General features: G+C 41.6%; 1 protein-coding gene across 1 annotated transcript; it reads right to left on the minus strand.

Annotated features, from left to right (window-relative positions):
* Window positions 1-42,377: 42,377 nt before the first annotated feature.
* Window positions 42,378-224,002, minus strand: Sh3gl2 (SH3 domain containing GRB2 like 2, endophilin A1). The gene is made up of 9 exons (XM_048453020.3): window positions 223,848-224,002; window positions 84,549-84,617; window positions 72,911-72,983; window positions 53,363-53,506; window positions 52,370-52,503; window positions 50,686-50,844; window positions 48,539-48,642; window positions 46,234-46,364; window positions 42,378-44,137 (listed from the first exon to the last, which is right to left on the minus strand). The coding sequence occupies exons 1-9, from the start codon at window positions 223,890-223,892 to the stop codon at window positions 43,938-43,940; spliced, it is 1,059 nt and encodes a 352-aa protein (XP_048308977.1). The 5' UTR covers window positions 223,893-224,002; the 3' UTR covers window positions 42,378-43,937.
* Between the last annotated feature and the right edge of the window lie 64,356 nt (window positions 224,003-288,358).

Below are 288,358 nucleotides of genomic sequence, written 5' to 3' on the forward strand. Positions count from 1 at the left end.
TTATGTAACCCTCATTTGGAAAATCAGGAACTGGAAGACAATCTTTCCGAGAATGTAGTAATGGCTCCCTTTACCTTCAAAAATATCATTGTTATTAAAGGTAACATCCTGCTTACCCCAGACAAGTTGTTTATCCATGAAAATGGATTTGTTTTTCTGTTAAATAAAGCTGTCAGATATTTCACTTGATTCCCAAGGTTGACCTTTGTTTGAGTTCATGGCTTTGACATTGCTTTAGCCAAAAAAAGGATTATGACTAAGGGGCAGCATTCCCACACCCAAGTTCTATTTTATAGCAATGCCTGCCAGCTTTGCTATGTTTAGCTTAAACTATTTCTGGATGTGTAACAGTTAATCACCTCTTCCAGTGAAAAGTTGAAGGAGAAGAAAATGCTAGAAAAGAAAATAAAGTTTAAAAGGCTTATAATCCCTCCTTGATGCCCCATGAATTCTCCCGGACTCCTCCCTCCCCCATCTCTCTGCTATCGCTGCAAGAGCAGGTTTATGCGCTGTTTCTGTGTCTGGCAGCTCAGGATCCCATCAATCTCTCAGTACTGGCATGGCTTCTACAGCTCCAACTTGTCAAGTTGTTGGGAGAACCATGCCCAGTTTTGCACAAAAGGCAGGATTTGGGCATATGCATCTTAGAGTCATTTTCCAGGCTCTGCCTTTCCCCTTGGGGTATTCATCTATGCTTGTCTTTGGCTCTTTTCCCCCGTGTCCAAGTGTCTATGACATCGTCCTTTCTCTTCCTGACTATTAAACAAAACTGTATTTACTTGCTAAAGATTTTTCTTTGATATCATTGTTACTTTCTTCAAAGGGGAAAAAAGTCTAAGTAAGAAAGTTATGCTTGGTTTCCCTTATGAGGTCAGAGAAGGGCACACAATGAGAGTCTCTTATCCAAGAGGAATGAAAGGAATCTCAAAGATGGCCACAGGTACCTAAGAATGCTTTGTATAACAGAAAGCAAGGACAGTGAAAATGGGCTATGTCCGTTGATACAAGCAGGATAGATGGACCCTGAGTCTTAACAGACTCCAAAAGTCTTAAAGTTTCTATAAAAGCAAACATATTCTAATCCCTCTAACTGTCAGATATTAGAAATGAACTCTAATATGTTAGAGTCTAACACATTAATTTTGAAATCATAATAGTAACAATATGGAAATGATAAACATATAAAATGAGAGTTCATTGAAAATCCACAGCATTCTGTCATATTAACTTTCTTGTATTTTCTCATCTCTTGCCTATATGTTGCTTGTGTGCATATGTGTACACATGTGATTTGTGTGTGTGTGTGCACCTATGTGTGGTTGACTACGACATTTATCTCTCTGTTTCTCTTTACCATGGAGGCCGGATCTTAAAGCTTAAGAACCACATTGAAGACTTTTAGAAAGAGTCGTCCTATGTAATTCTGCATAGCTCATATTGAAACATATGTGGAAACACATGATTCTGAATGGTTCAAGAACACAATTTTTTGTTGAAAAATTTTTTTATACACTATATTCTCATCATGTTTTTCTCCACTCCTCCCAGACTTCATCCACCCAATTTCATGTTCCCCCTCTCAAATAAACAAATAGACAAACAGAAAAAAAAACAAGAAAAACAAGAAACTCTCTCTCTCTCTCTCTCTCTCTCTCTCTCTCTCACACACACACACACACACACACACACACACACACACACACACACACAATTGGAAAGCATAACATAAAAGCAAAAGATCAGTGAAACAAAGCAAAATTGCCCTAACAAATCAATACGAGACAAAAAGGCTACAAAACACCATTGAGTTTGTTTTGTCTTGGCCATCTACTGCTCAGCATCAGATCCACCCTTGAATGAGATAGTATTGGAGAAAATTAATTTTTTCTTTTGTAAGTCTATGTCAATTGCAGATAGCTTTTTGATTAGGAGTGGGAGCCTATGTCCACTTCCCCCCTTAGCACGTGCAACCTCTGCAGGCATTGTGCATGTTCCCACAGTCACTGCAATCCATGTGTGTCAGTCCTGTCATGTCTGGAAGGCCATCTTTCCTTGGAATCATCCATCACCTCTGACTTTTATATTATAACCTTGTGTCTTCCTCTTCCACCTGGCTCCCTGAGCGCTGAGAGAAGGGATTTGATGGAAACATCCCATTTAAGACTAAATGTTCCAAAGTCTTTCCCTGTCTGCACACAGTCCAGTTGTGGGTCTCTGTATTTGTTCCCATGACTGCAAGAGAAAGCTTCCCTGATGATGGCAGAGCAAGGCACTGATCTATGAATATACCAGAGTACATTAAATGTCATTTTATTGCTGTGTTCCTTTAGCACAGCAACAGGATTTGGTTTTCCCCTAGGTCCATGGCCTATTCTGTCTCTGGTTCTTGGCTACCCAAGCAGTGTCAGGCATGGGAGAAACACAAATTTGACCACCTGGAAAAATACGGTCTGTCTGCCTTTCTATTTTGCTAGATATACGTTCTTTATAATCACTGGGCTCTAAAATATTATGCAAAACAAACCACAAAGCTTAGAGAGGAAATGCAGTTAGGAGTACAAATTAAAAAATTTTGTCAGTTACATATGTTAAAATAACATTTTATAGATGATAAATAAAATAAATAAGAGATAAATAAAAACAACAACAAATGTGATAGTCAACCTTGAAAAAGGCCCAGTAGAGTCAGTGTTTGAGCATCACTGGGAGGCTATTGAAACAGGGTCGTCTGAAATAGACTGGGGAAGTCTAATGCAGATGAGAATAGCATGTGGTACTGATGTGGGATTCCCCTCTGTAGGCTGTGAATATCATTGGTTAATAAAGAAACTGCCTTAGGCCTATGATAGGGTAGAGTAAAGTTAGGCATGGAAAACTAAACTGAGTGCTGGGAGAAATGAGGCAGAGTCAGAGAGAAGCCATGGAGCCAGAGATAGACACACTGAAACCTAGCTCTTAGGCCATGAGCCTCATGGTAAAATATAAAATAATGGAGATGGGTTAATTTTAGATGTAAAATCTAGCTAGAAATATGCTTAAGTAATTGGCCAAGCCATGATTTAATTAATACAGTTTCTGTGTGGTTATTTCAGGAGTCTGGACAACTGGGAAATGAACAAGAGGCCTCCTTACTACATGATACAATCAATAGAAGGGGTAACAGACAGACAATGGAGATGCGGGTGTGTGTGTGTGTGTGTGTTTGAGCATTTCCAAATAGGGTTGGCCCATTGGGGTACAACATATTACAATCAATCATGGGAACTCATGCCAGTACATAATGCTTACAACATTTCCCCCCTACAGCAATTGTATTGAAAGCATGTTCATTTCAAAACAAATATTTATCAACTTTATCCCAATTGACCAATTTGGAACGTTGCTCCATCTGTCCATTTTTCTTTGCCTTTTATTTTTGCAGTGTGTGTGTGTGTGTGTGTGTGTGTGTGTGTGTGTGTGTGTGTGATGTGCATTTGGAGGCCAGATGTTGATATTAAATGCCTTCCCCTATCACTCTCTACTGTATGTTTGAGATAGAGTCTCTTACTTGGTCTGGAACTCACTGTGTAGAAAAACAACCCCTGGGATACCCTTGCCTCTATATCTCTGGTGCTGAAATTATAATTACACACCATCATACCTGGCTTCTTATGTGAGGGGTAAGGATCTGCACTTAGGTCCTCATGCTTATGAGACAAGTATTTGATTTACCAATTCATCTCTCCAGACCTTGTCTAATTTTCTTGATCAGTCTAGTTTAATATTACTCAATGTGGAGGACTGCAACCACATTCTCCATCACAAGATGGCGCTGGTGTCCAGTTTCACCGCCAGGTGAACAAGATACTGCACGTGTGCTCGGTAATTTTCCACTGCTGTCCCTGCCTACTTCCGAGGCATCATCTGGGATAATGGGCAGCGGACCAATCCAAGAGTGACACGTCCAAAGCAAGGACTGTTTCCTATATAAGGGCTGGGTTCCCCTTGTTCTGTGTCTCTGCCATGTAAGCTTATGCTCTCTCTCTCAAGAAGCATTAAAAGCTTTTCTACAGAAGGATCCTAGTGTACCGTGTGGTTCTTGCGGGCGAGACAGTAGCGCAGGACAACTCAATTTTGTTGTTCTTGCTAAGAACAAGCAGTAGTTTCATTGAAGTCTTCTGTTCTTTTGTTCTCTGGTTCATTTATTGTGTTCATGTTGTATTGTTCCCTTCTTTCTTCTTCATTTTCATTTAGTTTGTTCATGTTTTTCTAGATTCCTAAGGTAGAGATTTAGATTACTTCTTCTATGTCCTCTCTCCTAAGTTTTTTTAACTATACTTTTTTTTGTCTACTGTTTTAGCTACATCTTGAAAGACGTTGCAGGATAAGTTTTGTTTTGTTTTATTTGGTTTGGTATTTTTGCCAACATTAAGTCCAAAATAATTTCTGTAATAATAAAGCAAATGTACTCCCCCTTCCTTTCTGTTGAACATGGCAAAAATTCCTGATATATATATGCATATATATATATATATGCATATATATATATGCATGTGTGTGTGTGTTAAGAAAACTGTTAGATAGAAAGGAAAAGGAATAGGAATCCTGAGCACTGGCAGCAAAGAACAGTGGTATCAGAAGAGGCAGAGTGGATATCCTTACCTCTGACCCCAACCATTAATATGAAGAGGAACCTGCTTCCTGCTGCTTGTCAGCGTAGGCCAACTGGGCATCCCGGACTTTATGCCCACCTGAAAGCAATAAACTATGCCTTGCTTTTCCCACTGGAACAGTGTCAAGAAGCCTGACAGCAAGACTAAGAATTTTATAAAATAATAGCCAAAGTGTTCAGGTTTGAAGTGAGAATCGTTTGTCACATCAAGAGCCAGGAAATTCTGGACTTCAGTGTAAAAGACAACAAATAATGGCCAACATCAAGATGGTACTGTTGGTAGAACTGTTTGACAAGACCTTCAGAGCAGTGATTGTAAAAATGCTTTTCGAAAAAATTATCAACACAATGGAAACAAATGAAAAATGCAAAGTCAGCAAAGCAGAAAGCTTCGACAAGTAAATATGATCCATGACAGAATTTTACAACCCAAAATATGATCATTTAAAATATAGTGAATGGACACAGCAGTAGAATGGAGAAGAAAAAATAAAGGAAGAATTTGGAGTTGAAAACAACCTGAGGAAGGAGAACAGAACTTTGGGGGCTGGTGCCACTCTAATAAACGAGCTGCACCCATGTCATAAAAGCCTCAAAAAGAGAGGAGAAAGAAAATCAGGATTTAAAAAGAAAAAAAAAGTCAGGATGAGAAAGTGTTTAGATAAATCACAGAAAAAGTAATCTGCCAGAGTGGGCAGAAGGCACACAACTACAAATCCAAGAAACAGGGTCTCAAATCCATGGCAGCACACATCACTAGTCAGAGTCTATAAGCTATGGACAAAGAAAATGTCTTGAAAGTAGGGCAAGAAAAGCCCTGCCTACCCCTTGCACAAAATTAGTTCAAACGATATCGGGTCTAAACCACGGAAACCAGAGAGAGGGAAGTGATCCCCGGTTTCCTAGAGTGCTGAAAATCATTGTCAGCCTGTACTGTGTCCAGAAAGAAATTATCTTTTGGGAATGAGAAAAAAAAGTATAGACATTGTAGGTTGAAGGAAAAATAAGAGACTTCGTCCCTCGATGACATACCCTAAAAGAGCGGCTGGAAGAATTGTCTAAATAGAAGGGAATAGTAGAAGAATAGTTGGGACAGAGAAGAGGCAGTCGGAAGAATGGGTATGGGTGGAGGACGGACTGCTTCCCTCTTCGGTTTTCCATATCATGTTTGATTGTTGAATTAAATTATAGTATTCTCTCGTGCAGTTCTCAGGGTATAGAGAAGATCCCTGAAGTTCTGCTGTTTGTTTGTGACAACTAAATTGGGAGGATGACTTTGGCATGAGCTACACAGCAACCAGAAACAGTGGACACAGTCAGTGCCTGTTCTCTCCAGCAACAGCCAAGCTCCTAAGGAGAATCAACGTGAGTTACTTAACATAGATAGACTGAACTAGGATTAGAATCGGGCTTCTGGGGTGTCTTGTTTTAAGGAAGTAAATGGATAAGACATGAAAAATTGAAAGATCTATGCTTGGTGGAGTGAATGAAAATGGTCCCCATAGGTTCCTATGGAGTAGCACTATGAAGAGGTGTGGCCTTGTTGGAATACGTGTGGCATTGTTGGAGGAGGTGTGTCAATGGGCTTTCAAGTTTCAGATGCTCAAGCCAGGCCTATGGACTGACTCTCTCTCTCTCTCTCTCTCTCTCTCTCTCTCTCTCTCTCTCTCTCTCTCTCCCTCTTTCTTCTTGCTCTCTCTTCTTGTTGCCCAAAGATCCAGATGTAGACTTCTTGGCTTTCTCCAGCATTGTTTCTGCCTTCACACCACCTTGTTTCCTCCATGATGAAAACAGACTGAACCTCTGAATCTGTAAGTCAGCTGCAAATTAAATGTTTTCCCTTATAAGAGATGCTGTGATCATGGTGTCTCTTCACAGCAACAGAAACCCTAATGAAGACAAAGGGAGAAAGAAGGGAATCTAAAGGCAGCAAGAGTAAGGAATGACAGATAGACATTGTATGTGTTCTTTGATAGTTCTATCGGGTACACACAGACACATACACACCATGAAAGCAGAAGGGGAACTATGGGGGAGCCAAAGGACAACTGTAAGGAGCAGAGCAGAGGAAGGCCCAGAGTAAGCAACAGGGGTGAAAATATGTTTGAAAAGGGTGTACTAAAACTCATTATTTTTCTTGTATATTAACTAAAATGTTTAAAAACAATTTTTAGAAGACACAAATACAGACCAAGCAACAGCTTGTGAGGACACTGAGTCCCTGAAGACATAAGGGGTCTATTCCAGACCTGTACCTCAAAAAATGCCTAAGACTATGAGATGCCCTGCTCCTCTGTGTGTGTATGTTTGTGTGTACACGCGCAGATGCACAAGCATGCATGCGTGCACCTGTATTCATGTGGAGGTCACAATTCAGATCCTTGTTCTTTACTAAACCACCTTCCCAGCCAAGGAAATGGATCCTTTAAAAGGTGAGAGAGAGAGAGAGAGAGAGAGAGAGAGAGAGAGAGGACTTTGTTTGAGCAGATGTTCAGAGGCTTCTTCCGATGTGAAGACATAAAATGAGCCCAACACCATTAGACCGAAGACAGCACAAGGCACTTGAACACAGGGCCTGCTTGGTAAGCCTGGGAGGGAGCAGCTCTGAAATCAGCTGTGAAAGGTCCTGGCATCTGAGGAGAGTCCTCCCCAGGAATTAACAGTGGTTACCCAGGTTCAGGAAGCCACAGAGTAAGCCATATTCAACACACAATTACTGCTTCAATAACTGTGGAAGATCTTTGGCCGTCTGCATATTTCATGTCTCTAGCCTTAAGCTGAAAATGCCCTTGGACTAGTCTTGGCTAGAAGTCAGAAATGTCAGAAGTGTTTGGGCACTCTGACCCTTGGTCTGGATCCTAAGTGATCCTAAGGTGACTCATTTGGGGGGCATGGGGAGATACAATAGCTGTGAAGACCCACAAGGGGGAAGCTGTTGCCCTTTGACCAGAAGAATGGGATCTATCTCTGGGTGGAGACAAGCCATTGCCTCCTCCCTTAGGAGTTAATCCAGCCTGGCTAATCAAACACCTAGCCAAGGAACTATGCCTACTCTTCCCCGCAGGTGGGTTCTCCTTAAGTCGCACTAAAGGGACAGGAGGAATAGCTAGCCCTTTCAGGAGAGACAATATGCTTTTGTCTCAGAATTCCAGCTTCTAGAACGGTTTGTAAGCCACTACTGGGAGGTGATGTTGGGATGGAGACGCAGAAGGGTTTAACTTTCTGTTCTGTTTCTTTCTTATGTCTTACCCTTTCAGTTGCTGGCTAGAGTCTGAGATTGCTTTTCGGTCACTTTGGCCTTTCTTACTATTCCCCTCACCTTGTGGCTGCTTGTTCAGCCAATGGTGGCTATGCCGGTTTGCCTAAAGTGGCCTGGCTTTTTCTCTTCTCTTCTCTGTCCTCCTCCTCCAGGTGACTGCTGAGATTTCCCAGGTGCTGCTTTGCAGTTTTTCCTTTAAACAGGAACGAAATTGCCATTGAATTAAAAAAAAATTATCAGTTTATTCCTGCAAAAATGTAGTTACTCAAAAACGAAGAAGTCTCATGAACACAGTACTTCCCACGGAAATGATTGATAAGTTGATATGAATTATTTCTTCCAGTTACGTAAAAGTCAGTCCGAGGACAATACTGCACTTGTGAAAAGTCTCTCCCAAAGTCACAGAGCATGTTGGATTGGGCTATTGCCTTTCCTTCCTGTTAGCCTCCATTAGCCGCTGTTCAGCCCGGGGTTGCCTCCCGACTCACTAGGCTTCTTCACATGAGCGAGGAGGACCTTGTGCCTGGAAGCTTTCTCCATTTGAGACTCTGATCTTCTCCAAATACTTGTCCTGAGAACTCTCATCCCCTTAGGGATAAGCTCCCTATATCCGAGATTCAGGGTGCCCCCAGGAAGAGAGCCCCAGGAAGTCTCTGCTTGTGAGGATCAGGGCCTGAGGACCAGTCTAGAGTTGCCCGCATTTGATGTCAACACGGCTCAGCACAGGCCCTATACTGATTTTCTGGCCTTGTTCTGTTCTTCCAAGGCTGGGCCCAGACAGAGTCTACAGTGTGTAGTCATGAGAACACCTGAAAACGCCTCTCCCCTGATTCAAGGTCTCCAGTGTCTCAGAGAAGCTTGGATGTTGAAGCCTTGCAGACCTCACAGGAACTCTAATGAGAACAATTAAAACATTTCAATCCAGGTATTTGTAAAGCAGTTTAGCATACTGGGACAACAGTAAAGTGCTGAGAACCAGCCATGGACCAAAACAATCCCACCCTAACACATGCTAAAACAGCAGCAGTGTGGTGATGTGTCCTCACCGTTTGGGAATCAGAAAAGGTGGTCAACTCATTTCCAATTATCCTAAAAATGAGAGTGTTTTTTTTCTTTTTCTGTTGATTTTTGCAATTATGGGTCCCATGCAACAGTTGTCCATAGCTTACCAGTAACAATAAACTATCTCCAAGACACTCAGGGGACGCGACCCTTGCTGTTCCTTATGAAGATAACGCTTGAGCTCTTTCTTAGTTTCCGTCCACGTGAACAAACGCTGAGGCTGAGCATGTGAACTAACCCCGAGGCTTCATCTCTGGATGCCTGTGTTTTCTGTCCGTGTGCCTATCTGAAATGCATGACCTCTCAGAACCGTTTCATCAACGGTGATGTGGGAAGGCGCTGGGACTGGGCGCGTACAATAAAACAAAGCAAAACAAGAACAAGTACCAAAACATGGGTGACTTAATCTATACCGAACCTCATGTGACAAGCATGGCTGCACACAAGGGGATGCTCAGCTCTTTTATACTCCTTAACGCACACCTATTTCCGGAGTCTGAGAACACATAAACTGTGCGGCGTGAAAGGTGAATTTGAGGTGGACAGGAGAACTAAAGTGAGTACCGCGTTCTTTCTCCATATAGGTCACAGTCACATGGCCTGGTGAAGATGATAATGGGACACTTCTGCCACCTTCCCCCAATGCAGCACTCCCCAGCCTGGGCAGCACCCAAGGGGATGCTCTTCCTATTTTGTCTTTCTAAAATTTCCTATGCTTCCATAACTCTCAAATAGGAAGACAAACTTCAGTTTTCTTTGGACGCCAATAAAACAAGTAGAACCCCAGCTGGCCCTGCTCCCTTCACTGCCAGGGCCCAAGTTCATTTCCACAAAGTGGCCACCAAGGCACCTTTGGTATCGTCAGTGCTGTACTTTGCTTGCCCACTAGGGGGCTCCTTTGAGACCGGCTGCGGTCTCTTCTGCTGTTCCCACGCTGGAGAGCGAAGAAAGCCTTCCTTACCTTTGCGGTAGGGTGACACTCCCTAGTGGGCTCCAGGACAGGAGTTTGTCCCTACTTGTCTTTTGGTTTCCTGTCTTGAAGAATTAAGGTCCACATTCCCTGGGGTTTGTTTGGAAGACTCCTGAATGGTGCCACCTAGTTTTGTGTAAACAATAACTCGCCCCCATCCTGCCCATCGGTTCCCAGCAGAATGGTTCTGCCGATTTCGAGTGTTCAGTCAAGAGACAGCTATTATTATTATTCTGGGTCTCCTGACACCATTTGTGCTGTAAACCAGGAACTGGAGAGTGCGTGTTTCCTCCTTGGAGATATCTAAAATCTGTCTCTAAAGTCTCAAATCTCACAGTCTCCCCTTTTTACCGTCATTCTCTTGTGACAAGAACATTTCTTCACCCCAAGAGCACTTAGGGTCAGCAATTTTCTCCTGCAGACACAGAGTCATGCAGGTGTCTGCAGGCACGCCATCCTTCTGAGTCCCAATCAGTCATGAGCAGGAGGCAAAATCCGCACGTTTCCCTACGGTTGTGCTGTACCTCACTACAACAGTGGACAGACACTCCGGGAACCTTCAAACCCCTCAGAGCAAGAGTAAAATGTTCCTCACGCTCTCTGTTTTTATACCGGAACTAGTAAACTCTTTTAAACTGCACAAGGGAGACAAGGAAGGGAAGACAATAACTGGGCTATTTATTTAGCACATATGTGAGTAAAACTTTATAGCACACTGGTAATTTAATTACGTTTCTCCCTGCTATCCAAAACACGTTAAACCCACAGTTAATGCCAGGAAGTCAGATATGCCCTTCCTGGGAGATGGGTGATTTGGTTCACCATCTGGGGAAAACTGCAGCATAGCCCAGGGTTTGTAGAGTGCAGCATTCCTTAAAACCTCATCCAGTTGTTCCTTCTCGGAATTCTTGCAGGAACGCTCACAGACCCTCACCCTCACGGCTTCTCTCTAGCAGCCCCCAAGTGCCAGCGCAGCCAAACTTAGAGCGCAGAAGTGAAAGCGAACTCTTAACCGGTTGTGCTTATTATATACATACGGTGTGCATATTATTTTGCTTATAATTTCTGCATATTATTATAAATAGGAAAGACTTACAAGAGTCATCCACACATAGGGCCCTCACCAATAGCACCCCGGTTACTGGTATCTGTGTCATATAGGGACACAGGAGGCTTGAACTAAATTGTCACTATGGTAGCAATGGAAGGGACGAGCGTGCGTAAGCTTTTAGAAGCATGTGCTCTGAGCCCAGAAGGATGGGGAAGAACACTCCAGGCAAAGGGGCAGCACAGAACAAGGCAAAGCTGCACTCTTGCTAAAGCACCCCAGGCATATCCACGGTCTTCAGAGTACAGGCTGAAAAGCAGCGAGGGCTGAGGCGCCAGCAATGCTGATGTAAAAGCAAGCCTGGCCAAGGTTCCCAAGGACACGGAAGTGTAGACTTTATTCTATAAACAACGGGTGAGTAAATTTGAAGGGGAGGGTGATAAAAGCCTTGATTTAGAAAGATCCCTGAGAGATGGTGGAAGAAAAGAAGAAAAGGACCGGGAAGAGGGAGAGGGCAGCGGCAATGATGAGGATCTTGTAGAAATGGAGTGGGGGGGGGGGGGCCCTGAGCAGCAGAGGTGACTCCGCAGAAAGACAGGCTTTTTCCTGATGAATCCCTATGCAAATGCCCTTTCTGAGCTCTTAGGTATTAACTGTTAGAGGAGGTTTGTGTATGTAAGCAACAAGAAGCCAAGGGATGCTGCCTTGGGCTCCTATTTTTTTAATTTTATTTCAGGGTTGAGCCTGAGAAAATCTCCCCTCAGATTCAGAAGTGTGGGCGCCACGTAGTGGCAAGCATTGGAATTGCAAGTATGGGACAATTATGGCCATGCTCAGGGAGGGGGGTGTAATTTGTCTTAAAGTGACAAATGCCACCCTAGGGGTTTGTTGCATTTTTCAGAGGAGACAGAGTGTTGTTTTTTTCTTAGGTTATACAAACAGGTAATTTAAAGAGGCTTGTCTCCACTAACACAATAAAACTGCCATTCCTGTTGAAATAGTCAGGGGTGAAACCTGCAGGTCCCTCCCCCTGGTGTTTGCACAGGGCCTTGTAGATCACCCAAACCTAACAGCGCTGCCAACCACAGGATGATATAAGAAGCCCCCACCTTGTAGTCAGCCATCCACTCTTACCTAAATCAGAGATCCTGGTGTTGACAACAGTTGCCTTTTGCTCATTGGCACTGGGGTACAAATAGGGAGTTAAGTTTGATGAGTACTTCAGGCTCTGCTTAGATTATACCCTCAAAACAGAAAACAACAACAGTCCACTCTGGCCTACACACCTGTGATTCCAGCACTAGAGAGGTGGAGACAGGGGAATGAGAAGTTCATGCCATCCACCTACGTTACATAGTGAGATCCTGGCCAGCCTGCACGACAAAAATTTATTTCAGAAGGCAAAAGAGGAATTGGGGAAGGAGGTCCAGAAAAAGAGAGGGTGAAGAGGAGGGAAACAAGGAAAGAAAGAAACAGGACCCTGGATTTAGCAACGCCGATTCTCTCACATCTTTAGAAGAGCCAGTCATCATAAATCATATCGATTACCCTTTAAAACACTCCAGCTATAGACTGAGTGCCACCTTTGACTGCCACTGTGATCTCTTCAATGGCACCGTTCATGGAGATTCACAAATAGTCTCCTAGAGGGCATGGGCTGATACTGTTTATCCCACCCCCTAGGCAGTCAATTTTTGTAAAGCAATGAAGCAAAAATCCCATTGCTTGCCAGACCTGTTAGCCCCTCCCTTACACCCTGCCATTCCTCCTGATGCCTCGTTGTAGCCCTTGGGATGTGCTCACACTCTCCCGTGTTAGAGCCCCTTCGTATTTGCAAGTGTAGCATGGCCTACCACTTATGGGCAATAGTACGAACCTCAAACAACAAATTTTACCATACTTCATTTTGTTTTCCCGTAAAATTTATTTCCTGATATTATATGGTCATTCCTTTGCTGATTTGCATGTCTCACAAACGAAAATGCATACCACATGAAGGTAAGTATTGAATGTGTTCCATTTAGCCGTTGGTCTCAGCTCCTAGAATAATGCCAGACACATACTAGGTTGGCAAATGCTAATCAAAGAATGGATATACTACCTTCATTTCTTAAGCCAGACCTCATGAGATAACACATCTACCCTCGCAGCAACCCTGATTAACCTGGCCTATCTTGTACTCTCCCACAGAATGAGGAAATGGAGCAGACTTTGGAGCACGAATGAGTTAGGACATTTTCAATAGGCAGTCTCATCCTCCTTAGACCACTTGAGCTACTCTCAGGAACTCAAGAGCTGTACCTTTCTGCCTAAGGAGGGGAATTTAGTGTCCATCATTTAACAGTGAATTTCAGAAGGTAAGCCAGGCTGGGTCTGCAATGATCACCATACAGCACATGGTGCACTGACCCAGAAAAATCCAGCTTCACAGGGCTGGTTAAGAATCTCGGGATCGCTTCTTTCATGGAAAACGAAAAATAAAGTCAACTTTAATGCTATAGAAATCGAACTATCTCTGCAGGAAGCTCAGACAAGGACCACAGTGCCATCTGCTGGCCAAGGTACCTAACAAAGCCAGGGAAGGCCAGTGATGGATCATAAAGAAACCATCTTTTCTATAAATGATTAGTATTAGTTGGGAGTTCTCCAGAGGAACAAAACTGACAGGATGAATGTGTGTGTGTGTGTGTGTGTGTGTGTGTGTGTGTGTGTGTTATATAATTTTATATTTAACATATATAATAGAGATTTATTAAATCAACTTACTTTAAAATGTCAACAGCTGAATCTTACCTGAGAAGCTGAGAACCTCATAGTCACTGTGCCTGAGGCTGGTGTCTCAGTAATAGATTAGTCTAACAGTGTCTGTCAACAACACAAGGGAGTTGCTGAGTCCAGGAGGTTGTGTGTGTTAGCATTCCAATCTGGCACCAACAATCTAGAAAGTTCCTGGAGATCTGCTTACCCTTGTCAACAACGGAAGACTGGAAGCATTGCTTAAGCCAAATGGATGAAACGGCTATGGCTTAACTTTCCTGCCAGGAAGATGCCTATGGAAGATAGGAGAAAGGCTGACAGACAATAAGGAAGGCATGATCCCAGAAGAGGGTGTTTCTTCAAAGTCTGTGAAATATAATCTTATTTACATAGTGACAGAAAGAATTAGCAGACAGGATAATGGCAGACATAGGAGAGGACATCAGGTGAGGTCCCTGAGGGTTCTCTGGATTCCCTGGGGTGGAGAAACATCACGCTTGCAAACAAACTCAAAATCACAGCTCCTTCTTAAGGAACAGAAATCCAAATCTCTAAAGGAAATTTAATTCCAGCCAATACTGGAGCACTTGACTTCTAGTGAGTTATGTGAAGGTTCTACCACAGTGTCCAAACATCTGAAGGATGCCCCAGCTGTCAACTACAGGATTCTCACAGAGCCCTAATACCTTAGGAATGACTGGGAGCCAGCAGTAGTACGTGCATCCCACAGAGCACTGAGTCCCTCTGCTGTCTGGAATTCTCTTCCTTTGTCCACCATCGCTCTCCCTTAATAGCCAGAAAACCATTCCTTTCTCTTTATGGTGGCCAAATTGTATTGTGGTTGATCCAAGTAGCCTCTCTTTTCTACATGACGAAAGGTGGAAGTCACATGTTCCTGTGTTTTTTCATAGGTAAATGTTCACAGACCATCTCTTCAGTGGAAATGGAGGTGCATACATGCCTTCTCATGATTGTACTAGCTAGAGGGACTATAAAACATGACCTTGGCTCTTAAGATCTGCATCGCTTTTACATCAACTGGCAATAATTCAGTGCTATACAATCTCAGGGCCCAATCACCATTTGGATGGCTTATTCCATATTCGTGATCTCCTCCATGATCATCGTAAAATGCATCTCTGCCCTTTGTCATTCTCACTTAGCAGTCAATTATTCGCTGCCCCTTTCAAGAAGAAAGTGACTCAGACTTGGCAGTTAATGATCCTCTTTTGATGCGTGTGGGCCGTGACTAGTACTGAGTGCAAGGCCTAGATGTTGCCCACAGAAGATTCCTGCGCTATTTAGGTGATCAACACCACAAAATGAAGTATGATTATGAAAAGGTGGCTGTGTTGAGCCATCTTGAAGGAGGAGGCTTTGTAATCTCTCATATCTCAGGAAGGAGAACTTGAAACTATAACAGGGCATGCCAGACCTAGACGAGCTCCACAGCGAAAATAATTGCATCAGAGAATCAAAGCACAGGGCAGCTGCACATCGCGGTGATCAACTGGCTAAATCAGGTCAAACACACTGAGCCTAAAGTGCAGGCTTCTGCACGGTTCATCTATGCAGAAAGCCCACAGATGGGATAATAGGGCCCTTTTGGCTTATACCCTATGCCTTCCCGCCAACTAGTACCTCTCATTGCTCAAGTGAATGTTTAACCATCGTTAAATCAATAAATTCTTGCCCCGCGTCCTCCTGAGGCCCATTCCATGTGTCTGCCCATGTGAGAAACAGCTTGTTCCCACAAATCCATGCCTGAAATCTGGCGCATCTGGCCCAGTGACTTCAGCCTTAGCTTTGGGTTTGAAAACACAGCTTGATTTTGCTGCTCACTGGCATAGCTCACGGGATCAATACACTCACAGGTCTTTCATCAGAACTCAGCCTCAGAGCCTCTGGAGAATAAGAGCCTGGGTCTGCGAGAAGCCCCCAAAGACCTCCAAAGATAATGGGGGAAGGGCCACAAAGCAGCTTAAACATGAACATATTGCCAAATGCGGGGCTGGCCTGAAACTAAGGCGTCACTGCAAACCTAAAACCCTGCATTTTCTCATCCTGAGAGTGGCAGGCGACCCCGGCAGTTAGGTTTCCCCAGAGCACCAATGTATGTGACAACACATGTCTCCACGGAGGAACTGATTGCTGCTTATCTGACTGCCTAAACATCCCAGGCTGGACTTCTTATGATCTAATAAGCTTTCTTCCCCTGGCCCCTACCGCTCCTGGGTATGCAAATGAAGTGTCCTAGATGCTCTTACCCCAACCAATGACATAGCACCGTATTAATCCTACTGGTCAGGCCACTCTTCCAAGGATATAAATGTCCCTGGACCCTGGCACAGCCTCCAAGGTGTCATTTCCCTGTCATAGTCTCTGCAGCTCAGATCTGCCCTTGGTCTCACCCATATTTGGGCCTGTCTTCCCTCCCTGGGTCAGGCTAGTCCACCATGCCCTGTCAAAGCAGGGCTCAAGCCTGGCAATAAAACAGACTTGAAAATTTCTAAAAGACTATAATTTTTCTATAGTGATAGTAATAGTCAGAATTTGTAAGTTATATATAGACTATAATTGCATAATTTAGCATTCTTAATTTAGAAAATAAAATTACACCTGTTGGAAGGAGGCTGCTTGTTGGTTCCCAGCTGCTTAGCCCTGAAATAATCACACAGAAACTGTATTAATTAAATCACTGCTTGGCCCATTGGTTCTAGCTTCTTATTGACTAACTCTTACATATTAATTTGACCCATTTTTATTAATCTGTGTATTGCCACGTGGCTTACTGGCTAAAGTTCCAGCATGTGGTCTCTGGTGGGGCTACATGGCTTGTCTCTGACTCTGCCTCCTTTCTCCCAGCATTTCATTTAATTTTCCCTGCCTAGCTAAATTCTGCCCTCCTATAGGTCCAAAGCAGTTTCTTTATTCATTAATGTTAATAACAGCATACAGAGTGGAATCCCACATCACTTCCCATTTTCTGTTTAAATAAAAAAGAAAGGTTTTTTAACACAGTAAAATTACATATAACAAAACAGTTATCAAGCAAGAATTATAGCTACAATATTTATATCTCTTTTATCTTTTATTATGACTAAGGAAAACTATAACTATAAATTCTTCAACTCCATCAAAGACCCCAGAAGGATATGATATTACCTAAGTAAATAGAAAGTACATTGTAAGCAACTTCCAAAACTCTAGAATTGACAGACATCTCGCTGCCTGGACAATCACCCAAAATTCTTCAGCCTACAGACCCATAGTATCTGGCAGACTTTTCCACAAAGCAACAAATTTCAAAGACAGCTTGTCAGTAGCCTTCTTCTGTGTTCTGCAGAATATATAGCAGACTCTTTCATGAAGCAGAAACCCCAAAGGAACATCTCATCCTTAGGCAAGTTTAGCAATCACTTCTCTGTGGGTCCTGCATGTCCAGTTCATCAAGCAGTCCAGGCAAGAGCAGTTTCTTGCCCAAATGGCTGACAAACTCCATAAGGAGCCTCTTCAACACCCTACTTCCTTTGAAGTAGACTGATGCTGCCAGAAGCAGATGTGTCTTATTGTCATGAAAAGTCCTATATTTTTAAAACATTTTAAATGCCATAGTCTGTGAAAGGTTTGAAGAATGCCTATCCACCTGAAATATATCTCTGTACAACTAGAAAACCTAACTAACATGACTACAAACTTGACTATTATAGATGACTATTTATTACATTATATTTTTAATGCACAAACACAATACCTTAATCAAAAGCAGAAATATACATATAACAAAATTGACCTCAAATTTGTGTCAATAAAGCACAATCATACCCATGCAAATCTCTATAGCATATCCCCATTTAAATGTAAAGAAACATTTATAGACAATATTTGGGAATATAGGCATAGCTGTTTCCAAATTTCTTCCTGCTGTTTATTGGGTGAAGTAATTTTTGAGGGGTGTTTATGGTGACTTCTTGGGAGTCACCATCAAACTACACTAGTTGGGATGGGTTCCACAGGTTCTCATCCTCTGTGGAAACAAAAGAAGACCTCTTTTCCAAAACAACTTATCCTTAGACTCAAGCTTTGAAGTCAAGAAACCTTTAAAATATCTAAGCTGGTTTAGCTTAGCAACCTATGCAATGAAATGTCTCTCTGTACTTAGCTCCTTCACAGTCAAAAAATTCAAAGAAAACACATAATCAAGACTCTCTGTGTATAGTCCATCTTTATGTGGCTTATTTTCTTTTTACTCCTTTAACCTATTGTGTCTTTAAAAACTTTACCATTTTTAATTTCAATACCATTTACTTTTTTGTATAACTGTCTATATTCCTTTTCTTCTCTCTCCCAAGCCTATGTTCATTTTTTAAACATGCTATGTCTCATTTAGAGATCTTTTTCATCTGAATTTGTCTTATTGTGTATCTGTAATTCTTTCCTGTCCAGGAGCACTTCTTAAAATGCTAAGTGCTTCTTAAAAACTTAAGCTGTGACATTGCTAGGGTATATATGGTACTACATGCTTGGTCCACACAGTCCAACATGGTAGAAGTCTGTTAGTGCCTGGGGCTGTTGGGTGGGAGCCATCCTCACCACCTCAACTCTGATAACCAGTTGGCCCATGCTGCTACCAAATAACTTGTAGTATGCTATCTACAAACCCCATTTAAATGCTCGATAGCTGAACCTCCCCAAAGATTCAAAACCATTCATGCTGGTGAAACAGGAAGCCACGTTTTTTTGTTTTGTTTTGTTTTGTTTTGTTTTAAGAAGCCACACAGTTTTTACTGTGCTCCTTAGCACCTTGTTCGTCGCAAGCCCATCTAGAAAAAAAAATTGTGGCTACCAAGAAACTGTGCTAAACATTGTTATTTTGTGTCTAGAATTCCTTTCCAAGCCCTCTCAGGGTTTAAGTAAATTTCAGTTTGCCACATTGGTGCCAATTTGTAGGAGGTGGCTGCTTGGCTGCATGTTCATTTCCTGGTCACCCAGACCCCTGAAATAATCACACAGAAATTGTATTAATTAAATCACTGCTTGTCTAATCAGTTTTAGCTTCTTATTGACTAACTCTTACATATTAATTTGACCTATTTCTATTAATCTGTATATCGTCATGTGACTGTGGTTTACCAGCTAAAGTTCTAGTGTCTGTCTCCAGTGGGGGTACATGGCTTCTCTCTTTCCCTCTTTTCTCCCAGCATTCCATTTAGTTTTCCTCACCTACTTAAGTTCTGCAATGCAATAGGTCCAAAGCAGTTTCTTTATTCATTAATGATAATCACAACACATAGAAGGGAATCCCACATCATAAACCCCTAGCATTTAGTATATGTATTCTGTCTCTTATTCTAAAGAACCAAGGCTGTTGTAAAGAAATGTTCAGAAAAATTAGTTGATAATGATTTTAGAAGGCATTTTGATCACACTGCAATGGCTAATTAATAACTATTTTGAAGATGGGCAAACAGAAAGAATCATATCAAGATGGGTGAGTAAGATAAAAGAGGGTTTGGGCGAGTGGTAGATACCAACATTAGGTGTGTTTTAAAAAACTGCTACATGGGGGGATAAAGACCTACTACATAGGAGATAATACTCTTCCAAGATACATGAATTTCCAAGAAAAAAGCCTGCTGTCAGAAGTGGTATACTTCTTGAATTTTTGTTTAGGTGTGTCCCAGACACCCACAAAACAAGATAGGCTATTGTCATTCCTATTGGTTTCCCATCAGAAGGTGATGGAAAGACCATATTGCTTAAGGCACGACACACTTTGGTCACAGGAAATGGAGAAAACAAGTTGGTACTGACCAGGAATTCTCCCTGCTGCTGAAAAGCTTTCATAGTACTGGAAGGTACTACGTAGGTTGCTGTGGAGAAAAGTTCAAACAGCCTTACCCAGCTGTGAAGTGTGTGAGCTACAATAATAACCAGCATGACAAGATATAGGTGCAATAGTGGCACAAATGTTATAGGGTCAACCACCTTATGATTGGATTTAAGGCCCTTTCTACAGTTGGACAAACATTCCTGGCAATGTAAATCTGGCAAGAGCCCATGACTGGAGAGTTCACAAGCTCTAGACATGATCATACTGCTATTTTTTGCTAAATAGACATAGTATCAAACTGTCCTCTAAATTTGTATCTTTAGACCCATAGATTAGTGTAATGCTCAGATGTTATGAGAGAAGCATTTTCATGTGGTCAACACAGAAACTCACAACTGTGTTGTGTTCAAACATATTATAACATAATATGGTCAAAGTATAGTAAATAAGTGTTAATAGAGTACGTAGACACAAATGAGTCATATATAGTATATCTCTTTCCCTTAAGACTCAGGAACCATCATGGAAAACAGGGCAGTGAGATTGTAAAAGCCAGAAGTAAAGGAGAACCAGAGCAAAACAGTGTCTTCTAGATATAACAGGACCTCTGTACTCAGGAACGTATAATATCTGTGATTGCCTGTACAAGGTCTGTATAAGACCCAGCTAGGCAGTGTTCTGTCATAGAGCTGTGGGGAGATCATGAGATCACACTACTAACTTAGGAGCTATTGACAGCTGAAGGCTTCTAGTGGGAGGGAGAATCAATTTTCCTTACAGGTAAGATACCTGACAGGGCAACAACACACTAGTTGATGATGCCCTATTAATGAGTACATGGGCAGTAGAAATTAGATTTGGTGGATTATTAAACTCAACAACAAAAAAAAGAACACAAAGTTTCAAGAAGAAAGGTGTGGATGTAGGAGAAGTTAGGAGTAATTATGACCAAAATGATAGATCTAGAGCAATGCTTTGATAATATTGTATGAATGTATAAAATTCTAAAAGAAGGAACTAAAATATCATTTAAAAATAAATAAGCATATAAAAAGATTTCACCTTGCCTTTTCTAAACAAACTGTATCACTGAAAAACAAGTCACAAATAAAAGGGAATTTCTCTACAGAAGTATTATAGTACAAAAATAAATGATGAAATCTGAATAATATTATTTTGCAATTACTGATAAGTTAATGAACTTAAGAAATGAACCCCAATGGCTACCAAAATCACAGAAAGATAAGTTATCAAAGCTTCAGTGTTCTCCCTGTTGAGATTATACCAAGTGGTTGTCTTTGTAAAAACTCAAAGCACTGTTCTAGATCTATGAAAGGACTAAAAACAAAAAGAATGTAAGAACACACATAACAACACCATGGGGATGTAATGAACAAAATCTAGTCTGGGTGATGCTATATAAAATAAACAGTTTTATGTCTTTACCCAATTGTAAGAGAAATATATGGAGAAGAAGTTGATAAAGTGAGCCCTAAGAGACATATCAAACTCCATTTAACAAATAAAAGGAAGCTACTGATACTCTGTGCTGGTCATGGAGAGATCCACAATATTCTTAGGATTTGGGCTGCATCTATGTTTGTCCCCTGATACATTGCTAATTGTCAGTCTCTTCCTGACCTACTGTTCCTGGTCCTTATTCTCACACCCTTCATGCACCCACATAAAGTAAAAGTTTTTGTTTTACTCTTAGTTACAAGAACTCTTAAACATACCACAATTCTGATAACACATAGATCTCTGGGTCTGAGAAGTCCAATGGCAACATTGGTGCTAAAGCTGAAACTTTAAAGTTTCAGAGTACTCATCCTTGAAGTGAAGCTGTGGTAGTTTGAATAAGAATGATCCCCATAGGCTCATATATTTATTTGAATGCTTGGTCACCAGGGAGTAAAGTTGTTTGATATAATTAGAAGGATTAAGAGATGTGGTCTTGTTGGAGGAAGTGTGTCTGTGAGATTTCAAAAGCTCATGATAAGCCAATTTCTCTCTCTCTCTCTCTCTCTCTCTCTCTCTCTCTCTCTCCTTATGGATCAGGATGCAAACGTCTCAGCTACAGCTCTAGCACCACGTCTGTCTGCATGTTGCCATGCTCTTCACCATGATGATAGTGGACTAAATCTCTAAAACTGTAAGCAAACCCTCAACAAAATGTTTCCTTTTATAAGCATTGTCTTGGTCCTGATGTCTCTTCACAGCAATAGATCTAAGACAGAGGTCAACAGTCAAACATAAGAGGGACAAAATATAAGCACTAAATATAAAGTAGGATGAAATTGTAAAGAGTAAACAGATTGAGGAACCAGAAGCCAGCTGAGCTTAGACTGTGGAGAGATGGGGAGAAGCAAGTAAACAAGAGAGCTTGACCTTCAACACAGGAGCTCAATGACCATCAACTCTTTTTATATCTGGTACTCCAATTACTTAGGGGCTGATTTTCAAACTCCAAAACTTTTCCCTTCTACTACATTCAGCAAAAATCTTAGTTACTTTTCCACAGCTATGATTAAGTACCATGCCCAAAACAACTTCTAGAAGAAAGAGCTCATTGGGGCTTAGAGTTCCAGAGGATTAGCCCATGATTGTTATGACAAGCAGCGTGGCAGCATGCAGGCAAGCATGGTGCTGAAGCAAGAACTGAGAACTTATTTCAGATCCACAAGTAGGAAACAGAGAGAAAACTCTGAATGACATGGGCTTTTGAAACCTCAAAGACTGCCTCATGGCACCTCCCCCAACAAAGCCACACCTCCTAATCTTTCCCAAACAGTTTTACCAATGAGGAACCAAGCAGTCAGATAATATATGCCTAGGGGGCATTTCTCATTCAAATCACCAGAGTAGCCTACTGACCCTAGTACATAAGATTTGTGGATTCGTATGGTGTATAAATGTGTGTGTGTGTGTGTGTGTGTGTGTGTAATCCAGAAGGTTATATAATGAATATCTCTACAGCTCTCCACCATATTGTTTTTGAGACAGAATCTCTCACTGACTGCTTCTCTGTAGCTGAGATAAAACACTGACCAAAACCAACTTGGGGGAGGAAAGGACTTAATACATCTTACACGTTACAGTCCATGGCTGCCTGGCTAGCTTACACCTGAAATAATCATACAAAAACTGTATTTATCTAAATACTGCCTGGCCCTTTTGCTCTAACTTCTAACTAGCTAATTCTTACATCTTAATTTAACCCATTCCCATTAATCTGTATATTCCCACATGACTGTGACTTACCGGCAAGATTCTAACCAGTGTCCATCTCAGGCAGAAGATCCATGATGTCTCTCTTTGTGCCCTTCTTCCCAGCATTCAGTTTTGTCTTCTCTACCTACCTAAGTTCTGCCTTATCAGGCCAAGCATTTTCTTTATGGATTAACCAATGAAAGCAAAACATTAAACAGAAGGATCTCCTATACCATTTCCCCTTTTCTGTTTAAAAATGGAAAGGAAAGCTTTAATTTTAACATAGTAAAATTACATAAAACAAAACAAATATCAAATAAGAATTACAGTTATAATACTTATATTTACTTTATCTTTCATCATAACTAAGGAAAACTATAACTATAAATTCTTCAACCCCATCAAAGACTCCAGAAGAAAATAATATTACCTAAGTAAACAGGAAGTACATTGTAAGCAACTTCCAAAAACTCTAGAATTGACAGAGACATCTCACTGCCTGGACAGTCACCCAAAGTTTTTCTGTAGCATTGGGGCATCCATCTTTAGTCTACAGGCCCATAGTATCCAACAGACTTTTCCATGAAGGTTTAGGCAAGTTCAACAGTCATTTCTCTGTGAAGCAGTCCAGGCAAGAGTAGTTTCTTGCCCAAATGGCTAGCAAACTTCATAAGGAGCCTCTTCGATGTCCATCTTCCTCTTGAAGTAGCTGGTGCTGCCAGGAGAAGATGTGTCTCATTGTCATGAAACGTTCTAAGTTATTAAAACATTTAAGTGCCATATTCTGTAGTCTTTGAAAGCTATGAAGAATGCCTATCCATTTGAAAGATATCTATGCACATTTAGAAAATCCAACTAACATGAATACAAACTTGACTATTATAAATGATTATCTATTAACCTAATTTTTAATTATATATTACATTTTTAAATGAGCTACACTATCACAATACCTTAATCAAGATCAGAAATACATATACATATACAAAAATTGACCTTAAATTTGTATCAATAGAGCAAGATCCATACCAATGCAAATTATTCATATCTATATCATTCCCCCTTTAAATGTAAAAGAACATTTATAAACAATATTTGGGAATATGGGCACAGTTTTTTCTCTCTAAACTGCTTCCTGTTGTATGGAGGCACTGTTAATCAGATCCTTCATGGTATATCCTGTGTGCTAGGTTCATCTCAGTCAACAGTTGTGCGAAGCATTTTCTTTGTGGGGATGTTCACAGCAACCTTTCAGGAGGCCTAGGTCCATGAAACCATATTTGTGTGGAGGCAATCCACAGGTTCTCATCTTCTGTGAAAGCAAAAGAAGAACCTCTTTTCCAAAGCACCATATCCTTAGATCCAAATTCTGAAGTCAAGGTACCTTTATAATATTCATGCTGGTATAGCTTAGAGACAATGAAATGTGTCTCTGTGCTTAGCTTCTTCACAGTCAAAAAATTTAAAGAAAACACAATAATATTCAGAATCCAGACTCTCTGTGAATTTTCCATTTTTAAGTGGCTTATTTTTCTTTACTCCCTTTAATCTATGACTATCTGTACTGTCTGTCTCTTTAAAGACTTTACCTTTTTTAAGAAAGCATTAACTTTATTTTACAGTCTATATTATTTTTTTCTCTCCCAAGTCTACATACATTTATCCAACACTGTCACCCATTTAGAGGTCTTTTATGTCTGAATCTGTTTTATTGCAAATCTGTAATTCTCTACTGTTCAGAAACACTTTCATTTTGCATTTTTAAAATGCTAAGCATTTAAGAATCTAAGCTGCGACAATCCTAGGTCAAATATAGGTACTGTGGGCTTGCCCTGCCCAGTCCAGCATGGCGGAGCCACTTGCACCTCTGAGAGCCAAGCACACTGCCCCACTTTCAGGCACAAAGCTGGTTCATGTTGTCATGAAGCAAGATGCAACAATCTGTTCACAAACCCCATCCAAATGCTCCATCTCCCGAAAGAGTCAGAGGTCACACTGGTGGCACAGCCCAGAAACTGGTATTTCAAAACCACCACATTTTAGTAGACCTGATCCTGCCACCTACACAGGCAGGAAGAGCTGAGCCATGGGCATGGTCTCAGCTACTTTATTCCCAACCCCAAGTAGGCACACAAACACCTAGGCCCACAAATGCTCCAGACCTGGAGTTTGCGACAGCAGCAGGGCCCAAGAAGCCTTGTTTTAAAATGGTGTGGCTTGTTGTTGTTATTGTGTTGTTGCTATTGTCAATAAAATTTTTCTGTGGCATGCCCCATCAAACAGCAAAAACTGTTTTTTTTTTCTGTGTGTCTAGAATTAAGCTCTCTCAGATTTTTAAGTGGATTTAGTCCATCATGTTGAGCACCAAACTATTGCATGAGGAGGGTGGCCCTTTGTTCCATCTTGGTTAGCTTACACCCAAAATAATCATACAAAAATTGTATTAATTTAAACACTGCCTAGCCCATTAGCTATAACTTCTTGTTTGCTAATGCTTACATCTTAATTTAACCCATTTCTATTAATCTGAATAGTGCCACATGACTGTGGCTTACCAGCAAGATTCTAAACAGCGTCCATCTCAGGCAGGAGATTCATGGCGTCTCTCTCTCTCTCTGCCCTTCTTCCCAGAATTAAGTTCTGTCTTCTCCACCTACCTAAGTTCTGCCCTATCAGGTCAAGCATTTTCTTTATTGATTAACCAATGAAAGCAACACATAAACAGAAGGACCTTCTGCACCACATCACTGAGAGAAGACAAGATAGGAACTCGAGACATGAACCTGGACACAGTAACTGAAGCAGAGACCATGGAAGAATGCTCTTCACAAGTTTGCTTTGCATGCATTGTCCATATTGCTTTCTTATGCAACCCAGGACCAGAGATGACATTTTCCACGGTGGACTGGGCCTTCCTACATCAATCAGCAATGAAGAAAATGTCTTACAGACATGCCCACAGGCCAAATTGAGGTAGGCAAATCCTCAGTTAAGGTTTTCTCTTTCCTGGTCATTCTAGTTTGTATTGAGTTGATAAGAACTAACCAGCATTATGAAGTTGGAGCTCACTATTTGTCTAGACTGAGTAGCCAGTGGATCTTCCTGGCTCTAACCCCCAGTGTTGTTCCATGTGTACCATTGCCTCTGAGATTTACATGGATGATGGGAATCTAGATTCAGACCCTCATACTTGTGCAGAGAGAATTTTACCCTATCACTGCACATAAGACTTTCAGTGCCATAACATACCAGACACAGAATAAAAAATAAGTGACCAAGTTTGAACTATTCCATGCTTGTTATTTCCAAATAACCAAAGATTCAAATTGCCACTATTCAATGTCATACACGCTGAAAAAAGGTGTAAAGGGGGTATTTTGGAAAATGAAAGTGGTTTTCCCATAAATTTAAGCTCCTATTTTAAAAGTGTGTCATAGAGAAAGACTCCATAGCATGAGGTAGCATGGGTTGGAAGAACTGCCACCTCTGGCCCTAGAATCTGTGAACCTTGGTTTTACTTTGTATGAGATCATGATTATTCTGTGTATTTCTCTGTTTTAAATACTTCATATATATTAAATCACTTAACAACTATAATTAAAAATTCTTAGATACGCATTCTACAGCTAAAGAAACCTAGGAGCAGAGTTAGTTTAACTCACATAACAGGGCTTCCATCCAGAGGGCCATCAGAGGGAGGGCCATCAGAGGGGTGAGTGTGATTCCGGCCCGCGGCAGGGGCCTGGCGAGGAGGGGCTAGGACCTTCCCTGACCCCATAGACTCCCAGGTCAGCCTGCTCTGCTGGCTCCAGCCTGTTAGCACCTCCGCCAGCCATCCCAGCTTCCATCCAGAGGACCTTCAGAGGGGTAAGTGTGCTTCGGGCCGCGGCAGGGCCCGGCGAGGAGGAGCTAGGACTTTCCCCGACCCCATAGACTCCCAGGTCAGCCTGCTCTGCTGGCTCCACCCTGATAGCGCCTCCGCCAGCCATCCCAGCTTCCATCCAGAGGGCCTTCAGAGGGGTAAGTGTGCTTCGGGCTGCAGCAGGGGACCGGCGAGGAGGAGCTAGGACCTTCCCCGACCCCATAGACTCCCAGATCAGCCTGCTCTGCTGGCTCCACCCTGCTAGTGCCTCCGCCAGCCATCCCAGCTTCCATCCAGAGGGCCTTCAGAGGGGTGAGTGTGCTTTGGGCCCACAGCAGGGGCCCGGCGAGGAGGACCTAGGACTTTCCCCGGCCCCATAGACTCCCAGGTCAACCTGCAGTGCTGGCTCCATCCTGCTATACTCTCCCGCCTGCCATCCCAGCTTCCATCCAGGTACAAATTTCTATATTTCTCCCCTCCCACTGGGGCCATAAAATCTCCCCAGCTCAGCTGCCTTGCACACTGGGCCTGCTCTGTAGGCGCATCCCGGAAAGAGGGAGTGCATGTGCTTCAATATCCTGCCTGAGGAAAGGTAGGCATTCTATCAGTGAACTCCCTGCCCAAGAAGGGAACCTGACCCGCTATCAGAAGTTCCAATAGAGAGCATTTGAATGAAGAGATGGGCAGACGCCAAGGCAAGACCTCCTCCAACAATCTGAAAAACAACATGAAAACACCAGATCCCAACGACCCTACAACAGAAGGATTTGAACACTCTAACCCAGATGAAGTGGAAAAAAGTGCCATTATAAAAGCAATAGAGTCCCTTAAACAGGATATGAATAATTCCCTTAAGGAACTGGTCGAGAAGTATAACAAAAAGTTTGAAGAAATGAGTATAGAAATAGATGAGAAATATAACAAAAAGTTTGAAGAAATAAGTAAATCCGTGAATGAGACCCTAAGAAACCAAGAAAAAACAATCAAACAAGTAAAGGAAACAGTCCAAGAATTGAAAACTGAAATGGAGGCAATGAAGAAAACACAAAACGAGAACCGGCTGGATATGGAAAACCTAGGTAAACGAACAGAGACTACAGAATCAAGCATAACCAATAGAATACAAGAGATAGAAGAACGAATCTCAGATTCTGAAGATACCATAGAGAAAATAAATGCTCTGGTCAAAGAAAACAGCAAATTCAACAAATTCTCTTCACAAAACATTCAGGAAATCTGGGACACAATAAAAAAACCAAATCTAAGAATAATAGGGATTGAAGAAGTAGAAGAACTGCAGATCAAAGGCCCAGAAAATATATTTAACAAAATTATAGAAGAAAACTTTCCCAATCTAAAGAACGATATTCCTATGAAGGTTCAAGAAGCATACAGAACGCCGAATAGACTGGATCAAAAAAAAAAAACGTTCCCTCGCCATATAATAATCAAAACACAAAACATCCAGATTAAAGAAAGAATATTAAGAGCTGCAAAGGAAAAAGGTCAAGTGACTTATAAAGGTAAACCTATCAGGCTTACACCAGACTTCTCTATGGAAACCATGAAAGCCAGAAGATCCTGGATAGAGATACTGCAGAAACTAAGAGACCATGGATGCAAACTCAGACTACTATACCCAGCCAAGCTATCGTTCACTATCAACGGAGAAAACAAAATATTCCAGGATAAAAATAAATTTAAACAATTCGTAGCCACAAATCCATCCCTACAGAAAGTAATAGAAGGAAAATCACAACCCAAGGAATCCAACATTGCCATCACTGCCTACAATAACTCAGACATCTAGCGACCCTTCACAACCACAACTCAAAGAAGAGAAACACACAAACTCTACTACACACACACACACACACAAATAATAAATGGAATCAACAACCACTGGTCATTAACATCTCTTAATATTAATGGACTCAACTCACCTATAAAAAGGCACAGACTTAGAGACTGGATAAGAAAACAGGATCCAACATTCTGCTGTTTACAAGAAACACACCTCAACCACAGAGATAGACATCTACTCAGAGTAAAGGGTTGGGAAAAGGTTTTCCAAGCAAACGGACCTAAGAAACAAGCTGGTGTGGCCATTCTAATATCTAACAAAATTGACTTCAAACTAAAATCAGTCAGAAGAGATGGTGATGGACATTTCATACTCTTAACTGGAACAATTAATCAGTAGAAAGTCTCAATCCTGAATATCTACGCCCCTAATATAAAAACACCCACTTATGTAAAAGAAAAACTTTTAGAACTCAAGGCAGTCATCAAACCACACACACTAATAGTAGGAGACTTCAACACACCTCTCTCACCAATGGACAGATCAATCAAACAGAAACTCAACAGAGAAATAAGAGAATTGCTAGAGGTAATGAATCAAATGGACTTAACAGATATCTATAGAACATTCTACCCAAAAAGGAAAGAATATACCTTCTTCTCTGCAGCTCATGGTACCTTCTCGAAAATTGACCACATACTTGGTAACAAAGCAAACTTACACAGATACAAAAGAATATTTGTAATCACCTGTGTCTTGTCGGATCACCACGGAATAAAGTTAGAACTCAATAACAATTCGAATTCCAGAAAGCCTACAAATGTGTGGAAGTTGAACAGTCAACTACTGAATCATCCCTGGGTCAAGGAAGAAATAAAGAAAGAAATTAAAGTCTTCCTTGAATTTAATGAAAATAAAGACACAGCATACTCAAACCTATGGGACACAATGAAAGCAGTTCTAAGAGGAAAGTTCATAGCACTAAGTGCCCAATTAAAGAAAACAGAGAGAGCATATATTGGAGACTTGACAGCACACCTAAAAGCTCTGGAAAAAAAAGAAGCAGACTCTCCCAGGAGGAGTAGAAGATTGGAAATAATCAAACTGAGGGCTGAAATCAACAAAATAGAAACACAGAAAACAATCCAAAAAATCAACGAAACAAAAAGTTGGTTCTTGGAGAAAATCAACAAGATTGACAAACCCCTAGCCAAACTAATCAAACGGCAGAGAGAGAACACTCAAATTAATAAGATCAGAAATGAAAAGGGGGACATAACAACAGACACAGTGGAAATTCAGAGAATCCTTCGATCTTACTACGAGAGTTTATATGCCACAAAGTTGGAAAATGTAAAAGAAATGGATTGGTTTTTAGATAAATACCATCTGCCAAAGTTAAATCAAGAGCAAGTGAACAATCTAAATAGACCTGTTAGTCGCGAAGAATTAGAAGCTGTTATCAAAAACCTCCCCACCAAAAAAAGCCCAGGTCCAGATGGTTTCAATGCAGAATTCTACCAGAACTTCCAGGAAGAGCTAATACCTATACTCCTTAATGTATTTCACAATATAGAAACAGAAGAATCATTGCCAAACTCTTTTTATGAAGCTACAGTTACCCTGATACCAAAACCACACAAAGACACAACCATGAAAGAGAATTACAGACCAATCTCACTCATGAACATTGATGCCAAAATACTTAATAAAATACTGGCAAACTGAATCCAAGAATACATTAGAAAAATTATCCATTATGATCAAGTCGGCTTCATCCCAGAGATGCAGGGCTGGTTCAACATACGCAAATCTATCAATGTAATCCATCATATAAATAAATTGAAAGAAAAAAACCATATGATCATTTCATTGGATGCTGAAAAAGCATTTGACAAAATTCAACACCCCTTTATTGTAAAGGTGCTGGAGAGATTGGGTATACGAGGAACATACCTAAATATAATAAAAGCAATATATAGTAAGCCGACAGCTAACATCAAATTGAACGGAGAGAAACTCAAAGCCATTCCACTAAAATCAGGAGCACGACAAGGCTGTCCACTCTCTCCATACCTCTTCAATATAGTGCTTGAGGTACTAGCAATAGCAATAAGACAACATAAGGGGATCAAGGGGATTCAAATTGGAAAGGATGAAGTTAAACTTTCGTTATTTGCGGACGATATGATAGTGTACATAAGCGACCCCAAAAACTCTACCAAAGAACTCCTACAGCTGATAAACACCTTTAGTAATGTGGCAGGATACAAGATCAACTCCAAAAAAATCGATTGCCCTCTTATACACAAAGGATAAAGAAGCAGAGAGGGAAATCAGAGAAACATCACCTTTCATGATAGCCACAAATAGCATAAAATATCTTGGGGTAACTCTAACCAAGGAAGTGAAAGACCTATTTGACAAGAACTTTATATCCTTGAAGAAAGAAATTGAGGAGGATACCAGAAAATGGAAAGATCTCCCCTGTTCTTGGATTGGGAGAATCAACATAGTAAAAATGGCAATTCTACCAAAAGCAATCTATAGATTCAACGCAATTCCCATCAAAATCCCATCAAACTTCTTCACAGACCTTGAGAGAATAATAATCAAGTTTATATGGAAAAACAAAAAACCCAGGATAGCCAAAACAATCTTATACAATAAAGAAACTTCTGGAGGCATTACCATCCCTGATTTCAAACTCTATTACAGAGCAACAGTATTGAAAACAGCTTGGTATTGGCATAACAACAGAGAAGTCGACATATGGAATCGAATAGAAGACCCGGGTATTAACCCACAAATATATGAACACCTGATATTTGACAAGGGAGCTAAAGGCATACAATGGAAGAAGGAAAGCATTTTTAACAAATGGTGCTGGCATAACTGGATGTCAACCTGTAGAAGAATGAAAATAGATCCATATCTATCACCATGCACAAAACTCAAGTCCAAATGGATTAAAGACCTCAACATTAATCTGACCACTTTGAAACTGATAGAAGAGAAAGTGGGAAGTAGTCTACATGATATAGGCACAGGAGACCAGTTCCTAAGCAGAACCCCAGGAGCTCAGACAATAAGAGAAGCAATGAATAAATGGGACCTCCTGAAACTGAGAAGCTTCTGTAAAGCAAAGGACACTGTCAGTAAGACCAAAAGGCTACCTTCCGACTGGGAGAAGATCTTCACAAATCCCTCATCAGATAAAGGTCTGATCTCCAAAATATACAAAGAACTCAAGAAACTAGACACTAAAACTCTAACTAACCCAATTAAAAAATGGGGTACTGATCTGAACAGAGAATTCACAACAGATGAACTCCGAATGGCCAAAAGGCACTTAAGGTCATGCTCAACCTCCTTAGCGATCAGGGAAATGCAAATCAAAACCACTTTGAGATACCATCTTACACCTGTCAGAATAGCTAAAGTCAAAAACACCAATGATAGCCTATGCTGGAGAGGATGTGTGGTGAGGGGAACACTCATCCATTGTTGGTGGGAATGCAAACTCGTGCAGCCACTGTGGAAATCAGTGTGGCGGTTTCTCAGGAAACTGGGAGTCAACCTCCCGCAGGACCCAGCAATTCCACTCTTGGGAATATACCCTAGAGATTCCTTAACATACTACAAAAGCATTTGTTCTACTATGTTCATAGCAGCACTATTTGTAATAGCCAGAACCTGGAAACAGCCTAGGTGCCCCTCAATAGAAGAATGGTTAAAAAAGGTGTGGAACATATACACATTAGAGTTTTACTCAGCGGTAAAAAACAATGACATCTTGAATATTGCATGCAAATGGATGGAAATAGAAAACGCTTTACTGAGTGAGGTAAGCCAGACCCAAAGAGAGGAACACGGTATGTATTCACTCATAAGTGGATTCTAACCATAATTAAAGGTCTTTGAGCCTATTATTCGTGATCCTAGAGAAGCTAAATAAGAAGATAAACCTGATGAAGATTATTTAGCTACCTGCCAGGAGGTAGGAAATAGACAAGAGTCCCAGGTAACCTCGGGTGCATGGGGGGGGGGTGTGGGAGGGTTGTTGGAAGGGGAGAGGGTTAGAGAGAAGGGAGTAGGGGAGGAATGGGGAAAGCTCGGTGGCCTGGGAGGGGGAGAGTGAGGAAGGATGAATATGGGATCAGGGAAGAATATATTTCAAATAAGGGAGTCATTTTAGGGTTTACAGGAGACTTGATTATATATGGGATCCCAGGTCCAAGGAGAGATCCCCAGATTGTTCTCTGGACAGAGGAGAGGGTGCCTGAACCGACCGTGGCCCATAACCATACTGATGAATATTTTGCTTATCACCATAGATCCTTCATCTGGCGAAGGACGGCGATACAGACGGAGACCCACATTGGAGCACCGAACTGAGCCCCCCAAGGTCCAAATGAGGAGCAGAAGGAGGAAGAACATGAAAAAGAAAATCAGGACTGCGAGGGATGCTATCACCCACTGATACAAGGGAACGGATCTAATGAGAGTTTACCAAGGCCAGTTGGACTGGGACTGAACGAGGACATGATCTAACCAGATTCTCGGAATTTGGCCGAATTCTCTGAATGTGGCTGGCCCGAAGTCTTTCTGAAAAGCCATTGACTATGATACTGGGACTTGTTTCCTCTGCATATACTGGATTTTGGGGATCCAGTCTGTTTGGATACTCACCTGCCTGGACCTGGAGGGAGGGGGGAAGGAACTTGAACTTCCCACAGGGCAGGAAACCCTGACTGCCCTAAGGGACGAAGAGGGAGGAGGAGAGGGAGTGGGGGGAGTGGGAGGGTGTTGGGAAGAGGGGCGGAAATGGAAACTTTTATAATTTAATAAAATTTACTCTAAAAAAAATAAATAACTCACATAACAGCTGTAAGTAGAGGGCAGGAGTATTTTTGCATTCTGAACTTGAGTTCAGATCCTTATCAGGGAAATCTGAGCAATTTGATGCACTGTCTGCTGTGATTTTGAAATCAGAAAGATTTGTGTTGGGATTGGTAGCCTCAGTTCACTACCGTGAGATAGATGTCTTTCTCTTGAGTCTGTTGCATGGATTATATGTAAAGTAGCTATGGAAACTCTTGGGAAAGATTCATCTCCCAGGGAAAGATTAAAGTAAGATTCATAGAGTATTTGAGCATTTGAGACTTTACTAGAACAGCAAGATATCTACCAAAATGAAGTGAGAAATTTACAATTAGTTACCACCAAGTGCCTATGATTTCTGCCTTAAAGAAAAAAAATAAAATATGTTTGAACACGCATTCCTTCTTCCAGGAAATACTCACCGTGTAGTTATCAGGGAGGCTCAGCTCTTGTGTTCAGACAGACCCTCTCTATAGCCACAGTCATCTCTGAGAGCCATGCCAGCCCTTGGGCCAGATTGTGAACACAAGCAGGAACCACAATCACTAAATACTATCTGAACAGCAATCAGAGAGGTAAGGGTGTGGGCTTCTCAATTGCTTCTCCTTTAAGGACTACACCCTTCTATCTTATTAAGATTACAAAAAAAATAGGAGGAATAAAACTACAATGTACAAAGTTGTCTAAGAATTAACAAAATAGTTTAAAATAAAGGGACCGTTTTTACCAGAGTAGGAACTCTGGTTCAGATATTCAATAGAAGACAGCAATTCCTCACTTCCCCACAATACTATGCAAAATAAAATGATTGGAAACAAAAGAGATGGGCAGGTATAACAAGTTTAATCAAAACTGAAAAAGGAATATAGCCCCCAGGCTCAAGACATCCGTGGTCTTTCCAAAGTACCCAAGATAGATGCAGACAGAGTATAGGAAGATCTATGGGAGAGAACTCAGAAGATGCTGTGAGAATGCTTCCCCTCGGTAAATGCTTTTCTCCTACTGCACCAGATAAACATCTCTGAGTAACAAGAATTATGAAGGTTGGGAAGAAGAAGGCAGAGATGGACTGAAAAGCTGTATTGTGTGGTGGGGAGTGTGTTAAGGATAACCCTTCAAACTCCTCTTGGGTCGTTCACTGGGCTGTATGGAGACAGACAGGCAATGTCTTGCCTTGAGCTAAGGCTTCTTACCTCATTCTCACGAGGAACTCAAAAGTAGAGGTACAGAAACCACAGATGGTGCTCCCCTCTCATTTCTACAATAGATGGTGCTCCCCTCTCATTTCCCACAATAAAAGTTGCTTCCCTCTCATTTCCACAATAGATGGTGCTCCCCTCTCATTTCTACAATAGATGGTGGTCTCCTCTTATTTCCACAATAAATGATGCTCCCCTCTCATTTCCACAATAGATGGTACTCCCCTCTCCCTTCCACATGCAGTGTTCTCAGGAGACTCTAGTAGGATCAAGCACCAGCTGACAAAGTAGAACCCCTAAAGAATGTGCTTTTGAATTGGCTGCCCCCTCTGTACTAATTATCTGCTTTCTGGGGTCACCATTACAGAATAATCTGCCTATATGAAATCCCTTGCATCAGGTACTGCCTTTGGCGATATCAGGCTACAAAAGTATAAATGACCCCGAAAAGCCTGTGCTCTGAGTGGAATTTTGATACAGGCTACCCCTCATCTCAATTAGGAGAAAGTAAAATTGGAATTCATGGTGGTCACTGAAAAGCAAAGCATCATAATTAGTAACTTTTCGCCATGGGGTTAAGGTTAGGTGCAGGTAGAAGGTGAACAACTAGGCACAGGCCTCAGACATTATAGAGCAATGGCAGTTATAAAGATTGTGGTATTGGCTACTCTTAGTGAGGATCTGAGTCTCCTGAAAACATAAAATTATGATCATCGGTCAGCATACCATAAGCTGTGAAAACAGGGAGTCTCTAGGGAAGTCTTTAAGAGTCTCAGAATCTGCCAAAGAGACAAAGTTGTAAAATAAATCATGTTCTCATACACCAAAGCACAGAAAATTATGAGGGATCTGGCTAGGCAGATAAGCCTCAGAAGTTTAAAGTCTTAGATTCTTCTGAATCAGCCCACCCAGTAGGTGCAAGTCCTTCCCCAACTCTCTGGGAGAAGCCAACCTCTCCTGAGCTGAGGACACTGGCCAGCAGATGGCACCTCTCTCTGTCGCCAAGGTGATAAAGGGCTTGCTGTGCATTAATATAGCCAGAGTAGAGAGATATGGCAACTGCTCTGGGAGAATGTCTTTATATTGAAGGAAGAGCTTAACTGGGGAAAACTGAATGTCAGTGAATCAGTCTCAAAAGTGTTGAACAGAGGCTGGGTGTGAGACAGACCAGTGTCAACTGGAAAATACTTACAGTCATGGGAGGGCTGCCTTGTGACTTCCACTTGAGAACCTGGAGACTGTCTTACATCCTCCTGGGCTCCTCTGCAGTGGACCAGGGGAGGATGCTGGAGCCATGCTGCCCAGAGAACCTAAGGAAGGCATGAGATTGACAGAGGGGAACATGGGATAGTTCACCAGATGGAGGCCTGTGTAGGTAGGAGGAGGGCCCGACTGGCCTGGTTGTGCCCCTGTCATTTATCCATTGAACTAAAATGCCTCATATTTTATACTTTAAAGCATTGCTCACTTCAAGTTTCCTGAAGATGGAGGCAGCAGGAAGGGCTGACCACACACACACACACACACACACACACACACACACACACACAAACTCATTGCACATAAATTACACCCCCACAAAATTGCTTTTAAATGACTCCTAAGAATACTGCTTACATGAGAATGACTCTCATAGGTTCACATGTTTGAGTACTTGGTCCCCAGTTGATTAAACTCTTTGGGAAGGAATAAGAAGTGTGACTTTGGAGGAGATGTGTCACTGGGGGTTGAAGTTTCAGAATCCCATATCATTTTCCAGTTAGCTCTCTCTGCCTCCTACTTGCTGTAAGGCCATAAACTCCCAGCTACTGCTCCAGCACCAGGCCTGCCTGCCGCCATGGTCCCCATAATGATGGTCATGGGTGTAGCCTCTAGAAATATAAGTTCCAATAAACTCTTTCTTCTAGAAGCTACCTTGGTCGTGTCGCTTTGCCACAGAAGTAGAAGAGTAACGAAGACCTATGCTGCATGTAACTTTTCTGACTGCCTCTGCAGACAGAGTTTCTTGAAGGTTCAAGGTCAAATGTGTTTCATCTGAGGGTCAGCAAACAAAGGGCACAGATAATGAGCCAGCTCAGAGTAGGGTAATTCTAATGTAGTCAATAGGCAGTCACAGTTAAAATGGCTGAATAATTACACCAGCTGGTCTGCAACGGTGAATCTTTATTAGAAAAGCAGAGATATTGTTTTCTTCCTGAAGAATATCTATTTCACTGGCTATCAGCTGGATGCTAAGATCTACTAGAAACAGCCAATTAAAGAAAGGGGTGATATCTTAAGCAGTATACCAAGGAGAAGGGAGATTTTAAGTTCTGCTGCTGCTACGGCAAAACCATACAATTATTAGAGGTATTCATTAAGCTTTTTAATGGATTAGTGAATGTGTGTATTTTGGCCACCAGAGGGCAATGTAGGCCCCATGAAACCACTCAGGAAAATGAATCAGGAAGGGGGAGGGAGGAATGTAATCAAGCAGCAGCACAATTTCAGTGCCTGGTTATAGTGCATCAATCTGCCAGGTTTCACCAAATTCATAAGCTATCTTCCTCATCTTCTTGCCGGTTCCTTTTTAAGTTTGGCTCTCTGATGTCCCTACAAGGGACAAGGCGGCACTTCTGGTGTCCAGAACTGACCTGTGCACTCTGTAACGCTTCTCTCTGCCATCCCATGGCAAACATTCGCATGACAGGGTGAGATGAAACTGCTTCCTTCTTCCCTGCTTGGTTGCCAACACATTCCAGGTTTTCTTCTATCACCAATCGATTTCCCAGGATGAACCAGGTCTACTTAGAGTGTAGCTATGTTGACCACTGGATGGGACAGGATCTCTGGATAACATGTAGACCCTAGACCATCTCTTGTTGACAGAGGCAGAATCTCTGTTGTCAGGGTGCCAGATTAGGCAGGGTTCTGTTTAGCATGTACTTGTGGCATGTACTCTTGGGATACTAACACAAACTGTGTGATGAATCGGTCCAGATCAGAAAACCAAGAGTTCTGATGGGAGTCCTATAGGGGAAGTGTGGTCCTGCTGTGGCCATTCCTTTCTCTGGTTCCATAACAAGATATGGAATGACCAAAAAAGCATCAACAAATGACTGCAAGGTGGGAAGATAGGCAGACACTCAGCACATGTCTGTCACCAGTGTGTCTTATGTTTGTGGGACCCCTTTGGGTGAAGGTGGAAATACCTGTGTAAAACCATACTGAATCAATCCGTAGACGTGACTATTTTGAGAAGTCAAAGTAAAATGGTCAGAAAATGCCAGTGAATAGTACCCTGCTAATTTAAGATATTTGTATATTGTCCAGTGTTTCCCATACTTGCTGGAATCTGGGAGTCTCTTGGGAAAGGGCTACATGTTTGTCTTATTTGGGGTTCCTGAAAAATCAGGGCAGGAACTCAAGGCAGGGGCCTAGAGGCAGGAACTGATGCAGAGGTCATGAAGACATGCTGTTTACTGGTTTTCTCAGCCCGTTCTTATATACCCAAAGACCACCTGTTAGGGAAGGCACCACCTACAATAGGCTGGGCCCTCCAACATCTATCACTAACTATGAAAATGCCCCACAGCTTGCTTACAGTCCAAACTTATGGAGGCATTTTCTCAATTGATTTTTCCTCTTCCCAAATAGCCTATGTCCAGTTGACATAAAAACTAAGCAGAAAAATGACTGACTGACTCAGACTCTCCTGGGCACACTGAAGTAGCTGCCAGCGTGGGACTGAAGCGGGATTCTCAGGTCTGCAACAGCTGCCTACACTCCCCTCAGCTTTCTGAACGTTTTAGATGATATGCGAGCACAAAGAAAAATGTAATTGGAAAATGAGGGAACAGTGTGTTTTGTTTTCTCATCATTTGACGCTGACTCACAGGGAGATGACTGTTTTGTGCAGAGGCTTGCTGTTAGTTCCCCCTTGGGGCTACAAAAAGACTCCATAGGTACTTTCCCATGACTGCATCTCTTAAAGCTGAAGGGAGGCTTTGCTGGCTGGAACATGGCTGGGGTACACACAGCTCTTCCGAACTCCTATTGTGTGTAGGCCATGTACTGTCCTTGTTGCATTTGACTTTGTCACTGTGTTGTGCTGCTGATGGCTCTTTGCTACTGGTAGCTAACTTTGTATCTGAAAAATTGTCAAGAGTTTGGAAGACGCCACAAAGTTAAAGGCATGCAAAATTACACTTTAAGTTTTGGTCAACTTTGATCAATATGCAATTTCATATAAGACACTGTTACAGCATTGCTGCTATTTCCCCTCCCAATGTAAAGCATGTGGTTTTTTGTAATTTGAATTATTAACTTTCTCTTCTTCTGTGTGTGGTAAATAGTATTTTTATATTATTAGACTCACTACAAAATTATTTTTAAAGGTTCATTGCGTAAAGAATTTACACGTCTTCAGCACTAACTGGATACATGCCATGGTCCACATTCCCATGCTGTAAAATCAGGAAGGTACTTATAGCTGTTGTCACTGACCACAGAATTAACCTGTGGATCTTGTACAAAACCATGTGCCCAATGCTGGCTTTCGAGATGAATGTGTTTACTAGGAGCTACCTTAGTCTGTTTACTGTACAGTTTTCTAGAGTGATGGAATATTTTAAAGAATACATTTAATAAGTAGAGACATTTAAATAATTACTTCCAAAAATAAGAATAGGAACATTGCCTTTTCGTGGGAGATCTGAGAGAATGCATTTACATGGGAGCATATTAAAGTGTTACTGTGGCTTACTTGGCAGGTTATGGCAGTGGTATGGCTTGAAACAAGTTTGCTTATATAGGCCACAGATCAAGTTTAAATTGCAGCACTTTATCTGCATACTATATTTAAATCAATTAATATGTCACAATTGCCATTTTCTAAAATGCTTGTGTTTTCATATGTGTGCAGTGTGATGGCACCCCAGGGGTTAACCTTGTCATTCTTTGGGCATCATCTTTATTTGTGTATGTGTGTGGGGGGGACTGCACATATATATTTATGGGGTGTGTGGACATGCATATAGAGACCAGAGGTAACCTCAGAGGCTGCTCCTCAGAAACTGTCCACCTTATTTTTTGAGATTGGTCTTTCACTGGGACCCAAGGCTAGATGGCTAGTCAGCTTCAAGAATCTGTTATCTTCACTTTCTACCTCCCCAGTGCTGGGGTTCCATGCAAGTACAACCACACTGACGTCTTATCTGGGTGCTACAAGTAGAACTCAGGTCTTCATGTTTACATGACAAAGCTTTACCAACTGAGCATTTTCTCGGCCATATTACCTTTTTCTACAGCTGTATAAAATGCATATTTTTATCTAAGTTCATATCCCAAGTACTCATGTTAAAGTGGCAGGCACCGTGGCACACACACATAATCTCAGGGCTGGGGAGGTGGAGACAGGCAGATCCCTGGAACTCCCTAGCTAGCCTGTCATTCAGACAGCCTAGCCAAACTGATGTGTTCCAGGCAGTGACACAGACCATCTTTTTAAAAAACCAAGTGGAGAACAGGTAACGAAGGAACCCAACACTGACCTCTGGTCCCCACACACTTGCACACACATGAATGTGGACACATATATACTCCATAAATAAATAAATAAATGGAGTCTGATAAATAAAGCATTTTCAGCAATTTCATGTTCATTGATTAAACACTTTTGTCATGCATAGCTTTAGAATCAAAGTACAGGGAAGTATTATAGGGTAAAATAAAAATAGTGAGGTGAAATACAGGGGAGAGAAAGGCTTGCTTATCCAGGAGGGGACATGGAAGCATGGGATAAATCGAGGATGTGTGAAAGAAAGGGCTCACCCAAAGGAAGTGGGCATGATATGTCATATAGAAGCCTACAACAGCACAGCCCAGCATTTAAAATATAAGTGGAAAAATAGTAGAGCACATGTAAAATAAAAGAGGGGGATATTGAGGGTTAAAGGATCAAGTGATGCTGGGAACAGTAGAATGACCCTGAATGAGTGGACAATGTTACTCCCAGAAGACATGGGTTACTCAATGAAAATTGTAGTACAAGGGACAGGATAGTCCATAGAAGATATTGGTCAGGAAGGCCCAAGAGGTCTCCAAAACAATTCAGGCTATTCATTGTCCTTGGTTGTTCATCATAGCTTCATGGTATAACTCTATTGCTGAAGACACAACACAGTTTTGGCTGCAGTACATAGAAAGATCCATCTCAAGTTGGCATGCAGAGTTCCTCCCTACTGGCTAGCTTTCACAGTGCCAGAAGGTACAATTCAGCCTTCCAGAGGAGAAAGGACATCAATGGCCTTATGTAGTGATGGGCCCTGCATGATGTAATATCAGTTTCCAGACAAGATGTGCCAGTGGTGCAGTGGTGGTACCAATATCATTTTCCAATTAGATCATTAATGTCATTTTCTAATTACCAATGTCATTTTCTAATTAGATCAGAGGTCTTTTCTACAGAAAGGGATTTCATGCTTTGTACTTTTAATTGTGGTCAAAAACTCATGGCTGGTGTAGGAGGTCCTTCTGTTTATGTGTTGTTTTCATTGGTTAATCAATAAAGAAATGGCTTGGCCTGATAGGGCACAACTTAGGTAGGCGGGGAGACAGAACTGAATTCTGGGAGGAAGAAAGCAGACAGAGAGAGCCACCATGGGGCTGCCAGAATCAGACATGCTGAATCTTTCCCAGTAAGCCATGACTTCATGGTAATATACAGATTAACCGACATGGGTTAAATCATGATGTGAGAGTTAGCCAAAAAGAGGTTAGAGATAATGGGCCAGGCAGTATTTAAATGAATACAGTTTCTGTGTGGTTATTTCAGGTGTAAGCTAGTTGGGCAGCCAGGATGGAACAAGGGCCCTCTTTCCATCAACACATGGCTGCTGTTGTAACCTATTATTATTACTTTTCTCAAATGGTCATGCTGTCAAAATGCCTCCTAAATATTTATGTTTATATTGGCTGTGGTTGACAGTAGTCAATACAGAGACCACCAATGACCAAAGTGTTAAGCATGAGAGACTATGTGCTTAGCCCTAAATGTGACATATATTTAACACACCTACCATCAGGAAACATCATGGAAGTGGAGCCAGAGGGAATACATGAGCCAAGGATGTGGGGGATAGCTGTGAAGTATATGATAAAATTATCTCAATCATGACCTCACTACACCTGTGGTAACCTGCACCAGATCTACACAAGATCAAGCCAACCAAAGTTCTGCATGAGTGGTGTCCAGGCCCCACCTCTTACTGAGGAGCTAATAGCAGTAGATACTTGCTGGAGAAGGGAGAATCCTTCTTTTTGGAAGGTGTGGCTACTGGTAGGTTTCCCATATTCCAGTATATGGTCCCATACCCCCCCACACATGATTAACACTAACTGGATTTAAAGATTTGAAGCTGGTCAAAAAATATGTTGGGGGGACACTTGAGGGGTTGAAGGAGGGAATAGGGGGTAGAAATGATATTTTTCTATATACATACATAAAATTAAAAGTAAAGAAATATTAAAAACAAAAAAGTCAAAAGTATAGCCAACACACTTTATTTCCTCTTTTTAACAATGCATTCTCCTGCTTACATGACATTGTGTTAAGTCATGTAACTTTCTTTTCTTCCTTACCCTCTCCCCCAAGTTCATGTCCTTCCTAGAATTACTGCTGCCAGTGCCTAAACTAGCTCATTTCTTGTTTCTGAAACTTCTTTATGTAACAAGCTGCAGATAAGGTGGGGACCAGGTCTGGATTGACTGCATTCACAGGCAATGGAGACCACAGGAGTCTCAGTCCGCCCACTGTCAGACAAAGGAACTGACAAATAAGGAAGAGGCAGAACCCTCTGTTTCATCTTCAGCAGCATTTATTGGAAACAGCAATGCTTCCCATGGTTTAGTTCATACATGAAGCAGGAAGATTTGCCTTTCACTCCACATAATCCACTACCGCAAGTGGCACATCAGCAGCAGCACATTAAACCTCAGAGAAGCCTGTACAGCTAGATAAATAGAACTCTGGGTGCCTAACGGGACTTCCACGACTGAAGGGAGAACAAAAACAAAAACAAAATCCAACACTGATCAGCTTGCACAGCACTGTACACACGAAATGAAGATGCAATAGAAGGGTTAAAGTAATGACTAGGGTGGGAAAGGGATTTATATGCAGTCACATACCTTCAACTGCTAAGCACAAAAATCATCTTTATTTGGTCCTCATTGAGGGCAGAATATACACAAATGATGTTCAAGGAACACAAACAAGATAAAAGAAGAGGGAAGGAGCAACAGTCACTATGTCTGGTTCTATGAAGATGTGGGAAATGCTTACTAGTGTTTCTCTCTTATGTCTTTGTGGCAAAGGGACTCAGGAAGTGGATGGATTCCTGGGTAAATAAACAGAGTAGGGAAGATAGCTGTTCCCCCTTCCTGTATTCTTCAGAAGTGGGCTACATATATACACAGCTTCTGTACAGCAAGGAATCTGAACTTGGAGATCAGATTCTTCCCAATTCATCTTGGAGAATTTTCTCTTTTCAGACAATATACAGAATGCTCACCAACTCATTCAGAAAGAAATGAAAATCCCCCCTTCATCGTGCTTGAACAGCAGGGAGGGAAGAAAACTGGCATGTCTCAGAAGTAGGAGTAGATGATCGATAGATAGATAGATAGATAGATAGATAGATAGATAGATAGATAGATAGATAGATAGATGATAAATAGATGATTGATAGATAGATGGTAGATGATAGAGATATGATAGATAATAGATAGAGAGATGATAGGCAGAAAGATAGATAGATAGATAGATAGATAGATAGATAGATAGATAGATAGATAGATAGATAGATGAATAGATGTAGGAGAACAAAAGTGCTTTGAACAATTAATACTTCTTCTGAGGGCATCAAAAGCCCATGTTGTTTAGACCAGCAGACAATTTGCTGGTGGGAGATGTTTTTGCCAACAATTCTGTGACTCACACATTTAGGAAGGAAAAATGCAACAGAAAGGACTTTCTCCTCTGTACATGGAGAACATGAGACCTTGAGAGAGCCCCGGGTGAGAGACAATATCTTCAATGAGGAGAGTTTCTCTGTGATGTGGCTCATGTGTATATTATCAGAAACCACAGCCTCCTGAGAACTGGGTAAAGAGCAGTTCTGGGACCACTGGCTAGTCTCCGGGTGTTTTAAAGCATATGCCAGGCCCACTGGCTCTGGAAGATACCGTCTATCACCGGGTCTCCTGTAGGAGCACACAGGTCAACCCAGGACATGTGTGGGCTTGGTGACTCATCCACTGCGGCCTGCACTCATGATGTTTTGGAAGCGGCATTACCAAAGCAGTGGTTAAACGTAACTATCTGGGTCAGAAAGAGGTGAGCCAGCCAGCATAAGATCCTAATGGGGCAGAGCAACCAGAATTTCTACATAGTTGATGGGGAAAAAGCCAGACTGGCCATGTAGCATCCCCTCATACCAGTTCTCATCAATCTGATTAGTGAGAGTGATGATATCACCCTCTTTAAAGCCCAGTTCCCCTTCGTTTTCAGGTTCAAAGTCATACAGGGCTCGGCAGCAGGGCTGATCCATCTGGACACCTGAGAATCAGAGGCAGAGAGAACATTAGGACGTCACAGGGTATTTAACCAGCGGCACACACTGCCTGCTCCACCCACCGCTTTCTGCCCGCTTCCCGGTCACTCATCTCCCTTCTGATCTTCATCTTCCTTAGACGTCCACTACCAGGGCATCTTTGTCTCCTACCAGCTTTCCTATATTTGGAAAGCTGTTCCTATGTAGAGCTTTATGAGTTGTTGAACATTCTTGGTTGCTATTTCCTGTATTGAAAAATCATTACATGCATTTTTGTAGTAATTATAACAAAGTTCATCAGGTTTATCTTCCTGATAATGCTGAGAGATGGGCAAGCAATGGCATAAGAGTTTATAATTAAATTAAGGTTAATTACAGACATGGCCAAATCCATTCATCTTAGTACTTTTGAGTATCTTCAGATTCAGAATAGTATAATTAGTTATAGACAATATTCTAAAACCTCAGAATCGTAGGTCAGCTTTCATTCTTTAACAACTCCAGATTATTGAGAACTGCGGTAACAACAGAAAGCCTGAGGCCCAGGGTTTCTCTCTGTTGGACCTGGCTCCAGCATTTCATTGACTTCTACATCCAAAATTATAGTTAACAGAAGTTGCCTTAAATCCTGTGTCATTAAATGATAAAAGCTTTAAAAATCATAATTTGTGTTTGGTAAACTGGAGAGTAATAAACACACATGAGTACTGTGTAAGAGCCACAGCCTATAAGGATAATGTAATATATATTGGATAAATTAATGAAAAATGGACTGTATCCTAAAAGGGATCTATTTTAAATGAGTAAATATTAATACAGCATGCAGACAAATACAAATACAGGAAAGTACTTATGGGTCCCACACTAGCTCGATGTCTTAAAGGGAAAACAATACAATTATTTTTTTTTAATTTATAGAAGTCACCAAGTGGAAAATTAAATGTATGCCTTGTTTCTGGGTGAGGAGAAGTGCAGTCATAGATATGAACTCCAGGGCCACTGCTGTCTGAGCCCCACACGGGGCAACACTGGGCACTCCGAACTATACACGGAGCTCAGACTTCATCTCTTCCCCTCATCACAACGGCATGTTATAGTTTGCTACTGCAGTAAGTCAGTCTCTGGAGACACAGGGGAATGGGATAGAGCTGCACATCCTCAACATCCATACTCAGGGTCAGACGAACCCCTCTTCTCTAACCTAGACAACCTCACAGCAGGAAATGCCTGAAGAGAAAACCTGGGTCTGATTTGTATGTGGGTAGCTGGGACTGATCACAGCAGTGGAGAGACTGAACTAGTGGGTACAGTCAAGGTTCCCGAGGGAAAAATGTGGCTGTCCTCATGCTGACCGCAGTTCACAGAATGATGGACTGGTCTACAGCAGGGAGTAAACAGAAAACACAGCAGGAGCTGAGGTCTGTAATCTATCCATTTGCAGATACAATCAGGCAATGCTTCCTGGAGCTACCATCTGTGCGTGATACGGGGTGTGTGTGTGTGTGTGTGTGTGTGTGTGTGTGTGTGTGCGCGCGCGTGCGCGCACAGCCCAGAGGCATTCTGTCCCCTTAGCAGACTCACAGAAGGAGGGAAGGGAAGGAGAAATCAGGGCATCGTTTACAACCGCACATTGGGGGATGGGGGTGAAGAACAACTAAGTGTTAGCTGGGTGGTGGTGGTGGCACACACCTTTAATCCCAGCACTCAGGGAGCAGAGGCAGGTGGATCTCTGTGAGTTTGAGGCCAGTACGTTCTATAAAGTGAGTTCCAGGACAGCCAAGGCTACACAGAGAAACCTTGTCTCTAAAATCCATATGAAGACAGACAATACAACTAAGCGCCGTGGGAGGTCCTGGATACTAGAACATGAGAGGAAACGTGAAGCCGAGAATGTTTCAGAGAGAAGGGAGAGAAAGAGGGGTGGTGCAGCAAGGACAGCAATGTCTAGGAGCTGAGCTCCGACCTGACAATCCTCTCATTAGGAGCGGTTTGCTGTGCAGCTCTTGTGCAGGGGAAACAACGGGATACTCTGAATGTTCTCAGCATTGTTCAAGTGTGCCCAAGTCCCAGGAAAAGGAACAGGTAGCCTTCTGCTGCTTACCTCCAGGTTTGGGTGTGCCTGTGTGGGAGAGACCCCCGTTGGGCTGAGTACTGTCTCCAGTGGCAAACTCTAGGCTCATACGGGGTTTTGGCTGATATTCCCTTCTGGGCTGAGACGAAGCTTGTCTTATTCTGTATAACAGAGAGAAGAAGTGACAGAGAATTATATAGCCAGTTAAAAAGTGAACAGAAAGGCAGTAATTTCCAGGAACTGCCTGACCCACTTAGAAATCTGCTAAGACCTAGAGGAAAACATACTAAGAACCCTTGGTCTCTCAGGGGCATGCAACGTGTTCCTGGGGAAGCTTCTCTTTCACCTTGTCCTCATGGTCTCCATTATTTCTCTCAAGCTCCAGCTCCTGCATTCAGAGCAGTTTATGCTAATATGTATCATGTTAGGGTCAGGGAGATATAAATGTGCACAAGACACAGTTGGTGCCCCAAAGCAGTGTGTGCTGTAGAGGGGAGAGCAGGCCGCTGACCAGTACAGACAAGAGTGTTGTTATTCTAGGACCTCCACAAAGAACTCAGAGTACATGGGGCCAAGGTTAGAGGTGTGGAGAGTTCACTTATCCATGAAGAAGGTGACAAATGGTTTTGGGAGGGAGAGCACAGGTCTACAGGAGAATATGTGAAAGAAGGCTATTCCATGCAGGATGTGAGAAGGTTTGGAGGTGGGGTGGGAGGGATGGTCATGGGCAGATAGGAGTGAGCAGACAGGGGTCACAGTGGGGAAGGAATAAAGACACGAAAGGTAGGGGAAGCCTGTAGATTCTGCACATCACCAGATCTTTCCCATTTTTAGGTATTTCAATAAGACACGTGTATTTAAATTTAAGGTGGGGAAGGTTGATTGTATGACAATTCTAGAATTATACCTATTTCAAACATGTTTGATATGGACAAAAAGTACACATTCTCTTCATTTTCAACAGATGTGAGAGGCACAGAGTGTTGCTGTAGTGTTCTGACAGGTGGGTTTTAAGCCTTTCCATTAGAGATGCTTCGGTGTTAGGCACACATCCATAAAGGTGCATCGAAGATTTTATATCAAAAATAAAATATCAAGTGAGGAAGGAAGATTCACAGGAAAAGGGAAGGCCAGGTACAACCAAGTGGATAACAGGTGACATTTCCCAGATGCAGCACGTGACCGGAGCCTTCACTGGACATTCAGCCACCGAGCCCCCAGGAGAGGTTACTTTAGACATGATCTTAAAAATAAAGGCTGCTACGTAATCCGTTGATGTAATTATCTAGCAAAAAATAATCCTCCTTTATCTAACTAAATGAAGAAAGAATAGTAAGGCTCCTGGTTAGCAATAAGGTCACCTGGCTGAACAAGATATGATTACTAAGGCCCCTGCCTTACAACAGTTCACGTCAACATTCTTTTGACACTACAGTGATGCACAAGGGATTCCTGAGCAATAGAAGTAACACTCCAAACTCTGGTATTTTCTTAGGTTACTAACATGTAGTGTAATGCCTTCTCACAGTTCCAGGCACCACAAATCCTGCTTACTCATGTAATCACAGAATAGACCACGGACAGTCTTCAGTACACTCAATGCTAAGCTATGTTGTTCTGGAGGTGAGGGCTACTAAACCCCTTTCCTTTATGAGAATAGAATTCAATCTGATATTGGTCAAGGCACACCTGTATTACAGTACAGGGTCATAGCGTATATACTTTTAGGCTACACCTCGCAACGCAAAAGAGTCCTGTTCACATAGAAAATCTAGTGCAGCTCACTGCGAGGAGACTGAACAGGCACAGGGAATCAGTTGTCTCTGAAAGGGGACAACTGAATTATCTATCATTCAAGGAAAAACAAGAATGAAAAGACACAGGCTTCCAAACAGGCTCTGCTCGCCTGTATGCTCCACCCTTGACTATTACGTCATCTTCCTGAGCGCCACAGTGCCGCTCATCTGTTAGGACAGATCTCTTTCAAAGTGTTCCTATGCATGGCAGCCATACAGAATATCACTCAGGAAATCCTAGTAGCCATGATCCACAGAATTCTGCTGAACCATCCATGGCAGCAAATATATAATTTATACATCAGCATCTGTACATACATGATGTTGATGTGTAAATTATACATACAAGACAGGATTTGAGTCAGAAGAAAGCAAGACCAGGAACAGTGCAAAATAAAGTCAGGCAGTCAGTTCGCAAGGTGCCTGTGTTGGATCAGCCAGGATGGATGGGCAGAAGCCCATCTCAAATATTCTTTCATTTCCGTTTCTCTGAACATCATTTTTCCAGCAGTTGAGAACCCCAGGGAAGTGTAGCTTACCTCTCCTCCAGCCTGACAGTGACTTGTTGCAGGATCTGTACTGCTTGTTTGTGATATTCCAGCTGGGCTTGCACAAGGGCGGAGAGTTGGCTCACCTGTTCAATCTGTAGGATGGGGAGACTGTGCTTCAGTTACTAGGTTATGGTCTTGAAGCAGTGTGCATCATGCAGCGCAGCTGTTGGGGATGCCAATGATTCTGCCACCTGCTATGAGCACACATGGTTCTTCAGGTTCTAAGTTGATTTAGAATCCTTATATTTAGGACCCTACATGTAGAGCCATAAGGAGAAGCAAAGAGTATCTCTGAGAAGGTCTCACTGAGTTCACGAAACAGTTTTGTACTTAACTATGAATTTTCTGGATAGGATGTAGCTTCTTTCACTGGGGTTCTATAGAAGAAAGATTGAGTCACTAGAGGACTCTTTGCTTCTTGCCTACAGCAGCCAACATGAAATCCAAGCATCATTTTACATTCTAATAACTGCTGGTAATGCAAAAGAGGAAAATTGATTTCTCACTTCAGACCATGGGATGGAATAAATCTTTTGACCTCTTAGCCTGATCCCAGTGGGATTTAAAGCTAATTATTGAATATTCTAAGTGGTCTAACTTTTACGAGTCTTGTGCAGAGAACTATCTGAGTAGCAGCCTCCAAGCCAAAAAGGGCAATGAACGCTGTCCTAGGAGTTTGAGGGTGCAGGAGGAGGGCCCAGTGTACAAGGACACACATTGATTCAAGTTTCCTACACTTAAGTGGTTAGGAGGACAAAAGTCATCTGTAGACATCTCTAGATGATGAGGACCACGTGTGTTCAACATGCCTTCCCTGCCTTTTAGGAGGTAAGCCGATTAGGTAATGTGGTGACTAATTTTGGATGGCAACATGTCTAATTTAAAGGATTCTCAAAAAGCTAGCTAAGCATGATCTCTTGGGCAGGTCTGTGTAGATGTTTCAAGACCAGATTTGCATTTGAAACAGAGGATTGACCGAGAATGAGTTGTGCATATCTAACATGGTACACTGCCCAGTCTATTGAGGGTTCAAATAAAGCAACTGGCAAAAGAAAGAGATTCAATCTCCTCTCTCCTGGGGCAGAAGATTCAGTTTCTCTTGCCTTTGGACATCAGAACTTCGAGCCTTCCATCCCTAAGACTTGTTCTCCACCTCTGCTAGGTTCTCTAGCCTCTGGCCACAGAATGAATTAGTCCATCACCACCATTCATTCTTAGCCTTTAGACTCGGTCTGTACAATGTTTCCAACTTTTCTGGTTCCCCAACTTCTAGGAGGCATATGAAGGACATATGAGCCTCAATAATATCCCTAACGGTGAATTTTCTTTTCCTACCTGATCTCCAGCTAAGCATACAACACCCATACTACCTACATCTATAGCCCTGTGCTTTTCTCTGAAGATTCCTTGCCAATGCAAGTGACAAGTATAGAAAATCCCGCAACCATCACAGCCAAATTGATGGGTTGGAAGGTGGATATAAACCATGACAGCAAAGCTGGCTTTTCTGATGCCTACATGTGTGAAAAAAAGAAAGGACTGTTCAGGTGTCTTCACAGCTGGAAGAACTCAACAGAATTTCATGTCTCAAGTCATGAGAGATAATTCAGTACGCTGAAGATGCAGAAACAACTTTGAAACCACCCCAACCATGCCTGAACATAGTACCTATGCTATAATCATCAATTTCAATTTGTATGTCTTTTTTCAACAAAAAATGTTAACCTCACTTCCACATATTGGCCATGCTTATAATTTTGGATACAAAACTCTGCATATACTTTAGTTGTCATTCTTAACTGTAGGTAAATGTGCTCTAGATTTAGACTATAGTTTGTAAGATGCTAGATTTAAAAAATGGGTTGTCATAGGCATTCTTTATCTCTGTACTATTGGTAATATTTTAAAATCCATTAATATACAAAGTTCTGGTCAAATCAAACTACCAGGATAAAGAAGGAACTTGTCATTTCTATGTCTACTTTATGATACATGATTCAAAAGAAGCAAGCATCCATGTGCTCGCATTACTCAGTGTAACCAGACAGGCGCTTGTTCCGCGCTGTATTTTTCAACACATCAATGCTGTGCCTATATGATAAAATTCAGTGAAAACCCAGAAGAGAGTGGCTTACATCCATCTCCAAGAGATTAAACATGCTTGACTCAGCGATTTCTTTAGATTCATCGAATTTCTCCAGCGCCTGGCGAAGTTCTTCATCTGGGATTTTGCCTTGTCGTTTCTTCTTGTAATCAAAGTCCAAGCGCCGGCCTTCCAGCTTTTTCAGGTGATGCTGAAAAAGCCAAAGGCAAGAAGATGCTTCAAAAGGGCATCCTACAGAAAAGGCCTGCTCAGGCCTCATTTCTCTTCCATCCTGAGTAGCCTCCAAAATGAGTCTGGTTGTGTTTGATACTGGATCTCACCAGAGAAAGAAAAACTCATGCATCAGGAAAGGTAATGTTTCAAAGGCCTGTGGACTGACACCATTACAAATAATTCAGAATGAGAACTAAATGATAGAAAGACAAGTATCCTTTTGATTTGGCATTTTCAAACCAGAGCCAAGTTAAACTATGCCTCTTCTTCCAAATGTCAAGAGGGGGTTGTGAGTGTGCTCACCCCACAAACTCTCTTCCTTAAGAAAAGGGTACACACAAGAGCCCACACGTCATTTTCCTCAGGAGAAAGCAGGGGAAAGCCCCTTTCTCTGAGGTAAACGTGGAAGAAATGAAACTTCTTTTTTCATTAAAAAAGAAAAAAAAATCTAGTTTACCAGAATCCCCTAATGTGTCCACTAAGAATACAGATCCCTGACTACCTGAGTCAGAACACACAGGGCTGAGCCTAGTAATCCACATCTCAGGACAGGCCCCCTTTGGCAAAGGTGGCTTTTAGGGGGGCAGATGACTTAGCTTTAAACCTTTCCAAGGACAGAAGACACAACTCAGTCACAAATGCAAACTGCAAATGACCCTGGGAAGATTTCATCAAAAGCCTCCCAACCTGCTTCAGTCCCTCCCCACATCATCTGTAGTAAAATTCCCAGCATTTCTAGGGCCTTGGTTAAGAAGGACTTGTTCTTCTCTTAAAGATCGATAGCAATTTTTTCCCTTAATAATCGTAGTATTCCATGACTAGCAGGGAAAAGAACAGTTTTCTCTTGTTCCTAGTGTGTATGGACGAGGGAAGAAGATAAAACAGTCAGGAGCAGTAAAGCCTGGGAAGCTAGGGACAGGTGATATTCCATAGCCCTCCTTGGCCTCCTATCCTCAGCTCATGGTCTTATCCTAGCTACCTGGTTTCCTCTAGGCAGGACTGTTCTTAAAAAGTATTTGAACTCACAGTCAGAGGAAAAGCCAGTTGACTTCATCATAAATAGCTCAACTGCTCTGTGTGCTTTAGAAAGGGTGGTTATTTCCTCTCAGTTCCAACAACCATCATGAAAATGTGTGTAGGAGTGATACAGTAGCTACTTATTCAAGCTAACAGAAAGTACAATTAATATTTAAGGGTTGCATCAGCCCAGCCGAACATTCACATTAACAAATATACAAATTCCCCGATAAAGGGCCTCCTTATGTAGAAAAGAAATGGTGTCAATATTGCTTTAACCTGGAAGTTAAACCCAGAGGAGCCAATACAATGCCCATAGGAGCAGCAGAGCTGCACCTGTGACAATAGGTTGAAACCTTTTGTCTTCGGTTCTTTCTGTGTTTGGGGGCTGCTGGGAATTCAGGTGCCCGCTGCTGTGCAGCCTAGTAAGCGCCGCCTGAGCAAATGAGAACCTGCGTGGGTCTGGGAAGACGCATTGCACAGACCTGAATCTCCCTCAGATCTTTGTCGTGGAGGTTCTGAAGGGGGTCGATGAAGTTCTGCTTCACCTCCATGTCCAAAGAGTCCTTCACCTCTGAGAGCTCCCTCATGGCTTCTCCTACCTCACCAAGAGCTGGCCCTGAGAGGGGGGAGTGAAGACAACACACCATGAAGAACAAAGATGAGGTGGCTTTGCAATAACGGCCTTCAAGCTGACAATGTAAGGGTTGTCTCTGACCTATTACGACAGCAGGGACAGAGAGAGAGAGACCATGAAGCTCTTAAAGTAACAGTGGCTTTTCTATTTCCCCGCAGACCATCTTGACAACTAGGTCCCACAGCACTTTCCAGGGAGGAATATCCCTCCTTACCAATACCATAGCGCTTTACTGTGAGCAGCTTTTGGAAGGCTCTCTGTCCTCCATGATTAGTGCTAGTTCTTAGCAATGTGAGATCAGTTGCAACTCAACGCTTTTTAGCAGAAGCAGACACCAAGAATGGAGAACTAGGGCCAAGAAAGGCCCCACATCAATGGGGTAAAGGAGGGGTGAAGGCAGAAGGTGCTGAGGTCCCGAGAGCCAGAGGAGAAAGGAGACGGAATACATGGTATTTTGCCTGGGGCAGTAGAATCAGGTACCACATACAAATGAGCAGCGGATTAATAAGAGAAAGCCCAGGTGGCAGGGTGGCGAATCATGCTGATTGTGACTGTTCACTCTGTCTGCAAACCCAGTTCCTGCCAGATATAGCCAGTAAAGTTCCAAGGCATCTGGGCATGTCTGCCAAAACTGTTGTCAAGCCTTTAGTGGAAGAGGACAAAAGCCCTTAGACAAATCACTTTAGATAATAGCAATCCTAAAAAATCACATTTAGCCCTCATGTGTAATATCTAAAAGTGAGAGTTAAAGTATAAAATAGCTGAATAATGCTCTCCAGAGTCGCTTCTTATCAACACTGTGACCCCTATGGGGAGCTACCATATGACAAAGGCTATTTACCAAAGTTGCAATCATCGCCCAGCTCCCTGCCGAACTTGAGCATGGCCTCTGCCAACAGGGCTTCCGCCTGAGGGTAGCCCGGCCCCTTCTCCTGGCCGCGGATTTTTGACATGGTGTTGATCATGCTGAGCTTCGCTCTGGAGGCTGGAGACAAAGACAGAAGACCCTTTAGATGCAAACAACACCACATGATAGGAACAGGGCTGACGGGACAACCCAGCCTCAAACCAGCCTGCACATGCTCTCAGCTCCTAAGGCTGCACCTTCGCTGGGCGAACAGTCTTTGCAGACAATATGTGGGCAACTGGATATGCAACTCTAATCATTCCCTTAAAATCCAAGTAGAATTTCACAGCAAGGCAAAGCATTGGTCTCGATGAGGCAGCACCACGGGCTCGGCTGCTGCCCCCTATCTTCCCATCCTGCTCACTGCAGTGACTCTGGAGGCTTGGCTGGCCATCGAGAACATTCTGGAAATACCTAGCCGACATGCTCATCTCCAAGTCTTGTTCCTGTTTAACATCTCAGCCCAAGGAGTCTGTGGGTTTAGATAAGGAATGATGATGAACTCAGAATGTGTGGACCTGGGCTTCGTTTCGCTTACAACATGTTTAAAATAAAACAATTTTCAAAGTCGCTTCTCAACTAAGAACAAAATAGCATATTCATTAAAATATCTAATTACTTCTCTTAAACATTTCAGCTGACGATTGGCTTGGACTCTCAAAGATTACATCTCGATTCCTTTTCTATTTTTACTTTTACAGGAAGGTGCCTAGCAAGTAGTCCCAGTTTTAGTGGAGGGGGTGTTTCAGTAACATATTACTGAGGACTGAGTGACTGGCTCTAGGTGTATTACTCATTATCAGAGTTGATTATACATTAACCTTGCACTGCGCCCACAGTGATAGCTGCACAAAAACCCCCAAGGAAATCACAGCTGAAAGTCAAAGTACTTCTAGCATTTGGGGACTAATATTTGACCTTAAACATACAATTCAAATAGGCTTTTATTTACACTTTGGGCTTCCAAGGCATAGAGTGGCAGTGAGAAAAGTTATCCGTATTGACAAAGGTTATAGAGACCTGAAGACAAAGTCTGTCATAAGAGCAATTAGAGAGAAGTGTTTGTACTACAATGAGTCACCGAGACGGGGCCCACAGGGAGGGGCATTGCAAAGGAAAGTGCCCATAGGAAAGCATCATTGAGCTTTGAACCATATAGCATGCGGCAGCACGTGACACTAAGGTCACATACAAAGCTAGACACCCCCACAAAACAGAAAAATTTCCTTTTATTTACCGTAAGCTTTTATAGAAAAGTATATAAACCATATTGAGGAAGTTGAAGTGCTTCACAGTCCCCTATTCATTGTAGCAGACCTGTGAGGCCTTTCTGCAGGCAGCCAGGGCTGAGACCCAGGAGAGGAATCCTGCTGCACGGCATTGACAACAGAGTAAGGAGTAAGCGAGAGGGTTGCAGCTGCTGAGTGCAACATCAGTGCTCGGACAGACACTAGACGGCGGGCGTGAGAAGCAGAGCTGAGGGCTGCGTCAGTGCTGGGACAGACACCAGACAGCTACTGAAAACAGAACACAAGGACTGTGGCCCACACAAGGGTCACCAGAAGGAACCATAGGACCCCAACTTTGAACAAGAAAAGATGGGCTACACACAAAATGAGAAAAGATACATTAAAAAACTGGAGCAATAAATTGAAATGTATTTCAGAAAATATTAAGAAAATAACTTTCAATGAACAATGACATAGAAAGGTCCAATAATGATGTTTTCAAATGACACCATCAAGGTTTCAATTCTTATTTTTTCCCCAAATCAATTAAAGAGGCAAGAGGCATTTCACTAAAGAAAAGTATAAGTCAAGAAAAGGGATAGGAATGAAATCTAGGAAATAGGAAATGCAATACAGGGAAACACACAAACAACAAAGCTCTCCAGGAGACCCTCTGTCAGCAGCCACCACAGCTGTGCCACATGTGCGGCTCCAGAGCAGCATAGGTTAATGCTGATGTGGATCTGCTCCCGTGTTCCCCAGTGGGATTTAACAAACAACGACATAAACACACTGAGAAAGTCATAGGGACAGACACAATCATGGGAGGGCAGGCGAGGAACACACAGCTTTCACCTTCTGAAACGGGAATCGGCAAGAAGACAGCTAAAGCTGGGAAGAGGAAGCAGGCTCGATGCAGGACTTAATTCATGACTGGAGATAGAAACCAAACAACCAATGAAAGAAAACACCCAAAACCCGAACAAACAAACAAACAAAAAAACAAAACAAGACACCCAAAACCCAAAACAAAACAAAAAAACCCAAAATCAAAACCAAAACGAAATATCCAAAACCCAAAAAAACCAAAACAAAACAAAACAAAAAACCCCAAACCAAAAGTCTTTAAAAAACAAAACAAAGAACAGTCAAGAGTCTTTAAAATGTTAGATTTCAGAAGCAGAAATGGGGACAGGGGTCTAAACCCTGAGGGTAACTAGAATTTTTTTCATACAGTACTTTTTGTGTAAAGTAACTTTACATAACATATTCATAAATTATTTTCCTATAACAAGAAATTAATTAAAACTACTTCCCAGCCCCCGACCCCACCCCCAGGAGAACACTTTAGCCATTATCTAGTGGTTGTGTTGGATAAATAGCGATGAGGGCCTTCCAAGTGTGACTACATCAAGTGTTCACTAGCTTAGTGGACCAGGAGAGAAAGTTAATGAGGATTGACATGTAAAATGGGATCAGAAAACAGCATCAAAGGAAAAGACTTGGTGGATCTATGTGAGGCCATTTCCTGGAAAGACATTTACTGGGTAAATGGCAAGAACAAAACAGAAAATTCGGATGACCACAAAAGGTTGAGAAACAGCTCTGCTGCTGTGACCCCAGCACAGAGAACAGCTTCTTTCCTAACTCTACCTTTTAAAGAATACAAATGGGGGAGTCTGGATTGTTACCAACTCCTAGAGTGAGCCCTATACAGTCTCTAGGCTCCTGCTGAGCTTTCTAATTCTGGGCACAGCTGAAGGGAAACCCAGGCTCCACACAGCAATGCAGCACTAGGCTGGCTCGGTCTGCAGTTCTCTGGTCAAAAGCAGTGTCCCTGGGAGTCACGGCTTAGCCATCCTAACTCTGCCTGTCCACCAAAGCAGAAACTAGGAAACTAGCAGGGAAAGCTCAACAGTCTTACATCTATCTTACGTTTAATTTTTATGTCTTAATCCAAACAAGCAACCAGGAAGTCAGATCCTTATCAGGTCCTGCCTTCTTTCATGGGAAGCAGTGAACTTTGAACTAGTTTGAAGTTCTGACCTCTTGAAGACGTAGGAAGAAGGCCAGTCTGTACATCTTTCTAGCATGTATCCTGAAGATGATCTCATTCAGCAGGCTGTTATCAACATTCAATGATAAAGAGCAAAAACGTCTAAGCACAGGTCAGCAGCCTGGATTAGATGACAGGGCTTTTTCTCCCCCTTCCCGCCCCGTTCAGGTTCTTCTGCTGTGAGAGAGCTGCAATGCTCTCAGGACACCCTGTGGTCGTGCAGGGAACTGTGTTTCCTGGAGTCCCTTTCCCTGAACATTTCCATCTGCCAAGTGAGGACTGGTCCACAGCAAGGGTTTGCAAAATGTGACTGGGGAAGACAAAGTGGCAATAGGACAGCAGGAAGGCAGTCATTAGTTGGAGGGGTGAGGGGCGGGAACAAGGGTGTTTTCTTCCCTCTGTGGGTTAAATCATTTCACTTAAAAGTTTCAAATGTTCCTCTGACTGCTTTATTTAGAAGCTTCCCTTTTCAAGTGTCCTGCAGCTTCTCTCTGAGCTGTGAAATGGAGCATGAGGATGATAGACTCGGCTCCCTGCGGTGCTTGCTCTGATGGGCAGCTGGCTGGAGATCAGGAGCACTGTGGGTGGCCTGGCTGGCATTTCCCTCATGGGCATTAGGGTCTACAGTTGCCAGGCCTCGGTCTTAGGACTTCCTTCCTAACCACAGTTAGGATGTAGAATTCCACATCCTTCCTGCTTAGTCCACAAGGGAGGCAGTCACCCCAAGCTTCCCTAGGAAGCACCACTTTTGAGGCATGCTATGGAAATCAGCTTACTGACCAAAACTGGGCAAGGGCAATCTTTGTGAATCGAATCAGGAAACAAACTCCCATTTCCCCCAACAACGCAGACAGTCCACAAGCTGAATTATGAGTCCTAGATAAAAAGAACAAAGACCACAGATCAATTTAGTGGTAGCTCAGTAGTGTGAAAAACTCAAGGGCAGTTGTTCTCAACCTGTGACCCTTACGACAAACATCTACTTCTAAAAATATTTATGTTATGATTTATTACACTAGCAAAATGATAGTTACGAAGTAGCAACACAAATAATTTATGGTTGGAGACCACCACAAAATGAGGAACTGTGTTAAAGGGTCACAGCATTAGGAAGGTTGAGAACCACTGCTCTAGAGGCTGAGGCCTGCAGGCTGGGTGCGTCAGAGGCCAGTTGATTACACAGTGATCTAGGGCCGCCTGGGCAGAGGGCAGCACCCTTTGTCACACGCACCGAATAAATCCGTCATTCAGTCATTTCGCAGATCACACAGGAGGGATTTGTGTATCTCCTGTATAGTAAAGTTTGGAATTTCAATGCTCGATTGGTTATTTACCAAAAATAGAAGACTTTGAAGGATTCCCCTGTGATGATGAATGACAGAGCATTTGTTAAGCACCTACTCTGTGAGGGCAGCTGTGCTAGTGAGGCCTGCTGTCCTGAAGTGTGTCCTCTACAGCCAGACAGTCCCTCAACGACATGAGGCAGGAAGTGGCCCACACTGTCAGGCATTTACACCACACAGTCCCTAAAACAGCAAGGCTGGGAGGCTCCCGAAGCAAGTGCTACTGAGATGGGCTTCTGGAAAGTGAACTTTAAAGGTAGAGTTAGAGAATCCATCCTGATCATCTGTACAAACGAGCTTAAGCCCAAGAAACAGATGCTTCAGGAACTCCAGGTGAGGGAGCAGAACTCTCAGGTGCCGCTCTGCGGGAAGAGCAAATTCGGATACGAATGCGCCAATATTCACTATATCTGAACACAGTTCTATGACTCCACCCCTTTGAATATTTCCCCCAGAAATGTGTCAGTGGACAACACAGATGTACACAGATGTGCTAGTCAGGTTTCCTGAAGAGCCACCACGGCAAGCAATTTGAGTTTTCTCAAACAGTTTAAAACGGAACCACGACACAAGCCAGCTGCTTCAGTCCTGCACAAAGAGCTGCACTTCCTGCTACAGAGATGCTCGCACCCCATGCGTTTGCTGCTCTGCTCACTACAGCTGGGGAATGGAGACAACAGAGGTGTCCATCAACACGTGACTGGAAAATGAAAACCTAGTAAAGATATAAAACAGCATAAGATTTAACCCTAAAGAAAGTGAAATCACAAAACTTTCAGAAAAATGGATATATTTAGAATGTATAATACAAATTAAGGTCACCCAGGCTTGGGGTGGAGGGAGAAGCATGTTGTCCCTGATATGTGGATCCTAGCCTATAAGACATGCATGTATGTAACTAAAGACATGTATGTGTGGGTATAGGAGAACATTTAGGAACAAGATCAAGAAAGGGGAATTAAGAAAAGAAAATGCTTACAAATGAATTCACATAAACAGTGTACTCTGTCTAGGTCTTCTGAATACTCCCTCCGTGGACAACACATTTTCAATGCAAAAGTGGGCAGTGTCCACCTGTGACTCCATGGGAGGGCTGTTCCATACCAGGAGATTCACTTAAACTTTTTTTCATTTAATATTCCTGTAGCATGTAGTTTGTTATAAGCACTACTAAGCTTAGTTCCTCTAATTCTTAAATGGCTATTAATTTATAGAATATGAAGATTTTTAGAAGTATGTTTAAAATACCATAATTGTGAAAACTCTTGAGAATACTGTGGAATATTGTTCTTGACTCTCAAAGAGCAACATGCTGGGAATAAGTACACTTTTTAAAATAAAAAAAAATAACAAAATATCTAAAAGTTAAAGCCAGGTATACACTTGTTCTCAAGATTGACTTCCTTTTATCCTCTGTGATAGCAAGTAAAAATATATTGACAAGGCGTCTGCCACAGCAAGGACAAAGAGTCCTCACCCTTGGCTCAGGTTTATGAACGTCAGTCAGAGATACTCTAGGGCAGAGCAGGTGGCCAACTCATTTCCTGAGACACATCTTCATGTTCTGATAGTTAGGAGAAACATGATAGATTTAGCCATCTATTAGGGAAGAAGGATGTGGAATACATTTTCTAGACATTTTCTAGACTGACTCATTTCTTCTCTCTCAAGAGCTCTCCCTCACAAAAGCCAGGCATCATTCAACAGAGGAGAGATCTGGAGCAAGACTGTGCTGACAGATTGTAGGGCTATTCGTCAATGCTACTGTCTGGACTACAGACACAGAAAGATCTTTAAGGTATCTTCCAAAAGCTGAATATCAGAAGCACATTTCATTCTGTGACTATCACTCAGGGGTACCTACTGTTTGGTTGGAAGCATCACCCCAGCCCCCTGGTATCCATAGATACAAAAAGTCTGGAATGTTTGTCTCCCCTGGGAGTGGCCACAGTTCAGACTCTACCTCCAAGAAAGCTCACCAAAATGGTGACTCGCCCCAGGGAGGGTCAAGACCACTCTCATAGGCTATTTAAACTGCCCCTCCAGAGAAAAAACACATGGTTGTTCTGGTTCTCCTTTCCCCTCTCCATGTTTTCCTGGGGGCCACCCGGGAGCACTGGCATCCATTAAACCTGGGCCTTTTCTAATTCGGTCTGATCTGGTTTGATTTGGATTATTGTGTCAGTGGAGAGACTTGTTGGTCAGAAAAATACTTAACATCTGCTGTCCACAGTTCACACATAGCATCTTTTTAATCCTTGCAATAGCAAAAAATCAGACAGGTTTTCTTTGTCTATTTTATAGAGAAATAGAGAAACATGACAATTTCATGACGGTTTCATTCACCTGTAAAGAACTACCAGCCATCCACCAGGAACATCTCTAAGAGACTAAAGAAGGAGACGTACTACTTAGTTCATGCTATGAGAATCTAGAACCCTGACAAACACAAGAAGGCTGCAGATACTAGTCCTCAGGGAATCTAATATAGAAATTAGCAACAAAACTCTTGCAAGCCCAGCCCAGCAGCTATCCAAAGGATTGTCCATTGGACCAATTGGAATCTGATCCTAAAACACAAATCTTTTCCGTTTCCTGGGAAATATTACTCAACCTCAAAGAGGCAGAGAATCTTAAACATGCTATAACATGTATAAGCCTTGAAGACATCCTAAGCAAAATGAGTGAGTAGCGAACAGGAAGAAACTACAGGAATTATCACTTGGGCTATGAAGAGTAAAGGAAGCTACAGCATTAGGACGTAGAATGACAGTTGTCAGAGAATGGGGAGTTATTATTCAATGGAAATATTTTTATTTTCACACCTGAAAGGGGTTATGGGAGTAGACCATGGTGATGACTGCACTGAAATGTATGCTTAAATTTGGTTAAGATGAGTTAGGTCATCTGCATTTTACCACCACAAAAATCCTTAATTTTGAATTGATGTTATTTTGAAATGAGCTTTATTCATTTTCATTGTTATGTGTATGTATGAGTTTTTGCTTTGCCTGTACTAAGTCTATGCAACACGTGTGTTTGGTGCCCTTGGTTGCCAGGAGAGGGCATCGGATCTCCTGAACTGGAGTTACACAGTTGTGAGCTGACACTGGGTTGCTGAGAACTGGACCCATATCTTCCATAAGAGCAGTAGGCTCTCTTAAACATTGAGCCATCTCTCCAGTCCTTTAATTTTGAATTATTTCAATTAAATTTGTAAAGTTTAATATAAGGATTACAATGGAATCATGAGTATAAATCTGCAATTCACACAATTACATCTGGGTTCCATACTCTGAATCAAATATGTTGTAATGACTAGTAGGCTTTGTGTAGGATCCCGTGTTTTCCCCCTGCTCCTTGAGGAGCAAATCCTAAGGACTGTTTTGGCTAGCCAACTAAGCTTCCTGTTAATTCCCCATGCTCACTCTGCCAGCCTGGTGATTTAGCTGCTGGGCACAGTCCACCTTTGGTATGGTAATTTCCCACCTGCCTGGGAGAATCACACAGCGCCAAGGTCTCTCTAGCTGCCATCTCTTCGCCCCCTGCCTGGGAAGGAATTTCCACACAGTGCCAGGCTCCTCCCTCTGTGCTTTCCCGTCTGGCTGGGAGGGGATTCCTCTTCTGGGGCAAAGGTACATTAACTTTGTAGAAAGCTAAATAAAGTGGCATTCGGCTATCTCTTGACGAATGACCCAGGTCTCTTTGTGTGTGTCTTTATTTCAATCCCCAGGCCTTTGCCCCAAGCTCGTGATCGGTATGGAAGGCGCACGAACCATATCTGGAGAGGGTGACGCAGAACCGGGTGGTTACAGCTTTGCACATGTTTCATGATGGTGATATGCAACAATTATATGGAAGAATTGCAACACACCTATGATTCTGAACTTCCCCCTTCTGATGCTCCCAGAACTGTGAGCATGGCGTCTGTCTCCCTCAGTTTGCACACTCATGCTGAGTGAATAGGTACAAAGATGCAGACAGCAGGGAAGGCTTATGTGAAGCTCCTGGCTGTAGGCAGTTACTTTAGTGATCGCATGCAGTGCAGAACTGAGGAGAGAGAAGGGGTCTGCTTGCATCTTGTTTAAGGAGGCGACTCAAGTGCTGGAACATGCTACTTTCGACCTAACAACTGCATTTATGTAACGCCACTCTCTGAGGTGACAGTGCTCTTCTAGCCCTGAGTGGGAAGCAGCAGGGTGGTATTTTAAGACACTGTGCTATGGTACACTCAGCAGCTGTAGGAACTCGTGACACGAACAGCAAATATTTCCCACCTCAGGACGAGATGCTGCAAGGAGCCAACAAAGATCTCACAGCATGCCCTGGGAAAGCAAGCAATTGCTCCCCAAGAGCATAAAATATTTGGTACAATTTTTTAAAAACACACACAAGCATCACTTTACTAACATTAGGAGTCTTTGCTTAAGTGGCTTTTTAGAGGAAAGAGTGGAATCTGTGCTATGACACTGGTGGGTGACGGCCCGAGACTGAACTTTCCTCAGACCCTGCTTCGTGTCTGCAGACACAGGAGAATCTCCAGCCTCAGCACAGGATGGGCTGTCTTTTATCTTGTCAGCATTGAGAACCCTTCAAAAGCTGAGTGCAGTAAGAGGCACTCTAGTCTACCTTAGCTGTTCTGTACTCTAAAATAACTGGGAGCTAAAATCAATAGCAGGGAGTGGCCCAACAACCCCCAAGAGTGACGGCTGGGAAGCTCCACCCAGGATACACTTACTGTATCAACGTTTCTATAACAAGAGAGAATCCCCAAACTTGTCTACTTTACCGATGTTTGTTCTGGGTCAGTTGGGGTCAGTTAGCTGCCAGAAAGGATGACTAGACAATGAACAACTTGCAATATTTTTCCCAATGATTTTGTAAATGTAGGAAAGCCATCTACTCTTTTCAATAAATAAATATAATATACTGCCCATCTCCAGATATGTATGTTTTTTTCATTATTGTATTTGTTCTCAGAAGAATTATCCCTCTGAAATTCAACACTTTCCATAATTGTAAAGGGGAATCTATCCTTTATATGTTTTGAATCACTTCTCAGTGTTAAGACTTAGGAAAGTAAAATCTCTGTCTATGAGTAAACACACATCCCTTACTCATTAAGTGAAGGCTCACTGCTGTATATTCCCTCATACATACATGTGGACAGACAGACGGCAGAGATGCGAAGGATCAGGCCCTCCTGCCCAACAGAAAATTAATGTGCTGTCCAACCAACCATTTGGTTAAATGGGTGCCAAATGACATATAATTCATGCTCAGTTCCACTACCAACAAATACCTGATTATCATGATTTAATATTTATTAATTATTCATCTTTGGAAGGAGATGACTAAAAGAACAGCCTGTGGGAAGAAATACAATTTTAATATAAAATTATCCCATGGATTAATGAAGCATTTAAAAATTCATGCAGCACGCTTTTACTTCCACAGGTAATATTCCGTAAGTGAGAAATGAAATTATTAAAAAAAAAAAAAACCTTAACCGAAATCCAATACCCCCAATTTAATACCTCGGGTTTCAAGCATGCCGCGTAAACAGCGCACATGCATCAGGGAAAGCTCCTCTGCAGAGCAGCAAGTGTCTGCTCTGCATAATAACTCCCATGTGTGAGCTGCCTCTTCCCCCGAGGAGCTTGGAAATTTATATTGTATTATAACATTTGGGTCAGAGCAATTGCTCCATGAAAACTGAAAAAACCTCTGGCACAGAAAACATAGCAAGCCTAGAAAGACCACACACTGTCATCTGGCCACAGCTGTCCACTTAGTAGAGGGTACACCGCCACTGAATCAGTAAGAAGGGCATTTTCAGGAGATTAAGATATTTAAAACTGTCTTGATGGGAATCTGATTGTTCATTTCTTTATCGAAAGGAAAGAAAATCCTGCAGTACACAAACCAAGGAACTAAATATCAAATCTTTATCAAGCTATTGCTTTGCCCACCCGTATTCTAGAACTGATGTTCACATAAAGAGAAAAATGCACGTGATACATGCTGCGTGTATCTGTGGGGCTGATGATCCGAGGACGAGGAAGACTTCTCCCACCTGTCCCTTGTGGAGAGGCTGTAATTCATCAGCACCAGCCATACTTCGTAACTCACATCGTCACTTCCAAGAGCCGACAGGCTGCCCGTGCCTGCCATGAGCCCAGGGAATGCAGCTGGAGTGAGACGGGTACAGGAGCTGAAAGAGCATCACTGGGCATGATGGAGGAAAACGGCCGGTTCAGCTGGGCAGTAGGGGCATGATGGAGGGGAATGGACAGTTCAGTTGGGCCGGGTAGGGGGGAGCTTATAAGCCACTTTAATTCTAACAGCATGAGAAACAATTTAATGTTTTATGTAACATAATATGATCAGATTTGGATTTTCAAATGCCACTCTGGTGGAGGTCAGGGATGAAGACGGACCTTCATAAAGTATCTTCATGAATTCCTGAAATTCAACATGCTCTCCTTCATAGCCTTTTCTATAAGAACTGGGTTTAAAGGATATAAATGCTCTGAGAATCTGGAACTGTAAGGTGTGAAAGCAACACGGAGGTTGGTGCTCTCAGAGGAGCGCTCTTTAAATACCCTCAGAGCGGAACCTCCCAAGATTCCATTATCCTGTCTATAAGAATCTGTTCATTGGCCCCAGTCAAAATCCTCACCTAACTCAAGCCAGATCAAGTACCAATGTCCAGACTCCTTAGTCCAGCTTTAATTCCTATGATGCCGAGTAGGGACCAGATATAGACAAGATGGGGATTCTCTCTGTTTTGCTATGCAAAAGCACTGAGTACTCTGGATATTGGTTAAACTTCGGTGTCTCCTTCCCAAGGACATCCAGCTGGCTTTCAATAATCAGCATAATGATAACTAGCCATGTTTTAGGAACTCTGTGCAATGCCTGTTTCCAGGACAAAAGAATTAGAGAAAGCAAACCCTCTCTGTCATGTTATCAATATTAATTGCTTAAATTATACAGAATTATTATATGTAATTTTGTTTGGTTCTAAATTCTTTGGCATGATATTTATTTGCATTTTTATATTATCTAGTCATAAATAACTGCTTTTCTGGAGAAAATTTGAATTTGTCTGAGTTTCTTTTCTAGATGGCATTTGTCCATTCAATTCTCAGAGTCATAAAATAACTACAATGACAAATATCAACACTATTATGATGTGTTTCTAAACATTTTATTTGCTCCAATTACCTCTTTGGATCTATCATCAAAACAACACAACAGCACAATCCCACAACTGTCCTATTTCATTTCTGAATTCCCATGGTACCTACACTACAAGAAAAGGACCTCCTGCACCCAAATGAAGTAGAGCATCCTTCTCAGAGGCAGAACCATGCATGAATGGCCATGGGCTTGGAAGGCAATCAGACCTGGGTTCCCATTCTGGATTTATGTATCCTAGATAAGTGAGCTAGTGCGGTTGTTTGAATAGGAAAGGACCATACAGGCTCACATATTTGGATGTTCTCCATTACCAGAAAGTAGAACTGCTTGAGAAAAACTAGAAGGAGTAGGAGGTATGGATTTGTTGGAGTAGGTGTAGCCTTACTGGAGGAAGTATGTTATTGGTGGTTATTAGGGGTGAGTTTTGAGGTTTCAAAAGCCCAAACCAGACCCAGTCTTCTCTCTCTCTCTCTCTCTCTCTCTCTCTCTCTCTCTCTCTCTCTCTCTCCCCCTCTCTCTCTCTCCCTTTCTGTCTCTCTCTTTTGCTCTCTCTCTCTCTACCCCCCCTCCCTACCTCTCTGTCTGCTGTTTCCAGATTAAGATATAAAGCTCTTAGCTACCACTCCAGTGCCATGCCTGTCTGCTTCCTCCCTTTATGACCATGGACTAACCCTCTAAAAACTACAAGCAAGCTTCCAATTAAATGCTATCTTTTATGAGTTGTCTTGGCCAGCATCAGACTTGTCTCTTCAGAGCAATTCAACAGTAACTAAGACACCTGGTCATTTCTTAAACACCTTGGCCTAGCTTTTGTTTTGTTTTTCTGGAGGGCAAATCAAGCCTACCCAGCAATATCACATTCTGGCACTACTATTGCAATTTACCACAAAATCGATTGACTTCAAACAGTGGGATTTATTCCCTTACAACAGGATGCCAGAGATCTGAACTCAAGCTGTTGAGAGGGTTGGTTCCCTGTGAAAGCTTTATGGGACACCCTCACCTCTTCTGCATGGTGTGGCTCCTGGAACTTTCTGGCTTGTGGCAGCATAATTTCAATGCTTAGTCTTCACTTGTTCACGTTCCTGGGTTTCCCAATGTCTTCTTTTCTGTTAAGGATACTAGTACTGGGTTCAGGGCTCACTCTTAAATTTAGGGTTAATTCATCTGAAAATCCCTCCAAAAATAATATTTCCAAGTAAGCGCACATTATAAAATCTAGGTAGATGTGAATTTGTGAAAAGATAATGGTCAGTTCAACATACCTACCTGCAACACATTATAATTTCACTGAAATTAGGAAAAATAGTTAGTGATGGGTCTTTACTAAAAATCTGCATTACAGTGTGTGTGTGTGTGTGTGTGTGTGTGTGTGTGTGTGTGTGTGTGTGTGCATGCTATGTATGTCTTAGTTAGGGTTTCTATTGTTGTGAAGAGATACTATGACTTTGGCAACTCTTATAAAGGTAAACATTTAATTTAGTGGCTTGCTTACTTTTCAGAAATTTAGTCCATTATTGTTATGGCAGGAAGCAAGGCAGCATACCAGCAGACATAGTGCTTGACCTGACTGTTTTTACTTCTTGATCTAACGGCAACAGGAAGTGAACGCTGAGACACTGGGCAGTATCTTGAGCATATATGAGATCTCAAAGTGACACACACTTCCTTCAACAAGGCCACACCTTCTAATAGTGCCAATCCCTTTGGAAGCCATTTCCTTCCAAACCACTACAGAGCGTATGATGTGTGTTCCTGGTGAGTGCATTAGTGCAGACACAGGTGTTCTACAGCTTGTAAGTGGAGGGTTGAGGACAACCTCAGGTAGGCGTCAGTTCATCTTCTTCATCTTGTTTGAGATTTGAGACAGGGTTTCTCTCATTTGGTTCTTCAAATACCAGTCAAAGTTCTGGGAATTTTGTTGCGTCTGCTCCCCAGCTCCTGATAAGGACATTGAGGGGTATGATACTGAATCTGGACTTCTGTGTGTTCAGAAGAGTCTAAACCAGGCTATCAGGCTTGGATGAAGATTACTCAATCACTGAGCAATGTATTTTTAATACATTTTAAACTATGAATTGATTGTATTTTATTTTTATATTGGGAAAATTGCTGTGAAAAGAAAAATTATTATATATACTAATAAAATTCATAATGTTATTGGAACAGACCTTAAACATGTATTTCATGAGATTGAAAGTAAAAGAAATACATGAATTTCTAGATACACATACCCTACCAAAGTTAAATCAAGATGAACTAAATAATTTCAACATATCTAGTAGTATAACAAACAAGAGAGAAGAGAAGAAAAAATGAAAAAATGTTCATCTGAAAAAGATCTAGGCCTAGAATGGTACAATGGTGAACCAGATCTTCAAAAGAAAGCTACCACAATGCTTCTCAAATTATTCCATAAAACAGAGAAAGACACAACTCTCTCTCTCTCTCACTCTCTCTCTCTCTCTCTCTCTCTCTCTCTATTTATTTATTTACAAAACAAGTATAAAGTCAATATTATCCTGATACTTCAACCAGATAAACACACACACACACACACACACACACACTCACTCACACAGTTTATTTGAAAACTAAATAACTGGATTTAAGAACACACAAAAATATCATTCACTGTGATCTGTGATCATTTCAACATATAAAACTCAGTAAATGTAATAAATTATATAAATGGGTGTAAGAATATAAATTACATGATCATCACATAGATGTAGAAAAGGCCTTTCACAAGATCCAATATTCCTTCATGATAAAGTTACAAATAAACTGGTAACAGAGAGGACATATCTGTATACAATAAGGCAATGTGTGCCAAAACTATAGGCAAAATTATATTACATAGGGAAAAACTCAAAACATTTCCACTAAAATCAGGAACAAGACAAGGCTGTTTGTCCACTTTGTCTACACTCATTCACTATAGTACTGGAAGCCTTAGCAAGAGCAATAAGACAAAACAAGCAATGTAAAAGAAAACACACAAGGAAAGGAAAAAGAAAAGTATTCTTATTTGTAGATGATAGAAGTCAATACATCATACCATAAAGATTCCACTAGAAAACTCCTAGAATTGATCAACACTTACAGCATACTGGCAAGATACAAGATTAACATTAAAAAATCAGTAGCCTTTCCATATACCAATATCCAACATGCTGAGGAAGAAATAGGGGAAACCATCTGATTGATAAATTTCATATGTACAAAAATAGAATGACTCTAAGCAAAGGAGTGAAAGGCCTTTGAAACATTAAAATACTGGAAAAAGTTAAAGGAGACACTTGAATGTGCAAATATATCTCACACTCATATTGGAAGAATCAACATTATAAAAATGGCTATCTTACCAAACACAATCTATATATTCAACATAATCTCCATCAAAATTCTAATGCCATTCCTCACAGAAATAGAAAAAAAACATTAAAATTCATCTGGAAGCACAGACTTCCAAAGTAATCCTGAGCGGAGTGGGAGAACAGTAGGGCTAGAGGTTTCACTATGCCTCCTATGAAGTTACATTTCAGAACCATGGATGGAAAACAGTGGGGTACCGGCACAAAAGACATGGGTAGACTACCACAGAGCATTCAGCTATGAACCCAAGCAATTATAGATACGTGGTTTTTTACAAAGCCACTAAAAATGCTCATTGGAGAAAAGGTGGCCTATTCAAGAAAGAGATGGTGCTGGGAACCTGGGTATCTCCATAAAGAAAAATTATCTAGGTCTTATCTCTCATCTCTCCAAAAATCAACTCCAAGCAGAAGGAAGACCTTAAGGTAATATCGAAATGCCTGAAATGCTAGAGGTAAAAATAGGGAAAACATCATCATACTGGAATAAGTAAGGTCTTGGAATAGGACGTAAATACTAAGGAAGTAAGGTCAACAGCTGATAAACAGGACCTCAAGAAGTTAGGAAACAGCTATGAAGAGACAGCCTACAGAATGGGACACAATCTTTGACAGCTATACATTTAATAGAACTCAAAAAAACAAAAACAAAAACAAAAACAAAAGCCATGCAACAAGAAAGCAAACACTCCAGTTGAAAACACAGCTATGGAACTGGATGGAGAGACCTCAGAAGAAGTTACAGATGACAAATAAATATTTTAAAAAGTGTTCAAGATCTACATTAAAAGTGCTAGTCATCAGAGAAATGCAAACTAAAACTCCTTTGAGATTCCATCTCACTCCAGTCAGAGCAGTCGTTCTCATGACAAAACAAATGACAACGCTCACTGTCCAGAGCCTGGAGAATGCAATGGAAACCCTTACTCATTCCCAGTGGGAGGTTAAAGTAGTGCGAACTCTACTACGGGAATCAGGGCAGGGATTCCACAGGCGTCCTTGCCATCACGTTCATTTACAATAGAGAGGAAACAGACGATCTACATGGAAAGATCATTTTGTTGAGGATACCACAGCTTCAGATAGGAGGACGGAGAGAAACAGAGCTGAACTGAGCTGGAAGCTTCCTCCCTGCTAGCCAGCCCTCCTATCACTAGCAGGTTCTTTTCCTGCTGTTATGGGAAAACTATCAACTGTTTTACTCAGCTGTGGATCCTGTAACAACCCAAGCAAGATGTGTTTCTTGGTGCAACCGAGGCTTGTCTCTTATGGGGGCACTCACCCCTTCCTGATGTTGAGGTTCGCTTCAAGGGAGAAAACGTATGCCTACTTCCAATTTAATTCAAAAAGCCCAGGATGGGGAGGACACAGGCCTCAGGGGTATCCTAAAGCAGTTACTTTGCTAAATGGCCATGTTGTTCCTCAAACATTTTTCTAAATATTTCATTTTTGCCCACAGATTAGTGCTACTGTCAGCTTTGGTCAGAGAAGCTACGTCTGTAGTAGATAGACAACAGTTACTGCAGATTGCTGTGTCCTATAAAGATTTGCTACTCTTATTGGTTTAATAAAACATTGATTAACCAAGCAGGAAGTATAGGCAGGGCGACCAGACTGGGAAAATTCTGAGAAGAGAAAAGGCTGGGTCTGCAGTGGCCACCCAGACACAGAGGAAGCAAGATGAGAATGCCTCACTTTTAAAAGGTACCAAGTGACATGGCAAAACATAAACAAGAATTATGGGTTAACTTAAATTGTAAGAGGTAGTTAATATTAAGCCTGAGCTAACAGGTCAAATAGTTTATAATTAATATAAGCCTCTGTGTTTTTCTTTGGGACTGAACAGTGGTGGAACCAGGCAGGACAGAAACTTCTGTGCTACCAAACTCACAATTGGTAAAGTGTGAGAGAATAAGATCCTGAGTGCTCAACACAAAATGAGACATCTACGCTTAGTCTCTCAACACTTAGGGAACAGTGTAGTAGAAAAAGTAGAAAGAATATAAAAATTGAAGGAATAGAGTAGCATTGTGGAATACAGAGTTTAGGGCTTGATGTGGTGCTTTCACTCAACCCACAGGAGGTGTGATTCTCTCAACAAGATTAAGACTCTCCATATTCTCTTATGGATGGGGAGGAACTAATGCATCAGGCTCCACCTCTCCCTGACGATTCAGAGGCAGTTAACAGCTTCCGGGAGAGAGAGGGACTCATCTTCTATGGTGTAGGCCACTCATAAATTGCCCATGCTGTTGCAAGAACCCTCACTCAGATTGGTAAGCAACCCTTATGACACTCACAGGATCACACAAACAGAGACACCGAAGTAGGAGAGGGACTGGTTGAAAAGTAGAAAAGTATCTGTGGGAGGAGGGAAAACCCAAGAGAGAAACTAACTGAATATGATCAAAACATAATATATACATGTATGGGACTGTCAAAAATAAAGTTAGATATGTTTCAAGATGAGATTGTATGTTACTGGTACTGTACTGAAGCTGCAATAGACCTGGAAAAATACCATCTTTCTCCTCTCATTCCTGACACCATGTCCCACAACAGTTAGTCACTAATGTAATTCACACATGAAGATGAAGGAAACATGGGGTTCTTTAAGGATTTTTGCAAAGATAATAGGTATATTTCTTGATTCTATAAAACCATCACTATGGTAAAGCCAGGTGAGGTGAGCAGCTCTCTTTTCAAGACTTGACCTAGTACCATTGTTTGAATAAAGGTGTGTGTGTCTATGAGATATTTGTATCTCTGTGGAATATAAACACTAGGAAGAACGAAGGCAGTGACATGAAACTTGGTTTCTTGGTATTCATGACATTGCTTACAAATCACCTTGAAAACTTATCTGGTCTATGATCAGTTAAAGTCATTTCTGAACCTTTCATATTTTCTTCTATGTTTCCTCTATCAGATTACCTCATCTCTAATATAGCTTAAGAGAAAATAGAGTGAATATCATTTCTACATCATGGATTCATGTTGGAGATAGTAACTGAGCTACCACAGTAAGATCGAAAGAAGATGGCAGTCAGCAGCCAGGAATCAGGAGGGAGCCTGCAGCCTCAGCACCTCAGCACTTCCGTGCTTCTGCCCCACACTCTCTTGTTCCCCTTTGCCACTTAGACCCTGTATCTGAGCCCACTGAGACTGAACTCATTGCCTGGATCTTAAGGACTCCCAGAGACCTAGAACCTTAAGTGAAATTCCCACAGAAACAAGACTAAAAGGCAACTAGCATTCCAAATCCTCATATTTCTTCAAGTAGTATAGTTAGCCTTGCTTCAAATTGTAGCTGGGGTCAGGCATTAAAGCCCATACAATGTAAGAAGGCCTATGATGGAGGAGAGAGTGCTCCGCTCTACCTAGTACCACAGAGATAGCAGCAGTCATACCTGGTTCTGTCTTCTGGGGACTCCCATTATCTCTACTACAATTCCTGTCTCAGATCTGTAGGCAGAGACCACTCATTTGTTTCCTGGCTACTCAGACCCAAAATAGTCACCCAGAAACTGTATTAATTAAAACACTGCTTGGCCTATTAGCTTAGGCTTCTTTTCAAATAACTCTTACATCTTAAATTAACCCATTTCTATTATTTTGTATTTTATCATGAGGCTCATGGTTTACTGGTACCAGCACGCAGGCATCTTTCTCCTCCGGCAGCTACATGTGTCTCTCTGACTCCGCCTACTTTCTCAAAGCATTCAGTTTAGTTTTTGCACTTAACTCTATTCTGCCCTGCTGTAGGCCCAAGTAGCTTCTTTGTTCATTAATCAATAAAAGCAACACATATACAGAAGAACTTCCCACATTAGAGACATACTGCAAGAGGTGAGCAGGAACTAATGCTGGCCTATGATGTGCCAGGAGAGAAGAAGGGACAACCCTCTATGCCGTATAAGCATAAACCATTTGTACTTCACAAAAATATTTAGCTTACTCTTTTCCTTATCATTTGGAAGTCATCACAACCAATTCCAAAACTGTCTCATGTTCTTTCTTACCATTTCTTGAAAATTAAAGATCAGCTGAAAATAAGTTGTAGCTACCCTGACATGATGTGTCACCCAAGCTGTATACATTCACTGTTAAGGACACCACAGTCGGATAAAATACCACATACTTTGCAGGGATTTTAACGTGAGCTTTAAAATGGACCCTCCCTCACAGGAAGGGGAAACCTACCAAATCTGACCTGTCAATCAGTGAGAGGCTAACCTGAGGGAACTCCAACTGCACAAGACAACACTTACCCGGATTGGGCTGAAGGTATTCAATTGTTTTCGTCATTATTTCCATCACAGCCCTGCTGGTGACATCCACTTTCTGAAATGAAAATATAAATATGAGAAATGGCACAATCATTTGCTTCAGAGCCTAAGTTTCCTGAAGCCTACATAGGACCCCAGTGGGGAAAGCAAGCAGTGAGGAGTCCTGCAGGAGCGGGCGAGACACTATGTGGAGCAGCTGGACAGAAATGTGACATCGTGTTGAGCGCTGTCTGTAGAAAAGCAGAGCTACCCAAGAGGAAAACTGGTAACCTCCAAAAATTTGCTTCAAAACATACTTCATTACCTTTCAGCAAAATCAATACAGTGATTGTCAGAAACCTTTTGCCTCCAAACTTTTAGTAGACACCATGAATGGACCACACTTGGCAATAGGTTTCTCTTCCACAAAGAACAATGCTGGGACATCCAGGTTGCTCAATGGATAGAGCTTACCAGACAGCCTGGCGATCTGATGGAATCCACACAAATATAGGAGAGAAGTAACTCCACAAAGCTGTCTTCTGACCTCCACAGTCATACAGTGACATACACACTCCCATATACATACACATATATATATATATATATATATATATATATATATACACATACATATAGAACATGGTGGGGGCATAATAAATAAAATTAGAACAATAACAATAATAATTTAAAAAGAGTACATCTTCAATTCTGCTTCTACTGCCTATGGACATTCTGACAACATCCTCAGAATGTAAATGCCCTCAGTAAACACACCTAGTTGGTACTGAACATTTGGTTTTATTATAAATACTGAATTCTGAGACATAAATCCTGTCTGAGGACACGGTGAATGGTCAGCATTTCTTCCAGAGTCTGCCCCTGCGCTCTCCACGCAGCCAGGTGAGGGAACACCGTGAGAGCCACCTTCTCTTCTCCGTGAAGGCATTGGCTCATCTCACAGAAGACTACCAGGAATAAACCAATTTCCCTGTCATTGATAATATTTTTGTTTTGTCACTTTTTATAGGACTGTAAGGATTCTGAACCAATCTCCACAACTCACTGTATGTAGTTATCTGCTTTGTATGGAGTAAACTTCTTTTTTTTCTATACTGTATCTATTAATTTATTGATTTTGATTTTGGTTTTTCAAGACAAGGTTTCTCTGTGTAACCTCTCTGGCTATCCTGGAACTACCACTTGTAGACCAGGCTGGCTTCGAACTCACAGAGATCCACCTGCCTCTCTCCTAAGTGTTGGGATTAAAGGAATATGCCACCACCACCCAGCTATACTGTATCTATTAAAACATCTTATCTTGTTTGATTTTTCAATACTTAATAACTTCTTATCGTACCAAAGTCATACTAAAGCATGCAGTTGTGGTTATGCGGATAAGCAAAGCCACATTATTTTCTTTGTGGCCCTGTAATGGTAATGGTATAAAACAACTTTTACAGCTATTCTCTCTTGGATGCATTGGTATGCTGGTAAGCCCTATACCACTGTCCTTTCGACTGACTCAGAATTTTAAGATACTTGAGGCCTGGTTGATTGGTGCTAATGGGGTGGGAGCTCCTGGAGAGGAAAAGTGCAAAAGGAGGTCCTGGAAGTTTTAACAAAATGCCAGGCAACATCATAGACTCAAGTCATGGAATGCTTGAAACCAGTGGAAAGAGCTCAAGTTTGCATACAGGGTAAACTTGTAGAAAGTGCAGAGAACATGAGAGGTCAAACAGGATCTCCTATTGACTACAAAACAGCCTGGGACTGAGGAACTAAATGCCAGATGCATCTGGGGCCCTCTGGGGCCCTGCCAGGAAGAAATGGGCTCCAAAGATCAAGGTTTCTAAGAAAGAAAGCATCAGAAGACTTGACGCTTGAATCAGCCAATGTCCATTTGATACTGTGGGTTCATCTTCTGCTAGGGGTTGACATGTTTCTAACTTTCCCCAGATCCTTCTCAATAATCCAAAGATTTAAGCACTGTCATATGAAGGAGAAAACAGATACAGAGAGGTTCAGAAGCTTGCTCCAGACTTTGTTTTCCCTAAAACTGAAAGGTCTCCGCGAGAAGATATGAAGTTATATTTCTCCCCAATTCCAGAAGATATCACACCAGAGCTGAAAGGCACTTTCTACTATCCATGATTGGGGTTGGGGAGCTGAGAGGAGCAATCCAACAGGGTCAGGAACAAAGAACTGCGCCCATATCCTCTGGTGAATCATGATAGTCCTCAACACTTAAGGGACTCTCATATATAGTAAATATCTGGACCTGGCTCTGCAGAAGTGATACTACCATACTAACTTGCTAGGCCCTTTATCTCCAACTCTTCTGCCTTCTCAACAGAGGCTGCAGCAACAATGCCTACTGCAAATTGTCGATAGGTGGGTTAGCAAGAAAGATATGGGAAGCCATTCACAGGGATCAAGCCAGTAGTCCCAGGTCTCCAGAGAAGTTAGAAACAAAAATATTAAGAGTCTTTTGTTTGGTCCCCAGAGTAGAATTCAACATTAAAATGGAATGGAGACAAAAATAAATCTGTGTTCCCAATGGTCTGACCAAAGTCTCCTAAGAAGTTGACAACACAGATTTTCTGGATTCTGTGCTCACTAATGCAGATGCCTCCAGCACTTCTGTTATCAATACCAGACATGCTCCATTGAACTATTTGATGGAGTTATAATATAATCTTCACTTGAAATTCACTTTTCTTAACTTTTTAAACTTTATTATAAAAATTGGCATGAAAATATCACACACCAAAATTAACCGAACCCACAGTCTATACAACTCAATGAACTTCTACAAAGTTAGAACAGGCATTTGGAACAGAACCTGTGTAGGTTCACATTAAACTTTACACTTTCAGTACAGAATATATTTTAGGCACTTAGCGCTTTTGGAAAAAATTTCTTTCAATATGGTTATTTCTGTGGTTTCTTTTCAAGACATAGACACAACAGGGAATAGCCTTTATCAATTTTTTCACTGGCCCTTTACTTTTTATTGAATCCTCCTGGGCTATCATCTGATAGAGATAATGGACACAAGAAGAAGAAATCAGTAGTACAGTAGCCCAATCTCTGACCTTTAAAATGCACAACTCAAAGATTAAGAGAGGGACAATGAACTTCCCAAGCTCACATAACTAGCAACGTGGTTATGAAAGCAAAATCCTCCCCGACGGCCATCTATGGAGTTTCTAGAAAGAGAGCTGGGAGGGAATTGGCTAATGACTGTTCACTACTCCAAAGAGATCTTCCAGAGGAAGGATGACTGATTCCTACCGTCTGTTCTTTATCCTCAAGATTCTGGCTAAACTGATTGCATCAGACAATGACAAATAAAGACCACAAGTGGCAACAATCCTTAATACACCATGTTAGGTTCCTGCTAGGAAAGCCATTCATATACCTAAATGGGCAATATCCAGCCATATATTCTCTTAATATTAAATCTGGTAGCATAGGCAAAAAGATTTATCATTTATTAAAACTAGCAAGAGCTTAACCCCGTGTAAGAACAGCACAATTTAACTTTGAGCTTATGATATATACCTGTTTGCTTTTACATTGTCAAAATCTCCTAATCAGAAAATGACTTTTGGTGTATGGGTTTTTTTGTTTTGTTTTGTTTTGTTTTGTTTTGTTTTGAGACAGGGTTTCTCTGTAGCTTTGGAACATGACCTGAAACTAGCTCTTGTAGACCAGGCTGGCCTCGAACTCACTGAGATCCACCTGCTTCTGCCTCCCAAGTGCTGGGATTAAAGGCGTGTGCCACCAATGTCCAGCATCTGGTGTATTCTTAATTAAAATATCTTCTACTTTTGAGCTCTCCCTAGCTTCCATTTTTAGTCAATCTTGCCTGAGATTGGGAAAGTACAGTATATTGTTTTGAATATGAAGCATCTTCTCCCAATGTCTATGAACTGAAGACTTGGTTCCCTAGCAAGGGAGCCACACAGTACAAGGAGACTGAGTCATGAGGGCTCTGCTATGAAGGGTGAATTAATTCACTGATGGGCTCAAAACTCAGTACTGAGAGCTGGTGAAAACTATGGAAGGGGGGGCCTGCTCTGGCAAATGGAATAGCTAAAGTTATGCCTTTGACGGCTCTATTTGTTCCGGCCTCTCCATTTCTCATCTCTGCATCCCAACCATCATGCATTGAGTGGCCACCTTAAGTCTCATGCTGCTGTTGCCATGGTGTTCTGCATCATACTCATCCCAAAGCTAACCCTAGAATGGAATTTCAGAACAACTGTGAGTTAAAACAATTAACCTATTGCTCTTGAGCACTTTTTATAGCAATGGATTTTGTTGTTGCTGTTTTGTTTGTTTGTTTGTTTGTTTTTTAATTTTCGTTTCTAACACAGGGGATATTGGAGAAGGCTGTTAAAAGGCAATTAATTGTGAATGTATCCAACATAGGTTCATATTTAGGGACTGTATACCCAAGTGTAAAATATGGCTTTCTTTTTAAGGCAGAATCATAAAAACACATGCTTCACAGATTCTGGTCTGTTTACCTCTTTACGTCTCTCTCTCTCTCTCTCTCTCTCTCTCTCTCTCTCTCTCTCTCTCTTTAAGAATTTTACTATAGCTATCTTTGGGGTTTTTGTTTGGTTTTTTTTTTGCTTTTTTTAAATTTTATGTTCATTGGTGTGAGAGTGTCAGATCCCCTGTAACTGGAGTCACAGACAGCTGTGAGTTGCCATGTGGGTGCTAGGAATTGAGCCCAGGTCCTCTGTAAAAACAGCCAATGATCTTAATCACTGAGCCATCTCTCCAACTCCCTACTTCCATCTTCTTAATACCAAGGTTCTAGGAACGCTCAATACATTAGATTCCTTCCCATTAACCAGTCTTGAAATATATGACTATGAGTTCAGCAAGACAAACGAGCGAGGAAAATGGCTCTCTTGGAATGGGCAGACAGCTCACTGTGGTACAGTGTCTGACACATGAGCCTGACAACCTGAGTTTGAATTTCTGTAACTAACCAGACATGCTAGCACAAGCTTCTGGATCCCAATGTGCCCTACTGCAGATGGAAGTTAAGACAAGGAGGTTAAGTTTACAGAGCAGCTAGGCTGACACTCAGCTGTGAATAGGAGACAAATGATATGGAAGCTGAGGCCAGACACTGGAAGTCATTCCTTAAACCCTCCATGGATGCAGCGGTTTTGGAATGCCTGTTCCTATACTCCACTCACAGAGAAAACAGAATTTTCTAATTAAATAAGGGGTTGCCAAACTATGGCCAATGGTCAAAACTTACGCCAGTAAGCCACAAGGCAGGATGAGATTCAAAGACATTCTTCTCTGTGGCCTGAGAGTTAGCAGCCTGTCTCCAAACTGCCTTGCTCTAAAAGCAGATATCACATGTATTCAGAAAGTATGACTAATAATTTGAAAGATGAGGAAGGTATTAGGCTCTGATTACTGTATATCCATTTTAATTTTGCTAATCTTCTTAAAATATCTCTTTACAGTGTATAGGTTTGGAAATACACCATAAACAAATCTGCCCACCTTAACGGATTAAAAAAGAAGTTAATGTTTCTGTTTTTACTGCAGAAACAATCATAAAAATTTCTAATTTCAAGTTCCTCCCCCCTCCCTCCAGGTCCAGGAAGGTGAGCATCCAAACAGACTGGATCCCAAAAATCCAGTATATGCAGAGGAAACAAGTCCCAGGGTCATTGTCAATGGCTTTTCAGAAAGACTCCGGGCTAGCCACATTCAGAGAATCCGGCCACATTCAGAAAATCAGGGCTGGAGGCCCTGACTGCTCTTGGGGATGGAGAGGGAGGAGGAGGGGGAGTGGGGGAGTGGGAGGGTGTGGGGAGAAGGGGAGGAAATGGTAACTTTCATAATTTAATAAACTTTGAAAAAAAAAGAAAAAAAATTTCTAATTTCAGTGTCCTCTAAATTTTGGGTTTTTATTTTAACTTAGCGATAGGCATTGACATAGGCGTTTCCAGTGGATCCCTTCTGTGGCTTCAACAGCCCTAGAGTGATGGGGAAGCTCGGCCAATCACATTCGGCTAGGGTGTGGCCGCCTGGGGCCAAGGAAACAAGAACAAAAAATACAGGTGCCCGCCTCTTGCTCTCTCTTGCCCCCAGCTGCATGTGTGCTCGCTGGATCTCGGTCATGTGAGTTTCTCTGTTTTTCCAATTATTAGATACATCATTTATCTTTGAAAAAAAAAAAAAAAGAGGGAGCTGGAGAGATGGCTCAGAGGTTAAGATCACTGGCTGCTCTTCCAGAGGTCCTAAGTTCAATTCCCAGCAACTACATGGTGACTCACAACCATCTCTAATGAGACTAGAGAGGAGTTACAACACAGAGGGCAAAGACTCTGAAGCCCAAGATTTCCTAAAAGAATGTGCTGATCCCTGGGCTAAGGTGTGAGCTTTATTGAGCATGCCATGCTTAATCTATGGATGAGGTTGCTATTTCCAGTCTGGAGGTATCAGATACCAGAGTACTAAAATGTTGTGAGTTGACATAATGGGATTATTGTTTCATACACAGATGTATGACTATATAATAACATGCTCCCCTGTAGAAAATAAATCAGTATTTCCTGAACATAGAAAACGTGAAACCTATGGAGTCTTTTACAGAGCAGTGGAAATAGGAAAGACATTATTTCATATTGTCAGATGCCAGAAGCAGAACTACTTATATGTGGCACAGATAGTCTGTGGGTTTGGCAATCAATAATAATGACATGAATTAAATGCCCACTTAGATCAGGAAAAATTCCCAGTGGTTATGCCAAAGAACTTAAAATGTCATATAAAACACCAATGTATTTTCAAGGTTTTAATTCTCTGATTACTGTAGTTAAGAACACACACACTCACTAGAAGCGCTGAAAGAGAGCAGCTAAATAATTAAGTCACGGGGAGATGATGAAGGCTGCAGCCTGGGAAAACCTTTCTGGCAGCGAGACAGGCTGACGCAAGAGCGGTATTTTAAGCAGCTCCCCACTGTCTCCGGGAGAATAAACAGCCATCCCCAAACTGCCTGCTTTAAGCAGGAACCATATATTCAGAAAGGCTGACAGATAATATCTTGAAAAATGAAGGATGTTTTAGGCTCTGGTTATCTAATATGTTAATTTTGATTTGGTTAATCCTCTTAGGTATTACCCCATACCGAGTATAGTTTGAAAATATACTCTACATATGTAATGGAGAGGAAGGCTGTCACCAGAGAAGGTCAGGAAGAGCAGAAGGATGTCTTTGGAGCTCATCTTGTTCTTGACTCAAGCCCCTCATTTAACTTACACCAGTCAGTGAATGTCTTAGGCCAGTGACCCTTGACTCCTTCACTACTATTCCTTGAAGGAGACCCTGGCATCATGGTGGATCCCAAGTCTACTCAGAGAAGTTATTCTGAGTGAACAGTTGCACGTCATTCCTCTCTTCTCTCCCATTTGGGACACATCACTGGACTCCAAGAGTACTATCTTTGAAAAGTGTATAATTAGTAGAAAATTACTTGCTACAAAACGCCGGGAATGACTAGCCTGTCTCCCATAACTGGGAACTGTGGGCTTAGTCTGAGTTTCAGTGTGTTCAGGTAGGGAATTTGGTGATTTCTGTGGCCTTTTCAAAACACAGCTTTGGTAAGCGGACGTTCTCTCTCAAAGGGAGCCAGGTGGTTTCTCCTCAGGAATCCTAGTTCTTTCTTTAGGGATTAAACAAGACTAAACCCCTCTTCCTGCAGTAGCTGAGATATGAGGGTAACTACCTTGGGCACGGTCTACCAGCTCTCTCCACATTGCCAGCAGTTCTCACCCTCTCAGCCCCAATCACAATGGCAGCTTTTCTTTTCTCCCTCAAGACCTTGCCTTTCTTAAAACTTGAGGTTCGCTTTTAGGAATTCTATTTTTACTTAAAGGGTTTATTTCCATGCTTCTAGCCCCAGAGAATTTGTGACTTGAACAAAGAATTTTCCAAGATGTTTTTCAGGTTGCAGAAAAAGACTCCATCCCCCTTGGCTGGGAATCTTGTATGATACTTGTGTGCAGTACAAGAGAAGAGCTGAAGATTCAGCTCACTTGTCTCTCTTCGAGAAGTTGTTGCTGCGCTAAGAAACCTGTGTTTGTCCTCTCTCTGGTGTCTTTCATGGGACATACCTCCCAGGACACCAAGTACTATGTTTTTATTCCCCTTTTTTCCCACCCAAATTGAAAGCTCCTTCAGGGATTGGGGTCTCATGAACACTCTGTGTTTCCAGTTCCCAGCACAATGTCTGGCACATAGAGGTATTTACATATTTTTCAAGTGAATTAATGAAGACAACTACATACCAAATCATCAAAACCTCCTCCATTCAGTATAACTATAGTATATAACTATAGTAACTGATGGAAATTTGAAAAGGAACCAGAAGTTCCTCAAATTCCAGAATCTTCTCTTAACAGCATCAATAACAAAAATCTGCAGCTTTATAAAGAGGAAACTTCCCAAAGATCTGGATCACAGAGAGAAATTTAGCCTCTATTGAATGAAACTGACGAGCAATGAAAACATTTACAGTTAAAATGAAAGCGACTCCATGCAAGGTACTTAAGAGAAAGCACAACGATTAAGGGCAAGGCTCTGCTGGAGACAGCCAGAGGCCTCAAGCATCAGCTAGGCAAGGGTGGGCTGAAGGCTGAGCCAGGCAGGGAAGGCACTGCATCTCTGGAGCAGAGCAGATTAGGTTGAGATCAGAGAGAACTTCTAGGGACAGCCACCTCTCTCCCAGGAGTGCTGCTTGCTAAAGACCTCTAATTTATTTCACATTGTTGGCTAATTGCACCTCTGAGAATACAACCAAACAAAACTTTCTCCACCTCAAACATTTGTCGAACAGAAACCCAACTGCAAACGGTTAGATGGTGATACTTTGGTAGGCTTGGAAACACTGACCTAGAAGATTTTTCTGAGTACCTAACTTATTAAGATTCGAAATCCACAGCAAGTCTTTCATCAATGAATGCAGAAACAGTCTGTCTCCCAATACACTCAGCACAAGGTGAGTACAAACTTTAGGAAAATCACAGAGAAGACAAAGGATGTGTACAATAAATTAAACAATTTCAATTTCTTCAACTGAACTCAAGGGAAAAATTTCAATTAAAAAAGATATTTGCTGAAATCTGAATTTATAGAGAAAACACAAATGCAGGACACACAGGTAGGCTCTTCAGTTAGAAGTCTACTTTATTATTACAGGAGTATCTATTTTTGAAACAAACACACCAGAGTCTTTTGATGAAATAGGGAACATAAATTCGACACTTTGTCTTCAGACTCTGAGGGAAGTCTGTGGATATTTGCCTAACGTGAAATGCTTGGCGAGATAGTCTCACTTTAATTAGTCTGTAGGACTGGCATGGATTTCATAGAGAACGAAATAAGTCTCCAAAGATCTAATTAGCTGCTCAGTGATTAAACCCCGTTCTCCACATTTCCTTGGCTTTTTAGTTTCATTTAAGACACAGGAGCTGGTTTGCCTTAGCATTGCAGTCAGATACCTAGTTTATCAGCTTTAATCGGACAGATGTGCAATTCAAGATGAATGCTTTTGGTTTTTTGTCTTCTTGTTTCTCGAGACAGGGTTTCTCTGTAGCTTTGGAGCCTGTCCTGAAACTAGCTCTTGTAGACCAGGCTGGCCTCGAACTCACAGAGATCCACCTGCCTCTGCCTCCCGAGTGTTGGTATTAAAGGTGTGTGTTATCACCGTCCGGCCCTCAGGACTAACTCTTGACTCCTGTACATTTCAAATTCCTAACTCCTTGTGTAGGCCTCTACAATGGCGTGGTATTTAGCCATGCAGCTTGCCATCAGTGCTCTCAAGAGCAATGAAGGGAGAGAGAGGCTAAGGAGAAAAAGCATGGACCCAGAGCTGGAGCAAATTAGCAGATCCGTGGGTTCCTCGGGAAGAAGCAAAGCAGTCATCCTGAGGATGAGTGGGTGTCTAGAGACACGGACGTTGATGAGGGATGGGTAGGCTACCATTTCTACCACCATTAAAGATGGTATTAATCAGCTTTGGTTGAAGATCAAGAGGAGGCAGGAAATAAGGACAGGCTTCGACTCCATTTGGGGAGAGTGGCTGCCAGGTACTGGGTATGAGAAGTTAAATTCTCAGGCTTTTGGGCAAGACTGATATAGGAGATCAGCAATGGGCAACCACTAGCAAAGCCAAGGTAAAGAACTGAGGCAGAATGGCTGGTCAGACTGAAACTGTCCAGCTGTACTTCCCCAAACCTGGGCATTTTGACCTCGTCTTTTCAGGAACTCCATGTTCTCTCCTGTTTGCTTCTGTGTTCCTTCCTTTACTTGAAACATACTAGGTTCTCAGTGCCTGTTCGGTCTCCATGGTTACAGCAGAAGGTCATCAGAGTCTCCAGCCCAGCGCTTAGTTAGCTGTACCACGGTGTCATTCCGTATCTTCTCTGTCCTCCCTTCTACACTATGGATGCCACACGTTTGGGAATCTTTTATATATCCTATGTCACAGACGGCAGAAGCAAGTAATTTTTAGTTTATCTGTAAACACATCAGGAGGAAAACTGAAAAGATAGGAAGCAGCCAGGAACACTGTCTTTCACTCATCAGAAATGCATCAAAGCACTCCACTGGAAAGGAGAGAGACTAATAAAGAGATGTGGCCCATAAAAAAATCTTCTGAGAAGTCAAATCAGAATATAAAGAAAAATATTCTGTTATAATAGTGTGCAGAGGCAAAATATTAATAATGGTTTAGTGTACTTTCTGTGTATCCTGGGCTTATGACATCCTCTTTAAAACAGGGACTGTTTCTTCCAGAACCTCCCACAGTATTCTTTCCTCATTTCAACAAGCACTCATCCTCTTAACTCTCAACAGTTCGTGCTATGAACAACCTCAACGTGAAAGGGAAAATACATCTAATATCGCAAGAGAAAGAGTCTGAATTCACCAACTCCAGCTTTACCTGCTGAGAACCTATAATGTTTCAGAGAGAATGCTTTAGCCAATAACAATCATTCTTAAATGAGCCTTAGCGTTCTCATTTACTGACATATGAAAATAGGAACTCCAAGAAAAAAAATGGACTTTTAAAATAGTGGTGGAGCAGAGTTTCAGCCAGGTCAACTGGACTCCCAAACTATCCTGACCTGATAGCTCTCCTCACTATCCTGACCTGCCTCTTGCAGGAACCATTTTCAGAGAAAGGGCCACTGAAGTTAGAGACTCAAAGTCCTTCCATGGTTTGAGACGTCATTCTCCATTTTCTTTTCTTTGCTTTCCACCTTCACTCAAATTCAAGCACAGTCTACACCCAGCACCCTAACTAGAAACTGAGGACAAAAGCTCCCAGGAAAATTGCACCACACCCCTCTTCCTCACAGTGGTTCTGGTCTCTGGATGGACACAGTAAAGACAGGATGCTTTCCAGTTTCTATTTCAAAACACGCAGTGAAAGGAGTGGGACTTCTGTTGTTGTTGCTGTTTTTGTTTTGTTTTGTTTTGTTTTGAGAAACAGAACATTTGGAGTCTCTAGTACAGAACAGCTTCACATTTCCTTCTTACAGGGAACAACTGGATGCCAAGGGAAGGCTAAGAATTGAAGACTCACCCGCTCCATCTCCTTGAAGTCATCGTCCAGCTTGGTGCCTTCAGCTCCCCCAACCTTCTCACTCACTTTCTGCAGAAGGTAACAACAAAAGGGAATCATTAGAAACAGTTTCTTTCCTTTACAAAAGGTGTTAAAAGTTTCAGGCATTCTTAGAGACAGCACCTAACCGAACCTTGGAGCCATGCTCTGACCCGTAGGCAGTTCTGTTTTCAAAGCAGCATAGCATTAGCTTAGAGTGGCAAAGCAAAATCCTACAGGTCATGCATCTGGTGGGTACTGGAGAAGGAATTCAAAGCCGTGTCTTCTTATTTCAACTCCAGTGCTCTTTCTATCATATAAATCACTTTACAACTACCTAATTGCTAACATTTTTTATTTGTAAATCCTAAGGAACATCAGCACCACAAGATAATCATTTCCCTCTGATAATGGATCTAAAATGCTCCTAGGTAGAAAATTGCTACTTGTTCAACCTGCTCCTCATGGGCTATTGAACAGATAATCACAAGCATCCATTTAACTATTATGAAGAAATGAGCCCAGATGATTCCAGATAAAAGGACTTGCTTTCTCCTCTCCATGTTTATATCCTCACAGTCGTGATGAGCTGTATCAAACTATGTTGAGGGATTTCCTTGCTACGCAATCACTTTCATTACTGTACATCTTATAATTATCAATTAACATACGCAAATTATCATAGTTCATATACAAAATTCACGTTAAGAAAAATGTCTATACTAATCTTTTCAAAATAATGATTCAGATTAAGGATAATAAAAATGTACGATGAGATCACAGAAAAAAAATGATTTCACCATTAAAGACAGGATTATTGACTTTTTTTAAAAAAAATACCCTAACTGTAAAGGCGGATAAATGTTTTTCCCCAAGACATCACTGTAGTATACAAAGTCCACCCACACAGATAATGAAGTATATGAGTTCTAACTTCCTTCAAGAGTTGCTTGGCTGAGAGGGTTTTCAGAGGAGCCCGTGTGGTTTTCCTACAGCAAACTGTACAGCAATGTGAATTTTCTCAGTGAGCTTGGTTCAAGTTTCCTAAAGCGGCTTCTGGAGACATAGCTCCAACTCCTGGACCTGAAAGTCCTAGCAGTCTCTTGCTGGTCCCTGAAGTGTGTTTCTTACTTTTTCTTTCTCTCTGTCCTTCTCTAGGTTCTACCAAGAGGAAAACATTCCGAAGAGACTACCTTTACTGCACGTAAGATAGCACTATTTGCTGCACCAGCAGTAACAGACGGAGTACAGTGTAGGATAGAATATTCCCAGATGAGGTACACGGAGGTGTCATGAAAATTATGTGGTATAATAAGAAACGACATTTGAACCTACAATTTATGTGACAAACTCTACTCTCTAATAAAGTGCACACCTGCTTCTAGCACTCTGGTTTCTTACAGCAGTTTATTGAACTTTCTTTCATTCCACACTCTGAGAAGCCAAAATTTTCCTTAATGTGATCACAGATAGATAAAGATCAATGATTTAAATGGAAAGATTAATAAAAATAATATCAATAAGTTTGTGTTACTGTCACATTTCTTAAGGGACAGTAATTTAGTTCATATTTCAGCCCTTCTATCTTATGTTCAAAATATATAGCTGATCACTACTTTTGGGCAAGCAAACTCTAATCAACTTGAAGACATAAACAATAAATAAATATTTGTTGGACAACTATAATTTGCCATGTCTATTCAATACAACTCTCTCCAATGTTAGAAAACCTCACTATGCCCAAAGTCTCATGTTGTCAGAGAATTATAATAATTGGACTCCTCATGTGACCTGTAACTGAGGTCACAGGTCCTCATTTATTTGCAAATAAATAGACACCAAAAACATGTACCTAAGAAATACCTCTATGTGTATTAAAATGAGAGAATTCTGATACTGAGGAAATAATCCAGTTTTGCTTAACTCTTTAAAATATACATAGTATTCATGCAAACCATAAGAATTCATATTACACTTTAAAAAACATATTGTGCAAGTAAGAGCTGGCTTTGTTTCCCTTCTTTCTGTATCCAGCAATTGCCAAGCACCACAGTAGCTGACTTTAGATATCAAACGGGAAATGGAGGTCATGCTAGTGATTGGTAACTCATATTGACTCCAGCCCACTAGTCTACTGGCTTCAGATATTTTATTTACAAAGCCTGCACAAAAGTGGGTGGGGAAGGAAAGAGGATACAGCTAGACTAGGGTCAGAAAAGTTATTACATTTTCTACCAATGCTGACATTTAGGCCTCTTTGAGATGGTTTGCCACACAAAGTGAATGAAGCTAGCGCATTCATATTGATGTTGTATTAATTGGCTGGTTGATACACAGCTTTCTTGTTAAGCTACATTCCTGAGAGGGAAGCACTACTCAAAATAACTTCCACATTCTCTTTGATATTTTTCCAGGTCACAAAGGATCTAAACATATCATGGCACAGAGGTAAACACTGAGCTACTTAAATAACAATTAACTCATTCCATTGGAATATGGCAAATAACTCCTTTTGTTTTTAATAAATGCTATAAAAAATGAACATCTCATGAATAAGAACCAAGGTAAGGAAATAAATCTCTTGAGCTGACATGGCCAATGATGAAGGCTTTTGGCTTCATCACCAGCTAATTATTTATTTTGTGCTATAATTTTTCACAGAAGTGGATCCTAAAATGAAAATATAACAATAGTATATATTTAGTATTTGTGATATTATTTAATATTCTAGTCATTTGAAAACTTGATCGCTCATTTAAATAAACTAAAAAAAAAAAACCTATTGATTTAAACAGAATAGTATAAGACGGTAGACAGAAGTTTCTGTCCCACCTGGTCCTACAGCCATTCAGTCCAAAAGAAACACACAGAGGCTTATATTAATTATTAACTGTTTGGCCTATTAGCTCAGGCTTATGATTAACTAGCTCTTACAACTAAAATTAATCCATAATTATTGTCTACGTTTAACCATGTGGCTTGGTAACTTTTGTCAGTAAGGTATTTTCACCTTGCTTCTTCTGTGTCTGGAAGACAATTGCATCTCTACCTTTTCTCTTCCCAAAATTCTAGTCTTGTTGCCCTGCCTATACTTCTTGCCTGGCTACTGGCCAATCAGCACATTATTAAACCAATATGCGTGACAAATATTTACAGTGTACAAGACACTATAAATCCCACAGCACAAGACATTCAACATTCTATTTGTAACAGTTACAAACCTAAAAGAAAAACTAACTACAACTCTCCAATGTCGTCTAAAAAAACCTATAACATCAAGGGTTCAAGATGGTCAATGGTACCCCTCTGGCATAACAGGGAGTTTGTATTTCTAATTGCCTCTGTCACTATACCTCCCTTAATACTATCTTCCAACCAATCAATAATATTTTAAATTAAAAATTTCAAACCAATTATCATCCTTCTCTCACATACTCTTGATTAGAATCCCTAAGAAAAACTTAATAAAGATTTGCCAAAGTGAGCTGCAATGTGAATTCTGCAGTGAACATGAGAGAGGCAAATAAGACTGATGATTCTTGGCTGTCTTTCAGGAAGCATAGCCTTTCAAGAACAACAACAGTCAGGTCTAGTTTACATCTAATTCTTCATTCTGACTCTGCACAGTCTCAGGCTGTTGTCTATCTGCTACGTAAGCATAATGTGAAGGTTAATCAGCCACAGGAGACATCTTTAATAAATAACTGCTGTCCCTAGTCCAAAGGATGCTGACCTGCTTTGCAGCAATGACTCATCAACCCTCTGGCCACCTGTCATCTCCAGGCTCCATCTTCTTGATGCAACTTTGATCTTGGCCAGCACTACATTTTATTTACCAAACATGTAAGAACCAGCTATCTATTGCCATAAAGATGCACACTGGTCTATAGACCCCTACACCTCTTATTGAGGTCCTAACTTCTCTGTTTACTTCTATTTTTGTTCAGCTTTACCCCCCCAATATTATAGGATATTTGATCACACTGTGAACCCTGATATTGTGTTATTTACTGGGGAAAACCTGTTTCTAGTTGTGGTGTGACTCAATACTAGCACACATCTTTAATCCAAGAACTTTCTGCTTGGATATTGTAAACAGGATTAAATAAATTCAATCATAGGTTAAGAGGTAGAACAAGCAACCAGTTGACAAGAAGTAGTCATATAGAGTAGAAGGATGGCTAGACACACACAGGAAGTAGAAGGGAGGGACGTTCACTTTGAGGATGATGTAGATATTTGAGATGGCGTAGGAGGAATGTTGGCGGAAGAGGAAGGTCAGCTGGGTATTTTCTCTCCCTCTCTATCAGGTCTTCCCTCCAGAATCTGGCTCCTGAGTTTTTATTAGTAAAATTGAACAATTGAAATTTAGTAAAAAAAAAAATATTCCACTGTCTGTCATACAAAGACAAGTTTCTTTGCCATATACCAAACATGCTGTGTTGATTTCTTCTGCTTTATAACTTGTACCTATTTCCTTTTCTGCTCTTCAAATCCCATATATTATTTAAAAAGTCCACTCGTACACCTAACTTCCCACTCTCAGTGACTGCTCAAGGGGTCAGGCTTCTTTGGGATTGTTCATGAGACTCATCAGCCATCAGAGTGCCTGGAACTGTTTCATTAGCACAACTGCACAGGGCTTCTGCTCTGTTGAACTGTAAGATGGAAAATGGAGAACTCATACTGCATGTGTTTTACTTAGAAAGTCTGACTCCTCAGTAAGGAACATAATGATCAGAGAAAGATTGCCCTGATAAGAAATACTAACGGAAGACAAGCAAGTTAGCACTGGCTCTGAAGCTCTATGAATTAGAGACAGCTTCTAAATATATTTTGTCTCTATATGGGATAGATTTTAAAAGTCAGAAACTTCAAACAACTAATACATATGCTATTTTCACTGGATAGAGGTTGTTTTTATCTTATATTTTAATTAAAATACAATTGCATCACTTTTTACTCCTCTTTCCTTCTCCAGCCACTAGAGACAACGATTTTTTTAAAACTATCCAGGAGACATAAATTTCAGAACTTACAAGGTGACCTCTCAGTTTCAAAAATGGCAAATGCATAATATTTTTGCCTCAGTTTCTTCGCTTAAGAAGTGGTACCAACATCACTCAGTGCTAGGTCATTTTGCAATTAAACCAGATTGCATGTGGAAGAGAATGCTTCCACACGTTAAAAAAAACTGTTCCTAAAATAATGAATCTTCTTTCGGCAGGCTTCGTACCCAATCTGGCCTGGCACATGCTAGAGAAGCAGCCTACCTGAGAATCACAGCCCTGTTTAAGGGATATCATGACTTAGCAAACATCCGTACACACATACACACACAGACACACACACACACACACACAGAGAGAGAGAGAGAGAGAGAGAGAGAGAGAAGGTGGAATATTTAGCTTTATTTATATTCTGATAAAATTAAGGTTCAAGCTCTTCACAAAGAAACTGTCAGCGCCACCCCACAGCACGCTGTTCTGTTTCCTCTTTCTGAAGAGGGTCATCCCAGAGACCTCTAACCCACCCTCTAACCCTCACAACTGTCTTTAATGATACTCATCCAACAAATAGAAACTCTGACTGCAGCAGCTGACAGTTTGCCAGAAAGGTTAACTCTACAGCGGCACTTTCCCAACACAGGGCTGCTGTGCGCCAATCTGGGCTGTTGCGGATGGGGCCACTCCCACGGGCGGAGGGGTTGGGTAGATTCCCTTTATGGAATGTGAGTCTCACACCAGCTTTTCTCAGTTGCTCAGTTGGAATGCTTAAATGTCATGATGCTTCAAAAACTGGGTTTCAAAGAATATAGGTTGATCTTTGCCACCCAGACATTTAAATTTCTGAAATTTCTAAAGAAAAGTATTTTTTTATGTATCCTCTAGGTTAAACACATTCTTACTGTTTCTAAGTACTAATCAGAACACTGGAACTATTTCATAAAAAAAAGAGTTTTTGTTTGCTAAAAAAAAAATCAACAGGATAAAGACAGGCTAAAAGATATTTTTTGAATATCTACAGATAAATCCCGTGAAAGAAGCTTGGGTGTGGTTATCTGCTTGGTCTTTCTCTGGGGCTGCCTTATCTTCTTCCTTGTCAGATCCCATGCAGAAAATCAGGCGTCGGTCGATGCCAGTGCTTCTCAGGCTTTCTAATAGTGCAGCCCTTTAAAACAGTGCTTGTGGTAGTGACCTCCCAACCATAAAATTATTCTCATTGTGACTTTATACCTATAATTTTGTGACTGTTATGAACAGTAATTTAAATATATGTGTCTTCCAGTAGTGTAGGTGAACTCTTGGTAAAAGACCTCTGACCCAAAGGGTTTGTGACCCTCCAGGTTGAGAATCACTGAGTGTAATACACACTTTCTGCCCTGGTTCACTGGGGTTAAAAATAATAATCTTCTAGTCCCTACTTCCCCAAAGCAGAACTTCCCTTAGGTGATAGAGCTAATTACTTCCAGATACCTTTCTAAGAAAGCTGGAGAACTTAGCTCCTGTGCTTTGTACAGAGTGAGCCCCTCACTAGGGAGGTACTTTATACGCATTACTTCTATAGTCTCATTAGCAAGTAACCTTATATTTTGTCTCACAGAAAACTGAGTATCATACGAGAATATTTTAAGAAGCACTTTTTCAGTCCTCCCCCCCCCCCATAACGTAGTTCTTGAGGGAATAAAGAGCAATTCAAGAGACATTTCCATGTGCTGTCTACTCTGGAAGCAGAAGGATTTTTTTTTCTGTTGTCTGCCACATGTACATCACAGTTCCACCAGAAAACAGTCTCATAAGACTTAGGACAAAATTATATACTGCAGGGCTTATTTCTTCCACTCTGCTGAAAGCTATGTCACAAGCTCACTTGAGTAAAGAAACAGAATCACAAAGAGAAAAGGCATAGTGTTAATAATGAAGTTTAGGATCTGTTAAACATATGACCTAGAAACCCATGAAAGTGAAGCTGGAGAATCTCTGAAGCCAGATCCTGCAATTTCTTGTGGGCCAAACAAAAGCCTTCTTTTTATGGGCAATGAGAGAGTATATTAGTTTTGTTATTTTTCAAAATAAAATATCATACTCTAAATGATGTAAGCAATAGAAATTTATCTCCCCAGTTCTGAAGGCTGGAAGACCGAGGTTAAAGTAGGAGCATACTGACGCTCCTTGAGGGCTGCCCTTCTGACTTGTAGGCAGGTGCCTTCCCGCTGCATCCTCATGTGGCATGGGCTCTACCCTCAATATCACATCTAACCTGAATTCCAAGCTAAAGACCTCACCTTCAAGCAAGATCACATTGGGTTGGAACACCCACATTTAATATAAGCACTCAGTCTGCAGGAGTAACATGATTGGAATTAGATGCTGAAAATGTTGCTCTAGATATTTTTAATGCAAAACCACTGGGCCACTGAGAGTCCTGTACCATGGAGGGGTTCTGCATCAGGAAGAGTCCACTGCAGCTCTGAGAACTACACAAGGCATTTTGCTTTGATTTTTGAGACCGCAGTCGTGACTGTCGCAAGGCTGGCATGCAGAAAAGAACATACGGCTTCTTCCTGGAAGCAGTCCTACATGCCTCTAGCCCCAAGATTGTTAATAAAAACATCCTGTTCTCCCAGAAAGCTTAGTGAACACATTCTTTAAAAATATTCTGCTGCTTTTTCGTTCTCCCTGTTATTTTCGCTTTTTCACTTCTGGTCCACCACTTAGCAAGCACATAAAGTCCTTCATGGCATTAAATTTTTCCAGAACCTGAAGAAAATTTTCTAATAAATTATTTTAAAGTTTCCTTCAAATTGTGTTTCTTTTGCATACATAGCAGCAATCCACTCTTAATAATATTTTTAAAACTCAGATAGCATATTCAACCTGTCATCAAGTGAAAGAACATTTCTTTATTACAGTGTAAGGTTTTCGATGTCCTTCTAGACTATTTGATGTGAAATAAAGTTCCTGTCATAGGTTTGTGCCTATATGACGACCAATTTCAGTTGTCGACTTGCAAGATGCTGAATCAGAGGTAAGGGAATCTCAATGGACTGTCTAAATTAAGTGAGCCTGTGGAATTGCCTATAAGTGATTCTCTTCTTAAATCATTAATTAATGAACCAGTTAATTAATTAACCTATTTACTTACTAGTTTGGGAGGGTGTGTACCACAGTGACTCACATGTGGCGATCAGAGGGCAGCTTGTACTTTCCTCCATCCACCATGGGAGTACAGGACAAACTGCCTTTGACCTGCTGGACCAGCAGGTCATCCTGCCAGCCCAGCGATTTCCTTCACTGGGTTAACCGAGGTGGGAAGACCCACCCTAAATGTTTTATGTTTTATGGCTAAGCCTTGGACTAATGGGGAAGAAGAGAAAGAGAGAAGCATGAGTGGTTACTGCTGGGCTGGAGGATGTATAGCTGCTTGTTGGCTACAGATGCGTTGTGACAGTTGTCCCATGCTCTTGCAACTGTGACCCTCCCAGTGACGGCTTTGACCTGGACCTGTGGGCCAGATACACGGTTTCTCCATGAAGTTGTTCTGTCATAGCATTTTTATCACAGCAAACAAGGAAAATAAGACAACATATAATCTTCCAGCGGCCCAGTTATTAAAGGTAGTGCTAGCATTTACAGTGACACCTGAACTTTGCCAAAATTTGGTTCTCCATACCTTCTCCAATACTTGGTTTTATCAGAATTTTTAAGTATTTGAAAACATGATCATTGTGACTTTATTTTACAGCATCATGCTGAAATCCTCATAAATACCAGGCCCTGGAACACAGTGTAGGAAGGTTGGGTATTACTGGGAGCTGGCTATGAGAGAAGATGGTATCAGATTCATAGTTCACCAGGTCAGATACTGTTGGGGACTGCAGACCACCAGACCCTAAATTTCTTGTAAACAATTTGTTTTCCTCTGCTCTGAGCAGCCTGCAGCTGCTCTGAGCACGAGACCCTGACAGCAGGGAAGCGGGTTCTTATGAGTCTGCAGCTGAAAAATCCTGAGAGCTGGGGCGTGGCCAGAGCCCTATATAAGCTGTACCTGAGCACAATAAAGTGGGCATTCTTGGCATTCTAGTCTCAAGGATGTCCCCGTGTCCCCTTTTTCTGTCTCTGTCTGTGCTTGTATATATAATTTTAAATTTTCAGCCTAGTTCCCATAACACCTAGTGAGCAGATTGCAGAATGGATCCAGTGGAGTTTTACAAGACAGAACTCTTTATACAAAGTTAAGAACGACGTTGAATACAGCATTCAACAATTAGATACACCCTTAATCTCAGCCATCGGGAGGTAATCAGTTACATACTCATAAATTGCAGAGTGTGTTTCTCACCTATACGGAAGTGGAGATTGGACCCAAGCACCAACCAGCAGCCAAGTGTGGCTAATGGAATGGTAAAGACCACAGTCTTATCTGGACTTTGTCGGAACTGATGTGCTGGCCCAAGCAAGAAGTATGGCAGGCTAGAGTACATCCCTTGAGCCTCAGCTGATCAAGCAACACAAGACAACAAAGCAGTCACACACCAGCATGTTAGGAAGGGGAGCCCAGAAAGCTTATGTAAGGTGCCTGAATATCATATCATAGAGGGCAAGATGGGGCATGTATGCTATTGTACCCTATATGCCTCTTTCCATAAAAACTTAATAAAAGCAATGAGATCTTTCTACACCTTGCTAACATTTCAGTTTTAGCTTCCTCCTAGCTTCATAATACTGACTGGCACTTAGGTGGAGTAGGGAGTGATCAGCCTTTGGAGGTACTGCTCATCCTCTGTAAAAAAGTTTATATAATGCTAAACCTTCAAAGTCTTATACATTTGTTCTTTTTAAAAAAGTGGATGAAAAGCTGGAAAGGAGAATAGCTAAAGAGTTTAAAGGAATAGGCTTAGCATGAGGCAAAATAGGACTTCTAGGAGCCGCAAGGATGCTGGGTAAAAATCTCCGTATCATGGACTTGTTGCCACTCGTTTTGTTTCTTGGTCAGGTTCCCAAGGTCTCCCAAATCATAAAGGTTACTGCCACTGCTGTTGACATCATGTCAGAATAAATAGTAAGATCCCCTTGATGAAGACACTGGATGCTTTGGCTGCAAGGCATGGAGAAATCGGACCAGAGCAGAATGAGAAGCTCCTTTACTGATGGATTTTTACAGAGCCAGAAGGGAGAATATAAGCCACTAAGGGAGAATTATTTCCAATAGTAGGACGATTCATTTACGGGTACTGTACAGGATCATATCACCACTCTAGGCAAAATGTGTCCATTAGTCCAATAGTAGCAGCAGGTGCAACCAACTATTCTCCGATTAGCTCTAAGCCCCATCTCACAGGAGGGAACTCACATATGATAACATGAGGCAGTGTTAAAGGGTAACAGCTTGAAAGCTCAATGGCCCTGGTAGCAATGCTAATGTCATTGTTTGGCTCAGTGAATGTGATGTTCCTCTCAAACTGCCTTCAAAATGTTTATTGAGGCTTACGCCCATAGATCACTGTTACTGTCAGCCCCAGTTGGCCATGGACGGAAAAAATATTTTTACAATGGACAGTGTAGTGAAGGGACTCATAACCCAGTAAGCTCCTGAAAACAAGTTAGTTCTACTGTAGCGCAGTGGTTCAGTACCTAGCCATAGATAAATAAAACTACAGATATCTATATCACACTCTCCAAGTCTCAAAGTATCCTAGAGGTAGGAAATATAAGAGAGGGAGAGCAAAATAGTTATTTATTTTTGAAATTGAAATTTCTTCTTGAAATTGAAGCATTCCATCCTTGAGGGAGGCACATTAAGCCTCAAGAACTTAAACAACCCACAAGTCTCAGGAAGTTCCTGAAACTAACAGGATTCTTAAGAGTATTCCTAACATTGTATAAGCAGTAACAACTGCTGGGAAAAAGAGACGCTTCCTCTGGTCAAGATCCTGGCAAGTTGTTCAGGAAGTGCCAAGGATGCAGCTCTTGTACTTTGTCACTCATGCTGGGGTGGCTTTCCTATGATTGGCTGCCTTTGAGTCATCTGTGCTCCTTTAAGTGATTTCTCATTCCTACAAGTAACCTGAATAAACTTGGGTACAGTGATTATTTTGTCTGTCATTAGTACACTATCTGGGTTGAATGGACTTTGTCACCTCTCACCAGGAAACACACAACAGTAGTGAATGGAGAAGGTGAAGAAATCCCAAGCCATAGAGACTCACCAGCAAAATGAGAACTCTGCTATCCAAGGTTACAGTGGCAACTTTTTCTAACCAAATACTAGCTGAACATTGTGATCTTCTAACCCAGAGGTCCTCCCTAGAGGGATTGAGTAAAACCACATTTCTTTCCATCTGGAACATCCAGATGTGAGAAAAGCTCTAATGAATCTTGTCAAGAAAGGATGAACAGGGAATCTTTGAGTCACTAGAGATTTTCTCTCTCTCTCTCTCTCTCTCTCTCTCTCTCTCTCTCTCTCTCACACACACACACACACACACACACACACCTTCCCGGAAGAGTTTAAAAACAAATTTGATCAAAACACTTTGGGCAGACCTGGAGGTGACTTCAAGTAAATCAGACTAAACAGATAAAAGACAGAACAAAATCCCACAGACTACACTGTGAAGGGAAAAAGGAATTTATCTAGCCAATTGCTAAATATACATACAAATGATCAAACAAATCATATCAATAAACTTTCAGATGATGAGATCAGTACTTAGAGATACAATATTATCTATATACAAAAGGTTTTAAAGGAAACTTCTTGCTTTTCTTCCTAATAATAGTTTTTTCTTTTAAGAATTTCATGTACAGGCACTATATTTACCTCACTCCTCTTTTGCCCTTCCCCTGCGCAAACTCCTCCCATTCACCCCAGTCAATAATCTCTTCTTTAATCATTATTGTTACACATATATGCAAGCATAAACATGTGTGTAAAGGTTTTTTTAATCAAAACTTACATGTACCTTGCATAAAACTCAACACATAAAATCAAAATCAAACAATGAACAATCACTAAATATCAGTCAGTTCCTCTGCATGGCCCAAATGTTGGATAAAAACTCAAAAGGCGGTCATTAAAAATAAATTCAAGGAAATAAGGCATTATGACAATGTTTTACTAACCAGAGGTCATGAATAAAAATATACAAAACTTGTGAAAGCTAAATGGAAATTTTTAAATAAAAATATACAATAACAAAAACAGAACAGAAAAACCTTCACAAGAGGGCTAAGTAATGATTTGCATTAGCAGAAGCAAGAGCTGGCACAGCTGATGATAACTGAGTAGTCCAAAATATGAGAGGAAAATGAAAAAAAACTAAAGAAAAATTCACAGAGCCTCAGAAACATGAAACTATTAAATGTATAAATATATTCAATCTAAAACTAAAGATATGAAGACAAAAAGGAGCACAAAAAATGGTCAAAGAACCAAAGGAGAAAACCTTCAAGTTGGCAAAGAGCATTTCCAGACATTTGAGACACACAGGTCTGGAAGTGTCTAGAGCCACACCAGACAGGTGAAAATCTGAAAATCAAAAATCAGTTCTTAAAATCAATATAATACTACATATTGACTCTTACAATGAAAGCACAGAAAGATTGGCAGCTGGTCTCTCATGAAAAACACTGGACACCCAAAGGCAGCCATAAAACATGTTTGAAGTGCGTTTTTATTTGAGGAGAGACAAAAATCCAGAAAAATATATCTGAGACTAGTTTGGATGGGTAACAGAAAACTTAAAAAAAAAAACACAGGATGGATGGCCAGATGACAGATAGAATATGAGTGAGATGAAGGGTAAAATAATAAATAAATAAGTTGTGAGTATGTTACTTGTCCAGAGGTTGTCCCAGAAACCTGCTACTTTATGAAGGTGATAATACAGAAAAACATCTGTTTATGTGGTTTGGAAATTTATGAGAAATTCAAGGCTTTCTCATCTCGGCAACCTACTGAGATACATTTCTTAGCCTGATCTGCCAGCAAGAATTTGTATTTAAAGTCAATTTATGAAAAAGGTAGAAAAATCACTTATTCATTGAAAAAATCTGATTACATTTTTAATAACCATTTACAAACACATGCCAGGTGGCTAATGTAGAAGACGAAGGTGGCAAAGACGAAGGCAGTGCCACCAGACAATTCATTCATCCAAATGTTTTTCTGAATATGTAGGAGGTAAAGTTTTGTTTTGTTGTTTTAAGTAGTGAACACAAGAAGTGTGCTAAGCAGTTCTTGTTAGTAATTCCAGGAAAATGCATTATGTTGCCCCGGTAAGTCACGTTAAGACGGCAGGACATATCTGTAAATCCCGGGTGATACAAAGCAGTTAATTCCACTTTGAGCACCCTGGATGTGCACGTCTGACCTACACACTACAAATCATCCTGGAACCAATTCTGCTTTTATTGTCAGATGGGAAATAAATACTGACAAAAGAAGATGATTACCTGGTGAAGAACAGCAGTGATGGCCAACGGTGTCTATCCAGACAGGGAGGATCCCAGAGCAGATGAACGCTAGTGATCCGTTAAACAGAAAATCTATAAACCAGGTTTACTTCATGGCCAGAGTTAGATAACAAGTATTCAAGATAAACTGGATGCTCCCAAGTGTTGTGGAGTATTATTTTAAGATGTGTTACATTTGTTTATGCTGTAGAACATTTGTTTAATGATGCAAGGGTGTGTTGCATTCTTTCATGCTGCATTTGTTTAACTCTGTGAAACTGTGTTACTTACTTCTCTAAAATACCTGATGGTCTAATTAAATGCTGAACGACCAATAGAGAGGCAGGAGAAAGAATGGGTGTGGCTGGCATGCAAAGAGAATAAATGGAAGGAGAAATCTGGGAGAAAGGGCAAGAGAGATAAAGGAGCAGGAAAAGAAGGGACCAGTCACCCAGCCATTCACGAAGTAAGAGTAAGATATCCAGAAGTAAGAAAAGGAAAAAGCCCATAGCCAACAGGTAGGCGGAATAATTTAAGAAAAATTGGCTAGAAACAAGTCAAACTAAGACTGGGCCTTTAAGAAAGAATAAGAATTACTGTATGATTTATTTGGGAGTTAGATGGAGCCCCCCCAAAAAAGAGTAAAACAACCAACTTCATTTTGGCATTCTAATGCGGGGCTAGAGTAAAAACAACAACTATACCCGGGCGTGTGAAGAAATGTCTCCTTCTGGCTAACGGGACACTGGTCTAAGTGCTGGTCCAGCCCAGAGAAAAGTGACAGGTAATGTTGAGAGTTAAAATGACATTGCATATGAGAAAAACTAGTCTTTTTATAAAGATGAAGAGAAATAATGCCCACTCACTAGACAGCAGTCATAAGTATATTTGCCTTTGCTGGTCAGGCAAACACTAAGTCTATGTTACATAAACAAGGGCCTGGCTATGGTGGCTCACATTCTCATTCTCAGCACTTGGGAAACAGAGGCAAGCAGATCTCATCTACGTAGTGAGTTCTAGACGAGCCATGGCTACATAATTAGATCTTTTCTTTAAAAAGGGAGTACAGGAGACAGGCAGGCTAAAAATCACACTTTCTGAGAAACAATCCTATGACTTCTTGGTTACATCAACTTGGACAGGGGTTTCACCTTCTTTGTGTCTCAAGATTCCTCATATACTGTGTTAGTTAACGGGAGTACTGTTGCTAAAAGTACCCAGTAAAATCAACTTAAAGAGCGAGGGTTTATTTTAGCTCCCAGTTCCAGGGTAGATTCCATCGTGACAAGGGAGCCATGATAACAGGAGTGTTGGCAGCTGGTCCTGCTTCACTATAGGAAGCAAAGCGGGGTGAAGGGTATTGATCAGCTAGCTTCTCCTTTTTATGCTGTCTAGAACCCAGTCCCAGGAAACGGTGGAAAAGATACTATTATATTATAAATTACAAATAAATGACCACAAAAATGGTATGAGTCTAACTATGAAAATACTTGTAAAAAAGATAAAATTGGGGTGCACAGTGAGTCCTTGTCTCAAATAAACAGCTAAGCTAAAGCAAAACAAAAAACAAAAAACAGAAAAACAGATAAGGATCCAATATGAAAATGATCTCCAGTAAGAGAACTTCCTTAAGTTTGTATTTTTCACAAAAGTACATATGACTTTTATAATTCTGAAAGCAAAGCTGAAATGCCAAGCTCCACAAAACTCCAGATGTTCCCTTGTCAATGCTGGTTTCCAGAACTAGATAGGGGAGTCAGTGTGTATGCATCTAAAGGCCAAGATCAGAATTAGAAGCCAAGCAAACTCTCAGTGCAGAGGGCTGTGGAGGGACCACAGGCCCAAACTCATGAGCAGGAAGAACCGGAGAAGAGCAGGTGGACTTTCCACACTCCTAGCTCACTGTAGCTAAAGTGTTCAATGCACGCCAAGGATATCAAGCCCCCAGAGAGGAAGAAGATCACACTTCCGGGAAACCTCTGCAACATTGTCTTGGTACCACATTAATCTTCTCGTATGTATGTGACATAGAAGGCATAACAATTGTCAATTTGAGGGCAGATCAAAACCAATTCCTTCTACGGAGGAAATCCAGCCTTTTCACTGATAGTCGTGTGTGTTTACTGTTACCAACTCTCTGAACAAGATATTCAACAATAGACAAGGGTCTCTTTAGCAACAAAATTGAAATGAAAATGGCTCTGTTTACTAAAAGAAGATGCATATAACCTACAACAGAGTGAAACATCACTCCATGCTTTGGAAAGATGCATAATCTTGCCAGTTAAAAGCAGCATAAATAATCGAACGCAGGAAGGACTCTTCACCTTCACAAAGCACCGTACTTTAAATATGAATAACCAACCACAAGGACACTGAAGCTTCCACATATCCAGATAACGCTATGATGCTGTTTCTTCTTTATATTTATGGGCTGTATTGACCTTGGCAGCTCACAGAAGCATTGATCAGAGTGAGGCCTGGGGAGTTTCTAGGAACAATCTAGAGAGATGACTCATGCATACAGGGGTTGATGTTTTAGAAGTTACAGCTTCATATGATAAAGCAACATTTGCTGACTGTGGAAGGAAGTGTTGCATCTTCACAAGTCTAACGACCAGCTTGATCATACCGTTCCTGGCATACTTGAATGTAATCCTCAAGTATTATTTGTGTATCTGCATATTTTTGTTTTCTAAATAAGACAACAAAAATGAAGATTCTTTAATATAAGGACACTACATCTCATTCTTCTGACACCTCCATTTACATTCATGATATGAATTTGATTTATCAAAGCGAGTGGAAGAATAGAAGTAGAGAAGGAACTAATATAGATGACATGGGCAGAAAGGATGCTGCTCATTCTCCATACCAGTGTTTCTCAAAGCAGAACCACCTGAGCCAATTCAAGAAACTAATTAAAAATGCACCATAATGGACTATTCAGTGAGAATACTTGGAAGTGGGACTTAGAACCTTCCGTGTAAGCATACTAAATACTGCCACACAGTACATCCTCCCGGGCCTGACCTAGGTCGCATGTCAGATCAATAAACAACATCTCCTTTTCATTTCAATTCTTCAACAGCTGACAAATCAATGGGTTGCTTCTAGACCACAGTAAGATGCCCTAGCATCCTGTGAGTGGAGGACAGCATCATCTGGTGCCGCAAAGGGATGGCTCTAGATTTTGCCTCTGCTTTCTGCTGAATGTGTTTACTGCTTGCTCCATATGGCAAATGCTAAAGTCTTACCACTGCCATCTGGAGCTGCAAAGTGTTCAGCAATGAAAATATCAGTAGTGATGCAGAGTGCCCTGCTTAGAAGACTTGAGTTCACATAGGAATGCAGTTGTCTTTTGCAAGAGCTGAGTCTAAATAGTGGCAGAGAAAATACATTAAAAAAGTGAACTTAATGCATGTTTTCACACCATGCACTGAAACTCATTAAATATATAGGATCCAGAGGTCTCAAACAGAACATTTAAATTAAAATGATCAAAGACATAACGTTCTCCAGAATAAAGGAAAGGGCCACCTCTCCATACATCTTTCATTATTGCATATGGTCTCACATGTCCTCATTACTTTCATCTTCCCAGAAATAGGTTGTATCTAGCGATCACTGCACTTCCTCTCTGTGTTGTTATCACCATAATTCATCCTGGGAGTTTCTAGAAGAAGAGTGTAGTCTTATGACTCCTTTGCATATGCTGTGCATCTGGCTCATAAAGAATGCAGGTAGACTTCTTCTACTGAGTCAGAGATGAGACAACTGAGCCTCACAGAGATCTGGAGAGGTGACGTGGGAAGGGAGAATATAATCTTAAAGCTGAAGTGGGGATACTATGGAGGAAGAATTAGACTCTGATCACAACAGCACTAGAGAAATTTGGATGGAGATTAATCAAGGACTGACTTCAGCTATTACAGGCACACTATGGTTGTGATTATACCCACAAATGTCTAAAATAGGAAATATATTCTTTGAAAGGGAGAGGTATATTGGAAGGGATTTGTGTAGGGGTTGGAGACAGCCATATGACCTGTATGGTTTCTTCTTTTGAACTTCTGACCCTCCTGCCTCTATCTTTTAAGAGTTGGGACTTTACTCCTTCCTCTCAGGTCCCAAAGTAATCTGCGTCCACAATACCTCAGCAATGCCTTCACTCTATTGTCAGTGCTTTTACTTCCGTCTCCTCATGCATCAGCCAGCTACTCGAAAACAAGATACATAATCTTATTCTTCTTTGTATCCCAAGTGCCCTTCCACAGTACCTAGAACATACTAGAAGCTCAAATATGTGTACGTTAATATTTGTTAAATTAATGAATGCCAGTTCAACTGTTCAGAAAATTAAAAAAAATTACCATAATGTATACATGAATGTGTGTGTGTGTGTGTGTGTGTGTGTGTGTGTGTGTGTACAGTTTGCTACATAAGTGTCCTCCAAAACTCTACATTAAATGTTTGCTCCCCAATTCATGGATCCAACCACTGCAAGTTTTATCATGAGGACTCTGAGTTAATCAATTAGTTAATCTGTTAGTAGATTTGTAATTTGATGACATTCCTGGAAAATAATGGAAATACTAGAAGAGGAGTCTACTTGAAAGAAGTACATCACAGAGGGTTGAGCCTTTGAAGGGTGCATCTTACCCTTGACTTCTCTGGGCCTCTCTCTGCTTTTCAGATGCCATGAGCTGACCAGTTCTGCCCCATCATGCCCTGTGCTTTGAAAAGATGCAAAGCAAAGGAGCCTGGACGGAAACCAGGAGCCTCAATGCATCCTTCCTCTACTGTACTGTTTTAACAACACCACCCTGACTAACACCAGGTCAGGTCACTATACACAGACCTGGGTTTATATTCATACTGAAATCCCTTTTCCTTGCATGCATTCTTTCCATTCACATGTTAGCTGAAGAATACTATTTTAAAATACATTATTTTGTTTATGCCCTGGAACATTTGTTTAACGATGCAAAGATGAGTTTGAGTAAATAAAATTCATCTGCTTTCAGGAGGCTGCGTCAGCAATGAGCTGACAGGAAGTGGTAGGGAGGAGACAGGTGGAGAAGGGTTTATAACAAGGGGCGAGGGGACGCAAGAGAACATCTTGGGAGATGCAAGGAGGTGAGCTAGGTGAGCTGCTTGCTGCTCAGCTCCTGAATCTTGAGTTCTTTAGAGGGACAGAGATTTAGATAAATTCCCTTGTAGCCTTGAAAGAGGGAAGAGAATTTCCTCAGGCTGCAGCTTTTGTGGTGGAACCGCTGCCGGTAGTGGCGGAGTTGCAGTTGCTGACTAGGGTAGCCATAGCTTAAAAGGCAGCAAAGATTCAAAAAGAGGACAACACATGTTAGTCTCTCCTCTCACTCAAAAGCTCTTACTGATGCCTGGTGGAGCATTAAATACAGTGGGGATAAATACACTAAGGTCCATTACCTGATCGAGTGCTGAACACACTCCTGGAAACAGGCTAAGACCTTGCTCTCTGCTGAGGAATATCACATACCTGTCTACATACAAACCACATACTTTGGTTTCACAATCGTGCCACATGAGCATCAGGTTCTCAGGGCTGGGATTGGAAAGCTGGTCAAATGCTTTTCCTGAAGGCTTTCGTAATGCCAGATAACACACTGCTAAAGAGACAGTCAAAGCTGGTGAAAGATCACAGATAATGGGCTTCCTGAAGCAAATGCTTGATCTAACATAGACATTGGATCCTAACTGTGCGTATGAGAGAGATGACAATCGATTGTCTTCATGGTATCCCTGGAAAAGGAAAATGTCAAAATTTCCAAAGTGGTCCGGCTTTCCAGAGAGTGCCGCTGCTACCTAAACACTCTTCTCAGATGACATTATCAGCCTTTGAGTCACCGATTAATCCATTTGGACCATGGCAGATTGCACTAAGTTTCTCCTTGTGAAACTCAAGTGAATAAAACAGCTTCTTCCAGGCCCCCACACATCCTTCTTGGGCTTCAAATAAACAAATCCTGGGAAACATTTCAACACATACAAGATTTTTCTTTTTGCTTTTGATTAGCAAGAGAAAAAAAACTGGGGAACACATTTTATATGCATTAGAAATAAATACTATGCCAGGCGGTGGTTGTGCACATCTTTAATACCAGCACTGAGGAGGTAGTGGCAGGTGGATCTCTCTGAGTTTGAAGTCAGCCTGGTCTACAGCATGAGTTCAAGGACAGTCTCCAAAACTACAGAGAAACTCAGTCTCAAAAAAACAAACAAAACAAAAAACAACAACAATGAAAGAAATCATTCATTTCTACAGGTAAGAATCATCTGGAGTGTGATTTAGCAGTGGAGTACATGCTCACTATATGCACAGCACATATGTGTTTGGTTATCAGCACGCATGTATAGGCATCTGTCTCTATCTTTCTCTCATGCACACACACAAACATGTGCACAGAAACACATACATATGCACATGAGCTATAACAGAAATAAACTCATAAACAAAAGTGTATGAAGGCAGCAAAACCAACCTCTCTACATAAAGAAAAATAACAGTCACAACACAAGGGAATCAAAATGGAAAAAAATATAACAATACTGAGAATGAAATCTTTTTATATAAACCATTAAACACCTAAAATTCAGGTTTCAGGTTTAGTTTTTAGTTCCAGTAATAATTAAGATCTGTGGTAAGAATGAATCTCAAATACACTTCAAATTTCTTTCAAACTAAATCTTGTAATCAGGTTGGATTAGCACAGCCTAATTTCTTCATTGGGGCCATGCAGTCTTTAAATAGCACACTTTAAGCATCTCAGAAGCAGCCTGCCATCTAGCAAGTTTAAAGCTCATGAAAGGCACTGTCTCAGTCACACAGGGGCCAGCAGTTTCCACAGTTGCCAGAGCCCTGACCACAGCCTCATGGTGGAAACGCAACAAGTTCAGGAGTCAAAAAGTATATGCAAGCTTGTGTATCTGGTTCCCGTGTATTTACAGGACTTAGAAAAGCAAGTCTCTCCATTCAGTCTTCAAACTTGATATGCTTTAAAAGCCCAAGTTAGAATATGTCAAGCCTGGAACTGTCCTACTTAGAGGGTTCTTAAATTATTTAAAGTATAGTTTTTCTAAGAAAGAATCACTTGACATGAAAAGAGGGCCAAGCATATTTTAACACCAGAAACACAAAGCACAGATCATGATAATCAGATAGGATGCAGAAACACTCAGCAGCCCTCGGTCCAAAGGCTGAACTGCAATGCAGGTGTGAAAGATGGAGAGAGGAACAGGATCCGAGAGAGTCAGAGCGGTGCTGAGGCAGGCACGGATGCCAGGGAGAGCACAGCAGTGGTGGAAGAAAGAATCCAGGTGAGAAATAGTGGCCCCAGTCTGGACAAACTGCCCCATTCCACCCAGGGTTCCGAGGGCAGCCCTGACCCTCAGACAATCTTAACAGAGCTTCAGAGAGAGGAGGATTTTCTCAACTAACTTTGCACACCCTGCATAATGCGCTGGGAACATCACATGCAAACTCTACATGCTTCCAAGAGTTTAAATACGAAAATGCTTCTTTCTTTGCAATTGTGTTTGGGTGGAATACAAGTAAGTACAAATGAAGGGAATACGTGAGGTGATAAATACTTAGGAAATCATCTTAAGACCTGTTTGTGTGAAGACAGGATTTTGATTATCAGTAGCAAGTGGACATGCTAATAGATTCTCAGAGGTAAATAAATAAATGTCACTGTTCAATATGGGAATTTAAGGTAAGATACAAGTGGGTTTCAGTTCAGACAGATGACTCAGAAAACTCAACAAGTGGCATTGAGACAATTGGGAAAGATTGGATCGGTGGTTCACAATTAATACATATCTTTGGATAAGTTCCTCACGGAATAAGTCACAGTTTAAACATGGTTTCCAGTTAAACTTGTTTGAAGTCAGAAAACACTAAGGAGAAACTCTGGAAGAAATTAACTAACACTGTTTTAATAGAAGTTTTTTTTTTTTTAAAAATTATGGCCCTAGACATAGAAAGTTAAAAAGAAAGAAAGAAAGGAAGAAAGAAAGAAAGAATGAATGAAAGAAATTTTGTACATGTGTTTAAAAGAAATCATACTGCAATATAGAAAACAAAGAAAACTCCAAATCCAGCAACAACAAAATAAATCTGGAAAAAGTTGAAAGATCGAAAAGCAAGTAGAGAAACCTCATGTGCCCCCATTTCCACCTCAGGGCTAGGTTTGTTTATGTCCTTCCTGCCATTCCATCTTATCTAGAGCATTCTCTCTCTCTCTCTCTCTCTCTCTCTCTCTCTCTCTCTCTCTCTCTCTCTCTCTCTGTGTGTGTGTGTGTGTGTGTGTGTGTGTGTGTGGTGTGTGGTGTGTGTGTGTGTGTGGTGTGTGTGTGTGTGTGTGGTGTGTGTGTGTGTGTGGTGTGTGGTGTGTGTGTGTGTGTGTGTGTGTGGTGTGGTGTGTGTGTGTGTGGTGTGTGTGTGTGTGTGTGGTGTGCGGTGTGCGGTGTGTGTGGTGTGTGGTGTGTGTGTGTGTGTGTGTGTGGTGTGTGGTGTGTGTGTGTGTGTGATGTGTGGTGTGTGTGTGTGTGTGTGTGGTGTGTGATGTGTGTGTGTGGTGTGTGTGTGTGTGTGTGACTACAGAAGGTCGGCTTTGCTTTAACTAGCATTTCATTATCATAGCTCCGAAATTAGTGTTACCCTAAAAATCATGCTCATTTTTAAAGAATAGGAAAAAGAATCTTCTGGTATATAATACGTACATTAAAACACAGACATGTGAATTCTGTAACTTTAGAATTTTTTAAAACTGGAAGGCTATGCTGTAGAATTTTCTGCTCACCTAAATTTAGAAGCGCTTCCCTTACATAGCTAGATATGCTCTGAATCTGCCAGCGCCTTTGTCAGCTGGGCTTGCCCCTGGGTTATCCTTTCGTTAATCCTGGATCTTGCTCTGACCTGAATGAAGCCCCTTGCTTTGCCCTGTCTGTAGGACTGGAGCAGATGACAGCCCAGCAACCTCTACTAAAGCTCCAAGGTTGCCTGTGTCAGCCACCGGCCAGGACCCCACACTTTTGAAGGAGATTGAACACAAAGGAGATGTGGATGCTACAGGCTGCTGCCTCCAGGATTTCTTGCCTGTCAGGAAATGAAAATGACCAGAAAGTTATCTGAGGGATTTCTATTACTCAGAGGAGAAAAAATGAAAAAAAAAACCCAACATTTTAAGAATCATCTAAGTAAACCACTTTTTATAAGGAAACTTGAGATGCTTCTGAGATCAATCAATTGGGAGATTAATGCCCAGACTTTAAGGTTATACTCCTTAATTAGATTTTTAATGAGCATGACCATGCATTTAGATTAACATGTAGTAGGTAGTTTACTAAGATTCTTTTGAAAAGAATTTAATGAAAATATTCTGGAGATCTAAAGCAAAAGACTGATCAGAGCACACTCAGCAATATCAAGGTAATTTCATTGAATATAAATAAGATTTAACATGTGTTTGATGAGTATTAAAGCTACTTTTCCCTATTAGCTTTTATTATATTTCCCTGGTTATATTTAGCCACATTTCATATAATTTATGATAAGCTTTCCTATTACAAAGAGTAACTTTTTGGCCTAGGATGTAACTTGTAACTCAGGGATCCAGTGCATGACTTTCATGTGCACAATTTTCATTTAAAATAAAAAATGTATTAAATTCCATTGCCAGTCTAAAATACATCACCCCTTTGTCATGCTGTCTTTGCCGCTGTAAAATTACAATATCCTTTTTTATTTCTAGTGTTGTTGAGGATGTCTATGCCTAATATTTTTATATTTAAAAAAAAGAAAGTCATTCTGAACCATGCCTAATTTTAATTTTGAAAATGCTACTGTATCTGAGATCTTTCCTTCCACTCTTCCATCTGATTGCTGTCTACATCTATCTAAGTTATTTCTGTATGTTAATATAGCTGTGTGTTAAGAATAAATGTGCTTATCATGTATTTTCATCTGAGTCTATAAAATTCGACAGATACAATCACAGCATGTAATAACAGTGATTTATTTTACAATCTCTTTTCTGCTTTCTTTTTTAAATTATTTTTTAGATTTCACTTTACATTTCACCACAAATCTCCCTCCCACCCCTCCACTAGTCCCTCCTCTCTTCCACCTACCCTACCCCAGCCTACCTCTCATTCACTTCTCCCAACAGCTAAGGGCTCTGATGGGGAGTCAACAAACTCTGGCACATTAAGCTACTGCAGAACCAAGCTCCTCCCCAGGCGTTAAGGCTGAGCATCGCATCCCATCATAGGGATTAGGTTCCAACAATGTATCTTTTCTAGTTTCTATACCCTACCTTTTCTTTCTATTGTATTGCATTGGTTACAAGGTACCTCAGAAGAAACTTAAGGGGTAACACAGAGAGGTTGCATCCTTGGCCTCATGAATATTTCCCTGTTATGATCTGTTTGTGAGGCTGGAAGAGATTAGGGAAGCAATGCTTTACTGATAATAGAACTTATTATAAGGACTGAATACTGAACTTGGTCAACCACCAGCGGTGGTATTCTCTCTTTTGGGGGTATTAGGATTGATTCTAGGGCTTCATGCATGCCAGGTAAGTCCTCTACCAGTGAGCTACATTCCAGTTCTGTGCTGGATAGTTTTATGTCAGCTTGACACAATCTAAAGTAATCAGAGTAGGAAACCTCAATTTAAAAAAAAAAAAATGCCTCCATAAGATTGGGCTATAGACAAGCTCCCAGAGCATTTTCTTAGTGATTAATGGGAGAGGGGCCACCCCATTGTTGATGGTGTCATTCCTGGGCTGGTAGTCCTGAGTTCTATAAAGAAAGCAGGCTGAGCAAGCCAGGGGAAGCAAGCCAGTAAGCAGTATCCTTCCATGGCCTCTGTATTAGCTCCTGCCTCCAGGTTCCTGCCATGTTAGATTTTGAGTTTCTGTCCTGGCTTCCTTCAAAGATGAAGAGTGATAGAACTTCAAGCTAAACAAATTCTTTCCTCACCAGGTTGTTTCTAGTCATGGTGATTTATAACAACAATACTAACCCCAATGAAGACAAGTTTCCATTAGAAATTATGGAGATAATTTTCTAACTACCATATGCCTAAGCCCACATACTGTGGGATTTTTCCTTGACAGTAAGTAATCATGAGAGATTTGTTGTTGGAGAAATCCAACTTCAGGTTCCATGAATACTTGCTGTGAAAAAGAACAATGTAAGGATTTTTTACTCACAGGCCTAACACTTTGATTTCCACATTGCTTTTATATATGTATTATTATACATACATTCTTTTAGCTATGAAAGCAAATTACTGTTTCATAATACTTTATTCTCAAACATTTAACTAAATATCTCCTAAGAATAAGCACATTGCCTCAACCATCTAAAATCAAGAACTTAATATCACTTAATATTTTATCTATATGGAAATTTGTCTAATTATCCCATCTTTTTAACATTAATTTTCAACAAGAATCCAATAATAGTTTGTATACAACACTGGGTGTTACATCTTTAAACCTTCAATCCTGGCATACGCCAGCCACTCTCCTTTTAGCTTTTTTCTCACAAGACTCATTCCTTTCCGATTTTATGTTTTCCTTCTATAGCTCAGGTTAACCTGTAACTTGTGATCCTCCTGCCTCAGACTCACAGATGCTGTGAGGACACATGGCCCTACAGGTTGTCACTGATGTTATGATGGGTCCAGGCCAATAGTCTTGGAGAATATTTCAATTCTAAATACCATCTAAATGCTTCCTGATGGTATGTCACTCACCTAACCTTCTGTCTCTGTAATTTCTGATACAAAAGACTTACAGTTATTTTAGTTGTTTTTAGAAAATTGTTCATCACTATTTGATGATATATATATATATATTTCAACTAGAATCTAATAAAAGTTTATTCACAACTGATTATATCACACTAGGAGGCACAAAATATGACTCTGTCTCACTATTCCTGATTTATAGTCTCAGTTTGATCATTTGATTGACATGCTGACCACTAGTTTCCTCTGTTATAAAACTGCATTTTACCTTTCATTTGGGAGTGGTTTTGTGGAGCGAGACTTAGACACTATGGAAGTGGGTTACAGGCCGTAGAGCTTCTTCCATGTAAATACACTAGCACCAATCTGTGTGCTGATTGGAGAATTCTGATTTTACTAACGTTGTCATTCCCTACGTATATATCACTAGCTGGCAAACCCAATGGCATTTTCGGAGCTTCTTTTTGTCTCACGATGCTTTGAGCTTTGCTTTTTTTTTTAACCTTACACATCATTTGCTTATAAATTATGATTTTTGACTTTGCTTTTATGGGTTTTCTGTAGATATGAACATGTGTGTCATGGCATCTGGATCTGTTTCTTGTGCTTTTCCCTTAGCTCTTATTTATCTGCTTATTTGTCTTGTACTTTTCTGGCTTATTTATTTTATTGCTTATTATTATTATTATTATTATTATTATTACCACTTTAAAGCCTGCTTGCATTCTAAGGTGAGAGCCCAAGAAAGGGTGTGGGTGTGTGTGGGTGGGGATGTGGGGAGGCTTTGTGAGAAGTTGGGGGAGAGGAAGCCAAAGTTAGAATACATTGCATGACAAAAACTATTTTCAATAAATAAATAAATAAATCATAATGCTATAGAAAGAAAGAAAGAAGGAAGGAAGGAAAGGAAGAAAAATAGAGGGAGGTACGGACAGGGACAGGTCAGGGGCAAAGCATTTACTATGCAAATAGGATGGTCTCCACCGAGATTCCTAGGAACCATGCAGAGCTGGATGTGTCTACACATATCTCTAGCTCCACCACTCCAATGGCAAGATGGCTGGTGGAGACAGGTGAGCCCTCAGAAACTCATGGGTCACCTAGCTGGTGACCATAGCAACAAAGAAGTGACTCTGTCTCAAACAAGATTAAGTCAAGACTTACACCCAAGGTTGTCTCCTGGCTTGTATGGCAGAACATGGATACACACACATGCACACACATGTGAGCACACGCACAGACACACACACACCCGAGACAAGGCATTCCTTTGCTTTAAAAAGAAAAGCAGGAAGATATGCATTCATTTCATGCTTTCCATCCATCAGCTTAAGCATGTGTAATAGTTAATTCAAAGCCATTTTTTTTGCCCAGAACACACTTAATAATCGTTTATTTTTAATCCTTGTGAATCTCTCTATTGTTACATGTGTCTCTACTGTATAGTATAGGATTGCTTCTTGAATTCTGATCCAAAGCAAAAGCTTTCTTATAAACAAATTTAGCCCTGTAATTTTACTGACTATGTAGTGTTATGAGTTTGTTATCTCCAAAACACCAAATTGAAGTAATAACTTTTGATACTGTGGATGTGACCTTATTTGGAGACACAATCACATTTGGAATCCTGTACAGAAGTAGTCAAGGTAGCATAATATTCTACACGTGTGACTCCTTTAACAAATATGACTATTGTACTAATAAAAGAAGGAAAACGGGGGCTAGAAAGATGGCTAGCAGTTATGAGTGCTTGTTCTTACAATGGACCTAGGTTTGATTCCCAGCACCCACAAGCAGTTTATAACTGTCTGCAACTCCAGTTCCAGGGGATGGGATGCCCTCTTCTTACCTTGACCTCAGTTGGCACCAGGCACACACATGGTGCAGAGACATGCATGTATGCAAAACACTCATACATATAACATAAATAAACCTAAAAACTGCTCTTAAGAGCACAATAGATACTGGGACAAAATGAATGTCAATAAAAAATGTTTTTAAGAGGACAACCGATATTGGAACAAAACAAATGGCATGTGACAAAAATGGAAAAGGCCAGTGTAATGTCTCTAGAGGCCAAGGACACAGAATATCAATAGGAAGTCATTGAACGGGTTCTCCTCTTGAGCTGTGAGTGTAGCTGCTGGCCCTACAATGTTACATTTCTGGCCTACAGAACTGTGAAGAATATAATGCTAATATTTACACTTCACATATAGACTATATTTGCATCCTTTCCCATCCTGCTCCCTCACATTCATTGCCTCATTTTCTTTCATTGCTGTTAGAGCAAATGTACGTGTGTATGCACACACACATATGCATATAAATGAATGACTATATAAACTCAACCTGGTGATTCCATCTAATAGTGCACATTTGTATGTGTGTTTAGAGCTGACCACTTGGACTGGATAACCAATTGGGGGCTCACCCTGTGGGAGAATGATGTGTCCTCTCTTACAGCCATTAATGTCCAGTGGCTCCTCGTTCAGGAATGGGCCTTGTGAGATTTCTCCCAACCACATTGGCTCATCAACTGTTATTGTCGTTGTTCATGTCTTTAAGGCTCCCGGTTTATCAAGCTTTGCTATCGTGACGCCAGGAAAACAGTCCCCAGTTTTTCTGGTTTTAACTCTACTGTATCTTAGGTAATAGTTTCCTCTTAAGTTGAAAGTGATTATTACTGTCCATTTTAATTTACAAGATTTAGACACATGCAAATATGTTTAAGGTTTTTATTGAGCTATAGAAATGATTACATAAGTAAAGTGCTTTGGAGAAGCAAGTAGCTTCACAGTACCGGAACGTGATATGCAAGCTATGGAAGGGAAATAGCACACCCAGTCTGACCCAGCTAGCTGTCAACACTGTATGCTACCGTGATGCACAGCAGCATGACAAGAAATCCCCATGGGTGCAATAGTTGCACAAATATTATGAGAGTTTAAAAAAACTTTCTAATTGGATTATTATTATTACACATGAAGAAATGCATGTCTGGCAATGTTAAATCAGGCCAAGAACCCATGGCTAGGGAGCTTACAGGCTCCAGATGTGAAGCCTATTCTTCTGCTGAGTAGACACAGTCTCAAACTGCCTTCTATAGTTGTAGCTCTCTATCCACAATTCATGAAGCTCTCAGATCTCATCCAGAAACGTCTTTGTATAGCAGATAGTGGTTGGTTATCACAGAAACTCACAACTGTTCAAAGTACAAAGAAAAATGTCCCCAGAGTGCTTAGACGCAAAGGGGACATCTAGATATCACACCCCTCCTTCCTGGGGCTCAGACACCAGCAAGAAAAAACCAGCAGAAAGAGCAAGAATCAGAGGGTAGGAGGGAGGACCAGAGAGAAAACAGTATCTTAATATGTGGCAGGCCGGCTGCACTCTCGAGGTCACAGCAGCTGCGGCTGTCTGCACAAGAGCTGCCTGCGATCGAGCCAGTCCACATCCCAGCAAGTGTGAGACCAAAGACACATAGGCTCCCACCCCAGCCGAGGAGCTGCTGCCCACAGATGGCCTCAGGAGGAGGGACATTCAGTTATCTCTAAGGGTATGGCCTCTGGTAGGCTGACTGCATTCTAGCAGATGCTTCATATCCGGGCGCATATGAGCAACACAAATCTGTTTCAGCAGCTTATAAAATAAATGCATAACTAAATACCATGAAGTCATGGGGGGTGGAAACTAGATTAGCTATGGGGAAGTTATATGGGATAGATATGAATATAAAACATTGCATTATGAAATTCTCAAAAAATAATGACAACAAATTTTTTTTTTTTGATTTTTGAGACAGGGTTTCTCTGTAGTTTTTGGTGCCTGTCCTGGAACTAGCTCTTGTAGACCAGGCTGGCCTCGAACTCACAGAGATCCTCCTGCCTCTGCCTCCCGAGTGCTGGGATTAAAGGCGTGCGCCACCACTATCTGGCCTATAATGACAACAATTTTAAGAGAGAAGAAGAAAAGAGGAGGAGGAGAAGTAGAAGTAGAAGAAGCCCAAGTACAGAGGGTATGCCTGCAGTCCCAGAGATGGTGAAGTGGAGTCAGGAAGATCACTCGGGCTGGCTGCTAGTCTATCAGAGTCAACAAGCTTCAGGTACATGGGAGTCTATCCCAGAAAGCAACACGGAGCGTGAGTGAGGAAGATACTAAATGTCACCTTGCGCTTGACATGAACCGGTGCACACATACACCTGCCCAGACATGTACGCACACATAGACAATTACTATTCACATACCCTACCTTCATGAGAGGATGAATCCTTTCAAATTCTCCCATCAGAGGGCCCCAAAGTACTACATGGTACAATCAATTTATCCTTTACACCCCATCCCCACCTTAGTCTCTCCTTTACCACTCACAGAATAACAGGGATTCGGCTTCCTGTCCACTTTAGGGTCTTGATACTGCTTTCTAACTCTGTACTTCATGAGAACGTGTATCCTTTATCTTTGGCCAAAGATCTCTAGGCATTTTGTAGTAAGAATGCTTTCCAACATTTCTGGTCTTAAGCCCTGGGAAGGCTTGGAGTATGTGCCTGTCCAGCATGTGCTGATTATTCTGTGATACCAGTACTCTTTGATGAATATGTGACTGCTTTCACTGCTTTCCTCTCTTCACCTAGGATCCCACTTTATCCTAAGAGGGTACAGAATAATGGAAAAGTATAATCTGAATCTGGGTTTCTATCATTTGAGGCTAGCATCCAGTAGCGATTGACTTGCCAAAGGGCAGATACACAACACCCAGCTTGATGGAAATTAGCCAAACATTCCATCCACCTCTTTAAAATTGTCATTGACAATGCACCCACCTGTTTCATATGGTTTGTATACGCAACACCATCATTCTTTATATACAGGCTGAAGTACTCAAACTGTAGTTGAAAGTCTCAGAAGCACATGGCCTTGCTGCCAACAGAAATGTAGTTCAGATCCTTGTAAATTCTAAGAGATTCTTCAAATAAATCACAAGCATTGAACACAGGAAATACTTCTCAAGAGTAAGGTTAAAAGCTGGAAAATCATGAAAAACTTGAAATGGCAAAAAAATCTTGCCAAAGAACAGAAGATAATAGGCTAGAGAGATGACTCTGTATTTAAGAGTGCACAGGGCTCTTCTACCAGGACCTGAGTTCAGTTCCCAGCACCCATTTGAGGGCACACATTTGAGTCTCAGCTCCAATGGCTCAGACACCTCTAGTTATCACAAGTGCCTGGGTTTCCATGCACATAGCCTCACACAGACACAGAAGCACATCAACATAAATACAAAGTTTTAAATTAATATAGTTTTAAAAAAGAACAAAAGATGGACAGAAATTGGTACTTACTAATCTATGGTCATTAGGAATGTGGCAAATACAGGGTCAAGTGAGAGACCTCCAACACCCAGACCACAAGAGATCTTGCCTCAAAAAATGTTAATTTTAATATAAAGAAATTCTGGTGTGTTTTCAGCTCACAAATAGGTTTTAGAGAATCACTTGAGTAACTTTTATCTTGCTGAATGTACACTTACGCTACAGAATGAATCAAATGCACATGGAAAACACAATTAAAGGATTAAAAATGCTTGGAAGGCCAGGAAAAATCTGACAATTCCTTCAAGTACCATGGGAGAACCTGATCTGCTGTGGGAAGTCTTACAGCCAGTGGTTACCCACCCACTGGGGCGTGGCCTCTTATACTATGTACGCCACTGTAGAGCATGCATCCTGCCTCTTTTCCGCGCTTTCTGTTCTGGTTGCTGGTGTCAGTCTCTGATCTCCGTTCAAGCTGAGGATTCTGATTTGTGAGTCTACCCCTAAGTAAATAACTATCTATTTCTCAATTCTAAGCTAGTGTGGGATTTCTTGTAAGTGTCCTTCCACAAGGATTCAATGAGCTTTTCTCTGAATCCAAATGAGTCAACAAGACTAACTCAACACAGAGGTACAGAGGACAAAACAGGAAAAATAATAAATCCCTAGGAAAGGGATCCTCAAAACTGAGCAGCTTGATTTCTCTAGAGGTGGTACGGCCAAGCGTCAAATCATGTGCTCCTCTCTGAAGACCATCACAGCCAAAGCTGGTTTCTTACAGGGAGAAGCTGGTTTCTTACAGCATGGGGGACATGAAGGAACTCTGGGGCTCATTCATCAATAGAAACTGGTATATTTTGTTCTGAAACACAATACCCAGTAGAAATTTAACAGGCCTAGATGTTGTTATAGCAACATAACACCTGAAGAGATGAACAGACATCCAAAGGGTATGTACAAAGTCGCCATGATGAATACTGGATGTGATCTAAGTCAATCACCATTGGACAGCTGGCTAAATAAATATGGCAGAAGATGCTATGGACACAGAAGACATAGGAGGCATTGATCTAACTCAGCAGCCCTTATCTAAGCAGCTATATGGTTTATGCTGAGACATCAGGCTCGTGAGAAGTCAAGTCTCACAGCTGTGAGATGCACACCATGAGACAGCAGGATGGTCAGTGTCCAACCCTGAACCCCCCTGCAGCACATACTAACAGGCAGAGAGCCTCAGGAAACAGGTAGGGATGAGGCTCTTCCCTGCTTGAAAGCAGATCTCGGTGAAGTTCACTTTTTGGCTGTGTAGACTGGGTGGTTAGTGGTTCAGGGGGGGCAGCAGGGAAGACACAGAAGAGGGAATTCCTGGAGGGAAATATGGAAATGACTGTCGATCTGGCCAGGCTGTATTTCACTCGAGTTCAATTTAGTTGGAGAAAATAGAAGATGGAACGGCTTCTTTCCTTCACCTTGGATGTTATGAAGCAGTTCGTGCTGCTTATACAAAAATCTAATAGTATCTTTACCAATGACTGACAGTGACTCAATCATAGCTTCATATGTATGGAAATAGTTCAAAGGAAGTTTTGACTTTTCCTTCCCACGTCTTTCTGATTTAACCTTTCTTCATTTTTTTTAAAGAATCTGTACATAATATACCCTTGGGGAAATAAAAAAAGAGTAAAAGAAAAAATAATGATTAAAGAATAATAATTTCAAAAGTGACTAAATGACCTTCAAGGCCAGAATCATCTTCTATTGTGACCCACATAGAGTAGGAAACAAAATACAGTCCAACATCCTTACTTATACCAAAACAAAGAAAGAAGCTTGCTATATGAACTCTGGAGAAACATTCTACTTACATTTTATCTTATGCTCTGCGACACTCTTACACTTGTTTATAACTCATCAGCTTCAGCAGATGAAATCTTATCTCTTGATATTTCCTACTTCCAAGCTTATCTAAAGACTAAAATTAAAACCCTTCTAAGGAAATATATCCATATAGATTGACAAATCCTTTCCAGATTTTCATCTTTTTCTCTTCCATTCACTGAAACTTTCCAAATGTCTACCCAGCCACTCTTCCGTCTATTTTAATAGAATCCAAAGTTGATACTAAATGAAGTAATCATTTTCTGATTCTAGCATTTGGGATGCTGAGGCAGAGGCAACAGGATGTGTTCACACCATACAATAGACTTTGTCTCAAAAACAAATGGAACACACAGAAGAGCAACAATCACTGACAGCGCGGCCTGGGCTGTCTTATGAGTCAGAAATTCGAACTGAGACAGCACGGTTTACTCAAAACAACTGATACCTGGAGGAGGGGGCTTAGCATGATGGCCAAAGTCCCAAGTTACCATCTGTATGTGGCTGGCGATCCAAGTCTGCAATCTGCCTACCCATGATTCTTTCTACCTAGTACACAATATTGATCTTAGAATTCTTCCACAATTAAAACAATCCTGTAGCATCTACCTAAGAATATCAACAGTTGACAAAAGCCAAGAAGGTCAGCATGGGACAAAACTGAGGTAAATAAGAACTAAGGAAGATGGGTAGCCCATTCCAGACTCAGAGTTTTCAAAACACTAACCTAATTTTAGTAACAGTGATATGGCAATAAAGCAAAAGAAAATACACACACACACACACACACACACACACACACACACACACACACACACACACGGAAATCCCATCCTGGAACCAGGCCTGGGTCACAGAACTGTACAACAGTTGAAATGCCCATTCAGCTCCCCATATCTCTCCATCTGTCTGTCTGTGTGGTCATGGCAGGGAAGTAAGCTTAGATGTTTGATACAGTTTTATTTACTAAGTCTTCATCAGAAACGATGTACTAGACAGTTTATAATGACCATAAAGTACAATCCTTGATTCGGATAACAAAATACTGCCGTGCTGTTATCCTCGGGTGAAGTTTTGAACTCAAGAGTCATGACCAACTACTCCTCTGACATAGATAACATAAATTCATTTGAAGGAAAGCCCAAGGCGAACACTGTAAAGTCAGCTATGAAAATGGAAGAGAGCAGATGTGTACACAGCTGTTAGCAGTGACTCTGACCAATCTGAGATTCCAAATTCTACATCCCACATGGCCTTATAGGAACCATGATTCGAGAGACCCCCAGATCTGCAGGAGGTGTGTAAGTGTCTGTATCCAGTCTGCCCCAAATTCCTCTTCAGCGAGTACAAGCCTGGCCTGAAGCAGCAGAGGAAAGTGAAAGGCTGCCGATCAAGATGCTGTGTAAAGGTCTCTGTGAGGATGCTAGATGAGCATTTCATCGAAGGTGCAGCCGAGAGAAGCTGCCAACAGGAGGGGAGGACAGCACCCAAGAGCAAAGGGATTTGCTTTCTTACTATAAAACATGCATGCTTTCTGCTTGGTTTTAGCCACCCCTTTTTATTACAGTACATTTCTTTCGAGGTACAAACATAAATTTGAAAACATAATCACAAAACTTAAAAGCATAAAAGTGTACTGAAAATATTCTTAGGATTATAATGCCATCTTTCAGAAGATCTTTTAAAAACAGCTTTGTAATGTGGCCTGGGTTTTTTAGCTACCCCTAATTTTCAAAACTGAAGGGGTTGGGGATGATAGAAGATGTTCACTGTAGGGAAAAGGAAAGGAAGAACTCAAGGAAGCTGCATCGTTGGAACGTGACTTCAGAAAACCTCAGCCCTCAGCCGGCAGGACGGCTAGCAGGCCTGCCTCTGCCTCTTCGCTCTTCCGGTTTACTGTTTAACTCACATTATATCAAATATCTGTTGTTTTAAATTTTATTTATCATTATTGTCTTCTCTGTGTACTCCTCTCTTTCCTCTCTCTCCCTCTACATTCCCCCATATCACTCCATCTGTCTGCATGTGTGTATGTTTGAGGGAGGGGGCAGAGAAGTAGGTCTATGTGATGGGGTGAGTATAACATGTGTTATAGTGTCCATGTAGAGGTCAGAGGCCAGTTTGCCGAACTAAACCCAGTCCCTGAACCATGAATTTCAGGTCTCCAACTCAGTTCCTAAGGCTTGGCCGGCAAGTACCACTACCTGCTGAGTCCTCCCATCAGTCCATCAAATGTTTGTTAAGACACAACATCTATTGACTCAAAAAAAAAAAAGCCTCTGTCTTATGAAAGGCAGGTCAAAGAAGTAACCCTGATGCTCCCCACCAATTCCTTCAGATAAAATGCTGGTCTCCTATTTCAGAAACATCAAGATTTTTTTTTCCTGATGTTTTCATTTTTTTAACAACAACAACAAAAAAAAAAACCAAAAGAACATTGAAATGGATCTTTCTTTGCTTACTCCTGCCAAGAAGAAATCCACCCCTAGCACTGTGCCTAAAGGCCACCCTGACAGAAAGAGACTGCGATTATGTAACTGCTATTTGACCCACCACCTCCTGTGAGCATCAATACAGAAAGGGCTTTTCATAGAGAAGGCCAGAAGGCCCCAGGCAAGCATGCAGGGAGTGCACTACTTCCCAGTCGCCTGCTGGCAGTTGCCATTTGCAGGAGTGAGCTGAGATCTAAGCAATGGCTTTTGTTTCCCAGAGATTATATGACACCAAAAACCTCACTGACTTGGTGAAAAGAATCCAATCATTCCCTGTGTGCACAGGGGACAGCAGCTAGGTAAAGTCCTAGCTCTTTGGAAATAAAACTGTCCCATCTTTGCTGATAGCTCAGGCATCGTATCTTTTTCAATGAAGCAGAGGCCAGCATATGGGGGTCCCCAGTTCCTCCCACCTCCTTTTCCATGGGTCTGTCATCCAAAGGAAGTACAAGATAGCATTTCAGGCTAAGAAAATAAAACCATCATGGTAGGATGTTGAGCTAAGAAATGCTATCAAAAATTGACATCTCATCAACTGGATAAAACGAAGCAGGGGACCCGAATGAGGATGGGAAGATGTCCATGCAGCTCTTGGTCCAGTCATCCCTCTGAGGCCCCTGCAGGCATCGTTCCAGCTCCTCCCTTTTTGTCACCATTTCTTGATCCATCCTATTCTTCCTTTGCTATCCATCTCACAGGACTTAGTAATAGTCACCCCCTTTCTTCAATGTCCAAAGCTGTGGTTGCTGTGAAGGAAGAAAACACCAAGGGGTGTGCCTGCCCCCCACCACTCTCCACCAAAATCACGCAAAGGTAGTAGGCTCTGTGATTATGAGTTTTTGTGTTTAACACGGTTATTTTAATGCTTCAAAGCAATACCTTCAATTAACTCGTTTCCTGCCTCCCTGCCACACAGCAATCTTTAGCGATGGGTGGGTAATTCCATTGCTAGCTGTCACCCTTACAGCATCCATACTCTCAACTGTGCTTTAGTCTCCCTTACCTGGGCTCTCCTATTCCAGGTGCCAGGAAAGAACCAAGATGACAGGCAATCCTTTCAGCTACTGCAGGCAGCCCATACTTAGTGGACAGCAGACTTAGTGATTTTGGCATTAAAAAGAATGCCTTCTTCCTCGGGTAGAAAGCACACAGTAAACACCAGCCTGGGAATAGCCCAAGCTCTGATTCTATCTCCAGTTTCCTTACTAGGATTTTTCATCCTCAATGAATGAATGAATGAATGAGTTTTTCCAGTCAGCAAAGAAAAATACTTTATCAAGATGTTAATGAACATCTTGATAATATTATTAGGAACAAAAAGAAATAGAAAACCTAGCATGTACTTAGCTTTCCTGGTTTCCCATATACACAGTTGTAGACTCTTCCACGTATAGAAGTTTAACTACCGCCATGTGATTATCTCTAACACACAATTATTGCTCCAGACAAGTGATACTCCGTGCCAATTCGGGAATCCAGTCCAGATGCCCTCCCCAGCACTGCCTTGATTAAGGATTCTACTCACCACTTCTTTCCTTAGCCCAATCGAGAACCAAAGTTTATAGTTATTCCAGCCGGGCTCTTACAAAATAATAACACCTAGAAAGAAACTTACTGATTCCCAAGTGACAACCGCACTGTCCTTTTATTGGCCTGTATGGACTATTGTAAAAATAAAAATGCATAAATAAATAAATGGTGGAATAAACAGCATCCCCCTCCATCTCATTTGCATAGGGATGTCTGTGTTTGAGCATGGCTCTCACAAATTACATTGGGATCAAAAAGTAAAACAAAATCATTTTCTGGATCTTAGTTCACACAACTCCCAGGAAGGAGAACCCTCCATTTAATTCCTCTTTATTTCTTTGTTTATACAGCACATCCAGAAGAGCATTCACGAAGTTCCTCCCAGTCAGATTTCTGTGCCAGTAGATAGACAGGTGCTTGCTGAGGACGAAAACATCACTGTTGACAGAGATTTCTGTCCTGCCTGGTCCCATAGCTGTTCAGTCCCAAAGAAACACACAGAGGCCTACATTAATTATAAACTGGTTGGCCTCTTATCTAATTAGCTTTCTTATTAACTAATTCTTGCATCTTACAGTAACCCATAATTCTTGTCTTTGTCAGCCATGTGGCTTGGTCCCTTTTATCAGTGAGTCATACTCATCCTCCTCTCTCTGTGTCTGGGTGATGACTGCAGTCTAAACCTTTCCTCTTCCCAGAATTGTCCTGTTCTGGTTGTCCCACGTGTACTTCTTGCCTGGCTACTGGCCAATCAGCATTTTATTAAACCAATACAAGTGATAATACTTTACAGAGTACAAGATCATTATTCCACAGCCCATCACAAGCCTCAAAAGGAATATCCCAGCCCACATAACCAAATATTACCTTTTCTTTACAAAAAAAAAAAAAAGATCAAAATGAAATTTGTGCCCTGGCAATGCTGAAGCATGCATGGGCAGCCTGTATATGGCAGTTCTGTTGAACTTGCCCACATTGGGTTTCATGGTCTAAGTGGATGAGGATGACTGACCAGGTCTCTTCCTTTTACAAAAAAAAAAAAAAAATTTACATAAATTCCCAAAGCCATCATTGGTATTACCAGACAAGCAAATTCCCATCACTTTCTGGTTTTAAAATTTTTCAATAAGTAGTACAGGTCTTTGCAGGTCAAAGAAGCTGAAAGAGGAAAAATTCATTTTCTCCAGGGAGGATCCCTCCATTTGATTATTCAATCCCAGTGCTAAATACATGTATACAGGAGCAACCCTAAATGGAGTCTGTAGTGTGTGTGTGGTCCCTATGTTAACACCTCAACCATAAAAGTAGTCTTAAAACACAGAAATAGCTTTATTCAGAGATCTTAGTTCACATGGCCACTTTTGGAAGTTTTCTCTAGACTTGTAGATCCTACAACTGTCAACCACGTAAGACACAGCTTTAGGGCTATTGGTCCTTATCTACCCATCTAGAAGTAGAAAAGTAAGGCAAAAGAATATAACACCCTCCAAAAAATATCTCAAAGTAACCCATTGGCATCATAAAGGAAACAAACACATAAATGTTAGTTGACAGAAAGCTGGTACAGAGTACTTGCCAGGGCATACACATCGTTAACTTTAGATACCCATACCATGGCTGTGAGTGGTTAAAATAGGCTCCCAATACCTCCTCTGTGTAAAGCATGCCTGCTTCTCTACAGCATGAGCTTATAGAAAACTGTATTTGCCAAGACACTGGGAACAAGGCCGAGAAGGCCAGGGGCGAAGATGCAGGCTCCCATTGCTTCTTGCTGATCTCCATGACTCTGGAAAGTTCTACACAGTACCTGGGGACCTTGGGATACACTTGATGCATAAAGGGTTCCCATTACATGAGGACCATTTGTTTGCATTATGAATTCTTCAGATTCTATCTTATTCCTGGCATTTTTCCAGTTATTCCTGGTAAGTGTGCATGGTTGGAAAGGGAGTGGGAGGCTGTTGATTCCAACTTAGCAGACTTTTCAGGAGAGTTACAGTGTACACAGTGTGAAGCTGAGCTGTTGGTGGGCTCTAACTCCCTCCGTAGGCTTCGCTGCACGTAGGAACTTAGTGTCTCCTCAGCACAATCATCAGACGTGATAAAACGGCACCAGCAAAGTTTCTAGGCTCTCCAGATAGAGACTTGGTTTAAAAACAACAGCAGGGACTCATTCGTTCTCACTGGGACATATGACCTGGACGAAACCAACGCCAAAGCCAAGCAGGACAAATACGGAGGGAACTGCAACATGCGATGCTCGGATCATGACCAGGAAGGGAGCCTGGGAGGAGTCTCCAGCAAAGCCAGCCACATTAAATTCTTCTGCAGTGCCTGTGGTCTCTAAATGGGAATTCTGGAAGCAGTTCAAGGACATATGTAAGCAGATACAAGTCTGTGACCCATGAACGCTACTAAGCAGTAACTTCCTACCAGGCTCTGAGGCGGGTACTGCAAGGGACAGAGATAAGTCGGCAGCACAATTACTGTGGCATAAGCAAAGGCAAACGGGATTTTGTGACAGAGCCAAAAAGCAATGTGCTGTTGGCATTTTGAGAAAGGACTGGGGCATTCTTACAATATTTCCTTAGCACTCACCTCCCACATGTCACACATCTGTCTAGGGGCTACAGATGTCACAATAAACACAGCTGACAAAGTCCCTGGTCTCATAGGAAATAGTTTATATGGGGTGAGACATAAAAGTAAGTCATGATTATTATTTCAAGACATATTGAGTATTATAAAGAAAAATTACACGGGATGACGGTTATAAACTATGAGAGATATCAGAATGAACAGAATCATCAGAATAGATCTTTCTAATAAAGCCTTGTTTGTAAAGCAAACAAACATAAATTGAGGTGAACAGGACCTGTGAGATATCAGAAGAAATGGGAAATGAAGGGAAGGCACCACACTGAACAGTTCAGGTACAGAAACAAGGCCAGTGTGGACGGGACAGGGCTAAGGAGCAGGTGGCTGAGAAAAAAATGAAGACAGAAGATGCCATATGAGGCAGACGTTATTGGCCACCGCTGACAATCTAAAACAAGGTTCACATGCACCGGGCTTTCAAATATGTGTGCCCCTAGTTACCAACCCCGCAGTTAATATGCCACGTACCGTGTAATGCATGAAGCAAGATTGGTACAAGAAGTGCACAGACTATTTATATCCCCTCCTCCTTTATTGAGCGATTTCCTGTCTGCTTCAGGATTCCTTCCAAGGTAGCATGGTACATTTACTGCAACTGATTCCCGTAGGCTCGTCTTAGATGTGACAGTTTCCCAGACTCCTGTTTGTAGGAGCCTTCAGCTAAGGAATAGTAGTAAATCGTGTTATAGGTTGTCTGTCTACTGAACTTTGATATGACTTCGTAGTTTCATTGGGGAGTAAGCTTGGAGGAGGAAGACCACAGCAGTATGTACAGACCAGATCCTGACCTTGGCTGCGGAGTGTCTGTCCTGTTCCTTGGCTGGAAGGTTACTCTACCCCACTGCCCTCCCCATGTTACAGTCTCAGTTGGAAGTCAGCATGAGCAGCTCACCTTCGGGAAAAGGTCACTGAAAACCCTCTCTCCTGAGGACAGACTGCAGGCATTATTTATACTTCTGCAGAAGAAAGATGCCCCTCCTTCCTTTCTGAATATATTCAACAATCCACTTACATCAATATGGACTCAAGGCTATTAACCTGATAATTCAATTTATGAAACTAATCTATCTTACTTATTTCTCATTGCTCAAGTTATTCAGTCTGTGGCCATGGATAAATATTGGAGATTGCGGGGCGCCATCCTGTCCAGCAGGAATGAACCCCACCAAAAACGAGAATTCCTTCTCTGGTCACATCTTTATTTGGAGCATTCCCTTGAGGAAAATTGGGGGAAGGGACGATAGAGCAGGGACGAGAGAAAGCTTAGAGAGAGAGCGTTGGGCCCCAAGGCAGCTGCTTTTAAACGGTGGAGCAGCTTGAACGCTGTCCTGATTGGTTAATGCCATTCTGCTGGTCTGAGCATGTGCAAGCAAGGGTGCAGGCAGGGGTGCTCAGCCCCACATGGCTACCTCCAAACTGCAGGACCACCTGTGCCTCCAGGTGGCTCCCAACAGGAGATGACTCCTCTGTCCCTTGACACACTCCCAGAACATGCTGTATTTTTTTTTCAGTATTTTCTTATCTTATGTAACCACAAAATACTTCCCACTCTTGCCTGTGTGATTTTCCAGCCCTAGGATTAGCTGTTTCACCAAGGTGCTCCGGCTCTGTCCACCAGGGAACAGCATTAGAAACCAAAGCTGAGCACTGAGTAGACGCAGGACCACTGCGGCTTTCTGCCATTATCCCTCACCTCCCCACTTCTATTGCTTGTAATTCATTTCCTGCTTCTCCCCCTGAAGAATATGTTACCTCTCATCTTACAGCAGTGATCTCCTCTCACCCAGCTTCTATCACAGTGTACACTGCTCCTCAACAGCTGATCAAAGCAGCTCATAGCAAATATTACTATAAACAGAAATTACTACATAAAAGGCAATTCTACTGGTTTAAAAATGGTCAAAATGTTTCTCTTTTCTGTTTCTGAAAATTCTTTAAAACTCACTTGATAGGTTGAAATGGATAGCCGTGGTCCCTGTGATTGTGTGGGCAGTGACTGCTCCCCAAGGACCTGTGCTCACTCCCCAGAGTTGGGTATGGAGAGGTGGTTAAACCTTTCCAGGAGTATGTTCTTAGGGGATCTTTACACAGATCTTCAAAGGAGGTGTGTGTGTGTGTGTGTGTGTGTGTGTGTGTGTGTGTGTGTGAGAGAGAGAGAGAGAGAGAGAGAGAGAGAGAGAGTGAGGGAATGTATTTTAGGTGTATGTGTGTGTGTGTATACATGTAAGAGTGTGTGAATGTGTTCGAGGGGTGTGTGTGTGTGCATGTGTGTGTGTGTGAGTATACATGTAAGAGTATGTGAATGTGTTTGAGGTGTGTGTGTGTGTCTTTTCCTTGCTCATGAAATAAGCAGGTTTTCTCTGCCAAGTGCCCCCTACCACTCTCTTACCAGAGTACCAAGGCCATTAGGCCACCCAAATATGGAACTGTATCATCCAGAATCACTAATCAAAATAATTCATTTCTCTTTGTAAATCAATCACCTTAGGCAATTAATTTTAGCAATGCAACTTAATAGACATGGCTTTACATTAGGTGGGTATAAACAATGCAGATAATATTGACTCTATATTAGGCATACATCTCTAAATTAGCACAAGTTCATGTTCAGAGGTTTTTGAAATTTCAAGAAGACCAAGAAAAGAAACTTTAATACTATGAGAAAGCAGCTATTGCCATGTTGAACACCCTGTGTGCATCTCCAAGGCTGTTGTGTTATGCATATACAACCAGCCATATTTTAAATGAGTTCTGCTACAGGACATACTTGTCTTTAGGTAGAGCTCTTCACCAGAGTCACAAATAAGAAACCACATTTTAAATCATAGGCCCTAGATAATAAGTGGCTGTTGAGATCCTTTTAACATAAATCCTTAGAATTTACATGATTATTCTGTTCTCAACAGGCATAATTATAATAGATAGTCAACATAATAGTAGTTATCAGGGAACAGATAAATATGTATCTTAGTCTTAATGCATCATCAGAATAGAAAAATATCACCATTTTCAATAGGGAACATTACTTCTTATTTAATTATATACATGTTACAGAGTGTTTTTAACACTATTATTGCAACATCTGATCTTTTATGAGGAACTTATTCTTATAACTCTCTGTGTTAAAATTCTGTTTGTAAATTCATATTCTTTAAAAGCTTATTTTTTAAAGTAAATATGCTATTATAGTGACATTCAAATAAAATCACAGTTCACCATTGATCTCAATTTCCGTCCATCATCACAAAAACACTATCGTGCAAATCCTTCCAAACTGTCATGAAATCGCAGGGTAAAACTTCTTCCCTTGCACATGAGGTCATAGTGAGTTGTGAGCTCTCAATGCCTTGTACTGGTTAAAGAGCTCATGCAAAATAAAAGGCCATGTTTGGACCGAAGGAACACAGGGCATATATAAGTGCTTATATAAAATGGTTATAATAAAATACTTGCATATACTTGACATAGGAATAAGGACACATAGCTAATAATGGTTTCCATCTCCAATTATATTATCAGTTTATTTAGTGTGCATCTTCACTATGGGGTCCTTCCCTGCTGCATTCCTTCATCTGTAATGACTTCATTCTCCATCTTCCCACATATCAGTCAATACCTCTCATGACGGCTAATGTGTCGACTTGGCTGGTACTCAGTTATGCAGCTAGACACTGATGGATGCATTGCTATCATGAGACAGTATGTACACAGCGGAAATGAACATGCAGTTTACTTAAGTCAAGGAGATCATTTCAGCAACATGGATGTGTTTCATTCAATCAGGTGAAAGGTTTCAAAAAAAACAACGCTTATTTGTTCCTAAAAAAGAAATTCAACCACAAGACTGTAGCACCAACTCTCACTTGATAGCTCTGCCCCTGGCCTGTCCTATGAATTCAGAGTTTGTCAGACCTTAAGATAAATAAGCCAATTTCTGAAGTAACCTGTTAAAATACATGTCCACATGTGCATGTGCACACATACACATACATGCACACACACACACACACACACACACACACACACACACACACACCCCTGTATGTTTTTCTGGGGAATCCTTATTACCAAGCATATTTCTACCTTATAAGCCACTAGAGCTACCATAATGAACTAGAATCAAACAAACATCAGAAGTCATGGCAAACTCAGGCAATAAGACTCATGGCTCATTCACTGTTGCCAGTTCAGCTCCACATGTATGTAAATGTGAGCAATGAAATGGAAAGTGATAAGGTGTTACACAGGTTTGCTTTATTTCCTTCATCCAGGCCCATCCTCCCCCTTTAGGATTCTAGGTTGATGTGGAACTCCCCTCTGTATGTTGTCAATATGTTTTATCATTGGTTAATAAAGAAGCTGTTTTGACCTATGGCAGGGCAGAATATAGCCAGGTGGAAATCTGAACAGAGATCTAGAGAGAGAATCGGCAGAGTCAGAGAGATGCTATGTAGCTGCCAGAGGAGAAGGAAGCCAGAACCTTACCAGTAGACCACAGCCTCAAGGAGATACACAGATTTATAGAAATGGGTTGTTTTAAGATGTAAGAGTTAGTTAATAAGAAGCCTGAGCTAATAGACCAAACAGTTGTAATTAAATAGTTTCTGTGGGGTTATTTGGGTTTGGGTGGCCGAGAAACCAACATGCAGTTTCTGCTTATACTAGGTTTCTGTCTTTTGTTTCTGTACTGCCTAATTTTGATAAGAATTTTTCCCATATTTTCAGATTGTATATATTTCCTTACTGCCTTTGAAGTTGTTTTTGTTTTCTCATTGTTTGAGTTTGGTATGTGAAGGTGCATATACACACATATAATATATTCAACTTAATTTTAATTATTGAGCTTTATGGGTCTATTATTTGGAGTCTGTCACCTCTAAGAATTTTTTTCTGCCCTGTTTTCACTCTGGGTTTGACCTGTCTATGCATTGAAACTTCCGATGGTATCTAATTTTTAACCCATCTTCAAACTACTGCTTCTTTCATTTCTGTTACTATGTTTTCCTTTACAGCATTTTCATTTTTATTCTTTATAATTGCATTTCTCCACTGAAATTCCCTTTCTATTTGTATATACTATCTACCCTTTTCTTTAGAATCGTTAACCCAGTGGTTCTCAACCCTCTTAATGCTGTGACCATTTAATACAATTCCTAAGGTTGTGGTGACCCCCAACCATAAAATTAACTTGTTGCTATTTCATTATTGTAATTTTGCACTGTTATTAATCATAATGTAAGTATCTACTATGCAGAATACTGATATGCAACCCCAAAAGGTCATGACCTGTATGTTGAGAAGTATTGTTTAACCCATCAAAAACAGTATTTTTTCTTTCTCTCATTCTTTCTTTCTTTCTTTCTTTCTTTCTTTCTTTCTTTCTTCCTTCCTTCCTTCCTTTCTTCCTTTCTTCCTTCCTTCCTTCCTTCCTTCCTTCCTCCCTTCCTTCCTTCCTTTCTATTTTTCCTTTGTGTGTGTAGTCTTGGCTGTCCTAAAACTAGTGGATCAGGCTGGCCCCAATTCACTGAGATCCTATTGCCTCTGCCTCCAACTGCAGAAATTAAGGCGTGTGCTACCACCACCCAAAGGGGGGAAGAAAGGAAAAATAATTTTTCTAAATTTTCTTATACTTGTAGTAATTGGGTACTATCTAAATGTGGCTCTTCTGGGTTTTTTGTCTCGTGTGTGCATGCTTTTTCCCAACTTCTTAGGGTCTCTCTTGATAATCTGGAACTCAAAAACATCTTGTGTAGAACTGTAGAAAAAGAAGTAAATAGGTGTGAGTGTGTGTGGGGGGGGGGAGGGTGCGTGCGCGCGCACACATGCCTGGAAATAAGTGTGACTTCTGTTAATCTTAAAAGCAGAATTGGTTCAGTTTAATCAGAAGGTAACAGCTAAGTTTTGGTTTTACTGTTGCCATGGTTACTCTCTGCTCAGACACGTTTTCTGTGACTCAGGGAAGGGCTAGCTTCTAGACCATCATTCTCAGTGACAGCTCCATCCTCTGCATCAGGTTTTCCCTCCGTGTGAGCACCTCAGAGTGTCTCTCCATGCTCCTCCCACTTCTGCCACAGCAGAAGGACCTCAGGGTCACTCCCTGTGCAGTGCCTGGTGTGTGCACAAAGGAGGAAGCCTTCTCTTAGTCAGCAGCAGTCTCAGGCAGGATGTGCAGCTGGGGTGGGGTGGTGCCCTCCCACTGATTTGTGGGATTCTCCTAGCGATAGGATCTCTTCCTCTAGATCATAGCTTCTTCAATTGTGGGTTGCAGCCCCAAATAGTTTCAAACAGAGTGTGGAGGACACTGCCCATACTAAGAGGTTTCTGATTATGCAACATTAAAAGAGTAATTCATAATCAAACATATAAAAATTTCAAGTGTATCTAGCAGCATTTGCCTATGTTCTGAACACACATGTGCGCCTGTACCACTAGTGCTCGATTACCTGCAATTACTGTGAACATCTCATGAAATACGTGGACTCAAACTCAAGCCTATGTCATGCTCTGTTCTATATTTTTACTGTATACGCAAAGCCTTCTCTTCTTATAGAGAATTACAGTTTAACGGTGGAAAACAGGACGTTTTATTTTTCTACCATCATTGTTCAGCATGTAATTGCCAAATTTGCACACCTTTGAACTAACTGTATTGTATGCCTCTGAACTATATTTTTAAAAATTTGTTTCTAACTTAAATTTCACAATAAAATTATTAAGTGACTTTTGATCTGAGATTAAAACAGATTTTCTAATAGTTCAAGAGTGACCACAGACATGCTTCCGTGATTTCTGTGGTATGTATTTATATGAAGCAATGTTCTCAGCCCAATGATAGGGTCAAACTGTCAATCACCTCTGAAAAACAAAGCCAATGCCATATCCTGCAGCATCAAATAGTCAACCAACTTTCAGTTCTTTATGTAAAAATAAACCAGAAATCCATCTAATACCTATGGAATTTGATTTCTTCTTAGCCCAATGGTAAAAAATATAGTTTTAAACATTTAAAAAAATAAATTTTACGCTTATCAGCAACGACTTAGTCTGTATAGCTATTTTATATAACTATATGCCCAGAACTGTGTAAAAGTTTCTCCAAAGTCCAAAAGTGACTGCAAGTGGACACCTTTTTAAAAATCCTGCTCTAGGCAGATGTGGATTTTTATCTCACCAGATACCCTGAGATGAAACTGACTAGCCCTTCCAATCACTTAAAGAAGAAAAAAGAGTTCCAAGCAAACAAAATAATGGAACAAACAAATATCATTTCTCTGACAGCTGAGAAAAGAGACTTCAAACCAGAACTCAAGAGGCAAAAGCAGATAAATTGTTGTGAGTTTGAGGCCAGCCTGATCTACACGATGAGTGCCCAGACAGCCAGCAATAACTAGAAAACCCGGTCTAAAAAAAAAAAACCCACAAAGAACCAAAAAGATACTAAAAAGCTTCTATTTTATGATATTTCAAGGTATTCACTTTAAGACTAATATTGAACTATATCCCTGATAATGACAAGAACTCTAGGCCTACAACAGCCATACAACCCACATGGGATTATAGAAGCCAAAGGTACAGACAAACAAGATCATACAGTGAACACGGACATGGCAAAGGACAAAGGACAAAACAGTAGAACAAGCTGAAGTGCGCACGCCAACGAACACATGAAAGCAATAGAAACATTGTTTCTGTGTTAAGAAGACAAAACTAATCTGTGGGAATTGCAGTGAGGCTACGTAGCAAAGTAACACTCTTCACGACACACAATAAACACGCAGCAAGACGACAGGCAGCCTCATCTGTGAGACACTACTTCAAGTGTTATAAACACAGCTCTTCCATTCTAGATGCTCAAATGTCTGCAAAGTCAGAGAAGTAAGAAGAGAAATGAAAACCTGAATTATTACGATTCCTAATGAGGGTTAACTATAGCTGTACAGCATATGGTGGGAATGGAGGAGTTATGCTCAGCTGCTAAATTTGGACGCATTTCTATCAGTCCTGACCTTTCACCTTTTCTCACTTTCCAGCCCCCTGAGGAAGACACAAAGCCTCTCAGCACTGAGGGAAAGGCCCTCCATGAAACAAATCTACTATACAAGTAAAACCATCAGAATTTTCCTAAAAGCATTTCTGAGAGCAGATAGCTGCACTAGACACAGCATGTGTACATTCTTAAAGCACTCTTGTCTTTTTCCCCTCTTTAATAGGCAAAGAATTTTGTTATTCTGGGGGAAGAGAAGCTTCTATGGAACTTAAATTAAATACCTGGCAGTAAATATAGGGTCTTTCGTTTTGTTTCTGATAGATACTGACATTAACCAGATGGTTATAATATTCACACGTAAGAAAATCTCCTTAAGCATTTAAAGGCAGTTCTCAAATTTGTACTCCACTTAAGGAGCAAAGCAAGCTGTCTGAGATGTAGAGCTCAATGAAGGTCAGAAACACTTAGGTCAGCCAACAATAGCTCACTAATGCAGAGTAACTGAGTATAAACATTACATTAGCTACCGGCTCACACTCTTTCTATTTCAGAAAAGACACTCCTAATGGTATGGTAGTTAAATGAGAATATTATTTTCTTTTCTCTGTGTGCTGAAAGTGCTTCCTCTTAATCTAAAAAAAGATGATTCACTCCACAAGGTTCCACTGAAAAGATAAAAAAGTCTGTTATATACCACGGGGCTCCAGATATTTATGGTGCTGTACTTATGTTCAAGAAATGCACACCCTTCTACAGAAGGAAGATGACCTCTTAAGGAAGGGTGACCTCCATTCTGCACAATTTATTATTCAAAGCAATATCCATTTTCCCTGAAAGTTTAAACGTAATATTTAATTTTATATGGAAATTTTTTAAAAAGATAGCCAAACAATTTTGAACATTTTTAAAAAACTGCTTGAGATATGGTCATTACAAATTCCAAGTTATACTACATAGTTATAGCAATTAAAAACAAACATAAACATGGTACTAGCAAAAGTACCAACATACTGAGCAACGGAAAGAAACTAAGGACCTGGATATAAGTCCACACACCTACAGCCATATGGTGTTTTGCAAAGAAGCCAAAAATAGTCACTGGAGAAAAGATAGCATCTTCAACAAATGGTGCCAGTCTCATTAGCTAGATTCATGGAGAAGAATGAAAGTAGATCCTTATCTTTCGTTATATTATAAACTCAATTCCAAATGGATCAAGGTCCTTTATATAAGACCTATACCCTGAATCTAATAGAGAATTTAGGAAGCATTCTTGAACCTACAAGCACAGGAAATGACTCTCTGAACAGGACCCTGGAAGCGCAGATATAAACACCAAAAATGAACAAATGGGACCACAGGAAACTACAAACCTCCTATACAGCAAATGACATCATCTTTCAGTTAAAGAGGCAACCTATGGAATGGGAAAAAAATCTTTACCAGTTATATAACTAACAGATGATTAGCATCTAGAATAAACAAAAAATATTAACAAGAAAATAAATGATCCAATTAAAAATTTGTGTTTGGAACTAGACAGATATTCTCAAAAGAAGAAATACAAATGGCTTAGAAATATTCTTAAAATCTCAATGGTCTTAGCCATCAGGGAAATGCAAATTAAAATTACCTTGAGATTCCATCTCATCCTAGTCAGAATGGCCTAGTTTTAAAAAAGCAAATGACAGAATATAATGTAGAAGAGATAGGGAAAAGAAAGCACTTATTCACAGCTGATGGGAGTACTGAAGCTACCAATATGGACTCAGTGAAGGGGTTCCTCAAAAGGCTGGAATGAGAGCTATCACAAAATCCAGTGATTCCGCCGCATAGTGGTGGCACATGCCTCTGATCTGCACTTGGGAGGCAGAGGCAGGAGGATCTCTGTGAGTTTGAAGTCAGCCTGATCTACAGAGCTATTTCAGGACAGCTGGGGTGTTACACAGGAAAAAAAAACATTCCAGTGATATAAATGCTAAACACACACACAGAGAGACATACACACACACACACACACACACACACACACACACACACACACACACAAATATCTTACTACAGAGATATTTGCTCAGCTACTACCAAAGTTGTGCTAGAAGACACAATATTAAAGTGACTCCTAATGACTTGTTGCCATACACATATATCATAGCATCTCTCAGCCCCCACAGAGAAGGTTCTTCTTACAAGAGATGGCAATTGACACAGAGAAGCTCAGCTAGTCAGTGTGCAGAGAATAATCACCGTGGAGTGATCAGCCCTAAAGGAATGTTTATATCACACTCCTCCCCTCAAGGATCAAGGATCTTTGTGGATGACTCTATACCCATGAGTCCATGGCAGCAGAAACTGGACTTGATAGGTTATTTTCAAAGGAAAAAATAAAGAGGAAATGAAGTTGCAGGTGGGGAGGTCAGAGTGCAACTGGGAGGAGTTCAGGGGAGAAATAGGAAAGAGGATCCAAATACATTGCATGAAATTCCCAAATAATTAATAAAATAGAGGTTTTTTTTTTTAAAAGAAGGAAGGCATACAAAACTTAAAAGGTGTGCAAAGTCTACCACAGAAGTAAGATAATGTATAAAAGCTGCCCAGGGTTTACAGAGTTCTAACAAGGAGTACTGTGCTAGTGGCAAGGAAAGCAGATGCCTCCATCCATGAGTGTCCACCCCTTCGCATGTGATTTAGCTGCTCTTCCCATCCCAGTGGCATCTGTCCTCAGGAGTTGCACTGATTAATCCAACTGTAAACTTCCAGATATGTATGTAAGGTCGCATGAATCACAGGATGCACAAAAACGCATGAGTGACTCCAGAGAAGACCCAAAGAGCATATTCAATCGAAACCATTCTAATCGTTATTTCCCAATAAAGTCAACAACAAAATAAAATGTGTAATTTTTAAGTCACTATGTTTTGGGGTGGCAGATATCCAAAATAAATACAATGAATATATCACTAATTCTCATAGTCACCATATGGTGGAAGTCAAATACATTCCTTGCTACCATTCCACAGTTAATATTGCATAAACAAATGTGAGGGTCAACTCATAATAACTAAAGCTGCCACACTAGTTAAAAAGAATACATAAGAAAATAGAATACAGACAACTTCCACTCCAAGAATGTATAGATCATGGTGAGATATTAGGCCAAGCAAAGGAGTTTAGATGACCTTGGTAATCAAATATCACACCTAAAAAGGTGAAACATGGTCAGAATTGTATGCCTTAAAAGATCCTTGTGCTTGCAGTTTAGAAGATTGACTTAGAGGGCCAGTACCAGGAGCAAGAGAATGGGTCAAGGTCAAGGTAAGAGAAGAAACAAAAAGACAGACTTGACAGAGGTAACTGTTGAAGGAGAATAGAGAACATGGCAAAGTAAAGGGCCACATGTGAGGGTAACATGGCAGGAAGTGTAATGGCTCAGTGATGGTTACACGGTCGACCAAGCCAGTGTAGAGCAGGAAAGGCACATTAATCTTTTTAGATATACAGATGAGAGAAAATTCCTTGTAGGACATTTTTTTCAATTTGACCAATTGTTAAAATGTTCAGCATATGTTGGACTATGTAAATCTAAGTCTTTGAAAATAAGAATGAGGTTGGGTGTACAGAGTTAGAAAATATTCTATATCAGAGTTAAATCCATGAGCTAAGCTGATCCGGGGAAAGCTGATACCTACCTCAGAGAGATCTGAGAGTGCATGATACTGGACCACCTAATGTAGGGTGTGTCAAGCATGTGCTATATAAAAACCAATCTCTTCTTGGATGTCTCACACTTCGGGGGAGGAGGCAGAGACTGTTCAGAGAAAAGGGAATTCAACTTGCTTTGCAGTATACAACCTGGTGGCTTACGGTCAAGACCCCTACCTTCACTAAACTAAATGTGTACTTAAGGCCAACTAATTCTCAAGGTCCACGTGCCACACTCTATCTATCTGGACTCCTTTTCTGGGAGGTTCTATTACCTAATTAATTAACCTTGACAAATGAGCTTCAGGTCAAAGAGCTTAGAAGTCAGTTGACCATAATGGCTGTTTGGGTCTCTGCTCAATCAATTATTTCCACTTTTGGTATCTTGGAATAAAGCAAGTGGTACACACATCTGGTAATGCATGTTTGGTTGCTTGGAAACCAAGACCTTTTACATTTTCCTTCTCTGCTCTCAATTTTAATGACTGCCAAACCACAAACTGTAATATCTGTATCAACCCAATTAACCACAAAAATAAGGAAATTTACCACCTAAATTTTAGAGACCTATGAATAAATGCATGCATCTTATACATTAGCACAGATTGAGGTCAAAATAAAACATCAGATTGCAGGGCTGAAGTGCCAGTTAGGCTCCAGGGGATATTGCCAGTAGCCGCTAGACAGTTCCCTGTGATTCTATGTACTGAAGTGGGCTTAACCAGCTATGGCATTTCATTTCAGTCAAGGGATGGCCACAATCTTTGATGAGGAAACAGAGCTGCTAAATCCCTACAGAAATGCTGATCCAACTAAAAGCCTTAGAAGACCAATGTCACCGGGATGACATTACGAAGCACTTCTAATGCCGTCACTAAGTTTGTAAACTTTGCAGCTTTTGCTCTCAGTTTCCCTCCAGTTAATTATAGGTAGAACAAGGAAGTAGAACCTAAGAAGTTATTCAAAGAATCTTAAGTTGAGTGGTTTTTTTTCCTTTTAATAAAAGATTCTAAAATTTCACAGTATACATGCTGAATTCTGGTCTGGGGACAGAGCTTAGAGATCTGTATTAAGATGCATTCCATGTGGTTCTGTGATCAACTAAAGCTTGAGGTCCCACTGTAACAGAGTTCTCACTGTTTCAAGGAGAGCAATGAGGAGGAAGAGGAAGAACAAACCCGATTTCACAACCTCATTTCCTCACAGCCTACGACTGTAAAATCCAGGAAAAGCACAAACAACTGCACCCAGCCAGGACCATTTTCCTGTCTCGGTTGTTGAAACAGAAAAGAAAAAACTACTTATGGTCTGCCTGTATTTCCATGAGCAGGGGAAATCACACGCAGACATGTAAGTGATGTAACGCGGCATTTTTCTTTATCTGCGTCTGGGAAACACAATAAAAAGGAAAGCTGCCAAGTGATATTAACCTCCACCAAGTATGAAAGCATACGCAAAAGCATCTATTATTGAAAAAGTTTCTATAATTAGTATTTTTTTAAATGAAAACAAACGTAATTATCACATGACCCAGCAATTGCCCTAATAGGCATGTATCCCAAGAAATGAAGCCTTATGTTCACATAAAAACCCGAACATACATGGCAACTTTATTAATAAATATAGCACCTGGGACACATCTGCTGTCCTTTTCCCAGGGAATGGCTGAGCAGGCTGTGGTGTATCCATACCGTTGCAATGATTCAATAATAAGCAGGGGGTATACCACAACCTGGAAGAATTTCTAAGAAGGAATGCTGAGAAAAGCAAGGAAAACTCAATTCCCAAAAATTACCTATTGGAATGCTAGTGGATTTAAGACACTAAAGAGGAGAGAACAATTAAATGTAACACGTATAGATAGATCCTCGACTCAGTGGAGGAGAAACTCCATACAAAAGTCACTATTGACACAACTGATAAGATGAAAATCTAGATTGTGAACTTGTTGGAATTTTTATCACCATATTTACTTTGTATAAGAAAATGTTGGGAGCTGGCTCAGTGGTAGAGCACATGTCTAGCAAAGGCAAAGCCCTAGTTCAGTCCTCGGCTAAAGAAAAAAGAGGGATGTTCTAGTTGTTAGATGCACTCACTGAAATACGCGTGCGTCTGTCTATACCAATTTTCAAGTGGGTAGGAAAAGAATAGGATGCATGCGAAGGGAAAGGGGCCAATAACAAATCACCAGAGGACCAGCAAAAGAATGGTCAATCTGAATACAGTATCCCTTGAGATCCCTTTTCTAATCTTTGGAATTTCCCTATCTCATGGAATATAAAATAAAACGTTTCTTTAAAAGTAAGCATTTCTTTTAAGCAAAAACTAAATATGTAAATAAAGTTTCCCAAATATTTTGAACAATTCCCTCTCTGAAATATCAGTGATCTCTATGAAAGTTAAGGAAATCACGGAGAACAAGAGCACCGGAAAGAAAAGTAATTTGTACTCATGGTTGGACAATAGCTTAATTCCTCCTAAGACAGTACTCCTAAATTTTCTACACAACACATATTTAAAGCAATCGAAGCCAACATTATTTTCTTTTTCAAATATTAATCCTTTTTAATATAATATATATAGATAAGTATAAAGCTCCTTCTTTCCAAATTTCTTGACTATCTTATGATGATGTGAGCCCAGGATTGATCACTGTCATTTTTAAAGGTGATGATACTTAGAAGCAAAGAAATAAAGGTTGTGAGCTCACCTCAGGAGAATAAGGCAAAGGAGGTCAAGGATTGGAAGTGCCCTAAGCTTGATCCCCTTACCGTGCTACAATCACCTTCCTGGACTTAATTTTGCATCACACACTTATGGATATATGTACAGCCAGAAAATAACAATGGCAAGCTCGTTTAGCTAGCACATTTACCCAATGGACATTAAGAAAACAGTTTCTATATTTTAATTAGGACTTTTGACTATATAACACTCCTGACATGTCCCGTAGCAGGTAGCAACTTCATTTGGTCACAGTCAATGAAAGCTTGACGTGTAAACATGTTACGGCTAAAAATAAGGACTATTTAAAAAACACAAGAGAAATTTTCTTTGTTTCAATATTTTCTTCCTTGGTATCCTTTTATTTCAAACTGCCACCGGTGGTGACAAAAACTAAGAACTGGAGATTGGACAAGTGCCACTCTCCATATCGGAATAGCAATAAAAACAACTTCACTACTGAAGTTCCAAGACTTTAGATCATGGTTTTCCTATAGTCTTGATTTAACTTTAAGAGAGTTAATTTTGGGGGATTTTAAAGCTGTAGCTTATTTTAGCTTCTATCTCAGGTTGAGCTTTGGGCAGAAGCTTCCCGTTAAGCACAGATCAGAAACAGTGGGCCTGCAAGACCTGGGCTATGTTAAACAGAGGATGTGTTTATCAGCCCTGACATCTCTATGATGGACCCTCCCCCAGGATCATTCATAACAGCATAATTGGCAAGCAGCTATGAAATATCAGACCTGACTTACAGAACGACAACATCCACGTCAAACCCATATTTCAGAAACCCGAGGGGTCATGCCTTTTAATCCCAGATTAAATTCCTAGCAGTTAGATTTGCCTTTTATAAAATTAATCAGAGAATATACATTAAAATTTTGATTCAACAAAGAAATAGGATGTATAATATTTAAGTCAGCAAAAGGAAAACAATCATAAAATAATAAATGGTGGAAGGCAGGGGAGTGAACGTGCAAGTGACCAAACTCAGGGTGTTATGCACACCTATGGCCCCTACGACCGAGCTACAGCTAGACCTACCTTATTAAGTCTTAATGCATGCATTCTGCTATCTATCAGGCTTTTAAAACAAAGGCACTGAGACAGACAGGGGAGCCCACCTCTCTTGGAACTGGGCATATATAAACATCATTAAAGCATTTTAGAAATTGTGCTAAAACTGTCAACATTAATGATTCACTTTGTTGTTTGCTTTCAAAGACTTCTTCTGATGTTCTTTTTTCCTAGAAATAAATCAGGACACTGGAAATAGAGAAGTCTGACTCCCTATTAAGCAGCTATGGGACAGCCAGGTGCTATCTAAACTGTTCTGAGGCAAAGAGGTCGCAGTCACACAGATGGCCAGGGTCACTGTCAGGCCTGTATAGACATCTTTAATAATCTGTGGATCTCTTTAAACAACTCTTAAAAAGACAACTGTCAACTGTCCTAACACTTGAAGGTATAGTCCCAGGCAGGGCTGTTTAGCTTTTCGTAATGACAAGTCTTGGCAAACCATATTTCTAGGTCGACGAGAGCGGGACTATTTCTTCTGGTAAAGAAATTCCTAGGACTAGGATTTGTGGTTAAAGCACAAGCCCTGATGGTCAGGGTGGGGACTTAGAGGCAAGGCTGTGATTGGCCAAATGAATGGCTGTGATTGACATCCAAACAGTTCTCCAGCTATATAAGCTCACTCATTGCTCTTGGTGCTACTCTTCCCTAAGGCTGGATCATCGGGTTTAATATAGCATCCTTACCTAGTCATTCAGGCCGAACCAGAAGCACTCAAGAAGCAGCAGACACAGCAGAGGAGAGTAACAACAGGAGCATTGCCTCTGGGGGGTACCGTGTACAAACTCTGTTCATGTGTTCCCACCAGCTTGATAGTTGAAGATCCCACTGGCAGCACAGGTATTAGTGTCCCGGGAATCCATTTCTGTTGTTGGGCTTCCAAACAGCTCAGGGTACCTCCCTGAGCCCATTCTTCTGAGCACAAAAGCATCCCCAACTGCTTGACAACTGAGGCGGTCAGGTGATCTTAGAGGAAATGCCAGGAGTTGCCACCTAGTTTCCAATATTCACTGCTGGGTTCCTATTTAGTCTTGTTGCTATCAGCATCTAGTGGCCAAGCCCTAGATCCAGTGCAAAGCACCAAGAACTACTGAATGACAGCTGAAGACACTCTGGAACAGAGGCCTTGGACCACAGGACTTAATCCACGCTGCCACTCTGACTGCCTATTAATGGTACCCAGAGATGCTGGGTATTCATCTGCACAGTGAATATCCTGGCCCTGTGGAAGGGTATGCCCGCACCCAGTGCACACTGAAGAGATGTCCTTCTGGATTGTCCACTCCTAAGAACTACACAGAGACAGACAAATAACCTAGAGTTGTGCTAGCAGCAGGCATTGACATCTGAAGCAGTAGCTGAACAGTTCAACAGGGTCAGGATGGGGAGATGAGTCAGAGGTCACAGCACTTGTCCTGCAAGGATGAGGTCAGAGTTAGCAGCCCCGGAACTCACACAATGCTGAGCAGTGTTTGTGGAGTTGGGGGAGCAAGCTGGTTAGCTAAAATAGCTACTCCAGTGAGCTCAGGATTCAGCTGCGACACTGTGCCTCAGTGAGTAAGACAGGGAGTAATCAGGAGATAATGACATCAGTCTTGAACTCAACATGCACATGAACACGTATGCTTGCACTCATATGCATGAACACATACACATCATGTCCACATAAGAGAAAGAATTTAGAAAAGAAGAGCAAGAGAAAGAAAGAAGGAAGTAGAGGAAAAGAGAACAAGAGGGCAGAGAGATGACAAAAGGAAACAGAGGCAGGAACCACGGGCCTTGGTCATCAGGGTTCAAGGGAGTTGTCAAGTCTACAAGGCCAAGGGTGTCAGACTTTGGGCTGAGAGCTGGAACACTGGTCAATGTCAAGGGGCTAAAGGTCTCACTGTCAAGGGCCTGCACAGCACAGGGCTATAGGTTCAACACTGAAGGAAGAAGGGGCTGACTACAGAGTCTGGAATGAATGTAATATTAGAGAATGATACATACTGCTGGTTCTGCCACCTACTGTGGCCGCTCCAGAGGGAAAAAAGCCAAAAGAACTTGGTGAGTTGTTCAAAAAATGAGAGCTACAGAGAGAAAATGTTACCTAAGACTGACTGTCCTGTTCCCACTAAGATCGGGAACACGATGAGGCCCTCCACTTTCACCACTCCTGTCCACATAGTGTTTAAGTTCCAGCTAGAGCAATAAGACGAGAGAAAAAAATAAAAGGTATATAACAGGAAAAGAAGTCAAAATATCCCTATTTGCAGATGAGATGATTCTGTACATTAGAGACTTTAAAGACATCAGCAGCTGATCAACACTTGCAGAAAAGAGGCAGGTTACAAAATTAATGTGTAAAAATACCCTTCCTATATGCCAAGACAGATAGACTGAGAAACAAAACAGAAAACAGTCATATTTGTTATAGCCTAAAAATAAACAAAATACTCTAGAACAAACTTAACCAAGGATGTGAAAGAACTCTACAATGAAAATCTTAAAACACCAAAGAAAGACATTGAGGAAGATGCCAGAAGATGAAGACATACTAGTACACACAGACTGGGGGTGTCAATATTGTGAAGATGGTCATCATACCAAAAGCGATGTACAAGTCCATTGTAATTACCATATAAATTTCCAGCAATTATTAACAGAAACTGAAAAACAAAAGTCCTAAAATTCCTATGTTTAACACTCATACTGAAGCACAAAAAAAAAAAGACCCTGGGTAACCAATACAATTCTAAACTGTGGATGATGGAGGTAGTCTCATTTCTGATTTCAAGTTATACAACAGAGCCATGGTACAAAAACAGCATGGTACTAGCACAAAACCAGACTCAGCGGGCTAGAACTGACATGCTGGTGTAAGTCCACACAACAGCTAGGAATTTTTTAACAAAGGTGCCAAATATACACATTGGGGAAAATTCAGCATCTTTAACAAATGGTGCTAGAAAAACATTATTTCCAAGTATTAGAATATAGATTAATCCTTCTCTACTACCTCCAAAACAAATCAATTACTAATGGACCAAAAACCTCAACATTTGCCCTGAAACTCTGAAACTTCTAAAGAAAGAGTAAGGGGTTCACTTCAGGATATTTGCCTAGTAAGGACTTATGCCTATAACTCTAGTCTTCTACGAAACAGAGCTAACAATTTACAACTGGGATATCACAAATTTAAAAGGCCTCTGTACTGCAAAGGAGACAGCCTACAAATTGGGAAAAGGTTCTTTGCCAGCTAAACATCTGACACAAAGAACCCAAAAATCTAAACACAAAGAAAAGAAGCAAATCAATTTTTTAAAAAGGCTGTAGTTGGAGGGAGAGTTCTCAGAAGAATAAACACATATGGGCAAAGAAATATTTTATAAAGGTGTTTACTATCCTTATCCATCAGAAAAATGAAAGTGAAAACTATTTTGAGGCTTCATTTTACCCTGTCAGAATGGCTAAGATTAGGAAAACAAATGCCAATAAAGCCTCTCACAGATGTGGGAAAGTGGGAACATTCATGCACTGCTGGTGTGAACAGTCATGCACTGCTGGTGTGAACAGTCATGCACTGCTGGTAGGAACAGTCATGCACTGCTGGTGGGAACATTCATGAACTGCTGGTGGGAACATAAAATGGTGCAGCTACTGTACAAATTAGTGTGACGGTTCCTAAAACAACCTAGAAATAGATCTACCATATGACCCAACTTTATCACTCCTGGACATGTACCCATAAGATTCCATACCCTGTTAGTGAGACACATGCACATCCATGTACTTCATGGCTCTACTCACAATAGCTAGGATATGGAAACAGTCTACTGGTCCATCAGCTGATGAACAGATAATGGAAATATGGTACCTATATTCAACAGAGTTTTGATCAGCTGTAAATAAAACCAAATTATGAAATGTGCAGATAAAGGGATGAATCTGGAAAACATCATACTGAGTGCTGTATGACCTAGAAAGACAAACATGGCATGTTGTCACACATATGTGGCTCCTAGCTCCTAACCTTTACATTTGTGTGTTTAATTTGAAGTATCTGTAGAATCCAGGAAACTAGAAAATGGTCACTGGAAGGGAAGAAAGATCTTAAGAGGAAGCAGACTGAAGAACATAGATAATATGAGGAGGATAACAGGAAAGTAGATCTCTCTCTCTCTCTCTCTCTCTCTCTCTCTCTCTCTCTCTCTCTCTCTCTCTCTTTTTCTCTCTCACACACACAGTTTAATTAGAATTGCCCAACACAAAGAATAACACACTCCCCAAAAGCCATAGTTGTCAAATTAAATTCCATTTCAATGCCGGGTCTAGGATATCTCCCTTCAAGTTGTTGATCAGGTTTGTCCTGGAGACTGAAACACAAACAAACAAAACCCAAATTGCTTGTGGTGAGACTCTATTGCTGAAGACACCACACAGTGACGGGAAACCCAGCTGGCACAGACCAGAAAGCGTCTCCACTGCTAACCAGCTCTCACAGTACTGGAAGGTGCTATGCCGGCAGCTGAGGGAGGAAAATCATCGACTCATTGAACACATTAACAAACTCAGTCAATAATAATGTATCCCTGTAACATTACAGACATAAATCAGTAAAGCATTTCTCCCTTGGCGACATTTGACTAAAAGTGAGCCCCAATTTCAACTTATCCTGTCTTCTGTCTATCTCTTATATGAGTCTGAATTTTTGCCTCCCTGATGCTGTTTGTGATTGCGTGTGTGTGTGTGTGTGTGTGTGTGTGTGTGTGTGCACGTGTGCGTGCGTTTGTCTGTCTACCTGTCCCTAACAAAATGACTTGCTCTGTACTTATTCAACAGTATAGAAATCATCACATGGCAAAAGAATGAAGGATATTTTATAGAAATCTTTAACAGAGTTTTACAAGGGATTAAGTTACTGACTTCAGCTGACTCAGAAAACAAACAGTACTTCAAGCATCATTGTTCAGCAAGCAACACCAACATCTATCATAGATATTCATTTTATAAGATGGTTTTCAACCTATACTTGCTGTTTTCAGCAAATGACTATCAGAATTAACAAACATATGTGCATTGCTCTTGAGTCAAGAGCAGGGAAGAGCATATAAGACCACAGATATGCATTAGCTTAGGTTGTAAAAGTCGGTTATAAGGGATCTCCAAGGTCAATAAATTTGAGTGCTCTTTTAAAAGCTGTTTAAACAGACCAGTTAAGTACACAGTAGGAGAGTAGTCTTAGGTCTTAAATGACCTCAAGGTATATTATTAACTCTGGCTCTGAGGTCCAGAAAAAGTTCCAACTTCTTAAAATATAAGAAATACTTTTTGCCATAATGCATTCTCCCAATCTTACTCAGCTGTGAACCCTATGAGCCACAGTAAGAAACAGTGCGGTAAGCTAGGTTCACGTGAGCAGCCGTGGCATGAATGTGAGTTACGGGGTAAGCAAATTTTCTGTTTTGTGATCAGGCAGTTTAATTAGGTATTTTCCATAGGAGGAAACACATGCCTGTACAAAAATCTACCTAAGAAACCATGGCTAAGGAGCTCATAAACTCCCAGAGTAAGCCAGGTGCTATTATTTGCTAAACCGACATGCTATCAAATTCCCTCTAAATTCCTATCTTTCCTCCCATAGATTAGTTCAGCTCTCCAACCTTATCAGGGAAGTTGCTTTTCACGGTAGTTTTCATCAGCTAGCTAAAGTGCATAGATTAGTGTCAGAGGCATGATCAGCCACAAGCGAGATGTCTGTATCACAACCTCCACCCCTCAAGTCTTGGGAGAAGCTTGAAAGAGGGTGTAGAGAGACTGGAACACCCAGAGGTAGAGAAGGGATACGGTGCCCTCTGGACAGGAGCGCTCATTAACTCACAGTAGCTCTGGCTGCCTGTATAGCATCTAAGGCAGCCACTGTTCCGGCATGGAGTGGGAGGGGTTCCCAAACCTGGCCCTTAACTGCCATTAACAGTTGATGACTTAGGGGGAAAATAAAATCAGTTTTCTTTAATGGTAAGGCCCCCAGTAGGTTGACATTTTCCAGTGAATGGCTCCACACCCATTAGGTTATGAACAGCCCAAACTAGACTTGGCGGGTTATTTACATAGCTTTAAAAATGGCTTTAAATTGGGAGGAGACAAGGTAAATTTTGAAGGATTCAGGAAGGAGTTGGGGGGGGTGAATGTAATCAGAATACATCACATATGTGTGTAAAATTCTCAGAGAATTAATAAAAAATAATGTAAAAACCATTGCCTATGAAACACAAGGCAAAAACCATCTGGTTTAGAGCTGAAGTCACTGCCTGCATCGAAGTTTTCTCTTACTGTATCATCGTCGGGCTAATACAGAAAAGGAGCCCTGTCGCATGCCAGTATCACAGCCAGCACAACACACTCTTCGTCAGAAATCTGTGCTTGCTGGCAAAGCAGCACAGGGAGCTTGCAGGCTGAGGGTGCAGGATGTCTCACTGCGGGAAAGCGGCATGATGTGGGTGAGTGAGGGATATAGCCCATGCAGAAAAGCTGCCTGATGCACAGACTGAAAAACAAGAAAGCAAGTTCTAGAACAAGAAAAGTCAGAATGGTTACACAGAGAAATCCTGTATTGAAAAACCAAAAATAAAAATAAAAAAATAAAAAAGCTTCCCATTCCCCATTCGAGGGGACAGTGGCAGAGGCAGATTGAGGTTTAATTCACAATTTTATGACTTTCAAAACTACAGCATTTTACTCACTGTTCTTTAAACTGATGACTCTCTACGAGCAGAGAAGAGACTCTATCATATACAGCATCAGGTGGAAGTGTTTGCCCGTCATTGACTCTGTGTTTCCCTAATCTCTCTTGAGATGCTTATCTACAACAACCAAGTGAAACAGCTGATTTTTATCAAGTCAGCAAAATTACATGGACTCTTAATGTTCATAGCATTCCAAAATGAGGTCCAGGAAAAGCTCCCACTCAGATAACAGATAAGTAGGGTTGAGAGCTTCTGCTGCAAGAATAATGATTAATATAAAGGGCTTACACACAGGAAAGCTGTAAAAAAAGAAAGTCTCTTCAACAAATGGTGCCGGGAAAGATGGATATCCACACGCAGAAGAATAAAATTACACGGGAATCATTGTGGAGAATTCTCAAAAAGTTAAAAATAAATCTACCCTATGATCCAGCTATATCACTCCTTCCCATACACCCAAAGAGCTCAATATCCTCCTCCACAGATACTTGATCATCCCTGTTCATTGATGCCTTATTCACAACAACTAGGAAATGGGAATAAGTTAAATAACCTTTAATAGACAAGTGGATAATAAAACAGTTACATATACTCTATGGTTTAGTATTCAGCTATAAGAAAAAATAAATCATAAACTTTTCAGCTAAATAGATGGAACTAAAAAAGAACATACTAAATAGGAAACTCAGATTCAGGAAGACAAATGATTCTTTCGCCTCAGAGATTCTTAACTCCAAATATTCAGATGTGAGTACATATCCTGTAGCAACTGCAGAAGCCAGGAAGGTAAAAAGACATGATTCTCAGGTAGTGGGTGAGAAAGCACCAAAGAAGGAAATAGCAGGGCACAGTAAACAGGAAAAGCGGAAGTGGAATCTCTAGGTAGGAGGGGGGAATAAATACAGAAGGAGGGAGGAAGTAAACTAACAGTAAGAATGTCTGAAAAAGTCAAAAGGAATTATACTATTAACTATCTACTTAAGAGAAAAATACTGTAATACACATAAGTCTGTGTATAAATTTACATATATAACTTCATTGAAATTTGCTCTTCTGTATTGACAATGCTCCCTCCAAGTGCCAAAAACCATTTCACACACACACAAAAAAAGCAATACCAGGCATGAGAATGTTATCTTACACTGTCTTACATTGTTAGTCACTCTTGTTCAAGAGACTCCCAAAACATTACAGGCTAATGCTCTTGTCCTTGGTTGCCCACCAGACTTGAAAGGTAAGTCCCTGTGGGAAAGGCACTATGCACTTCAGAATCAGCGCCCAGAGGCCCCTGATCTGGAGCTGGTCTGAATATCTCCTCCCTCAAGACTCGCTGTCATGACAACAGAAAGCACTAGACAAGCTTCCAAAGGAACAACCAATAGTCCTACTCAATTATGATGCCCATGAACAACAACAAAGACCAGCAAAGCATGATAACCCTAAGGGTCCTGTAGTGGCATACACGCCTCCGATCCAAGTGCTCTTTAGTTGGACTTAAGATCAACTCAACAAGAAGGAAAGCATGCCTGGTACTGGAAAACCTAACCAACTACCCAGTACTAGCAAAGTCATGGATCTTGAAAAATCTATAACTACCACTTTATTAAACCAGCATAATCCCTAACTACAATCTAGCCATTTGGGTATAGACCCAAAAATATGAGCCTTCTTTGCAGCAGGCAGTAACCATTACAGATAGCTTCAACCAGTCACAATGAAGAATTTTGGTACACAGTGCCTGAACCCAAATCACTAGGAACATTGACAAGGAAGTGGAAAGATTGTGGGAGTCAGAGGATCAGGAGTTTGCTGTGAGGTTCTGACTCATAGTCATGTCAGAAGCTCGCTCATACACAAAGGCTCACCAGCACGGCTGCCCAACATGAGTTGTACAACAACAGATATGCCAAAGTGGACAGGCGGAAGCCTACAAGTTCTCAGCACTACACAAACTACAGGCAAATAAGAAATGCTGAAAATGAGGATAAAAATCTTCTCCAGGGAAGAGCACAATTGTTTATTCACTACCAAATGATCAGCTCTGAAGACAATATAAGTAATATGGTTTGGACTGAGATGATTATATTTAGGGATAGATGGATCTACATACGTATATATGCACATAACAAAGAAAACAGAGGCGATGAATTTAAAGAAAACAAGGAGAAGTACATGGGAGGCTGTATAGGGAGGAAAAAGGGGAAATAATGCAATTAAATTATAATCTCAAAATTAAAAGAAATAATATTTTTTAGAAAGTAAAGGGCTCAGTACATCTTAGTTTTAATTCTCACAATTACTCAAAGTAAAGGCAACTATTATCATTTGCTGTGTACAGATGATGAATCCAAAGCACTGCAGAGTTAAGAACCAAAAGTTACATAATTAGTGCCATTATGTTAAGCAACTAGACTATGCATACTGTTCCTCAGTTTATGAAGTTCAGTCAGTCATGTTATCCCAACTGGTCCACATAACTGCTTGGGAGGCAGGAGTTTTCACTACTGTATCTAATTAATAGATAAGAAGACAGACATGCAGAGGTGGCTGACCAACAAAACACATGAAATTACAGGGGCTGTCATCAAATTCAAGTCATTTCCAGTATACTACAAATTCTATTTGTACAGCCATGCTCCCTCTAAGACCACAGCCCTTGTCTGGCCATAGTTGTTAAAGGAGAACTAGAAGATACCCCATCTCCAAATCCCCTTGGTTCTCCTCTTGCACCCTCAGGTTTATACATGTCACATGTGCAAACCTCTAGGTGCTGTGGATAACAGGACACTGAAATGGCTTTTTCTAGAATTCTGCTAAAAAAAACAATTCCTGGGATGCAGGAATATGTTACTCATGATTAAATATAAAGTGTATGACAGCTAGCAGGCACTGAAAAAAATTGGAACTGAAATACTAAGTCAATGGGACCATTTATCAGATCGCATTCCTCCAATGAGGGCAGGTCACCGACCTCATGAGCATTACTTAGGAAAACCCTCATTTAATTTACACTTTAGGAACCTTGTATCTGAGCTAGGCAATGGTGGTGCACACCTTTAATCCCAGCACTTGGGAGGCAGAGGCAGCGGATCTCTGTGAATTTAAGGCCAGCCTGGTCTACAAGAGCTAGTACCAGGACAGGCTCCAAAATTACAGAGAAACCCTGTCTAGAAAAACAAAACAAAACAAAACAATCTTTATCTGTCAATTCCAGGATGCATCTTTGTTACACTGACCTCAGATAGCTATGAGCTGCCCAATACATTATTTTCTAGAACTCATGAATGAGCTCATTCATTGCTACAGTCTTCATCTTAAGTTAGAAAAGAGAACAGTTTTAACAAAAATTATATTTCCAAATGAAAATATGTACTGTTTAACTTGTGAAGTAATTATGTGCATTCTTTAAGAAATTAAGAGACTATTCAGTAAAAACTCTTTTTGATACGCATAAATGTTCTGGTGCAGTCAAGAGATCTGAATGCAAATAGCTGCCACCAACAGTTATTACCCTAAGAGCATAAATAGATATGATAAAGACACCAATCATTGACATATACTCCAGCCATTTGTTATTGCTACTGGTTGCTGATGAAAATGACATTGTAATTCGAATAGATATTTTTCACTAATGTGTACAGGCAAGATCATTCACATCACTTGTAATCTACATAGCAGTGGCACCGTGTTTTAATTTATAGAATTCTCATTATCTGCACTCAGCGAACTATTAGCTTCCCATAAACTGGCTTTTCCAAAAGGCCAGTTAGATACTATCCAGGTTTTATGCTATATTGGTGGGATGGTTCACCTTAAAAACTTGACTGGATTTCGAGTGTACCTTTGTGCACATCTATGAGATCGCTGCTCTAATTAAACAGGAAAGGCACACCATGGATGTGTGTGGCAATAATCCTATGGGCTGGGCTCACAAACTCAATACAAAGGAAAAAGTGAGCTCAGGGCAGATATTTCTCTCTCTCTCTCTCTGCATTCTGAGCAGATTCATTGTGACCAGTTGCTTCATGTTCCTGGTGCCGTTGGCTTCCCCACCTTGACAGACTGTGTCCCCTCAGACTGTGAGCTAAACAGACCCTTCTTTTCATAGGTGACTTTTGTCACAGTGTTTCCTGTCGGCGACTGGAAAAGTAAGTAATACACTCAGTCCATTTGCTCATTTTCTGAGGGATATCACCCATCAAAACATGGGAAGACCTTCTAATCTCGCCACCCATGGATAATCACCAGAGCAAACAGTTCATCAAATAATTACAACAAATATTTTCTAATAAAAATGATTTAATGAGATGATGTTACATACAGAGAACATCAGCACATTTCATGTGGAAATGAAGGAATTTAAATAGTATCTAATTAACATCTAATTTTTTAGGAAGTCAACATAAGACAGAGAGTTCCATCCTCTTCTAGTTCTTGTCAGCCCCGCAAAACATGTGAAACCCTAGGCTAGGTGGCGGATGCCTTTAATCAAAAACTCAGGTAGATTTCTATGACTTCACAACTAACCTGGTCTATGTAGCATATGTAGCATGCCTCAGGCCAGACAAAGCTACACGTGAGACTCTATCTCATTAAAAAAAAAAAAAGTGAACAAGCAAATAAATAAATAAAAGCCCCGCTTCCCAGCAAAGCAGTCTGCCACTGTTCTGTTCCAGAGCAGAAGGAAACAGAGAGTGCTACCCTGTAACCATCACCGGAGTGAGTCTTTTCATCAGCCGACTTTGGAGCAAAGAGTAGTCCCAGTAACTCTGAGATGAATCTCAATTTATCACCAAAGGCACTAGCATTTCTTATGAGAAAATAAGATTAAGGACCATAAAAGTTATGTTATCTTGCTACGGCTTTGGGGTAGGACACGGCTGTTTATCCAAAGTCCAGTAACTTAATTTTGCTCTAAAACTAAACAAATCCAAAGCTAGATTTGGCTACATATTTTCTCCAATACATTTTTTTCATGAAGCTACAGTATGAGCATGTCAGTAAGAGAACGAAGCCCCCCCACACACAAAAAAACTGATGTTATGATACTCAAATTCCTTAGTACTGGCCAGCTCATTTGCCCATGAAATTAAGGCCAATCTACCTTAAAGCCACTGCTGTGCTATAAAATATTGCTATAATTTTTATTGTTTCCTTAATTAAGCTGAGCTTTGAACCAAAGCAGTGTCTTTAAAATACCCTGTGATGCAAAACCACAGCTCTGCTTTAAACGGAGTCAGAGGTGGTTCATTCTGACGCCAAATACAAGTGTTCATGGCTGAGGAACACAGATTTGAAGCCACCCTAAACAGTATGCTTCAAAACGATCATAGTATATGAAGGATTTATAGTAACTGTACAAAGAAAGCCCCAGGGGTTTTAAACTCCATGTGTCAGAACATCAACTAGGAGGTTAACCTGCTAAGCAGGGGTGTCTCTGCTAAAGGCCTCAGATTCTCTGAGGACATCCTAGGTCTTCTGTTTGTAAAAGCTAGGTGCCCTCTTTGTATATTCTGAGAAGAATTTTACCTAAGTAGCACAAGGGTACTAGGTCAAACACAGAAGTGGGAATAAATGCCTATTCAACAGGTGAAAGATAGCCCAAGATAAGGTGTCTGTGGACTTCTGGCAACCCAGCCCTCCACAGCCATATTTCTGTCAACCAGCATTGTAGAACATTCAACATATGTCTGGTCCATGGGTTAGAGGGGGTGCTCAGTTCACAATCTACACTTTCATATATACACTTTCAGCTCTGGTCAGGGCAAATAAGGGTTTATTTTATGTTATTTTGTCTTTGTTTTGCTTTGCTTTGTTGTGTTGTTTTGTTTTTAATATGGCATCTAAACCGAAACTGTATTAGAAATAAAGAGGCACAGAACCAGAAACCAGCACCAAGATTGGGGGGGGCTAATTTACATAAACAGTTGTTTACCATTTTAAGGCACACAGAGAATTTAAGAGATGAACCAGCCAATGAAGCTCTGATTTTGACAGAAAATAGGATTAAAAGATCCCTGCTCTGTAGGGTCAAGAAACGTGGGTTCCTCACAAACCTGCTGGGACAGCAGGCTGGCCCAGGCCTGCAGGGATGCCTATGGTGACTCAGAGAACAACCAGGGCCACCGCATGGCTCAGCTATGTGCCAAGTGCCTGAAAGCTGGGAACAGGCTTCACAAACAGAGGAGCAGCCACAGAAAGAGACCAAAGGCACCAGCCAATGCACACAGTATGCACACAGTAAATGTGCCTCAACAATCATTTGAAATCTTTACTTTTGGGGGCATGTTAAAATAAATCCAATGTTTGGCTACCAGAAATAAAGATGCTGGGAGCTTTCATCACCACCAACAAAATGTTATATACTATGTGGCTTTTTTTAACCATTTCAGATTATTAAGCTGCAGTTCAAAAAGAATATCCTTAATTCACTGGGTGTGTGTGTGTGTGTACACATGTGTGCACACATATGTGGGTGAGTGTGAAGATCAGAGGACAACTCAGGTCTTGCTCCTTCGGAGCCTTCTGCCTTGTTTGTTGAGAGGCACCTCTGTGGAGCTTGTCACATGGGCTAGGAAGCCTAGTGATCCTGCTGTGCCTGCCTCCCCAGCATTGAACTGCAAGTGTGCCACCACATCCCGCTTTTCACATGGGTGCTAGAGAGTGAATATGAGTCTTCATGCAAATGTGGCCAACACTGTATCAATGTCTCTATCTTTCCAATCCCTTTAACTTACTTTTGATAATCCTGACAACTCGAGTCAACTTACAAGGTACCTAAGCCATAAGATGAAATCTAAGCTTTTTTTACGTTGTCTTATTAGAACGGACACTGTTCATTCATATACCACTTCCCAAGCTGTATTTCAAGGAGGGAAAGCCGAGGCACACAGTAAACACACTGAGTAAAGAATACACAACCTCCCCACCACAGGCTCTAGCATAGGGAGAGCAAAACGACAGCTCCCAGGGTCCCTCCTTACTGTTGTATCTCTAGCTACAGAAGTGCCATATTTATTGATTATTATTGTTGCCATTATTGTTATTAATTACTATTATCTGACTTGCTGGCTTGCTACACTTCAATTTCTCCTAGTTACTTTCTCTTCAGACACAATGTCTTAGAACCTCTTAGATGTCCTGTACCTCCAGCATCCCCTCACCGCCTCCCTCCACTGAAGACTCTTCACACGATACAGAGAATCACTGGCTCTATGAACATCTGCAGAATGGAGCCACATATCCTGAGACCCAGCTAACGGCCCTGCAGAGCTCCTGTCAAGCCCCACAAACAGCCCGACAAGCACAGGGTGATGAATGGGAGACATCACATGCTACTGAGCTAGCCTGCTGTCCTTCCACTGTTACTTTGCTTCCCCACATCTCGGAGTCCAGCTCTGTCTGTAGGCCATTACACTGTCGCTTGATAATGCCTTCTTCTCTTGGTTCGCTAGATTTTTTTCGTAGCAACTATTAGCTAACACAGTGAGATGAACTTTTACCAGCAACTTTATTTTCACGATTTCCTTCTCAAATTCCCTTTGAAGAGGTTCTTAGACACTCTGACCATGCTGGGCTCTAACCTATGCTTTTGCATGAATCTTCCTGACAGTCACGCTGCTGTCAGGAATCAGGTCCTACCAAGAAATCGAAACCTCAGTTGCCCAGCCAAGAAACAAGAGGCATTCCAGTGCCGCATTTTCAGACTACTTATTCATTCGTTTTATAAACAGAGCTTGACTGAACACAGGAGAAAAATACTGCTGCCCTTTCCTCTAAGTGCACTGCAAATCAAGGGTAACAACACAGAAGCCCTCTGAGCACTGTGCAATCACAACCACGGAGAGAAGTTAAAAAAGACTCATGATCAGACAGAGAAAAGCAGAAGGGGCATCCATCTCCAGAACGGCTAACACTTCTAGCCCAGTCCTCTTCTGACCCGGAAGGGTCTCATTTGACCTTGCACCTCTTGCTCTTCCACAGCAGGCTGCAATTTTCTTGGCATGACACCCAGAAGCTGCTAAGTACAGCAAGGGTACAGTCTAAGACTGAAGGGCGGGATGAACAGTGGCAGGAGGCCTGTCATGTGAAAAGCATTGTCCAGCTACTCTCCGCTGGTTCCAAAGCATCTTTCCGTCATTTTTTTCTTGCCATACACTTGGTATTTTCCACCTATCCAAGGCCAGGTTATCACAGACTCTGACATCAGCTTCGTGTCATTTTATTCCCATAAATATTCACCAAGGGAGCTCTTCTCTTGTAAGAATGGCGTAGTTCAACCACTCACACTGAACTGCTTTCATCTTCCAGGCTCAATCTTATAACTAAGTTCCTCTGAACAATGTGTCGTATCAGCACTGGCTTTTGCTGTCTCGTTTCACACATCCTTCCAGGGTAAGTGACAGCCTTGGTTGGTGTGACTCTCTCACCACTGTGGCCCCAGGGCCTCCTGGGGCTGGAGAAGCTGCTGCTCATTTGCCCTCAACACATTCACTGGGGGACTCTCCAGGGGCTCGCCTGGAAACCGGCAGGATAAGCAGAGCTCAGCTTCATTTGCGAGAGTTCAGAAGGGAAACTGAAACAGTGCCTAGCACAGAGGCTAGACAGACTGAATCGCTGAGGGTTCCTTATTTCTTTAGATGCTGCTGGCAATCCCCAACTTCAGACAAATTCTCCTGCAGTTGCATGAGTCCTGTTTCAGAGGAGACGCTGATGTCGCAGAGAAAGGACTGGTTCTCATAGGACGCGGTGAGAAAACTGAATGTGCATGCTGGGTTTATCAGTGTCAGGTCCAAAGGGAACTCCAGTTCCCCAAACAGCAGTCCAAATATCGAGAAGTGAGTTCAACCTGGACTATAGGAGGATTTCTGGGGGTTAGATAAAAGCCAGCATTCCTCAGGAACTAGAGAAACCAGTTCCTATCTACCAAAAGGAGTCATTTCCTTACCTTTGGCAGAGGGGACATATGGTTACCCTGGCACCTATCAGCATATCAAAGCACATGCTGGCTTCAGGCTCCCTCCATATCATAAGCACCCATCGCACACGTCAAAGTCCACGCTGGCATCTTATCCCTTCTCGTCTCCTCTACCCTAAACTCCCTCCAGTTCACAGGCTCCCGCCACCCCCGCAGAGCTTCTCATGCTTCTTATAACCCTGCTGTTTTCGCTGTGTGTGGCTCGCACTGTTCTCACTGTTCTCACTGTTCTCTCTGTTCTCTCCCCTGCTGATCTCCCTTCTCTGGCAGGTAATCCTGGCCATGTCCAGCCTGCTGGCCATATTCACTCTACTGTTTTCTCTCTCTGTGCTGCACTCTTCCCAGTGCCTCTGGCTTTCTCTCTCTCTCTCTCTCTCTCTCTCTCTCTCTCTCTCTCTCTCTCTCTCTCTCATCCACAACAAAACCTTCCTATACCATGGAGGAGTCATGCTACCAGATCATACAACCAGCACACCGATGAACAAGAGATACTACTTTTATTATTTATAGCACAGCTGGATTCTGTTGGTTAATATCTGTGTAGACTTTCTGTATATCTGTTCATTGGCCTTATCGACCCTTTTGTACATCCAAGTTTTCTTGTGCTGGGCAGGTATCAAAGCATATTTGTGATGATACGACAGGGTTTCAGAGACTACTGTCATTTGTGAAGAGCAGAAATGTGTTTTTCACAGTTCCAGTTGAGGCAGCCACCAAAGCCTAGTCAGAGCAGGAAATAAACCACCATGTGGCATTGCACAAAGGCAAATACTTTAGAACGGCCTCAGGCGAGATAGCCAGGGTACAATAAGTAATCAGAAGGGAGTATGAAGGGCAGATACAAAGACTTGGCTGAGATCTCTGCCTCACACCTGCAAGAAAACAGACTCTAAGTGGTCTAAAGTCAGAAAAAGATAGTTGGACTAATACAACCACTGAATCGTGAGATGGAGAAACAGTCTGGTCAACAGAGTGTATTCCTGGACAGCCAGACAAGACTACCCAGAGAAACCCTGTGTCAAAATAAACCAAAAATAAATTTAAAAAAAATAAAAAAATGAAAATCAGCACAATGGTAAAGATAATACTGGAAACATGAAAGCAGAAGGAAAGGGAAGGTTACCGTCCTATGATCCCCTACTTAGCAATAACTATCTCTCAAAGGGATAGCAAAATCAAGAGATCTCAGCCAGACAACATCTGAACGGACTTGCCACCAAGAGACAGTGAAAATACTGCAGAAAGGAAGCTAGAGCGTCATGGGGCTAATGAGAGCTTGGCAGGACTCCCCACAGGACACTCTTCCTATACCACAAGGACCAGCCGGGGAAAGGAAACTGCAGCTCCTAATTATAAGGGCAACAGAGACAATTCATCCATAAATGAGCCTGACAAAAATTAGTGGAGAGAAAATGTTGAGATATTAAAAGGACGCTCTAAAATCGCTGAGTAAGTGGAAAGGAAAGATGGTTATCAGGCAGAATGAGTTAGCAGTTTAGTGTTGTCAAGGTTACCCATAATTAATTCATAACTTCGGAGCATTTCCTTTACAATCTTCAGAAATTTGCCAGAGTAAAAAGATTACATGTAAAAATGTGCATGGTGGTATAAAAGTAAATTAATAGCTTAGAGACTTGGGCATTATTTAGAGAAAGTAAAGCAAAAGCCAGAGGAGTTTTCTCCTTCCATATGCTATAATTGACCATGGTAACCAAGTAACAAAAAAATCTAATAAAAAAGAATCAAGAAGAAAAAGTATTAAAATATTGGCTATTCTACCATTTTCTCTCTCTCTCTCTCACGTGCGCGCACACACACGCACACACACACACACATACACACAGCTGTGTGTACACACAGACAAATGGGGGAGAAGGGAAGATTCCAAAGTTAGGACAGTGACAGTTGCCAGAATTTCAGCCCAAAAAATTCTTAGGGTTTTATAATTAAGACATCGGGATGAGCAGGGAAGGGGAGAAAAATAGGTAATACATACAATTATGTATTAAAGGCTCTAAGTCAACAAGCCCCTGGGTAATCCTTCATATATCCACATCCCAATTATGACAGTCCACAATGGGTTCCCATCCACTCCATATTTCACTGTACTATTTACCTACATTTTTACAAAAATGTTCTTTAGTGCATTGGCCATAAAAGCATAACATGGACCTCATCTCCTATATTGTAAACCACATTCTAGGAATGACATGATTATTAAGTTTGAGGGATGAGAACATTATGTTTTGTGTGCTTCAAATTGTTACATGAATGTCATTAATTTCAGTTTAAATAAAATACTAGCAGTAATTAATTTTAGTTATTTTATGCCCACTTGCAATAAAGGCAATATTTTATTCCATACCTAAATTGAGGATATGAATGAAAATAACATCTTCTCCACTGTTTTATGTGTGTTAATTTGTGTGTGTGTGTACACATATGCCCACCCACGCATTCCCATGCCACAGCGATGTGTGTGACTCAGGGCAATTTTCAGAGTCGGTCTCTCCTTCCACCATGTGGGTCCTGGGAACACATCCAGGTCTTCAGGTTCAGAGACATGTGCCTTTAACCACTACTGAGCCATCCCATCCACTTCTCAACCGTTGTCTTCAAAGATCTCATCAGAGCTGAAATAGTGACAACTCCACCATGTCTGAGAAAATGTCCTTGTCAGTACACACACACACACACGCACGCACGCACGCACACACACACACACACACACACACACACACACACACACACGCACACCCCAATAAACTCACAGGGCTTTCTCTTAGAATAAATTGGCATGAGTCATCCCATTTTTTTTCCGGATAGAACATCTGGACACACTAAATACCACTCCAGTACAAAACCTGTGAGAACTAATAACCGTGGGTTTTCTTCCTCATTTCTCTCTGTTCTACCAGATGTACAGCAAGCTAGTCTAAAGTCATTAGATTTCTCAAAAATTTAAGCATGGCAAGTTTTAGACTTCTCTGAGTAAAAGAATATTGCATTTTTAAACTAAAGACTATTGATCGTGTTGCTTTTATGTGCCAAGAATATGCCTTATATCTTTTAAAATTATGCTGCTTTGTTTCAGGCTGACAAGCTCACTTATATGAGTTAAATATTATGTCATAAACTAATTTAATTCTTCATTCCAAGTAGGAGAGATGAGCTTTGGGCACCTTCCACTGCCTTTTCAGATGTCAGACATTTGGAGACTTACAGGTTTATCCTTATCATACAACTGGCTTTTCATTCAAGTCATACTGAAAATGGAAATATTATAACCAAACAAGAATATACCATTTTTATGAGCAATAAGAACTGAATGCAGACATGAACAGATCTGACTGACACAGATTTCCCCTTAACTACTACTATAAGCAAGAGTTGCAGGAGCTGGAGGTGGGATTCTGAGTGAGTTTAATTTCTAAGGGCCTGGAGGGGGCCTAGACAAGTTATATGCTTGCAATTGTGGAGTTAGAAGGCTGAAAAGTAACACTCAATGCAAGCACAGATTTCATGATACTAGAAAACGTCCCCTACCAAAAAAAAAAACCCCAAAAAACAAAAAAACTAAACAAAAAAGATTCCTTTATAAAAGCTTAAAATATTGTTTAATTACCCCAATCAGGTAAAACCAAAAATATTATACTTTCCCCCCTTTCTTCTCTTTCTAATGTCCTCCTGGGTCCTCCTCACATCACGGAATCGTCCTCTTCAATCATTACCACTGCTAGGAAGTACTGAACGAGACTCAAGAGACACGTGAGTGCTCGGAGGGAGTGTTGCTGCCACTCTTCCCTTGCCCCTGAATGCTTGTCTATGAATTTATTCACTCAGAGGCGGAGCAGTGGTTTCAGGCTTGAGGAGTTCTTTATTGAGTAAAAACAGACGCATCCACAGAGAGTAAACAGAACGAGCGTCCCAAGAGAGCTGTGAGGAGAGGTTTATGGGGGCTCAGAAGAGACCTCTAGAATTCAGAAGCAACTGTCAGACAACTGTGCTGGGTAAGGAAGAAGAAATTCAACTCAGAAAACATTTCCATCAGTCTGCCATGCAGGCAAATCTTTGGTGTGCTTTCTCGATTAATGAGGATGTGAGAAGGATCGGTCTACTGGGGACATTACTACCTCTGATCATGTGGTTCTCAGTTGTGTAAAAATGCAGGCTAAAAGGAAATATATGGAGAAAGCCAGTAAGCAGCATTCCTCTGTGGCCTCTGCTTCATTCCTACCTCTAGGTTTCTGCCTTGAGTTCCTGCCCTCACTTCCTGTCAAGATAGGCTGTAAAATGAAATAAACCCTTTCCTTTCCATGTGGCTTGTGTTCATGGTGTTTATCATGCAAAAGAAACCAGACTAAGACAACTGGGAACATGAGGTCAATCTTCTTCTGAAACTTGGGCCACAACCCAGTCAATGTTCACTCATGACTATGGGCCACCACATGGCCAGTGTCTTCCCGCCAGCTACCCTTGCTCACATGGTGATCTTTACTTACAAAGAATGAGTGTGATGTGATCTCAACTGCAGGGCTGAGTTAGACCATGAGCTGACTTGGCACTGGCCTCGGAATGCTCATTGTCAAATGGAAAAGGTCTCAAACTAAAGCTCACAGTTTACTGCTAGCTCCAGCCATCTGCAGCCCTCAGAGGGGCCAGCTCCAGAGGATGCCACTGCAGTCACAAAGGCTCCATTCACTAGTGGAGTATAAACTAAACAGTATAAACTAAACATTTGGTTTGATTTAGGATAAGAGTTATTAACTCTATGGCTAGTAAACATGAGAAAGGGAGAAATAATCTTGAACCAAAAGATAATGGTATCTAATTTCCTTTACTATCATCTAAACAGCTCAACGGTAGGCAGTTACACTATGGTGTCACTGGTATGAAGAGGCTCATTGCCCAGAGTTACAATCAGCACAGTGAGTGGAGAGATGGTTCGGGCCACATCACACTGCTAAGGCTGAATGCTGAGCCAACAGGTTTCTTCATGCAAAGAGTTTAGCTGAAAAAGCAGCTAAACTTGTAAGGTAAGGATATGACCTGGAATAATATGTTGGGAATTTCAGAGCGACCAGGCAAATTGTTCATCATGCAGAGCGTCCATCTGGTATTGGCCGCCCCCATGCTGCCCACAGTGATGTGTGTTCCACACAAATCTAGAAATAGAGTCTAGTCCTCCCAGTCCAAGGACTGACATGCTAAAAACTTCTTTTCAGGATATTATTATTTTTTAAACAAAATACTTGAACTTTGCACATGCGTATACATACACAAACCCCACATCCAACCCCAATTAATATCCTAACAAAACCAGAACAAGGAGATGAGAGACAATAACTAAACCTTCTGCCCAAGAAGTGAAGCATCCATTTTCTTTCCTGGCAGATCCTAGCCGTACAGAGTTTTGACACTACATACATAGCCCCTTGCTGCTACTACTTGGCTGACAAATGGTAACTAAAGAAATAGCAATTGTTACTGTGTGGCTTTAATCCTCCCAAGCCATTCAGTAATAGTCCCGTCCTTGAGGTGTTAAGAGAAGCATAGGAGATAGGAGTAGCTAAGCAACCCAAAACTCCACTTTGCCTAGGCTATGCACACAGCCTTCCCTTGACAGCACACCTAGCTCTCTGGACTGCCATCTAAATTGAGCAGAATATACAACCCTCTTCAAACAATGGGTAAAACCTCTCCTCCTTCAGTATCACTTTGGTGAGTCCACTTATAGTCAGCTTCCATTTAAACAAGTCAGAACATGCTCAAAAACTGGAGGAAAGAGTCTGATACAATCTAAGCGAGTTCTGAATGCGTACACTGTAAGGCTAAGTATTTTCCTAGTGAACATTTAGAGAAATATATCTATTTACCATCTTCTGCCTACCTGGGCAGGCTTATGATTGAAATCAGACATGTTACAGGAAAGGGCATGTGCAGTAAAGAAAGGCTTATATAACTCAATCTCTCAGTCAAAACAGAAAATCGTCTGTCACACTCTTCGGCTATCAACCAAACTCCCCCTCTTCCTGTGTAGTAAGTAGGCTGTTTGTTCATTTCCCGGCTGCCCAGACTTCTGAAATAATCACTCAGAAACGATATTATTTGCAATACTGTTTGGCCAGTAGCTTAAGTGTATTGATAGCTAGCTCTTACATCTAGAATTAACCTATTTCCATTATTTTGTATTTTACTATGAGGATTGTGGCCTGCGGGCAACTCACATCTTTCCCCTCTGGAGGCTACATGACATCTCCCTGACTTCACCTCCTTTCTCTCAGCATTCAGTTTAGTTTTCCCCTTCTAGCTCTGTTCTGCCCTGCTATAGCAGTTTCTTTATTCATTAACCAATAAAAGCAACACATATACAGAGGACTTCCCACACCATTCCTGAACCCCAGAAGGGGTCGCCCAATAATAACCAGTGTCCTTGGGTCCTCTAAGTTAAAGAGACCATGATTCAGTAGCATTGTATCTGATCTATACTATTGCTTTTCTTCTGAATCAAGATTGCCACTTCATGTATATTTCTTTAATACTTTGAAAAAGATGCCAAGAACCTGGGAACAGCCAGTCCAGATAGTGGCCACTCCTAGCCCCTGTAATACTGTGAGCAAGCAACCAAAAGTCCTTGCAAAGTTTAAAAAGCTAATGTGACCAATCAGAGTGGCCAGGCTTCATTTTCTTTAAGACAGAAACTACTGACCTATGCCTCAGTCTGAAATTTCCATCGATAAGAAGTTTTGTTTGGTAGGTTTATATTACAATGAAACCCAAGGAACTCAGTGGCAAGGACAATTAGGATGGCCATTGTTCCCCAAATACAATCCATGCCAAAACGAACATGAGAGAATGAGACCATTGACGATATACCAGTACAGCGAGGGATGCTTTCTTAATATCCGCTCATCCCTCTCAGCCCCTAGGTACAAAGAAACGTCTTCTAAATTGGACAAACCCAAGCAGTCACTGTGTGTCATCTTTTCCAAGGAAGGGAGGACATCCTGGTGCCTAGTAATCTGAAACTAGAAGGTCCTCACCAAAATAATTCTTTTGGGGAAAAAACTGATATGTCATTTATTATTCTATAACCCTAACTCTGAATATCAACTCAATCAGAAAAAAACCCTAGCATGTAGTCCAGTATTATACTTTTATTTATGGGCTTACATGTCTTGCTATATGAATTAAATTAAAACATGTTTTAAGTTTAAAGAAATAAATGCAATGCAACATTCTAACACTTTTCTTATTAACACATATCCAATCTTGCATACTCAATGTGGGACTATTGATCTACCCCATTCCACAATTGGATAAACAATTCATACTTACTTAGAACAGAGGTTGCATTACCATCAACTACAGTAACTAGGACTTCTTTCTTGAATTTAATGACCCATAGCACTTCTATATTAATGTTTTCCTGCTGTAACATTCTCAATGATGAGTTAGAGAATTTCAAGATACATTCTGGGATTTCCATCACACCTGGTCACGCCACAACCCATGAGAAAATATGCAATGACCTATGGCTTCAGTCCCAGAGGCCATGGGAGTCATGGGCTCTAGCTCCTCTCCATTCTCCTGAACAGGCACAGATTCTTACTATGAGCATTACTCACCATTTTCTCTGTGTGACAAAACTATGTAAGTAACGTTTACAGGGAAAGGTTTATTTCCCTCCATAGGAGAAAAGGAGAATTGTGTGGAGGGAGAGCTGAGTGGCTGGAGGGATGGGACAGTAGGGCAGGGGAAGGGTTTGGGGAGGAATGACTAAAACACTGAGGATGTTTGGAAAAGCCATATGGAAGGGATCTACTTCCTCCATCTACTCCCCTATTCCTAATGGTCCATTGATCTATAAATGTATCCAATAAATTATCACTATATCAATGAAGTTAGCAGCCTCACAATCTAATCACCTCACTAACTGGGACACGAGCCTTCGGCACAGAAATGTTTTCATCAGACGCCTCATAATGAAACCATAGCACTGTGACCATCGCTACTGCACTGAAAGCAAAGAAGAACAAAGTTCAGAGACTAGAGGAACACAGAACACACACGGGTCATTGTCACGGCAGTTACAAAACTATAGCTAGCCCAGCATTCAAATACAGACAGCTTACCTAGGATCCAAGCTGCACTAATGTGAAGAATGCTTCTACAGCATTTGAAAAGGCAAAATACATTTCCAATACATATAATGAAAGGAGAGAAGATTCAGCTAAGAAAATGAATTTTAAATTAAGAAATTAGAAGTCTTTCATAGACACAATGAAACCTAAACAGTAAGAATAAGTGTGGTTTATTATTACTTTTAAAGTTACTTGATTATCTATACAGAAAACAAAGCCTGTTTTTTGACTCTACTAGAGCTGGAAGAAGCTTCCAGAATCAACTTATTGCATGAAAGTCATCAGAGACAGAAGACTAGACAAATCAGTTTAGGAACCTGATAAATCTTGACTGTGTGCAGGGAGGAGTAGTGAATTCTAGGAATGAAAGACCTGGAGTGTATCCATTCTCATCTTGGTATTACCAAATATAACTTTTCTTGTTTTCTCTCTTTCTTTCTTTCTTTCTTTCTTTCTTTCTTTCTTTCTTTCTTTCTTTCTTTCTCTCTCTCTCTCTCTCTCTCTCTCTCTCTCTCTCTCTCTCTCTCCCTCCCTTCCTTTCTTTCTTTCCTTTCCCTTCTTTCCTTCCTTCCTTCCCTCCCTCCTTCCTTTCTTCCTTCCTTTTTTTGAAAACAAAATGTAGGGACAAAACCAGATTCACTTAGAAGAAACACAGACCAGTGTGAGAACTCTGCTCTGTGCACATCACACAGTTAACCACGTGTGGGGCTCCCATTTTGAGGCTCACTTCATCAGCTGAAAAGGTTCTAAAGGCGAGGGCCAGAGATGGCTCCACTCTTCACCGACCACATCATCACCATTTCTATGCCAGAGCTCCAACTAAACCCGAAGTGTCAAACAGCAGGCGCGGACTCTGGAAGTTCCCTTCCACTCTCCAAGGTCACACATTAAGTCATTTGCTACTTATCTTTCCTCCCCGTCACTCTGACTGGATCTGCCTGCTGTACAGCCCAGTCACCAAACAATTAGAGTTCCCCAATCCTTGAGTCACTGCAGAAGAAATGGCCATTAATAAAGAACTCCTCCCTGGCCTGGCACCACCGTACAGAGACTGGACCCCCAAACCCCCGCATGACTAATGGGGTTTAGACTCTCCTAGAGCTGCATCATTATTTCACAGGGATATAATTGTTGGCCTTGGGTTATACCACAGCTGTAGTCATCTAAAAAACAAGAAGGAAAAGGAGTCCAGAGAAGGGCCTTTGGCTTTCTACCTACTTAACTCCATCCTGCCTTTTCTAACCAGATCCCATAACTGCCCTCAGAACACTGATGGTATCTATGCTCCGATGAGCTTCTCAGAGGAGGAGTGGATTTGGACACAAAGCCAACACACCCAAGAACAATGAATGCCACGTTCAGAAATGCTCAGTACAAAGTAACAGTCTAACACCGGGTGAGGTCAGCTTGGTCGGGGAGTGTGGCCTGGCAGACTCACGTCCTGCTCCTACTGAACATCTAACAGGGATATGCTTCCTTCAAAGAGTCTGAAAGGGAAGGTAAGAAATTTAGCACTGTTGGAAGAGCTATGCATGCATTAATTAAACATTCAGAGCCTTGACTGTAATTAGGCTGGAAAGGTTATTTCATGGTCTTCCAGTTTCTACCACAAATTCATCCACTTCCTTGTTAATTCATTTGCTGAGAAACACTCATTAAATCTCAGTTACATATTAGATCTTAGGAATGTAAATAAAATTAGATCCCCAACTCCCAAAGACACTGGTTCTGAGACCTTAGTCTTAGCACTTGGGATGCACAGGCAGGCAGAACGCAAGTTTGATGCTGGCCAGCACAGCATAGTGAAAGCCAGACTCAAAAGAACTAAATAAAAAAATTAAAAAAAAATTAGCAACATAAAATCATTTGGAAAACTTCTCGCCACTCCCCAGTGAGGATTTTTACGTCTCACTCAGTAAGAGAGGAATTTAACCAGAAATTTGTTCTTTTATTGTCTCTATATGACCTCATAGTAGACAACGTGACTTGAAATCACACTTTAAACAGTAGTATAAGAGAAGGCAGAATGTATTCAGAAAAAAATACTTGAGAAAGCACCTGAAAGTCAGATTTTACATAAACAGGTTTCTATCAGTCTGAGACCCCTGGAACACACGTGAATGAAGGAAGTGTATGTGAGAGCCGACCACCAGTCAAAGGACAATCACAAAAGAAACAGGCGTAAGGCAAGCCAAACACTCTCTGAATACAAAGCAAGAAGATCCATGGGAGTTGGCAAGGATAGAGTGTGAGGCTGCCTAGATCTCATGTCCTCCAACCAGCCGGCAGGACTGCCCACACTTCAGAGTGCTAATGTTAAAGTTTCAGGAGAGAGACTCGCAGACACGACACTTCATTTCCATCATGAAGCTTAACGTGATGTCAAGATCATGCAACACCATTGCTAAATAGTTCACAGCTGAGGGCCAGAAGCACTTTATGAGGAGACTCAGATCAGATATGGCGCACCAGTCCAGGTCTCCTGGCTCCCAGCTACCCGAACGCCATACAGTCCCAAAGGCCAGCATCCCAGCTTGTCTCTGAATCCTCCATTAAGGCCACATGCTGAACTCTGATGCTGCGTCGTGCAGCTTGATGGACAGGGGGGAAAGGCAATTTAATTTTCTGGAAGTTAATTAAAATATAGATTTTTATACACAGTATTCCATATCGCCATATGCTGTGTTAGGGTGAGTGTTACTTCTAAAAATACGAGAGCTTCTCCGATAGAATTGGATTTGAGATCAATTCCTAGCTGGCAGCCTACACACAGCCTTGATTCCTCCGGAGATACATAAAAGGGCAGCTGCCATGGCTGCGCCCACTAATGCTCAGTGCCCAACGTGCAGTTTGAACAGAGCAAATCTACCCAGAATTTTTCACTTCAAACTAAAGCTAACTATTAACGACAAAAGGAGAAAAATAAATAAAGCAGCAACCCTGAGAGAATAAAGCCCCCACGCCTGCTGCTAAGGCCTCGAGCAGAACCAGGCTTCACTATACCGTTATCATCTTAAGATCATTACAGCAGCTAAAACATATGAAGTCATAGCAAGCTGCAGCACACATGGGGGTGGGGACCAGAGTTATAAAAACACACAGGCAGCTGTTTGTGTGAGCCTAGTCCATACTAAAGTGATCTGGCTAGCTTTCCAAGTGCAAAATCGCTTGTAAGTGGCGCTACATTCGAGGAACTCGTTAATGTTCCTATTCTTAACCACTCATAAAGTTCTATTTGGATTGGGGCATTTAAGGAAGTGAGAGAGTTAGGAGCACGGTTATACACAGTTCTAAAATGTCCATGTGCTGGCAACAATGCCAAGCACTTGGTCCACTTGGTATCATTTTAAATACAGCCTGTTATGGATCAGGAAGGGAAGGTCGCCATGATCTACTAGTTATGTATGTCTCAGACATTCAGGGACTTGGGCAAATACTACCTTGTAGACAATTACTCCTCTAGGGGAGCTCTTGGTACTCTGCAGTTCTTGGACTTCCATCTTCAGAACCAGCCTAAGCCGGAGAGCAGAAAGCTCGAATGTGAAGAGGTTTACACAGGGTTGGAGGCTCGCGCGCCAGCTCTGCCCAGACTCTGGGTATATTGCTAGGTCCCTAGAGCACCGAGTCCCTAGTGCACAATTCCCATCCTCACACAAACCATAGAGCCACTATGGACAGCAGGCGTCTTCTGCTTAGGCCATCTGGAACCTCCATCTCAGGAGGTTCCACTGCTTTCAGCCTTCCTTTGTTTACACACCTACCACAGAGGGAGGAAGGGCACGGGGAGGATAATAAACACCTTTTCAAAACGCCATCAGAGCACAGCAGGCCAATTCACTTTGTAATTGATGGCATTCATACTATGACATATAAATTATTTTCTCAAAATTAAAAATAAAATGTTTCATGCCAATGTGACTACATCTAAAACACCCTGTGATTACAATGACTAATTAGTTCTTGGTTGTAAAGCAGACGGACTGCGCATGCTAACACTTTACTTCCCCTACTTTCCCTTCTCCCACTGAGTGACTATTGTTAAGAAAGTCACAGTTGCAGGCCCTCAGTCAGGAAGAGCTCTGGGCTACACCAGATGTGACTGGCTTTGCCATTACTTCCCAAAGCTCCTATCTTGTTGAGTCTTAAGAAAACTGAGGACTGGGGAGATGGGTCAGAGGGTAAGATATTTGCTGCATAAATGTGAAAGCTTTGGTTCAAGACTCAGAACCCATGTGAAACATAATGTGGAATGCTATGAAATGCCAGTCTTCCTACAGGGAAATGGACAGCAGAGACAGGAATGCTGGGAAGTTGGCAAGACAGACAGTCCAGCACAAGAAGCAATACCAACAGCAAAGAGACCCTACGCCAAACAAGAAAGAAGGCTATTCCTAAACACACTCACACAGAAGGAGAGAGAGAAAGAGAGAGAGAAAGAGAGAGAGAGAGAGAGAGAGAGAGAAGGAGGGAGGGAGGGAGGGACGCATCATACAAAAGAAGAGAAAGGGGCAGAAAGAAAAGAAAAAAGTCTAAGCGTTGATATTTTGTTACTTGAGGGCAAGGAAAGAATGTGGAATCTGGCAGACAAATGATTTTGTTTTATAGCTGAAACATGTTATTTAGTCATTAGTACCTAAATTGCAGGTTGGTCGGGGAATCAGCTGAAAAGGTAGATGCAGTACATAAATCAGGCCTGACACAAAGTGAAGGCTAGAACAGCCATCTTGCATGCTGCAGGTGCCAAGGAAAAGGGGGTTCCAAGTTTTCACAATGAAAAGAGGCCATTCTCAAGGCCTTCCTCCTCCCCAGCCTCTTCCACAGATTAAAGGGCTCAGAAACCTATCCAGGCCCCAGGAGACAAAGGCAACCCCCCAAAGGAAGGTAAGGAAGACCATGCAGGCCATGACTCGGCAAAGGCATTGTGAACCCTCTGGGGAAGAATATGCCGAAGCCCAGGGAAGCCCTCCTCACAGAACACACCCCACAGGATGTGATACTGTACATCCTGGGCCGTGCCTTAGCTACAGAAGATTGCCACTGCTTTGTTACAACCTCCTCCCCCTACACCTCCTCCTAAGCGCGGAGGCTCAGTCTAGGGCAGAGGTTCTCAACCTTCCTAATGTTGTGACCCTTTGACACACAGTTCTTTATGTTGCTGTGAATCCCAACCATAAAATTATTTCATTGCTACATCATAACTGTGGTTTTCCTGAGATGAATCATAACGAAAATATGATATGCAGAATAGCTGATACGTCACGTGTGCACACACACACACAGACTCCACACACACACAAGGGGCGGTGACCCACAGGTTGAGAACCACTGACCTCGAGCTAGGCAAATATCTGTTGCTGAGCCACACCCTCTGCCTGAGAGTGGGAGTAGGGAGACAAAGGAGAAGAGGGAAGGAATGAATGGAGAGGGAAGATCAATCATTGCGGCCATAAGAAAAGCCCACGAGCATAACGTCTTTAATAACATAACAAAAAAGCCAAACATGAGACAGGCAATATACAACAGGAGAACACACCAACTAGGACTTTCGTGAAGCCAGACCTGAGGCCCAGTGAGGCCTCCCTAATTTGAGGCCATCTTGACTGGCCATAAAGCTTCACCTCTTTTCACATCCCTCTCGCCATTCCTAAACATGACCTGGGACCGCTGTGTGGACTCAGAGTCCCTTGGCATATGGAGGCAGAAAAGGAACAGGTGCCAGGTTAGCGATCAGAACCCAGCCCAGACCTGTACCCGCTGAGCACACAAACAGCGCCCAGCTGGAGCCATCTGCTCCCTTCCCTGGCCAGAAACCCCCCGTAGGATGTACAGCCGCACAAGAGGACCCACGCAGCCCCCACCCCCAGCCAGTCCATCAGTTCAAGTCTCTGAGCTCAAACAAAGAAGCCTAGAACAAAGGGCAGGAGGTGGGAACTTCTCCACACTGTTTCTGCGACCCTGGACAACCACACTGCTGCTTTTTTTACAACTTTCCCTCCATGCCTGGGGCTGACCCTGGGAAGGCAGACTTCCTGCTACAAGTTCCCCAGAGTGACCTCAACCTCTCTTTCACTTTGAAAATGATCCCCTGAACTGTTCTGTGAAACCACCAATAGGAAGCTGAGTCAGAAGTCTCCCTCCCTTCCCTCTCGCATCCATTTCTCAAACCCAAGATATTTCCAGAGCCCCCCTGACATTCCTCAGTCTTCCAGGGTCCTGGACCACGGGGCAGGTGCACCAGGCTGAGAGAGGAAGCTGAGCCACCGCTTGCCAGCTGCCTCATTACTGCAGTTACTCTTTTTCCCATGAAATGGAGTTACTCCTGCCTGATCTCCACACAAGGGTGCTGCTGACAGCATCTCACGGGAAATGTACAAACTCATCTAAAGTAGAGCAGCACTGGAAAGGAGATGTCAGAAGCCAGCAGGTAAATTGAGGACTCCCTGCCAGGAGGCAGGTTGTTTTTAAAGGAGCCTGGAAGGGGCTGGAGAGATGGTTTAGCATTTAAGAGCCCTGGCTATTCTTTGGGAGGACCAGGGTTCCATTTGCAGAACCCACATGGCAGCTCACAACGGTCTGTGACTCCAGTTCCAGGGAATCTGACAGCCATATACAAAACACCAACGCACATAAAATAAAAATAATAAACAATTTTAAAATAAAAGTAGCATGGCCTGCCAGAGCCCTTCCACGGCGATTCTGCTCAGCTAAAAGCAGTTCAAGCTGGAACGAGGCAAGAATCCACTGAACCCCAGTCACAGACTGAGTGGCCCTCCATGCAACTCCTTCTGTGAAAACCAGACCTCCTCCTGCTCATTCTCCCCGGAGCACCCAATGTTACAGGAGAGTCCTGGGCGCTGGGTGCAACAGGAAGAGGATGGAAGCTGGGAGCAGGCTGTAGGCGGGTTAATTAAGGTGCAGGTCAACCCCCTACTAAAGAACTGCCAGGAAGAAAGGGACACAACCTGTCAGCCACCTGCAGCTGAGACATACAAAGAAATTAAATACAGAAATAATCTAAATATATGTTGTACGTTTTAAGCATCAACATGCTACTAAATGCCCTTCCTCGTTACCTCCAAGGTTCTATTTTTAAATCAGGAAGTAGTAATTTTTTTCCCCAGCTTACCCTAAATCTCCTAGAATAAAGAGGCACCCTGGAAACATGGTCCCATGAAGAAGAACCTAGGTTGCCCAAAGAAATAACTTGTCCCCAGGATCTTGGAAGAAAATATACAAGAAGAATCCAGGATGTCTTGTTTTACCAGAAAGTAACAAAATCTCTCAAGACAGAAGAAAAACTGGAGATGTGCCGCACTGACACAGGTGAGCCAAGGGTGAAAAAAAAAGCAGCAGAAATTGGAAACTCAGGAGTCCATATTAGCAATAAACTAACGAAGGCTGAGGGGTGAGCACGGAGGGTGCTGTGGTCGAAATTGGACCCCACAAGTCAAGTCACAGTAGACGCTAACTCTTGCTCCGGCTTTGATACAGCACACAGGACCGACATTATTTCAAAGTGTATCTCTGTAGGTTTTTATAGGAGAAGAGATTATTCAAAATCTGTCCTGCTAGGTGACATTCTGAAAAGGCCACAAACCACACACACAAAATGCCAACAGCAACTGCACGGCCCACATCTAATCAGGAGGAACTGGTGAACCACCCCAAAACCAAGGAACTGGTTTTAAAGGAAAAATACAACCTCAAAGTTGTTCAAATATCATAAAAGATAAAGCAAATCTGAGCACTGTTTTGTTAAAAACAAAAAACGAATCAGGGGAAGACCTGACCACAGACAGTGCGTTAATCATCCATTGGGTTAACTGCCCACGGAGAAAGATGAATGTTAGCCTTGACTTTTCAAGTCTCATCAGTGTAACTACTTGGTCTCCTTACGAAGCTATGGTTCTATGGGAGAATCTATCAGTTCTTAGGAGGTGTTTAGGGATCTAGAGATAAAGGGCCATGGCATATTCACATATCCTCAAGATGCTTCAGAAGCTGGATGTGCAAGCACACACTAGGAAATGAAAAGTAAGTTAAATTTAACAATAAATAATGTGAGTTAGGTTTCCCAAAAGGTATCCTGAGTATATTTTTTCTGTAGTTTGAAATGAAATTATTTCCAAATAAAAGGGGTTTTGCTTTTGTTATTGTTTTTTTAAAAAGCCATCTTTTTTTCCCATCCTCTGATTCCATCACTACTGAAATAGCGTCTGTCTTAGCTTCCAGACCACCGTTCTCTCCTGAATTTTTGACTGCTCCCTGGCATCTCTTTGCTCAGCTGATTTCCTACAGTTAGAGGCTCTCTTGTTTTCAGTCCACAGTCTTCCCAGTACAGAACTGCATTCACAGTCAAGGATTCCCTGACTGACCACAGCTCATAGACCTGGGCGGATGCAGACCCAGCTGGGGACCACCACCAGAGACCAATACCATGTCCCCAGGCCCGACTGCTGAGAAGCCCACAGAAGAAGAGAAGGAGAAGACACAGACCCACTGTAAACAGTTCACTTGCACATAGCAAGATGATATGAGTGACTTCTTGCAAAAGTGAGAGGAAGGGAAGACCTGAAGAAGATCGGGCTTAATTTTGCTCCACCATATCACAGCAAGTACGGCCATTATTTTCCAACCCTGTAATCATATCTTTGTTTTACTCCACCCGAATAACCCTGCCAACTAAGCGACCAGTGGACCAGGCTTGGGTTCATCACCCCCTTATCAAAATGGCCCCTCACCTCTGTTTCGAAATCCAGGACACGCAGAGTACCTGCCAGCTCATTCTGTGGGAATAAGACCTATCCCAGGACATGTCAGAAAAACATGTATACTAAATGTATACTAAAAAACAAGTATACAAAATCCCCCCAATAGGATTCGTCTAAACTTGTTACTTGCTATCATTATTTTTGTTTGTTTGTTTGTTTGTTTGTTTGTTTTTTACTTTGTGGAATAATTAAAAGAATCAAGTGAGATATTTTGGATGAAACATTGTGGTGAGGGGGATGGAAGGTGGAAATGAATTTGTTACTCACCAGTGGTCTGGGCACCCAATTAAAGCATCTTCTCTGCCATGGGGATATTGTCACTCACGCACTTCTGAAGAGTCCCTCCCCTTTAGGGAAGGCTGCTGACATTCCTACCAGCCCCTGACAGATTTCTGCCTAAAAGTGGAAGCTATCCCCAAGTTTGGAGACTGCAGATGGCTTATTTGCATATTACAATTCTCCTACTTGATGACTGTTTGGGGGGATTATAGGAAGAAGCAGATGGATGGACAAACTCAGTGTTAATGTGTCACTCTGGCGAGTAACCAGGCTAATAATGAATCTCTAAACAATACGCTCTCAACACAATTCATAAAGTATGTTCATTAAAAGGTTACCAGGAACTAGTACTAGTACAGATAAGGCTGAAATAACAAATCCAGAAATAGAAATACCCTGGTTTGTCCAACTTTACATGTTTATGTTCAGTCTTTACATTTAATTTCTTCCATCTTCTGAGGTCAGAAGATGGAAAAAATTAACAATTTCAAGAATTTAGGCAAAATAGTCTATTGGTTATCAAAAACCAAAGTGGAATTATTATAAAAATTAAGGGTTGGGAACAAAAGTTTTAAATAGCAACATAAAAAAAAAAAACAGCAAAAACCTGAGGCAGTTAGTAGCATAAGTTCAGACCAATGTCATCCCAATTTTGTTCCAAATAATCAGAAAATTTTAAAAATATAATTATATTATTTCCCCTTCCCTTTCCTTACTCCAACCCTTCCCTTGCTCCCTCTCAAATTCAAGAGTTGTGTTGTACGTGCATCAGTTGAGTCTGGGTAACCCACGATCACGTGTTGCTGTATTTTGACGAGTTGTGGTTTTCTGTAATGGTCTCCTGCCGCAAAGAGAAGTCTCTTGATGAGGTGTGAAAGCTACACTTATCTATGGCTCTCAGGAGAGATATTGACCTCATTTATCACAGGCGGTTTGCCATATAATTTTAGTAAAATTGTTTCATCTTGAATTACTCAAATTATGGCTTTAATTCTCTACAATGTATCACACAATAGTAGGTTTGAGAAACAGGCACCTGTTAGTCCCTATACTGTGTCCAGTCACAAGTAGAGAGCCTGGGGTAATTAAAAATATCCCTGGCAGGAATAGTTCAGGCAGAGTTAAGAAGCAATAGTCACAGTCTTCCCTTTCCTGCCTGATTATAGCCTTGAGATTGCTGTGTGAATCAGGAACTGAATGCAGTGAAATAAAAAAAGGAGAATACTCTCCTAAGCATCCTTCTCCAACTCCTCCTAACCACCTCACACATACTGTCAGGTTGATAGCCTCTTTTTCTTTGATTATTGTTAATTTTAAATGATTTTAAAGAGCCATTAAAACAATACAATTAAATGTATATACGGATCTTGTCAATCACTTGAAATTTAGTTGGTATCTTTAAAACTCCACAACTTGTCCATAAATTAGAGTGTTAATATTTTACAGTAATGATTTCTAATAAGAAAATTACAGAAACACAAACCCATGAGTATCGGGTTACTGTGTCACAAGTGTTTGGAGACAGCCCTAAGTGTTACCCTTGACAGTTTCTTCCTCCTCCATCTCCTCACCAAGCATGATGGAGTCCTTCTGGAGAAGTCTTCCTCACCACTCCCCTTCCCTCCAGCCCCACTACTGGACCGTTAGCTAAATTCAGCCCTTTCTCAGATCTGGACTGCTACATCAAGCCCCTGACTGTTACCCCTCAAGCTAGCAGTGAGCCTTTGCTTGTATTCAATTCCTCGTCTGGCACCTCATCATCTGTAGGTGCATGAGCCCATGACTTAGCTCTCCTGTCTGTCAGTCCCATCAGTAAAATGGAGACAACAAAAGCCAGAATCAGTTCTAGGACTGTGGAGACACTTAAGCGAGCAACCCAAGATTAGAATAGCGCCCAGTGCCGAAGAGACAATCTGCTGGATGCCAACATAAAACACACGTGTGACATCGAACAGACACCCTGCAAACATGGCTGAGTGGTTGCTTTAGGCATGTCTTGATCGCATCTAGCAAGGCTCTTTTAACCTAGGTTTTTAAACTTTTAAACTTTGGTTTCCTGACCAACTAAAACTACAAGAAAACCATACTAAATTTTAAGCCATCCGTCCTATCTTTCCAGAAAACCTGAAGATGCTGCATTCATAGAAGCAGAAACCCAGGGAAGGAAATCTTACCACTTCTCTGCTCTGTTCACGATGGCTGAAGTGCTGGCAGCAGAATGAAGCAGGATATACACAGTACATGGGAAAAGTGCTAAATGTTTAGGAGCCCCAGTGAGCACGTAGTTGGCTTATTCCATTAACATCAGACCTTGCCTTTTTCATTATGCTATTATACATTCGGAAATAAAATCAAGGTTAAAGATGAGTACTTGAACTCATTTTAATCCGTGACAGAGCTGAAGACATTGAGAAGCAATGATGTGCTGAACTGGTTAGCAGTGAAGAGTCGAGAGAGGGACTTACTAATCATCGCTATGATGGTCAAAACTGATAGTTTTGTGAGGTATTTTAAATAAAGAAGTACTTTATGATAAAACAGCAGTAATATTTGTTTGCCTAATGATTTCATAAAGGTTTATAATCTATCTACACTTTGTGTTCAATCATGGGCAGCATCCTCCAACACTAGCTTCCTAGCCTTTCCATCCTCTCCTCTGTACAAAACATAAAAACACTATCTTCTATCTACACACACACACACACACACACACACACACACACACATACAAATTACTTCTTTTATTAGTTCAGTGCATAAAGAATTTGACATATTCCTCCCTATTGATTCTAACTTTTAAAGTAATTTGTGTACAACCCACTAGCAGAATTGCAGCTGCACCTGTGTACTGTGCTTTCCTTGCAATGGGACAAAACTCAGTTGTTGACTTTCGGGGAAAAAAAATGGGTCAAAGACTCAGTGTGAGTATCCTATGTCACCTTGCTTTTCTATGTGGGCCTTCTTCTGCTGGTACTGGTATAGCTGCTGTTATGATACTCAGAATGAAACACAGGGCCTTAGCGTGTCAAACAACACAAGTATACACAGCATAGATTACTAAACATGTATTCTGCAAAATGTTACGGCTTTTATGGGAAAAAATATAATAAGGATGACTGTTGGGCGGTGGTGGAGCACACGTTTAATCCCTTCACTGGCAGGCGGGTCTCAGTGAGTTCAAGGCCAGCCTGGTCTACAAAGTGAATTCCAGGGCTGTTATACAGAGAAACCCTGATTCGAAAAACAAAAACAAAAAACAAAATGAACTGTATGTATGTATGTATGTATGTATGTATGTATGTATGTCCGTATGTATGGAATGTTGGCTACTACTGATCAAGAGCAGATTAGGAAGTCCTGGAGAAATCCAAACGCCAACTATCCTCCAGGTCATGACTCCCAACAATGCTCTCTGAGATACAGCTACTTAACTCTAATTTTATCTTTCTTATTTACTGAACTACAATCTTCCATATGATAAGGAAAATAATGGGTGCAAAACCCTGTTAAGTTACTAGTGAAAGTTATCTACATATTTATGCTGCTGTCTGAGTTCTACAGGATGAACATTGCATTTTCCAGAGAAAAGCAAAGTAGAATTATGTTAATGAAGATCTCTTTGCTATGCCAAAGTGTTTGTTTGGTTTTCTATTTAATTGTTAAATTTTCCACAATGAACATGCTTTAATCAGGGAAAATAAAAATTGTGGGGAAAGCTGTCAAATGAATGCTACATTTAAAAAACTTACTTCATTCAGAAAAACACAGACCTGTGAGACAGATACTCTTATGGTTTTAAGACCTGCTAGAAGCTTTCAGTAAGCACTTCCTGCAAACAGATTTAGAGCAGGCGCATAGACTCATCCCACAGAGGGTCCTTACCTAGTAAACACTCAGCAGTGACTGGCTTGCTCTACTCACTTGGCATATGAGAAGGCAACACATGGCCAAAGAGTCCACAGAAGCTGGAAAGGGCCAAGGACTGAGAAAGCTAAGAACGGGAAGCATAGGGCATTCAAGAGACCTGGGGGCACGGGGGGTACTCATCCTTCTCAGAATCACAGGCAGTTCAGCACCTATGTGTCCCTGTGGGTCAGAAAGTTTGTTCCTAGGTAGCAATGCTGTAATAGCATCTGAGTCTAGAAGAAAGCATGTCTCTTAAGAGGCCTTGTATTCTCATCCATATCTATCTGTGTCTCCATCAATTACATCACCATTGCAACAAACACCTCATTTAGAAAATGGGCAAAAACCAAATGAACACGAACCCCATGGCTGGCAATGGACACTATCACTGAGCACAGCGGCCTCTCTAGTCCCCTTTCAAGACAAAGAATCCCTGCGCCTTGGTTTCTCCATTTCTAAAGCTTTGGTGGTAACAGCAAAAGCATCAGGCAAATATAGCCCACAAGAACATCCAATTCTGATGTATGAGATCATCTTGCTGGATGCGGGTTGCTTGCCCCCTTCCCTGGAATTTGCCCTACTAAAGAAAATAGCTACCCTGTCCCAATTCCAGGGCCATCAAAGACTCTGACACAGATCTTCAGTGGGCCAGGCCCTCCTACTCCATGAAGCCCAGCCAATTCAATTTCCTTGACACTAGGGCTCAATCAAGAGTTCTTATTTCCTCCAACAGAGGGACCTGGCTAGACCAGTAGACTCTCCAAATCTAAGAGAGAGAGGCTTTTTACCTCTTTCTCTTGTCAGAAAATATGCATTTTCAGCAACTCACACCAGAAATTTTATCTAGATTTTGAAAAACAAAACAAAAAATTTAAGAATCTGCTAAGACTGACCAACATTTCACATTGCCTTAAAAAAAAAATAATGTAACCAGGCTAAAGGACTTTTCTTCGCAAAGAAATTTGTTAAAGAAGCATGTCTCCTAAAGTTGAAAAGCTAGATAAATGGCATTTTGCCCAGAGCCTTCTTAAAAAGAGCCAAATAATTGAGTCTAACCAGCAAAGAGGGAAAGGGAGAGACGGGCAGAAAGCAAGCACGAAACCCTTTAGAAAGCAGCCACACAAGAGCCCTAGTATTGTTGCAATTCATCTGATTTACCAGGCAGCTTGCCAAATAAGGCACAGGCAATTAAAGATGAGCTTAGACTTGGTGGGGAGGGGCCTTTCACGTTGCTGAAAGAAAAGTTAGGACTTCAAAATGGCTATTTAATTTTCCTGGTCGCTTCATACTCTGTGCACTGTGAACCAACTATTGCTGAACACCATGCACAGACCACAACGTAGTCTGTGGGACGGACCTCTTAAAAAGCCTTTAAATATCAAGGAGAGCTAGAACTTGATCTTTAGTTGACTAATGAGGATCTGAGAGGCAAGCAGAGACAGCATGGGGGTGACGGCTGCTTCCCTCTGGCGTTCTTGAAATTACTAAATATTGGGAACTACAGGGAGCCAACTTGCTTGGGATAAAGACAATTGTGTGGTTCCTTCTCCAAAACCCAGCCATTGCTGTGAGTTATCTGAACACAATATTTTCCCTTTTAATTTCCGGTGACTTCAGCTGGATATTTTGGAATAACAAGCACTGTTTTCAGCAGGAAGTCAGGTCCCTCCCCTAACCTGATTTCCCACCACTAGTTTTGTAGGGAAAGTAAATGAAAAGTAAGTAATCTAAACATCATAAAGAATAAATATGGATTTTCATTTCTGCAACTGAATGCATTTCATATTGTCCTTATTACCTGCACAATTCTCAGAGCCCGAGTATGTTCTTGAGGAAAGTGGTCACATATTTAAACTACTCCTATGGAGTATAATCATATAGACAAATTATATAAAATCTAAATTATATAAAGACTGACCATACTCAACATCGGTGAACCTTGAAAACACATAAAAAATAAAAATCTCTACCCACAAAGGACTATGTATTACATGAATTACACGTATTACAAAATATCCAGAATAGGGGCAGCCGAGGTGACTCAGTGGTTGAAACACATAGTGTTTTTGCAGAGGATCTGAGTTCAATTCCCAACACCCAAGGCAGGGAGGCTTATGGCCACCTGTGGCTCTAACTCCAGGGCATCAGATGACTTTTTCTGGCCTCCACAGGCACCTGCACTCATGCCCATACCTGCACACAGGTGCACACATATATGTACCTAAAAGTAAACCTAGTTAAGTCCAATTCACAGAAAGGCAGGCTGTCAGTGTAGTGATTGATTGTCTGGGACTTCTTGAATCCAGTGAGTGCTGAGGCCAAATGGTGTGACTACCAGTGATACGTTGTTTCTATTCCAGCACTGGACCTGCTCTGCAGCTGATAGCAGTGGTTTTGCAAAAGTCTGTGCATATACTTAGAGCCCTTGAGTGGTTCCTTTTAGGCATGCTCTAAGTGGGTAGGTTGGACTGTATATTAGTTATATCTTGAGACCGAGGTACTTGTAAGTAAAATAAGAGTGTACTCATTTTTCCTAACATACTTAACAAACCCACAAATGAAATCCATTCTCCTCATTACTTTCCATGCTCCCATCTCCTGTTCCTCTCCCCACATAATTCAACCGTACATCTACAGCCAGAGCTGCTTTTTGCAAACTCACCATACAGAAGAATACCAGTGGAACTTAATAAAGCACCAGCTATGATTTCTGACTTCTGAAGTAGAACCTGGGAATGTACGCTTCTATAAGTCCTGGTGTGGCAAGGTAAGAGGGCCCAGCAGCAAAAGCCTGCCCAACACCCATGGGCTCGTAACCTAGCCTCGGCACTAAGCATTGAGCAGAACTACCACTGCCAATCCAGCCACAGTCCACCCCCAGGCGCTCTCCTGGAAAGACTTTTTTCTTCTTCCGAGGGAAAAACCAGATAGAGACAATGCTCCCACTGAGAACCAGAGTTCCTACACTGATGGGTCACAGGCTGCCTTCTGTACCATCTCTGCTGCTGCGGAATTTACTGCCAGACATCCCTGTGATAGCGCTCTGCAGCTAAAGCCAACAGGATTAAATAAACACTGATCTCTTCAGATGGCTGTTTCTGGTGTAGAAAAAGCGGTTTTGTTGCTAGAGCTTAAAGAACCACAAATAATTATTGGGGGAGGCGTGAGAGAGTCAAATTATAATTGTCATTACAATTCCTCAGTGGACACAGAGAGGAGCAACTGGGCAATGATCCCGAAAGTCAGGAAACCCTAATGTGTCTTTGTATGGTGTCAAATACCAGGCCCAGGCCTCGACCACCTCACCCTCTTCCTGATGGCAGAGAGAGAGAGAGACAGAGAGAGAGAAAGAGAGAGAGAGAGAGAGCGAGAGAGAGAGAGAGAGAGAGGAAGGCCAAGTCCCCCAAGAAGAAAGACTTTAGGGACCAAAGTTAACCAAACTCACATTGTGTGGCAGTGAAAGACTTTGTGAGTGTCAATGTCCCTGGGAGACGGTGAGTGTAATAATGGGGAGATCTGCCAACAGTATTGACTTCCCCAAAGCACCTCAAATTCACACACACACACCAAGGCCAGGAGAATCCAGGGTGTCTGAGCACATGGAAGCCAGAAGGAAGAGAAGCCAATGAAGTTCTAAATGGCATTCCTTGTCCATTAACTTGTAGGGCCCTGAGGATGAGAGCAAACGTAGCTCAATAAAAAGTACATTTCAGTTTCCAGGAACAATTTCAACCAGGAGCAAAAATGAGAAAAGACTCAAAATATACTAACGGTCTACTGGTTTTCCATTGTCACGTGTTCATTCATGAAAATGGGCTACTCCTATAATCATGGAATTATTCAAGAAATACAGAATTTAGGATATATTTCTCTCTTTTTTTAAAAAAAAGTCCTAAAAACCAGTTTAAAGGGTTTTTTGTTTTTTGTTTTTTGTGGGTTTTTTTGGAAGCTAATGGTCCACTTAGTATAACCAAGTAGTCTTAAAATCAGGTATTCTGTGGGTCTACTCCCCAAAACCAAAATGATAGTTAATTTCTATAAAATAAAAGACTGATAACAGATATTTTCCAGACATGGAGATGGCTTAATTGGTGAAGACCTTGCACAAGCAAGATGACCTAGGTTCAGATCCCAGCATCTATGTAAAGGCAGGGTCTTTTGGCATATGTCTGTAACCACAGCACTGAGTGGGAAAAGTGAATCTCAGGTACCCACTGGTCAGTCAGCCTAGCCAATCAGAAGGCTCCAGGTTCAGTGATGGATCCTGTCTCAGACAATAATGTGGAGAGCAATAGAGAACCTCTGACTTCAACTTCTAGCCCAAAGACATACACACATCCCATACACATACACACACACACACACACACACACACACACACACATATACACTCTATTCACATGGTAAGCACACACACACACACAGAGAGAGAAAGAGAGAGAGAGAGAAAGAGAGAGAGAGAGAGATTAGTATGTGATACCTACTCTAAAAACATTAAAAATCAAATTTAATAATGGAAAAGGAAAATTATCTGTGTAATTTGCCAAAGACAATGACTTGGGAAAAGATGGTGCTTGCCCATAGTTGCACATGTTGGTTCTCAATTCAAATCATACACGAAGTAAAGACTGTACAGGTGATAGTATGGCATGCTGACTGACTTAGTGGCACCAAGAACTCCACCCTTCACATAGCAGTTCCGCAACACAGTTACCATCAGCAACACCTTCTTCAGTGGCCAAGTGTACTGGACAGTTTTATGTCAACTTGATATAAATTAAAGTCATTTGAGATGAGTGAGCCTCAATTAAGAAAACTGCCTTCATCAGATCAGGCAAGCCTATCGGGCATTTTCTTAATTGGTGACAAATGCGGGAGGACTTGGGATTACTGTGGGTGGTACTATCCCCGGGTGGTCATGGGGTCTGTAATAAATAAGGCTGAGGAAGCCATGAGGAGCAAGCCAGTGAGCAGCACCCCTCCATGGCCTCTACAACAGCTTCTGCCTCCAGGTTCCTGCCCTGCTTGAGTTTCTGTCCTGGCTTCCTTCAATGATGAACAATGATGGACGTGTAAGCCAAATAAACCCTTTCCTCCCCAAGTTGTTTTGGTCATGTTGTTTCATCACAACAACAGTAACATGAACTATAATACCAATCTTGTAATTGGAGCTCTCATGGGCTAAAAGTGATTCTTTTTGAGAGCACAACCATGATCTATCATGTTGAGGCTTCCACGAGGATCCACTTACCGGCGTTACACAGTCTGCTCCTCTTCGTTACTCTTCATCAGGATCTTCATGTTCAGAGTGCACATTCCCAGTATTCTCCTGTATCAAGTACTATCTGGAGGTTGCATGTTAGGGATCTACACACTTGCTATGGGCTGGATAGCATTCTTCACTCACAGGTAATTTTAAAAGCCCTTACTAAGGATCAGCCACCCTAGGTATTTTGAAGGCCTCAAGGTGACAAAGGCTGCCCCATAGACAGACCTTCCAGCTTAACGTGGTCCTTCTGGCACACTCTAGGCAATTGAATTTCTTGGACGTGTCAAGAGTTGTCTGGGGACAACATCACAACATAAAAAGCCTTCTATGGGTCTGTTTAAATCAACTGGGCATCTTTGCTTTTCCCTTCAGTCCTAAATGCCCTCTGCAAAATCGCCAAGGAAACCTTCATCTTTACTCACTGTGGTACTCAAGGTACCAGACCCCGAAACCTGGGTTCCAAAGAATTCTTCCTTATGATCTCGAGGGTGCTATTTCAACTTTCCACTTTTACCCACAAATGGGGATGCTTTAGACAGCCACTTCATTCCATCATGTAAATTATTGTCTGCTAAATGTCCAAGATTGAGAGTGCTGGTGAGATAGTTCAGTAGATTAAGGGGCTTGGAGCCCTGAGTCTGATCCTTAGAACCCATGTAAAGGTGGAAGGACAGTGGGGCAGTGGTGGCACATGCCTTTAGTACCAGCACTCGGGAGACAGAGACAGGCGGATCTCTGTGAGTTCGAGGCCAGCCTGGTCTACAAGAGCTAGTTCCAGGACAGGCTCCAAAGTTACAGAAAAACCCAGCCTCAAAAAAAAAATAAATAAATGAACAAATAGTGGAAGAACAGAATCAGTTCATTAAAGTCATCCTGAGACTTTTACATGGATACATGCAAATGCATATACACATACACACACATGAACACACATACACTCATCATGCATATACACACACAATACTACTATTAATAATGATAATGATATTAATAAAACTAGTGACTCCTGAAAGACAGGATTACATCCTTTTTTTTTCCCAACATTGCAAGCAAATCTTTTATTTAAAGTAGATACGTGATACAACATATCTTGTTTTCTTGGCAAACCTTGATACTTCGTTGCTATCTTTTTAAGTTAATTTGTTCTTTGAAACTTTCATAATGCATACAACACAGTCTAGTCACACTCATTCTTCTGCTCTCCTTATCCTTCTTCCATTTGCACCCATCCTTACTTCCTCCCACCACCCCCTCCTTACCTCTTGCCACCCACCCACATCCTTTCCCCTTCCCACCCACCCACGTCCTTTCCTCCTCCCACCCACCCCCTCCTTACCTCCTGCCACCCTTCCCCATCCTTACCCTTCTTCTTCCCACAAGCCCCCTTCTTATCAAGTCTCCATCCCATATTCATGACTTTTTGTTTTTGCTTTGTGACATACTGAATTTAACTAGGGATTCACATGGGCATGGGTGTGAAGCTGTCCACTAGAGCAGGGGTCCCTCACTACAGGGCATCTATCGCCAAAGGCATTGATTCCACTCATCCAACAGCATTCACGTCATTAGCCCTCTTGAGTGGTATAGAGCCTCGCACTCAAGTATAACTCAATGTTAACTTAATGAGTTAGGCCTCATACAGAAAGTCCTTGTCTGTTCCTACGAGTTGAAATATATTTTCTACATTTTCTTCCAGCAATTACATCCATTTGGAGTTGAGTTTGTTCAAGGTTGGACAATGGGATTTAGAATAAAAGGGAGACAAATAGGAAGGGAAGAAGTGGAATGGCCCTGTTCTCAGGTGATATGGTTTTGTATATAAGGTGCCCTCAACACTTCACAATAAATAATAAAGAATCTCTTAGAGCTGATTAACGCTTTCTGCAAAGTGGCAGGATGTAAAAGTAACTTACAAAAATCAATAGTCATCCTGGGGCCAGAGAAATTGTCTCTGTAGTTAGGAACACTTGCCACACTTGCAGAAGACCCTGCAGCATCCACGTGGTGACTCCCAATCATCTGGAACTCTAGTTATGACCTCTGTGGACACTTGGTATACATATAGTACACATACATACATGCAAACAAAATACTCCTCATAACATAAAATACAATCTAAAAGAAATTTAAATATTTTAAGAAACATTTTTAAAATCAGTAGCCTTCATTTATACCAGTGACAAACATACTAAACAAGAAATCAGGAAAACAATACCATTCAGAATGGTCACTAAAATATATAAATAAGTAAAAAACAAATACCTGGGAACGTAAACAAATAAATGGAAGACCTTTATAGTTAAAACTATAATACTCTGAAGGAAGAAATTGAGAGAGACACCAAGAGACTCAAAAACCTCTTATGTGTGGAGGGCCGCAACCACATTCTCCAATCCTTCAAGGGACAAAGGTAGAGATTGACCTCTGTGACCTCAAGGTGTGGTGGTACACGCCTTTAGTCCGGATGCCTGGGAGGCAGAGGCAGATTGACCTCTGTGACCTCAAAGTGTGGTAGTACACGCCTTTGGTCCCAATGCCTGGGAGGCAGAGACAGGCAGATCTCTGTGAGTTCAAGGTGTTGTAGCACACGCCTTTAATCCCAGCCCATGTGCTTGGTAACTTTCTACTGCTGCTTCCCTGCCTACTTCTGAGGCATCATCTGGAATAATGGGCAGCAGACCAATCCAAGAGTGACACTTCCGAAGTGAGGACTGTTTCCTATATAAGGGACAGGTTCCCCTCATTCTGGGTCTCCGCCACGTAAGCTTATGCTCTCCCTCTCAAGACGCATTAAAGCTTTGCTGCAGAAGGATCCTAAGTGTCCCGCGTCGTTCTTGCGGGCCAGACGGTAGCGCGGGACACTTATGCTCATGGATTAGAGGATTTCTATAGTAAAAATGGTCATCCTACCAAACAATCTACAGAGTCAATGTAATAGCAATCAAAACTCCAGTGCTATTCCTCACATACAGAAAAGCAATGAAAATTTCATGTAGTAAAAAAAAAAACAATCAAGAATAGCCCAAACAATCCTAAATTAAAAAAAATATTGTGGGAGTATTACCATACCTGATCTCAAATTATAATAAAGAGTCATACTAATAAAAACAGCATGGTATTAGCAGAGAAACAAACATAGATCATGACGGTGAGAGGATCCACACAACTCAGCTATTCGATTTTTGGCAAAAGATTTCAAAAATACATACTGGAGAAAAGACACCATTTTCAAAAATGATACTGGGAAAAATCAGATATCAACATATAGAAGAATGGACTAGATCCCTTTGTTCAGCCTTGAACAGGACTGAACCTTAATTAGCAAAGCTCCTCCCCAAATTGTGACACTGTACTCGCAGACTGTAAGCAGTTTCCCCACTACACATAAGGATAATGAAGGCTTGGATCTGCTACTACATAAGGAGAGCTTGGATTTCCACGCAAAACAGCTGTGTGATACTAATTAAATATAGGCAGTTTTTTATATATAATATGTAAATATTATTTTATATTATATACTATATTATATATAAATTAATCATACATAGTATAATATATGATAATAAATTATACATGAATTATATGTGGAAATAAGTATAAGTATGATGTATATTATGTTATCTATGATGTTATATAATATTTAATATATTACTTATATGATGGTAGCAAATTTAATACATATTAAATATGCATGTGTATGAAATATTAAATATACAGATGCATATATTAAATATGCTACTGAAGGGTCTGAAGACAAGAATAAAAATACAGAAATAGAAATATAGACACTAAAGATTAGAAGGTAGAAGTTTAGGATGTAGGAAGAAGGACACATAAAGCTGTAAACCTAAGTAAACTATCAACAACTTTCTCAGCAGATCACAGATCAATCTTCACAGGGATTACTTTCTCGGATGCCTGGGAAATCTCCATCATGTTAGCTATTTGCAACTGACTTTTTTATTACAAGGCCAGAGCATCTCCCTGTAAACTGAGGGTAGCGTCTTGACTGTCCTTAACAAACAGTTAACCCTTAGGAGACAGAGATATGTGACCTCTGAGTCAGACACTGTCTCTGTTATGAGAGACTGGCACTACCAGAGGAGAGGCATGACCTCAGTTTGTACTCGGGGATACCAGGAAACAGTGGATAAATAAAAGAAGGTTTTAATGAGCTCTGATAATGAAGGTTGTAAAGTATGGCAGTCAATATCTGAAAATTTACCTAAAAATAATGAGAAAGACTTTTCTTCTAAGTTCTCAGTCCAAGAATCCTAATTTATTAACCTTCTAATGTTACAAGCAGCCCCCTTTCTGACGAATTGCTAAAGATATATGTTTTCTTGCAATTAGTGAGTTTCGTTGTAGTATCTCCTAAAACATATTTCATGATGGCTGCCTAATTACTCATGGACACTAGCACTCACTCCCCTCTTTAGGGTCTCCGCTGACCAACCCAAGGGTCAGGACAAGGTTGTAAAATTCTTTTGATCAGGGATAATGCCTGGTGCCCCTGCTATAAAAAGGAGGTTCAAAAACCAGCCGTTTGCCACAGCCTAACAAACACCATTTCTGGCTGTGGTCTCAGCTAGCTGATAAGCTTCTGTGCCCCGCGGTGTTTTATTTTTATTTTTATTTTTAAGTTTGCTTCTGGTTTTCCTAGGATCTGGTTTCTGGAATAAAGTTTGCTTCTGGTTTATTAGACTTGGTGGTGTTCTCATCTTTGCGCGACCCCCCTGGACCCAACATTTTGGTGGCCCGTACGGGGACCGCAAACCTGGTTTTGAGGGAGCACCTCAGTCTCTGGTTTTTGGCAAACTTTAATATTCTGTGGTTACCAATTGGTAAGGTTCTGGTTCTGGTATCTGGTGTCCGGACAGTCTGGAGGCTCAAGGAGATCTAGCGGACGCGCTTCTAATCTCAGAGCCGGGGGAAAATAGGGGACGCTCTTATTCCTCCTCTGGCCATTAGGTCGTGAGGTGCGGCCTTTTGGAACTGGTATGGGATCACGTGACCCTGCGCGCAGCGATGTCTTGTCAATTTTGTTTCATGTCACGTCATGTCTGTTGTCAGTCTTCTCGTTATGGTTATGTGTGAAATAATTTCCACTATGGGAAAAGCTTCTTCTAAACCTAAGTCCCCCTGGACCTTGCCCTTTCTCTTTTCCAGGATGTCAGGAAGGTTGCTGCAGCTGTCTGCAGCCCTTGTGAAGCCGGAGCTACTCAGACCTTCTGCTCCCTTGCAGAGCACTTTGCCCTCCCGTGCTCCCCCAATTTCCTACTTCAGAGCTGAGCCTCTTTAGCACTCTTTCAGGGAAGCCACAGGTGGTCAGCGATGGGCGGTGGTGTCTTCTGCTCTCCCTTTCTGCACTGTGGGACCTCCTGATGGGGATGGCAGCCCCTGCCTGGTTTATTTTCTCTTTCAACCAGTGATCTGTATAACTGGAATCTTCAGACTCCTTCCTTTACTGAGAAATCTCAAGAGCTAGATACTGTCCTGTTTACACATTCCCCGACCTGGGGATTGGATTGCCAACAATTTCTCCAGATAATGTTCACCACTGAAGAAAGAGATAGAATTCAGCAAAAATGCCGTAAACACGTTCCAGGATGAGATGGTCGACCAACTAACGATGAGGCAGTCATTAAGAGATGGTCTTCGAGCCCCTGCTAGACTGCTCACCAATCTGTCTGAGACTCCTGAGAACCAAATGGCAGTCAACCTGGCTTTTGTCAACTGAGCAGCCCCAGATATTAAGAGGAAGCTCCAGCAACTCAGAGGACTTAAAGGTAAAAATCTGACTAAATTGATTGCTATTGCCACTAAGGTTTACAACAACAGAGAAACACCTGAGGATAAGCAAGTTTGGGACTGGCAAAAGTCTTATTAGCCAGCAAGAACTGGGGGCCTGATGGGCAAAAGGAATTCAGACCGTCCCAAATAGCCAAAGGGCACTCCCCCTTAAGAAAGGATCAATGTGCTTATTGCAAAGAGAGGGGGCATTGGAAAAGGGAATGCCCACAAAAGAAGAGGGAACAAAAAGTTCTGGAACTGGCAAATCCAGACAATTGAAGGGGAACGGGGTTCAAAGCCTCTCCTCAAACCTTGGGTAACCTTAAAAGTGGAGGGGCAATCTGTTGATTTCCTAGTGGACACTGGAGCTCACCATTCAGTGTTAAAAACTCCACTGGGTCCTCTATCAGACAAACAGCCTTGGGTCCAAGGAGCTACCAGTTCTGCCTTACAACCATGGACCACAAAACGTACAGTGGATTTGGGAAGGAAGAAAGTTACCCATTCCTTCATAGTTATCCTTGAATGTCCTTACCCCCTTCTGGGAAGAGACTTGCTAGCTAAGATGAAAGCCCAAATTCACTTTACTGGGAAGGGGGTGACGATCTCCCCATGGCCCGAAGTCTATGCCTTATGCCTAGATCTGAAAGAATACAGGCTCTCCTAACAGACTATCACTTTAGAGGCATCTCCTCTAATAGCTGAACTCCGGCGCTCCATCCCAGGAGTGTGTGCAGTTCTAGATCTTAAGGACACCTTCTTCAGCCTACTTCTTGAAGCCAAGAGTTAGCTTTTTTTTGCTTTTGAATGGCACGACCAAGATCGGGGCTTTGGTGGTCAGCTCACCTAAATTTGCCTGTCACAAGAATTTAAAAATTTCCCAACTGTCTTATACAAAGCCCTACAATGAGACTTAAAGGATTATCAGTCTTTATACCAGGAGGTTCCTCTGAGCCTCAGACCCTTTCAGATCCTATTCTCTCACTTCCAGGATTTCAGAAATCTAACAGTAGAATTTTTCCAGCCTTCCCTGCCCCTTTCGGCCTCAGGAGTCGAAGCTTCAGCAGGCTTCTGTCTGTGCTAGCACAGCTGACAACCAGGGAGAGGATCGCCCCTCCCCCACAGGTACTGCAGTCTCAGACTCAAATGCCAAGGAGGAGCCAGGAGAACAGAGGGAAGCAGAGACAACTACAAAGCCAGGTACCAAGGATGGCCACCGTCAGATGCTTCTCCTGGACGATGGTTGGTTTTGGTCTCACAAAATGACTCCTGCTCCAAAGCCACACAGCGGGAACCCCAGAGCAGAGCAGCTGCAGGAGCAGACCCAACAGGAAAGTACAAATGGCCTGCAGCCCCTCCCCCGCCTAAAACTTCAGCTGAAAAAGTAAGAAAAGTTCTGTCTGGTTTAAATGCATAAACAGGGCCACTAACTGTTCATTTCTAATGTATGAATTAACTGTGTTCAATATGTATTGGCTGTAGCCCTTATTGACTGCCCAAGCTTAAAATTTACCTCTAAATGTTCTGGTCATTGTCTGATATAATCGCTTTTTTGCCTTCTCAGGAGACAGTCTCAATGTGATATACTAAAAGAGCTTCAATTCAAAATCAATATTCTTGACTAAATCTGACAAAAATGTAATGTAAAATAATAGTCTTATAAAAACTGCTAATATGTTATAGACTGTTAAGACATACAAGTTAAAAGTCAACTTATAAATGACAAGCTGTTGGTCATAGTCATGCTAAGGACTGATATGATTAATTGCAGAGATAAGCCTTACCTAGTCCCCTGTATGTTTAGGACAAATAGCTGATGGCAAGGGTTGTCTGCTCAGATATAGCTAATAAGACAGTCCTCAAATGCTCAGAGATCTGCAGAAAATGGCATTTAAATGTTTTACTAAAAAGTTTTCTATAATGAGAGGCATGCCAGCTCCAGACAGCTCCTCTATTTCCTCCAAAGAAGACAGATGGGCACAGAAGAAGATCTACTCAAAACTGGCTCAAAGTTGGCAGCACCATCCACTGGGAAAACCTGCCTTTCACCTCAACTACTGCAAAGACTCTCTTCAGATGGTGGAGGATGTGGGCACTGGGAAATTGACCGCCTTGAGTTGCCTAAGGCAAAAGGTAGGCTGGTCCTCCCATGAGTCCTTACTCCACAGAAGTCTATGGGATGTTCTGGGACTTTGCCAGCCTGAAGAGGGATGTTGCCTTCTCACCTGCCCTGAAAGACCATGGAGGACCCTGGGGTAGCTGTCTAGGCAGCCAGCAAGTAAGTCTCTGTCATTTTTTTAACGTCAATACCTCAGGTAAAATTTATTCCTCTCAGAACTCTGATGCTGTTTGACGACTAATAGCTTTAAAGACAGAGAGACAGAGAGACAGAGAGAGACAGAGAGACAGAGAGACAGAGAGAGAAAGAGGGAAAGACAGAGAGACAGAGAGAGAAAGATAGAGAGACAGAGAGACAGAGAGACAGAGAGAGAAAGAGAGAGAGAGACAGAGAGACAGAAAAACAGAGAGACAGAGAGACAGAGAGAGAAAGATAGAGAGACAGAGAGACAGAGAGATAGAGAGAGAAAGAGGGAAAGACAGAGAGAAAAACTCACAAAACAGATTCCAGTATAACTTCTTATCTTTCTTTTGTTTAAAAGAACTTTACATGACTGCTCTCAATGGTCAGTGACCTGTACCCACTGGTAAAATAAATAAATAAATAAATAAAAGTTGTTTTATGATGCAAAACTTTAAAAAAAAAATCTGTCACAGCTTTCTGGATAAAAAAAAAATTATTAACGTTTTCAACCAGATTTATTTCTGACATAAATATACTGCCATTTCTGCAATGTAAATATCAGTACAGATCATAAACAAGGAGATGTTAATATGTCTAAGACTTATATTTTTTCATAAAGTTAAAAATTCGTACAAGCTTCAGAGAACCAAAGAAGCCCTGAGACTTAATCCACCTCTCACAGATCAAAAGGACTCCAGATAAGTACAACCTAAAGTTCCTACCTGTCTGATATCTCCCTCCCTCTCCTGTCTTAAGACTTTGCCCATTTTTCTAAAGGTTTCAAATGTAATTTTTCCTTTAAATTTCTAAATTTTAACGTTTGTCTCTGATTATATCTGTTTTAGCAGGGTTCCACTTGACTGACAGACACATCCAAGCATCAGCTGCTGACTACAACCTATAAACCCAGCAATTGCTACAGGCTGACATGGACTGATCCAGTTGACAAGAATGCAGCTTGTCTCCAGCTGGGTCAATTCAGACCTTCCTGTTTAGTGCCCTTTATTCCCTCTTTACCTTTGACTGGCCTTCCAGCTTTTCTGGGCCCTAAACATCTACGTCCCGTTTCAGCTTGAAGCAGCTACAGAAAAGAATACATCGTCCCTGTCCCCAAACTAGGTTGGAAAAGGCCAAGTCAGAGACTTTAATTAAAAACTAATCAAAGATTTGATTAGTCACAAATCCGAAGGGGGAAATGAAGGGTCTGAAGACAAGAATAAAAATATAGAAATAGAAATATAGACACTAAAGATTAGAAGGTAGAAGTTTAGGATGTAGGAAGAAGGACACATAAAGCTGTAAACCTAAGTAAACTATCAACAACTTTCTCAGCAGATCACAGATCAATCTTCACAGGGATTACTTTCTCGGATGCCTGGGAAATCTCCATCATGTTAGCTATTTGCAACTGACTTTTTTATTACAAGGCCAGAGCATCTCCCTGTAAACTGAGGGTAGCGTCTTGACTGTCCTTAACAAACAGTTAACCCTTAGGAGACAGAGATATGTGACCTCTGAGTCAGACACTGTCTCTGTTATGAGAGACTGGCACTACCAGAGGAGAGGCATGACCTCAGTTTGTACTCGGGGATACCAGGAAACAGTGGATAAATAAAAGAAGGTTTTAATGAGCTCTGATAATGAAGGTTGTAAAGTATGGCAGTCAATATCTGAAAATTTACCTAAAAATAATGAGAAAGACTTTTCTTCTAAGTTCTCAGTCCAAGAATCCTAATTTATTAACCTTCTAATGTTACAAGCAGCCCCCTTTCTGACGAATTGCTAAAGATATATGTTTTCTTGCAATTAGTGAGTTTCGTTGTAGTATCTCCTAAAACATATTTCATGATGGCTGCCTAATTACTCATGGACACTAGCACTCACTCCCCTCTTTAGGGTCTCCGCTGACCAACCCAAGGGTCAGGACAAGGTTGTAAAATTCTTTTGATCAGGGATAATGCCTGGTGCCCCTGCTATAAAAAGGAGGTTCAAAAACCAGCCGTTTGCCACAGCCTAACAAACACCATTTCTGGCTGTGGTCTCAGCTAGCTGATAAGCTTCTGTGCCCCGCGGTGTTTTATTTTTATTTTTATTTTTAAGTTTGCTTCTGGTTTTCCTAGGATCTGGTTTCTGGAATAAAGTTTGCTTCTGGTTTATTAGACTTGGTGGTGTTCTCATCTTTGCGCGACCCCCCTGGACCCAACACTACCATATCCTTGGAGTATTATGTGCACACTCGCTAACTCTAAGGAGCATTAAGGGCCAAAGATGACTGAGCAAGTAAAGGTACTTGCCACACAAGCCTGGTAACCTGAATTTTACCCCCAAAACCCACATAAAGATAGAAGAAACATCCATAAAGTTCTCCTTGGACCTACACACACACACACACACACACACACACACACACACACACCACTCACACCCTTACACATACACACACACCACACATGCACACAAACACACACCTATACACATGGGGGGAACTCTTCAATTTGACGGTTAAAACCTCATTGTGCTCACATTTTATTGTAGAAATCTAAACTTAACTTCTACTCCAGCTGACAGTCTCTTTGCGTTGTGCCTTGAGGAATAATTTTATTTGCTTTTGGAACATCTGTGCAAGGGAGACTGCAGACTCACAAAGGCATCTGCCATGCTCTCCAGTTTCAGGTCTCTGTTTCTCACGATCCTCTGCCTAGAGAATGTCAATGCAGCCTAAAATAACACATCCCAGCCCTCTCAAGTTGTCACTTCACGTGAGAAGCATGAGTCAAAAGCAAAACGCATGTTACTTCCAAGCTAGGTGAGGAAGAATCCAATCTGTGAGTTCTGTTCATTAAGTTTCCATGGATAGACTTCTCCAATAAATGGGAGCACGATGAGGGTCCCTTAAAGATTCTAATTTTAAAAAGCAAAATAATCATTTCTAAACATCTTTCTCACTGTTTATATATTAGTAGCCTCCCAAACACAACTCCATTTTAATTTCAGCAGAAACCAAAGAAAAAGAAACATTTTAATGTTCTTCAAGACAATAAATGTTGCCCATCATTACATGCTCAAATGTTTGAGGAAAAAAAAGATTCAACTAAACCATGACATGAATTGCATTTAATCCATGAACATGAAGGAGCCACTTGTGATGGCTTCAACAGGTTATTTTCGTTTAATTTTATATGAGGCAATTCTGTATGGATGAAACACAAGCCTAAAAGGCCAGTTACTGGAGCCTTGCTGAAGATTTCATCATTCAAAACTACAATAAGTAAAAACTGAAGTAAAATGCAACAGTATGTCACAAGCAGATCCATGTGCAACGTGAACAGGGAGTCTGTGCAAGAAAGTAAAGTTCTGTGCCTGCTCAGCAGCCTTTGGAATCTGTGCCTGAAATGCATAGTGTCTTCAGCAATTGGACTCACCCTCCACTCCGTGAGGGCAATCAAGGCAATAGCAATAGGCTGTATGTTTAGGCCCCTTTTGGACAACTCCAACCAACAACTCAAAAGGGGACTTGTCTTAGCTGGCATTGGGGGTTTTATGGTCTTGGCTCTTGGAGGGAACATTGTCATCCCAGATGGGAAAAGTTCATTTAAACTCCATATGCATACTTATACACAGACTTACATGTATTATAGGGTTTTCTGGACAAGTAGTTAATAGTATGAATCCTTATGACATTTTTACACAACCTTAGTGTTAAAGTCCACTCCCTGAGAACTAACTTTCATGGTACCAGAAGGCACCATGCAAGTATCCAAAGGAAGGAGGCAACCAAAAGTCTTACCCAACTGTGAAACCTATGAACCACAACAATGTCCAGAATTATACCATAAACCAAAAGGTAGAGTAACAACAAGCATTTCTAGGTAGTGACCAATAGCTCTCTAATTGGACTTAAACATGGAATTTTAGAGATTAAAATATGCTGACTCCATTGGAATTAAGTCTAGTTCTTGCCTATGTCTGGCAGGGAGAGGGACACGTGCCAGGTAGGAAGAAACAGCACTGACTATTCTGGCACTAGAAATTTAAACCTTCTCTGGATTCATTCGACTTAGTGAATGTTGTATTTGTTCATATGTGTTGCTATACCAGGATACCTGAGGCCAGGCAACATAAAGAAAAGAGGTTTAACTCAGCATTTTCGAGGTTGAAAGTTAGTATGACATGAATTATATGTGTGAGGTTCCCCTAGAAGCATCATGCTGTTATTTTCCTGCAAGGAGAGACCCTGAGATCCACAGATATGAAACCCAGAGCATGTTCAAGTATGATCACATGCCCAAGCATGAAGCCAGATAAATGGAGTCTCCTAGCAACTCTCTAAGGAAAGCCAGCAAGAAACACTTTATCAGTTCCTGCCCCTCTCTGGGAGCTTTCTACCAGGCTCCACCTCTCAAAGAGCTCATACTCTCCCAGTGTCTCCACCCTAGTGAACAAGCTTCTAGCATACCAACGTCAGAGGGCACACTCACACCAACCCTCAGAGGGCACACTCACACCAACCCTCAGAGGGCACACTCACATCTGGTTACAGCAGGTGTCTGAAATACTGAAGGCTTCCCTGACTAGAAATGGCATAGATGATGTCAAATTTCACACAATGAGTTTCGTGTTATGCAACCTACATTCCATTACATGAGAATATTTACATAAACATGAAACATACACATGCGTTTAAGCACTCGGTAGCATGATTACAGTGTGATTGCAAGGCTGGCACCAGCCCTCCTCATGGAGGAGCTGTGCACAAAACACCATTCCCTGGCTCTCTCCAGTTCCTAAGTCCCACACGCTGTACAGTGCTCAGTCTCTGCTGGCCGCAATCGTTTCCTTGCCCCTTTACATGACCATTTCACCCCTCTTTGTGTCACTAGCTCTGCTGTGCTTGAGGCATGCGTCCTAGATGGACAGATGACCTCCCTGATGGTATCAGTCCAGGATAGAGTTTCTTCCAGAAGCCGATGAGGCTGAGCGAGTATAACAGGGACAGCAAGAAAATGAGTCAGCAGAGGGAGGGGGGTGGCTATCAGCTAGAGTCAGAACTAAATGTCTTTGTGAAATAGCACTAATGCCTCGTCCCTGCCAAAAATAAAGCCGATCTCTACCTACAGCCCTCTCTGCCCAACTTCTACAAGAGACCTAAAGGAGGTAGGTAACTCCCCTCTCAGGAAACCCTGGGAAGGTGACCGTGAGAACACCTGCCCATACACCCAGAGGCTAGAATTCGCCTGTCCTCAGCAACGCTTATGGGGGCTATGTCTCTAGAGATTCCAAGCCTCCTCTGCCTGCAGTAACCTCCCTTTATCCAGTGACCACGAAGCCAGTGCATTAGACAACCCTCCCTCCTTCACAGTCACCGTATCAAAACAAGCCCTGGCCCATTCTGATCCACACACTGGTTAACGAGGACCAGTGGAGCATGGGGCTAAGGACAGAGGGAAGGGGTTGCTACAACCTGCAATTCTCAAGTTGCTGTCCCCAAATCTTGGCTGTAGCACATGCCGGAGACAGCAACAGCAAAGGCAGGAATAACGAACAGCCGATATTTGCTCCCTTTTATCATCATTTTATAGATGCAGAAGGTCTGAGGAGCATGGCCATGCATGCAAACTTGGTAAACAGGTGGCGGGGCTAGTGCCACCAAGGCAGTTAGTAATCTTGCTGCAGTCTACGCTGCCTCTTCAAAAGGTTGGGAAGTCAAAAGTCTCAAGACTGCACCAGCAAAGAATAAATCACCTCACTCCTGAGACAAGTTTTCTCACCTATAAATGAAGCCATTGGAGCAAATTATCCCTTCCAACTAATAGTTGTGTGTCAAGCATAGCACAAGTAGAGCCATTGCCCATTGTAGCAAGAAGCTCAGCAACAGAAAGACTTATTCTGTTTGTTTTAATTTTGTCATTGTTACATTTAGTGAGCTATATACCACGTAAATTCACCATCTGTAAGTGTAGACAGTCAACAGCAAAACTGTACATTCATATTCTGTGCCACTGTCCACCTCTAGAACAGTCAGTCCCAGTTCAGCTTCTGTGCCCGTGAAGCAATCCCTGGTTCCCTCTCTGTCACCACCACATCCTGCTTTCTGTCCTTGGCAATGTGACTACTACAGAATCTCAGAAGTGTGACCATAGAGTATTCGCCATTTTAATGCTAGCTCGTTTAACTGCATACAATCTCACTGTAGAATGTGACAAGATCCCAATCCTCTGCCGTGTAAAACCAGACTTTTTACACTCCCCCATCTACACACCTGAGCAGATTCATCTTTGAGCTACAGCTCTACTGACAAATACCTCTGGCAAAGGTGCAGCAAAATCACTTCTACTCAAGTGAAAAACGGTTGTTGGAAAATATGAGACGGCTCATACACCTTCCGGAATGAAGCTGAGCTGGATATTCCAGACCTGGATAGTGCAGCAGGATTTTGGAGGGAGTCACATACAGCCTGTACACTCCATGGGCTCTGATGACAGGCCCCAGCTCCTGGCGCAAGAGCATTTCTCTGCCTGTGGTTGAAGCATAAATACTACACTACCTAAAAGAGACAGTCTCCAGGAAAAGAGCCACAAGGAAGGAAGACATGGATACCCTTTTTTAGAGGATTAAAAGTAGGTTTTTCTTGACAGCACATCAATTTCTACAATAGTTATAGGATTCCTTTCAACTACCCGGAAGTTAGTTTAAGCTTTGAAAATTCTTTTGTAATAGGAATCCACTGCTATCATGAATACTGCCCTCCTCCTAGAAAAAAAAAGAACAGCCAACTGTCCTGATAATATCAGCTGAAATCCTTTCCCACATCAAGACTATTGAAACGATTTGTATGCTGATAGCAAAAGGGGACCCAGCTATTCCTCCACCCAGAGGTCAGATCTGACCCGGGGGGTGTGAATCCTGATGATCTCCTGGAAAGAGTGAAGGGAGTAAGGTGGTTAGCAGCCGCTATAGCACAATATGTTATTGAACACTTGGAAAGAGAGACAAAGAGGTCTTATAAAAATGTTCTGGCTAAAATGTGCCAAATGAGAAATAGTTCTGAAATTTCATGATAACACAAAAATATAACGTACTGATTTCAGCTGTGAGTTGTGGGATATTTGCACACTGTGTGAAGATGTATTTGCTGTGATTGGTATAATAAGAAGTTCAATGGCCAATAGCTAGGCAGGATGTATAGGCAGGACTTCCAGGGACAGAAAGGAAGAGGAGGAGGAATCTAGATACTTGGGAGATAACAGGAGACACAGAGAAGAAACAGGAATTGCAAGATGGAATAGAGGTAACACCATGTGACAGAAGGTAGATTAATAAAAATACAGGTTAAGTTAGAAGAGACACTTAGGGAAAAACCTAAGCTATAAGCCAAGCTTTCATAATTAGTAAGAAGTCTCTGTGTCATTATTTGGGAACTAGCAAAATCAATTCTACTCATGTTAAAAATGGCTGTTAGAAAATATGAGACTGCTCATACACAAATTAAAATTCATTGTCCTTCCTAAATGAAGCTGAACTTCCTAAGCCCATTTTATCATTATGTGGGACACAAAAATATTCATTACAGCTATGATCTGACAGTGATTTCCCAGGGAAAACCAAAATTAGGGGACAACAGTTAAACTGATTCTCAATTTATTCTTTTAAAATAATGAAAAACAAAAAATTTAAAAACATGATTCTTAGAAGAAAAAGGAAAAGCCAGGTGCAGTACAGGTGCAGTACAGGTGCGGTACAGGTGCAGTACAGGTGCGGTACAGGTGCAATACAGGTGCGGTACAGGTGCGGTACAGGTGCGGTACAGGTGCAGTACAGGTGCGGTACAGGTGCGGTACAGGTGCGGTACAGGAGCAGTACTGCTTCTGGAGGGGACCAAGGCAGCATGTGCGAAACACACAGTCTGGTAGAGCAGGCAGGAGCCAAACAGGCCCTACCTGATTAGAAACTGCACTGAGTCTAAGCTAAAAATTATTGCAAGACATAGAGATGGAAGCCAAATGGTCTCACTGCAAGTCCCATGCTCACAGTTATCTGTCAAGTACGTGGACACCAGTAGCATCCTACGTGGAGCCCAAAGAGATCATCAAGGACGAGTGTGAGCCTTTTTCCTATTATGCTACACCGTGATCCAATACAGACAGCTACTCGGGTTAGAGATTTTATGAAGACAGACCATATGCTTTTCAAGTTGTAGGAGAGTCAGTGAAGGAAGAAAAGCTGTCTTAGGCTAATCTGGAAGGCTTTCTCCAACACTGAAAACAGTAAGGCTTTAGGATAGCAATGTGAATGATCCACGATCCTAAAGATGAGATTCCTGGCTCTCAAGTGTGACTAGCTCTCTCCTGTAACTACACACGGTGATGGTTTTTACGGAATCCATGCCACTTGGATTTTCTTAAGGACCATCTCCCAGGATAGAGAGGAAGATGGACACAAATCGTCTCATCGACTGTGCTGACTCAGAAGGACTAAAAAGTTGTTCTGACTCTGTGTAAGAACACCACAGCTCTTAAAATTTTCCTGTACCATCTATCTATTCCCCTCTCCATTCCCCCCACCAAAAGAAAACCCAAATTTCTGATGTGTTTTGTTTCAGTAAACAGTTTCACCAAGTTTTGAAGCTTAATGGGGAAGAGTGTTTGATTCCCATAATGACTACAGAAGACACTTGACAAGAGATGAATGGAAACATTATCCAGGTGGCCTTTTAACACAATAAACACATTGCCATTAACTTTGAGACATGTGAGTGTGTACATACACATGCACACATGCATGCGTATGTACACTTACAATTACATACATACACATACATGCAGAGAGAGAGAGAGAGAGAGAGAGAGAGAGAGAGAGAGAGAGAGAATTGAAACTAGTCATTTACCCTTAAAAGAAAAACCACCAGAAAGAGAAATGTGAGTCATTAATTACACTCAGTGATTTCATGGAAAGCAGCAGGCTGCTTCTGAGTCTAAAAATATCCCCTGAACACCAAGCCCTGTGCTTGTTTTCCTACCTTCCCCCTTTTTTTGTTGCATATCCATTTGCAACTGAATAATAGCAATTAATGAATAGGATCTTTCAAGATAATGTGAGCTTCAGCAAGCAAAAGAAATGAGCCTGTCCTTGGCAGGCACCCCCACCCACTAACAGGACCAGAGCTTCAGTGGAAGATGCTGAGTAGCACCTTGAGGGAGGAAAATCACAAAGCTTGTCACAGAACTAAAAGAGGTGGGGGGAAGTCCCAGGTTTTCTAAAAAATATGTTCTGTATATTACAACATCAGGGTTTTTACAATTATCATTTCCTAAACCTTAGTTCTAAATTTAAGCAATACTTTTATCTATACAAACAATGTGTCCCTCCCTCTGCCTTCTACTCTGCTCTCAAGTATGTCAGAGGACATGAAGGTTTCTCTTTAATCGCAAACATATCCTCACACTGTGGATTACCATAAAACCATACTTAAAATCTAGAGTCTAAAGGAGTAGCCGCCACGCACTGACCACAAAGACTGCTGCATACTAAATCCTGGTGGCAGTTCTGAAATCAGCATGGCCCTAGCCATCAAAAGCAAACAGATACCTTTTAACAGAACTTAATAGTATGTCACAGACAGATCATTAGCAAAAATGATGCAGCTAGATCATGACTGTAGGCGGGGAGGTGGGGGGGGTGCTCCATGAGGAATGCTTTATTAGGCTGCTCTCTGAAGACCTGTCAGAGGAAAGAGCAGAATCGGAAGCAGCTGTGCCTGTTAGTGCTCGGAGGGAGGTATGTGTGGAGATGGCTTGTCTGAAGGTCCTCAACATCCTACTGTCGCTGACGCCTTCAGGGTCACTGCTGTCTTCCCGTCTTGTTGCTTTCTCTCTCAGGCTGAAGAACATAGGTGTTTAACACAAACAGAAGATTTAACAGCAATGATGCTGAAAAGGCTGTGTTTCTATTAAACATTGATCCAATTCACCGAGGAAGACTTTGTGCTGTGGAATAAATTCCAGCATCCTTGCAGTTCTAATCAATCTGTCCCTCCCTACATTTCCTTGCGTTTAAAGACTATACTGCTCAGCTTCCTGAAGATTTCCAACAACCCAAAGACAGCGGGGGGGGGGGGGGGGGGGGGGGGGGAGCCAAAGTGAGAACAATATAGACAGGAATCAAAAATAAAATAAAAAAATAAGTGCTCTTATATTTATAAGTATTGGTGCTGGAGATATAGCTCCAAGGCAAAGTACTTGGCTAGCATATTACTTGATCCCCGACACCAAAAAAGGGAAGGTGATGATGATGGTGGGGGTGGTGGTGGTAGTGATGGTGGTGGGGGTCATAGTGATGGTGGTGGTGGTGATGGTGGTGGTCATGGTGATGGTGATGATGATGATGATGATGATGAATACAGTGGTGGTGGTGATGATGATGGAGGGGGTGGGGGTGGTAGTGATGGTGGTGGTGGTCATAGTGATGGTGGTGGTGGTGATGGTGGTGGTCATGGTGATGGTGATGATGATGATGATGATGATGATGATGATGATGATGATGAATACAGTGGTGGTGGTGATGATGATGGTGGGGGGGGTGGTGGTAGTGATGGTGGTGGTGGTCATAGTGATGGTGGTGGTCATGGTGATGGTGATGATGATGATGATGGTGGTGGTGGCCGTGGTGATGGTGGTGGTGATGGTGATGGAATTGATGATGATGGTGGTGGTGGTGATGATGATGAGAGGAGAAGAAGCAAGGTGGAGACAAGCAGAGTAAGAATGGGGAAAGATATTTTTCCCTTTTAATTAAGGCCTGGCATGAGAGCACACGCCTGTAAGCTCGGCACTTCAGAAACAGAGGCAGGAGGATCACCACAAGCTCTAGGTCAGCCTGATTGACATGTGAGACCCAGACCAGTCATAGATATATCTTGAGATCTTATCTCATAGAGCAACAAAAATGAAGTAAAATAAAATTTTTGAAAGCTAAAGATACGTATTACTATTATAAATCTTGTTGCAAACTGCCATCCACCCATGTGGATAGACAAAGCAGTGCCTACATACTACATCTTTATTCCTGAAATCTGTCTGCCATCAAAAGGAACCCAGAAAAGACTTCCTTGTGAGGATGGATCATTTCGCTTTAAGAACCTCAGAGAATTCCACTATGTGACTGAGCCAGTATTGACACACACCACTGCAGTGGATTCTGGACATGTCTCTTCTTCACTATCTTCAGTTACTCCACCATCCAGAATGTGTCCTCCTCAAAAGGAATCTGCACACTGTCTACAGTGCCTGACTGGCCCCAGGAAGAAAGGTGCCTACAATTGTGGGACACCCTGCAACCCCAAATTCTTCTTTTTAATTGTATGTGGCAAATCCTCAATCCCATTATTCATTTTATTTTTTCTAGGTGGTAGTTCTTCATTTCTATGTAGGAAAAGAATTATCTACCTACATCTGTACCTTTTCTGAACGTGAAGTCAAGAAAGCTTCTCTTCAGCTCAAAAGGATTCACATTTCCCTTTTGTTACTTTATAATCTTTCCAGTTCATATTTGCAGCAACTTAAAACACTAAAATTTGCTTTAGTGTAAGTGATAGATAGAAGGACCCAGTTTTTATGTGAATGGATAGCTGAATGCTCACACATCATTGACTATACGATCCATCCCTCTGGACAGTGGCTTGAAATGCTGCTTTTTTGTTTACCAACTCACAAGTGTGCTTGGACTACTTACTACTACATTTGCAATTTTGTTCCATTGGCTGGGAAGTGATTTACTAAATGATTCATTTGAAGTGTCCTCTGCCAGTGTAAAATTCTGCCTCCACCATCGATGGATAACTATGTTGCTTCAGATGAACTCTTAATGCCACTGTGCCTTTGGTTCCTTATCAGTACAATGGGTACAGTGGAGCCCCCTCGATGGATTACTGCAAGGGTCCATTTAGATGGTGAACACTAGATGGTGTTATCTATTCTTTTCACTCTCATCATGGTCAAATACAGGCATCAACTTGACCCCTGACATCAGGATTTAGAAAATAAAGGCGAGAGACAATTATTCAATGGCTACAAATTTCAAACACATTCACAGCCATGATAACCGTGTCAAGGAAACTAAAGAAGAGGTCTCCAAGAAGTAACATCTGGACTCAGTCAAAAGATGAGTGTGAGTGGGCATGATCCAGTCCTAAAGGATGAGTGGGCATGAACTAGCTCTAAAGGATGAGTGGGCATGGACCAGCCCTAAAGGATGAGTGGGTGTGAACCAGCCCTAAATGATGGGTGGGCATGAACCAGCCCTAAAGGATGAGTGGGTGTGAACCAGCCCTGAACCAGCCCTAAAGGATGAGTGGGTGTGAACCAGCCCTAAAGGATGAGTGGGTGTGAACCAGCCCTAAAGGATGAGTGGGCGTGAACCAACCTTAAAGGATGAGTGGGTGTGAACCAGCCCTACAGGCTGAGTGGGCATGAACAAGCCCTGAAGGATGAGTGGGCGTGAATCAGCCCTAAAGGATGAATGGGAATAACTGGCCCCTAAGCTGACAGGACAGAGCCAGGCAGCAGGCTAGGCTCAGGCCCACCTCACTGGCCTGACAACCCTGAGTCTCCTGCTCTGATATGTTTGTCCACATAGGTATCATATATTCACCAAGGACTGGTTTCTGCACACTCTTGTCATCTCAGTTTAAAGTCACATCCTCAAGGAGACAAATACTCTGTGATCACTCCCTGCCTACAGTAAGAAATCACATAAAATCTGCTCACTCAACAGAAGCTCTCAAACCTGGGGATGTTCTCAGACCCTAGTTTCCTAGGGCACAAAGTTGTTTTTACCCACAAGACCAACCTCTTCAATCAAAAACATACAACTGCCTGTCAAACTGCCTTCCCCTCTTGGGTAAGCATAAGCAGAAGTTCCATGGCAATATCCGTGATGCTTTTAGCTGGAAAGAATTTCCAAGATATACTTAATAAATAACCTTTAACCTTTAGCTTCTCTACACACTAAAAATTAAGAATTTCTCCACCGCAGTGTTAGGGATGGCCTCCATAAAGAGCCTCAGCATTGCCCTTCCTTAAATTTGGGATCAATTTCCCTCTCCCACTTGCACAATTGCTAGACTTTGTCCATCACTGCATCACCAGGCCCACGACGGCAGGGGATGAACATTTTATTCACATATCCACAACCAAAACAAAGCACACAGCCGGGCAGGTAACAACTTCGTATCAACTACCTGCAAGATAGATGTCTAGAACATAGACATGGAGAAACTTTCCCTAGGCAGGGGAGAAAGAACACAAGGAGGGGGGACATGTTAAGAAGGCCGGGCAGCCCCCTATTTGGGATTTTTGGCTTTACAGTCAGAATGCCTTGAAAGTCTTATCATGGAAGTGATAGATGTAGGTGACTTCCATGTGAACCATGAAGCACAGCAGGGCTGAGGCTCTCCCCCTGAGAGATGACCGACCACAGGATGTACTCCGTCACGGATGGTGAGAATAATGAGCACTGACAGTGTTTCAGAAGCTGATACTGCGGCCAGTACCAACGCTTCACGAGGACAGATTTGGCAGCAGAAAAGGAAATTCTGCGGGGCTAGTAGCCTCGCATAAATAGTGAATCTGAACAACATGGAAATAAGCAATTAAAACTACAGTCAAAAACAAAGTATGGGCCTACAATCCAGAAGGGGGTTCTGGGTCTAGATATATTACTCATGCAAGGGTCACTAATTACCAAACCTATTTTAACAGACAGTTCCTGTGTGTGTCTTGTATGCTGAACGCACAACACTATTCTATCAAAAAACCACAAACATAGAGGCTAAAGATCTTTGTACCGCCATATTGGTAAATCAATTTCTCCTCAATGTATTGCTCCCTAGAAATTATCAAGTAAAAATACATTGCAAAGCTTCCCTCCCACAATGCTATGAAGGGAAAGTTCCCTGGATTCTTGGCCCTCAAAATTCATAACATTCCTAGAAAAAGAAAAAAACTACTGCTCTAAAAAGCCTTCCTAGCTAGACAGGGTTTTACACCTGTGAACAGCTTTTTGCGGAGGAGAGGCAGCCTCTAGCCCTTGCCACTTTGGGTATTTGGAGGACAGTATCCACATCCACTGCTCCCAACTGCTCTTATCCCTTCCTACCCCTCCCAGCCATGTGAGCATGGAGTCGTGGGAAGCCTGTGCATCTACACAAGCAAGGCACAAGATGTCTCCAATCGCTCGTAATTACATCGCTTCTTGAGAAAACTGGACAAATCCCTCAGCCTCTGTTTTCTCAACTAAATGGCTTGGTGCCAATCGGCCTTCTATGTGGACAAGTGCTACAACAGTATAAATCAGCCGTATGCATGCCATAAAATGCTCGATGTTACTTAATGTTCCTTAATAAAGTTAATCTGACTCTCCATTAGTGATGAATAATGGAGAGATCAAGACAGACGTGTCACAGTCATTACTACTTAAGGAGTAAAACCATGATGACCTTTCTAGATGACAAATTAAATAAGGAACTTTTATTTCACAAGGAAGATTTTTCAAAAAGCCTCAGAACTGTAGTCGCTGTTTTATCTCAGAGGTACAATGTGTGCTCAGCATGCACAAGGACCTGTGTTCTATCCCCAGGACCTCCGCTCTTCAAATCACCCCCCCCCCACCACACACACACACACACACACACACACACACACACACACATACACACACACACACCAAGAAAAAGAAAGAGGAGGAAAAGAAAGTAGTAACATTTGCAAAATTCTCAAACCTATTTTCAAAATATAAGTAATGTTCCCATTTAAAGGGACACAGACATGACTGGGGTATAGCTCAGGAGCACAGCATTTGCTGACATGTAAAGGTTGGATTCAATCCCGGTACCACAGAGATAATTCTGTATTTGTATGTGCGACTGTGTGTCTGTTTGTGTGTGTGTGTGTGTGTGTGTGTGTGTGTGAGAGAGAGAGAGAGAGAGAGAGAGAGAGAGAGACAGAGACAGAGACAGAGACAGAGACAGAGAGGGAGCAAGAGAGAGATAAACACAGAGAGAGACAGAGAGAGAGAGAGACAGAGAGAGACAGAGAGAGATAGACAGAGAGAGAGAGAGAGAGAGAGAGAGAGAGAGAGAATTCTCCAAGCTTTAAGGGCTTTTGGAAGAAAAACACCATTATCTGATACACATCTGTAACAACTCTTTTAAAACGAGTTTAAAGGAAGGATAAAGGAGGGGAAATGCAGACAGGGACAGAAGGAGACAAATGGGCATGGAGGATTCAACAATTAAGTTTGAGAAACTACACCTGTTTCATTTTCCTATTTAGACTCTACAAGTCCTGTCAAATAGAAACTTGGCTAGCACTGCCCACTCCAGTATTTCCCAAACGCGTCTGGCCTCTGCGCATATAGTACCACATGTTCTATTTAATCACAGGGACCCCACAAAACAAGCAGAGGAGCTGGGGATGGGAGGGAGTGGTTTAATGTCAATGTTCTCTCCACAGCCTTACGAGTGGCAGCAACCAAATGGGATACGTCCAAGCTGGGGAGCCATTGTAGCAGCTCCCAGTAAAGGGGCTGAACTGGGGTGTAAGTGCCCTCCAAGTGGTGTAGAAAGCAAAGACAAAACACTTCTGAGATCACGCTGGAGTGAGTGAAGGAGCAACACCCACAGAGTCAGAGAGGCTCCATCTTTCTCCAGTCAATATACATACCACAGATCAAGAGGGACGGTGAGCCCAGCAATTCACTCAGAGCTAGGGAAACTAAAATAGAAAAGCAATCAGGAATCCATCTTGCTAAAGGAGTTTTGAAATCAAATTCACTGATACAGCAGCTTATTACCATACACCTTAATAGCTTTGCAGAAGAACCCAGACAGCAGACTGTAACTTCACTGGTACCAGAAATGGCACTTGCGAGTGGACAATGCTGCACAGCACCCTGCTCTTCAGAAGCCACTTAACGAGCACATCCTGCAGAGTCGACAAATGTCAGTGCTCAACTCTGCTACCTCTGTCTTCCTGCGGAAACCACTCTTCTGCACTGCTAGGATGGCTCAGTGGGCAAAGGTGCCGACACCAAAAGCTTCAAGACCTGAGTTCAATCCCCAGAGCCAGTATAAAGTTGGAGGGAGAGAAATGACCTTCATGCGTGTGCAATGGCACAAGCACATCCACACAGATATTCATGTGTACATGCACACACGGCACATGGTCAACCTAGCAGAAACTCCACTCTTAAAGCAAACTGACTCTCCCTCTCTGGCTATTAACGTAGCTGCTCAGCTAGGAGTGGGAGGTTGTGAGGCCCTCCTCTGCGCTGGGTTGTTTTCTAAACCAAAGTAAGAAGTAGGCATCACATAAAAGCATCAGTTCAGCAGAAGCACAGGCTATTAAACTTGAGATTTAATGAGATTCTGCAGAGGATGGAAGAGAAGCTGTACTGCAGAAACGATCTCGCAAATTGTGTTTCCTAGAGACTGGCGACCTGAGTACCAGGGCCCCACTAGATGGTGAGAAATCCCTGGAGACACACTTACCCCAGTAAATGGCACCTTTGGTGTTGCAGGTACCTTGTTAGACTTGTGCCTTCCAGGTAGGACCCTCATTTCTGAGGTTGCATCATGACAGGAGCTTTTCTATCCTGTTCTACTTTGAGATACAGCAACAAGGAATTCATTTTCCATTATGGCTTCCTATACTTTGCACTTTTATGTCCATAAAGTTGAGCCCCCATCCCTGCCCCCCAACACTGTTCTATTATTTTAAAGGGTAGCACAAGGAGCATCCCCTATCTGCTTATATCATATCTCCACTTGACTTTCTTCATCTTTGCTAGAATGTCCTTGCTTTAAGTCAGTCTTCTGTAGCAGAGGTAGAAGTAAGGGATGCCCAGGAGTTCCTACCCAAAGGGCAGGAGGTTAAGGAAGGGCAGTTCCCCACGTACACCTTTCTGTAGCACATGTTCCAGTTGCCCCCTTCCCAGCATACAAAGCAGTCAATGCTTGACACACATTTCCTAGGGACAAGAAGGGTTGGGATGCAAGAATCTTCATTTAGAGAAACACCACAAAAGTGTCCCTGTTTATGGGACTCAATCACTTCTCCTTGGAGAAATAGGAAAAGTGTCCATGCCTTCAGAAGGAAACCCAGCAGGACAATTCAACCCTGGGCTTCACAGAGAGCAAGGCAAACAAGCACTCATAAGTAAAATGCCAAAGGAGAAATGTTTTCCAGAAACTGTGTTTGCTCTTAGTTTGCTCCTACTGTTCTTCTAGTCCTTGCCTTCAACTCAGTCTGGGAAAGCAGGGGCAGGAATGAATAAACGGAGATGGAGTGAAAAAAACATTCAGATCTGATATCAAATTACCAAAGATAGGGAGGAAAGCAGAAACACAAGCTGCTCATCTAAAATCCCACTGCTAGGAATAATCAATGCTTAACTTTCATATGAAAAAATCATTCAAGCAATAGAGCTTTGCATATAAATTATCCATAAACTTTAGCTACTTTATAATATTAGGCATATTTATATCACATATTCTGTGGGGAGTTAGTTTGCAATAATTAAAAATCCTTTCTTATACCAATAAATATTGTCCTATGAATAAAAAAAGCTATGGGCTTTTTTTTTATAAGAGACACACTAGGATTTAATTTCTCTGTGTTTGATATTTGAGTCGCTTCAATTCTCAGAGTAACTACCAAGGTGAATACTCTTGTCCCCAGTTTTGTATGTGCACACTCTGGTTTTCTGTAGATAGGCTCAAAATCAGAACTAGAAGAAGAGAGCCACTGGTGTGCAGGTGTATTATAGCAGTCTGCATTCTTTCCATCAACAGGAACCCATAGCTCGGGGGAATGTCAGCCCTTGAGCGGCAGAAGCAAGATGACCACAGTCTGAGGCCCCTCTGAGCTACATAGGCATCACCCCGTCTCAACTCCCTACAGCAAAATAAACAAAATGAGAGACAGCCACATTCAGATAGTCTTCCTAGCTTACAATGTTGCCATCCATTTTGTCTCTGCCCATCTGATAAAGGCGATGTGTGAGTGCCATGACTTTTGCCTTTTAACCTCAGTCACAAAGTGATCTCGTTCAATGCTTTTTCAAGCTTATCTACCTTTACAGCAAAGGTTCACCTATCCCTACTGCAACAGCTTTGAGATGTCTTTGGGTTTGATATCGTACCACAACAGGATTCACGACAGGTTTCAAGACCTAGCTCTACCATTGAAGCCAGGTAATCCTGAACACCTTCGCCTCTCCAATCTTCATTTTCTTCAACTCTAAAAATGGGGTTAACCCTCATGGGGTTTTATGGGTAGCAATGAACTTTAAACATTGCCTAGCCAATTCGCTATTTTTATAATTAAGAAAACTTATTTTAAATTTACAACTTTATGAGGGAACGCTGTAACATCTAAGTAAGAAGTTTATAGTCACATAACATGTAAGTAAAAATAAACAAAAATTTATGCCTAAATACAATTTTAAATTATAAATAGTATAGAAAAGAAACAGGAAATGCAGGTTTGGTGTGGGAGGTCCCTTTTGTCTATGTGTTGCTTTTATTGGTTAATGAATAAAGAAACTGGCTTGGCCTGATAGGGTAGAACAGAATTAGTTATGGAGTACTAAACTGAATGCTGGGAGGAAGAAGGCAGAGTCAGGGAGACGCCATGGATCTACCGCTGGAGACAGAAGTGCTGAAACTTTGCTGGTAGGCCATGGCCTTGTAGTGATACACAGATTAACGGAGATGGGTTAAATTAACATATAAGAGTAAGCCAATAAGAATTTAAAGTTAATGGGCCAAGCAGTGTTTTAATTAATATAGTTTCTGTGTGATTATTTTGGGTCAAAGCTAGCCGGGTGGCTGGGAACGAACAAGCAGCTCTCCCCTGCAACACATATTTACTCAGCGAACCTCAGGTGCAAGTCTACTATAGGACAGGCACCTGGTATATAATGAGGAACAAAGAGATAAGCTCCCTGGAGGATACCACCAAGGGAAATGGTGATTTCAGAATAGTGTGCCAAATGATCTACTTGAAGAGCTACTATGGGCAATGTCTACAGAATATCGACAGGCATTTGGCCCACATGAAATGTGGAATGGGTAAGTATCCCTGAGATGATATCAAGCTAAGGCCTTTAAAAAGAAGTAGTGATTAGTTGAGTGTAATATAGACTATGGAAAGGGCATGTCCAGAGGGAGGAGCACAGAAGAAAGGCTGCAAAAGCAAGAGCTTTCATTCTGCAGAACGACCATCATTTGGCCAAGATGTGAAAGGCTCAGTAACTCTAGTATAGTGGAACACAGGTAAAGAGTTCAGAAGGGAGGCAATCAGCCAGTGGTGGCTCCACACCCATTAGTGGGTTCATAGTGGCTCAATGCCCAGAGTCACAAAGAGCCACTGTAGAGCCACGGTAGAGCTTTAAGCAGAAGCACAGCTTTATAGTTGTTCTTTAGATCACTACAGGACTGGGGTGTGGCTCAGGATAGCTGTCTAACATGCAGATGACAAAGAGCCTAGGGGATCCCCACAGGAGAAACAACAAACAAACAAACAAAAATTGACAGCTAGATTTCAAATAACAGGGAAACCTAAGGACTGAAAACCTAAGGAAAACTAAAATCATGCCTTGTATTACTCCAGCTATGGCACTGAGGAATGGGGACGGAGGTATGGGAAGGAAGCATTACAACCAGTGAGACGTTACTGCTCTGGCCGCAAAGGTGCTCAGAATGGGAGGAAAGTCAACCCATGCCCCGAGTTTCTGCACTCAGCTCCTACTGACCACACTCTATTCCTCCTAGTGAATGGTGGTCTCACCCCATATCCTAAATTAGCCCAAGAGCTCCTCTTGATACTTACTTTATACTTCTCATCTGAACTAGTGGCAGATGATGCTCTAAACAAATAACCTTTCCTTTTGTGATACTCAAATCTTATAACTGATATAAACAGAAAACTCCCTGATGGTCAGAGGATAGTAGGCCATCTATAACCTCATGCTGTGGGAGGGGCATGTTGTGCGGGATGCAGTTAAGTCAGGCTGGTACGCTGTGAAGGACAGAGAAAAGGCATACTATCACTATGCACAAAACTCAACTCCAAATATGTCAAGATCTCAACATACAACCACATATACTGAACCTGATAGGAAAGACAATAAGCGAAAAATAGCCTCAAACTCACTGGCACAGAAAAAAAATTCTGAGAACACCATTGAAATAGGGATTAAGATAAACAACTAATAAACTGGACCTTCTGTACAGCAAAGGACACTGCCATTGGGACAAAGGGGCAGCCCACAGAATGGGAGGATTTTAAAAAACCACATATTTGATAGAGAGCTATTACTCAAAATATATAAAGAACTCAGAAAAAATAGATAAACAATCCAATTATACACTGAGGTACAGATCTAAAGACAGTATTCTCAAAGGAGGAAATTCCAATGGCTGAGAAACACTTAAAGAAATGTTCAACATTCTTAGTGATCAGAGAAATACAAATCAAAACTACTTTGAGATTTCATCTTACATGCCTCAGAATGGCTAGGTTCAAAAACACAAGTGACAGCTCAGGCTGCTGGGTGTGGATCAAGGGGAACAGTCATCAAATACTGGTGGAACTACAAACTTGTCTAGCCATTATAGAAATCAGTATGATGACGACTCAGGAAGATGGGAAGTGATCTGCCTCAAGATCCGGCTTATACTACTTTGGGGCATATACATAAAGGTTGTTTAATCATGCTATAAAAAGACTTGCTCAACCATGTTCATTATTGCTCTATTCTTAACAGTTAGAAAATTGGAAACAACCTAGAAATCCCTCAACAGAAGAATGGATAAAGAGAATGAGGTACATTTACACAATGTAGAATTACTCAGTCATATAAAAAAGTGAAATCCATACACAGGTATGGAACTAGAAGAAAATCATCCTGAGTGAGGTAACCCAGACCCAGAAAGGCAAATATGATATGTACTTGCTTATATGTGGATATTAGCTGTTAAGCCAGTGATAACCAAGTTACAATCCATGGAACCCCCAAAAGTTAGGTATAGAGTAAGGGACTAGGATTGATCTCCCAAAGAAAAGTAAACAGGATAGTTACTGAGGATGGGGCAGCTGAAACTGGAGGATCAAGCAGAGAAAGGTAAGGCATAGGGGAAGGAGGAAGGGAGGGAGGGAGGAAGGAAGAGAGGAAGGACAAAACAAAGAAACAAAAATGGAGCAATAAAATGGCATTCTGCTATCATAGATCAGATGAGTGCCTTGCTCAGCCCCTATTGAAGAATCTTCTTTCTGCAGTGGAAGGGAACAAATACAGAATTTCACAGCCATTTTTCATAGTGAGAAAGACCTTGGAACACTCAGCCCTAAATGGGATGTCCTTATCAAATCCCTCTTCTCAGGGAAACCTGTAGAATAGGAAGTGGAAAGAGTGTAAGAGCCAGAGGGGCTGGAGGCCACCAAGAAAACAAGGCCCTCTAAATCAACACGATTGAGTACATATGAATCCAGAGACCGAGGCAGCATGTAGCACCATCTACACATGGAGTCCTAGAGCTGAAACAAAACGAGAAGTGGACACATGCCCTATCCCTACCCAGAAGCAATCTCGAACTGAACCACTTACAAATGAAAACTTAGTCTCCTCCAAGGGAGTCTCACCAGGGAAACAAACTGCTCTGAAGGGTGGGGTGCACGCCAGCAGTGGGTGCCAACAGAAGTGCACTCGGCAGCATCTTTGGAGGGCCCTTGTCTCATAACGCTATGTCAAGGCTTTGCCTTTTTTAAAAATTTTGTCTTACTAGCTTTTACTTTTATTTTGCTTTATTTATACTTTTTCTTCTCTCTTTTTACCCCACAGATCCTTTGCATATACACCATGGCTTCCACGTTAATGTTTTCCTGTAGGATTTCTGAGTGCACAAGTGAGGAGATGTCTGCTTCTTGTGCTTCTCCTGGGCTCTTTTTCTTCTGTTTCTTTTGCTCCGTTCTGATATGTTACTTTTTATTTTACCTTATTTTATCATTGTCCTTTAAAATTATGTTTTCTAATGAGAAACAAGGGGATGGATCTGACTAGAAGGAGAGGTAGAGAGGAACTGGGAGAGTAGAAAGAGGAGAAACTGTCATCCCAACATGTTATGTGAGGAAAATAAATTTATTTTCAATGACAGGCAAAAATAAAATAAATAAACCACAGTTGCCACTGCCCTTTGCCTGGGTTCCAATAATTTGGTAGACTGTCCCACAAAAACCTGAAAAATGTTTACTTATCACTGTTCACTTCAAAAAATAATCCCCAGGCAACAGGTGACCAGGCAGAGGGAAGAGCTGCTCAGGGTGAGGTGAGGGAGCACCCAGAGCTGTGGAATCTCTCTCTCCACACTGAGCACTGTCCAGCCGGCTCCACTGGCCCAGAGTCGGGAGTCCTACCATACACTGGGATGCTACATTTCTGAAAGCTTCTTTAAGCAGCCATGGCTAACTAAACCCTTGGCCACAGATTATGAACCTAACCCTTCAGCCCTTTCCCCTCTCTAGAAGTAAGGAGAGGGCTTGAGTTCTCCACCCTCAAATGACCCCTACAATTGGTCCCAGCCTCATCCCGAAGCTGTAACAGGGCCCCAGTCACCAGCCATTTTATTGGCAGGGACAGGGCGGGGGGAAGGGGGACTCTAACTTCGCAGAAAATTCCAAGGGCTTTTAAGTCTTTTGCCAGAAAAGTGGGACCAAAGCCAAATAGAGACTTCATGACAGCGACAGCGTGACCTCAATAGCACCCGGTCGCTCAGGAAGGGGCCATGGCTGCAGTTCTCTCTCCTGCTCTTCCACTTCAAGAAAGTCTCAGGATAATGCTAGTGTGGCGCTTCGCGGATCTAGTTTAACAAAGGCAGGATAAACCTCACGTGCACATATTTACTCAAGTAAAAGTATACTAGTGTAGGGTATTATTTTTAATAAATGACATTTTTGTGAACACGATACTGTGCTGGGCTCAGGGATGTACTGCAGAAGTTCCAGCTGCTTGAAAGTAGGTGGAGACAGAATTATGAGTTCCAGGGCTGCTTGATTAACGTTCAGAAATCTCCTCACAGGGCCACTAAATAAATAAACAAACAAATAAATAAATAATGCTGAAATGATTCATTTGTAAATTAAGTCAGATTTATGGCTCATTGTATGTCACATCAGCAGAAACTCAGCTGATAAAACATCACATCCTTCTAGGTGTGTCTCAGAGGGAGTTTTCTGGAATATATTAGCATTTTAATTAGACTAACCTAAATTCATCCAATCCCTCAGGGACCCGGAGAGTAGAAAAGGGAAGAAGAAGAGGATTTTACCATCTTCTAGAGCCTGGGCTGACTACATCTTCCTCTGCATTCACATACCGGAACTGCAGGCTCAGGAGTCCTTTGGTGGGGGAGCTTTAAAAGCAGTCCTGGTTTAGTCTTCTGCCTTAGACTGTTACACCCTCAGCTATCATGGTTCTTGGGTCTCTATTGAGACTAAACTACAAATTCAGTTTCCATGGCCTCTCATTCACCACCAGGGCACAGTGCAGGAGTTCTGAGCCTTTGTAGCTTCACAAGTCACTGTCCATGATGAAGCCCTTCTTCTAGCTAAGACAACCCAGCTGAAGAACCCTAATACAGTCAACACTGTAAAATTCAGGGCCAGCTTAAAGCAATATCCACTTATTAGCTCAGAGCAGCCCTGTTATTCAGCAAATCAACTGTCATATTTGGGAAACAGACAAACTATTCCTCCATACAGAAAGAGGCTACGGCATCCAAGAGACCAGCACTTAAGTTGACTCAAAGCATTCATAGCAACGAGCAGCAGACTTGGTGTCACGGGACAAGGGGAAATCAAGATGTATGAAGGAATAACTCTCATCATATGGCAGCCATGTACTGTGCCTCTGAGAAGCAGAAGTACACAACAGTCATCATGTTTTGGCAAACTATTGACACCTGTTTTATAATGTTTTCTGTTTAGTACATATCCTTTTGTGTAAGGTAGCATACGATAAAAATGATCCAATGGTTTCATAGAAAATAATTTGTTTGACTTAAGTGGACCAAGGGTTAGAACTCAAGTACGAGATTGAGTGTGCTAGAAATGTGATGGGGGTCAGAAAGAAAGAGACCACCGCTCCAAATGAAGTGTCTCAACAAGACAAAACTGGTCTTCAGGAGGGTGTGCTCAGAAAAACAAGTCTGGGGCCAGGAAGAGCACTTGCTTCTTATTCTAAGACAGGTGGTGGTTGTCCTTTAGGCTTTGGCTGGGCTCTGACCTGATAGTCTTGTGATTGACTAGTTTTACAAGAGTCATTACAAAGGAAGGGAAGGGAAGGGAGCAGGAGATTCACTCAATCCTTAGGGAAAGGTTGGGGGTTTCAGGTCTCCCTTATTCACATGCTACTGTATGAGCAATTACATAGCTAACGTTTAAAAATGATAAGTTAGCCACTGTACACAGCATGACCCTCAACAGAAAGGAGTGCAGTAGGGCCACCTCAGTGAGCACTGGAGGCAGACGAGAAGGATGGAAGCTGCAGTCAATCCTCACATGACGCGTGGCCATTAGGTTAGTTACTCAAACACGAAACCATCTCTTTTCTTCATGGCCAAGTTGTTCAACACTGGCATGGGGTAGAGTGTTCTTGGCCTCCTGAAAAAGACTTTCTAAATGGTCTCAGAAGGTAACTCATGGGCTAAATACTGGAGTTAAAGAGGGGGACATGCCCTGAGCATCAGCATAAAGGTAATACAAATTGGGGTAGAGACAGAAGCATAAGTGGCAGGAAGTCATGCTTCTGACAGAGTACGAGAAAGCCACACCTTGCAGAGTAAGGAGGTCACAGCAGGAAATGAGGAAGCACAAGGTGCCCAGGGCCTTTGTTACTCTTATTTTTTTGTTAAGAAGCTACAAAATTGATCCTCTCTCAGACCATTGGCTGCAAATGTGATCCCATCCATTCCTTAGAGCCAACTAAGGAGGAAATATTTAACCTTGCTATTATTTGGTTTAACAGGTAGGACCTGCTCACGGTAGCCAAAACTCTGAGGCAGGAAGGAATAACCGACTGACTTATGGCTGTCAGTTTACCTTTAGTTCTGTGGCATCCAGCCATTGCTTCATCTTTAATCCTTCAATTAGCTGCAAGCAGTGTGTGGATCCATATCTCTTAGCAGACCAGGGTTGGTTCACTCCAATCTAGCCACAGAAGGAAGTGCTTGGGAAAGTGCATCAAAGAGCTGAGAGTTTCCACCATAATACCTGAGATCTGTCTCCTCATGAATGTTTTGATTCCCTGTCTATGGAGTGTTACTAACCAATGATCCTGACATTTGTCCCAGAAGAAACAGACATATTGGTATCCCTGTCTCACAGGATGCAAAACAGAGATGGCTGCATAAGGCCCTTTAATTCCCTTTCTTCCTGCCTAGACTCTTCTACCAACATCGAGTCCACTTGCGGTATCATACCCTTGCAGCACAGGTCACTACAGGATTCAGGACCTCATCCTTTCAGAATTATGCCTAGCACGCTGTACACCAGTGGCCCTGGGAAACCAGGTAGAGACCTAGATTCAGACATCATGTCAAAAGGTAGAGTCCACTCCTGCAGACAGCCCTGATGCCTCCATCACCAGCGGGCCATGCCCCAGTGTGCTACATGACTTTAATCTATAAAAGGAATTCCATGAACAACTTCCAACTCTCAGGCAGCCATCTGACATGCTGGAGGCAAAGAGAGTCACTTCACTGCGTTTGTGTTTCTAGCATCCCCACAAGAACAAAGCAGACAGAGGGTGAATGGTTGACCACCCTCTTCTCCCTGGTAGAAATCCTAGCTTACTCTTCAGGATTGACAATGCAAAACTTCTATTGTTCAGAGGTACCTCATTCTAAGCTAATAAAGCTGTCACCATGCTATCAGCCGACTCAACTAAGAGCCACTTGGGAAGCATTTAATAATGACATTGTTTACAAATGACCAGGGAACCAGAGAATTAACTTGGATTTCACAAAAGAAAACCATGAAAATTAAAAAGAAAAATACCCAAGAATTATAAGGAGAAATGGTAACACAACAAAAATCTCATAAAAATGTATAATAAGAAAATATTGTTTCTGTAAATTGTACTTAAATTTCATACATGTGTATATGGACATGCTGCATTGCATAGATACACTTATAATTAATTACACATGTAAATTAATGCTATACACAATAAGAGGAAAAATTATAGTTCTTCCTTTTGTAGAAACTCAAACAACATTTTAAATTCGTTGGCTTTGTATTTGTGTGTGTGTGTGTGTGTGTTTGTGTGTGTGTGTGTGTGTGTCTTGAGGCAAGGTCTCACAATGTTGCCCAGTCTAGCCTGGAGCTAGAACTGCTCCTACCCCAGCCTCCAGATTGCTGGGATTACAAATGCGTGATATCATATGTAGCAAACACTCAGCTTTGTAACCAAAACCCTGCTCAATTCTGGGCACACCAGATTCTCTTGGCTTTTTTTCATAGATTCTCTTGCACTTTGAATCATTCAGTGGCCATGCCGTAAGTTCCAACTAATGGACCATAAACGGAAGTTACTTTGATTAGTTTTCTGATGTTATACAACAAACTCCCACAAAGGTGTCAGATTAAAAGTATACTCATTTTCTTAGGTTACAGTTTCTCGAGGCAGAAGGCTAGGCCAGCTCAAACAGACGCTGTGCTCAGGAGTCAAGATGTTGCCAAGCCTGGGCCTCCACCTGGAAGCTCTGGCGAAGCACCCTTTATCCTGTAGGCTCTTGGTAGAATACAGTTTTTTAGTTGGTTGGTTTTGGGTTTTGCTGTGCTTTGTTTTTTAAAGCTGTATATGGTCCCATTTTCTTTGCAGTTCTCTGCCCACTGGGTAGTCCGTATGCCATCTCACCCCCTTCTCACCTCTTAGTGCAGTGTCAGTTCTGATCATCGTTCCAGTTTTCCACTCTTGCTCTTCTGCTATCCACAAAAGACAACACCTGAACTTTTGCTTGAGCGTTTCATACATGTAAACAATGAGATACAATTATATGCCCCTTACATTCCTCATTTCTCACTCTGGTTTTCCCAGTATCCGCCTAACACATCCACCCCCTGGCTTTTTGGTTGGTTCCTTTTTCCTTTTGACAATCCACTATATTTAATTAGTGTTGCACATGTATAAACACCTATGTGCCCATCCACTGGAAGAAGGGAAACCTACCATGCCACACCCTCATGGAAGAGTGTGCTCCCAGCCACTCTCAACTACCCATAGCTTCTGGATAAGGGGTGTCACCTGAAGATCATCGCCCCAATCTATGATGGGATCTTTGCCTGGCTTGACTATTCAGGTCTTGTGCAAGTAAGCACAGCTCCTGAGAGTCTGTGAGGGTCATGGCCATGCCACATCCTGAAGGCAGCACACTTTCCCCTCGGATCTTATAGTATTTCAGCTTCTCCTCTGTGATGTTTTCTAAGCCTTGGGAGCTGGAGTGGGAGGGTGTATGATAAAGATGTCCCATTAAAGAGGAGCACTCAGTCTCCTCCCAGCACTTTGGCTAGTTAGAAGTCTTAGCATTGGCTGCAGCCTACTACCAAAAATAAGTTTATCGGACCAACGTGGAAAGGAACCCCAGTCTATTGGTAAAAATAAATAAATAAATAGATAGATAAATAGATAAATAAATAAATAAATAAACATTTAGAAGGCAATCCAATAACATCACCACTAAGTAAAACAACAATAGTAGGCTCCACTCTGGGACCTCTGACCTTTGCAGCCATAGTTTATAACCAGGACTATAGTGATGAGCATGAAATTGGCTCCTGTCAGAGCAGGCCTCCAATCTAATGAGAAGGCAGTTGGTTACATCATAGCAGTAAGCCACAGTTGCGCCAGTGATACTTATTGCCTGGGAGATAGATACTATAGTTCAGCACTGGGTAAGACCATTATTCTCTTTTCCAGGAGATAGCATAGTACCTTCCAGAACTATGAAAGCAAGCTGGCAATGCCCTGTGATTTAAAAAGCTCATATAACCATATAGCCTTCTTCTTTCTGCATATAGTAACCATATTTAGAATGACATCTTCTCTTATTGAAGGCTGTACCCACATAAAAAGGGAAGAAGACTCACATAAAACCCTGGCATACAAAGTATCCATGCTTTCCCAATATTCTCTTCCCTTGTAAACCATGTGACAATGACAGCAGACTCCATTCAGAGTCTCCCTGGCTCCCTGGACCAAATAATAAAAAGTTAGGAAAAGGGATCTGATCAGCCAAGACCCACTGGCTTAATCAAGTCATCTAGATTAACACAATCAAACTGGATAAAGTTTAGATTACAAAACCAACACACTGAAAGTCAGGCCTGGCAGAGCGTTTTCTACAGTGATAAACAACCCATAGAACTGAGGAGATCAAAAAGATATCAAGTTCTGTGGGGGAGCGGAGGCCAGAGGACACCTCAAGTGTCAGTCTGTCAATGAGTTCTGTATACAAAAGTATTGCACCTGATATTCAGGCATTTCTTGGCACTATAAAATTGCCATGACTTACAAGTCTTGGGGAAAGTTTTCATTATAAGAAATATATCTCTATCTGTTCTGAACAATGAGATTTAAAAGAGGACATTTAGAGCTAGCATCCTAGGAGCAAGGACGTTCTTCTGAAGTGTCGCATTCTTCTCCACACTCCGCCCACTTATGGCACAGTCGACTGAACATCTAAAAGGAGACAGAACAAGGCTGCACAGCTAGAAGAGAAAACAGGGAAGGGGGAGGGGCAGGTCACGGCAGCCCACTCATTTCTTATCCACGCAGTCACTGGACGATCTGGTCTTAAATTCAGAATGAAGCTAGCCAGGTACCCATTGTGAACGTGAACCTGGTTCTGAACCTCTACCTCCTCAGCCAGTTATAATTGTGCATATCTCTTTTTTAATAATTATTTATTTATTAGGTATACAATATTCTGTCTACATGCATGCCTGCAGGCCAGAGGAGGGCACCAGACCCCATTACAGATGGTTGTGAGCCACCATGTGATTGCTGGGAATTGAACTCAGGACCTTTGGGAGATCAGGCAGTGCTCTTAACCCCTGAGCCATCTCTCCAGCCCCCCATGTGCATATCTCTTTACGCTTCCTGAACTACATTCTAAGCAAAACCCTGAGTTCCTGGGAGCACCATACGCTACAAGCAGCACTAAAGGGTGAGCAGAATAAAATCTGCTCTACAAGACCTGGTTTCCCTTCCCCTCATTACGATGCCGCTTGCCTCACACAATAACTGTCTCCAAAACAGAATATTTTTAGGTCAGGTCTTGCTGTCTCCAATAACATTGTAATTAATTTGAGAGGCGCTCAAAACTTTTCTAACTAGATTAAAACCAAAACACAGAAACAACATTAATGAATCACCATGAAGTAAAAGGTTCCCAAAAAAATAACTGAATCAGACTTCAGTGAGGAAGAGCCACAGCCTCAAGGGAAATTATTTAGCTACTCGTTCCACCATCCAATGTCAAGTGTATGGGTGAGTGTGACCTCATTACCAACCTATTAAAAAAAGGAAAGAAAAAAAAGGACAAAAAGATGTTCAAGTCCCCCTCACCATACACGCACAGCATTCACACAAGCCTTATGTCATCCAATCCTAGCATCTCCTGGAAGGTCTCTTTCATTTGGCTGCCCCTAAAATTAGTTCAGAGAAGGCTACATGTAGGTCAGGTACTGTCAAGTCCAGTTATAGAAGACGGATGGATTCTGTCCTAAAAATATGATCAATTTCTCACCCTACATTTTTACTTTGAGGAGGAAGGCAGAGATTAAGAATGTATTAGCTGCTGACCAGCTAAGCACCCTAACAGGAGAATTCACTCATAATGTTTGGCATATAATTTTACAAAATAAACAGGGCCACAACAGCCTATTGACGTACTCACCAAAAGGATACAGACATAGGGGCCCTAGGTCAAGCAATAAACCAAATCCATGCTTTCAACGCGACAGTGAGTTTACTGCATAAAGCAAGCAATTGAGAAAGCAAAATTTTAATATATAAAGTCAAAACTGAGTATTTAATTAAGTACCTTAATAAGTTTAATGCTTTCAAGATCGAGAAATGCATAAGCAGACTTACAGAAAATATTGCATGAGAAATGGCATGAAAGCCTGAATAAGTGAATTAAAACAGAAAGGCCCAGAGTGCCAGTGGAATCAAGGTTGCTCAAGTGAAATATCCTAGTGTGACAATATGACTGTGTCAAGTCACACCCTGCCCAGATGAGGGTTATCATTAAAAATGAAAAACCAGGCAGCACAGGTAAATGCAGGAACTGTGGTTCGAGCATATGCCCCAAGTGCTCATACACTAGCTTCAATACAGCAGCACTGAAAGGTGGGACTTGGGGGAGGAAGTGGATCACAGGGACAAGGTCCTCACGAGTGGCTTAAAATTCTTCTCTCATAAATTCATTCCCCCTCTTGAGAAACTGGGGGTGTCCTGGGAGAGACGGCTCTTAAAAGAGAGGCTGTCCTTTCATTTTGCTTCCTGATACACCCCCCTGCCCTCCTGACTTCCACCCCAAGTTAAGCATCACAAGCCCTCGGCAGATGCAGCCACATAATCCTGGATTTCCCAGCCTGCAGAATCAGGAGCCGAAATAAGTCTCTTTCTAAATTACTCAATACCTGCTATTGTAGCAACAACAGAAAGCAGAGTAAGGTAATGGGCACACGTTTGTCTCGGCGCAGATGACTATAACAGAGCACCAAACGCTGAGAACTTAGACAGCATCGGTATTTATTTCACACAACTTGTGAGTCCAAACAAATCCAAGATCAGGATACCAGCAGGTCCTTGTCTAATGGAGACTCGGTCTGAGGAGGGTATCTTGCTGCTACACCGTCACTGCGGCAGACTGGCGTGGTGCTCTCTCCGACCTAGAGGAGCAGTAATCCCATGCATGAGGGTGGCATGCTCAGGCTTAATCACCTTCTAAGTCCCATCTCCTAATACTATCTTATAAGCAATTAATTTGCAACACATGAATTTGAAGTGGGGACAAATCAGACTATAGCAATGTCGTACCAAACTGACTTAAAAAAAAAAGTATATCTGGGTCCATGCAATAGAAAATTCTAAATTATAAAGTACTCAGAGACAGAACTGTCCCTCTAAACGTTGAATCAAATGCAATGTTAAGAAAACTATAACAAATTCCTTTATGCAGAACAGGCTGCTCTTATCTGAAGTGTATCCTCCAAAAATGTTTATGTTGCAAGTCTGACTCCGTTAACTCAGTGTGACCTGATATGAAAATAAGGACATTGCTAATAGGGTCATACTGGAGTAAAGGCGCTCCTAATCCAACCTGGCTGGTACCCTTATAAAACAGAAACTTGAGCACAAACACAGACAGTTGTACCATGTGCACATGAAGACAAGATCGAGGCAATGCATCTACAAGTTATAAAGTCAACTGGACTGTCAGTAGAGCCCCAGAAGTCGGAAATGAGGCCAGGTACAGTGCTTGCCTGGTGCTGACAGAGCGGGCATGGCCTTCCTGCTGCACTGTCCTCAGACCTCAGCATCCAGGTGACTCAGGTCATTCCTGTTGTTTAGGTCGCTCGGTGTTACGTAAAACCTAGCAAACTAACACCACGGTCTAAAACAGTTTACCCTGTAAGACTTTATGACAGTATGAAGTATGCACAGATACCATGTATGTACCACATCAAACACATGAACATGAGGTGAAGGGAAAGAAGTAAGGAGTTGTGTCGTGTTAGCGAGAATCAAAGCTATCTTTACATAGACTGCTGCAAATTCAAACAAGGTTTGAAACACTGACATTACTGTTCATAAAAATAAAACCTCAGTATACATAAAACTCACTGAAGGCAGGATAATACTGTCCATTTGTCCTTTTTCACAATAAAACTTATTTATTTTAATTACATAGTAACTATCGACAACAGGGAGAAATAATCAGTTCTGATATGAGAACTATCAGGACACACGCTAACCAATCAGGAATCCCAAACCAGCGGTACTGATGCTGAAGGTATATTATTTTATTAACAAAATCCCACCTGCCCCTGGATAACATAAACAAGAAGCTCAGTCCCACAGAAAGGTGACATGTCACCTTCCACTGAACAGCATGGCAGACCTCAACAGCAGCAGCTCTGGCCTGACACTTCCTCTTAGCTAAGGTGGGGGGAGGGGGGAATGGATGGCTGCAAAGGCAGAGCATGACCGCTTCCCTCAAACCTCTGAGCAGGCAGACACCAACCCTGGCTTTACACACCCTCTACAATACACATCCAGGCACAGGAGAGCAACCTTTGCCTCACATTTTTAAAGACTAGGCTCCAAGAGCATGTGTGGCTTCACCTTTAAAACAAAAGGCTTTTTTCCAGAGAGGAATAAAATGATTTGAGGAATAAAATGATAGTGACTGTGCATCTGGGCTCAGGGTGGTAAGCAGCAAGTTCACTCCTAGGAGCACTCCTCCACGCCTGGAGAGAGGCTTCCATTTCAGAGCGGCATAGAACCTCAGCAGTAACTGGAATGAGTCAGGAGGTTACCAAATCTACAAGATTTGGTGTCTTTTACCAAATCTATAATTTCTAGCTCCAGCTGTTTCCTGGTGTTTCATTATTACCAGTGGAAGGTATGGTTTCTGACACTAACAAAATTACCCTTAACGTTAATAGCTATCACTTATTAAGCCATTTCTATGTATACTCTACAAATTCATTCTTCCATGAATCCCTGAGAAATGAATGCTAGTCTCATTTTTAGCAAGGGGAAATTCAAAAACTAGCTTGCTTAAATTTAGAGATAGTAGAAGGGGCATAAAAATCTTAGCTTTTCCTTCCCCAAAAGCCAAAGCTCCTAAATGCCTTGTCGTCGAAGAAGCATTTGATATTGGTAAAATCAGTGCTTCTGTCTAATTTAGAACTATGACAACTACCGAAAATTTTTGTGTTTTGTTTTTTTTTTTAAAAAAAAATGCTGTTGGTGACACCAAGGACATTCTAGCACAGACTGGTTCTGTAAAACTAAAAATTTGTCAGAAGCCAACAATGTAATTGATTTTACATTTCTGGTAGGGAGATTACAGACAATTCTAATGGGAAAACAAAAAAAAATACATATCGTTAGAAACCCTTTCCTAAGAGGGCTTTTTTCCTGCGTTCCTAAGTTGTCAGAACTAATTTGATGAAGGCGAAGTCAGTGGTGACAGCGGTGGTGCTTATGGCTGAACTGGCATCTGTGTCTCAAACTCAAGGAACGCAGCCCTCACCTTTTCACTGTGATGTTTTCCATTCCCTCTGCTGAGGCACTCAGGAATGAGACATTACAGAACCGCAGTATCAAAGCTATCTTACGATAATGACCTTAAAGGCTAGATTATGCAAAAGTATTCAATGGTTTATCAATAAAGTCTTTTGTTGCCAAATATGTCTTAAAATTGAACTAGTTCCAAATGAATAAAAGGATTGCAATTTCGCGCGTTATGTAAGAAATGGGTCACATCATCAAATATTTATGTATATTTTCTCTTTGTAAAATCCTTCAGATGGTCCCAATGAGATTTCAATTATGAGGGTCTGGATTAAATGTATTTAATCCCATCTTATTCACCCCACGCAGAAAATCTGGTACATCTAGCGAACGATTGGCTCAAAATAAGCAGACTGATTTTCAAGTTTTTAACAACGGAGTTATGGCTTGGCAGTCAAATCCGTGGGGAAACTTGAAAGCCACGCACACCACTGATCAAGTCGTGGCCTCAGATGAGCTTCACCAAGGAGTTCTCCAGGGAAAAAGTTAATGCATGCAAGCTCCTTGAAGGAGCCACAGCCTCCCATGCTAGGAGCCTGGGGAGGCCTGAGAAGGAGGTGTTGGGGAAGGCCCGGAGCACAGGGCGCAGAGCCCAGAGCGCAAAGCGCGGGCACCTCCGCAGCCTGGACCACGAACACCGCTCCAGCCAGGACATCTCAGGACAGTGGGGGCACACTGCACCGCAAGGTCACCGCAACAGGGCGACTTTACATAATCTCCCGCCGCGCCGCCAGGCACCTGCTCTGCACTCTCCCTGCGGCGCCCGAGAGCTGCCCTGCGGGGACCGACCGCCTGGGAACCCGGGTGGGGAGCCCGGATGGCAGGGACCCGGAACGGTGATGTCAGGAACAGGGAGCTGGGGACTAAGAGCTGGGTGGAGGAGATGGAGGGGACTCGGAGCGGGAAGAGGAAGCAGGGATGCGGCGGTCAGAGAGTAGGGTCGGGGAGCGGAATCACGGAACGGGACCGCGGCGTAGCGCCCCTTGGGGACCCGACCCGGCCCAGGAGGGCTAAGAGGAGCGGGCCGTCCGTCCGCGGGGCCACCCCGACTCCTGCACACCTGCACGCGCCCTACCTGAGTGGCTTTGTGGAACTGCTTCTTCAACCCTGCCACCGACATGATGGGATGCGGGAGGCGGCGTGGCGAGCGGCTACGGGCGCGGAGATGTGGCGGGGGGTCGCCGGGCCGCCGCTGGTCCTGCGGCCGCGGGAGCTACTGGCGCGGGGGCGCGGCGCGGGACGCGGGCTTGTGCGGAGAGACACCCTGACGTCAGGGCGGGTGATGCGGCCTCTTAAAGGGGACGCGGGAAGCCCCGCCCCGGGCGACGGCGGGAGGCAGGTGAGCTCTTGGAACCCCGCAACTGTGTTGGGGCCGGTGCCCTATAGGGTGAGAAGCCTGGGGCTATTGTCAGTTGTAGGGGTCGTCCGTGACCCTGGCATATTGATCACCGCACAAGAGCAATCCTGACTCAGGTGACCCAGTCTCCAGGTAGCCGCAGTGGCGCTGCCTGCACACTGCCCTTGCCCTTTGAGCCTGGCCTCCCTGCAGCTCAAAAGCAGGGTGGCCACCTATCTGGATCATGAATAAGTCATTGCTCATTTCATGCCCTGCCTCCTTGCTTGGTTAGCCACAGAAAACATTTCCCTGTCTTGGTTTCAATATCCCTTAAGTTTGTATCACCTTAGGGAAATCCATCAAGCTATTAACCCCACCCCCAAGCTCCCCAGCACACACCCTGCCTTCTGTCTAGACTAACTTAACTACTTAAAAAGAAGCCCCTACGGTTTGACTGGAACAAAGTTGAAGTGAGTTATTACTACTGTAATAGCATTTAATCTTCTATTTACAAAAGCAAAAAAAAGTCGAATGTGAGCTTGGCACTCAAGCAATTATCGTAAAGATTTTGGGGGTTTTTCATTCTAGCATTCTTATATAATGAGGAGAGAAAGGCAAGGAAGTAAGTTATACAAACGCCACATACGGACAAAGGGTGGAATCGGGTGAAGGGCACAGAGCGGCACCAGGTGGCTTCTGGGCTCTTCTTAGGAGCAGCCCCTTTGTCAAGTTTTTCTTGTACTGAAGAGCTTGTGGAAGAAAACTCAAATACTGGCTACACCTGCACATGTGGATCAAAGTGATGAGCAAGAGAGGCCAGAGTGACAGACGCCAAGAAGAGAGTCATTACAAGGATGTATAGAGTCAACATGGCAAGGATCGGGTTCCTAGAAATACAGTTCCGCTGTTCCCAGCCTCCTACCATGTGGTGTATGGAAAGCACGCACACTCTTAGCCGCTGCAGTTTGAGTGAGGATGATTAGAGGGCTAGTACAAGGAGATCCTGGACCTGGCCTGGGTACCAGCCATCTGTCCTCCTGTGAACAGATAGTACACTGGAGCAGTGAGCGGTGAGAAACCCATAGCCTCCCCCTCCTCTACAGCGCCAACCCAAGGAAAGAAGCAGAGCCACAGATCTGTAGCCCCGTGCTTGATGCTGCCGTACCTTCCGATCTGTGTGACGCAGGGACAAATATTGGTTAGTGGATTAAGACAGAAGGGGTGTATTACTTCTTGGGAAAGAATTAAGCTTTTGGTACAAGGGTCACAGGCTCTCTTCCCTCTGCCACAATTTTATGACATGGTCTGTCCACCATGATCCAGAGTGAGGATAAGATGGGCCAAAAGCTAATGCTCGGTTTGTATTCTGATGGTGAGAAATAAATCAAAGTAAATTTAATTCATGTAGGTTGAGGTTATTAAGTGTAAACCTTTTCTCTCTTTTTATTAGTTTAAAAAAAATTTCATCATACCTATAATGAGAAAGGCATTTCACAGTCATTTTTACTACTTGGTTCCCTGCCTAACAATGGAGGACATTTTTAGAGAGTGGACCTAGACCAAAGTTGCCAAGAGACAGGGCAATTGCTCTGCAAAGTGTCTGGAATTCATGACTTTGGTCTCCAATATGAAAGAAGTCAAATGGGATCGGAAGAGGCTCCTCAGAACTTTTGAGTGCTTAACCTTAAACAAAGCCGATCTCCACCTTTCCCTGGTTCTGTATCTACTTTCTTTGAAAGCTTACACTGCTGAACATCAGAGGAACTACTGTGAGTTCTCCCGAGGAATGTGAAGCTCTTTGAATCTACTGGTATCACCTACATCTCGCCGAAATCAGTGATTCCATGTAAGCTGCAATCGATGCTTATGAAAAACTAGAAGAGAGGCATTGAGAATCTCCATTTGGGAGATATCTTAGAGAGAGGTGCTAGAAGATGGTATAGGCAGATGTCAAGAAACACAACCTGGGCATTGAACCCCAAAGTCAACCTTCCTAATGCTGTGACCTTTTAGGACAATTCTTCATGTTGTGGTGACCCCCAACCATAAAAGTATTTTTGTTGATACTTCATAACTGCAGTTTTGCGACTATTATGAATTGTAATGTAAATATCTGTGTTTTCTGGTGATCTAGACAACCCCTGTGGAAGGATCATTTGATATACAAAGGGGTCACATCCCATAGGTTGAGAGCCCCTGTCCAAGGTATTTCCAGACCAGTGATTCAAAACCTCCTGTTTATGGACATTTACTCTGACTTGCATGCAGAGGGGAAAAGCATGTGATGCTGAAAGCCCCTAACATAGACATTCTTTCATCGCAAAGATCTGTCACAAGGCTCAGGGCATGTTGAAACAAAGGTCAGTGAGCAAGGGCTTTGATGAACTCAACATTTTACCCTCTAGTCTCCTGAGATTAAAAAATAAAATCACTGTAAATTGCTAAATAAACCTAGGTCAGCTCAAGAAAGTCCCAATTAGGTGAACCCCCTACATAGCACCACCTCACTAATTGGGCAGTAAATTCATGGTCAGCAATAATTTCATCAGATCATTTATGCACTGCTTCTCCTTGCATTATGGCCAAAGCTGCCAGAAAATACCAGGCTGCTAGGTTGCATAGAGCCGATGCATTCTTAGCAGCTTTCATGGGGCTGCGGATGCCAGGAGACAAATGGAAAGTAGCCACTTCCATCTTTCTCACTGTTCCCCTGTTGTCAGCCTCTGGCCAGCACAAGGGTGAACTGCTCCAGAGTTTGTGTACAGCTCTGGGAGCATGCGAAGCACAGCAAAGCAAAGACAGTCAGTCCTAGCTTCAGACTTGAAAGAGAAGAAATCCGCTGTGACCCAAGGCAGTGACTCAGGCATCTTTTCCAACTGCAGCCTCTAGCTGCAGACTCAGGACGGTTTCCCCCGCATGAAGTGTAGGCGAGAATGGCTAAGTGAATGCACAACGCTGTCATTAAATCACACGTTCAACAGCTTTGCCACATAGCCCTGTATTAAAGCTGTCCTTGGTGAGTGGCCTGAAACATTTTGTGCTTGTGGAAGCTACCCAAGAGCCCTAGCAGTTGCCCAGAGTGGGCAGGGCTAGCGACACCTTCCCGGAAAGGAGAAATCAAGGGGAAGGCCACCTCCAGGTCTCAACTTCCAGGTTCTCCCCCACAACAACTACACAGGGAGGTACATTTTGGAGGTCTCTTTGAGGTAGAATGTGACAGTCTTATTCCTGTGACCCAGCTCTCCTCCCTCCAAGGTGCAGTCGGTGTCCCCTACCTAAGCCCTATTAACCTAATCACTGAAGGAAGAGGAGCCAAGCTAGCAGCTCACACCAGTCATCTGTGTCTGCAGGGTATTCATTATTTACAAGCCAGTTTAAAATGCCCCCAACACTCAGGTAGACAGTCGCCTCCAGTCCCTTGTCGTCGAAGACTTTCTCCATCCTCTACCTTTCTTGTCCTTTCCTCATTTTTAGAGCCTCTGTACCCCTGCTGTGAACTTGGTCTAATATGTGTTTGTCCACACTTATACTGACTCTTAGATTGTTAACTTCTTTAACCACAAGGACTTATTCTCTTGACTTGTATATCACTCTGCAGACCATACAAACACCCGTTAGTTATACCCTAATTGAATTTTAAATTTATCATGATGAATTTTTTTAATTAGACTATTTTCAGGGAAATTAGATATATCTGCATATGGCATTTGCTCCCACGTCAGCCATTCCTGCCCCTTGGGTCTCCAGGGTCTGGTCAATCCCGAGAGTTCCTGATGTCCTTCCTTTGGCATCCACTTTGTTTCATCAGACAAAACCCTTTTCTGTTTGTAATCGCTAGCGCTTGCCTTGAAATCTCTGGTCCATTTCTGTGCTGGCTCCAACTCAAATGTGGAGATTTGGGAAGCCCCAGTTCTGCTCACTGGCTTCCTTTTCAGAGAAGAGAGCGGTCAGAGTAACAAGAAAGGTAACATTTTAGCAAGTGTCCGTTCTCCCTGCGAGACATTGATGTTCTGAATTACAATCAAATCTTTCTCTTATTTGGTTAGTATGTGTCAGATTACCAAAGCCAGAACCTGCCTCAGCCCCTGGGAACTGGCAGCTGAATGCTTGTAAGTAAAAGGCAAACAACTAGACTGAGAGGGTAGCACTGAGCTCCAGAATGAGCACAGCTTCAATTAGGAACAAGTCATTAGGGCATCTTTACCATAGGCTTGTCTATTCTATTCCTGGGCAGATATTACCATAAAAGATGCTAAAGCCATCTAACACAGCCCTGAGCTTAGGCACTGGCTAGTCAGGCTGCTAAAGCATTGTGCTAAAGAGGTCATATTCTGTTGCTATTTTCGTAGCTAGCCAGCTATGCAGAGAAAAGCTGCTCCTCAGTCACAGAACACATTTTACCATTAGCGGGAGGTTGCGTTCTCCTGATTGTGGAAATCCAGAAGGAGAAGAGAGATCAGAAAGGAAAGCTAGTTTGGCTTAACACAAAGCCACCAACAGTGCTGAGAGCTCAGGGTACTGCTTCTGCTCATCTGTTAGTATCAGCATTATACATATAAAAATGTATTGGTTATGCTTTAATACGCTTTTAAAGGGGGTAAGAATTCTTCTTTAAAAGGAGATGAAACAATGCATAATTTACAGCTATTTTAATAGATCGTTCATTTATGACTGGTTAGAACCCCCTTTAACCTTTTTAAATCTTTTATAGATTGGCTGTTATTCCATGTCCTCATATATTATTTCCTCTCTGAGCCAAACATACAAAGTTGACTTCATTTACAATTAATTACATACAAATCACCATCTAAAACTGCATTTCCAATATTTTAGTTAATATTGAAATTCCTCCATCTCAGAAATACAGCAAGTAGAGATGGAGCCTTGAGTAATGGGGAACACCTTAGGGACTAGGTAGGAAGCAGTCAGCAAAATCAAGGGGATGTCCAATGGCCCATAACTTCTGGGACTGGGAACCCACAGAACTGACTCCATGCCAATGAGAACTATTGCCAGCCTCAGGACCCTGTGCACCTATGAACCCTGATAGTTGCACTCCAAGGTCAGTCCTTGATACATCCCTTTGTCTGACCAGGGCTTGGAAAATCCTGTATTCTTCTTTATAACTGACTAACTAACTCCATGTGTCCTCAAATGACCTCCGTAACAGTCAGATCTCACCAGTACAGTCTGCTAGACCTCAGTTCTACTCTCCTTTGACGTGCTTGTCACAGCTGTGGTTTTCCAATAATTATTGTGTCTTCCTGCATGTCTGTCTTGCCTCTTTCTCCACCTCTCTGCAAGCTCCACTGAAGTATGTACTCCCCTGGCTTATGCCCACTGCTGCATGTCTAGTATATACTGTCAATCACCCAGAAACTGCTCAACAGGGCATTATGTGAATAATTGAAAGAATACATGAGCTAATGGGCAAGTTTATAAGGAGAGAAGACTTGAGCAATTATAAATTTTTTGAAAGAAGCTCAAGGTTCTCCTAAGCCCACCTAAACATAAACTGAGACCCCCACAAAAAGTCAGTTAATGACAGCTGTTGTTGTTTAATGCTGGCCTGTTCCCTGGCAGGTTCGCAGAGCAGCCGCTAGTCCGACAAAGACAGCTGTGGGTCCCTGCAAGATCTCCAGAGTGGCAGGCTGGTCCCGCCATGCGGCCAGGCGAGTCACATGGGCGGGTGCGGCGAATGGCGGAGTAAATAAACATAAGACTATACATAAAGCTAAACATTTATTACTTAAAGAAGAGGCAGAGAGACAAAGAGACAGAGATAGAGAGGCATAAAGACATAAAAACATAGAGACAGAGAAGACACGTGTGCACACGCCAAGAGATGAGGACAGAAGAGAGAGAGTTAAGATGGCGACCAGGAGGTCAGAAGTGGCTGGGAGTGGCCGTGGTTTGCCCTTAAAGGGACCAGAGCAAAAGAATAACAACAGCTATGTGAAAACTACCTCCACTGATTGAGTGTCTGATTGAGCTTTTACAAGTAGTGTAAAATATATAGTAGGACCCTAGGAAGGATCCCAGAGTGAAAAGGCTTCAGGGTGGCTGAGACAAAGAATTCTGAAACATGCCTTGGAGGAACTCCCAAACCACTCACTCAAGGAAAGCCCAAGATACACAAGAAACCATTTAAATCTGAGCCAAGAACATACAGGAAAATAACGCCAAATTCAGAGCAAAGACAGGGGAGAAACCTATAACCAGTGACACAGCAGGAAAACCTTCAGAGTGGAGTCATCAGGACATGAAAATGTGACTGAAGGGTGGAGCTTCACATGAGGCAAAGTCTGTCTCCCTCCCTCCCTTCCTCCCTCCCTCCCTCCCTCCCACCCTTCCTCCCTCCCTCTCTCCCTCCCTCCCCATTTTCCTAAAGCTTATTCTGTTACCTGGGCTCGCTAAAACAACCCCAAATGTCTAATTCTGTGTTGCTCAAAATGTGGCCACTGGCCAGCAGCAGCCACAGCAGCAACTTGATACCTTAGGAAACTGACTAACTGAGGCCACACCCAACTTGCCAGGCAGGCCATGCCCTCCAGGTGGTTTTGATGCACAGCTGGAGTCAGAGTCCTGGCCTCTACACTGTAGGGACAGCAGAACAGAAGCCGCAAGGCTAGGAGCCTCAGACAGTCAAACACAAACACGTTCCCTACAGCGGGCTGTTTCCCCAAATGCACCACTTCTCTGATTTCTATTTCACAAGCAAAGAGATTGACTTGAGCTCATTAGAAGGTTTGCTAGAGGCTTGTTGTCTACGTTAGTTTATGGGTAGTTTACAGGAACTATTGTAAGGAACTGCCACTACGCACTTAAAAATACAGGAACATACCATCCATTTTTAAGACATATTTTTTTAATATTTATTTATTCATTATGTATACAATATTCTGTCTGCATTTATGTCTGCAGGCCAGAAGAGGACACCAGACCTCATTACAGATGGTTGTGAGCCACCATGTAGTTGCTAGGAATTGAACTCAGGACCTTTGGAAGAGCAGGCAATGCTCTTAACCACTGAGCCATCTCTCTAGCCCCCTTTAAGACATATTTTTAAGTTTTAAATTGTGTGTAGCTATGTTTGAGAGAGTATGCGGACATGTGTGTGGGTGCTGATGGAGGCCAGAAGTATCAAATCCCACGAGAACTAGAGTTAGAGGCAATTGTGAGCCACCCAGTTTCAGTGCTGGGCACCAAACCTGGGTCCCCTACAAAAGCAGTACATGATCCTAATGGCTGAGGCATCTCTCCAGCCTCTCATTCATACTTTTGGAGGTTGGACACTTACGGTGGATTCCTTTTTAGAACTCAGGAAAAAAAAATCTACCTATGGGTTTCTGGGTGCAGCTAACAATCTATATGGAATTTCTTGGTGTGTACATGTGACACGTAGAAGACATGCCTTTTTTTTTCCTCATGGTCTTCTGTTCTCTTGGATCTTTATTTAAATCCTATTAGAAGGACACTAGTGTGTGTGTGGTCCTTCTGTCTATGTGTTGCTTTTATTGGTTAATGAATAAAGAACTGTTTTGGACCTATAGGAGGGCAGAACTTAGCTAAGTGGGAAAAACTAAGCTGAATGCTGGGAGAAAGAAGGGAGGAGTGGGAGGGATACCATGGACCTGCCAGAGTAAGACATACTAAAACTTTGCTGGTAGACCATGACCTTGTGTTGATGCAAATATTACTAGAAATGGGTTAAATTAAGATGTAAGAGTTAGCCAATAAGCAGTTAGCACTAATGAGCCAAGCAGTGATTTAATTAATACAGTTTTTATGTGGCTATTTCAGGGCTGGGCAGCTGGGAACTAACAGCCTCCACCTACACTAGTAGAGCTAGAGAAGATGGCTCCGTGGTTAAAAGTGCTTGCTGTTTTGGCAGAGGACCAGAGTTCCATTCCTAGTACCCATGTCTGAGAGCTCACAGCCATCCATAACTACAGCTCCAAGAAATTCGACTCCCTCTTCTGTGTTCTGTGGGTATCGGCCCATGCAGACACATTTAAATAAAAACTGAAACCAAATCTTTTTAAAAGAGGCTTCTAGATGTTGGCTTAAAGGCTGACCTATTCCAATATGCCCTTTCTTAATTCAGTTAATTATAACTAAAATGTTCACTTACTTAATCAGGTGTTCTTTGGAGGTACTAGGGAGTTTGGGACTTCTACATACCTTTTGGGAAGACACAATTCGACCCACAATATGGGACAAATTCATAACTGTTTTTGAAAGTATAGACAATCCTTGACTTATAATAGTTATGCTGAAAATACTTTTGCCTTTGTGATGGTTTAAAAGGGGTTTGTGTTCATTAGGAATCCAATCTCAATTCAGTTTTTTTTTTATGGTTAATAGTTACACAGTCGGATAATCTCTAGAACATGTGATCACAAATGGTTTTCCATTTTTGCAACTCAAAATCTATATACAATATCGAAACATTTCCATTGTGCATATAATTATTTTGTCTTATACTTCTAGTACAGTACTTAATAAATCAAAGATGATATTAAATACTTTATAATAAGGTGAACTTTATGTTAGGTTATTTTAGTCCCCTAAAACGTAATTGTACTGGATAGTTTTATGTCGACTTGACACAAGGTAGTGTCATCTGGGAAGAGGCAACTTCAACTGAGAAAATGAATGGCCTGTAAGCAAATCTTTAAGGGGCATTTTCTTGATTGATGGTTGAGGTGGGAGGCTCAGCCCACTGAGGGCATAGCTTCGGGGATGCATAAGAAACTCATCATGGAGAGTAAGCCAGTTAGCAGCTTTTCTCTGTGATTCCTTCTCCCGCTCCCATGTGAGTTCCTGCCCTGATTGACTGTAATCAGGATGTGTAAGCTCAATAACCCTTTCCTTCCCCAAGTTACTTTTGGTCATGTTGTCTGTAACACCGATAGAAAACACACTAGGATAGAGCGTACAATTAAGGTAAGCTGGACAAAGTTAAGATGTTTATGATAGGTGTATTAAATAAATATTCTACATATGTTATTTCATCTTACAGTAGAGTCTGGTCAGATGGACCTCTGTCATAGTGAAGTATGTTCCTCTCATTCTTCAGCTGTATGTCACCTTTGCAAGGAAAGCAACCCAAAGACACTTACCCATCTCTTCATTTTGTACCACCACCAAAAACTAGTCACCTCACTGTGCCCCCAAGACACTGACGACCGAAGGCACTGCTGTAAAATGGTATTCTCCAGATCTGCACAGTTAAGCATAAGAGTTACCCACCCCCAGGACCTTAATCAATAGCCAGTCTATAAATACACAGTTTAAAGAACATAGTATCTGTCACCCGTCACCTATATTACTCAGTGTGTCTTCTGATGTCAGCCATATAAAATCCATTCTGGATAGAAGGTAAGACTCATTAAACCTGAAGACACAGAGCACAAACCCAGGGGATCCATGAATTCAGAACTGTCTTGGACAAGCCCTCTGCATTCACAGACCGTCCTAAAGGAAAACTAGAAATGTGTGCTATGAAATGAATAAGCAGTTCTGACCTTTTAAGTGTCACATTGGAGAAAAGTTGGAGCTGGCAGCTGTTTCCAGTGCCCCGTCTCTCCCACTCAGCCTTCTGGAAGTTCTACCAGCTGAGAGCACATGTTCCACTACAGCAAGTGTCTGCATGGGAATTCTGCAAGCCAGAAGGTGATGGAGAGCCTCAGGTCCAGACTTCACGATGGAAATCTTTTAAACCCAATCATTGAGCAGGTGGCGAGAGACAATCGAGAAGACTCTGGATAGCTCAATAAATGGAATTAAATGTACCTAAGAAAGTAAATGGAAACAATCAACCCCAGAATAACGACTACTTCTAACTTCCTGCATTTCACATTATTTTAAAATTTTCACGAAAGATTAATAGGTCTTTTGTATCCCAAGTATTCTTTCTAAATTATCTTCTGTTTGATTGATGTTTTTCATTATTTAAAACACTACATACTATTCATTTTTAAAATACTTTTGAAATGTTTAGGTAAATGGGTGTGCCTGTGTGAATTCATGTGCACTCTGAGTCTGCACTAGGTGCCCTCTGAGGCCAGAAGGTGGCACTGGATCCTCTAGAACTAGAGTTACAGGTGGATATAAGTTGTCTAGTATAGGTGCTAGGAATCAAATCCAGGTCCTCTGCAAGAGCAGCAAGTGCTCTTAGTTCTAAGCTTTCTCTTTACCCTACTTTTGAGTAAAAAAGCCCTTTTTTAATACTTTGAAAACTCTAGTTCAGAGGTTCTAAACCTTCCTAATGCTGCGATTCCTGTCTATAAAATTATTTTTGTTGCTACTTCATAACTGTAATTTTGCCACTGTTATGAATTGTAATATAAATATCTCTGGTTTTGGTGGTCTTGGGCAACCTCTGTGAAAGGATCAACTGACCCCCCTCAAAGGGTCACAACCTACCACTCTTGTTGGTTGTAACAAGAACACTGGCAATTCTTTTTCGTAAAAATACTTCATAGTGATAATACAACCAAACATTTTCTTTTGTTTACCGTTTTGTGAAGATGGGTTGTCATGTACTTAGGCTGTCCTAGAACTCACTAAATAACCGAAGGATGAACTTGAACTTCTGATCCTTCTGCCTCTGCCTCCTGGATGTTGGGATTATAAACCTGCACCATCATGTCCAGCTGCTAACTATTTCCAAAGCCAATTGTACCTTAAAAGTAACTTAAAGAAAATACCACTAATATAAGAAGTTTAAATAACTCGGTAGAAAGGGAAAAGCAAAACCTCTCGCCAAATAGGAAACTGAAAGCAAGCATGAGCTGCTCGCTGAAACGATGAGAGCAAGTTTGAGCGCTTCTGTTCCTTGAGGAGAAAAGGATTTCCTCTTGCACATCTACGCCGCAGCCCATCACCAAGAGAAGTCAAGGCAGTAACCCAAGCAAATATCTAGAGGCAGGAACGGAGGCAGAGACCACAGAGGAGCGCTGTTATCTGGCCTACTCCTCAGGCTCATGTTACCCCAGGTCTACCTGCCCGGGAACTGAGCCACCCACAAAGTGCTCTGCCCTCCCATCCTCATCATACAAAGTGCCTACAGGTACATCTGAAAGAAGCGTTGACTCATTTGGGGTAACCTCTTCACAAAATGACCTATCGACAAAAGCCACCAGTATACTGTGCCAGCGCTTTGAATGGGGATAAAGAATTGGGGTTCATAGCTAAAGGGAGTATGGGTCTCACTGGAAACAATGAAGGTATTTTTCAAAACAGATTGTGATGAAGGCAAGCGGTTTGATGTCATGAAGTAAATGGGCGCATTGCATGCTATCTGGATTAGATCTCCAAAAAAAATCAGAGATGATTATAATATCATGATAGTAATCAATATATTATATAATAGGGAAGTCATGAAACAATACAACACTCCAATATCATGAAATGGGGAGCCTGGAGAGACGGAGTAGCAGTTAGCAACACTTGCTACACAATCATGAGGAACAGAGTTCAGATCCCAGGCTCCACATGGTAAGACTTTGCTTTCCTGCACACCTCTAACCATAGCTAGGGAGTTCCAGTGCCTCCTCTGGCCCACAGGTGCACAGGTGCATTACCAGACACATGTACACATACAAACAAAAGCAAATAAATCTTAAAAACAGAAGAATATCAAAATCTGGAAAGGCTTCTGGACACGAAGAAGACAGAAAGGTAAAAAATGTATGTGGAAGGACGAGCAAGCAAGAGTGGGCAGTGGTTAGATTTTGTTTTAATTGAAAATAGATTGTTTTTTCAGACAATATCTTTTTTTTTGAAAGTAATTTTATTAAATTATAAAAAGTTTCCATTTACGCCCCTCTTCCCAACGCCCTCCCACTCCCCCCCTCCCTCTCCTCCTCCCTCTTTGTCCCTAAGGGCAGTCAGGGTTTCCTGCCCTGTGGGAAGTTCAAGTTCCTCCCCCCTCCCTCCAGGTCCAGGAAGATGAGTATCCAAACAGACTGGATCCCAAAAATCCAGTATATGCAGAGGAAACTAGTCCCAGTGTCATTGTCAATGGCTTCTCAGACTCCAGGCCAGCCACATTCAGAGAATCCGGCCACATTCAGAGAATCTGGTTGGATCACGTGCTCATTCAGTCGCAGTTCAACTGGCCTTGGTAAACTCTCATTAGATCCGACCCCTTGTATCAGTGGGTGATAGCATCCCTCGCAGTCCTTCGTCATTTTCTTCCTCCTTCTGCTCCTCATTTGGATCTTGGGGGGCTCAGTCCGGTGCTCCAACATGGGTCTCCGTCTGTATCGCCATCCATTGCCAGATGAAGGATCTATGGTGATAAGCAAAATATTCATCAGTATGGTTATGGGCCAAGGCCGGTTCAGGCACCCTCTCCTCTGTCCAGAGAACAATCTGGGGATCTCTCCTTGGACCTGGGATCCCATATATAATCAAGTTTCCTGTAAACTCTAAAATGACTCCCTTAGTTGAAATATATTCTTCCCTGATCCCATATTCATCCTTCCTCCCTTCCCCCCATCCCAGTCAACCGAGCTTTCTCCATTCCTCCCCTACTCCCTTCTCTCTAACCCTCTCCCCTTCCAACAACCCTCCCACCCCACCCCCCATGCACCCAAGGTTAACTGGGACTCTTGACTATTTCCTACCTCCTGGCGGATAGCTAAATAATCTTCATCACGTTCGTCTTCTTATTTAGCTTCTCTAGGATCTCAAATAATAGGCTCAAAGACCTTTAATTATGGTTAGAATCCACTTATGAGTGAATACATACCATGTTCCTCTTTTGGGGTCTGGCTTACCTCACTCAGTAAAGCGTTTTCTATGTCCATCCATTTGCATGCAAAATTCAAGATGTCATTATTTTTTACCGCTGAGTAAAACTCTAATGTGTATATGTTCCACACCTTTTTTAACCATTCTTCTATTGAGGGGCACCTAGGCTGTTTCCAGGTTCTGGCTATTACAAATAGTGCTGCTATGAACATAGTTGAACAAACGCTTTTGTAGTATGTTCGGGAATCTCTAGGGTATATTCCCAAGAGAGGAATTGCTGGGTCCTGAGGGAGGTTGACTCCCAGTTTCCTGAGAAACCGCCACACTGATTTCCACAGTGACTGCACAAGTTTGCATTCCCACCAACAATGGATGAGTGTTCCCCTCATTTCACATCCTCTCCAGCATAGGCTATCATTGGTGTTTTTAACTTTAGCAATTCTGACAGGTGTGAGATGGTATCTCAAAGTGGTTTTGATTTGCATTTCCCTGATCGCTAAGGAGGTTGAGCATGACCTTTAGTGCCTTCTGGCCATTCGAAGTTCATCTGTTGTGAATTCTCTGTTCAGATCAGTACCCCATTTTTTAATTGAGTTAATTAGAGTTTTAGTGTCTAGTTTCTTGAGTTCTTTGTATATTCTGGAGATCAGACCTTTGTCTGATGAGGGGTTGGTGAAGATCTTCTCCCAGTCAGAAGGCAGCCTTTTTGTCTTACTGACAGTGTCCTTTGCTGTACAGAAGCTTCTCAGTTTCAGCAGGTCCCATTTATTCATTGTTTCTCTTATTGTCTGTGCTACTGGGGTCCTACTTAGGAAGTGGCCTCTTGTGCCTATATCTTGTAGACTACTTTCCACTTTCTCTTCTATCAGGTTCAAAGTGGACAGATTGATGTTGATGTCTTTAACCCATTTGGACTTGAGTTTTGTGCATGGTGATAGATATGGATCTATTTTCATTCTTCTACAGGTTGACATCCAGTTATGCCAGCACCAATTGTTAAAGACGCTTTCCTTCTTCCATTGTATACCTTTAGCTCCCTTGTCAAAAATTAGGTGTTCATAGGTTTGAGGGTTAGTATCTGGGTCTTCTATTCGATTCCATAGGTCGACTTCTCTGTTCTTATGCCAATACCAAGCTGTTTTCAATACTGTAGCTCTGTAATAGAGTTTGAAGTCAGGGATAGTAATGCCTCCAGAAGTTCCTTTATTGTATAAGATTGTTTTGGCTATCCTGGGTTTTTTGTTTTGCCATATAAACTTGATTATTGTTCTCTCAAGGTCTGTGAAGAAGTTTGATGGGATTTTGATGGGGATTGCATTGAATCTGTAGATTGCTTTTGGTAGAATTGCCATTTTTACTATGTTGATTCTCCCAATCCAAGAGCAGGGGAGGTCTTTCCATTTTCTGGTATCCTCCTCAATTTCTCTTTTCAAAGGCTTAAAGTTCTTGTCAAATAGGTCTTTCACATCCTTGGTTAGAGTAACCCCAAGATATTTTATGCTGTTTGTGGCTATCGTGAAAGGTGATGTTTCTCTGATTTCCCTCTCCGTTTCTTTATCCTTTGTGTATAGGAGTGCCACTGATTTTTTGGAGTTGATCTTGTATCCTGCCACGTTACTAAAGGTGTTTATCAGCTGTAGGAGTTCTTTGGTAGAGTTTTTGGGGTCGCTTATGTACACTATCATATCGTCAGCAAATAACGAAAGTTTAACTTCATCCTTTCCAATTCGAATCCCCTTGATCCCCTTATGTTGTCTTATTGCTATTGCTAGAACTTCAAGCACTATATTGAAGAGGTATGGAGAGAGTGGACAGCCTTGTCGTGTTCCTGATTTTAGTGGAAAGGCTTTGAGTTTCTCTCCATTCAATTTGATGTTAGCTGTCGGCTTGCTGTATATTGCTTTTATTATATTTAGGTATGATCCTTGTATCCCCAGTCTCTCCAACACCTTTATCATAAATGGGTGTTGAATTTTGTCAAATGCTTTTTCAGCAACCAATGAAATGATCATATGGTTTTTTTCTTTCAGTTTATTTATATGATGGATTACATTGATAGATTTGCGTATGTTGAACCAGCCCTGCATCTCTGGGATGAAGCCTACTTGATCATCATGGATAGTTTTTCTAATGTGTTCTTGGATTCGGTTTGCCAGTATTTTATTGAGAATTTTCGCATCGATGTTCATGAGTGAGATTGGCCTGTAATTCTCTTTCTTGGTTGTGTCTTTGTGTGGTTTTGGTATTAGGGTGACTGTAGCTTCATAAAAGGAGTTTGGCAGTGACTTTTCTTTTTCTATATTGTGGAATACATTAAGGAGTATAGGTATTAGCTCTTCCTGGAAGTTCTGGTAGAATTCTGCATTGAAACCATCTGGTCCTGGGCTTTTTTTGGTAGGGAGATTTTTGATAACAGCTTCTAGTTCTTCACGACTAACAGGTCTATTTAGATTGTTCACCTGGTCTTGGTTCAACTTTGGTATATGGTACTTATCTAAAAAAATGTCCATTTCTTTTACATTTTCCAACTTTGTGGCATATAAACTTTCGTGTAAGATCTAATGATTCTCTGAATTTCCTCTGTGTCTGTGGTTATGTCCCCCTTTTCATTTCTGATCCTATTAATTTGCAAGTTCTCTCTCTGCCGTTTGATTAGTTTGGATAGGGGTTTGTCAATCTTGTTGATTTTCTCCAAGAACCAGCTTTTTGCTTCATTGATTCCCTGAATTGTTTTCTGTATTTCTATTTTGTTGATTTCAGCCCTTAGTTTGATTATTTCTAGTCTTCTACTCCTCCTGGGTAAATCAGCTTCTTTTTTTTCTAGAGCTTTCAAGTGTGTTGTTAAGTCTCCAATGTGTGCTTTCTCCGTTTTCTTTAGGTGGGCACTTAGTGCTATGAACTTTCCTCTTAGCACTGCTTTCATTGTGTCCCATAGGTTTGAATACATTGTGTCTTTGTTTTCATTATATTCAAGGAAGACTTTAATTTCTTTCTTTATTTTTTCCTTGACCCAGGGGTGATTTAGTAGTTGACTGTTCAACTTCCATGATTTTGTTGGCTTCCTGGGGGTACCATTGTTGTTGAATTCTAATTTTAATCCATGGTGATCTGACAAGACACAGGTGGTTACTAATATTTTTTTGTATCTTTGGAAGTTTACTTTGTTACCAAGTATGTGGTCAATTTTCGAGAAGGTTCCATGAGCTGCAGAGAAGAAGGTATACTCTTTCCTATTTGGGTGGAGTGTTCTATAGATGTCTGTTAAGTCCATTTGATTCAGTACCTCCAATAAATCTCTTATTTCTCTGTTAGGTTTCTGTCTGATTGACCTGTCCATTGGTGAGAGAGGAGTGTTGAAGTCTCCTACTATTAGTGTGTGTGGTTTGATGACTGCCTTGAGTTCTAGAAGAGTTTCTTTTACATATGTGGGTGCCTTTATATTAGGGGCATAGATATTCAAGATTGAGACTTCTTCCTGATGAATTGTTCCTGTTATGAGTATGAAATGTCCATCTCCATCTCTTCTGATTGATTTTAGTTTGAAGTCGATTTTGTTAGATATTAGAATGGCCACACCCGCTTGTTTCTTAGGTCCATTTGCTTGGAAAACCTTTTCCCAACCCTTTACTCTGAGTAGGTGTCTGTCTTTGTGGTTGAGGTGTGTTTCTTGTAGACAGCAGAATGTTGGATCCTGTTTTCGTATCCAATCTCTAAGTCTGTGCCTCTTTATAGGTGAGTTGAGACCATTGATATTAAGTGATATTAATGACCAGTGATCGATGACTCCGGTCATTTTTTTGGGTAGTAGCGTGTATGTGTTTTCCTTCTTTGAGTTGTGCTTGTGGAGGGTCGCTAAATGCCTGAGTTAATGTAGGCAGTGTTGGGAATGTTGGATTCCTTGGGTTGTGATTTTCCTTCTAGTATTCTCTGTAAGGCTGGATTAGTAGCTACGTATTGTTTAAATTTGTTTTTATCCTGGAATATTTTGTTTTCTCCGTTGATAGTGAACAATAGCTTGGCTGGGTAAAGTAGTCTGGGCTTGCATCCATTGTCTCTTAGTTTCTGCAGTACCTCTATCCAGGACCTTCTGGCTTTCATGGTTTCCATAGAGAAGTCTGGTGTAAGTCTGATAGGTTTACCTTTATAAGTTACTTGACCTTTTTCCTTTGCAGGTCTCAATATCCTTTCTTTAGTCTGAATGCTTTGTGTTTTGATTATTATATGACGAGGGGATGTTTTTTTCTGATCCAGTCTATTCGGTGTTCTGTATGCTTCTTGAACCTTCATAGGAATATCGTTCTTTAGGATGGGAAAGTTTTCTTCTATAATTTTGTTGAGTATATTTTCTGGACCTTTGAAATGCAATTCTTCTCCTTCTTCTACTCCTATTATTCTTAGATTTGGTTTTTTTATTGTGTCCCACAGTTCCTGAATGTTTTGTGATGAGAATTTGTTGGATTTGCTGTTTTCTTTGGTCAGAGTGTTTAATTTCTCTATGGTGTCCTCAGAGTCTGAGATTCTTTCTTCTATCTCTTGTATTCTATTGGTTAAGCTTGTTTCTGAAGTCTCTGTTCGTTTACCCAGATTTTCCATAGCCAGCCGGCCCTCGGTTTGTGATTTCTTCATTGACTCCATTTCAGTTTTCAAATCTTGAACTGTTTCTATTACCTGTTTGATTGTTTTTTCTTGGTTTCCCAGAATTTCATTCACGGATTTACTCATTTCTTCAAACTTTTTGGTATATTTCTCTTCCAATTCTTTACTCATTTCCTCAATTTTTTTGTTATGCTTATCTTCCATTTCTTTACGGCAGATTTTCACCTCCTGTTTAAGTTCCTCTATTATTTTCATAAAGAAGCGCTTAGAGTCGATTTCTTCTATTTCTTCTGGAGTAGGGTGTTCAATTCTTCTAGTTTCGAGCTCCCTGGATTCTGGCGATGTCATGTTGCCTTTCAGGTTGTTGGAGGAATTCTTGCATTGGCGCCTGCCCATCTCCTCCACTCTGGATGAAACTCCTCAGCACTTTCTGGATAGAACTCCTTAGCACTCTCTGGATAGAGCTCCTCAGTCCTCTCTGGGAAGAACTCCTCAGCAGTGCAACAGGGCTAGCTGGTCTTCCCAGGACCTGGGAGACAAAGGGCCTGCAGCAGTGGGGGGAGGGGAGGGGTCCCTTGGAACACCGAAGACCCTGCCGCAGAAGCTGAGGGGGGAAGGGCTGTGCTCCCTTCCTGGACAGGCAGGCAGGCTGCCCAGGCTAGCACCCACTCAGCTCTCTGGGAAGAGAGCCTCAGCAGTGCAACAGGGCTAGCTGGTCTTCCCAGGACCCGGGAGGCAAAGGGCCCGCAGCAGTGGGGGGGAGGGGAGGGGTCCCTTGGAACACTGAAGACCCTGCTGCAAAAGCTGGGGGGGGGGCTGTGCTCTCTTCCCGGGCAGGCAGGCTGCCCAGGTGAGCACCCACTCACCTCTCTGGGAAGAAGTCCTAAGCAGTGCAACAGGGCTAGCTGGTCTTCCCAGGACCCAGGAGACAAAGGGCCTGCCAGACAATATCTTTTGATGTGGTTTCTTCTTCCACAATTTCTCCCAGGTCCTACCAATCAACATAGGCATGAAAAAAATTAATAATAAAATAAGATCGAGGAAAACAAAGGAACTAGAATAGGACAGAAGAAAAAGATGTAAAGAAAAATCACAAGAAACACATATAGAATGAGAGACACATTCATTCACACACTAGAAATCCCATTAGACCACAGAACTTGGAAACCATTATATGTAAGCAAAAGACCTATGAGGTAAGCAACAACAAAAGCCATTGAGTTTGCCTTGTGTTTGGTCATTACTGCAGGGCACAGGACTTGCCCTTCAGCATGATTTGTCCATCCAGTGAGACTCTGTTAGAGAGTTTTCCTTTGCAAGCAGTTAACAATTGAAGCTAGCTTCTGATTATGGATAGAAGCATGTGTATCCTCTTAGTACTAGGACCCATCCGACTTCAACCTGTGCCGGCCCTGCACATGCCGCCACAGTCTCTGTGAGTTCGTATGTGCATCAATCCTGTCGCATTTGGAAGACCTTGTTACCTTGGCATCCTCCATCCCCACTGGTTCTTAGAGTCTTTCCACTTCATCTTTTGCAGAGTCTATTCCCTGAGCCCTGAGTGGAAGAATCTGAAGAGGACATTCCATTTAGGATTGAGTGTTCAAAGATCTCCCACTCTGCACATTGTCCTGTTGTGGGTCTCTGTATGTGTTCCCATGACTGCAGAAGGAGGCTTCTCTGATGATGGTTGAGCAAGGCACTGATCTATGAACGTAGCAGAATGTGTTAGAAGTCACTCTATTGCCGAGCTTGCTGTTATAGCAAGCGCACTCTGATTCCAAACCCACTCCCAGATAGTGACATTCATCCATGTGTCAATGCAGAATCCTAAGACAATCAGTTCTCAGCAGACACAAATTACTAATGGTAATGCTGCTTCTGGGACTAAGTTTTTGACAGGTGAGCTTTGGGGGACACATTAATACCATGAGAAATGTCTAGACGTGATGGTTTATGCCCCAGTGTTCAGACATTTTTCACTGCATAACCAGTCATAAAGCATTTAAACAGCCTGGCTGTATCATCTGGATTTTAAAATAGATGTAATAATTTAATTCTTCTGTTCAACTCTTTCTAATTTCTATTATCATTTCTGTTTTGATATGTGGGATATACAAATTAACTGCTTAATTTTCAAGAATATAATCTTGTAGAAATCTCTGGAGTTTTCTAGGTTAATCACTCTTAATTACTCTGTAGATCTTAAATACACTGTTTGGTTAGAAATCTTTTGACATTTAATTGAAACTAGCTTTAGGAACCAGCATATGGCAGATTTTGTAAATGTCCTGTTTAATTAGTGTCCTTTTGGCTAAACTTTACATTTCAAATATTTATGTCTTTATGTTTTAGGCATGTTTCTTAAAAACCTCATAAATGCTTATATGCTTTTCTCTTAACAGGAGCATTGATTTCTCTCATTTCTACTGACATATGTGTCTGTGTTTAGAAGCACAGCCCTACATTTTATTTTCCCCTAGCTCTGACTGTTCCCTTTCCCTTACTTTCTTGATTGACTACTCCATGTGTATCCATCTTTTTTTCATTACTATTAGTTTCAACACCCCTTTTCGATTCTTCAAAACGTTGGGCTGTGGGATATGGCTCAGTAGGTAAAGGGCTTGCAATACAGGTGTGAGGATCAGGGTTTGGATCTCCAGATCCCATGTAAAATTCCAGGGAGGCCTGGAGGCTGCATGTAATTCCAGTGCCCAGTAGGCACAGATGGGAAATTCCCAGAGAGCCAGACTCTACATATCAGTGAGATCTGGGTTTCATGGCCTCTTCTTCAGTGAAGAAGATGGAGAGTAATTAAGGAAACCCCTAGTATTCTTCCACATGTTTGTGAACACACTAGCACTAGCACTACACCACGTATGTAGCTCCCTATACACAAACATGTGCACGCATCCTTGCACACATGCACATATGCACACACACAAACACACCACTTATGGGGGGGAGTTACCCTCTGGAGGGATTACAACTAGAACCCTTAATTTTTCAGGATGCAATGTTTATTGAGATTTTCCCTCTACTCTTAAACAATGCAAGGATTAAATACTTTAACCTCACTATGTGATCCCTGATTCATGATTTTGAGACCCTGTTATCATTACTTTATACATCAATATTCATTTAGACATATTCATAAATTTCCTTTTATTGCTGTTCCTTTCTTCCTGCTTCTCCCACCTTCCATCTGGGAACATTCTTATTCTCCATAAAAAAATAATAACCTTTGGGATTTCTGTAAGAATAGGAACACTGGTGGTAAATCTTGCCTCTCCTTCATTGAAAATGTCTTCTTCTCAACTACATTCATTGAATAGAAAAAATAAATAAATTTTAGATTGCCAGTTATTTTTCATGACTTATGTTTTCCTTTAGTACTTATTACTTTTAGCATAAAATCGGCTCACAGCCCAATTTTCATGATTTAGGATACTAAGTCTCCACTCTCCTTCACTACAATCCTACCTACTTTCAAGATTTTTGTTTATGAGAGACAAGATCTCAAATATCCCATTCTGGCCTCCAAACCAGCTAGACAGCAAAGGATGACCTTGACTTTTAGATTCTCATGCTCCAATCTTCAGGGGTCAGACTACTAGCAAGATCCCTTCTTTCTCCAGATTTTAGGAGTTTTTTTTTCAGTGCTTTGTTGGTTTTATTTTATTTTTTAGTTAAGTATAGTATTTGACTCCTGTCATGTGGGTATTTTTTGTTTACAAGTGTCTTCTCTGTTACTAGTTTTTAAAGAGTTTATTAACAAAGTTGCTGAATTTTGTAAAATATTTTTGCTCTATTTGATTTAAATAATCATACTTTCCCCTTTACTCTGGTTGATTTCCTACTATCTACAATTTGGCCATGTTGCATATATGTTTTACATAAATCTACAGGGTAGGTTTGCTGGTAACTTGTTCGCAATTTTGCAAATATGTTTGTAAGATTCATTTGCCTATCATATTCCTTTAGTATAATGTTGGAGGATTTGTACAGGATTCATTCAGATACCTATGGGTTTTCTGAAACCACTTCAACTCAGTGTTAGTACTGGAGATGGGTCTGAACTGCTCTGTCATCACTGAGGACAGCAGTATAAATACAGGAAAATATTAGGTTAATATTTACATAAACAAGGTATATAATGGCATGCTACCGAAAAGTAAGCTGCAAGACTAAAACGTCTCTTAGCCACTTCAGCAGTCACACAGTCATGACCCCCAAGTGTTTGGACTGGACTGGTGGATATCGCTGCTGAACCCATCGTTTTGTAGAATATGTAGTCAATAGGTCAGATATAGAGCAATATGACATATGGCCTCTTTCAACTCCAGAAAGAAAAATCTAGGCAAAAGGTGAGGCAAATACTACCTTCAAAAGTGTCCTTTAGTTTGAATTCAGGTGTGTTTTATGTCTTCAAGCTGATGTGGAGACTGATGATCTGCAAGGCAGGCTGAGTCTTCTTCACTCCCAGGGAGAAGCAGAGACATAGTTCTGCTGAGTGATGAATATATTCACAGCAAACCTCACTAAGTCCTTGAAAATCCCGAGGATGAAAGATGAGGCTATAAAATGCATGACGAATAACCCAGGCGATAGCAGAAGCGAGTGCTTGGAACAGGGGAAACACAATGACTGAATTCCCTCTTACAGCATGTTGTTACAACAAAAATATTTATATTTCCACTGAGCACTAATGCTCTGGAATAAAAGGATCTATTCCAAGCAGAGACCAACACTGAAAACGCATATCCTGAAGGTAACTGGAGAACATATGCTCTATAGGTCCTCTCGCCCGTGTCAAGGGATATTTATTAGGTGCACAGCATTTAGCCATGCCTGCAAACACTGGCAGTAAAAATAATATATAAAGCAGACCCACTCTTTTCCCCTTGGACATTCCATTAGAAAGAGCAAGATGTATACGGTTTGTTCTTTCCCTATGAACACATACTGCAAGTCTTTCTTCAGCAGGGGGATTCTTAGCAGTTTTATTCCCCCCAATGAGAATCAAACTGATGGGATTTAAATGTGTCTTTGAAGAAATGGGGAAGAAAGCAGGCACAATGCCTATGAACAAAGATGTTGCTCCAACTACAGGGAATTGAAGGAAGTGTGGATTAAGGAAGGAAAAGTTAATGCAGCAGGAATTATGACCAAACTCCAATGATGCGAGCTGCAGCATCTCCTGCCCTTCTCCACCCATCCATCTTCCTCCCCCCTCTCATTTTCATACCTGTTACATAGAGTCCAAAGAAATAGTTCTCTGCTTTAAATCTGCTGGAAAATAACATAATAAAGAGTAGCGAGTAACCAGTGCCCAATCTTAAGGCTGGAGTTACACAGAGCAGAGTATCAACGGTGAGTCTAAAGCATACAGGATTTTGGGGGCCATTTTGGAAAACACCACACACACAATTACAAATACAAAATTGGAAGGCCACCAAAAATCTGATCGCTTGTGGAACCACTTTCATCTTAAATGTTGGCAAGAAACTGAGAATCTTACCCAGCCTTGGACCCTGCTTACTACAATACAAACCTTCTAGGTCAGAAGTGTCCACTGGTACAGCAGCTGCATGATTATTATGGGTTAATCAACTGTTCTCTGCTTGTTTTCTGAGTTCTGTTCCATTGGCAGGGAATTTCCCATCTAATTCTATAATCGTGATCAAAAGTCCATGACTGGATTGTCATATAGCCTGTCTGTAGTGGTCAAGGTTCACAGAGTGGACCCTGCTACTGTTATTTTGCTAAGTGGTCACGCTGAGAAATTGACTTGTAAGTGTTTATTTTTTTATATACATAGACCTTCTTTTCACCCAAATTTGGCCAGAGAAGCTTCTTTTTTTTTTCTAGTCAGAGCCATCAATGCAGAGACAAATAAATAACTGAAGTGCTGAGAAGGGATCAAAGACTCAGCCTTAAATAAGACATCTTTATCAACTGCTCCCCACCCTGTCACAGATCATGCCAATGCTTGGGGGAACATTGCAGAAGAGGAGGTAAAAAGACTGCAAAGGCTAGATGGGAAGGGATGCTGTGCAATGCTGTCTTCCGGATACAATATGGCAATCTCAAGTACAAATCCACAGCAACTCTAGTTACCTTCCCAAGATCTACATGAGGTCAAGCCAGGCAAAATTTCAACACTGAGAAGGTCTTCTCAAGATCCCACTCTTTATGAAGAGCTGCTGGCAGTTGACAGTTGCTGGGGAAAGAACAACCATTCTTCTTTGAGGGTGAAGACATTGGTAGGTTACCCATGCTCCATTGGATGGCCCCATGCACATACAGGAATAACTGAATAGACTTAGGGTATGATTAGAAAGAAGAGCAGGAGGGTGGAGGAGGAGGAGAAGGGGAAGGAAGACATGAAATTGGGAGGAGGATGTGGTAAGGGACTCATGGGAAGGAGAGGAGTGTACATAATCATATTTCATAGTATACATGTATAGAATTCTCCAAGAACAGTTTTTTAAAAATAGAAAAAAAATCAAAGAAAAGTAATACAATTTTAAAAATCAAAAGATGTGTGTAAAACTCAGCTTTTGTCACACTGGTTCCTCTAAGTGACATCAGTGACTGAATGTAGAGGAAGGCCACATGCCAGCAGCATCTTTGCTGCAACCTTCATGGAGGCTGACTGCGCTGCAGAGTGGTACCCACAGAAGTCCTCTGCGAATGCCTCCAGGGTGGAGGATGCCGTGGGTGTGCTGGAGGAGGGCACGGACATAAAGAAAATGCTGTAGCAGTGTGGCAGAAGGAGACAACAGACTGAATGTGGGCGGAAAACAATGACTTCTAGGCCCTTCTCTTTGGAAATAGAATAAACCTAGCCCCTCCCAGGGAGTAGACAGGTGGGACACAGAGGAGGCGCTAAGCCAGCCCTTCTGAAAGCACACTCTATAGATCGCTTTAGCGCTGAATGACTGCTGTGCTCTGTAAAGGTGAAACGTCTGGATGCTCCCAGCGTGTAGTGTGTGGGTCTGTGTGAGAATCATCGGAGTGTGTAGTCTAATAAAAGACATGTGACCCTCAGGGAAAGTAGCATTTCAGGACCACTAAAGAAGACTCTTTTTTTGCTGTTAACCAGGAACCTCATTTTTTTTTCATTTTTAATTGATTTTTAATTGAATTTATTACAATTTCATTTTAATTGTAAAAAGTTCTACATTTTTCTCTGCTCCCTCCCTGCCTCTCCCCTCCCCACTTCAACCATACCCCAATGTCTCCATGCTCCCAATTTACTCAGGAGATCTTGTCTTTTTCTACTTTCTACTTCCCATGATGATTAGATCTATGTAAGTCTCTCTTATTGTCCTCATTGTTGTCTACATTCTCAGGGATTGTGGTTTGTAGGCTGGTTTTCTTTGCTTTAAGTTAATGGATGGACATGAAATCTTACAGAGTTATACCTATGTGTACTTAGACTTCTAGAGGAGACAGTCATTCAGGTCCACCCTCACCATCTACTGCCGACTTACACATGTTTAAATATAAACTCAGATGGCTCTCAAAGCTACCCAACAAAATGAATCAGAGACTTTAAGAAAACCATGTGACACCCTTACTGCTATTTCACCTCTCTCTCTCCTCCCTCTGCATTTATGTCCCTCTTCTGTCCCTAACTACAGTCTAAATATTAGTCTTTATACCCATAGATAAAAGCGGCCATCACTGTTCATCAAGGAAGCTTCTCTTTGCCATAAGGAGACCATGCACAGAGAACCACGATCAGTCAAAATACAGAACTGTGGGACCTGTTCCCAGCGGTTACATTCACAGAACAACACCAGCACCTAGGGCTCAGGGAGCATTGTAGAAAAGAGGGCAGAAAGACTGTGAGAGTCAGGGGACCAGGTAGTGTGCTGTGTCTCCTAGTAACGTCGGAAGATACACCCGTAAAGTCTCACCGACATGATCGCCTAAACATAAGCTGGACAAGGACAATAATAGACATGCTGAGGCAGGCAGGGGAAACCCCACAGGCCTCAACCCTGTACAAAGAAGTGTGGACGAAGGAATGCTGGAGCGGAAGAAATAGTCTTCCCCAGGGAAGGGCATACCAGCTGGTGATCCAACACCAAATGGTCAACCCCAAAAACACATACAAGAAACATTACACAGACTAAGCAGGCTATATTTAGAAATATACTATGTATTTACCTAAAAATAGACACACATTATGTGACAAAAATTAATAATAAAAAGTCATACACTTTGAAAGAGAGCAAGAAGGAGTCTATGGGAGAGTTTGAAGGGAAGAAAGGAAAGAGGAGGATGATGTAATATGTTAAATTCTCAAAAATAAAAGCAATATTAGCTTTAAAAAGAGAACCATGTGTGGTGGTTTGAACGGGAATAGCTCCCATAGGCACAAGTTTGAATGCTTGATTACCAGTTAGTGGAACTGTTGAGAAAGATTACAAGGTGTGGCTTTGTTGGAGTAGGTGTGGCCTTGTTGGAGGAGGGAGGTGTGTTACTGGGGGTAGGCTTTGAGGTTTCAAAAGTCCATGTCAGGTTCAGCATCTTTCTCTTTGCCTGTAAGTTGTATATCAGATGTGAGCTCTCAGCTACATCTCCAGCACCATGCCTGCTTACTGGCTGCCATGTTCCCCACCATGATGATCATGGATGGACCTTCTGAAACTGTAAGTAAGCCCTTGGTTAAGTGCTTTGTTTTATAAGCTTCCTTGGTCTCTGTTTCTCCTCACAGCAATAACACAGCAACTAAGACACCATGTGAGACAAAGGGGCTCTGAAAGAGTTCAATAATGCAGATTTCATAATTTGTCACCCTTGCTGGGGTGTGTTCCTTGGCTATCTCCTTTAAGTGTTCTGTAACTGACAAATTAATCAATTTACTAATCTAGACTTGGGGCAAATTGTTCCTTTGTCTCTTGTCCACATGTGTGGACACAGTAGCTGGTGCGGGAATGGGCTCCCCGTATGCCCTGGCAGGCCAGCAGCTTACTTGCCACCTCCATACACAGCTATGTCTGTGGCCTACTAGTGCAAACCAGGCCACATAGATCAGTGGAGAAACCTAAGCAGAGTTGAGGCTCTGGAGGAAACTGAACGCTGCTCCCACAAACCTTTGAAATGCGGTGCTCTCCATCCAATATGCTGCATGTTTTAGACGTCTTATTAGTCTCCTAAAACATTGTCTGCTGAATCCTAGCTAGGGAGTGACTACCAATACTATTTTAGCTTTCAGATCTGTTAGAAAAGCACTTCCTATCCTCTTTGCTAAAATAAGTCCTCTACTGCAGTATCCTCAGAGGTGAGACATACAGTCTAAGAAAAGATTAAGCTTAAAGTGACATCTTTTTCATTCTATTTTTTAAAAGCACACAAGCAAAGCAACATAATTATATCCCCTCTATAGCCTTTATAGTTTATGTATTCAGTGTTACAAAAAACTTTTGTCATAAAAATGGATTTTTTTTCTTGCCACCTTTACTAGTTTGAGATAGATGCCCAATTCCTGGTGTGTTCGCATCCCCCTCCCACGTGTACCCCTTTCCTCTACTCCTTCCCTCTCTCCTCTGATATGTTGGGACTTGTTTCTCTCCAACATGGATAAAATGTTCCTTAAGCCCAGAAATATAATAATTAGTAACTCCGTGGACTTATGCAATTATACCAGTAACACCGTGAATATACACAGTCACACCAATAACTCCATGAACATATACAATCACACCAGTAACTCCGTGGACATATACAATCACACCAGTAGCTCCAGAGACATATACAATCACACCAGTAACTCCGTGGACATATACAATCACACCAGTAACTCCGTGGAAATATACAATCACACCAGTAACTCCGTGGACATATACAATCACACCAGTAACTCCGTGGAAATATACAATCACACCAGTAACTCCGTGGACATATACAATCACACCAGTAACTCCGTGGACATATACAATCACACCAGTAACTCCGCGGACATATACAATCACATCAGTAACTCCTCTGTGGACATATACAATCACACCAGTAACTCTGTGGAAATATACAATCACACCAGTAATTCCGTGGACATATACAATCACACCAGTAACTACGTGGACATATACAATCACACCAGCAACTCCAGAGACATATACAGTTACACCAGTAACTCCATGGACATATACAATCACATCAGTAACTGAACTGAGTTAGGTCTTTGTGATTCTTGGAGCTCCTGAAAAGCAATAGGATAGGAACTGGAAGAAGATGCTGAGGTCTGAATTCCAACCACATTCTGCATAAAGTAACTCCAAGCATATCTATTTAACCTGATACAGCACCTCTATGAGGGACATATGAAACTCTACCACTTCTGTGACGGACACAGGAAAACTACGACTTCTATGATGCACATAGGAAACACTACAAGAGCTGCTGAGGATGGCTTAGACATGTTACATAAGAGCTGAAGTGTTGGTGTTACGTTTGCCTGTTCAAAGTCCTGGGTTCAACCCCCAGCTGCATACAATGTTATAATGTACCATACTTCAAATTAAGATAAACCTGAGTTCTCTTGACAAGCCCAAACCCTAAGTCTGCTATCCCCTTTGGCTTAAATGCCATGTGTATTGTGACACCAAGGAAAGCCCACAACTTAGAAAAAGACTTTAAGATGTTTTATCTGCTTTGGAAAATAGGAAGGACTTCAAACAAACATATAATTCCTACAGAAGCTGCTAATTCATAGAATTACTGGATATCATGGGTGCCTACCCAAGAGAAATGAAAGCATGTCCATTTGAAACCTCTACATCAATGGTCTTAGAAGTACGGTTGATAGTAGTGAAAAAAAACTCAAATATCTATCGCCAGTAATCTATTCACAGAAATAGAATATAACTCATCAATAAATTGAACAAGTTAGTAATAAATGCTACAACATGAATAAAACTTTAAGATATTATGCCAAAGAGAAGAAACCATCCACAATCATATTATTCCATTTATACTATGGCCGGAGTAGGAAACTCTGTGAAACAGGTTAGTCGTATCCTGGAACTGAGGACAAAAGAGAGCAGGAGCGATGGCACGTGATCATGAATGTATAAGCCTTTATTGATAAGAGGAAAGATTCAGGAAACACCATGTGGAAAATGTGGATTGTCTGTACTAAATGAATGACTCAAATGGTATATGAATTTATCTTGATAAAGATGATGATTTTCAAAATGGTGGAAGCTGAGTTGACCAGATGGCTCAGTAGGTAAAGGTACTTGCCACCAAGCCTGCCAACCTGGATTTGGTCCCCAGAACCTACACAATGGAAGGCTAGAACGGACTCCAGCTGCCGTCCTCTGACCTCCACAGGCAAGCTGTTGTGTGAGAATGCATGCATACCACAAATAAAGAAACTCGAGAAATGGTGACAGTGAAAAGAGATCTTTAATCCCGTGTATATAAGGTTTGCTGGTTAATTTGAGGATGCACTACCATGATGTAACCCAGGCAGGCAGGCCCCGCCCCTTTGAGATTGTGACAGGGTGCTACTACATACAAAGTTCATACTGGGGAACTATCCAAGGAGTTATAAAAAAAAAATCAGGAATAAGGTCTCGTAACACTTTAAGTAAGTTTGAAGATTTGTCCTGGAACACATTCATCGCTAGCCTCTGTCTCATCTGGCTTCATGCAGCCCAGGGTCACAGGCTAGACATACCTGAAAGCCCTTGGGAATGTGAGTTCTCAAACCTGCTACCAACAGTGGTAGCAAAGCATCAAGGCCACACAGGCAAGGGACCTGAGATAGCATCTATCTTGACAGCATCCGCTCCGTCTCTGGAGTGGGATCCTGATGGAACTAGCAGACAGAAGCGAGGAGTGATGTACCGCTACCTGTGCCGACAGAAGAGGGGCGAGTCTGCAATGTTGCAGAGCGGCTGAGTGTCCTGGCTAGTTTTAAGTCAACCTGGCACAAGTTAAAGTCACTTGAGAGGAGGGAACCTCAACTGAACAAGGCCTCCACAAAATCACGCTCTAGGCAATCCTGGAGGGCATTGCTTTAAATTTGCGATTGATGTGGGAAGGCCCAGTCTATTGTGAGTGGTACCACACCAGAGCTGGTGGTCCGGAGTTCTATAAGCAGGGTGATCCAGACACAAGGACCAAGCCAGTAAGCAGCACTCCTCTGTGACTTTGGCATCAGCTTCTGCCTCGAAATTTCCTCCTGGTTGTAGTTCCTGCCTTGGCTTCCCCCAGTGGACTGTAATTCAGGATATGTAAGCCAGATAAAGCCTTTTCTCTCCAAGTTGCTTTTGGTCATGGTGTTTCATTACAGCAGGAGTGACTCTAAGTAAGTCGCTGAGGTTTGCATCCTGTCTGCGTAGCTCAGTGGAATACAGAGACTTTGCAAATGATTCTATGTTGGGAATTAGAGGGAGCGAAGAGAGGAGTAGAAATTCAGGATTATATACTTGGGAGCTGGAGACGAGAGATGGTAGAAGCAGAAACAGAACATGCTTCATGAATTAGAAACTAAGAGTTCCCATCAATTGTGTAGCATTGCTGAACATCCAGGTGGTGTCCCAGCGACAGTTAGACATAGGGTACAGGGCCACAATTTATTGGCCTAAGGTTGTCTTCCATCAATTTTTAAACACATCATTTTTCTTTCCTATTCTTTGAACAAACATTCATCAAATTCCTACTTTAAACCGCTGCAGTCAAGGGGACCCTGAGAAGATGTCGTGACATGATGACTCAGTGCAAGGTGGGAGTTTAGATGGGGCCTTCAACGGCAGCAACAAAACTGGGCAAACATTAAGACAGTTACAGGCTCACTGTGGCAACGCACTATGGAAAAGTGTTAATACTAGCGAAACCAGCTATTGCATCAGTTCTGAGGAGACAGGGGTGGAGAGAGCCCAGCCCCAGCCTCGGAGCTTATAGCCTGCTACCCAAGAGTTGGCACAGTCACCGAATCTGATGGTCTCATTGTACCGAGTGATGATAATAACCCTTTGCTGTATGTAAAATTCCCATAGCTTCAGAGTGCTGATTGGTACCTTCTGTAACCTAGATAAACAGGAATGAAAACTACCCCTGTCTTGTATTAATGGAAATGAACGAAAGCTTGAGGATCTTGTGGTTGTTCTCCAGGTCTCACAGTGGGCAACAGAGCAGGGGCAGTCTTCACCCTCTGATTCCTTGTCTGACATTCTCTCCAAGCTACCTGAACACCAAAAATCAGACAAAAGAAAACTCCAGTGACCATAGTGCTGTGGCCTTGAGCGGCAGCAGGTCCTCTTCAGGACCAGGTAGGGCCAAGGGCAGCCAGTGGGTAGCCCAGCTCACTCAAAAATCCAGAAAGACAGTTTATACTCACTTATAGGTAGTTTTTAAATATAAAGCACAGAAAACCAGCTTACAAATCACAATCCCAGTGAACCTAGACAGCAATGAGGACCCTAAGGGAGACATACATTGATTTAATCTACATGGGAAGTAGAAAAAGACAAGATCTCCTGATAAATTGGGATCATGGGGACCATGGGAGATGGTAGAAGGGGAGGGGAGAGAAAGGGAGGGGAGCGGAGAAAAATGAATAGCTCAATAAAATCAATAAAAATCTAACCAATCATATTTTTAAAAATTCAGTTATTCTAACCAAGAATCTATCCTAAGAGATGAGCCCAGAGCATTGCCTGGCCATCAACCCAGGAATCTGCAGAGGTGGTCTTGTGGAGATCAGCTAGTGAACCAGAAAACACTGTGTCCAGACACTGCTCAGAAGTTTACACCAAACCTTCCCCCTTCTCCTTCCCAGCTCTGCTTGGCCAATCTTCATGGAGTTTCCAGGCAAGCTTCTTGTTTTGAGCAAATGCTGTTTTCCTTTCTCTTCCCCCGAATCTTGCAGTTCTGATGGAAAGGCCAGGAAAACCTCTCAGCACCAGTGAGAACCTCGACAACAGCCAGAAATCTCAACATTGTCGTTTTTAAGGAAATAAAACACACTGTTTCAATCCACCAAATCAAATCCCGAATCTTGAGTTACTGTTGTGAGCCACTACACTTGGCTAGAATGAATTCTTGATTTGATAATGTATAATAGAAAGAAAGGAGGTTTTAGAGCCAGAAACATTCCAATTCTGCTCAGTTCTGTGAGGTGCCTACCCACCTCGAAACTCAGCTTATTCGTCTGTAAAATGTGAATAATAAGAGTTGCTGGAAAGCAGAAATAAGATAGTTATGCAGGCACTTAGGCTATGGGGGAACCAGAATTTGTTATTCATTATTCTGTTAGCTATATGGACCGCTAGGAAACCATCAATGACTCTTAACAATGTACTCACAATGAAAATAAATCTTATGGGTTTTCTCATCCTTTAAAAAAATTTACGCAATTTGCTTTCCTGTTATGATCCAAAGTACAACAAGCACTTCTGGCAGATGTGCCTTTCATCCATAATAAATAGTTACTCAAGAAAAAAATATTTATTGAAGCTGCTCAAATAGCTGGTAAATATTTGTTGAACACATTCTTTGCTTAGACTCCATGCCAGACATCTCCAATGCTAAAAAGATCAGAAAGAGGAGAGTCTCCACCAGTGGTGTTTGATTTCTATGAAAATATGCATAAACATTAAACTAAAACACTGCTTGTAGACAGGAAGTAGAGCTGAGATACAGGTAAAAATCCAAACAGGAATTTCAAATTAGTTGAATAATTGTAAAGCAGCATTTTTTCCTTCAGCAAATATATAATGTAGGTATTCATCTGACTTATCAGAAAAACTGAGTACTAAAACTTGAAACCATTTCCTTTCATTCCAGAAAGAAGCACCGTGTTTCTCGTTCTGTGAGGATCAGATGCCTGGGCTCACTCTCAGGCATGGCACTTACAGCCAGGATGTCCTTAGCAGAGTCATTTCGCATCTTTTTGCCCCAAGTACTCTGGCTATGAAATGCGGAGGATTGTGGTACATAGCATACAGGATCTTCACAAAGACTGAGTGACTTTTTTCCCCCAGACAGCTCTGGCTGTCTTGGAACTTGGTTTGTAGACCAGGTTGGTCTTGAACTCATGAAGAACCTGTCTCTGCCTCCTGAGTGCTGGGGTTAAAGGCGTGTACCACCAGCAGCATGGATTGATTTTTAACACGACCTGATTGCAGCAGGAACCCTATACAGTCAGTGATTATTATTTAACTATTTTCAAGAATAGAACGATCAGATTCTTGTCACTTTTGGTCTCTTGCGTGCTCTATATAAACTCGTAGCTTTCCCAAGTTTGAGTGCTGTGATACTTTTCTATTCTAGATTGGTCTGTAGTGTCCCTCCCTGCCCTAGGTCCCAGAGTGGTGAAGGTGGCTCTGGTCCTTGAGACTACCTGCGTCATCCAGGCTTGAACCAAGGGTGGAAAGCCAGGGCCTGGATGCTGTTGTGTGTCCTGTTGGAGCTGGCTATGCACAGAGACTCATGCCGTGTCCATCTGGAGAATGGCCAGTTCCGGCCTCTCTTGTTCTCCATCTGTTCCAGCACCACAGGGATGCAGGTCTCCTCACTACTCCTGTGCTGCTTCTCGTGACCTCATCCCCACAGGGCTGCTTCGCCACAACTGTTTCAAGGTGAACACAATCCAGACAGAGCTGTCAACGAGAAGCCACACCCCCTCAAGCCCCATCTATGCTGCAACACGTCCCAAGGGCCAGGAAATAGTCTGTACAACCCCAGCCCTGGCTCGTCGTTCCTGCTGCTCTCAAAGCAGGATGCTCTGATTTGAGGACACAAATAGAAAGAAGCACACTTTGGTCATTCTACAACGAAATGGGAGCGAATGGAGCTCGTCTCTTGGCTGAAAGGGTAGAAAGCTACTGGGGAAATAACCTTTAATGCGGAGAACTGGGGTACAACGTGATTAGTTCATTTCATTAAGAGTTTAAGGGGAAAAGAGACATCATGCTCTGTGTGTGACTGCCCTCCAGTGTTCGCTGGCATCAGCGAGGCTTGTGTTTTACTGAGAACAGCCCTTTCATGTATTCTTGAACTCATTTGATAAAGATGGCTGGTTTCGTTCAATGTTCAGTGAGATCTCGTGTCTTCCTGAGTTAGAAGTTTGACATTCAGGAAAACAAGCCTATAAATCAAAGTAGCAACGACACTGGCAGGAGAAAGAGCACACGTGGAAAAGACTGGCCAACTGCAGGGCTTGTTTTGAATGTGAAATCCTGTGAAGAGTTTTCTAAAAGGAATGCTTCTCGGGAAAGAGAAGGCACTCCCAATGTCCAGCCCACTTAGTTTGTTCTCCACAACGAAAGTCAACTGCCTTTCTCTGACTACGTGATTTTTAGATATTAGGGTTTTGTGCCTTGGAGTTTGATAAGACAAAGAACCAATTTTTCTCTATTCAGTATCTCTGCAGACAGAAAGCAGCTGTATTCAGCTGCTTCTGAGTAAATATTGCATGAGGGCTAAATGATAATTGGGTATTTCCTCAGATTCCTTCGGAATTCTGTGTCCGTTTTGATGCCCGTAACCCAGAGCAGCCTTGGAAGCAGTCAGCTTTCTTCATGGTGTCTACTCTCTCATCCTCAGCCCATGAGGCTGTAAGAAAGTCAGTATCTATATGCATGTTTTGGTTTAACTGCACCTCGTGTGTGTGTGTGTGTGTGTGTGTGTGTGTGTAGTCTATTTATCCTTTGTCCTAAATTAAACTTAATATCTTCTTAGCAGCAACTCTGGGGGTTATCATAATCCTATTTTGCAGAAATGGTTCAGAAATGACCATTCTGGTTCAGAAAAAGCAGAATTAGATGTAAACTTGAAACACCTGGATCTCATGTCCTATTAACCAGCTTTCCCCAACAAAATCAGTCAAAGAAAGGCAACAATATATGACAGACGTTTAAACAATGAAGTTGAGTAAAAGCATTGCTTTATTCAGTTGGGGGATTATTCAGACACTGGTGACCCAAGACATCAGCTAGAGTTCTATGCCAATTACTTTTCCCAGTGATTTTCATGGCACAAGAGCTCAGAGCATCCAAAAGAAACACTCACAGTCCAGTCAGCTACAGCTATGTTGTGAGGTCCTTTGAGGTCAAGGTATTCCTAACGTTCCTAAGAATGGAGCCCAACTTTGCAGGGAGCAGTATTAGCAAAGACACCCATGACCTGTCTTATTATAACTTATTTCTCCGATTTCACTCCGTTTCCAGGTCCTTTTTGATCTTTCCAACTGGCTTCAATGTCCTAGGAAGAAATTTGAGTAAGTTTTGTCCTTGTAATAAACCACCAAGGAAGAAAATGCAGCAGAAGTTTGGATATGTTGTTTTAAAATCCAGAAAGAAATAGTGAAATGATTCCTAAGTCCAGCTTCAGAGAGAGCTATTGAAAAGCCAGGGCTTCAGAGTGGAAATATCTTTTATTCAAGTCTGCCATCTTGAGGTCAATTAGAGAAATACTTAGTCTTTTTTGGAGACTCTATGCCATTTAAACACAATGTGGGGTGGATTTTTTTGTTTTGTTTTGTTTTGTTTTGTTTTGTTTTGTTTTCACAGGGAGGGGCATGGAATGAGAATTATAAAACAAATACAAATGTGCAAAGTAAAACCAGAAATTACACTGAGGAAACACACATCTGAATCTCGTCAATGAATTGCACATGAACGGGCAATGGCCATCTGATGGACCGCATTCTTGGTTGTGCCCTCTAGACGGGGAATGTCAGGAACAACTCACAGTTCACTACTTGCTGCAGGGAGGAGGAACACTCTCCACGAGGGAAGTCCAGAGAGCTCAGTGAGGTTGCCAAGGTACTTATTCCTGCAGTCAGCTTTCAAGGAAATAGGACTTTGGATTGGAAGAGACTGCTAGCATCAGCGAATGAGTATTAATACATTTTTATTAACTAATTTATGTAGCCTTTCAAATTTCCTTATTTAATACCTAATATCTCATTCCCCTTTTCAGTGCCAAAGACTTAACCCTAATGTCCACACATGCTTGGTAAGCACACAACAGCTGCACTACACCCTGAGCCCCCAAGGTCCTTTTGCTGACCCAGAATTCCACCTAGACACCATATGCTCAATTATGATGTCACTGTCATCTGTTCTTGGGTATGACATCCTCTAGCTTGTTTCTGATCACCATGGCAGTCTTGAGGGCTGGTGGATAACTTGCCTAATGTCTTCCCCATGTTTCAGCTGGGCTTTGGAGTTCCGGGGAGGAAAAGCACAAGAGTAAATCTTCTTTCTTACCCCATCTCAAGGCGAATTCCATCAACACGACATTCAGGAAGTTATTTGGAATTCATTCAGAGAGGTCTATTCACCCTCGTTCACTTGTTTTCTTAAGCACTTGTTAGTGTCTATTTGGGCTTATAAATCCTTATTTTATACAATGGGTTACAATCGAGTGTTACTAGATCGATCAATCGATTGATTGATTGACTGACATAGGGACTAGCTATATACCCCAAGATGACTATATAGTTAGCCTGGCATCATACTCCCAACCTTCCTGCCTCAGCCTCCTGAGTGCTGCAATTATAAACACACACCACCTTGGCCAGTTTTATTTATTCGGTTGATTACAATGCTCTTAAAACCCTCGGGTTGGTTCCTACAGTCCTCTGACATACTCCCATTGACACATTTTCTTTTCTTAAGCTTCTCTTCTCTTTCTGGTACTATTCGGTGTTTTGAGGCACATGTCATGTATGTCTTTGCTCCATTTCTTGGATCAGCCAGTGTTCCAGGAAGCACTGGTACTGGAAGCCAAGATCTGAGTTGTAGGTAGTTGCACACACTGGGTGCTCTCAGTTGAGCTAAGCAAATTCTTCAACTCTGATTCATTAGTCTTAGTTCATTCTAATGTTCTTCCCTTGAGATATATGGATTTCAACCCAACAATCCTGACTCCCCCAACTGTGTACACACACACACACACACACACACACACACACACACACACATACACACACCCTGCTTCCATGGGGAAACCCAGGACAACTAGACTGCAATGAGAACTTCCATTCTCATCAGTAAGCTTTCCTAAAATACACCCTCCGGGAATGAAAGAAAATATTTGTGAATGTCAAATTCCTGGAAAATCTTTGGATTCACAACAATTTTTCTAGTTATTGTGCTTATTCATATAACAGTCCTTGGAATTTGAAAGTTATCAGTGGCTGAGAGATAATCATGCCAGCGTGTTTAACTTGTGTTATTTATCCAAAGTAAATTTTACATACTAATTAAGTAGGCAAAGTTTCATACCAACTTACCTAAAGGTTGGAATATTTAAGAAAGTCTAGTCAATCTCATCTTTTATTGCTCTGCAAGCCTTGTTCCATAAAACTGTTGTGCTAAGTGCTTTATTATATCATCCAAAATATTTCTTTTTTAATTTACTGTTATTTTAAGATGGTACAGCAGACAAAAGTTCTTGCAGTAAAAGACTGGTGTCGTGAGTTTGATCCCTGGAACCCACATAAAGGTGAACATAGAGAACATGACTCCACAGAGCTGTTCTTTGACCTTCATGTGTGCATGGAAAGGCACTGTGAACCCAATCATACACATAATAAACAATAACAACACAAGAATTAAGAGTCAAATACTTTTAATAGATTTGCTTGTCTTCTCATCTAAATGTACTCAGTGACTGATAAGGTATTTAAAGATACTTTCTAAATAGATCTAATCATATCTAAAATTAAATTAAGGGTCTGAAAAGTAGTATAATTTAGCTATCACTGCAATTTTTACTTAAAACTTTGTTAATTTTAATAAATAATTATTTAAATGGACACTGATTATCATTGTATTTAATTTAGTATGTATATATACATACAAATACCCTTTCATTCTAGAGAAGCTATGAAAGAAGTGGCAAATTAATTTAATCCGTAGAGCAATGTAGGATAATTTGAACTAGTCGACATTTAACCTCACTTTTGAACAAATAAAAATATTTAACAGTATTTACATGTAGCAATTTTAAAATCATGCCAAAATTCTTTTATCTTGTAATTCAGAACTTTCCTTACTATCTAGCTATAAGATCAAAGACTGTACAATGACTTCTACATCTCCTAAAAACAAACACAACCCAAAAACTTTTTCTTTAAGTTAGGGAATATTTGCTATTTATCTGTATCAGATATTTTTACCATGTGTGAAAATGAATGGGTTTAAGTAGTTCTTTAGAGTTTACAGAAAAGAGAAAAGGCAAATGGAACGACAATACTTTACAAAAGCAGACAATTAAAGACTTCAGTTGCTAGTCCTGGAGGAATAGAGACAAAGAAGAGGGCAGCTCCGTGTCAGAAAAAAATGGCCTTGCCTTTTAGGTAAGGGGGAAAATTCCTCACAAAGATTTCTTTACCTTTTCCATAGAGCTACGTGTTAAATGGACAATTCCGTTTTTGTCCAAAACTTACAAAATGACCCCATATGTCCACACCATCCCTTGTGACTCTCTCCCTTAAGGGCCAGTATACAGTTAGCTTTGTGCTCAGTGAGCACGGTGGAGGGGGTAGAAGTTGGCCTGGAAGAAGGGCACTCTAGGTTGAGGAGATCTCACAGGAACTAAATAGTTCTACCTAGTAGGATGGATGGTATGTCTGTAACTTTGTCTTTAAAATTTGCCAAAGAGACCAGACATCAGTATGTAGGAACAGTCAGACAAGACAAAAGAAAATAAAGAAAGACATTCTCAAGAACACATAAACAAGATCCCAAATTTCCTTGGGAGAAAGTTGTGTGCTAGACAGGGCTGCAGCTTAGTGTCACTTGCTAGCTTTAGGGACTGGCATGTGTTGCAGTTACAAAAAGGCTAAACTGGCACAACCATAACCTCAGGACTTCCAAACACTTGACTGGTCTGCCATCCCAACCTTGGTTCTTCAAACCAGCAGTGAATTTCATGGCTCTCATCCAACCGTTGACTTACCCAGTTACCTCAGTCCTGTGGGAGAAAGATTCTGGCTGCCCAAAGAAAAGGTTCTCCCAAGAATACTCATCTTAGAAGGGATCCTGAACATTGTCACTCCCAAGGTTGGCTGCAGGGAGCCCTGTTAGAAGTTTGCCATCCTGTACTTAGAAACGTTTACTCTGTAGACAAACAGCATTCCAGACGCTCAGGGCAAGTGGTCAGGCTAAAGTACCATGTGCTATAAAGTTGGAAAATAATTTAACCGTGAAAAAAATTTAAATTATATCAGATAACAACTCCCAATGTACTCCATTTCTAGGAAGTGAAATGAGCCCAATTAAAGAGACCTTCACAGAAGTATCAGAGTTCCTGTATAGTGTGATGAGAGCAGACACAGAACAGAGGAGAGGGAGTTCAGATGTGTACACGAACACTGGTTTGAGGGTCCTTGTGTAGGGAGAGAAGTCCTCAGCTGACTCTCAGCAAAGATCCATTTTTTAGAGTAAAATTATGCATGATTCTTCTTTTAATTAGAATGGCACTTTTAAAATTTTAATTAATTAATTTTTTAAAAGCATTTTTTCCCATTTTACATACCTATCACAGTACTCCCTCCCTCCCTCCCCCAACACTCCCCACTTCACCTCACCCCCATCCACTACTCAGAGAAGGTAAGGCTTCCCACGGAAATTAAACAAAGTCCTCACTTTGAGGCAGAACTAAGCTCCTCCTCCCTTTATTTAGGCTGAGCAAGGTATCCCTCAAAAGAAAATGGGTTCTAAAAAATCCAGTTCAAGTACTAGTTATAAGTTCTGGTCCCACTGACAGTGGTCCCACAGTCTGCCCCAGCCAAACAACTGTCACCCACATTCAGAGGGCCTAGTTTGGTCTTATGCAGGTTCCCCCACTGTCAGTCCACAGTCAGTGAGCTCCCACAAGCTCAGGTCGGCTGTTTCTGTGAGTATCACTATCATGATCTTGACCCCTTTGCTCATATTAGTGTTCCTTTTCCACTTTGACAGGTATCTGGAAGTTCAGCCTCATACTTATCTGTGGATTGCTGCATCTGCTTCCATCAGTTGCTGAATAAATGTTCTATGATGACAATGAAGGCAGTCATTAATCTGATTACAAGGAAGGCCAGTTCAGTTACCCTCTCCACTATTGCTTAAGGTCTTAGCTGGGATCATCCTTGTGGATTCCTCAATTTCTCTGTGCCAGGTTTTATTCTAGCCCCATAATGACTCCCACAATCAAGATATCTTTTTCATTGCTTTCCCTCTGTGTCCTTCCCCATCTCAACCATCCTGTTCCCTCTTGTTCTCCTCCCCCTCCCCTTCTGCACTTCCTCTCCCTTTCTGCTCTTCCTTCTCCCTCCCACCACACTCTCAATTTTCTTCGAAGATCTTCTTTATTTCCTCTTCCCAGGGGGATCCATGTATGTTTCTCTTGGGGTTCTCCTTGTTACCCAGTTTCTCTGGGGTCTCGGACTGTAGACTTCTGTAAGGCAAAGGACACAGTCAATAAGACAAAACAGCAGCCTACAGAGTGGACAAAGATCTTCGCCAACCTCACATCGGACAGAAGACTGATCTCTAAAATATATAAAGAATTCAAGAAACTGGACATTAAAATACCAAATAATCCAATTTAAAAAATGGGGTACAGATCTAAACAGAGAATTCTCAACAGAAGAATCTCAAATGGCCAAAAGACACGTAAGGAATCTCAAAGGTACATTTTTGTCAAGGGATACTGGGAACAGATTAGAATTAAAAGCATGAGTCATGACTCATTGAAATGAAAATAAAATGCTCACAATGGAGAGCCACAGGACATTTAAGCGGACTTACTAGAGAGAACTTGCTATGGACTCTGGTAGATGCTTCAGGAAGCAAGGCTGTGCTCTGGACTTAGTGCTGAAAGAAAGGGGCCCTCATGGTTGGGTGTCTCCCTAGCTGCTGCGCCTGAAGAGAGAAGCCTGGAGTGAGCCAGGTCCCTGGTGGAGAATGCAGCTGTCACACTTGTTAGCGAGCATGGAGATATGCTGGGACCATTTTTATCACTTGGGTCATTTTTTGGCTGTGGGGCCAAGTTATAGTTTATGGCTATGTCTAATAGTTGCTTTAGGAGTGAAGTTGGTAAGATACCTATATTTCCATCTATGTTCAAACATAAGATCAGAGAGGTGCCCTGTTCTATCTTACAGCAGTCACAGAGTAGTCTTCTTTGATCCTAGTATCTTGTGAAGTTGTTTGCTTGAAAAGAAGATAGCAAGGTCAGCTTCTAGCAACACCAATCCCTGTGACAGTCGCTCTCAGATGTCAAGAGCTACTTTTATCGTTCTTTGTCAGTATTCAGAACCTGAATTCAGGGAGACAGGTAGGCAGATAGATGACAGACAGACAGACAGATGATAAATAGCTATTGCCATCCAAGATTTTATTCTTAACAGCACAAGTAGCACACATGTAAAAGGTGTGTTAAGATTTTTAATGGGGGGAGGGCTGGAAAGATGGTTCAGCAGTTAAGAGTACTGTTTGCTCTTTCAGAGGACCTAGGTTCAATTCCCAGCACCCACATGGCAGTTCACAACTGTCAGTAACTCCAGTTTCAGGGTATCCCTGAAACAGACATACATTCAGGCAAAATAGCAATGCACATAAAATAAAAATAAATAAATTATTATAAAAAGATTTTAATGTGTATGAATGAGTGTTTTGCTGGCATGCATATGTGTATGTAGTACCTGTAGAGGCCAGAAGCTAACCTCAGATCCCCTAGACCATGTAGGTGCTGGAACTTTAACTTGGGTCCTCTGAAAGAGCAGCAACTGCTCTTAGCCACTCCACTAACTTTCCATCCCATAAAGGGTGTTTTAATAGAACTACTGAATCAACAATGAGGAGGATTTAAAATTTCTTAAAAATATTCATGTTGTCATGGGGCCTTCTCAAGACAGATTGAACCTGAAGTCGGAGTGAATATTATTAGTATCAGAACAATTGAATGGCTAATCATATGCATCCACTTGAGTGGGCCATGGAATACTGACCTAAACATTACCCTGGGCTGTCTGTGTGGCTACTTCTAGATGAGACTTCCATTTGAATTAGTAGACTGGGGAAAGCAGATTGCCCTCCTAATGGGTCCTGTCTAATCAATAAAACATGTACATAGAACAAAAATGGTGATTTAAGAGGGGACTCCCCTGCCTGAGGCTCTTGGACTGGCACATTGTCTGCTGCCTTTAGACACAAGTGAAGCATCACTGTCTTTTTAGACTAAAACTCTGCCATCAGCTCTTCTGGATCTATCGTCCATTGATTGAAGATGTGGGCATGGAGGCTCTGTCTCTGTCTGTCTGTCTGTCTGTCTGTGCACCTGTCTCTATTCTAATTAAAGGGCAAGTTACATATTTGATAGTACTGGTGTGAGTCCTGTGTGGGAAGTCCATCAAACCATTTTGTGAATCTTTCTCATGTTAGGAAATATTCTAAAAACCCGAAGTAAGAGTTAAGGCACTTTTCAAGGAGAAAAAGCAACAGACTTTTTTTTTCTTTCCTCTTCTTTTTTTTTTCTTTTTTCGTCTGATGGGAACTGTTTTTAATGTTCTTAAACCAAAGAACTTTCTACAGCTCTGTGGGGGTTATCCCTTTAATGGAGGGAGGTGCTCAATTGACAAGTGCTCCCTAATGCGCAGGGTGATCGATTTCCCTAACTGCTGCAGGCAGGCCTAAGCCTCTTGATGGTGACTCTTTCAAGAGATTACAAACACAGGACAGTTCAACTTCCTGAAATATTAGTATAAGACTTTAAGAAATCTCAGTAATACTATAAGCACATGCCAAAGACGCACGTATGATGTGAAGGCTCACACAGCATATCATGCTGTTAAAGAAAGGAGATAGGGACAAATAATTCATGGGAGACTGCTCACACTTAGTTTCCACTGAAAAGTCAGGGCTGAGTTATATCTGAGTTGATTTTCACTGACCAGAGCATTTTAAAGGAACACCTGTGCATAAATCAGTATGCTATCTGTGCCCTCTTCAAGCTCTAGGATCAATCATAGTGATTTGGACAGTGAAGTTTCCAAACACTGAGGTGTCTACATGGATCATGAAGCTACCTTTGCTGTGGTGTTTGAGTCACTGAACAGAGTTCAAACACCGGCATTCAGAAGCTTTCCGGCTTACCCACATGTCTAGAGGCACAGTAATGCTTTTGACACAATGATTTTATAGCCAGGGATACCAAAACATGAACATTATTTTAAAAGAAAGTATTGATTTGGAAGTCGTAGAAATCTAGGAGGTAGGGCCAGACTTACTAATACTTGAAGAAGTAAATAGGATGAATTTGTGTATCAATCTTGTAATAATCTTTAAAATATTTCTTGTTCACTTGTTTATTCTCATGCATGGGAAATAAAATCTAGACAGACTGGATATTTTTATGAGAAAGGAAGAACCACTTGCTGCTGTGTGCTAACAAGAGAAGCTTCCTAGAGTCACAAGTTTTTTGATAGGACACTCTGGCCTCAAAGATAAATGTAAACTCAAGAATTTCCCACAGGAACTAATCCCCTGAGAGAGTCAAAGGCTGTATGAGATCTGAGGAATTTCATATTTGGTTTGAAGAATTAGAGACAGTATTGCATACTAACAAAGGGTTTCAGAGTCCTGAGGTTGGGTTGCCCACAATTTTGCTGTAGGGTTGTGGGCATGCTAACAGATGAGAATTTTTTTTTACAGAGTTGTATGAGTAATTGAGCTGATTAACGCACTTCCTAGTGCATAGTTCAGTTGGTAACCAACCCTCCCACTCCCAAGTAAGTCATATACATTGGAGGAAGGTAGTGGGCACTCACAGATGGCAGATTAGCAATTTTCAATTATTATCTCCCAAACCCTTGGAAAATCCCTGGGAGACAACTGATCTTCGGTTGGCACAGGAGACAGGAACTAAGACAACGTAGTGAGGGGTAGTAGGAAATGCTCTGAATTGAGGAGGGGTTGCCAATGTGGACTTCAGTTCAGTGGTTCATGAATCTATAATATCTATAAGATCATAAGGTTAAAGTTATAACCATATCTTCTCATAGTGACCAAAATAATGTAAGGGGAAGTAAAATCTTTGAAACACGGCAGTTACAAACAAATCAGTATTATACAATATTTTAGAGCCGCTCTGGAGACAATGCCAGGAGGTAAATTGTCAGGTCTTGTCAAAGCAACCCAAGCTCTGGTCATCTGGCCCTGGAACTTGGGGCTTGTAGTGTCAAAGTGCAGTGCCCTGCTGTCAGTGCTGAGAAGAGTCAGCCCCCCCTACTCTTCTCTTACCTACAGTGTTGTGAATGAAAGGACTCCATGCCATCCAGGATAAAGGGGGCACTCCTAAGGATAAAGAAGGGCACACAGGAGCTCATGGTCTTTGGTCCAAAGAAGAACTGGCTATGAAGAAGGAGTACCTATACTGATATACCTCAGAAGGAATTACACAGGCAGCATCTCTTCTGTAACCAGCATGATGACATTTGCACCTGTCTTCCCACAGTGCCTGGTCTCAGGCTGTTCAACAAATCTCTGCCATGATCTTTGCACAAGCTTCCAACATCTCTCCTCTCCAGGGATTTGATAAACCGAAAAGCTCCCTTTAATCTCTTCTGGAAATCCTGTAGATTTGGGATTCATATGTCAAACATCTTCTCCAAAGCAAGTGGGCTCTTTTCTTCTTTTTATTAACTTTGACCATGGCCATATGCCTTCATGAGTTAGATTATTTCACATGGTCAAAAGACTCAAATATTGTTTTGTATTGTAACCTCTTTTCACTTCTAGAACAAAAAACACTCCACAGATTTTTTTCATGACTCAGACACCAACGACATTTTAAAACCGAAAGCAGCGACTTTAATTAATTTCTTTCAGAGGACACAAGATATGTAACTCAGAAAATTACTTTTGCCTGACCTCCATCACCAAAGCATTAAACTTGAAGGGTGGGGTGCTGCTATAAGGGAAACTTTTGTTTACAATCACACATGTCTAAAATCTGATTAGGGGTTGGAGAAATAGCTGTCAATAAAGTGCTCAAAAATAAAATGTTGAGATCAACCTCCAAAACTATGTAAAATACCACGTGTGAAAGTGTGTACTTGCAATCCTAGCCCAGGGAGGTGGAGTGTGTGAAGTTGTGTGTGAAGTTCTTTACTTCAGAACACTCACGGTGGCTCTGTTTTAAGAAATGACATCAAAAGCTTCACGTGAGGCTTAAGTGTTCAAAAATGGAAACAGTTTACAAAACCCTGCAATATATGATCAGTGAAAGGAGGCAAAAAGTAATAAGTAACAGAATAAGTGAAAATAATGTTCCATTCTTACAAATGCCTGAATTCACAGAAGGCATGTAAGCAATATTTTCTCTCCTGTCAGCTAGCTCTCAAATAACCACACAGAGACTTATTACTAATTATAAAGCTCAGCCGATAGCTTAGGCTTGTTACTAACTAGCTCACAACTTAAATTAACCCCTATTTTTAACCTAAGTTCTACCATGTGGATTGGTATCTTTCTTCAGTAGCACATGTTCATCTTGTGATCCTTCATCATCCCAGTGCTCTCCCCATCCACAAATTCTGCCCAACCTCTTCCTACCCAGCTATTGGCAATTTGCCTCTGCATTAGATCAATGAGAGCAACACATTTTCACAGTGTATAAAAAGATTATTCCACAATAAAAGTAAATATCTGTATGCAGGTTGGACTCTGGTGAAAGCTCTCTGTATGAACAAAAACCTATGATTTTAGCTTAGAAAATATTGCCATATACTGCTTTTCCCCTAAACGCCAAGAAAGTTGGCTATAATACTCATTCCCCCGGGGTCATTTGGTCTATTTCCCAGCATGCTCTTGTTTGACCCTAGCCATACTGAAGTGCTATGTGCTGCTCGTTAATACTGACTAGAAGCTCTACTGACACCTAACACATTCAGCTGCCATTGGTTAGCAGACTTCTTGTAAAATGTTTGACCTTCTCATCTTCTCTGTATGATAAAATTACTTAAGGAATGAACGTGTTAAAAGTTTGGTGCCCTGAAATTTCTGGATGAAAAGGTCACACGAATTTAATATATGCACAGCTTCCTCTTCACAGTTGAGGAAGTCGATGTGGTTCACCGCTATATACCTTGAAAATGTAAAGAAGCACTGGGTCCTCAGAGAGTCTGGACAGGGCTCCCCTGTGCCTATACAACACCATGCATCAATCTGCATCATCGGCCTTGAAGTTCTCAGAGTTCCACGATAGTGAACCTTCAATTTATATATGTGTTAAATTTAATATTTAGTTAGACTAGTCAAAAGATACATCTTAATTAATAAAATGATAAAGCTTTATTTAATTATATTTAAGACATTACTTTTTTCTTTAGTAAAGACTGTTAAATCCACATAAAAATGGGGGAAAATGAATCAATTGCACACATTTGACTGTCTCACTCAGTAACACTATACTTATTGAAGTAGTGTATGCTTTTCTTTGGTGCCGAACATTAAATTGTAGGGACAATCCCAGCAAAACTCTGAGTGATGCAATTCAATCTGCAATACTCTGATTGGGTAACTCTGTAGATGTGCCTTTTTCCTTGATTGTTGTATTCCCAGGTTCTGTGCTCAAGACACAGTTTCCTCTACTCAATGTGTATTTAGTTAACCCCTACTGGGTGCCAGGTAGTAGGATTATGGCCAGGACACAAAACAGAACCTGAGGCCAAGTTCTTGTTCTTATGGAGAGCTATGGGAGCTACCTCCTAGTGTGAAAATTTGGAAGATTGACACTTTTTAAAGCTGCCTCCTCCTTTCTTCATGTATGAAGTCTGAGTTTAAAGGTATTCTATAGCTTTTATACTCGTCAAGTCACAAGACCATCATGTGACAAGTGTCCTGCTCTAAACCCAGAGGAAAGGACTAAATAAACAGGTTTTGTGAGGTCATGTTACCTCATTACTATTATACAAACCCCTTGACCAATAATATTTGTATATGACTATCCAGGATCCATTAAATTTATACATAAAAGTATTAAGTTTTCCATGGGCCTTATGAAATCTTCATTTTTAAAGACGCATGTGTTACGTAATGTCTTAGGTTTCTATTGCTGTGAAGAGACACTATGACCACAGCAACTCTTAGAAAGAAAACATTTCATTGGAAACTTACAGTCAGAGGAATAAACCAATTATGATTAGTCTGCTAAATATATATATAGTATTAAAGCACCCTCTAAAACCCTATCTTTCTACCTATAGATTAGAGAAGCTCTCAGACACCATTAGAGAATTTTTTGTGCAGTAGATGGTGGTTAACACAAAGACTCACAAGTAGTCAAAGTGCAGGGTATGTGTTTGTAGTGTGCTTAGCTATGATGATATATCTATTTCACACACACACACACACACACACACACACACACACACACGCACACACGTTGGTGGAGGCCGCTTGTTTATTTCTGGCAACCCAGACTCCTAAAATAGTTATACGGAAATCTGTATGAATTGTAATACTGCTTGACCAATAATTCTAGCTTCTTATTGGCTAGCTTTTACATCTTAATTTAACTCATTTCTATTAATCTGTGTATAACCACATGGCTGTGACTTACCAGCAAGATTCCATCCAGGTGTCTGTCTCTAGTGGGGCTACATGGCTTCTCCTTGACTCTGCCTTCTTTCTCCCAGCATTCAGTTTTGTTCCCCTCCCAGCTCTGTTCTGCCCTGTCATAGGCTCAAAGCATCTTATTTATTAACCAATAGCAATCACAGCATACAGAGGGGAATCCCATATTACCTCCTCATTTCTTTTTTTTTTTAGTTTTTTTTAAATTTATTTATTTATTTGTTTATAAAAATTTCCACTTCCTCCCCTCCTCCCCATACCCTCCCATTCCCCCCCACTCCCTCTCCTCCTCCCTCTACAGTCCTAAGAGCAGTCAGGGTTTCCTACCCTGTGGGAAGTTCAAGTTCCTTACCTCTCCCTCCAGGTCTAGGAAGGTGAACATCCAACCAGACTAGGATCCCAAAAAGCCAGTACATGCAGACAAAACAAGATCCAGTGCCATTGTCAATGACTTCTCAGTCAGCCCCCATGTCAGCCACATTCAAGGACTCCGGTTTGAACACATACTCATTAAGTCCCAGTCCAGCTGGCCTTGGTGAGCTCTCATTAGATCAGTCCCCTTGTATCAGAGGGTGAACGCACCCCTCATGGTCCTGATTTCCTTTTTCATGGTCTCCCTCCTTCTGCTCCTCATTTGGACCTTGGGGGCTCAGTCCAGTGCTCCAATGTGGGTCTCCATCTCTATCTCCATCTATCGTCAGATGAAAATTCCCTCTGGTCCTGCCTTTCTTGCTCACATTCTCCCTCCTTCTGCTTCTCATTAGGACCTAGGGAGTTAAGTCCAGTGTTCCAATATGTGTCTCTGTCTCTATCTCCATCCATTGCCAGATGAAGGTTCTATGGTGATATGCAAAATATTCATCAGTATGGTTATGGGCCAAGGCCAGTTCAGGCACCCTCTTCTCTGCTGCCCAGGGAACAATCTGGGGACCTCTTCTTCGGCCTGGGAACCCCTCCAGAATAAAGTCTCTTGCAAACCTTAAAATGGCTCCCTTAGTTGAGATATATACTTCCCTGCTCCCATATCCATCCTTACTCCCTCCCCCCCATCCCATTTCCCCAAGCCATCCCCAATCCTCCCCCTCTCCTTCTCTCTAACCATCTACCCTTACTTCCATCCCCCACCCCCCATGCACCCAAGTTTGCCTGGCAATCTTGTCTACTTCCAATATCCAGGAGGATAACCATATGATTTTCTTCAGGTTCACCTTCTTATTTAGCTTTTCTAGGATCACGAATTATAGGCTCAAAGACCTTTAACTATGGTTAGAATCCACTTATCAGTGGGTACATACCATATTCCTCTTTTTGGGTCTGGGTTACCTTACTCAGTAAAGCGTTTTCTATTTCCATCCATTTGCATACAAAATTCAAGATGTCATTGTTTTTTACCGCTGAGTAAAACTCTAATGTGTATATGTTCCACACCTTTTTTAACCATTCTTCTATTGAGGGGCACCTAGGTTGTTTCCAGGTTCTGGCTATTACAAATAGTGCTGCTATGAACATAGTTGAACAAATGCTTTTGTAGTATGATAGGGCATCTCTTGGGTATATTCCCAAGAGTGGAATTGCTGGGTCCTAAGGGAGATTGACTCCCAGTTTCCTGAGAAACCGCCACACTGATTTCCACAGTGACTGCACAAGTTTGCATTCCCACCAACAATGGATGAGTGTTCCCCTCACTCCACATCCTCTCCAGAATAAGCTATCATTGTTGTTTTTGAGTTTGGCTATTCTGACAGGTGTAACATGGTATCTCAAAGTTGTTTTGATTTGCATTTCCCTGATCGCTAAGGAGGTTGAGCATAACCTTAAGTGCCATTTGGCCATTCGAAGTTCATCTGTTGTGAATTCTCTGTTCAGATCAGTACCCCATTTTTTAAATTGGGTTAATTAGAGTTTTAGTGTCTAGTTTCTTGAGTTCTTTGTATATTTTGGAGATCAGACCTTTGTCTGATGAGGGGTTGGTGAAGATCTTCTCCCAGTTGTAAGGTAGTCTTTTTGTCTTAATGACAGTGTCCTTTGCTTTACAGAAGCTTCTCAGTTTCAGGAAGCTTATTGATTCTCTTATTGTCTGTGCTACTGGGGTTCTACTTAGGAAGTGGTCTCCTGTGCCTATATCTTGTAGACTACTTCCCACTTTCTCTTCTATCAGGTTCAAAGTGGTCGGATTAATGTTGATGTCTTTAATCCATTTGGACTTGAGTTTTGTGCATGGTGATAGATACGGATCTGCTTTCATTCTTCTACAGGTTGACATCCAGTTATGCCAGCACCATTTGTTAAAGATCCTTTCCTTCTTTCATTGTATACCTTTTGCTCCCTTGTCGAAAATCAGGTGTTCATAGGTTTGTGGGTTAATATCCGGGTCTTCTATTCGATTCCGTAGGTCGACTTCTCTGTTCTTATGCCAATACCAAGTTGTTTTCAATACTGTTGCTCTGTAATAGAGTTTGAAGTCAGGAATGGTAATGCCTCCAGAAGTTCCTTTATTGTATAAGATTGTTTTGGCTATCCTGGGTTTTTTGTTTTGCCATATAAACTTGATTATTATTCTCTCAAGGTCTGTGAATAAGTTTGATGGGATTTTGATGGGGATTGTATTGAATCTATAGATTGCTTTTGGTAGAATTGCCATTTTTACTATGTTGATTCTCCCAATCCAAGAGCAGGGGAGGTCTTTCCATTTTCTGGTAACCTCCTCATTTCTTTCTTCAAAGACTTAAAGTTCTTGTCAAATAGGTCTTTCACTTCCTTGGTTAGAGTTACCCCAAGATACTTTATGCTATTTGTGACCATCGTGAAAGGTGATGTTTCTCTGATTTCCCTCTCTGCTTCTTTATCCTCTGTGTATCGGAAAGCAACCGATTTTTTAGAGTTGATCTTGTATCCTGCCACATTACTAAAGGTATTTATCAGCTGTAGGAGTTCTTTGGTAGAGTTTTTGGGGTCGCTTATGTACACTATCATATCATCTGCAAATAACGAAAGTTTAACTTCATCCTTTCCAATTCGAATTCCCTTGATCCCCTTATGTTGTCTTATTGCTATTGCTAGAACTTCAAGCACTATGTTGAAGAGGTATGGGGAAAGTGGACAGCCTTGTTGTGTTCCTGATTTTAGTGAAATGGCTTTGAGTTTCTCTCCATTAAATTTGATGTTAGCTGTCGGCTTGCTATATATTGTTTTTATTATATTTAGGTATGATCCTCGTATCCCCAATCTTTCCAACACCTTTGTCATAAAGGGGTGTTGAATTTTGTCAAATGCTTTTTCAGCATCCAATGAAATGATCCTATGGTTTTTTTCTTTCAGTTTATTTATATGATGGATTACATTGATAGATTTACGTATGTTGAACCAGCCCTGCCTCTCTGGGATGAAGCCCACTTGATCATAATGGATAATTTTTCTAATGTGTTCTTGGATTCGGTTTGCCAGTATTTTGTTGAGAATTTTTGCGTCATTGTTCATGAGTGAGATTAGTCTGTAATTCTCTTTCTCGGTTGTGTCTTTGTGTGGTTTTGGTATCAGGGTAACTGTAGCTTCATAAAAAGAGTTTGGTAATGATTCTTCTATTTCTATATTGTGAAATACATTAAGGGGTGTTGGTATTAGCTCTTCCTGGAAGTTCTGGTAGAATTCTGCATTGAAACCATCTGGTCCTGGGCTTTTTTTGGTAGGGAGATTTTTTATAACAGCTTCTAATTCTTCACGACTGACAGGTCTATTTAGATTGTTCACCTGGTCTTGGTTCAACTTTGGTATATAGTACTTATCTTAAAAAATGTCCATTTCTTTTACATTTTCCAATTTTGTGACATATAGGCTTTTGTAGTAAGATCTAATGATTCTCTGAATTTCCTCTGTGTCTGTGGTTATGTCCCCCTTTTCATTTCTGATCTTATTAATTTGGGTATTCTCTCTCTGCCATTTGATTAGTTTGGAGAGGGGTTTGTCAATCTTGTTGATTTTCTCCAAGAATCAGCTTTTTGCTTCATTGATTCTTTGGATTGTTGTCTGTGTTTCTATTTTGTTGATTTCAGCCCTCAGTTTGATTATTTTCAGTCTTCTACTCCTCCTGGGTGAATCAGCTTCTTTTTTTCTAGAGCTTTCAAATGTGTTGTTAAGTCTCCAATGTGTGCTTTCTCCATTTTCTTTAATTGGGCACATAGTGCTATGAACTTTCCTCTTAGCACTGCTTTCATAGTGTCCCATAGGTTTGAGTATGTTGTGTCTTTATTTTCATTAAATTTAAGGAAGACTTTAATTTCTTTTTTTATTTCTTCCTGGACCCAGGGGTGATTTAGTAGTTGACTGTTCAACTTCCATGAGTTTGTTGGCTTCCTGGGGGTAGCATTGTTGTTGAATTCTAACTTTAATCCATGGTGGTCTGACAAGACACAGGTGGTTACTAATATGTTTTTGTATCTGTGGAATGTTTTCTTTGTTACCAAGTATGTGGTCAATTTTCGAGAAGGTTCCATGAGCTGCAGAGAAGAAGGTATATTCTTTCCAGTTTGGGTGGAATGTTCTATAGATATCTGTTAAGCCCATTTGATTCAATCCCTCCAATAATTCTCTTCTTTCTCTGTTAGGTTTCCGTCTGATTGACCTGTCCATTGGTGAGAGAGGTGTGTTGAAGTCTCCTACTATTAGTGTGTGTGGTTTGATGACTGCCTTGAGTTCTAGAAGTGTTTCTTTTACATAAGTGGGTGCCTTTATATTAGGGGCATAGATATTCAGGATTGAGACTTCTTCCTGATGGATTGCTCCTGTTATGAGTATGAAATGTCCATCTTCGTCTCTTCTGATTGATTTTAGTTTGAAGTTTATTTTATTAGATATTAGAATGGCCACACCCACTTGTTTCTTAGGTCCATTTGCTTGGAAAACCTTTTCCCAACCCTTTACCCTGAGTAGGTGTCTGTCTTTGTGGTTGAGCTGTGTTTCTTGTAAACAGCAGAATGTTGGATCCTATTTACATATCCAATCTCTAAGTCTGTGCCTTTTTATAGGTGAATTGAGTCCATTGATATTAAGTGATATTAATGAACAGTGATTGTTGACTCCGGTTATTATTATTTTGGGGGGGGGTAGTAGAGTGTATGTGTTTCCCTTCTTTGAGTTGTGGTTGTGAAGGGTCGCTAGATGTCTGAGTTATTGTAGGCAGTGTTGGCAATTTTGGATTCCTTGGGTTATGATTTTCCTTCTAATACTTTCTGTAAGGCTGGATTTGTAGCTACATATTGTTTAAATTTGTTTTTATTCTGGGATATTATGTTTTCTCCATTGTTAGTGAACGATAGCTTGGCTGGTTATAGTAGTCTGGGCTTGCATCCATGGTCCCTTAGTTTCTGCAGTACCTCTATCCAGGACCTTTTGGCTTTCATGGTTTCCATAGAGAAGTCCAGTGTAGGTCTGATAGGTTTACCTTTATAAGTTACTTGACCTTTTTCCTTTGCAACTCTTAATATTCTTTCTTTAATCTTAATGCTTTGTGTTTTGATTATTATATGGCGAGGAGATTTTTTTTTTGATCCAGTCTATTTGGTGTTCTGTATGCTTCTTGAACCTTCATAGGAATATCGTTCTTTAGATTGGGAAAGCTTTCTTCTATAATTTTGTTGAATATATTTTCTGGACCTTTGATCTGCAATTCTTCTCTTTCTTCTACCCCTATTATTCTTAGATTTGGTTTTTTTAATTATGTCCCAGATTTCCTGAATGTTTTGTGATGAGAATTTGTTGGATTTGCTGTTTTCTTTGGTCAGAGAGTTTATTTTCTCTATGGTGTCTTCATAATCTGAGATTCGTTCCTCTATCTCTTGTATTCTATTGGATATGCTTGCTTCTGAAGTCTCTGTTTGTTTACCTTGATTTTCCATATCTAGCTGGCCCTTGGTTTGTGTTTTCTTCACTGCCTCCATTTCATCTTTCAATTCTTGAACTGTTTCTACTACCTGTTTGATTATTTTTTCTTGGTTTCCCAGGGTATCGTTTACGGATTTACTCATTTCTTCAAACCTTTTGTTATACTTCTCTTCCATTTCTTTACTCATTTTTTCAATCTTTTTGTTATGCTTTTCTTCCAGTTCTTTAAGTGAGTTATTCATACCCCGTTTAAGGGACTCTATTGCTTTCATAGTGACACTGTTTTCCACTTCTTCTGGAACAGGGTGTTCAAGTCCTTCTGTAAGATCTCTGGGATCTGATGTTTTCATGTTGTTTTTCAGATTGTTGGAGGAATTCTTGCCTTGGCGTCTGCCCGTCTCTTCCTTCAAATGTTCTCTAGTGGATCTTCTGGTACTGGGTCAGGTTCCCCCCTCTGATGAATCTTCTGCTAGAGGATCAGCGCCCCTTGATGGCCAGGATTCTTTCTGAGCTGATGCAGGGCTGACCTTTCCACCACCAGCAGGCAGGCTATTGAAACCCAGGCACTCCCTCCTGCCGGGTTGTGCTTCCAGCCCAGTCCCAGCCTCACGAACTAGTTTTTACATCTTAGATTAACCGCTTTCTATTGGTCTGTGTATCACCTTGTGTCCCATGGCTTACTGGTAATGAATGCTATGGAATGTTACTCTACCTCCTCATTTCTATATAAAACAAAAAGAAGGCTTTAATTTTAACATAGTAAAATTACATATAACAAACAGGTATTAAGTAAGAGTTAGAGTTACAATATTTGTATCTGCTTTATCTTTTATCAAAACTAAGGAAAACTATAAATATCTATTCTTCAACTCCATCAAAGACTCCAGAAGGATATAATATTACCCAAGTAAACAGGAAGTACATTGTAAGCATCTTATAAAACTCTAGAATTGACAGACACTAATAAAGGTACCAAGCCACATGGCTAACATAGACAAGAATAATGGGCTAGTTTAAGATGTAAGAATTAGTTAATAAGAAGCCTGAGCTAATAGGCCAGCCAGTTTATAATTAATATAGGCCTCTGTGTGTTTATTTGGGAATGAACAGCTGTGGGACCAGGCAAAACAGAAACCTCAATAATAGAAAGAGACATCTTGCTGCCTGGATAGTCTGTGTGATTATTTTCAGGCTGAGCAGCGAGGAACAAAGAAGCAGCCTCACCAAACACACACACACACACACACACACACACACACACACACACACACACACACACAGTTCAAAATTGAAAAGGACAGAATAGAAAGACTCTAAGAACCAAAGGCCAGGGAAGGCCAAAGCAAAACTTTGCCTTCAGGATATGACAGGATCACTGTACTCATAAATTTATAGCAGCAGTGGTTGCTTTCATAAGACCACTACAAGATTAAGTCAGTCAGAATTCTAGTATAAAGTAGGATGAACCATAGACAACTAGTGACCTCTGGGGGAGGGAGAGGCAGTTTTCTTTGAAAGTGTTACTCCTGGTGGGTTGATCATGTCCTAGTGGATAGACCCCCATCCAGGAGTATACCATTAGCACAAACTGGTGTTGATGGTTAAGTTTGTTAAACAATGGAAATTTAGGAAACTGTCTTAAGATGATACTGGCCAGAAAACAAACCTTGGCCATAAACCATGGTCAAGAGTTGATTTTGTCTCAAAGTTTGGGTCTAGAGTTTATCATCACATTTAAAACATGTCAGCAGAGCCTAAAGCTGCTGGCCACATTGCACCTGTAGTCAGGAAATAGAGAGAGATGGATGCTGGTGCTTACCTTTGAGACAGGGAAGCTACATCCATGACACCATTAAAGTAAGACTGTTTAATCAAGACCTAAACAAAGACAACACCAATAGACATGATAATGTGAAAGGGGGAAATCTCATGGCCCCAGCCCTAGACAAAGAACAACAAGCAACCAATGACTGCTGAGAGAGGGAAAACTAGTCTTCCCTCAGTATGGACCACTAATTAGTTATCTAACACCACAAGGGAAGTCCTGAAATCATATACATATAAGCCATACTATATGGATTTAGTAGGATGTGTTTATATAGTTTGTGTGTGTGTGTGTGTGTGTGTGTGTGTGTGTGTGTGTGTCTGTAAAAAACAGTAAACGTAAAAAGAAGCTACAACATGAGGGGATTATGAGAAGGAGAGTGAAAAGCTCTAAAGGGAGAGGACAAGGGGTGAGTTAGTTATAGGTAGGAATGTGAAAGGAGTAAATTATATAATTATATTTTAACAAGAATAAGATGTTAATTCTTCTATAACATTTCGAATTTGAAGTCTTTCTAGACCATGAAATTTCATGTTTGTCTGCAAAAATCTACTATAAAGTAAGTAAGAAAGTCCTTAACAGTTTCCTCTTGGTGTGGAAGAACTGTTCATATTCTGTCAATCATGTTTTAAATAAATGCTGATTGTCCAGACAGGAAGTATAGGTGGGTCAACCAGACAGGAAGTAGAGGAGGGGCGATGAGAACAGGAGTATTCTGAGAAGCGGGAAGCTCCCTCCACAGTCCAGCCCAGACCACCAAAGAAGCAAGATGTGACTTGCCCTACTGAGAAAGATACTGAGCCATGTGGCTAACATAGATAAGAACAATGGGTTAATATAAGATACAAGAACTAATAAGTAGCCTGAGCTAATGGGTCAATCGGTTTTATAACTTATAGAGATCTCTGTGTGATTTTCTCTGGGACAAAATGACTGGGGGATCAGGCAGGACAAAACGCCAACAAGCAACCCCTTATGATACAGAATGGAGCCCACGTGGATAACTGCATCCACAGAAAGCCCGAGAAAGCTTGGGAAAGAATAAAGCATGTTTTTTTTGGTAGCAGCAATTTCTTGGGTCTGCCTTGCTTGCTAGAGGCAAGCAAGCACTCTCATTTAAGAGGGGCTTCCTGACTCAGCTTTAGCTGCAAAACCCTGCAGTTCTTTAAAGAGGTCCTGCCACAAAACACTTAAATGGTGTTGATGAAAAGCTGACCGCATGCTTTTCAGTTTTCAGTCATAGCAGGAAAAAAGCTGCGCAGTTTTAAAATGTCGGCTTTCTGAGCCATCCTGCCAGGGCAAACTCTGACTCTTTCAGGCAGGCAGTCCAACTACGAAGCATTTGAGTGTGATCTGAGAGCAGAATGCTGCAATTTGCTTGCTGGCAGGGACCTTGAAATACCATAGAGTTGTGGTGATAAACATGGCTACAGCTAGTACCTCCTCCATGAGGCTAGAATCGCAGAAAGCTAAGTAATGGGCTGGATGTAGCTGTCAAAGCCACGGCTTTAATCCTACCCATATTGCCTGTAAATTAAAGACTCACATGGTCACAAAAAGAGAGATATACAGTAAAAGAAAGTTTCAAAGTCGAAGAAAACCTCTAAATAGTTTACAGTGTGTTAAAAATATATTCAGGCTAAAAGTTAAAGTTCTTAAAGTAAAAAAGAAAGAAAGAGAATAGTTGGGTGTGGTGGTACATACCTTTAATCCCAACACTTGGGAGGCAGAGGTAGATTGACCTCTGTGACTTGAAGGTGAGGTACCACACACCTTTAAACCCACAGCTTGGGAGGCAGAGACAGACAGATCTCTGTGAGTTCAAGGTGTCGTAGCACATACCATTAATCCCAGCACTGGGGAGGCAGAGGCAAGTGGATTTCTGTGAGTACAAGCACAGCCTGGCCTACAGAATGAGTTCCAAGACAAAGATACACAAAAGCCCTGTCTGTCTCAAAAAGTAAAGATATAAGAAATAGAGGTTAAAATAAAGCCATGTAAAGATGAAAAAGACACAGAGAATCTTGATACTGTGTGTTATTATGTTCTCTTTGAATTGTTTGATTGCTGAGGAAGAAGCAACAGCTGCTAAAAGATATTTGCTTTTAAATGCTGCTGAATTAATCCACAATAGGTATTTTGAAAATACCTTGACTTCAAAATTGAAGTCAAAAGATACGTCACTTTGGAGAAGAAATTTTGCTTTTGTTTCCACAGGAAATGAGAGACTGTGGATTCATTCTGAGTTAAGAAAACTTGGGTTTGATCAAGGAAGACCACCTGAGAAATCTCTGGTAGGAACAGATGGCCCAGATGTCTGAGGTCTACATCCAGAACAGATTCAAGATTCTGCCTGAAATGATCAGGTCTCACAGGATACTCCAGTAAGGACTTGATTATAACTCTAAATTTTCTTTAGGTCCCCATAAGATTATCAGTGCCCCTAACCAGCCAGAAGTAGCCTGGGATACTATACCAACATTGCCAAAAAATAGACTATAGATATTTTCCTTTGTTTAAAAAAAAAGAGGGGGAATTGGTGCAGAAAAATTGTCTGTATCTGTCAATCATGATTTAAATAAATGCTGATTGGCCAAACAGGAAGTACAGGTGAGTCAACTAGACAAGAAGTAGAGGTAGAGCAATGAAAACAGGTGTATTCTGAGAAGCAGGAAGCTCCCTCCACAGTCCAGCCCAGACTGGACCAAAAAAGCAAGATGTGACCTGCTCTGCTGAGAAAGGTACCGAGCCATATAGCTAACATAGATAACCATAGATAAGGGTTAATATAAGCTACAAGAGCTAATAAGTAGCCTGAGCTAATGGGTCAATCGGTTTTATAACTTATGGAGATCTCTGTGTGATTTTCTCTGGGACTAAATGGCTGGGGGACCAGGCAAGACAGAAACCCCAACAAGCAACCTCTCATGCTACACCTCTTCTCTCTATATTCCTATCTTCTATTCTCTACCAACTCAACACTCCCTACTCATCTTACTTAGTTTGGGATTTTTCTTTAATTTTCTTTCTACACATACAGTAACAAATATATTAGAACATATACTCCTACTAGGCTCTCTTTGCTTCCTAAAATGATTGCACTAAGAATATTGACAGAGATTTCTGTCCCACCTGGTCCTGTAGTTGTTTAGTCCCAAGGAAACACACAGAAGTCTACATTAATTATAAACTGGATGGCCTAGTAGTGTAGGCTTCTTATTAACTAATTCTTACATCTTAAATTAGCCCATAATTCTTGTCTGTGTTAGCCACGTGGCTTGGTACCTTTATCAGTGAGACATTCTTATCTTGTTTTCTCTACAGCTGGGAGACAACTACAGACTGAACGTTTCCTCTCCCCAGAAGTTTCCTATTCTGGTTCCCCCACCTATACTTCCTGACTGGCTACTAGTCAATCAGAATTTTATTAAACAGGTACAAGAGGCAAATCTTTACAGGGTACAAGACCATTGTCCCACAGCATAAGAGATCATTGTTTAATAGTTAATTACTACTTTGTTTTACAAGGCCATCATTACACTGATGTTCAAACAAGATAAATACACAAGTCAAAAGGAAATAAGAGACCAAAATACCTGATTAACACACATGTAAAATTCTAAAGTACTTGTAAATGGAATTCAAGAACACATCAAAAATATCACTTATTATGATCAAGTTGGTCTTATTCCAGAGATGTAGGGAGGTTCAACATGTGCAAATCAATAAATGTGATACAGTACAGAAATGAATCCAAGTACAAAATATCACATGAGCATCTTAATAGATGGAAAGAAAGCCTCTGACAAAGTCTGATGCTCCTTTCATGATGAAAACCCCTGATGAGAGTAGGAAAGGAGGAAGCAAACCTATCTCATGGTCGTCAAGACTATATATGACTAACATATAGCTGACATCATGCCAAAGTGAGAAATAATTCATTTTCACTAGATCAGAAACAAAAAAGACTGTCCTCTCTCTCCACTCCTGTTCAAATCTGTGCTTCAATTCTTAGCTAGAACAAAAGAAGGAAATAAAGGGGATATAAATAGGAAAGAAGACATTACAGCATCCTTCCTGAGGGTATTATTCTATACCTGAAGGGATAAAAAGTCTGCAGCAGAAAACCCTCAGAACTGAAGCAGAGTGGAAGGATACAAAATTAACATACCAACATCAGTAGCCTATCTGCATACCAATAATAAACATACTGAGAAAAATCAAGGAAATGATCCCATTCCCAATAGCTTGAAAGTTAAAACACTTTGAAAGTAACCTTACAAAGAGAGTGAAAGACCTCTGCATTGAAAACACTGAAGAAACTGAGGCAGACACTAGAAGATGCATGGAATTCTGATGCTCATGGACTGGGAGAACTAACATCATGAGAATGGGCATCTAACCAAAGCTGTTCACATATCCAGTGCAATCCCCATCAAAGTTTCAGTGCAAGTCATCGTAGAAATGGGAAACAATCTTAATTTATATGAAAGCACAGGAGACTGGAACTAGCCAAAACCATACTGATAAAAAAGAATAGCGCACAAAGTATCACCATAACTAATTTCAAGGTATGTATAAGCATGGTAGAGTCACAAACAATAGACATATAGATCCATGAAATAGAATAGAGGCACTGATGTGGCTCCGTGCAGCTACAGAGTCCTGGTTTTTAGCAAAGATACCCCAGATCCACTGATACCTATACTCCTTAAAATGTTTCACATAATAGAATCAGAAGAGTCATTGCCAAACTCTTTCTATGAAGCTACAGTCACCCTGATTCCAAAACCACACAAAGACCCAACCAAGAAAGAGAATTACAGACCAATCTCACTCATGAACATCGATGCAAAAATTCTCAATAAAATTCTGGCAAATAGAATCCAAGAATACATTAAAAAAATATCCATTACAATCAAGTAGGCTTCATCCCAGAGATGCAGGACTGGTTCAACAAATAAAAATCTATCAATGTAATCCATCATATAAATAAACTGAAGGAAAAAACCCATATGATCATTTCAGTAGATAATGAAAAAGCATTTGACAAAATTCAACACCCCTTTATGATAAAGGTTTTGGAGATGTTAGGGATACAAGGGTCATACCTAAATATAATAAAAGCAATATATAGCAAGCCAACAGCTAATATCAAATTAAATGGAGAGAAGCTCAAAGCCATTCCACTAAAATCAGGAACAAGACAAGGCTGTCCACTCTCACCATGTCTCTTCAATATAGTTCCTGAGGTTCTAGCAATAGCAATACGACAACATAAGGAGATCAAGGGGATTCAAATCAGAAAAAGAAGAAGTCAAACTTTTGTTACTTGTAGATGATATGATAGTGTATATTAGTGACCCCAAAAACTCTACCAAAGAACTCCTACAGCTGATAAAAACCTTCAGTGATGTGACAGGTTACAAGATCAACTCAAAAAAATCAGTAGCCCTCCTATACACAAAGATAGAGAAGCAGAGAGGGAAATCAGAGAAACTTCACCTTTTATGATAGCCACAAATAGTATAAAGTATCTTGGGGTAACTCTAACCAAGGAAGTGAAAGGTCTATTTGACAAGAACTTCAAGGTACTGAAGAAAGAAATTGAAGAGAATACCAGAAAATGGAAGGATCTCCCTTGCTCTTGGATTGGGAGAATCAACATAGTAAAAAGGGCAATTCTATCAAAGGCAATCTATAAATTCAACGCAGTCCCCATTAAAATCCCAACAAAATTCTTCACAGACCTTGAGAGAGCAATAATCAACTTTATATGGAAAACCAAAAAACTTAGGAGAGCCAAAACAATCTTATACAATAAAGGTACTTCTGGAGGCATTATCATCCCTGACTTCAAACTCTGTTATAGAGCTGCAGTAATAAAAACAGCTTAGTATTGGCATAAAAACAGAGAAGTTGATCAATGGAATCGAATAGAAGACCCGGATATTAACCCACAAACCTATGAACACCTGATTTTTGACAAAGGAGCTAAAAGTATGCAATGGAAGAAAGAAAGCATCTTCAACAAATGATTCTGGCATAATTGGATGTCAACCTGTACCCACAAACCTATGAACACCTGATTTTCGACAAAGGATCTAAAAGTATGCAATGGAAGAAAGAAAGCATCTTCAACAAATGATTCTGGCATAATTGGATGTCAACCTGTAGAAGAATGAAAATAGATCCGTATCTATCACCATGCACAAAACTCAAGTCCAAATGGATTAAAGACCTCAATATTAATCTGAACACACTGAACCTGATAGAAGAGAAAGTGAGAAGTAGTCTACAACACATGGGCACAGGAGACCCCAGTAGCACAGACAATAAGAGAATCACTGAATAAATGGGACCTCCTGAAACTGAGAAGCGTCTGTAAAGCAAAGAACACTGTCAATAAGACAAAAAGGCAACCTACTGATTTGGAGAAGATCTTCACCAACCCCTCATCAGACAAAGGTCTGTTCTCCAAAATATATAAAGAACTCAAGAAACTAGACTTTAAAATGCTAATTAACCCAATTAAAAAATGGGGTACTGAACCGAACAGAGAATTCTCAACAGAAGAAGTGCAAATGGTCAAAAGACACTTAAGGTCATGCTCAACCTCCTTAGCAATCAGGGAAGTACAAATCAAAAAACCTTTGAGATACCATCTTCCACCTGTCAGAATGGCTAAAATCAAAACCACCAATGATAGCCTTTGCTGGAGAGGATGTGGAGTAACAGGAACACTCATCCATTGCTGGTGGGAATACAAACTTGTGCAACCACTTTGGAAATTAGTGTGGCGGTTTCTCAGGAAATTTGGGATTAATCTACCCCAGGATCCAGCAATACCACTCTTGGAAATACAATTCGGGATCCTAGAGAAGCCAAATAAGAAGGTGAACCCAAAGAAACACATATAGTTATCCTCTTGGATAGTGGAAGTAGACAAGATTGCCAAGCAAAAATTGGAAGCTTAGAGGTGGGGGTGAGGTGGGAGTAAGAGGAGACAGGGAGAGAGAAGGGAAAAGGGGAGGATCGGGAGAGCTTGGGGGGAATGGGATGGTTGGGATGGAGGAAGGATGAATATGGGAGCAGGGAAATAGATACCTTAATTAAGGGAGCCATTTTAGGGTTGGCAAGAGACTTGACTCTAGAGGGGTTCCCAGGTGTCCAAGGAGATGGCCCCAGATTGTTCCTTGGGCAGCAGAGGAGAGGGTGCCTGAACTGACCCTATCCTATAGCCACACTGATGAATATCTTGCATATCACCATAGAACCTTCATCTGGTGATGGATGGAGATAGACAGAGACCCACATTGGAGCACTGGACTGAGCTCCCAAGGTCCAAGTGAGGAGCAGAAGGAGGGAGAACAAGAGCAAGGAAGTCAGGACCGCGAGGGGTGCACCCACCCAATGAGATGGTGGGACTGATCTAATGGAAGCTCACCGACACCTGCTGGACTGGGGCTGATAGAGCATGTGATCAAACCGGACTCTCTGAATGTGACTGACAATGGGGGATAACTGAGATGCCAAGGACAATGGCACTGGGTTTTGATTCTACTGCATGTACTGGCTTTGTGGGAGCCTAGTCTGTTTGGATGCTCACCTTCCTAGACCTGGATGGAGGGGGGAGGATCTTGGACTTCCCACAGGGCAGGGCACCCTGACTGCTCTTTAGACTGGAGAGGGAAGGAGAGGGGAAGGAAAATGGGAAGAGGGGAGGTAGAAATTTTTAATAAAAATTAAAAAAAAATAAAAATAAAAAATTTAACCCATCTCCATTAATCTGTGCATCACCACAAGGTCATGGCCTATCATCAAAGTTTCAGCACATCTGTCTCTGGAGGCAGCTCCTTGGCTTCTCTCTGACTTCACCTCCTTTCTCCCAACATTCAGTTTAGTTTTCCCAGTCTAGCTAAGTTCTGCCCTGCTATAGGTTCAATGATATTCATAGCATACAGAGGGGAATCCCACATCACCAGAAGGTGCTATCCAGTCTTCTGGGAGGGAATTTCACACACTACCAATTGGCCAGTCAACTGTATATATTGTTATGAGGGTAACCAATCACTCCTTGGAGTTAAGGCCTGTTCCTCAGGAGTGACTGTCAATCTAGTTAAAAGCCCTGTGCTGGGATATCACAGGCCCCTGGAGAAAGCTACTGCTTTTGTTCTGCTAAATGGACATGATGTGTCTATCAAACTGTCTTCTAAATAAACATTTATATTATGTCCATAGAATAGTACCACCATCAGTGTGGTCAGAGTCCTCTTCCTTCAATGGACAGTGGTAACTGAAGAAATTCATAACTAGCCAGAGTGATGCCAATAAGTGACCATTGAGAGCTTGTCTGTAATGGGGTATCCATATTGCCCTCTCTAGGGGTTACAGAAGAGATGGGCAGAGAAAATGTAAGGGCTGGAGGAAGGATGGCATTTTGTAGAAGTGATAGAATGATGACTTCTGGACATGGAATACCAAATGCACTCTTACACTCACATCAGTCGTGACTATCTACAGATGATCTGAACAAGTTGGGTCTGTCAACATCTTCTCATGGAAAGGAGAGAGGCTCAAGAAACCTCATGCCTTCCCATAAATATATAGATGGTTAGTTAACAGTTGCTGAGGAATGGAGAAACATTTTTGTCAGTGGTGTTGCCACCTGTAAGATGCTCACACTCCTATAAATAAATAACCCAGCATTCATGTTTATGTAACCAACTCTAATGAAACTCACTGAGCTACTCCATGCACTAAAAGGGACAGGAAAGTAAGAGGAGGACCAGCTAGGAAACAGAGTGAGATCAGAGGGAGAGGGAGAAGAGTAACAAGGGGGAATATGGTCAAACTATGTTTGAAAAATGTCATAATTAAACACACCATTCTGTACAATTAATGCTGGCATGTGGTAGGTTGACATGTATGTTTTTGTAAAAGAATTCTATATCCATGTAGCTATTGTACCCAAGAAAAACATTAACTAACACAGAAGAAAACTGTTCTTGGCATTAATTTGAAAGATCTTCCACTCTGGTTCAGTGAGAGTCAAGTACAAAGCCTGGTCCTTTGCTATCAGTAGAAATGGGAAGGGACAAGAGAGGACAGAAGGGATAGATATGATCAAAATACATGATACACAGGTATGGGGATGGTAGCATGAAACACAGATACATGCATAACTAGTTTATATTAATAATATGTAAAATTACTCAAATCCTCTCCGATGAAATAAATGAATTCAGCAAGATCTTGGGACACGAGGCCAATATACAGAATCAACTATGTTTTTGTGTGGTCCCCCTCCTAACCAAGGAATTTCCCAATGGTATTGGTTTACCTTGTCTATCTTTTGTTGATCTACATTCATTGGTCCAATGTTAGCCTTTGCCACACATTTAACATAATCTGGAAAAGGTTGATAACTTTTATTTTTGCCATTCCCAGAGGAGACATTATTTCTAGGAATTCCTTGTCTACAATCCCTTCTCAGATGTCCTATTCTACCACATTAAAACATTTGGCATTTTGATGTCTCCTCATTCCTTTGGAAATTACTTCTCCTACCCAAGATTCAATATTAT

Source organism: Myodes glareolus, chromosome 3, assembly GCF_982192425.1.
Source record: "Myodes glareolus chromosome 3, mMyoGla1.1, whole genome shotgun sequence".
In the NCBI taxonomy this organism is placed as follows: Eukaryota; Metazoa; Chordata; class Mammalia; order Rodentia; family Cricetidae; genus Myodes; species Myodes glareolus.

Excerpts from the sequence above, each read along its gene's own strand:
- Sh3gl2 (XM_048453020.3), bottom strand. The coding sequence starts at position 223,892 with ATGTCGGTGGCAGGGTTGAAGAAGCAGTTCCACAAAGCCACTCAG. Across the intron at positions 84,618-223,847 it reads AGTTCCACAAAGCCACTCAG|AAAGTGAGTGAGAAGGTTGG; the intron begins GTAGGGCGCGTG and ends TACCTTCTGCAG. Across the intron at positions 53,507-72,910 it reads ATACCTTCAGCCCAATCCGG|CCTCCAGAGCGAAGCTCAGC; the intron begins GTAAGTGTTGTC and ends CTTTGTCTCCAG.